We start from the raw sequence: 282,455 nt of genomic DNA on the forward strand, positions 1-282,455 counted from the left end.
AATGTAAATCAATTTGCAAAAATCAAACTCTAAAATTGCTAAATTTAATGTACTGCTAAATTAAGGTATTTCAAACACAAAATTAATGGCAAGTATTGATCATGTATAGCTGCATCCTTCTCCTTCCTGTTCTTTATGTAAAGATTATATTTTTAGTTATTGGCTGTGCCCTTATATGACAGCTAGTATTACAACTGTTCTGGAATAATGGTGTCATTTCATTATTATTACACTTAGGTGACTCACAATGTATTACAAGCGTTGTGAATCACTTAAACAAAGTGGCATCATTTTCAGTCAAAAATATTGCCAAATTTTAATACTGAATAGGCTAAATTTGCAAAGATTTTCTGTAGGGGCATGCCCCCCAGACTCCCCTAGATAGAGCATACTCCGCATGCTGAGCTAGTTGTATTAACCAGCTGTTACTTTTCTTAGCCAACCAACCATTGTTAGCACCCCCCCTTCTGAAATCCTAGATCCGCCCCTGCTCTCTACAAGGTGACTTCTTCTAGCTGATCTCTCTACAGGGCAATTTGGTTTCTTTGTAGCCAAACTCTATGCAGGGTGATGAAGTTGTAGCTGAACTCTCTACAGGGTGATTTCTCTACAAGGTGACGTTTTCTAGCTGAGCTCTCTCTTGTTTCTAGCTGATCTCTCTACAGAATAACTTGTTAGTCTAGCTGAAGCCTTTACATGGTGGATTTTGGTTCTTAAACTCTCTGAATGAAGACTTGTTTGTAGCAGAACTTCTACAGAGTGAATTGTTTGTAGCTGAACTCTCTACAGGGTGCATGACTTGTTTATAGCTGAACTCTCTTCAGTGTGACTTGTAATGTTCTGAATCACTACAGCAATATATTTGTAGCTGAACTCTCTATAGGGTGACTTGCTTCTTGTTGAACTGTCTATAAGATTAACTGTTTGCAGCTGAACTCACTACAGAATAACTCGTAAAGTAATATAATTCTAGAATGGAGTAAACAAATTAGCTGAATGCTCTATTAGGGTGACTGTTCTATTAGAGTATCTTGAACTCTGAGTTGGCTTTCAAATCATAACTCAGTGGTTTGTAATCTGATTCTTCTGTACTACAGCAAGGACTTTCTATGAAGATTTTTCCAGCTATACACCAATTTTCAGCTCATTGCTCTAAGCGGTTTGCCTATAGTAGGCGTAAAAACTAATACTTTTTTAATTCATAAAAATTGATTGTGTAATTGTGACACAGGTTGGGTTTTGTGTCATATCTCCATGGTCTTTATCTCGATTCCTTTCAAACCACCAAAAGGCACTCCTACGATGGTTACTCCATCTACATAGCAATTTTTCAACTCATACCATGAAGCGGTTTACCCTGTAGGCATGACAACAAATCGATCTTGTTTTACGCGAATAATTGGTCATAACGCCCGAACCATTCATCGGATCTGCACCAAATTTGATACTAGGATTCGCCTTTTGACTCCCGTTCTGTGTGCCAAATTTCAAGGTGATCGGAGCACGGGTTTGCGTTTTATAGCAATTTTTGTAACCGTGCGAAAACACGAAGAAAGAAAAAAAAAAAAACAGAAAAAAAATCGAACATTTGGCAGCTGGTATCTTGGAAATGACTAGAGCGATTTCCGTCACGTTTGGTATGTAGACTCCCCTGGCTGGCGGGCAACTCTGTAGCAAATTTGGTTCCAATTGGATAAGGGATCACCGAGATACAAAAGTGTGAATACGTCATTTTCATTCTTCCTGTCAATATACCTAAGGTGTGGTGCGCCGGCTTCTTGGACCGCACGACGCACTATCATGTGTCTTGATAATAGTAATTTGTCACTACAGTAATTGTTCATCTGTGTAGTATTGTACTCATGATTGAGGTTATGCATGTTTTGTTCATGTCACACAGTGAAGAGGTGTACTCACCAGAGGAGCTACTAGGGATGATATTCAACTCCTCTAGGCAAATTCTGAAGACTATGCTGGTAATATAACACACTTGACTGTACTGAGTGACTGTGACCCTTCACGTGTTGTATGTGACGACTGTTCTATTAGAGTGTTTGACTGCTTTATTATAGAGTTGGCTTTTCTATTACAGTATTTGATAGCATCAATTTTTTGTCGATAGTATCGATACTGTCTTAGTTTTGATGTTCGTAGTATTGTACGACTACAAATGAGAGGAATTGTGTATATACTAAAGATTTTTAGGCAACTCTGCAGAGTTATCCACTCAGAGATGTCTGATTCTAGTTTGTCAATACTTCGGGTTAATTGCATGTTTTGCTACAGCACCTGTGAAGGATGATTATTTACATTAATGCCTGCTGTCATAGTAGCATATTTCACTACACAAAGGCCATGTTAAAAGCTTCCTTTGTTAAATACCTGTGTAATTTTCTCAAATGTTACATCACCCTAACCATTTCACACTATACTACAAAGGTATGTGTAGTTTTGAGCATGTTGTAATGTGTACACATGTGTTATTTCAGAGCAGTTGATCAAAGATGTGGTGATAACTGTTCCACCGTTCTTCACCATGACACAATGTAAAGCCATCCTCTTGTGAAAGATTGTGTAGTGTGTGTGTGTGTGTGTGGGGGGGGGGTTGGTAAAACATTTGACCCAGGGACCCGGGACCAAAGGAGCCATAGAAATCCAACTCCTCTTAGAATTTTATTCACTTCACATTATTCTATACTTGTACTAGGTACCTCTGCATGGCCAATCCACCTTTTCTCTGTCGCGGCGTCTCACACGATGTTTACACCAATTAGAAATTATAAGTACTTATGAAAAGTTTCTGAAGCTGATTGAATTAATTATAGGTCACTCGCTATTTCCCCAGAATATTTGTTTGCACAATGTTTCTAAACTTTAGTAGCTAGGTAACATAATAGACTAGTATACTCACTGTGCAGGCTAGTGCAGCAGGCGAGCAATGACTAGCTAAGCTGAGCTATAGCAGCTCTTCATATGACATGGTGCATTTACACAATGTTCCTAAACTACTCTAGTAGCTAGGTGGCATAATAGATTAGTATGCTTATTGTGCAGCAGGCAGTGGTCTATTAATACAGTCAGCTTCAGATTTTTCTGAGATGCTTATAATTTCTAATTGGTGTAAACATCGTGCGAGGCACTGTGATGGAAGAAAAGTGGATTAAAAGTGAATTGGCCATGCAAGACTACTTGCAGAGGTACCTAGTACAAGTATAGAAAATTGTGAAGTGTATAAAATTCCAAGAAGAGTTGGATTCCCGTGGGTCCCCAGATTCCCTGGTCCTGGGTCCACTGTTTTTACCTACACACATGTGTGTGTGTGTGTGTGTGTGTGTGTGTGTGTGTGTGTGTGTGTGTGTGTGTGTGTGTGTGTGTGTGTGAGTGAGTGAGTGAGTGAGTGAGTGAGTGAGTGAGTGAGTGAGTGAGTGAGTGAGTGAGTGAGTGAGTGAGTGAGTTGAGGGAGAGAGTGAGCGAGCGAGCGAACGCATCTGATAACTGCCAACATTGGTGCTGATAGCACAACATGCACTCTACAGTGTTTATTGCTTATTGCATGTAGTTTTTGTCATACTGCTAGACATGTATTGTGAATGACTGCTCACTTGACAGCATAGGAGGGTGAAAGTAGACTTCTAGTAATTATCCCACACTATATAGTGACAAGCTAGTATGTATCTCAATAAAAGGCCCTATATATGTGTGTACAGGTTACACAGATGTGTACATGATACACATGCACAAGCACACACACACAAGCACACACACATACGCACACTACATACATATGCATACTACAGATGGACAGACAGACAGATACACACACACACACACACACACACACACACACACACGCACACACACACACACACACACACACACACACACACACACACTTGTTTTAGGAAACTGGCATACCTTCTGTACAGGTATGTACCGTATACAGTGTGTGCAAATATTTGAGAATGATAATGTCACGGATCCACAAATCCCCTGAAGTTTGTTCATATGTATACAGTAATGTAATGTGACCTAATTTATTAGAGCTGCTGAGCTGGTGGGTCTAACAGTGCATCAGTTGATGAATGACAACACTGCAGTAGTCCTGAACTATGGAGTGTTCCTAAGACAAGAGTTTAATGTCACACCTCAGGTACTGTTTTTACTAATTCTGTACATATATGTATGTACAGTAACTGAATGTGTTAATATGGTGAAATCTTAATACCAAGAGTCTCCTTTGTGACCAAATTATTTGGCTTTGAGTCATTACTTAGAGAAGGAAGATTCAAACAATTAAACCTATACACCATCTTATTTGCCTACTCATGGGGAATTCTAAAACCTATGTTTAATTTCTGTAGCCCCAATGGTTTGCGTGTCATGTGTGTTTGTTTACGATGCACCAGACGTAGACAAAATTGTTGCCATCTCTTCAATAAAACTGCCTTCGTATGCCTATGTGCAGGTAACTACTGGGCAAAAAATAAACCTTGTTCAATCTGCCAAACACTGTAAGCCAAATTCCTACTCTATAGACTAATCCAAACAGAGGTTATGTAAGCACCTGTATTTTATTTTTAGTATAGTCACTGTACAAATCGATTTTCTGCTCTTCCTACTGTCTAGTGCTATAACTCAAAAGTACTCGCCATAATCGACTGAAATTTTGGTGAACCACTTTTTGAACAATGCAGATAATGCTGAGAAAATAAAAAGAAATTGGAAGTTGTGCCAACTAGACGGATTTTTGCTGAGATGGTCTCATTTTGTTATGCCATGGTCCCTATAGTACGTACGTATATATGCAATAAAACTTTTTTGATGAAAACACTTGTAAGAATACGTGTCCTGATGTGGTACTGAAGTCATCTGTTTTTTTAATCCCACCTTCCCTTTTCACATAAACTAAACTAAAATGCCAAAGCAGAAAGCACCTTGATAACCAGGGCACTACAGTATATTCTCAGTTATCTGACTCCTGTTTATCTGAAATTGGAAATGAGTGTTCTATTAGAGTATTTTGAGTACAGGTGTATGTTCTATTAGAGTAACTCTGTATATAAACTGTATGGGCTTCAGTTATCTGAATACTTTTACTATTGCCTAGGGTTCAGATAATCAAGGGTCCAATGTAGTTTTCTTTCTAAAAGTGTTTATAGTATGTGTGATCACTTTATTGATGTTGTTTCATAGTACTTCATGTTCTATGATATGGGGGCTATCAGTACTACAGCTACTATTGTAGGTAAGTCTGTAGCTGCAAGATACAGCATGTGATTTTGTATCTGTGTTATATGTATTGTGTATGTACAAATACATACATGCATATTATTTGTATATGCATGTATTTGTGTATGTATGTATACATTATGAGCAACTGTTTATGCTTTTCTGTGTGTTTATAATGTAATGTGTGTATCGTGTTGTAGTATGTTTCCATTTGTGTTGCGTAGAATTGTGTTGTTTACAATGCATATAATGTATGAGGCACATGCATGACGATGTTGTGTGATGTTGTATGTACTGCAACATGTTTAGTTGTGAAATGGGTATAATGCAGGAGTGTTGTCATAGCAACATGTGTGTCAATATACTGACATACATTGTTTATTCATGTGTTGACATAAGTTGGTTATCTTGTACTGCAGTGTATGACGAATAAACAATTGGAATAAATTGTATGCAATTGTTTGATCATAGTAACCAAGTCATGGTCATTGCTCTGTGATCTGCATGTTGACGTTTATATGTATGGATCAAGATACATGTGTATGCACAGTCATGCTTATTTATACCTTAGTCACTGTATTGTTATGTGTTCGCTATTGTAAATTTAATAATTTATTACTAATGATAATATTCATAAAGTTTGTGCATGTTCAAGGCGTGACTGGAACACTGATGAAAGGGTTGTTGTCTTATTAATGTACACATGCATATACAATCATGCATATATACTGTATGTACATATGTAGTTTAACTGATGTGCATTCTAAGTGTATGTTGTATTAGAGTAATTGGATGGAGCTTTGTGTATAATTAGGAGGTTATCTTCGGCGCATATAAGCTCCTAGTATAATAAAAGAAAATTGGTTTCATTTGTACAAACAGATACATTTTTAAAGTCCTTTTGTGGCTGAACTAGATGGTATTCCAGGGATTGATTATGGTAACTATACAAGATGGTGGTAACATCATAGCATACAAGTAAAGTTGTTATTATCTCTGTAGTCATGTTGACAATCAGTAAAGGAGAATTTTGTTGGACTTCTGTAAAGTACATTGAAATAATGTATTCCATCATGATAGTATCCTGCCCATGTACCTTGTAGACTAAGATATGAACTGTCACCATGAATATGTGGAGTTGTTTGTTGGTAAAATCCATTAACACTTAAACCAGTAACCACTTTACAATAGGTGTTATGTGCCTTTGTATTATCATCACTGATCAAACACTATCTGCTTGCTTGTCCTACATATGTGGCAGTTGTGAGCTAAGATCTACATGCGAAATTCAAAATATAAAGATGAGTATATTTTGGAACTTATGCACAAGTGCTGTTGGTATGTACCGTATAACAATTCTATCTCACTGAAGCCCTACATCAAAGTAAAAATGGGTAGTTAAACCCCCAGTGCATACATGGAAGACAACATAATATGTACACATTTAATTGAAAGAAGTGTAATCAAAGCAAATCGAATCTTTACACATATAAAACTACAAGCTCAGCAAATCCGAAGCCATACACATTGTAAAACTATAGTCTTCCTATCCAACCATGCACTCGATCATGCAAAAAGCGAGTGATTGAGTGTGTGGGAATCTGGGGATGAGACTATAAATTATATTATAGTGAAACTAGATTATATAGTGAAACTACAAGATCAGCAAAAAATTGAAGCCACACACAACTGTCTTGCTTGTCCAGCCTTATTGGCTTATCTAACCTTACTGACACATTGTTTTGTGAACTTGACCATTTCAAAGTGTGGGATAGAAGCCAGTTAAACCTCACATGCACTCGTAGGATATCTAGTTATCAACACCTTCGCCTCGACCTCTGGTTGATAACCATGCTATCCTAATCATGGTGGGGTTTTACTGAAACTAGTATTTGGCAATTTGCTATTTGATCACATAGTGATTTTTAGTTTGCCATACATTAGTCTCAATAGTATGAGTGCAATTAATTCCAAATCGCATGGCCTTGTTTCTGTAATTGCACTGTAAAGTAGTCAATAAAACAGCAGAATAACAGAAGCCTTTTAAGTGCAACAAGAACGTGATATAATGATTAACCAATCAAATAAGCTTACAATAGAGGCCTTTCAAGTGCAACAAATGTAGACATTTTAAATAGCCAATCAAAATTACTGACATGCGAAGCCTTTTAAGTGCAACAACAAATGATGTAATACAAGAAGAATGATACAATCACCTGGTAGAAGTTAATGGCCACATAGAACTGGATAGATGTGCACTACAAACCATGAAGGGTGGTCACTATGTGATTAGTAGGCAATCACACGCATTTTTGTGCAAATATGGAATAATTGTACTCATAACTGCCAAAATTGCACTTAAATGTGTGTGATTACCTATACAAATTTATTTAGTGTTAGCACCAATGATTATGAAATTTTACCGATGTTCCAATAACTGATTCAAACCGATAAACTTAGCTGATCTGATATAATACTAAATGCCTATCTTTCAGTGAATTTTACCACAAATTTGTTTATAAAGGACCAATTTAGCTTGTTTGTAGTGGTGGTAGTGTAACAACAATAGCTGACAGCACTTTTAATAAGCAGTCAGTAATAACAACATTGCAAAGCAGTAAAATGCTACTCTATACATAGTTTGGTGCACACAAGTATGTATTTTTAAATAACACATAATTATATCTGTAACTGCTACTTTTTTCTATCATGGTACTGATCTGATATCGATATGCAAAAATTCAGCAGATGTACACTGTTAAAAATGAAGTGCTATGGTAGCACTTTTAGGTGCTACCATAACATTTTTAGGTGCTACCATAGCACATCAGTTTTAACAGTGTACAAATGGTTTTTCTGAAAGCTTGCAAGTAGCAACAGGTATGGATTCATGCACAATATGGGTGAGGCTCTACGTATGCCTACAGACAGAAACACATGATCCTGATGAGTGGGCATGGCTCACGAATAAAACTGCAGGACCCGGATATTCTATAAAGAAAGTCAAACCCAGATGACCTACCCCATTTCAACCACGAAAGCAATCCAGCCAGATGCATGCAGTGACTGAATCTACAAGATAAACATATTATAGCACAAAAACAATTGTAATTGTACAGCATGCATGCATATTTTAGTCCTTCTGTCAGCTTACACCACGTAAACCTCGTTGTGCAATTATGCACTGTCATTTTACAGTGCAAGTATTTCAACATATTAGAATTTCACCAACTGCAATTTTATCAGTGTTGCACTGATAATCGATGGAGCCACGCCCACTAACCACATTCTAGTTACAGCAGCTTATGTTGTGAACCACACTCATTTTTACACATGTATGGAACTGCGCTAATTTACCAGTAAGGTGTGTCCAAATAGTATCCATGACTGGAAGCCACACTTGAGTCAATTGCTATCAAAAGTTTGAACAAAAGGCATGAAAATAATATTGACAAATTATATTGGTGGTTTAGTGATGAATTTCGCATTTGCCAAATTTAGTTTATCGCCAAATTTTGTTATATTATGGTTACGGTATATTATGTTTTCAATGATACAGTACGTATAGCTAAACATCTACAGTATGAATATTGTTATGATAAACGTGCACATCAATATAGGTTTATTTAATGCATGCAGACAGTTGTGGTACAACAAAAACAGAAACCAATAAGTTTGGGAAAATTGTGAGGGTGACAGTTAGCAGTATATTATAGTTAAGGCTCTAGTCTTCCAATACTCTGGATTATTTCTTGTTGATCCTTTGTTACGATTCTCTATCACAATGGTGTGGCTTCCTGAATGTAGTACTCCCTACCACAATCCAAAGTTACCATAGTATCTTGTATAGCCAGGGTGAGATACTGTGTGCTTTTGAACAGCTGAGTTTATTTTGATCCTCAGAACATAGTAGTAGTCATCACGTTGACCTTCTCCAGTATACTGGTACATGATAATAACTTACTTAATTTTGACAGAACCAGGGCGTGTTTGAGGTCAGCATCCACTAGTTGGTACAGTTATAGTATTCCTGGGGTTGATTGTAGTAACTCTACAAGATGGTGGTAACATCATAGCATACAAGTTGTTATTATCTCTGTAGTCATGTTGACAATCAGTAAAGGAGAATGTTGTTGGACTTCTATAAAGTACATTGAAATAATGTATTCCATCATGATAGTATCCTGCCCATGTACCTTGTAGACTAAGATATGAACTGTCACCATGAATATGTGGAGTTGTTTGTTGGTAAAATCCATTAACACTTAAACCAGCAACCACATAACTTGGTGAGGACATCTCTGTGGATAGTTGATAAGCTGCCAGTATTGCTCTATCATTTGGTAGTTGTAGAATAACTTGAAGATCTGTAATAGGACCCCAATTATTGTAGTTATTAGTTGGAGTTGAGACTGGGTAACAGTTTATTCCATGAGAGACAGCACGAGCATCTTTAAACCACATCACTTGTAGTACTGCAGTCTGCCAGTCCCAGTTAGCTTGTGTGTAATAACTTACTGGAGATTTGTAGTGTATTTCAAATGTATATGGTCCAGCATTCAAGTTAGCCATCCAAAATCCAATGGGATTTTTTACCTCCTGTTTTCCAGTGTGTATCAGTGATCCAACATCAACTCCATTAACAATCAGCTTACAGAAGAAGTCATTGTTCTCATTGTTTATACAAAGCGTAAACTGATAGTGGAGGAAGATCGAGTAGGATTGATCAAGGTGTACTGTAGTAGTGAGGGTAGTGATGGGTGAGAAGGTGTTAGTAGCTGGTAAGTGGAGTCCATTACTGACCACCTTCTTACTGAAGATTCCTGGAACAACATTTGTCACTTCTGCTGCATAGCTCACTGTGATGAACATGAAGACTGGAACAATTGATATCTTCATCCTGTAGGCTGTGGAAATCTGTCTAGAAATGTGTGGAGTTTCAGCAAGCCTAGGTTTTATAATTCCCTATCATCCCAGCATGTGGTGGATCAGATTACACCACCAATAGATAGTAATAACCACTAATACTGGTGTTATGGTCTAATTAAATTCATTCTGTGTACTTCCAGACAGTGTCATATCATTTCACTTTTTTTGGATGTGTGTAATCTGCAAGCTGTTCAGGAATGAAACCAACACTTGTCTGGGATTTTGTCTTCATCAATTCTGACTTCATCAATTCTGACTTAGTGCACTTACAGATAGTATTGTAGAGCATTGATTGTTTTAAATGGGACAGTAGTACCATATACGTAGTAGGGATAGCGTGCTGCCCAAAATTCTGCCTTTAAAAATCATCCTAGAGACATTTGACGTGGCGAAAATCACTTTTACGAAATGTTACTCATCCATATAATATTTAAAACAGCATTATATATAACAAAACACTTAATGGCCGGATATAGAATTAAAAAAAATCACCAACACTCTAATTTTAGTCTCACTGCCTGCTTTACTGACCATAGTTGCTAGGCTAGAGGCCAAATGAAGCAGCACATGGCTACCATTTTACGTCACAATAACAAACTCACCAGTGGGATGTATCTTGGGTTCTGACAAATGTAAACCCTCTGTGCCTTGCCTTTTCTTTTATCTTCAATCAGGCTGCTTGTCATCCAACGAAACCATATCGAGGCATTAATTTTCCGTATCAACACTTTCTTTCAGCAGCATATATAGATGCCACAGAATTATCTTAGAGCTGGATTTCAGAAGCGCTTCAGTCCCAGAGCTGTACTAGCTTGATATCTGTAGGTTTGTGATTGGGATCCTGTTTATGATAGGTTCGTGGCCACGCCCATCAATTAAAGATCTAGGTGGACTAATAATGATAGAGTATGGGGACCATACTGGCTGAAGTTATTGTTGGATTTGTAGTGTCTGGAACCAAAATAATTATGTGCTATAATTCTTGTCCTCGTACTTTCACCCTTTAGACACAATTACCTAGAAGTGTTTTGAAGCATTGTTGTATATACATTGTACTGTTGGGATCAAAGTGTTAGCCATGTTTAATGTTGTTAGTAGCTGTCAGATAGGATGGTGACCATGATAGTATTAATATTAATTATAGTACATGAGGTTGTAATCAAATCTATCAGTTGATTTAAATGGTTCAGTATAAACATGATATATAGTCCAGTGATCTTGTTCACCAATGTAATATTGGTTATTAAGTAGTGCTTAGCGGTACTGAAATTTGAATACACAGCATTAGTAGCAGGAAAATATCGATATATAGTTATTGTAACTATTGCATCATTTCTTGGGCCTATAGTATGTTCACATTGAGCTGAATCCTGAAAAACAACTAAAAATTAAAAGTGGATTTTTCTCAACAAAGTTAACATTTCAGCCAACCAGATGATTATTGGTAACACCAAAGGTGTCAACAACAGACATGTATGGTTTGGCTCCATTTCAAGTTTGGGAAAGGGCTGTATTGGACGTTGTACTTATATGGCTTCCCCATAGGAAATGTATTGTGAAACTTTTGATTGGCTGTAAATATTATGTCAAACATTTGAACAAAAAGATTTTGAAATAATTTTAGTGGGTCAAGCAGTTCTAAAAATGAGTCAAATTTCAAGATTGTGTGTAATTGCATCATGTTTTTGAGGATTCACCTCAACGTGAACATACCATAGTATGAAGCGTTATGCATCCCAAAAACAAAGCAAATGTAATTTATATATATAGTTCAGTACAAGTAGTCATGTGTTGTAATGTGACAACCTTAAGTTTTTATTTAGGGCGTGTCTGCTAAACCATTAACAAATTGAGTAATGAAACACAAAAGGCTGGGTTAAAAGCAATCCTGTAGTGGTATTCATCAATATACTGGTATTTTGATATACTGATTATCAAAGGCTGTCACAGTATGATTACTGGTTATGTTAATTTATCATGATAAACAGTGTTACTGGTATATCACTGAGCACTATTAACAAGACATAGGTAGTGTGTCATGCGGCCCAAGAAGCTGGCACACAGCACCGTGAGTATATTTACAGGAAGAAAGAAAACATGCACATGTAGCTCCATGATCTCTAATCTGATTGGAACACAATAGTTCCTGCATGATGAAGTCTACATGCAAAATTTGAAGCGAATTGCCACAGCCATTTCCAAGATATGAGTGGCCAAAGTGTTTTTTCTCTTTGACTTCTGTTTTTCACATACTTTGCAAAATCAGCCATAAAATACAAACATGTACTCTGATCAAGCTGACATTTGGCACACTTAAAGGGCTCATCAAAACCAATCTCAGTACCAAGTTTGGTGGGAATCCAATAAGAATCACAACAGTGTTATGACCGATTATTTGTGTAAAATAAGGTTGGACTTCTGTCACGCCCACAGAGTAAGGAATGAGCTGAAAATTGCTATGTAGATGGAGTAACCATCCTAGGAGTGCCTTTTTGTGGTTTGAAAGGAACTGAGATAAAGACCATTGAGATGTGACACAAAACCCACCTGTGTCACAATTATGTGATTGACACTGTGAAAAAAAAGGGATATAAGATGGTATTTCCAGTGGCTTATTGAATACAAAAAAGCTTGATATAAACCTGTATTATACTAACAATCTCATGTAAGGCTTTAGTTAATGTGTTAAACATACTGAAACCATATATGTGATGGTATAGTGTGGGCATTATATTAGATATAAGCTATTTCATATAATGTGGTAAATAAACTGAAATCATAATATAGTATAGTGTGCATTATACTAAAGTATAACATGAGTATAATACAGGGTTTATATTAAGGCTTATTTGTATTCAATAAGCCACTGGAAATACCATATTATATCCCACCTTTTTCACAGTGCGAGTTTCATGAATTTAAAAAACTATTAATTTTCACACCTACCAGGCAAACCGCTAAGAAGAGTGAGCTGAAAGCCAGTATGTAGATGGAACAATCATCATAGAATGTCCTTGCAGTAGTATAGAAGAATCAGGGTAAATACCACTTAGTCACAATGCAAAATACATGTAACAAGCGCATGATCAAGATACTCTAGTAGTACACTCACCCTATTAGAGCATTCAGCATCGTTAGTAAGTTATTCTATTACGTTCAGCTATGCATCAAGTCACTTTGTAGAAAGTTTTGCTGTGCAATAAGAGAGTTCAGCTAAAACAAGTTACCCTGTGGTGAGTTCATTTACAAACAAGTCACGCAGTATAGAGTTCAGCTAAAAATAGGTCACCCAGTAGAGAGTTCAACTAACCCTGTAGAGAGCTTAGCTATATACAAACAAATCAACTTCAGCTACAAACAAGCCACCCTGTAGAGAGATCAATTAGAAAGAAGCCACCTGTAGCGTTTGGCTACAAACGGGTCACCCTGTAGAGAATTCAGCTAAGATTAAGTCACTCAGTAGAGAGTTCGCCTACAAAATGTCACCCTGTAGAGAGTTCAGCTACAAACAAATCAACCTGTGGAGAGTTCAGCTACAACAAGCTACCCTGTAGAGAGATCAGCCTGAATGAAATCACCTGTAGAGTTTCACCTACAAACAGGTCACCCTGTAGAGAATTCACTTGCAAACAAATCACCCTGTGAATGGAGAGTTCAGCTACAGTAAAGCCATAATGTAGAGATCTCAGCTACAAACAATTCAAGAACTAAGCTACACACATGTCACACTGAATCAGAGACAATTTACAACAGCCGGTCACTGGACATTTATCTGGCTAATTGACCTGTATGGCAGATCATTTAACTATTTGATTGGTCATCATTGTCCAGTCATTAGTCTTGGCTTGTGTAGGTAGACTTTCCCAAATGTATTAGCCAAAACCATAATAGCAACTCTTAAGTTTTTTCATTGAGATACTTGGGAAGGCCTTATAACCACTGTAATAGCAATCACTCACTTCTGTATGAAGCCTTAAAGAAAGGTGTCTGGCATTTTCTGTTTATCTTGTACTCTAACATGTAAATCTCTAATCATTATTGAGGAAGCATAGTTTCTCTGCAGCAGAATCATCTGCAAGTTCAAGCCAGAAAGTGAGAAGACTCTCAAACACTACTTTTGATGGGAAATGAAGTACCTCAGTTTGAACAACACATGTAGATTCATGAAGGCCCAACTTGGATTACTGGTTCATCCGATAAGAAGCTAAGTAGTGTGATTGACCATACCACAAGTGATGTACACAAGGCTTCTATGTCAAAACTGAAGGATGAACAGAAAGTGGCTCATCTGTAGTATTAGCCACTGGTCAGTCCCTTTTAAATCTTGATGATGGCACAAGGGCAGAGAATGAGGAAAAGGTGTGACATTTGCTTTATAATGGCTAAGGAAAGCATCTCACTTACAAAATACCTTTCAATTATAGAACTTGAGAACAGGAATGATGTGCTGGTTCCAGCTGTGTGACTGTATGAAAATGACTGACTTATTATTATTAACAAGTACACAAAAAATTGGAATTTTCAACTAGAGTAGGGACCACAACACATTGATAAAAAACACTGAAACAAGTTGGAGTAGGGCAAGATATTAAATTACAGTAAAACAATAAGAAGTGTTATATCCTTACTGCACTTGTGTACTTGTTTGTTAACTTTTTTTTGTAAATAATTGTTATGACTGGTGAACCCACACATACCACATTTGAAATGGTGCCGCGTGCCCCAGCTATATCAATTATTATTAAAGTAAAGTACGTATCTGTCGTCAGCTATGTTTAATCCGTTACACAGCATGTCTAATCAAGAACTGTTCAAAAAGTACCCCTGCAGTCTACACATACCGAAAGAAAGAAATGGTGCCGAATGCCCCAGTTATATCAATTATCGTCTGAACAGTGAAGTATCCATTATGCTTCATTATTGGCTATGTGCAACCCATTACACAGCAGTGTGAATCAAGAACTGTTTGAAAAGCACCTCTGCAATCGAAGTAGCCACTATGAAAAATACGGACAATTTCTGTTACGAAGGGAAGCCATCATGTGCTACTGCCACATCGACACTTTTCGCTGTCAGCAAAGATGAATGAGACACAATGGAGGATACTGGTAAGTCCATGAAGAATTCATTGTACATACTGAGGTATGCCAAAAGGCACCTCTTGGGCTGAATCAATGTCGAACAGTGAAAAAATCATGCCCGTAACCCTAACTGTTACCAAGTTACGCTTGTCTGAAGGAATCACTCAGTCAGTTAGTCAGTCAGTAGAAAATTTTGTTTAATACTGTTTTTAAAAAAATTCATAACAACTTGTTGAAAGCGTTTCGAGTCGATCTGAAAGCTTGTTTGGGTTTAGTTTTACCTAACCAATATTGCCTCATCGTCGTCAGGGAAAATTGAGGCTGGTTTTTGGGTGATGTTATTTCATGGCCTACGTATACTCCTTTGTGGTCCCTACTATACAGTACTATCGTACTGTATGATAACACTTGAATAACATCAATCTTACAGTTCAAGAATTTCCCGGGGAAGGATGCCCCAAGACCCCCCTAGAAAAGGCATGCTTTACATGCCTACGTGCCTCTGTTATGTCTGACCATCATGATAATATGTCAGACCACTTCATAATAACTACTAGTACATAAAATATTAAAATTTTCAACTACAGTAGGGACCATAGCACATCGATAAAAAGTACTGAAACAAGTTGGAGTAGTCCATGATAGTAAATCACATTAAAACAATAAGTAGTGTTATGTCCTACTGTGCTTACTTTCTGCCACAATCCACCAGCACAAGACAATACCACCCACTCAGACTCATACTGCCAGCAACCAACACCTCCAAATACCAAATGAATTATTTTTACAGAACTATTAAAGAATGGAACAATCTACCCTCCTTATGCTATGACAAAGACTTTGTAATAAATGTACACACTCTAGCTAGTTATCTGTAAATATCCCCAACCATTATCTGTAAATATTCCACATCCATCTTTTTTTTCATTGGATGTAATCAGCATTTTGCTGCTTCTCAATTGTTATAATCATAATCATAATCATAACCATACCTATAGCTTCAACCATTGTTGAGCTACAACACACTAAATACTTTAAACTGGCATTTCTCGATACTTTTAAATAGACAATAAGACCAGTTTTGGGTCACATATACAGCTTGTTAAGTTGTGCCATTTATGCTCAATTGGCCTTCTCACTATCCATGATTTATGCATTATATTTTCAAAGCTACCCTATGTCTCTAAGTTTAATGTTTACAGATTATATTGATGTGCAGTACTGTTGAGATAATTGCATTACACTATGTATAATTGCATATGTTTAAGTGCATGTAATTCTATGTACTGCACCATACAGTTAGTGAAGGTGATATAGATCAGTGATTCTGCTACTGGGGGATATGATGATGAACAACCCACTAGTGGTTAGGCCACTACAATGAGATAACTTGTTTCTCATCAACCACTCGCACCATAATTTTCTTTTGCCCATGCGCACTCACTCATTAGCTATTGCACGAGATTGCAGCATGCCTTTTTTCAGTGTTGTGGTAGTAGGTTTATCATGTAGAAAAGCACTATTTCCATGGAAAACTGTAATTCCATTGAGATACAGACACCATTTATAACTTTTTTTTACTTCTGTGTTGATTAGAGTGCTTTCTGGAGCATCAACAACCACCAAGGCATAACAGTGTACATTAGACTATACACTAGCATTGGTACAGTGACCTGCAGCCCTATATGTGTAGCACCATCATATCTAAGAGTTATAGTAGCTTTAGTGTTGCTACTTCTGCCACAAGCTTGCACAGCCCTCCCCCCTAATAAGACTGACCGGCCTACACGTGCTAACACTGCTGCTGCTGCTGCTGCTGCTGCTGCTGCTGCTGCTGCTGTACTGGGGTATGGTACATGATCCTAAGACTGGTGAAACTCTCTTAAAGGAATTGAAAGCTTTGTTACTGAAATTGAAGTTTATGTGAGCTTGGAGTTTTACCCTCAGTTTGCACCAGTGCTTGGTGTGCACCCTGCCAATAACCTAAAATAAAGGATTATTGTATTGGTTTTGTGCAAATATATGTGACCGGATCTACGAAAACTTGACATAATGGTGCATTTGTCAAATTCTTTATTATTGAATATTTATAATCTATTTAGCCAAGTGCATGCTCTGGCCAAGTTTCTGTCTTGTATGCCAACAACTTTTGGAGTTACAACCCTACAAAGTAGCAGCAACAGAAAGATTAATTTGTATAGCAAGTATTGGGAAAATAAATTATGACTGGGTCTGTGAAAATAGGGCATGTAGGCACATGTTTCTTGCCTACTTTTTCAACTGTTCATCACTCATAATGTTTTGTACTATTATGCTATGACAATGCCGTTTTCAGCTCTCAGTGAGCATTTAACTGACTTTATGATGCAAGTTACAGAATGCAAATATTCTGTTCCAGTACTGAGATATGACCTGTAAAGTGATGGGGTGTAGTTTGTCCCACATGCCCTGTTTTCGCAGGCCCGGTCACAATTACAGGTGCTTACAAAAATGACTGTAACTTACCATGATGGTTTAACTCTTGGTATAAATTGCTTACAATGGTTTGATCATAATTACCAATGTATGGCCATTGTTTCTGTTACAAGATGCACATTTTTAATATCTGCATGTTGAAATTTAGATGTCTGGAGAATGATTTGAATCAAAATACATGTACATACACAACCAAACTTGTTATATCTTATTCATTGTATTGTTATGTGTTTGCTATTGTAAATTTCATAATTTATTACTAATGATTATTCTGTAATTAGTGTAATATAATAATCATCAGTGGCAGATCTAGGATTTTTAAAAAGGAGTTTCTGAAAGTTGGTAAGGCTGAAAATGAGGCATCTGAGAACATTTCTCCAGAATTTTTTTTTGTGATTTTAGAAGCTTTGTATTTTAGGCTACTTTTAGTTAACAATTACAATGAATACAATACTTTAATTATATTAATACTATAACTATTACTATAGAATGAAAGTTGTGACTAAGCTGCAGCTTTGATGGCTCCATTAGAGTAGTTACTTGACTGCTCTATTAGAGTATCGCGATTGTTTTAATGCTTTAGGATGTGAAAAATCAACAGTTACTCTGGGTTTAGTAGCTATAAATGTTGTTAGCTAAGTGCAACTTGCATGCATGCTACTGAAGTTGTTTACTATGACAAATTGTCTATACAACAATAATGAGAACTAGTTAGACTGCCACTGAGCTAAAATTTAAAAAAAGGGTTTCTGTTGAAACCACAGAAATCCATCTAGATATGCCACTGATTATATGTTTCACATGTTCATGGCATGATTGGAACACTGATGAAAGTTGCTGTATCACTAATGTACACATGTACATGCATACATAATCATGCACATAATATTATACTGTATGTGCATATGTGATGGAATTTGACAAAACAAGGCTTCCACACACATCCAATTTTCTGACTTTACCCTACTACTCGGTAAGGTGTTAACCTAAAATTTTAATACAATTCTTCCATAGCATTGGGTCAAAATTTGAATCTAATGGCATGCTTCTACATTGAGTTATGGTGCTTCAAAGTCATAAATGTGGATGTGTGTGGAAACCTTGTTTTGTCAAATTTGATCACATAACTAAGGTCATCTGATTTGCATTCTGAGTGTACAGTATGTTGTATTTGAGTAATTTTATGGAGCTTTGTGTATAATCAGGAGCTTATCTTTTGTGCATATATATAAGCTCCTGGTATACTATAAGAAAATTGTCCGAACAGCTTCATTTAGAGTTTACTTTGATGTGTGGAGGTCTCTTGTTTATGAAGAAAGCAGATAGCAGGTATGGTATTAGTAAATACTTGGTTCAGAATATACTGGATGCTCATTTACAGTAATGCAATTAACTAGTTTTTGGCAATTAGTATTTGTGACCGGGCTTGCGAAAACAGAGAATGTGGGCACAAACTACATTCCGTCACTTTACAGGTCGTATCTCAGTACTGAAATGGAATATTTGCATTCTGTAACTTGCATCCTAAAACCAACTAAAGGCTTACTAAGAGCTGAAAATTGCATTGCCATAGCAATATCATACAGAAAGTTATGAGTGATGAAAGTTTGAAAAAGTAGGCAAAAATCATGTGCCCACATGCCCTATTTTCGCAGGCCCAGTCACATTGACTGTAGCACATCAACAAACTCCAGTGAGGTAGACATTTGTAATGAAGAAAGTACACTCAGGTACAGTAATCGTTTGTGCTTGCTATTCTAAGCATTGCTGTAGTTGAATAATAGTCTTCATAACTTTCACCATAATAAGGATCACTCTGTAGATCTACACAATTATGCTGGTGTTGGCTCTTTGCATTCACTAATTGCTCTCATATCTTTCCAGCCTCAAACATGTATTCATTGAGTTTACTGAGGGGTGAAATCCAGTGAAATCGTGTACAAGATTTTGATATCTTAAGATTTCTTGATATTTTCATGATTTCTAGGGATTTGATATTTTGTAGCAAGTATCAAGACACACGGTAGTGTGTCGTGCGGCCCAAGAAGCCGGCGCGCCACACCGTGATCAAGACACACGGTAGTGTGTCGTGCGGCCCAAGAAGCCGGCGCGCCACACCGTGAGTATATTGACAGGTCAAGACACACGGTAGTGTGTCGTGCGGCCCAAGAAGCCGGCGCGCCACACCGTGAGTATATTGACAGGAAGAACGAAAACGTCATTTTCACACCTTTGTATCTCGGTGATCACTTATCTGATTGGAACCAAATTTGCTACACAGTTGTCCGCCAGCCAAGGGAGTCTACATTCCAAATTTGAAGGAAATCGCTTTAGCCATTTCCGAGATACGAGCTGCCAAAGTTTCGTTTTTTTTTCTTCGTTTTTTTTTTTTCTTCTTCGTCTTTTCGCACACTTGCAAAAATTGCTATAACAAGCAAACGCGTACTCCGATCGCCTTGAAATTTGGCACACAGAAAGGGAGTCCAAAGGCGAATCCTAGCATCAAATTTGGTACAAATCCGATGAATGGTTCAGGAGTTATCACCGATTATTCGCGTAAAACAAGATCGATTTGTTGTCACGCCTACAGGGTAAACCGCTTCATGGAATGAGTTGAAAATTGCTATGTAGATGGAGTAACCATCGTAGGAGTGCCTTTTGGTGGTTTAAAAGGAATCGAGATAAAGACCACGGAGATATGACACAAAACCCAACCTGTGTCACAATTACGCGATCGATTTTTATGAATAAAAAAGTATTAGTTTTCACGCCTACTAGGCAAACCGCTTAGAGCAATGAGCTGAAAATCGGTGTATAGCTGGAATAATCTTCATAGAAGGTCCTTGCAGTAGTACAGAAGAATCGGATTACAAACCACTGAGTTATGATTCGAAAGCCAACTCCGTGTAGTAAATGCGAGATTGAGATACTCTAATAGAACAGTCACCCTAATAGAGCATTCAGCTAATTTATTTACTCCATTATAGAATTTTATTACATCACAAGTTATTCTGTAGGGAGTTCAGCTGCAAACAGTTAATCTTATAGACAGTTCAGCAAGAAGACAGTCACCATGTGGAGAGTTAAGCAAATATACCACTATAGAGATTCAGAACATTACAAGTCACACTGAAGAAAGTTCAGCTATAAACAAGTCATGCACTGTGTAGAGAATTCAGCTACAATTAAGTCGCTCTCTAGAGAATTCAGTTACACAGAATTCAGCTACACACAAGTCACTGTGGAGAGAGTTCAGCTACAAACAAATTACCCTTTTGAAGTGATCAGCTACAAACAAAACACTTTGCAGTGTGTTTAACTGCAACAAATCAATTACCTTTAGAGCGATCAGCAATGAACAAATCAACACAAATCTACCTGCAGAGAGATCAGCTACAAACAAATCACCTTATAGAGAGTTCAGCTACAAACAGATTACCTGTAGAGAGATCGGCTACACACAAATCAACCTGCAGAGAGATCAGCTACATACACACAAATCAACTTGTAGAGAGATCAGCTACAAACAAATCACCCTGTAGAGAGATCAGCTAGAAACTACACACAATGCAAGGAGTTCAGCTACAAACAAATTACCCTTTAGAGTGATCAGCTACAAACAAAACACTTTGCAGGGTGTTCAACAGCAACAAATCAATTACCTTTAGAGCGATCAGCAATGAACAAATCAACACAAATCTACCTGTAGAGAGATCAGCTAGAAACAAATCACCCTGAAGAGAGTTCAGCTACAAAAAAATCACCCTGTAGAGACATCAGCTAGAAACTGATTGATTTGTTGCAGTTGAACACCCTGCAAAGTGTTTTGTTTGTAGCTGATCACTCTAAAGGGTAATTTGTTTGTAGCTGAACTCCTTACATTGTGTCTACTAGACACAATGTAAGGAGTTCAGCTACAAGCAATCACCCTGTAGAGAGTTCAGCTAAAACAAATCAACCTGCAGAGAGATCAGCTACAAACAAATCACCTTATAGGGAGTTCAGCTACAAACAGATTACCTGTAGAGAGATCGGCTACAAACAAATCAACCTGCAGAGAGATCAGCTATATACACACAAATCAACTTGTAGAGAGATCAGCTACAAACAAATCACCCTGTAGAGAGATCAGCTAGAAACTACACACAATGTAAGGAGTTCAGCTACAAACAAATCACCCTGTAGAGAGTTCAGCTATACAAACTAGACACAAAGTAAGGAGTTCAGCTACAAGCAAATTACCCTGTAGAGAGTTCATCTACAAACAAATCAACCTGTAGAGCAATCAGCTAGAAACAAACCACCCTGAAGAGAGGTCAGCTACAAAAAAATCACCCTGTAGAGAGATCAGCTACAAACAAATTGCCCTGTAGAGAGATCGGCTACAAACAAATCAACCTGCAGAGAGATCAGCTACACACAAATCAACTTGTAGAGAGTTCAGCTACAAACAAATTACCCTGTAGAGAGATCGGCTACAAACAAATCAGCCTGTAGAGAGTTCAGCTAAAACAAATCAACCTGCAGAGAGATCAACTACAAACAAATCACCTTATAGAGAGTTCAGCTACAAACAAATTACCCTATAGAGAGATCGGCTACAAACAAATCAACCTGCAGAGAGATCAGCTACACACAAATCAACTTGTAGAGAGATCAATTACAAACAACTCACCCTGTAGAGAGATCAGCTAGAAACTACACACAATGTAAGCAGTTCAGCTACAAACAAATCACCCTGTAGAGAGATCAGCTACAAACTAGACACAAAGTAAGGAGTTCAGCTACAAGCAAATTACCCTGTAGAGAGTTCATCTACAAACAAATCAACCTGTAGAGCAATCAGCTAGAAACAAATCACCCTGAAGAGAGGTCAGCTACAAAAAATCACCCTGTAGAGAGATCAGCTAGAAACAAATCAACCTGCAGAGAGATCAGCTACACACAAATCAACTTGTAGAGAGATCAATTACAAACAAATCACCCTGTAGAGAGATCAGCTAGAAACTACACACAATGTAAGGAGTTCAGCTACAAATAAATCACCTTATAGAGAGTTCAGCTACAAACAAATCACTCTGTAGAGAGATCAGCTAGAAACTGGACACAATGTAAGGAGTTCAGCTACAAGCAAATCGCCCTTTAGTGAGTTCAGCTACAAAAAAATCAACCTACAGTTAAATCACCTACAAAAAAGCACCTTGTACAGAGTTCAGCTACAAACAAATTACCCTGTAGAGAGATCGGCTACAAACAAATCAACCAGTAGAAAGATCAGCTACACACAAATCAACTTGTAGAGAGATCAGCTACAAACAAATCACCCTGTAGAGAGATCAGCTAGAAACTAGTCACAATGTAAGGAGTTCAGCTACAAGTAAATCACCCTGTAGAGAGTTCATCTAAAATAAATCAACCTGCAGAGAGATCAGCTACAAATAAATCACTTTATAGACAGTTCAGCTACAAACAAATTACCTTGTAGAGAGATTGGCTGCAAATTAATCAACCTGCAGAGAGATCAGCTACACACAAATCAACTTGTAGAGAGATCAGCTACAAACAAATCACCCTGTGGAGAGATCAGCTAGAAACTAGATACAATGCAAGGAGTTCAGCTACAAGCAAAATCACCCTTTAGTGAGTTCAGCTACAAACAAATCAACCTGCAGTGAGATCACCCACAAAAACGCACTTGTACAGAGTTCAGTTACAAACAAATCACCCTGTAGAGAGATCAGGTAGAAGAATTCACCTTGTAGAGAGTTCATTTAGAAAGAAACCATCATATAGAGAGTTCAGCTACAAAGAAATTACCCCGTAGAGAGTTCAGTTAGAAGAAGTCACCTTGTAAAGAGTTTAGCTACAAAGAAACCATCATGTACAGAGTTCAGCTACAAAGAAACCACCTGTACAGAATTCAACTACAAACAAATCACCCTGTATAGAGATCAGCTAGAAGAAGTTACCTTGTAGATAGTTCAGCTACAACAATTCACCCTGTAGAAAGATCATGCTAGAAGAAGTCACCTTGTAGAGTGTTCAGTTACAAAGAAACCGCCATATAGAGAGTTCAGCCTCATACAAACCACCTAGTAGAGAATTCAACTACAACAAATCACCCTGTAGAGAAGAAGTTACCTTGTAGAGAGTTCAGCTACAAAGAAACCACCATGTAGAGAGTTCAGCCTCATACAAACCACCTAGTAGAGAATTCAACTACAACAAATCACCCTGTAGAGAAGAAGTTACCTTGTAGAGAGTTCAGCTACAAAGAAACCACCATGTAGAGAGTTTAGCTGCAAACAATTCACCTATAGAGAGTTCAGCTAGAAACAAATCACCCTGTAGAGAGTTCAGCTAGACGAAGTCACCTTATAGAGAGTTCAGTTACAAAGAAACCGTCATGTAGAGAGTTCGGCTATAAAGACACCACCATGTAGAGCGTTTAGCTGCAAACAAATCACCTGTTACAGAGAGTTCAGTTACAAAGAAACCATCCTGTATATAGTTCAGCTACATTTCAAGTCACCCAGTAGAGAGATCAGCTGCAAAAAAAATCCTGTGGGGAATAATGAGCATGTAATAAATATATGTATATAATTTGTATAATTACTAATAAAATCAAAAATTATTGAAGTACTAAAATTCTTCTTTAAGTTCTTTTCTTCTTCCTGTGGTAAAGAAAAAAACACATGGGTTAAAAAAGCCCCAAAGCCAGCCATAGGCCGGCTTTGCAGTATACAAATACAAAAAGAAGTGATATCTAATCAAAAACAGCCAAGCTGTAAAAAAAGGTGCGGCCCCCATAAAGGCCATGGTGAAAAAAGATGTGAAATCCAAGGTGGCGGCCAAGAAATGGCTGTGATGGTAGGTTAATGGTTACATTTTAATAACGGCAATTCAGGTGAATTTTGTGCCGCTTGGTCTTGGCACCAAATTCACCTGAATTGTTGTTATTAAAATGTAACCATTAATCTACCATCACAGCCATTTCTTGGCCGCCACCTTGGATTTCACATCTTTTTTCACCATGGCCTTTATGGGGGCCGCACCTTTTTTACAGCTTGGCTGTTTTTGATTAGATATACAAATAACTCCAATTTCTTTGAATTTTGATCAAGTTTACAAGTGGCCCCAGTGGGTTCAAGCTAGAGGATTATTCTGGCAGTTTGGAATATCAGCATCTAAGCTGTGTAAGTGTGTGGCATCCTCTGCCATTGTCCTCTCAAGTTTAGCTAAGCCATCTAAGGGCACATGTTGAGACATGTGTAGCCAGCTTGGATTTCAGCATAGATTCCTTCAAGGGTATTACTTGATGGATTTATCCAGAATAAGTGTGAATCTTCGTGTAGATTAGCTGTTACTGGAGTACGTCTTAGCTAGTTCTCATAGTCAGCCACCTACCATTGGAGTTCCAGGCTACTTTACTAACTTAGTAGTTACATAGCACAGGAACTACTTTCAGGATAAAAGGATCATCATAGCTACAATAACAGATCAAGATTGATGTGACATAATATCCGTTGAAGTATTACATCATAGATTACTATAGTAACCTAAAATATACAAGAATTCCAAGATTTAGATTTCAAATGTGGTATACAAGGGAGTTGCGGACCCCTTGAAGTTTACAAACCATTATCATGTTCCATGCCTTATACACCACAATAACCATACTCTTGTATGCAAAGTGCCTTCAGAAACTTATGGATAGTTAGTAAGCTGCCAGTATTGCTCTATCATTTGGTAGTTGTAGAATAACTTCAAGATCTCTAATAGGTCCCCAATTATTGTAGTTATTAGTTGGAGTTGAGACCGGGTAACAGTTTATTCCATGAGAGACAGCACGAGCATCTTTAAACCACATGACTTGTAGTACTGCAGTCTGCTAGTCATTATCTAATCAAAAACAGCCAAGCTGTAAAAAAAGGAATGCGGCCCTTGAAAAGGCTATGGTGAAAAAAGATGTGAAATCCAAGGTGGTGGCCAAGAAATGGCTGTGATGGTAGGTAGGCATGAGGCTATTATGCTCCAAAAATAGAGCATTATGCTTTTGAGCAGTGCTCAAAAAATCACCTATTATGCTTTTGAGAATTGCCCATTATTCCCAAAATTATGCCACCATAATTGGCTAATAATGCCAGTTTATTGCTGTATCAGACCATTTTCATTGATGTTTAAGCTTCAAATAGTCTTGAATTCTTTAGCTGGTTGCTGTATTAGAGAATTTCATTTCAATATGACTGCTTTATTAGAGTAAATAATATTCAATGATTGTTCTATTAGAGTTTCTGACTGCTCTATTAGAGTATCTCGATCTTTTTTAACGGAATTGTGCAATCTGAAGATTTTCCTACTGTTAAAGCTTTATAATCACCTCAAAATGCTAGCATAATTCCTGATTTCCACACATACCTATTATGCCCGAAATTATGCCAGCATAATCGCCGCATCCCTAATGGTAGGTTAATGGTAAAAATTTTAATAACGACAATTCAGGTGAATCTTGTGCCGCTTGGTCAATTGGCACAAAATTCACCTGAATTGTCGTTATTAAAATTTTTACCATTAACCTACCATCACAACCATTTCTTGGCCGCCACCTTGGATTTCACATTTTTTTTCACCATAGCCTTTTCAAGGGCCGCACTCCTTTTTTTACAGCTTGGCTGTTTTTGATTAGATTTCACTTCTTTTTGTATTTGTATACCCCAAAGCCAGCCTATGGCCAGCTTTGGGGCTTTTTAACCTATATATTTTTCTTTACCACAGGAAAAAGAATAAGATGAAGCAGATTTTATAAATACTTTAACTCATTCTGATTTTATCAGTAAATGTACAAATTATATATATAATGCATATATCAAGAGTTCATAATATAAAAAGAGAGCATATATTTATTACATGTCAATTAATCCCAACATGATAATTTGCAGCTGATCTCTCTACTGGGTGACTTGAAATGTAGCTGAACTCTCTACAGGGTGATCTGCTTGTATGTAGATGAACTCTTGACAGGATTCTCTCCACAGGATGACTTGACTCTAGCTGAACTCTCTGCAGGGTTATCTGTTTGTAGTTGAATTCTCTACAGGGTGATTTGTTTGCAGCTGAACTCTCTACAAAGTAACTTCTTCCAGCTGATCTGTCTACAGGGTGACTTGTTTCTGGCTGTTCTCTCTACAGGGCGATTTGTTTGTAGCTGAATTCTCTACAGGGTGATGTGTTTGCAGCTGAACTCTCTACATGCATGGTGGTTGCTTTGTAGCTGGACTCTCTAAAAGGTGACTTCTTCTAGCTGAACTCTCTACAGGGTGATCTTTTCATAGCTGAACTCTCTACAGGATGATTTGTTTGTAGCTGAACTCTCTACAGGGTGATTTGTTTGTAGCTGAAATCCCTACAAGGTAACTTCTTCTAGCTGATCTTTCTACAGGGCGATTTGTTTGTAGCTGAGTTCTCTACAGGGTGTTTGTGTTTGCAGCTGAATTCTCTACACGGTGGTTTCTTTATAGCTGAACTCTCTACAATGTGACTTCTTCTAGCTGATCTTTCTACAGGGCGATTTGTTTGTAGCTGAGTTCTCTACAGGGTGTTTGTTTGCAGCTGAATTCTTTACATGGTGGTTTCTTTATAGCTGAACTCTCTACAAGGTGACTTCTTCAAGCTGATCTTTTTACAGGGCATATTTATTTGTAGCTGAGTTCTCTACAGGGTGATTTGTTTGTAGCTGAACTCTCTACAAGGTGATACTTCTAGGTGATCCCTCTACAGGATGACTTGTTTCTAACTGAACTCTCAACAGGGTGATCTGTTCATAGCTGAACTTTCTACTGGGTGATTTATTTGCAGCTGAACTCTCTACATGGTGGTTTCTTTGTAGCTGAACTCTCTACAAGGTAATTTCTTCTAGCTGAACTCTCTACATGGTGACTTGTTTCTAGCTGATCTCTCTACAGGGTGATTTGTTCATAGCTGAACTTTCTACAGGGTGATTTGTTTGCAGCTGAACTCTCTACATGGTAGTTTCTTTGTAGCTGAACTCTCTACAATGTGACTTCTTCTAGCTAAACTCTCTACAAGGTGACTTGTTTCTAGCTGATCTCTCTACAGGGTGACTTGTTTCTAGCTGAACTCTCTACAGGTGATTTGTTTGTAGCGAACTCTCTACAAGGTAACTTCTTCTAGCTGATCTTTTTACAGGGCATATTTGTTTGTAGCTGAGTTCTCTACAGGGTGATTTGTTTGCAGCTGAACTCTCTACATGGTAGTTTCATTGTAGCTGAACTCTCTACATGCAATGTGACTTCTTCTAGCTGAACTCTCTACAGGGTGACTTGTTTCTAGCTGATCTCTCTACAGGGTGACTTGTTTCTAGCTGAACTCTCTACAGGTGATTTGTTTGCAGCTGAACTCTCTACATGGTGGTTTCTTTGTAGCTGAACTCTCTACAAGGTAACTTCTTCTAGCTGATCTTTCTACAGGGTGATTTGTTTGTAGCTGAATTCTCTACAGGGTGATTTATTTGCAGCTGAACTCTCTCCAAGGTGACTTCTTCTAGCTGAACTCTCTACAGAGTGATTGATTTTTTTGCAGCTGAACTCTGGTTTCTTTGTAACTGAACTCTCTACAGGGTGATTTGTTTGTAGCTGAATTCTCTACAGGGTGATTTATTTGCAGCTGAACTCTCTACAAGGTGACTTCTTCTAGCTGAACTCTCTACAGAGTGATTGATTTTTTTTGCAGCTGAACTCTCTACATGGTGGTTGCTTTGTAGCTGAACTCTCTAAAAGGTGACTTCTTCTAGTTGAACTCTCTACAGGGTGATCTTTTCATAGCTGAACTCTCTACAGGATGATTTGTTTGCAGCTGAACTCTCTACATGATGATTTCTTTGTAGCTTAACTCGCTACAGGGTGATTTGTTTGTAGCTGAACTCCCTACAAGGTAACTTCTTCTAGCTGATCTATCTACAGGGCGATTTGTTTGTAGCTGAGTTCTCTACAGGGTGTTTGTTTGCAGCTGAACTCTCTACATGGTAGTTTCTTTGTAGCTGAACTCTCTACAATGTGACTTCTTCTAGCTGAATTCTCTACAGGGTGACTTGTTTCTAGCTGAACTCTCTACAGGGTGCATGGTTTGTTTGTAGCTGAATTTTCTACAGGGCGATTTGTTTGCAGCCGAGTTTGCAGCTGAACTCTCTACATGGTGGTTTCTTTGTAGCTGAACTATCTACAATGTAACTTCTTCTTTTAGCTGAACTCTCTACAGGGTGACTTGTTTCTAGCTGATCTCTCTACAGGGTGATTTGTTTGTAGCTGAACTCTCTACAAGGTAACTTCTTCTAGCTGATCTTTCTACAGGGTGATTTGTTTCTAACTGAATTCTCTACAGGGTGACTTGTTTCTAGCTGATCTTTGTACAGGGTGACTTGTTCCTAGCTGAACTCTCTACAGGTGATTTGTTTGCAGCTGAACTCTCTTACATGGTGGTTTCTTTGTAGCTGAACTCTCTACAAGGTGACTTCTTCTAGCTGATCTCTCTACAAGATGACTTGTTTCTAACTAAACTCTCTAGTGTGATCTGTTCATAGCGGAACTTTCTACTGGGTGATTTATTTGCAGCTGAACACTTTGCATGATTGTTTCTTTGTAACTGAACTCTCTACAAGGTAACTTCTTCTAGCTGATCTCTCTACAGGGCAATTTGTTTGAGCTGAACTCTCTACATGATGGTTTCTTTGTAGCTGAACTCTCTATTAGGTACCTTCTTCTGGCTGATCTGACTGCAGGGTGACTTGTTTGTAGCTGAATTCCCTATAGAATAACTTGCAAAGTAATATAATTGAGTAAATTATAAATGCAGCTGAATGCTTTATTAGGGTGACTGTTCTATTAGAGTATCTCGATCTCGCATTTGCTACACGTAGTTGCCTTTCGAATCATAACTCAGTGGTTTCTAATCCGATTCTTCTGTACTACTGCAAGGACTTTCTATGATGAGTAGTCCAGCTACATACTGATTTTCAGCTCATTGCTCTAAGCAGTTTGCCTGATAGACACGAAAACTAATAGTTTTTTTATTCATAAAAATCGATCGCGTAATTTTGACACAGGTTGGGTTTTGTGTCATATCTCCGTGGTCTTTATCCCAATTCCTTTCAAACCACAAAACGGCACTCCTACGATGGTTGCTCCATCTACATAGCACTTTTCAACTGATTCCTCAAAGGAGTTTACCCTGTAGGCGTGACAGACCTTCGACCTTATTTTACGCAAATAATCGGTCATAACTCCGTGAATGGTCATCGGATTCCTACCAAAGTTGGTATGGAGATCCGCCTTAATGAGCCCTTTAAGTGTACCAAATGTCAGCCCGATCCGAGGACGCATTCGTGTTTTATGGCGGATTTTGCGAAGTGTGCGAAATGAAGTAGTAGAATAAGAAAAAAACGAAGAAATTAAAACGACATTTTGTTCGCTCGTATCTCGGAAATGGCGGAAGCGATTTTCTTCAAATTTGGTGTGTAGACTCCCCTTGCTGGCCGGCACCTCTCTTGCAAATTTGGTTCCAATCGGATAAGGAATCACAGAGCTACATAGGTGTGAAAATTGCGTTTTCTTTCTTCCTGTTAATATACTCACGGGTGGCACGCCGGCTTCTTGGGCCGCACGACACACTACCGTGTGCCTTGATTTACAGGATTGTTGATAGCTAATGGAAATTTGTAGTGTATTCAAATGTATGTAGTCCAGCATTCAAGTTAGCCATTCAAAATCCAGTGGGGTTTTTATGTTCCTGTTTGCCAGTGTGTGTCAGTGATCCAACATCAGTTTCATTAACAATCAGTTTAAAGAATAAGTCATTGCTCTTATTTTTTATGCAAAATGTAAACTGATAGTGGAGGAAGATGGAGTAGGATTGATCAAGGTGTACTGTAGTAGTGAGGGTAGTGATGGGTGAGAAGGTGTTAGTAGTGGTAACTGGTGAGTGGAGTCCATTACTGACCACCTTCTTACTGAAGATTTCTGGAACATCATTTGTCACTTCTACTCCATAGCTCACTGTGATGAACAACACACAAAGGAGAAATATAATGTTGGTTTTCAGTATTCTGGAAATAACTGCAGCAAAATGCTGGGCTTGTTCACATCTCTCTTCATATACATACAGTATGTGTGTTTACATGTAATATTGTGTGCGGTATTTCCTTGCTCTGGTTATATTGATTATTCTACAATCTACAATGATGCTGTTGTAATTTTTTTATTGATATTTCTAACACACCTGTAGTGGTTAAATGTGGATTCCAATGGCATAGCTTGAACTACTCATCAATCAAAGTCTATCAAGTGTGTAGTTTGCACATTTTTGTCTATGTCTGTAAGTTTAAGAAAAAAGAATGGGGAATTGGAAACTACTGTATGGATGAGGGAGTGCTTGGTAGAGGTTACTATACTACAGGAAGGATTATCTGCAAAAGTAAATACGAATAAAATAGGTGCCAACAATATTTTGAGCACAGAAAACCAAACTTCAATAATTTAGTGTGGCTCCACACAAGTTTCTTGAGTGTGTATACCTTTACTACAATTTAGCTTGTTAATACATGATCTGATTTGGGTCAAACCCAGATTTTCTGTAAAGTGGATGAGATCCACTTGACCTGTACAAAATGTGGCCCAGATAATTCAGATAACCTGACCTGTTGTCAACCCTGAACTACATATACGGCTAACTTAGAAGCAACTTAGGTAAGTAAACATACAATCTGTACAATAGCAACTAAGAAAAAGTTGAATGCATGGCTGTGTCACTAGATGCATGTAAAGTCAATGTGATTCCTAATGTGCACTGAAGAAAAAGGGGAACTGTTCCTTATCACAAAAGCTACTATTAGCAATTTATTATAGTTAAGGCTCTAGTCTGCCAGTACTCAGGATCATTTCTTGTTGGTCCTTTGTTACGGTTCTCTACAACAATGGTGTGGCTTCCTGAGTCTAGTGATCCCTGCCATAATCCGAAGCCACCATAATATTTTGTGCTCCCAGGATGAGATACTGTGTGTTTCTGAACAACTGAGTTTATTTTGATCCTCAGAACAAAGTAGTAGTCATCACGTTGTCCTACTCCAGTGTACTGGTACATGATAATGACATGACTTAATTTAGATAGAACCAGGGTGTGTTTGAGGTCAGTATCACGCCATGCAGGATATCGAGTATGTGGTACAGTTATAGTATTCCTGGGGTTGATTGTAGTAACTCTACAAGATGGTGGTAACATCATAACATACAAGTTGTTATTATCTCTGTAGTCATGTTGACAATCAGTAAAGGAGAATGTTGTTGGACTTCTGTAAAGTACATTAAAATAATGTATTCCATCATGATAGTATCCTGCCCATGTACCTTGTAGACTAAGATATGAACTGTCACCATGGATATGTGGAGTTGTTTGTTGGTAAAATCCATTAACACTTAAACCAGTAACCACATGGCTTGGTGAGGACATCTCTGTGGATAGTTGATAAGCTGCCAGTATTGCTCTATCATTTGGTAGTTGTAGAATAACTTCAAGATCTGTAATAGGACCCCAATTATTGTAGTTATTAGTTGGAGTTGAGACTGGGTAACAGTTTATTCCATCAGAGACAGCACGAGCATCTTTAAACCACATCACTTGTAGTACTGCACCTTGCCAGTCCCAAGTAGCCCCAACTGTGATATTAACTGGAGATTTGTAGTATATTTCAAATGTATATAGTCCAGCATTTAAGTTAGCCATCCAAAATCCAGTGGGGTTTTTATGTTCCTGTTTGCCAGTGTGTATCAGTGATCCAACATCAGCTCCATTAACAACCAGCTTACAGAAGAAGTCATTGTTCTTATTTCCAATATGAAATGTAAACTGATAATGGAGGAAGATGGAGTAGGATTGATCAATGTGTACTGTAGTAGTGAGGGTAGTGATGGGTGAGAAAGTGTTAGTAGCTGGTAAGTGGAGTCCATTACTGACTACCTTCTTACTGAAGATTCCTGTAGCAACATTTGTCACTTCTGCTGCATAGCTCACTGTGATGAACAACACAAAAAATAACATGATAATCTTCATTGTCTTAATTTTTTGAAAACAGTTGCACACTGCCAGCAATATCATGAGCTTGTGCTTATATTAGTGTCTTTATGCACAATTACGTAAGGTATTTCTTTGTTGTGGTTTTATGATGATGATGCTGCAATCTACACTGATCTTTGTGTTGCTTTATTTTTGTCCTTATTTAGACTTCAGATACTATCAGCACTTCATAACAAGTTTAGTTATCAACCATGTGTGAAATTCCAATGGCATAGTTGCTGTACTTATCAATTAGATGTGGAATTTGTTAATTAGTAATCTTGCTGGTGTGAAATTTACACGTTATGGTTATTGTTATCTGCAAATAGTACATACCATTATTCCTCATAATGTGTTGTGTGCCTGACTTGTGTAAGAGTTGTGATGATTGTTTTGGTAAGCTTTACCACATAGTGTAAACAAGCTAGAAGTATTGAAATGATGGCATGAAGTGCAAGAAAGTTAATTGTAATGCTCTCTATAGATATCAACAATACTGCAAGGCTATAAAATGTTTTGGTGTATGTTACTGCTTGAAGTTCATTTTTTGTGCTCCTTAACAGTATACACATGAGTACCACTTAACTTATGTCTTGAAGTCGTTTGAGCTTGATCCAAGTAGGAGGATGACATACAAGCTCTTTCTTATTTTCCTTAGATGTATTCACACCTTACTTATATTTCTTCTATTCACACAGTAGGAGCTGTATTCACCATTAGTAGCTACTTATTGTTGCCTTCTACAACTGCTTTCCATTTCCATCTAGCTTCCATTTTTCTGTAATTCTACTTACTTGGGACTGCAATTGAGAAATGTGTAGAGAAAATGTGAAACTAAAAGGGGTATATATGATAATGAGGAGACACTGGTTCATTGATAATAAGTGATGGAATGCTGTGAATAAGCTCCGCTAAGCCATGCAATTGCTTAAGGGGTCAGTGAAAAGTGAAAATGGCTAAGTAGCCATAATATCACTCCAGTGCTAGAAGTTTCCCTACTCAAGATCACATTTTGTGTTGGTATTATATATTACAACAAATTTTTGATCCACCCAAATGTCTTGTCATGCTCTATGTCTCATCCTTAACATTTTCCATAGAACTTGTTAGTTTATTACTAATGGCTACTGGAGATGTGTAGTGTATTTCAATTGTATGTAGTCTAGCACAATGGACTACTTTGGCAATACAGATTCCTCTAGGATGATATTCACAAGAAAGGATGGATTGGATGGGGAGTGTTTAATATGGGTTACTATACTGCAGGAAAGATGATCTGCAAGAGGATCTATAATCAAATAAGAACCAAACAATATTTTGAGCACAGATAACCAAAGATCAATAAGAAAGTGTGGCTCCACACGAGTTTCTTGAGTATGTACATATGTATACCTTTACTACAATTTAGCTTGCTAATACATGATATTATTTGAGCCAGACCCACTTAAAGGGTCACTTTTCCTATGAAGTGGATGAGACCCACTTGACTTGGACAAAATGTGGCCCTAGTATAGGCACCGGCCTATTATGCCCAAAATTTTACCTATTATGCTTTTGAGCATTGCTCACAAATTAAGCCTATTATGCTCAAAATTATGCTTTCGAAATCAAGATTATGCTCTAGAACTGACTGTTTTATTAGAGTATATCAGCCTTTCCTGACTGCTGTATTAGAGTATCTCGATCTTATTTCTGCAAAGTGTGAATAACCAACAAAGAAACGGTTTAATAAGTTATATTACGTGTTTTTAAATATGAAATGCACTAATAATACTATTGGCAGTGATTATTTGCTTTCTTTCATGCACTCGTATTCCGCATTTTAATTAAATTTTCAAATATCGTCCCTATTATGCTGGCATTATGCTTGATGCTTTGGTCACCCAGGGGCGGATCTAGGATTTATAAAAGGGGGGGCTAGCTCAAGGTACTAATCTCTTGGGTAGAGGTAACGAAGCACACTTCCCAGCATGCGAAGCATGCTGGAACTAGGTCTGGGGGCATGCCCCCCCCCCCAGGAAAATTTTGAAAAATAGATGCTAAAACACTGCAATTTGGAGACATTTCCACATAAAATTCATAATATTTTCTGCCTGTAGATATTTTATATACTGCCTTTAGATTATAGGTATGGCTCTCTGAAGCATTTTGCTAATGGAAAAGTTTGGGTAGGTACAGACAACCAAGTACATGATGCACCCCTCTCACAATTGCACAACACTGAATAGATGCATGTTAGAATAATAATGTTGAAAGTGGAAAATTTTGAAATTTGTACAATACAAGATTGAATCTGAGAGCATTTTCAATGGAAATTGTGAACCTGAATTAAGTATTGTCATACACAAGTAGATGAATGAAGCCCTTTAAACAGACCAATTCATTTCATTGCACGTATAGATGTAGGCAGATTTGGAAAAATTCCATAACAGAACCAACTACATGTTTCCAGTGAATGTTCTATTAGAGTAGTAAGCTGACCGCTCTATTAGAGTATCTCGATCATGTAAACCTCCAATGCTGATTCGGGTCCTTGTTGCATAAATTTTAGCATAAATCCACTGATAATACCTTGGAAAGACGTTTATAAGGTGGTTTTATGAGTATTTGTATTATTAGTGATCATATAATTATGCTAAGACAAAATTTCATTATAATACTCAGCATATTGATCAAGTAAAGCCTAAATATGAAGGGGGGGGCTTCAGCCCCCAAAGCCCCCCCCTTGATCCGCCCCTGTCACCTATTATGCTTTTAATCACATAGTGATTTAATTTGCCATACATTAGTCTCAATAGTAGGAGTGCAATTAATCCCAAATCGAAAGGCCGTGTTTCTGTAATTTGCACCGTAAAATAGCAGAATAACAGAAGCCTTTTAAGTGCAACAAGAAAGTGATATAATGAATAGCCTATCAAATGAGCTGACAATAGAAGCCTTTTAAGTGCAACATATGTAGACATTTTGAGTAGCCAATCAGAATTGCTGACACGTGAAGCCTTTTAAGTGCAACAACAAATGATGTAATACAAAGAAGGATGATGCAATCAACTGGTAGAAGTTAATGGCCACATAGAACTTGTACTACAAACCATGAAGGGTGGTCACTATGTGGTTAGTAGGCAATCACACGCATTTTCGTGCAATTATGGAATAATTGTACTCGTATATAACAGCCAAAATTGCACTCGGCTTCGCCCCGTGCAATTTTGACTATTACTCGTACAATTATTCCCTAATTGCACTCAAATGTGTGTGATTACCTATACAAATTATGCCGGCATAATCGGCCGGTGCCTACCCTAGTAACTCTGATAATCCAGATAATCTGAGCTGTTGTCAACCTTGAACTAAACAGCTAATTATAATTTAGAAGCAATCTTTTTTTCAATGGACTAACATCTGTGTATTGTTTCCTTGATATCTAAATCCTATTCTGCTTTAATATCCTTTAGTTACAAGCTTCATGAATGGTAGTTCTTTAGATTCCTCAAAACTTTCGACTTTAGTTTACAAACATTTGTACCGTAGATATCATATGTCACCATCACAGGCTGGGCTATATATAACAGTGCAAACTCCAAAATTCAGTAACAAATCCATTAGCATTTTTGTAAAGGAAGGTAGCTAGGTGCAAAGTATTAACATTATGTAATTTTCTAGGAATCTTCAATTACACCGAAGATAGCTAGCAATCATGCTGGCATATTTTGAGCATAATAGGCTAGCAAAAGCATCAAGCAATAATAAGACAATGTATTCAAGATATTTATTTAAAATACATAATATGTGCACCAAAAATGCAGCAAAGCATAAACACACTGCACATTATTGCTGCATTTCATATCAAGAAAATGTGTAATGTTATTATTTTATTGTTTCTTGGCTGATTATTCACACTTTGCAGATCTATATACTCTAATAGAGCAGTCAGGATAGGCTAATAAATCTTGATTTTGAAAGCACAATTTTGAGCATATAAATAGACTGGATTTTTGAGTACTGCTCAAAAGGATAATAGTCATTAATAGGCTTGTTTCGAAGCATAATTGGCTCAAGCCTAACCGAATAAAATGCATGCACAGCACTTGTATATGTCGTGTCGAAGAAATTAATAATAACATTTATTTTTGTCTTTCTTATTCATGGAAGAAGGACAAAACCTATCCAGTAGTGTATTTGCATATTCAGGAAAATATGATTGTTCAATCTCCTAGCCATGCATGGAAATGCATTAAGTATATTATTTATCCCTGCACTCCTGTATTTCCTCCTAATTGCATGGTGTACAAATTAATTTTTTTGTTTTATATCAAATGTGTCTACTCTAATTAGTGTGTCTAAACTACAGTAGCTATTACAAATGAAAATGTGCCACTTTTTGCAGTAGTTATAATTATTACGTATTATGGTGTTGTACACCCAAGTTACAACCTCAATTAATTTATATACTGTAGCTACTCATGAGCGTTTAATATTATCATGATTTGCTTTTTTTTCGTTGTAAAACAATTTTTGTATGCAACATTTGTATGAAAATTTTTATAGAATATTGAACTACTCTAATAGAGTGGTCATTCACGTAAATCATCCGAAAATTGGTTTACACAAAAAATTTAATCGTGAAATTTTTACACGAAAATAAAGAAAATTACGGTACTACTTTACAGAATATCAAGAACATAATATACATGTATGTGTGCCGATTTTGGAAAATCAGTCTTATTGTCATGAGTGTAATAATTAGAAATTCACAATTCACTGTGTTACAGTTAAGGCAGTTTGGCACTTGTTAAATTGTTCCTCAGAATTTGTAGCAATTCAAGGTACTAACTAACAATTGTAACCATTGACTAGTTGCTTGGAATACTTAGTTTTGGTCATAAATATTTAGTTGTCAAATGTGACATTAAGACTGGCTTTCCAAGATTGGGTCACATATATACATGAATGAAAGGTAAAGGTTACAGGGATGTGCAATTCTGATTTCTATAACTACTATTATGTTAAAAAGTGGACAAGCTTGATTAAAGTATCCATACAAAAAGGCGAATCGCTATTGACAGAATCACTCTAAATCACTTCACCAGTAAGTTACATATCTAAAACTAGAGGTTAGCATAAGCCATTTATGGCACATGCCTTCTATAAGCTAACTCAGTAGGTAAACAATGTAACACTATTGTACATGTAAACAATAATGTATAATGTATTTTTAACAAGGTGGTGCATGACTTCATGATTACATGTATACTTCATGTTGTGATTGTTAACAAGCATTCACCATCTGTAATTAGTTGGTGGTGATTTGTGTGGCCATATTTATATTAGTTGAACTATAGTTGGAGGATATACTGTAGTTACATGTCCTGCATGTATTTTGCATCACTATGATCATTAATACTGTTGCCTGAAAAATTATACTGCATAACATGCACAGTAGAGCCTCAGTTAACCAAACTTGCAATTGATTGTTCTAGTACTGTAACTACAGTAGTCCAATTTTTCATTTAGTTTGCAAATGTGCACGTATTCAATAGGTTGCTTTTCACTAGGTGATTTTGCACAGAATTTTTGAGTTAGGCTGAGTCTATTATATGCCAACATTATTACTTTGTTTGCAAAATACAGTAGTTAGGCAAAAGTATCAAGCACAATCATAGCATATAATAGACATTATTTCAGGAAGATTATAAAAGGCAAAAAACTCACATGTTGAGATGCTATTCCTCTAGGGGATTTTGAGAAGGCTAAGCCTGTGAATACATGCAGGGAGTCAGAAACATGTATGCATGTAACTAAAACTCTGTGGAATGTAGTCCAGATCTTTTACAAATAAGGAAGTTGCAATAAAAAGTTTCATTTGATCCACTAAACATACTGTACCAATCTGTAGGAAAATGGTGCAATAAAAAAATTGTGTTGTAAGTTTGAATAGCAGATAATTATTGTCTGGTAAGTTTATAAGTATCCTTAATACAATTTATGTATCAGTTTGTGTGTATTATAGCTTTAAAAGTTGAGGTTAAATTGGAACATTAAAAAATTAGTGTGCAATTTTTATAGGCAATCCCAAAAAGCATAATGGGCAAATTAATTGCATATTATAATTGACAGAGATCAAGTACGGTATTTCACTTTTTCTTATCTAGTTACTGTAGCTATAATATCATGAGTGTTCCATGCTCACAACACTTTAGGGCTAAATATAATTACGGGCCAGGAGGAAATATTGGTATGTAATACTACTTTTTGCAATGCTTATTGTGTGTTTATGCTTTGGCTGGCTCCCTTTTGTAAAATAATTTTACTTCGCTTTCTTAGCAGAACATCTTCAACTTTTATTATGGAAGTGCTTCTTAGTATTTTGTGTTTGGTAGGGGTGATTGTTCAATATTTTGCATTCTTTTCATTTGAACTTGGGGCACCTTCGATTTCCTTGAGTCTTAAATGTGAACAGATTTGCAAAAAAAGGGTAATGAAACATGCCAACTTTGACAATAATAAACTTCAGATTGAAAAAAGCTGTTGATTTAAAAATATTAGCAGTAACATAACATAAAATAATGGTGGAGAATATTATATGAATTTGAACACAACATTATGGTGCTCCGCGTTCATAGAATTGGAAGCTTAAGTGTGTGGAATATTCGTTTTCGCAATTTCAGTCACATATACTACATCTGTAAGACTGTAAGTAGTAGGAAATACTACTGAAATAGCTATTAGTGTGTAATTATGCTACGTACAACTTTGGACAAACTATAGTGTATATGCAATGAACTGAACCCTCAAGGATGCAATAACACGTGTTCTTGAAATTTGGCTCCTTTGTAGTACTTCTTGACCCACTAAAAATATTTCACAATCTTTTTGTTCAAAATACCTCACAAAATATTTTATGGACAACCAAAAATTTCACCATATATTTCCTATAGGGAAGCATTAATGCATGGCTGAAATGTTAATCCGCTTCAAAAAATTCCAGTTTTTTTAGCTCTTTTTCAGGATTCAGCTCAACTTGTACTACATACTATAGAGATAGGCTATTATAAAATTGGTGCCTTGTTGTTACAGATTTCAGACATAAAACAATGAGACATGAATAATCTATATACTATCATAAATTTTATGATCGTGCAGTTGGGTTTGGACTAAACTGTGTACTAGTGTTAGCATATATATCCAGTAAAAAAGTACAGAACATTTGCTAAAACCATTTGTAAGTTATAGAACAAATTAAATTTCATGGAAAGCCATATAAGCGGACTGTACAGAGCACCCTTAAAACTTTCTCAATTTAAAGTCAGATGTGCTGAAGCATTCTGCTACAGCACTTTCTTGTTACAAGTCAGCCGGATATTATAAGGTGCAGTATATCCTTTGCTTTATCTATTAAATGCATCTACCTTGTTCTTAATTAGCCATGACCAGTTTTGATCCATTTATAGGCATAGCAATTATGTTTACTCCATTAGCTAGTCAACACTCTTTAAACTCATATAATAATATATTAAGTTACATTTCTGCAAGGGCAACCAAAAGATAATAGCTATGTACGAATGTATGTAATGATATAACTTTTGAGCATCATGATTTGTAAAAGTGTACAGTACACAAAATAAGATATGAAGCTAATCAATCACAGTAACAAGTGGCTCTTGAATTTCTTTGTAGTTAAATGTAACATCTGGAATTTCACTACTCATGTTCTTTACATTTAATTCTTCAATTTTGCTTCTATGTTTCTTCCGTATTTTCCACACCTTCACTTTCTCATGGATCAGTGATCTCAGTTTTTGACTATGCAGCATACTAGTTACACAGGTGTAAACAATGAAGAGAATAAAGTACACAAGCACCACAAGGATGAGGTACTCCATTACAGCACTGTTGGCTTCTTTATATCCATTATAATATGATGCAAATATATACACTAATAACAAGTTAAGAAGAAACAATTACTCTTGTATATTATTGAACAAGCTCTTAAAGTGGCATAGAATGCCTTGTACCCAAAGTAGAACACTTACTGCAATGGTGCCACTGATTAAGACTGATATTCTTTTCAAATGCTGAAAAACTAAAAAAGATACCTCTCAACAAAAGCTGTAGTCCAGTCCAGTAAATGTATTTATCCTTGTATGGACCAAAATATGGATCAAGTAGTGGCTTGAACATATTAAAGATTTGAAATCTTAGCAATGACCTTATGAATAGAAGAAGACTGTTGAAAATATTAATGTAAACAGGATTAACAAACAGATCACGAACAGTATAGTGAATTTCACACCAAACAATTCAACACTTGAATCTGCTGACCAGAATAACTGTGTGTGTATACTGGGAAGATGAGTTGTTTGAGAATAAAAGAACAAGACATGACACAGCATTGATAAAATTTTATTGTAACTCAATAAGAATAGTGTGGCAAGAACATGTAAACCTCTTCGTGCTGTAAGTCTCTGTACTTTACTAGAGTAACAACTGCCCTTGATCAGTGCTAATGCTATCAAAATGAGGTAAAATGGAAATGCTAATTGTAAACATGCTTTTGAGTAATTGGTCATGTTGTTGTAGAAGCAAGTTTCAATTCCTAAATCCAAATTGAAAATTGAAAGTGCTACACAAATAGGTGAATAGCACTTCGGTAACAATGTTGAATAATTTGTGCTAATAATATTCACAAAATGCAACAATAGTTCCATTAGTAACAGTGAGTTTTAACATGAACAACACCATTACCAAAACAATTCCTGCTATTGCTATAGGTATTATAATAAACAAGTAGATTTTGGAACACTTTACACTGTGATGAACCAAACACAGCACTGAGATCTTGTTGACAATGTCCACACAACACACCAGACCTGTTAAACTAACACTGCATGTCAGGAGTGGACAGGTTGAGGTATGATGAGTAGGATAAGCAGTAGTCAAATAGACACTGAGAGGAGACATGATACCTGTGTGAACCATTGGCAGTATCGGCTGACATCCAACTGTTAGCAGGACATATTATAGTTCTAGTCATAACTGAATTGTTGTCTTGTTGTCATACTCTTCATTCACTGACTCATTAATAGGAGAAGTCTCTTCAGAAATATTGTCTTGAGGCAGTGGGTTGATGTGGCTTCTGTTACGTCTGTATTGTCCCTTGGGAGTCTCTACAATATATATATATATATATTTGAGTGGGGAGTACTTGTTGCTTCTACTTGCCCCTCTGCTTCCTGATCTGGAAACCACACCAGGTCCCCTACAGTTAATGGCTCTAAGTCTGGTACCCTGTGACGATCAGTATAGTTCAGTTTTTGTCTGCACTTACTCTGATTATCTCTATCATGAACAACCAGTTTATCAGGTACTTGTGGTTCTCTGAGACTACGTACCGTTGGTACTGTTGAGTGCGGCCTCCTACTCATCAATAATTGTGCAGGGCTGAAATCAATTTATAGAGGGGTGTTTCGATAAGCTAGTAATTCCAGGTAGGGGTCTTCAGCTTTTCCCAATAGGCCCTTAACTATCTGTACTGCTCTCTCTGCTTCCCCATTGCTTTGTCTGCTTCCCCATTGCTTTGTGGATAATAAGGGCTACTAGTTTTGTGGTCAAACTCATAAGAGTTCAAAAATTGAGAAAATTCTGTTGATGAAAATTTAGGTCCATTGTCAGTAATAAGCTTCTCTGGAATGCCATGTCTGGCAAACATTAACTTGGCAAGCATGAACCTCAGCAGAAGTTGAATGATTAAGTCTGGCTATTTCAATGTAGTGAGAGTGATAATCCACTGCCAATAAATACTGTGTTTTCTACTCAAATATATCCATTGCTATTTGCTACCATGGTAAGAGAGGTAATGTTGTGGGCAAAAGTGACTGAGCAGGCTGTGGCTGAATTTTACAGCACTTCTTGCAGGTTTTAACCAACTCCTCTAGTTACTTAGAGAGGCCTGGCCACTAGTCAAATTGTCTAGCTCACCCTCTACACTTCGAAATTCCCTGGTGACCTGTGTGAAGCTTGTCCAGGATCTCAACACGTAGAGCTACAGATATAACAATTCGGTTACCTCTCATCAACAGCCCATTGATTACTGTCAGTTCTGAAGCAACTGGGTAATATGCCTTGATAGGGCCAGGGATCTCAGCCAGGTGGAGCTACAATAGGAGATAAGTTGTTGGCAGACTTCATCAGACTTCTGGTGATGCGGGATGTTTGCTACTTCCTTCTCTGTTGTGAGTAGTGTCTGTACAACTGTGTTGAGATAGGCTTCCACCTCAGTTTGAAAGCCTTCATCTGTGACACTAGGTTGTGCTAGTGGGGCTATAGATAAGGCATCTGCTATCACCAAATCTTTACCAGGCACATGGAAAATAACAAAGCAAAACCTCATTAGATGCATACAGAACTGTTGAATACAAGGAGGTAATTCATCCAGATTCTTGATGCTCAGGAGGCCTAGGGGTACCAGTGGCTTGTGGTCGGTTTCACAGTAGACCATTGACCCAACGAAGTAATCAGCAAATCGCTCACATGCCCAAGTGAGAGCCAGGGTCTCTTTCTATATTTGTGCATACTGCTATTCAGTACTAGTCATGGCTCTAGAAACATATAGATGCCACTGGTTTCCGGGTTCTGTCTGTCTGCTTCTGCAATAACACTGTCCCCAGCCCAAAGGATGAGGCATCAGATGAGACTACCATATCTAAATTGAGATCAAAAAAACCAAGAACAGGGTCAGAACTAAGAATGTGCTATACCTTTGCAAAGGCCTCTGCCTGAGCAGGTCCCCAGGTCCACTGATGTTTAGAGCTTAGCAGGTCTCGTAGTGGCTTGGTTACTTCAGCCAGATTGGGAGTAAACTTGATCATCTGATTGGCCATGCCCAGGAAATGGTGGATATCACCAACATTGGTAGGCCTTGGAGTCTGTTGGATGGCTTTGATTTTGTCAGGATCACAGTGAATTCCTTTTTCATCAATGATGTGGCCCAGGAAGCGAATGGATTTCTGAGAAAATTTGTACTTCTCTGCATTTAGAGTGAGATTGGATTATTGTAAATACTTTAATCACTTTCTCCAGATGGCTGTCATGTTCAGATTGAGTTTTCCTGTGAATAAGAATATTGTCCATGAGGCAGACAACTCTTGTAAGGCCACTGAGAATTGTAGACGTTCGTCTTTGGAAGTGCTCAGGTGCTGAGGAAATACCAAATGGCAGATGTTTGAAACAGTATTGCCCGTACAGGAAAATGAAAGTAGTTATATAGTAATTTAAAGCAAACTCATGTGAGAGAGATCTGCCAAAATCATGAGTTGGCATCCAAGGTAGAAAACACAGTAGCACAAGCAAGTTGGGCCAGTGTCTGTTCCACTGCTGGAAGGGGGTGTCTTCCTTGACAAACACTTTCATTCAATCTGCTCAAATCAATGCAAATGTGTACTCTCCCATTGACTTTAGGTACTGCTACTAACCCAGCACACCATTCAGTTGGTTGTTCTACCTTCTCTATAACTCCCAGTGCTTCCATCCTTGCCAATTATTCCTTAACCCATGGGAGAAGAGGGATAGCCACTCTACGAGGTGTGCAGAGGGAGAACGGCTTAGCTCCCTCTTTCAAGCAAACGTGGTAATCCCCTTCCAGTTTCCCTAGTTCTGTAAACAGATTTGGAAACCATCGCTTTACTGAGGAATCTCTGAATTGAATGACATTAACACATTTAACCAATCCAAATTCTTCAATTGCTGGTTTTCCAAGTAGTGGTCATCTCAAATGTTTTACAACATACACTGTTTCCTGTACCACCTGGCTGCCTTTTCATAGTGTAACAATGCCCTTGCCAACTAACGTAAGTGTTTGATGGTCTGGGCTGCACAGTGTGTATGAACTGGCTTGAAAGGGACACCTAATTTGTTTGCACAACTGTTCAGAAATCACGGTCACAGAAGCCCTTGTATCAATAGTAAACTCAGTCTTGTGATTATTCATTATGAGTGACACAGTCCATGCTGGGCTACTTTGGTCAATGACAACTCCAATAAATTTGGAAGAAATGTCATAAGTAAGGTCATCAGAGGAGTCATCATCTGAAGGATTCTGTTGGTACACGTTTGCTACACATCTGGCAGTCTTGCAGAGAGTTTTGAAGTGGCCATGTTTGGAACTAAGATGGCAGATGGCATCATTAGCTGGGTATTCTGTGCGATCATGTGGAGGTAATCTACCACATCTAGTGCAAAAGGTACTTGGTGACTTTAGGAGGGCCTTCTTCTGTAATGTTTGAATAGATTTATTAGCAGCCTTCTGTGACCTCTGTGCAGCGTATTTTCCTATTGCATCTACAGAGGCTTCAGTACCAGGTTTGTCTTGATGGAGAGTGCTTTGTTGCTTCTTAACAGACTGACTTTGTCTCACTGTGGTGATTGCTTTTTCTAGAGTTAGCTCAGCCTCTAGCTGTAGCTTTTCTGATAGCTTTCTGTCATGTATCTCCACTACAATGTGATCCCTTATGATTTCATTCTTTAAATTTCTGTAGTTGCAGTGTTTGATTAATCCATACAGGGCAGTAATGACATTATCTACTGATTCACACGCTGATTGAATTGTGTGTTACATTTCTTTATGAAGTGGCCGTCAAATTTCCCTTTGACTGTGTCATACTTCTTTAAGTTGTCTTCTGAGAGCCTAAAAGACTTCAGGATGTCGTCCATCGGCTCTGTCTCCCATAGAATAATGAAAGTATGGACCTGAACAGCTTCGTCATGTCTTTTAAGCCTGATGCACATCAGAACCACTCAAATCGTCATGCCCATTTGTGCCAATCTTCTGGTCGATTGAAATTGAGCTGTTCTGGAGGACAAACTTGATAGGTTGCCATGCGACGATAGAAGGACAACGGTCTGGCGCTGTTCTTAAACTTCTGTCACCATGTAGTAGTTGCCATATACCACGATTAGGCCACTTTAACTAAATCTTTTGTTCTCGGACTGAAACTAGTTGAAAAGTTGGGTGGTATGTAGGTATAAATAAAATAATAATAGCCTAGGGTTTCCACCGTGAAAAGTAGAAGTCACCATTTCTTAGCAGTCACTGTGCAAGATTGTTGATAAACAAAAGACAAATACGAATTCACGAAAAAACCAGGAGTAAAACAGTTCATAGCTACACAACGAGGCCTAATATTTTAGTTGTAAAGTGATGAAATATGGTCACGTGCGTTCTTTGTTTACATGGCAATGAATGAGCTGTAGTAAGCTTGTCAAGCCAGCAGTACGTCATATATGCCTCTATAATAGTTCATAAGAATGTGTGTATGTTTACATGACGTACCTTTGACTTCACAAGCTTACTATAGCTCATTCATTGTCATTAAAACAAAGAACGCACGTGACCATATTTCGTCACTTTACGACTGAAAATATTAGGCTTCGTTGCATAACTATGAACTGTTTTACTCCTGGTTTTTTCGTGAATTCGTACTTGTCTTTCATTTATCAACAATCGTGCACAGTGATTACTAAGAAATGGTGACTTTGACTTTTCACGGTGGAAACCCTATAATAGGTGGTAATAATTTTTTTAAAATGAAGTTTACGTATGGCAACATGTGTATTATTATTATTATTATATTTGTTACTGTGCAGAAATCAAAAAGATTGTTGTGCACAGGTGTGATCATAATGCATGTTCAGGTTGGTACAAAACTCATCTAAGGTAGGGGAGTGAATTACAAAGGGGGGGAGTGTGTTCCAGAGTCTGATTGTAGAAGGGAAAAAGGAAAATTTATAGGAGTCAATCATAGTGACAAGCTGTTTATAATATCCTTCCCTTATAAACTAGGGCGTTCAATAACAAACTATTAGCTATGGTTGGTACATCTAAATGATCAAACGTCCATCCATAGTCTGCTTTTACAACTCTTCTTGCAATGACCAAGCTCACCCCATGCATGAGATATGGATGGCCAACAGCACATCAACGCCACAAACTCTCGTGATCGAACACGCGATCTTTAAAAATGAACAAAAACAATTCATTTACAAATTTTATGGGTTGGTCAGGTCCGAAAGACTAGAAATTTAGTTGAAGTGTCCTTAAAGATTCATCTCATTTACAAACATATGTCAGCATGTACAATACAGTAATACACGTGATCAAGATTACATCATAATCATTTACAATCAATGGCATAATAATAAATGTATAGTCAGTCATACTACAGCTTAATCAATGGCAATTTGTTTCCTCCACATTTAACCTGAAATTAGACTGTCACCCAGCACCTTCATGCATACTAAGCATCTCTAGAAATAATAATCATCTGGTAGGTATTTAAACCATTTATGGCTTTGTAGTACCTTTCAAGACTTTAAAACCTTCTGCAATGGCCTAAATGGCACAACGCAACAGTGAAACGCTACTGTGATGTGATTAGTTGCTGCTACACACCAACTACAACAGATTGCAGTGTGTATTCCCCTTTTTAATTAGGTAATTGTTTGTGTCTCTCCCCTTGCCAGCTCCTGGATCCACCTCTGTATGCCGCTATACTGTTGCTCACACCTTAGTTAAGCGTTAGTGCTGCATGCTGTTATTGCATAAGACATTGCGGCATGATGATATTGCTATTGCATAAAGCACTGCTGATGCACAGGATACTGCTATAGCATAAGGCGCTGCTGCATGATGATGCTGTGCACAAGGTGCTGCTTGATGATGCTGCATGAATGTTGTTGTGCTCTAATAACAATGTGTTATGTCATAATGATCTTCCAGACTGTTATTGCTCTTGCTGTTCAGCTTCTCTTCTCTACACTGCTTATGTTACTCACACTATATAGGCACTACTTACGTCTGATACATACAGGTACTAACAAGTTATCAGCTAAGGGTCACGGATGGTGTTATCTGGTGTGGCATGCCGGTTTTTTTGGCCACATGACACATTACCGTGTGTCTTGATAATAAAGTGTAACTTTTACATCAAATTGAGATACTCCATCATAGAACAAGTACCCAAATACAACAGTCAGACCAGCAAACATTAAATTATAGTAGCTACTTTCACAAAGTGTTAAAATCAGTCTAGCATACAGTATAGTGTTTTAAAAATTTTAGGTGGTATGTATTTGCCAGAAAGCTCACTATAAAAATTAATATGCAATTTCGAGATACCCTAATAAAGCAGTCACCCTAATACAATAGTCATCAAATCACTCTCATACAATCACTCTAATATATATTCTCAAACTTTTCCTGGAGGGGACATGCCCCAAACTCCCTTGCTTTATTGGTATGCTTTACATGCTAAAGGTGTTACCTAACTATATGAGTTATGGGGTCGCAAATTCTAAATTGGACCTCCTAAATTCTCTCAGCACCTTTGTACACAGGTTTAGAAGGAACTGCAGGCAGTTGACAATGGTGTAGTTTTTCTTGCTACAGATGAAACTGAGCATTCTTCATTTCCGTCCTATAGTACAATAATTAATATAGTGTATACTAATTATGTCAAATTTTTAAGGAGTTGAAATTGCCATAATTAGAATTGTTTATTTTAACTCATGGCTCCATCATATGCTAAATTTTCTTCCATGGGTGCACATTATCATGTATGATAATTGTGGTCAATATTCAAATTTTCAGTACAACATGTCTATGGCCTCATTGACAACAGTCTTCGTGATTATATTAATATTATACTCTAATAGAACAGTCAACTCACAAGCATAAGTCTGGTTTAAAGCACAAAGTTTTCACAAAATAGGCTTGTCTTTCTAAACGCATGTCTTGGTAGGATATAGAGGAGCAATAGCCATTAGGGAAATCCTCATTACTCTACTCAGTACACCTCTACCTAGTACAACTATAAACACTCAAAATTTTTTTATTGATTTGTTTACATATAAATACAGGAACAGTGTACACACAGTTAATGTTTGATTAATTGACATTCCACTATATGTACTGTAACGTACAAGAGTTCTTATGAGCAGTGCAATTTCCTGGAGTGGTTAAATTTTTATTCTGAATCAACTCTTGAGCGTAATCTACCCAATTTTGAATAATTTTATTCTCTGTAATGATATTCCTGTTCAACATTTCAACACTGAGATTACTCTGCATCATTTCAACACTAAGATTGTAAAACCTTTTGCTGTATTGGACATCAAATTGAAGACAGCCTGTGTCCTGTTGAGCACAACATTAAATGAAACAAATAAAAGCTTATACATTTTCTTACTTCAATATCTTGTTGGCTGCTAGCAATAATTGTCAAGTTAGCCTGAAGGTTAGTGAGATGATCTATAGTGTCATCACTAAAATTAATATTTTCGCTGTTGTTATTAAGTAAATACTCTTGCAATAATATTTTGAATGATGTTGCAGCTTCATAAGCGTGTGAGTTCGTACAGTTATTCCTTGCTGGATCTTTTGGAAGCATTCCCATACTATTATTCTTCAGAATAATGGAAATGTTATCATCCTGAAAAGTATTTTTTGTTAATGTTAAATAATTACAGATTGTGCTTAATAGATGTATGCATATTGACAACATAAGTACACGTAGCTGCTGATATATTACATGCTCCCAACTTAATTTTATCTATGGCATGCAATAGAGCTGGTATAAATTTTATTTCTTACCTCATCTAATTTTTGAACACTAGTCTTAATAGCATCAGGTGCACAGTAAAAGCATATTAGTCTTTGACTTCTTGTTCAGGTGGTTAGAAACATTCACCAGATTGTCTTTTCACAGGGTAACTTTGGATTGCAAATATTAAAGACATTACAAGTGTCAACAGCAATGATGTACACATTTTGTTTTATTACAACTGTATATAAATTTCTCTGTCCTTCAAACTTCAACTGATGATATTTTCACAAATCCAGGTGCTATTTTATAGTCACAGTAAGGTATAGATTTCTACTTATCACTATCCTGCATGATTGTGTACATCCTTTTCCCAACAGAATTTCAGCTTTCTCCTTAATTATGAATATTAGCATAATGTTAACATTTCATATCATAATTTTGTACCGCATTATTATTGTAGTAATATTTTTCATGGCCATGTACGTGGTCTATTGCTTCAAGGGCAGCAGATTACAGATGTTTCTTACTTAAAGGACAGTAATGTAGTATGTTTTGATTACTGCTGTGAAGAAATTGTGTTTGCGAGAAACACACGAGTAATGATGTCTCTACTAATTTGTGTTATATTGCATGTGTTCTCATACTACAGTATGCTTGTGGTTACAGCTATAATAGAACCAGCAGTGAGCATGATCATCCAGGTCTTTAATTCCAATGCGAAAAGTAAGTGCTAAAAGCTAAGGTTTGTTCATGCAATGCTCATTGCTGGATTTACAGCATATATCTAAATTCCACAAATTTATGGGAGCCAACAAAAAAAACTGCAAGTGGAATCCACAGTAGGTACTTTTAAGTTAATGAATGAATTTTAGACTTGTGTGTGCATGCTCATTATTTGCATTCCCTTTTTTATAGATTCTCTCTTAACAGTTTAGTGGAATGACAAACCTGTTAGTAAATGACCTTAAACATGCATTCTATATTAACCAAGTGAATCGCATAAAGTTATATTAATATGAATATTTCATATCAAATTGATTGAAAATGATACACAATAAACATAGAACTGTACAGAACAGTTGCAAGAATTGCTTAAGGAAACCAATATTTGTTGTTCTTAAAATATATACTGTCTCTAAGATTATGGCTTGCCACAACTGATTATAGAGACACTCAGAGTAAGATGGCATCTTCTTCAGCTACTCTATGTGGATTGATGGCAGGATAGTAAACTACAGTGGCCAGACACAATAGGGATAATATCCACAGGTTGATGGAAGCCTGTAGACACTTCCCTAGCCAGAACGTGATACATAGATGTCTTCTAATTCTCCTTATCCAGCTCATTGATATTGACAGAGCAGGAAATATCTAGAAATAGAAACTCTTGTAGTCCTTCATAAACATGGTAATGTCCAGTTGGTTATGACAAAATATTGATCAACAAGAAGCCACACAGCAGTTTGGTCTCATCATTCTCAGTAACTGGTAGTGGTTGTTGGTCATGCCAGCTTGTACCACTCAGTAAGGTAGCACAGCGGTGCCAATACACTACTATGGCCATTTGCTGATGAATATATTTGGTGGAGGCTAATGCTTCATAGCTAGCAAGTAGGTGCTCAGTGGTCTCTTTGCTGCCATTGCAAATCCTGTGTATCATAGATGAGTAGCATCATAGATGGGCAGCATCATAGACAGGACAAGAAGTCTCCTTGTGTTATCCTGATATACCTGGTACACAGGAATTGGTTCTTACAACGTTAACACTCTTGGAGGAAGCCCAAATCATAGTTAAACTTGCCAAGGAAAGGCTTAGCACTAAATAGGTTTATGAGCTACTCATGCTTATAACAAGCATACATTACCTCCCAGTGTATACTCCAGCAGGTTACCCACTATGAGGTCGACAAGGATTCCATCTGTTCTGCAGATCAGGACTTTCGACATGGAAAGTGATCTGGTGCAACACACTATTAGTCAACAGGAGATGGTCAATACTTACTGTACAAACATACTGGTCCTTTCAGCTTCTGTTCTCAGCTGGATGGATGAGTTGGTGGTTCTCACAATGGTTCAGCATAAATGAGGTTAAACAATTGGTCCACACCTCATAGACTGCATCAGGTGATGGAATGATACTTGTGAGAAAATGTAATAGTAATGGCATAACAAATCATGGACTACTTTGGACTAAGGACAGTCACTTTTATCAGAATTTTCTACTCTTCTGGGCCAGGAGATGCTCAAATCTGGAGTCTACATAAGCCCTAACCAGAGTTTCAGAGGTGATCTCCACAGCAGCATTGCCCAAAACAGCTTATCGGACAAATTCCTCTTTAAATAGCTACATCCAGAAGCTGTTCAAGTTGGTATATAAAAGCAACCCATTCAAAGTACATCTCCAAAATGTCAACAGTGCAGCATTATTAGTGACTTCATCAACTCTGGAACGGAATTGGCATCTGATTTAAGACTCAAGATAAAAGGACTTATGGTTCCTACTAAACAGTTTGTTCTCCTCCACAAGTCATATAATGACATTGCAGTTGACTGTCTAGAGCTACTGAACATTATTAAGAGTTTCAGTTGCCACCACAAATGAGCTGAGATCAGAAATCTTAATTAAGTTCAACCTTAGGTGCCTCATCAACCAGTTATTGTAGTAGAAAATGAATACCAGTAAATCAAGAAAGATAACAATGAAGTTAATCAATTTGGGACTCCAACCAAGTCGCTGGGCTCTGGCTACGTACCACAATTACATTTGGTTCTTTGTAAGTGGAGTTTCAGTTGTCTGATAGCCTTGCAACCATTATCTTATCTGCATACAGTACATCAAAAAATTGAACTGACAGAAACTGATGGGGCAATAACAAACTAGATGGTGATTGATACAATTACTAAATACTCTCAACTATTTCTTCACCTTGACAGATCCAAACAACCAGTGAGAAGGAAAACTTACACTCAAATCCACAGCATTCATCCCTCTCAGACACCAAATTGATCAACTGTTATCTGCCTCCTTTGAAGCATCACTTTTTGCATAATGCTCTATACAATGGGTCCTCACGATGCTGTACAAAAGCTAGCAGGCACAAACTAGTAGGTTGTGCCGACTACACAAGTTAGTAAGTTGATGATCTATTGGTAAATTGGCAGATTAAGTTGATGATGATACGTAGGTACATCACTAAATGTATGACAACATTATACAAAAGTGATTTGATTTCATAAAGTGGCTCTAACATCACTGCACATTTAGAGTACTTAATGAAAATTTGAAGTGTTGACATTGCTGCTGGTACTTAGCTTAATAGTATCACTAAATACACGATGGAATTTAGTTTAACCGCAAAAATGTAATTGTGAAGACAAAAAGATAATAGAAACATCTTAAACGCATAAAAGGTTTGATTCCAGGCAGTAAAAATGAGATTACAACTCTATACAGTATTACGTACATTATGCTAATGTTAAGACAACATTGTCTTTAACTATGTACATTTATAATGTACACACACATATACATACTATGCTCATGTAACATAATCATTTTAATATTTACACAATAATTTTAATGGAGTACTTTACCATATCTTAGTCCTGTTATTATTTCACACTCTCTATGTGTAAAATCATTGTGTTTACTTCTAGGACTTCTCTGACTCAGAATAAATTGTCTCAGTCTCTCAACACATATTCATTCTCAGACCTATTGTGATTTCTTAGGAACAGTCAGTGAATTTACTGGTTAATGAACCTTGCAGTTACGTATCAGCTTTTTCCTATAGAGCAGAACTATACGGTCTGTACAGTATAATTATTATGTTGAGTTCATATTACTGTAGTTTTCTATTCAGTAGCAAATGTAATAAAATATTATAAAATTTGTTGTTTGGACTTCGCAGAATACAAGCAGTTTTCATGCATGGGTACCTCTGAAGTAAGTTGTACTGTGGTATCTGTAAGCATGAGTGACTAACTTATTCAGCTGTTGAATTTTGTACATAGTCCTGCTGAAGCATGCGGAACTTGTAGTGGTGTGGTTGATAACTGATATTGGAAGTTGTCACATAGTGGCAAGTAATAGAAGGGTATATATGTCTGGAATTGGATGAATCTTGTGTAAACAGCTTGGGTGGTAGTGGCTAGACCAATTTTGTGTGGAAGTGTGCTGCCTTACGATGGAGTGTCCATCTAATCTGAGGTGTGAGGAGATTCTGAGAGGGCCACAATGTGAGAAAGGGAGCTGGTGTGTACCGGCTTTATGTAACTGTATTGGTACAGCCATGCTTACGTGCCTGATACTGACCAATACATTTATAAAATTAATTGCATTTCAAGATGGCAGCGCATGTCGTGAAGGGGTTAAGTGAAATTTTGAATTCCTTGAAAGAAGCCATTGAATACTATTAACATAACCAAGTGGGCAATAGCCACAAAATGAGAAAGGCTAAAAGAGATTCAGTGAGACCATAAGTGAAGTTTAATTTTGATGATCGATTACTTCAAAAAGGACACTTTTAGAGGTGAAACAATTGCTACTCAATTGAATTGAATGTTGACATTGAGTAATGGCCATAGATACAGTACCTCTACATATAGGGCTACCTGTGAGAGGTGGTATTGAACATAAAGTGTATATATGAGTGTAAATACATTATTAAGCAAGTTATTCTGTTGGTGTGGAGGTTTCTCCTTTACGAGTGGTTTAAGCTAATGTCAGCTAAAATGCGTTTTGTATTCCCCTGCTATCATATAATTGGTTTGGTATTGTAGTATGGAATCAAGCTCAAGTTGATATTATGTTATCTAAGGGTCATCACTGTTGCTAACAGTGTCACCACCCTTTTACTACCATTGAGTGGCATTATTTATTTCACCATGCATGTTGGAGGCTGGGGTATTGTCAATATCTCTACCAACTATGCATGTTGTGAAGTTGTCCTATTAACTACTGACTTCTTAGGACCAAGGTGCTACAAGCTGGCATGGCCACCAACCACTGCCAGTTGCAGAGTGATGAGGTAAAACAGCTGTGGTACTTACTGACCCCACAGTTTGTCACGACTGACTGGAAGTAATAATATATTTGAAGAAGGACCACAAGATTCTATTTCAGGAAATTTCCTGTTCTGTCAATATGAATGAGTTGGATAAGGAGAACGAGAAGATATCTAAGTAACAGGTTTTGGCTAGGGAAGTGTTCACGGGCTACCATCAACCTGTGGATTTTATCCCTATTGTGTTTAATCACTCAGTGCAGCCTTACTGTAACTATCAGAGGTGGATAAAGGATTTCAGAAGGTTTTAAGTTCAGAAGGATTTAATTAATTATATTTAATTAAGTAGTATATACAGTATATATATATAACAAAGTGACAACATTATTCCCTAGCAGTTACAGTACACAGCTGTCATTTAACTAAATGTCCTGTTAAGAACAGGAAAGGGAGAGAAATGGGTATCAACTACAGATGTCAATACTAAACAAATTGCATGAAGCATAGTGTGATGTACAGTCTCATGGCTTAAGTTATATTGTAGATTATAATGAAGAGAAGATTTGTGTAGTAAGTGTCAGTGGAGGTGGTAAGTTGACTGACCATTGTGTGGGTACATGCTCCAGCTAGGGAGTCTGGGGGTATGTTCCCCAGGGAATCTTAGAAATAGCTAGCACAAGTATACCATACGCTATATATGTAGTTAGTGTCAATCTATTCTACAGGAGATGACTAATATCAGATGGTGGTAATTCATTACCTCTTTCTAAGAGGTTGGTTGGTGAATATCCTTTGATAGCTGTGACATGTTTTGGGGTAGTTAGGGGATAAACACAAACTTCTTCAGAGTCAGAGAAGCATAAAATGTAAGCATCCTTCAAGGTGATAAATTTACACATGGAAAGTGTGAAATAAAAACAGTGACTAGACTTATATACGTAGGTACAATGCTATAAATCGTATTAGTTGAATACTTCATTAACTAAATACTTTATTATAAGGTGATGTACATCAGCTAGCTTTTGTGGGAGGAATGTACAAATCAATTTTATTTGCATATAAAATAGTATCACGATTTGTGAAAGTATCATTCGTTAAAGTTTGAAAAACAAAAAGTTTTAAATGCATGTACAGTTGTAATAGAGCAAGATGTGTGCATCATTATAAGCCAGCATTTTAATAAATCTCTTTTAGCATTACAATGTACTTGCTAGAAATGTACAGTAATAGGTTACTTAGTTATATTATTCACAAAGTATAATAATTACCTTATATGTAATATTTCAAATGAGTGTATTTATATTTTATATCAAATTACATAAAATCAGTAAGATGGATGTATATACAATAATATCCACTTGCTTATGATTTCATTCTCATTGGTGATACCTTTTTACTCGTCTCCATGTGATATAAAATACAACATCAGACAAGAGTGTAGAAATGCAGTAACAATACAATTTAAATCAATTAAAAGTGTTTGTTTAACTGATTATGAATACTGGCTTTTAGTCCATCAGCTACACAACAAATACACTATTATATAGTTTCTCTTTTTCTGTGTGTTTGCTATAGACTAGATTCTTTCTTAGGTAGCAAACACTAAAGGTATAACAAAGAGTAACTGCAGCAATTGTACAAATTTTGTTCATTTACTATAATATTATAATTATTTTCGAAGTGGATATTTAGCCGGTCACCGGTCACGGTGCAAATATTTATTTAACCGGTCTTTTGTTGGGAAATGTCACCTATAACTCTAGTATCAAACACACTAGTTGTATGAAGGTCATCATTACGTTTAACAGGCAAACGTCAGGTTAACGTTAGGGTTAGGGTCGGGTTCAGCTTTGGTTTCTTCTTCACTGGTATGGTTAGACTATATAGTATTTATATTTGTAACATTTAAATAGTACAAAAACAAGAAGAGTAGCCAGCAAGCACTGGTGGTACAGTGGTAGAGCGTTGGTATTCTAAACCTGGATGTGTGGGTTCGAGTCTAGGTTACGTCACACTTTTTTTCTTCGTTTCTTAAACCTTTTCGTGTCATGATTTTTTCTAAGTTTTTTTTTTAAATTGCAATGACCGGCTAAATATCAACAGCCAATTATTTTTAAATTTCTTCTGTTGTTCAAACTTGATACTTTCACAAATCCTGATACTATTGTCACAGCAACAGTATAGAGATACCTTGTCTAGTTGTCAGTATTCTGCATGACAAATACATCCTTTTTCATTATACTCCCAAAAGAGTTTCTGTAAGTTCAGTGTTCTCTTTAAATACGAATATAAGCTTTTCGTGATAGAGAAGAATTTGAAACTAAAGTATTAAAACTGTGTAGTTATGTTTACTAAAAGCCTAAGCTGTACAAACAGCAATTGTTTGGCCTTTGGATTTAAAGTGATATGTAGTTAGATTTATAGCAATTGGATGGCTGTGCATGTTGTTAAATTCTACATATTAACTGTATTCATCATGGATGAATTCTCATTCTTCGCTTGAATCCTCCCTATTCCCGCAAATCGTCAGTGGAACCTCGGCGTACTGTAATTCTACCAACGACATTTTTGGTGCTGTGGCATGTTTGCCGACTATATTGTAATAACCCCGCGACATTTTTGGTGCTGTGGTCAATGGCGGAACTCAAGAGACTGGTTTCATCCAGACGAGGATTCAGAGCGCATCTCACAAAGCTACAGAGTTACCTGTGATTCTAAATGATGCACAGGAGCTTACTTACGATAACATCGCAACCTTGAAGGACCTCCACGAGCAACTCCAGCGAAAACAAGAATTAATCTCATGGTTAGATGCGAAGATACTGGAAGCAACAACAGACGAGGAGGAGATCGAAGCAGAGGTACTACAGACGGAAGAAATAAACTCTTCCATATCTACAGCCAAGGCGAAAATTACTCAACGCCTTATGTCCACAATATCTAGGGTAGGTAAAAACAGTGGACCCAGGGACCAAGAGATCCATGGAAATCCAACTCTTCTTGGAACTTTTTACACTTCACAGTATTCTATACTTGTACTAGATACCTCTGCAAGTAGTCTTGCATGGCCAATCCACTTTTTCCCCCCTCACAGCGTCTCGCACGATGTTTACACCAATTAGAAATTATAAGCACCTATGAAAACGTGTCTGAAGCTCACTGCATTAATTACAGGTCACTCGCTATTTTCCGTATTTGTTTGCACTATGTTTCTAAACTTTGGTAGCTAGGTGACATAATAGACTAGACTAGCATGCTCATTGTGCAGCAGGCGAACAATTACCAGCTAAACCAAGCTAAGCAAGTTCCAGCAGCTCTTCATACGTCATGGTGCATTTGCACAATGTTCCTAAACTACTCTAGTAGCTAGACGGCATAATAGACTAGTATGCTTACTGTGCAGCAGGCCAGTGGTCTATAAATGCAGTCAGCTTCAGTCACTTTTTAGAGGCGCTTATAATTTCTAATGGAGTAAACATCGTGAGAGACACCGCGAGGGGAGAAAAAGTGGATTGGCCATGCAAGCCTACTTGCAAAGGTACCTAGTACAAGTATAGAATACTGTGAGGTGTATAAAATTCCGAGCAGAGTTGGGTCCCCGGGTCCTTGGTCCTCGGGTCCACTGTTTTTACTTACCCCAATATCTACAACTACAGAAGTGCGCATGTTGTGCAATCACACATTACCTCCATCTGCTGTGTTAACGCAGGTAATTAGCCTCCCCAAACTAGAATTACCGCAGTTCAATGGCGACACCCTAGTCTGGCAGACCTTTTGGGACTGCTTTGAGGCAGCAGTCCACAATAACACTTCATTGACAGGCGTGCAAAAGCTCAGTTATCTTCGAGCACAGCTCCGTGGTGATGCTGCCCGAGTTATTGCTGGTTTCCAGTTAACTAATGACAACTATGGACATTCCGTCACTCTGCTGATGGACAGATTTGGACAGGTGTACAAACAAGTTGAAGCGTACATGCAAGCCTTTGTTGACTTGCCCAGCCCGAGTAACTCTCTCTCCAGTTTGCGACAATTCTATGACACCACTGAAGGGCACATTCACAGCTTAGCAACACTAGGTGAACCAGAGGATTCCTATGGCAGTCTACTTGTAATGATCCTTCTTGGAAAGCTGCCAGCCAAGACCAAGCAGAACATAATTAGAGCCCATGGCAACAAGAAAATTATCACCAAATTGCAAGTCGCTGTTCTCAATGAAATCCATATTCTGGAAATGGGATCATCAGCAGAATTACATACCTCCCCAATCCCACCAACTGCTTCATTTCTTACCAGTGTTAAGAAATCTATAACAGCAGGCAAGAGCAAACCACGATGTCCATTTTGTGCAGTTTGTCACTTTCCCTTCATGTGTGAATCAGTTAAGGATCCACGACAGCAGTGTGAGATTGTACATCAGAATAAACTCTGCTTCAGTTGTTTAGGGCACCACAAGGTGTCTCAATGTAACTCGAGACATCGCTGCCATACTTGCCAACAAAAGCATCACACTAGCCTATGTATTAATGGACAGCATAGTGTGACAACACTTCTGAGGCATCTGTGCACTCCATTAACACCGAACAGCCAGCCAACCCAATAAATAGTCAATCTGCTATCCCCACAGCTTCCAATTCAAATGACACTGCCACTGCTTCTCTTTCAGTAACTGTTCCAATGCCACAGAACACTGTTTGTCTTCTCAAAACTGCAATAACAACTGTCAGAAATGGTACAAACTACGAAAGCTAACGTGTTATTCGATGAAGGCTCCCAGAGATTATTCATTACTGAAGAACTTGCTAACATCTTAGCTGTACAGTCCTACTGCAAGGAAGACATCACAGTATCATCCTTTGGGGCACAGTATCAGTTGAATTGTCAGGTAAATGTTGCTTTAGTAAATCTAGTTACTATGACCGGTCAATCCATACCACTAACTGTACTTGTAGTACCCTGGATTGCTATACCATTACAGAACACAGTGACATTTAATGTTGCCCACCTCCCTCACCTTCAGAACCTCTCTCTAGCCCATCCACTCAGTGCAGATAAGGAGTTTGATGTTTTCCTCTTTGTGGGTGTGGACCACTATTGGGACATTGTTGATGATGCTATTGTATGAGGTGATGGACCAACAGTAATGGAATCCAAAGTAGGTTACATACTCTCAGGACCAACTCCAACAACAACTTGTCAATTCTTAATCAGCACTAACAGTGCCATGATGCTGGCTCTTATGCAACGTGAGTTCAACCTAGAACATTTCTGGGACCTAGAATCTGTGGGAGTGATCCCTTTTGATGACATCTTGAGTGACAATGTGCTAGACCAGTACACATCATCTTGTATTACTAGAGATCGGATGGAGCATCCCTTGAAACCAGACTGTCCTGACCTATCAAGTAACCGTCTACCATGACTAAACAGAGAACACATCAACTAGTCAAGTGTCTGTCCAAAACCCCTGATCTGCTTAAAATCTGTCATCAGTGAACAAGAAGCTTATGTGCTGATCATCACTGATGACAGATTATGTGCTGTTCTGCAGATTATCTGCTGCAGATTATCTGTGCTTATCTGTGTCTTATCTGTTCTGTAGATTATCTGTGCTGATCATCACTGCAGATTATCTGCTGCTTATGTGCTGATCATCACTGATGACAGCCCTCTATCATCAGTGCTGATCATCACTGATGACAGAGGGCTGGACTGATCATCGATGTGCTTTATTGAGCACATTGATGATCAGTCCAGCCCTCAACCAGGCGTCCATTACATTCCACATCATGGTGTAGAGCAGGATTCTACAACAACACCAGTATGGATCGTCTTTGACTGCAGTTTCCGTCAATCGTCTCACAGTCCTTATCTTAATGATTGTCTACTCATAGGCTCACCATGTGATAACGACTTATGTGCTGTTCTTGTCCATTTCAGATCACACTGCTTGGAATATCCACTGACATCGAGAAGGATTTCCTTCACATATGACTACACCCTGATGATAGGAACCATAAATGCTCACTGACTATATTTCCTTATTTAAAGCTACATACGTAACTTGCTACACTGCTCCTCTTAAAACTACTGTGACTGCTCTATTAGAGTATCTCAAGTAAGAGAGGCTCTTTCAAAAGGAAAGGATTACATGGACCCCTTTAAAACCCCCCTAGATTCACTACTGCTCTTCCAATACAGTATGTCATCATATTAATAGAAACTATCTACTCCAGAATTGGCATCTAATCAAAGAATGTGAGGAAAGGACTTCTGGTTCCTTCTAAAAGTTTGCTCTGCCACACAAGTGTTGTGTTATCAATGCAGTTGACTCACTAGAGCTACCAGACGTTATGTAAGAGTTTAAGCTGCCACCACAAATGAAAATCTTTACAACTTTAGGTGCATCACTCAACCAGTTGTTGCAGTAGAAAATGAATAGCAGTAAATTGAGAAAGTAAAGTTTATTATTCTGGGACCCCAAACAAAGTTTTTAGCTACCATGATTACCATGAGATTCTCTGTAGGTATAGTGCTTCAGTTGTCTGATAGCCTTGCAACCATCATCTTACTGTACATACCTGCATGCACCAAACTGTTACACTGGCAGAAATTGATGGTGCATGCGCAATAACAAAGCTGGACACTCAGCAATACAATTATAAAATACCCTCCACTATTCTTCATCTTGACAGATTCAGACAACTGGGGAGAAAGACAACTTACACTCAACACCATGACTATCAAATAGACAACAAATTGATCAATAGTTATCTTTTCCTTCTTTGAAGCATCACTTTCTGCATGGTGCTGTACACAATTGCTGCTCATAATGCTGTATGAAGCTACAGTAACATGCACAAACTAGTAGATTGCGCCTAACACACAAGTTAATACGTTGCTGATTTAGTGGTAAATTGGCTGTTGATCAGTAGGTTGATGATGATACATAAGTACATATAAAATTTAGGAATGCTTTACTCTAACGATAAATAAATTTTATGCTGATGTTAATGATGTACATCAGCTTATAACATTGTATCTTACAAATTTTCTTCTACAAAAGTGATTAGATTTCATGAAGTGGCTCTAACATCATTACACACTTGGAGTTCTTAAATTAAAATTGAAAGTGATATAGTATAATACTAAAATTGCTGCAAGCTAAATGCACAAAGCTATTTAGTAGCAAAAATATGTGAGATCAAATTAAACGAAAAAATTTAGTTGTGAAGATTAAAAGGATCAAGACACACAGTAGTGTGTCGTGCGGCCCAAGAAGCCGGCGCGCCACACCCGTGAGTATATTGACAGGAAGAACGAAAACGTCATTTTCACACCTTTGTATCTCGGTGATCACTTATCTGAGTGGAACCAAATTTGCTACACAGTTGCCCGCCAGCAAGGGGAGTCTACATTCCAAATGTGAAGGAAATCGCTCCAGCCATTTCCGAGATACGAGCTGCCAAAGTTTCGTTATTTTTTCTTCGTTTTGTTTTTTCGTCTTTTCGCACACTTGCAAAAATTGCTATAACAAACAAACGCGTACTCCGATCGCCTTGACATTTGGCACACAGAAAGGGAGTCCAACGGCGAATCCTAGCATCAAATTTGGTACAAATCCGATGAATGGTTTAGGAGTTATGACTGATTATTCGCGTAAAACAAGATCGATTTGTTGTTACGCCTACAGGGTAAACCGCTTCATGGAATGAGTTGAAAATTGCTATGTAGATGGAGTAACCATCGTAGGAGTGCCTTTTAGTGGTTTGAAAGGAATCGAGATAAAGACCATGGAGATATGACACAAAACCCAACCTGTGTCACAACTACTCGATCGATTTTTATGAATAAGAAAAGTATTAGTTTTCACGCCTACTAGGAAAACCGCTTAGAGCAATGAGCTGAAAATCGGAGTATAGCTGGAATAATCTTCATTGAAAGTCCTTGCAGTAGTACAGAAGAATCGGATTACAAAACACTGAGTTATGATTCGAAAGCCAACTCCGTGTAGCAAATGCGAGATCGAGATACTCTAATAGTACAGTCACCCTAATAGAGCATTCGGCTGATTTATTTACTCCATTATAGAATTTTATTACATCACAAGTTATTCTGTAGGGAGTTCAACTGCAAACAGTTAATCTTATAGACAGTTCAGCAAGAAGCAAGTCACCATGTGGAGAGTTAAGCAAATATATCACTATAGAGATTCAGAACATTACAAGTCACACTGAAGAAAGTTCAGCTATAAACAAGTCGTGCACCCTGTAGAGAATTCAGCTACAATTAAGTCACTCTCTAGAGAATTCAGCTACACAGAATTCAGCTACACACAAGTCACTGTGGAGAGAGTTCAGCTGCAAACAAATTACCCTTTAGAGAGATCAGCTACAAACAAAACACTTTGCAGAGTGTTCAGCTACAACAAATCAACCTTTAGAGCGATCAGCAATGAACAAATCAACACAAATCTACCCGTAGAGAGATAAGCTAGAAACAAATCACCCTGTAGAGAGTTCGGCTACAAAAAATCACCCTGTAGAGACATCAGCTAGAAACTAGACACAATGTAAGGAGTTCAGCTACAAGCAATCACCCTGTAGAGAGTTCAGCTAAAACAAATCAACCTGCAGTGAGATCACCTACAAAAAAGCACCTTGTACAGGGTTTAGCTACAAACAAATTACCCTGTAGAGAAATCGGCTACAAACAAATCAACCTGCAGAGAGATCAGCTACACACAAATCAACTTGTAGAGAGATCAGCTACAAACAAATCACCCTGTAGAGAGATCAGCTAGAAACTACACACAATGTAAGGAGTTCAGCTACAAATAAATCACCCTGTAGCGAGTTCAGCTAAAACAAATCAACCTGTAGAGAGATCAGCTACAAACAAATCACCTTATAGACAGTTCAGCTACAAACAAATTACCTTGTAGAGAGATTGGCTACAAACAAATCAACCTGCAGAGAGATCAGCTACACATAATTCAACTTGTAGAGAGATCAGCTACAAACAAATCACCCTGTAGAGAGATCAGCTAGAAACTAGACACAATGTAAAGAGTTCAGCTACAAGCAAATCACCCTTTAGTGAGTTCAGCTACAAACAAATCAACCTGCAGTGAGATCACCTACAAAAAAAGCACCTTGTACAGAGTTCAGCTACAAACAAATTACCCTGTAGAGAGATCGGCTACAAACAAATCAACCTGTAGAAAGATCAGCTACACACAAATCAACTTGTAGAGAGATCAGCTACAAACAAATCACCCTGTAGAGAGATCAGCTAGAAACTACACACAATGTAAGGAGTTCAGCTACAAGTTAATCACCCTGTAGAGAGTTCAGCTAAAGCAAATCAACCTGCAGATAGATCAGCTACAAACAAATCACCTTATAGACAGTTCAGCTACAAACAAATTACCTTGTAGAGAGATCGGCTACATATTAATCAACCTACAGAGAGGTCAGCTACACACAAATCAACTTGTAGAGAGATCAGCTAGAAACTAGACACAATGCAAGGAGTTCAGCTACAAGCAAATCACCCTTTAGTGAGTTCAGCTACAAGCAAATCACCCTTTAGTGAGTTCAGCTGCAAACAAATCACCCAGTAGAAAGATCAGCTAGAAGAAGTTACGTTGTAGAGAGTTCAGTTACAAAGAAACCATAATATAGAGAGTTCAGCTACAAAGAAACCATCATGTAGAGAGTTCAGCTGCAAACAAATCACCCTGTAGAGAGTTCAGCTACAAAAAAATCACCCTGTAGAGAGTTCAGCTAGACGAAGTCACCTTATAGAGAGTTCAGCTACAAATAAACCATCATGTAGAGAGTTCAGCTATAAAGAAACCACCATGTAGAGAGTTTAGCTTCAAAAAAATCACCTGTAGAGAGTTCAGCTAGAAACAAATCACTTTGTAGAGGGACCAGCTAGAAGAGGTCACCTTGTAGAGAGCTCAGCTACAAAGAAACCATCCTGTATATAGTTCAGCTACATTTCAAGTCATCCAGTTAAGAGATCAGCTGCAAAAAAATATCCTGTGGGGAATAATGGGCATGTAATAAATATATGTATATAATTTGTATAATTACTAATAAAATCAAAAATAATTGAAGTAATAAAAATCTTCTTTAAATTCTTTTCTTCTTCCTGTGGTAAAGAAAAAAACACATGGGTGCCCCAAAGCCAGCCATAGGCCGGCTTTGCAGTATACAAATACAAAAAGAAGTGATATCTAATCAAAAACAGCCAAGCTGTAAAAAAAGGTACGGCCCCCAAAAAGGCCATGGTGAAAAAAGATGTGAAATCCAAGGTGGCGGCCAAGAAATGGCTGTGATGGTAGGTTAATGGTAGGTTAATGAAATCCAAGGTGGCGCCACCTTGGATTTCACATCTTTTTTCACCATGGCCTTTTTGGGGGCTGCACCTTTTTTTACAGCTTGGCTGTTTTTTCATTAGATATATATATATATATATATATATATATATAATCATTGTGTACTTCTTGGGCTTATCTGACTCTGAATAAATTGTCTCAGTCTCTCAACAAATATTAAAGGATTTTCATTCTCAGGACTTAAATATTTCTGTTCACTAACTGATCTCTTAGGAACAGTCAGTAAATTCACTGATCAATGAAATTTGCAGTTACGTATCAATTGTTTCCTATAGAACAGAACTATACATTCTATACAGTATAGGTTGATTTAATATTAATTTTATTTGTTTATATTACTGCAGTTTTCTGTTTAACAGCAAATGTACAAAATCATTCCAGAATACAAGTTATCCATTTCACCAATCTCAACATTCAATTCAGTTAAGTGGGATTCCTACGGTTGAGTAGGATTCCTACTCAACTGAATTGAATGTTGAGATTGGTGAGATGGATAACAGCACTACTTGGGGCTACCTGAGACAGGTGGTATTGAATATGATGAGTGTAAGTGCATATAAGAAAGATACTCCATTGGTGTGGAGTTCTCTCCTTCATGAGTGGTTTAAGATAATGGCAGCTAAAATGTGTTTTGTTTTCCTCTGCTGTCATATATTATTGGTTTGGAAGTGCAGAATGGATCAAGGATGAAACAGCTCAAGTTGATTCTGATGTTTTGTAAGGTCATCACTGCTGCTAACAGTAACCACCCTTGTGCTATCATTGAGTGGCCTCATCTACTTACCATACCATGCAAGCTGGTGTATTGTACCAACTACAGGTGCATTCATGTTGTAAAGCTGTCCTACTATCTACTGACTTATCAGAACCCACCAACAAAGACTTGCTACTAGCTTGTTTCACACTTTCTTTCCACCTTGCAAATCTCTGGTCTGCAGAGTATTATGTGAGTGCTACATAAGCACATTGCATGTCAAGTTTATAACTTGGGCTTGTTCAGAAAGTGTTAACATTGCAGGGGAATTCTCTTCAAAAAACACTATCCTGGTTGTGCAAGAACAATTCCTGTATATCAGGGCAGCGTTGAAACCGGGTCGGGTCATCCGGGTCAACCGGGTCACATTTTCTCCGGGTCATCCGTGTCTCACCCGGTTTACAAATTATCCGGGTCTGACCCGGATTGGATCACGTGAGAAACGAAATCGATCGTTTAACGACGTGGAACCTATAAACGCTAGTCACGTAACTCTTTCGTGAGCCACGCCCACTTATCGCGTTACAAACATACGCTCAGCCACGCCCATTTATTAGTAAGTGTAGTCTGTAGCATGAAACTGTGTCCGTTTCTGTCTGCAAGCTTACGTGGAGCCACGCCCACTAATCGATTAATGTATGAGTTGTATATAATCTAGGTCTAGTCTTGCAGCAGGATAAGTGCTTTTGTGAGCCACACCCATTTTAATATATTGGGAAATTGCAATACTAAGTATGTATGAAGCCACACCCAATTGCTGTCTGTAAACTCACAGTAGCTGCGTGGAACCAAACCCACTGACTGATTTTAAATTATAAACTTACCGGCTTAGTTATCACATAACTACTCGTATACTCAACACGAATCGAACGCTCAAAACGTAGTCTCGCTCGCTCGAGAATACCCGAAACATAGCTCTTATCGCGCGCCTCGGCTTAATTTAATCCGGGTCAGTGGGTCATCGGGGTGAGCAGCAGTGACCCGGTTTCAACGCTGTATCAGGGTATATCAGGTTAAATTAATAAGATTCCCTGTACCATCCATGTTGTGTTAATTTTGCCATACAAGGGAAGTGACCGAAACATTCAGCACCTCCTAACTGGCTGTATGGCTTCCATCAAATCAAGACACACGGTAGTGTGTCGTGCGGCCCAAGAAGCCGGCGCGCAACACCCGTGAGTATATTGACAGGAAGGAAGAAAACGCAATTTTCGCACCTCCGTAGCTCTGTGCTGCGTTGATGAAACAAGCCGATTTTTGCTGTGGACATTCCCTCCACCTTCAGCACTCCACATTCCAAATTTGAGCGAAATCGCTTCAAGCGTTCCCGAGATATGCGACTTCAAAAATTGGCTTAGTTTCTTCGTTTTTTTTTGTTTTTTTTCTTCTTATTTTTCTTCCTCTTTTCGCACACTTACAAAAACTGCTATAAAACGCGAACGCCATATCCGATCGCCTTGAAATTTGGCACACAGAAGGGGGGTATAAAGGCGCATCTCTGTACCAACTTTGGTTGGAATACGATAAACCGGCAAAGAGTTATGAGCGATTATTCACGAAAAATAACACCAATATGTTGTCACGCCTACAGGGTAAACCGCGTATGGGAAGAAGCTGAAAATCGGTGTGTGAATAGGTTAACTATTGAACCTCAAATCTTTTGTAGTTTGAAAGAAATCGAGCTAAAAACCAGGAAGATACAACGAAAAACCCAACAGTGTGTAACAATTACGCAATTGAGATTAGCTAATAAAAAACTATTACTTGCCACGCCTACCAGATAAACCGCTTGGGGTAATGTTTTGAAAATCGCTGTATAGATGGAGTAATCATCTTAGAAAGGCTCTTCAATGGTGTAGAAGAATCAGACTTAAAGCCACGGAGTTATAACACGAAATCCAACTTGGTGCAGCAAGTGCGAGATCGAGATACTCTAATAGAGCAGTCATCCTAATAGAGCAGTCACCCTGAAGAGAATTCAAGAGATCAGCTAGAAACAGGTAACCTGTATAGAGATCAGCTACAAACAATTCACCCTGTAGAGTGATCAGCTACAAACAATTCACCCTGTAGAGAGATCAGCTAGAAGAAGTTACCTTGTAGGGAGTTCATGCAACTATGGAAAGAGATAGCTCAACTAGAAGAAATCACCTCGTAGAGTTCAGCTGCAAAGAAACTACCATGTAGAGAGTTCAACTACAAACAAATCGCCCTGTAGAGAGATCAATAGAAGAAGCTACCTTGTTATTATTTTTTATTACTATTATTATTATTATTAATACTTTACAGAACTGTACAGATCAATAAACAAAATTAAACAATATTTAAGAGCTTATAACAATTAAATTACAGAACTGAAGGTCTACCAGTGTCTTGCACTGGTAGCCAGAATTAATTACTTACAAATTACAATAAGCTATATAACTACAAATAATAATTACAAGGGGTAGCTATAAAGAGTACAAGTTAAAGAATAAAATAGTTTGTAGGAGCTGGAATGTTTAAACATTTGGAACAGGGGTAACGGAAATAAAAAGTACATAGGTTATTACTGTCAAAATTGTTAACAAAATGATTCCTTGTAGATAGTTCAGCTACAAAGAAACCATCATGTAGAGAAATCAGCTACAAAAAAAATCACCTGTAGAGAGTTCAATTACAAACAAATCTCCCTGTAGAGAGATCAGCTAGAAGAAATTATCTTGTAGAGAGTTCATCTACAAACAAATCACCCTGTAGAAAGATCAGCTAGAAGGAGTCACCTAGTTCAGTTACAAAGAAACCATCATGTAGAGAGTTCAGCTGCAAACAAATCTCCCTGTAGAGAGATCAGCTACAAACAAATCACCCTGTAGAAAGATCAGCTAGAAGAAATCACCATGTAGAGAGTTCAGCTACAAAGAACCATCATGTAGAGAGTTCAGCTGCAAAGAAATCACCTGTAGAGAGTTCAGCTACAAACAAATCTCCCTGTAGAGAGATCAGCTAGAAGAAGTTTCCTTGTATAGAGTTCAGCTACAAACAAATCACCCTGTAGAAAGATCAGCTAGAAGAAGTTACCTTGTGGAGAGTTCAGCTACAAAGAAACCATCATGTAGAGAGTTCAGCTGCAAACAAATCACCTGTAGAGAGTTCAGCTACAAACAAATCTCCCTGTAGAGAGATCAGCTAGAAGAAATTACCTTGTAGAGAGTTCAGTTACAAAGAAACCATCATGTAGAGAGTTCAGCTACAAACAAATCGCCCTGTAGAAAGATCAGCTAGAAGAAGTCACCTTGTAGAGAGTTCAGCTACAAAGAAACCATCATGTAGAGAGTTCAGCTGCAAACAAATCACCTGTAGAGAGTTCAGCTACAAACAAATCTCCCTGTAGAGAGATCAGCCAGAATAAGTTTCCTTGTAGAGAGTTCAGCTACAAACAAATTACCCTTTAGAAAGATCAGCTAGAAGAAGTTACCTTGTGGAGAGTTCAGCTATAAAGAAACCATCATGTAGAGAGTTCAGCTGCAAACAAATTACCTGTAGAGAGTTCAGCTACAAACAAATCTCCCTGTAGACAGATCAGCTAGAAGAAATTACCTTGTAGAGAGTTCAGTTACAAAGAAACCATCATGTAGAGAGTTCAGCTGCAAACAAATCTCCCTGTAGAGAGATCAGCTACAAACAAATCACCCTGTAGAAAGATCAGCTAGAAGAAGTTACCTTGTGGAGAGTTCAGCTACAAAGAAACCATCATGTAGAGAGTTCAGCTGCAAACAAATCACCTGTAGAGAGTTCAGCTACAAACAAATCTCCTTGTAGAGAGATCAGCTAGAAGAAATTACCTTGTAGAGAGTTCAGTTACAAAGAAACCATCATGTAGAGAGTTCAGCTACAAACAAATCTCCCTGTAGAAAGATCAGCTAGAAGAAGTCACCTTGTAGACAGTTCAGCTACAAAAAAAACATCATGTAGAGAGTTCAGCTGCAAAGAAATCACCTGTAGAGAGTTCAGCTACAAACAAATCTCCCTGTAGAGAGATCAGCCAGAATAAGTTTCCTTGTAGAGAGTTCAGCTACAAACAAATCACCCTTTAGAAAGTTCAGCTAGAAGAAGTTACCTTGTGGAGAGTTCAGCTATAAAGAAACCATCATGTAGAGAGTTCAGCTGCAAACAAATTACCTGTAGAGAGTTCAGCTACAAACAAATCTCCCTGTAGAGAGATCAGCTAGAAGAAATTACCTTGTAGAGAGTTCAGTTACAAAGAAACCACCATGTAGAGAGTTCAGCTGCAAAGAAATCACCCTGTAGAAAATTCAGCCACAAACAAATTGCCCTGTAGAAAGATCAGTTATAAGAAGTTACCTTGTAGAGAGTTCAGATACAAAGAAACCATTCTGTAAAGAACTCAGCTGCAAACAAATCTCCTGCACAGAATTCAGCTACAAACAAATCACCCTGTAGAGAGATCAGCTAAAAGAAGTTACCTTGTAGATAGTTCAGCTACAAACAAATCACCCTTTAGATAGATCAGCTAGAAGAAGTTACCTAGTAGATTGTTCAGCTACAAACATTCACCCTGCAGAGAGAGCAGCAAGAAGAAGTCACCTTGTAGGGTGTTCAATTACAAAGAAACCACCATGGAGAGTTCTATGATAAATATATGTATTATATATATAATTTGTACATTTACTGATAAAGTCAGAAATATTTAATGTACATCTGCTTCACATTTTCTTCTTCCTGTAGTAAAGAAAAAAAGACAGGTTTAAAAAGTCCCAAAGCTGGCCATAGGCCGGCTTTGGGGTATACAAATACAAAAAGAAATGAAATCTAATCCAAAACAGCCAAGCTGTAAAAAAAACAGTGCGGCCCTCAAAAAGGCTATGGTGAAAAAAGATGTGAAATCCAAGGTGGCGGCCAAGAAATGGCTGTGATGGTAGGTTAATGGTAAAAATTTTAATAACGGCAATTTAGGTGAATTTTTTTGCCAAGACCAAGTGGCACAAAAATTCACTTGAATTGTCGTTATTAAAATTTTTACCATTAACCTACCATCACAGCCATTTCTTGGCCGCCACCTTGGATTTCACATCTTTTTTCACCATAGCCTTTTTGAGGGCCGCACTGTTTTTTTACAGCTTGGCTGTTTTGGATTAGATATCTTTATCAGCATGATTTCCATAGTAGTGTATTGTCCCCTCTCTGCTACCTTTAATATCTTCTTAGCTGCTACAAGCTGGTATGAATGCCAGTTGCAGAGAGTGAAGTAAAACAGCTGTGGTATGTTGGAGATGATTGCTGACTTCACAGTATATCGTGACTGACTGTGCATTATAATGTTTTTGAAGGAAGACCACAGGATTCTATTTCAGGAGATTTCCTTTCCTGTCAATATGAATTAGTTGGATGAGGAGGTGTCTAAGTATCAGATTCTGGCTAGGAATGTGTTCATGGGTTACCAACACCTTGTAGATATTATTCCTATTGTGTTTGGCCACTGTAGTTAGTCTCCTGCCATCAACCCACACACAATATAATAACTTGAACTCCCCTCTATAATCAGCTGCAGCAAGTCACAATTCTAGGAATGATTTATAGTTTTAAGAACCTTGGTTTTAATAATTTTTCTTTGTATTCTCATTGTTCTGTACAGATGTATGTAGCTACATGTGTATCATTTTCAATCAATTTGATATGCACCTAGAAACAAACACTGTATATTTGTGACCAGATTTTACAGAACCGATCCAAATCGCACATCAGGCAAAATCAAACTAACACCACCAGTGGATAGCTACACTATCATACTACAAGTTTTGACCCTCAGCACTACTCAAACTACACGAGGCTGGTTTTTACACACGTCTTTTCTGGGTGGTGTGGAGTGCTCAAATGGCGGTTTCAGGCCTTGTGAAGGACCTGGCTTGGCAAGAGTCAGTGGTTTACTGGTGGACAGCCTTATAATGTTGGCCAGACGTGTTCTCTGTTGATTTTGCTACATATCAGCCACTAAGGAGCCAGCACAGCCCTGTAATCTCGTGTCCGGACTCCAATCGTGGTCTGCCTCCATTTTGAGGTCTATCTCGTGTTCTCTGTTGATTTTGCTACATATCAGCCACTAAGGAGCCAGCACAGCCCTGTAATCTCGTGTCCGGACTCCAATCGTGGTCTGCCTCCATTTTGAGGTCTATCTCGTGTTCTCTGTTGATTTTGCTACATATCAGCCACTAAGGAGCCAGTACAGCCCTGTAATCTCGTGTCCGGACTCCAATCGTGGTCTGCCTCCATTTTGAGGTCTATCTCGTGTTCTCTGTTGATTTTGCTACATGTCAGCCACTAAGGAGCCAGCACAGCCCTGTAATCTCGTGTCCGGACTCCAATCGTGGTCTGCCTCCATTTTGAGGTCTATCTCGTGTTCTCTGTTGATTTTGCTACATATCAGCCACTAAGGAGCCAGCACAGCCCTGTAATCTCGTGTCCGGACTCCAATCGTGGTCTGCCTCCATTTTGAGGTCTATCTCATTTGGCGGGAAACTGTACAGGCAGCTACAAGTACTGGAAGTGGCTTGAAAGGTAACAGATTGATGCATCTTTTGTGTAAATTTCATACGCGTGCTTGCTATCCTTGGAGAGTTATGCTGGCTTCAATTCTTTAAAACCTTTTATCTCGGAACTTCTAATGTGCGATTTGGATCGTTTTTCCAAAATCCAGTCACATTTAATCATTGTAATATTCAGTTGATTAATGGAATGCAATGTATCCTTATAGTTGAGTTATTTTCTAAGAAATCTGTTGTTCTACTGAATGGTATTAAGAGATTTAATAAAAGAGGGGATGAAATATTGACCATGCGTGCACATTCATCAAGTGTATTCATTCCCTAACTCAGAATACCTGCAGTGGAGCTCCTACTAATGTGTACAAGTTTGAATTCTTAAAAACAAATTCTAAAAAAATACATTATTAGTGCTTGCTTTTATGACACTGGGACACTAAAAATTAAAGGCATAATCATGCTCACTGCTGAAGTGCTGGTTTATGATATAAGTACAGTATGGGAACACAAATGAAGACAGTCATAATTGTATAACTACAGTAACTTTTATCTATTATCATAATTTACTTTGAATTGTTCATTGCATAAATGCTAAACCACCACATCATTTTGAGTCTGCTAAGCCATATATATAATAACAGTTGTGTCAGATTATGCCACCATAATGTATTATTATAACAAACATAATTCAGACTACACTAAACACGTGCACACTCATACTGTACACAATGATTGTAATGAAGTGTTCAATTACAACACTGTATCTAAGTCTAGTCACTGTTTTCATTTCACACTTTCCATGTGTAAAATTAATATCTTTAAGGACACCTACTGTTAGGTTCCTCTGACTTTGAATATTCTCCAACACATATCACAGCTATCAAAGGATGTTCACCAACTGATCTCTTAGAAACAGGTAATGAAATCACTAAAGGAATGAACCATTCTGTTATTAGTCACCTCCTGTGGAACAGATTGACACTAATCATATAACAGACAGTAGCTATTTCTATAATTTCCTGGGGCACATTTCCCAAGATCCCCTAGCTGGAGTATGCTACACATCCTGAGTGTACATGTACAGTACCCCATACACTGATGAGTCAACCTGCCTCCTCCAATTACACTTATATACCACACAAGTCCCCACTTCATTATAGTTGTTTTGGCATTTACAATGAACCATGAGACTGCAAAGTACACTATGTTCAAAACACAATGACATCTGTAGCTGATATCCATTTATCTTCCTTTCCTGTTCTTTAAATAGATTTAAGCACCTATATATGACAGCTATAACTGCTAGGTTATAAAGGTGTCATTTTATTATTATTACATTGTTGACTCACAATGCTTACAATTATAAACATTGTGAGTCACTGAAAAAGTGACGTATTAAAATTATCAACAATGTTGATCTCAGAAAGTTTAGATTTATGAAAGTTTCCTGTAGGGTCATGCTCCCAGATCTCCCTAGATAGAGTATTGTCTGCATGCTGAGTTTGTTTCACACACTGTACAGCTAGTTGTATTAACCAGTTGTCACTTTCCTGGCCCATCCAATATAAATGTCCTTGCAGCACCGATAGTCACAGTAAAGTACAGATTGAATAGATACATAGCTAGTTTATTTGTCACTATTCTGCATAACTATACATCCTTTTAACATTGTACAGTATAATCCCCAACAGAATCAGAACTACAGGTATCTCCTTAACATGAATATTTACTAAATAAATAATTATGTTGAATATATAATTTTATCATGACCATGTGGTCTATTGTTACTAGACTACAGATGACAAATGTCTCTTAAATTAAAGGACAGTAACCTACAGTACATATGTTTTGATAACTGCCCTAAAGTATGATTGATTGACGTGTGTTGCTGATAAATCCATTGACTGAATGGAAAAAACTATTTAAAAGGCTCACAATATGATGTAATTGTCTTCCATTTTTGCATTCTTGAACAATCTAAAGTTAACTTTGATATAGATAAAGCTAGCTATACAATTATGTTTTGATTATAATAATTCATTTGCGTTGTACTTTTTCCATATGATGCTTATAGTTACAGCTATCATGAACCAGCAGTGAGTATGACTATCCTAGCCTTTCAGTTTTAACTGTTCCAATGTGAAAAGTAAGCACTAATAAACTAAGTCTTGTTCTATGTTGGATTTGTTTAGGAGTATTGAAATGTACATAACACCACTACAGGTATTTTGTGTTAGTGAGTGAATACACTTGATGAATGTGCATGCATAGCTACTCAATATTTCATCCCCTCTTTTATGAAATCTCTCTTAACACAGTTCAGTAGAACAACAAAATTCTTAGTAATTAAACTCAAATATAAACATGCATTGCATTCTGTTGATCAACTGAACATTATGATTAAATATATTTGTGTATAAGTGACGATACACATGTACATACATACACATGTACAGAACACTAGCAACACAAGCAAAATTTGTTTTAATAAATCCAATATATAGGCATATATTGTCTGAAAATTAGAAATCGTGCCTAGAATTACGACTTGCTGCAGCTGATTATAGAGGCACTAGAGTAGGATTTCTTTTACTTCAAATATACACTGTATGTGGATTGACGGCAGGATACTAAACTACAGTGGCCAAACTCAATAGGGAGAATTAATATCCACAGGTCCATGAACACTTCCCTAGCCATGGCCAGAACCTGATACTTAGAGGTCTTTTGTTTCTCCTTATCCAACACATTCATATTGACAAGGAAGACAATCTCCTGAAATAGAACCCTGTTGCACTTTTTCTAATGATATCCAGTCAGTCATGGCAATCTGTGAGGTCAGTAATCATCCAAAAGTGCCACAACTGTTTGTCCACATCACTCTCTGTCACTTGCAGTGGTTGTTGGGCATGCACACTTGTAGCACTGGAATATTGAAGGTAGCACAGAGGTGCCAATACACTACTCTGGCAATCATATATCAAACAATACTACAGATAGTACTGTTTAAGTAGGGATCCCCCAAAAATAATGCATGTTGCCTTCAAAAATTGTCCTAGAGACATCTCACACCACGAAAATCACCTTTATGGAACAATACTATTGGTCCATCTAATTAATTAATAATTCTTAAGATCACTTTCTATTGTCTATGCACTAAAGGTTATTTGTACGCTAACTGCTGATATATATAAATTCTGTATTGGTGACGTTAAGATATTTGATTATACATGTACAGTAGCATGGTCTACTTAATAATATTCATATTCTTTAGAATAATATAGTTGATCAGTGAATTTGTACATACAACCAGAAAAACAACTTAAGAAGCATCCTCCTTGGTTTTACTTAAACTGACAATCATATTTTAGGCCATAATTTAAAATCTAGAAGGATAAATAAGAAAACAATTAATACTTAAGCTGTTTGTACAAAGATTTTACAATTGCCAAAACTAGTTATTATAAATATGTAAAACAGTTGAAATTAGTGTGTATGAAGGTATCAACATAGCTGTATTCAGGAAATCAAGAATTTTTACTTATTGACTTATACAACTGTAGGATCAGGGTCTTTACAACATTGCTCATACGTGCATGGTATGCTAACAGAGAAGTTTCTTGGCTAAAAACTGCAGTTAGTGAACACCGTAGCAAAACTATTTTTTCTATGTTGTTATTATATGATGTAATCAGTTATTTTGTACAACGGTTTTGACCAAGCCATGCTCACACAGATCTCTTTAATAAAATCTAATTGTGGCTATACATGACGGAGGCCTGAACTACTGTAACAGTATAATTATATTGCTCATCATGAGTATAGAATAATATAATGTAGCTAGGATGTAATAATAATCATAACTCAAGGTGTTTTATTTGACATTATCAAACAGTATGATAGTACTGTTTAATAGGATTCTCTTTGAAAGTGACAGATGCCACAAAAATACCATGTTGAAAAATCATCATTTGCATAATACAGTAGCTACTCAACAAAAGTCACCTTTAACTAACTCTCTTACTCCATTCAACATCAGATATATATGTGACCGGATTTGCGAAAAGGTACCTTCCCACACATTTGACTTACCAACAAACAAAATGATGTAACACTTGACTCCTTATACTGATTAACTTACTCGTAGTATCAAAATGTAGCCAGATACTGTAGCTACATTCAGTGAAATTTTCAAGGAATATACGCCATGATCAAAATGTTATGAAGCTTTAAAGTTCAAAAAATGGGTCAAATTTTGTGTGTGAAAAAGGTACCTTTTCGCAAATCCAGTCACATATTATGTTATATGTATCTACATATTTATAAATGTAGTGTGTAACCTAGACAAATTTTAAGCTATGTAGCTACAACACCTACAATCTTCAGAAATACATTTTGAACCTATAGTCTAAAATATTTTTGCTTAATTTTCCTTCTTACATTTGGTGACACTATTTAGCCATGCATGCACAAGCTTAACTAGCAGTAACTTTAGTGGATTAAAGCTAATATTACTGGCATTTTAAATTGGAACATTAAATCTATAATGATGTTAATCTAAGAACCATTTTCCCTTATTTAATACAGACCTGCATAAATTTTAATATGCCAGCATAATAAAGGAGGAGTGCTGGCAATACAAACATAATGCTAGCATGATTATTATGAAGTTCAATCCATAAAAATAGATTAGTACTCCCAAATAGAGTGGTCTGTGGAAACTGCAAACTGCAATAGAGCACTCAAATGAATTCTACATAACTTCTTAGTCAATAATCTCTAATAGAACAGCCACTTTGTAGTGAAAAGCTCTAATATTAGTACAGCACTGTTAATACACCTGATGCAAAAACTGTTATGTTACAACATCAAAGATAGTTTTTACTGTTCACTTTCCAGTATATACTCACAATCGTACATATCTTGCATGAATGTATGTTAAATCGCTTTGTCCATTACAAAGTATTTGTGACTGAAAGAGACTTTAACTAATGTGGCTGAATTTGGCAAAATCTGGCTACCACACACATTCAATTGTCTGATGAAATAATTTTAACAGAACATATAAATTATCAGATACTTGTCAAAAACCCCACACTTTGTCGTATCTTTGAGACTAATGTATGGCAAATTAAATCACTATGTGATTAACATGATCACATAGTGATTTAATTTGCCATACATTAGTCTCAATAGTACGAATGCAATTAATCCCAAATCGCATGGCCTTGTTTCTGTAATTGCACTGTAAAGTAGCCAATAAAATAGCAGAATAACAGAAGCCTTTTAAGTGCAACAAGAAAGAGATATTATGAATAGCCAATCAAAGAAGCTGACAATAGAAGCCTTTTAAGTGCAACATATGTAGACATTTTGAGTAGCCAATCAGAATTGCTGCAACATGAAGCCTTTTAAGTGCAACAACAAATGATGTAATACAAAGAAGGATGATGCAATCACCTGGTAGAAGTTAATGGCCATATAGAACTGGATAGATGTGTACTACAAACCACGAAGGGTGGTCACTATGTGATTAGTAGGCAATCACACGCATTTTCGTGCAATTATGGAATAATTGTACTCGTAACAGCCAAAATTGCACTCAAATGTTTGTGATTACCTATACAAATAAAACAAATTATGGTAATAGCCAAGTAAAGTTCAAAGGTATTAATTATGAATGCAGCAAGACAGAATGTACAGGTTTAGTTAATGATGAAGGCCCAAAGTTACATCTTAGTGCATTATACATAGTTAGTTGTATTAACAATAATTTTTGACCACTCCAGACATCAGCTCTCCCGCTACTTTTACTTTCACGTTTTATACAGCCAAGCTGTTATGCATGGAAAATGTCAAAACATTGATATCACGTATTATAGGTATGTGATCTAGATTCTGTTGTTTCAAGATACAGTTTTCTAGCATTGGTTGGCAGCCTGTTATCCAACTGGCAAAGATCTCATAATGTACCATGCAGCTACATTTAAAAACGATTCACTTTTTGCAAGGTTTAGAAATTCTGTGTACCATATGAGCCAGTCACAGTATTATAGTAATCATAACAAATCACCACAAGTGCTATTGTAGCTTGTATACAGAACTTGCAATCATTAAACCTCATACATTTAGCTAGTAGCGATGTAACTGTTTGCAAACAATTTATGGACAAGGATATCATATTAACATAAAATTTGGCTATGATAGTTGTATAAGTATACGTATTGGCACAAAAATTAACTTTTGAGTTTATCACTTTGTGAATACTATAGTAGTATTATCATGTTACACTTCATGATACACATGATTTAAGGTAATAGCATCTAAAATGTGTTTTGTTTCCTCAGCTGTCATATATTATCGGTTTGGTGGTGCAGAATGGATCAAGGATGAAATAGCTCATAAGTTGATTATGATGTATTGTAAGGTCATCACTACTGCTAACAGTAACCACCCTTGTGCTATCATTTAGTGGCCTTATCTACTTACCCTACCATGCAAGCTGGTGTATTGTACCAACTACAGGTGCATTCATGTTGTGAAGCTGTCCTACTATCTACTGACTTATCAGTACCCACCAACAATGACTTGCTACCAGCTTTTTTCCCACTTTCCACCTTGCAAATCTCTGGTCAGCAGAGTATTGTGTGACTGCTACATAAGCGAATTGCATGTCAAGTTTATAACTTGGGCTTGTTCAGAAAGTGTTAACATTGCAGGAGAATTCTCTTCACAAAAGCACTATCCTGGTTGTGCAAGAACAATTCCTGTATATCGGGGTGTATCAGGTTAAATTAATAAGATTCCCTGTACCATCCATGTTGTGTTAATTTTGCCATACCAGGGAAGAGACCAAAAAATTCAGCACCTCTTAACTGGCTGTATGGCTTCCATCAAATATATTTATTGGTATGATTTCCAGAGTAGTGTATTGGCCCCTCTCTGCTACCTTTAATACCCTCTTAGCTGCTACAAGCTGGTATGAATGCCAGTTGCAGAGAGTGAGATAAAACAGCTGTGGTATGTTGGAGATGATTGCTGACCTCACAGTATATCATGACTGACTGGGCATTATAATGTTTTTGAAGGAAGACCACAGGATTCTATTTCAGGAGATTTCCTACCCTATCAATATGAATTAGTTGGATGAGGAGGTGTATAAGTATCAGATTCTGGCTGCTGGGAATGTGTTCATGGGTTACCAACACCCTGTAGATATTATTCCTATTGTGTTTGGCCACTGTAGTTAGTCTCCTGCCATCAACCCACACACAATAATAATAACTTGAACTCCCCTCTATAATCAGCTGCAGCAAGTCCTAATTCTAGGAATGATTTATGTATAGTTTTAAGAACCTTGGTTTTACTAATTTTTGCTTGTATTTTCTTTGTTCTGTACAGATGTATGTACATGTGTATCATTTTCAGTCAATTTGATATGTACCTAAAACAGATATATTTAATCATTGTAATATTAAGTTGATTAATGGAATGCAATGTATGCTTTTAGTTGAGTTCTTTTCTAAGAAAGCTGTTGTTCTACTGAATGGTGTTAAGAGATTTAATAAAAGAGGGGATGAAATATTGAGCATGCATGCACATTAATCAAGTGTATTCATTTCCTAACTTAAAATACCTCTGTCCTGCAGTGGAGCTTCTGTCAATGTGACAAGTATGAATTCTTAAAAACAAATCCAGCATGGTAAAAAATACGTTATTAGTGCTTACTTTTATGACACTGGAAAAGTAAAAATTTAAGGGCACAATCATGCTCACTGCTGGTTCATGATATAAGTACAGTATGGGAACACAAATGAAGAGAGTCATAATTGTATAACTACAGTAACTTTTATCTATTATCATAATTTACTTGTATACATAAATGCAAAACCACCACATCATTTTGAGTCTGTTAAGCCATATATATATAGTAACAGATGTGTCAGATTATACCACCATAAATGTCCGTAATGTATTATTATGACAAACATAATTCAAACTACACTATACAGTGTACAAGTGCACACACATACTATACATGATGATTTAATGAAGCGTTCAATTACAACACTGTATCTAAGTCTAGTCACTGTTTATATTTCACACTTTCCATGTGTAAAATTAATATCTTTAAGGACACCTACTTTTAGGTTCCTCTGACTTTGAATATTCCCCAATACATATCATAGTTATCAAAGGATGTTCACCAACTGATCTCTTAGAAACAGGTCATGAAATCATTAAAAGAATAAACCATTCTGTTATCATTCACCTCCTGTAGAACAGATTGACACTAACTATATAACAGACAGTAGCTATTTCTATAATTTCCTGGGGCACATTTCCCAAAACCCCCTAGCTGGAGCATGCTACACATCCTGAGTGTACATGTACAGCACCCCAAACACTGATGAGTCGACCTGCCTCCTCCAATGAAACTTATAGACCACACAAGCCCCCACTTCATTATAGCTGTTTTAGCATTTACAATATAACTTGAGCCATGAGATTGCAAAGCATACTATATTCAAAACACAATGATGTAGCTGATACCCATTTATCTTCCTTTCCTGTTCTTTAAATAGAATTTAAGCACCTCATAGTTTATATGACAGCTATAACTGATAGGTAATAAAGGTGTCATTTTATTATTACATTGTTGACTCACAATACTTATAATTATAAACATTGTGAACAACTGAAAAAGTGATGTATTAAAATTATTACCAATGTTGATCTCAGAAAGTTTACATTTACGAAAGTTTCCTGTGGGGTCATCTTCCAAGATCCCCCTAGATAGAGTATGCTCTGCATGCTGAGTGTGTTTTACACACTGTACAGCTAGTTGTATTAAACAATTGTCACTTTCATTGCCCATCCAATATAGATGTTCCTGCAGCACTGATAGTCACAGTAAAGTACAGATTGAATAGATACATAGCTAGTCTATTTGTCACTATTCTGCATGACTATACATCCTGTTAACAATATACAGTAAAATCCCCAGCAGGATCAAAACTACAGGTATCTCCTTCATATGAATATTAACATAATAAATAATTATGTTGAAAATATAAATTTGGTATGACAATGTAGTCTATTGTTACTGGACTGCAGATGACAAATGTCTCTTAAATTAAATGACAGTAACCTTCACATGTTTTGATAACTGCCTTAAAGTATGATTGTGTTGCTAATAAAACCATGAATATTATTTTATGGTAAAAATTATTTAGAAGGCTCAAAATATGATGTAATGGTCTTCCATTTTTACATTCTTGAACAATCTAAAGTTAATGTTGATATCAAGACACACGGTATGTGTCGTGTCGTGTGTCTAGCATTTTTGTGCCACTTGGTCTTGGCACCAAATTCACCTGAATTGTCGTTATTAAAATTTAACCATTAACCTACCATCACAGCCATTTCTTGGCCGCCACCTTGGATTTCACATCTTTTTTCACCATGGCCTTTTTGGGGGCCGCACCTTTTTTTACAGCTTGGCTGTTTTTGATTAGATAGATAAAGCTAGCTATACAATATTATGTTTTGATTATAATAATTCATTTCTGTTGTGCTTTTTCCATACGATGTTTATAGTTACAGTTATCATGAACCAGCAGTGAGTATGACTATCCTAGCCTTTCAGTTTTAACTGTTCCAATGTGAAAAGTAAGTATTAACATGCGAACTTGAGCACATACATCCCATGACACAGTACTGCATACTTTCCTACACAAACTCCCCTTCCACCGCACCAAGCTCTATAACATTACAGCATGCGACCACAACATAATACAACAACACATCACTTTACAGACCAGTTATACAGACATACATACGTATACATACAACTCTTTGGGGGAGGTAGGCAACTGAGGTATGATACACCAGCCCAAGTAGGCAATGTGTATGTGGTATCACTGTCACAGGAAACTTTACATAATACATCCAGTATTACTTACGTCAACCCAGCAGCAGCAACATTCAGCAACCACATTGCAAACATACGATTGTAACAAGTATTAGCACATTCAGTCGTAACACATTAAATTTAATGACAGTTAGCATTTGGTGATACCACACACACAGCCTTGGACTAGGTAGTTATTAAGTTTAATTATTCAGCAATTTGCACCCAATTTCCCCCAAAGTAATTGTAAACAATTACATGAAAATTGACAAAAATGTACGGTAACTTATATATGGAAATGTAATACATGATACAAGCACAGATACAATACATCAATTAATATGGTAACTAGCATTATGGAGTACAGTAAGTGTCTGCAACTAGTATATTATTATCTAATCCAAAACAGCCAAGCTGTAAAAAAAGAGTGCGGCTCTCAAAAAGGCTATAGTGAAAAAAGATGTGAAATCCAAGTGGCGGCCAAGAAATGGCTGTGTTGGTAGGTTAATGGTAAAAATTTTAATAACGACAATATCAGGTGAATTTTGGTGTTGCTTGGTCAATTGGCACAAAATTCACCTGAATTGTCGTTACTAAAATTTTTACCAATAACCTACCATTACAGCCATTTCTTGGCCGCCACCTTGGATTTCACATCTTTTTTCACCATAGCCTTTTGGAGGGCTACAATCTTTTCTTACAGCTTGGCTGTTTTGGATTAGATTTCACTTCTTTTTGTATTTGTATTCCCCAAAGCCGGCCTATGGCTGGCTTTGAGACTTTTTTAACATATCTTTTTTTCTTTACCACAGGAAGAAGAAAAGATGAAGCAGATGTATTTTAAATATTTCTGATTTTATTAGTAAATGTACAAATTATATATATATATATATATATATATATATATATATATATATATATATATATCTACCTGCTGACAATAGCTACTCTCCATCACTTCTATCTCCTTATTTATAACCACACATGTGTAGCTAAGTAGCTTGCTACACTGCTTTTCTGTCTACTGTGACTGCTCTATTAAAGCATCTATATCCTGACTGTTCTATTAGAGGAAGTACCTAAAGTATACAGCTCCTCTATTTCTTTTACACTGGTTATGCTTGTAGTACTGATCTATGAGAAGTAGCTATTAACTACAGCAAAACAAGTACTATATAATTATCCAATTAAAAACATGCACTATTCTGATACACCAGCCATTGCACACAGTATACTGCGATATCATAGAAATATTATACTGAACATGCAAGCAACTGTAAGGGTATATTTATAGTAGAGTTGTACCGATTCCCACTTTTAGGGAAAACCGATATCCGATATATTCTTACCCGATACCTGATTGTAAGTGTCTACAAGTTATACTTGTGCACACTCCATTAAAAGTAGAGCTAGTAAAGCCAATTCTGTGAAATTGTACACTTATTTTAATTACAGTTGCTACTCAGACAAGTGGGCTAGGACCTGAACCATCTTTGTGGTTACCACAAAACATAAACAAATTACCCAAGTACATACCAGAGCCTTTGACACCAGCCCTCCAGTGGTACCACAGCTGCTGATGCTGAATACAGTATTAATCTGCCGGCCAGAGCCCATTACAACCGATTTCCAATTATGGTAAAAACAACTGATTATCGGCTTCTACCGATTATCGATCAGATTATTGGTACAACTCCAATTAGTGGTTACACAATAGACCAAAGCTTACATATAGCTACAAGAAAAAGCAATTGATTGACACAATGGACATGTAGGAGTTGAAGTACGTATGTGTTAATATTAATGGACTTTTATAATTTATGGCAAGAGTACATAATGATAATATATAATTTATTATGAACTCCTGTTTATAGGCATACCGGTATTTGATTTATTGCAACGAAAGTCTGTTGAGAGATCATGTTATCATGATCATTATGGTGGAGTACAATTCAACCATCTTGTAACCTGATGTAAACTAAAATGGACTATTGGTCTTGAAAACGAGAAGAAAATGCACTATAGTCTTAGCTAGTACTAGACGAAATAAATGCTTTTCATTGCGGGTTTGAGTTTTATAGGGACACATGTCCAACTAGTACCAAGGGATAGCAAAGCAGTTTGCTGAGCTTCAATCATTGTATTTGGTATTATATACAGTGTCTCATCGCTAAAATGTGATTATGATGATTATGATTATTGGAAGCTCGATTGGAACTGGGAGACAATACAATAGAAGCTCTGATGATGGTAAAGTTAGTGGTGAGTCATTATAGCTAGTAAATGTCTGGACATTAATAATGGTGAAGTCTTTACCGGTCTGCAGTGAGACTGGCGTTAATATCAAACCAGGAAATATGATCGAGATTCTCTAATAGAACAGTCAGTCAAACACTCTAATAGAACACTCATCGCATGTGACAGAGAGAACGAGTGTTTGTCCTCAGGAGGCTAATATGTGACTGAATTTGACAAAACAAGGCTTCGACGCACAAAGCTTTGTTAGGAGATATGGCGATTTTAAGGAATCATTGTGTAATAACTTCCCAGTGCCTACAGCTGTACAAACAAAATTTGTACCAATTATTCATCTGTTTACTAGATATCACTGAGTGGGTGTATACATTTCTGATACTCAAATTTTCCCTGTTTTGGGCAGCTTTTTTCGAGCGGGTAATAATATCACAGCTGGTAGTAATAGGGTGGGAGGGTGGGGGTGGACGGTGATCTTAATATTGGGGTATAAAATGAAGTAAGAAAACGATTGGAATCCAGAGGCCAAGTTTGGGCTCTCCATGGCCCTCAAATTACTCCAAATTGACTGTGAACACTATTGGCGAGCTCTCTGTGAAGTACCAGCTTACTACATACCATTATCACAAAGCCATGGCCATTTAATGGCGCCAATCTCCCACTCGTGGCTTTGACAGGGTCGGAAGAAAGCTGCTACAGAAACCAGACTTGCCAGTGCTGAAGGAAGTACAGTGTGAAATATGATAGTGTATTAGACCAGCAATCCATTTCTGGTAAAATCGTAAGTTTGATTTTGTGTGTGTGGAAGCCTTGTTATATGAAATCCGGTCACATTTGTTCTTGGCATGGTGCTGCAAATGCAAGTCACATATTATACTGAGTAGTTGCTGTCCTTTGAATACCAATTGCTACAACTCAGAAGATCAATCAGCAAGTCAATCAGAGACCATGCATAATTACTTGCATATAAAGCTACAAAAATATTAGACAATAAATCCTTATAACTTTTTAGGGACTATAGATGTGCACCCCTGCTCTAATATGCCTACTAACTCTGTAGCACATCCCAATTTCAAGCTATTGCTATTATTTGTATATTGCAGTTGAAGTGACACTTCTCCGTTTACATTGCATCATATGAAGAACTTCTCTGCACAAAGAAAAAACACATGCACAAAACAAAAGCATAATACATTTCTGAAAAGCATGAAAAACAAACATAATAGGAAAAAAATTGGGGAAATGCCAAAAAGCATAATAGGCAAATTTTGGAGCATAATAGAATCAAGCCTATCCATCAGAGGTAACTGAGAGGCTACAGTACAGTACTGTGCTAATGGTCATGGAGTATATAAGTGGGAATTGAGCTTGGGAAACAAAACTGTTACAGTTAGAGTGCATGGTATTAGTAGAGTTAGCAGTATTAACACTGACATATTTGCTGTGCCTGAGTACCTATACAGTGGTAATGAAGGTGGCATATCATAAAACATACCCCAAATAATATATAGTAAACCATAGAAAGTAAGAATACATCTTTGTGTGTATGTAACATTTTCAAGAGCATGTGACATTATACCATGTGACATTATACCTTATACCTTACACCCTAAAAAGTTATAAGGATTTATTGTCTAATATTTTTGTAGCTTATATGCAAGTAATTATGCATGGTCTCTGATTGACTTGCTGATTGATCTTCTGAGTTGTAGCAATTGGTATTCAAAGGACAGCAACTGCTCAGTATAATATGTGACTTGCATTTGCAGCACCATGCCAAGAACATATATGTATTAGCCTCCTGAGGACAAACACTCGTTCTCTCTGCTACATGCTATGACTGTTCTATTAGAGTGTTTGACTGACTGTTCTATTAGAGAATCTTGATCATATTTCTTGATCAATAACATCTAGCTAGTTTATTCCCATGCATCATCGGTTTAGATGTCACTGTATAATAGTTGGTCACCGCAAATAACTGTATTATGAAGTGTAACATGATAATACTACTATAGTATTCACAACGTGACACACTCAAAAGTTAATTTTTTTGTGCCAGTACATATAATTATACAACTATCATGGTCAAAATCTATGTTAGTATGATATCCTTGTCCATAAATTGTTTGCAAACAGTTACATCACTACTAGCTACATGCACGTTCTGTATGCGAGCTACAATAGCACTTGTGGTGATTTGTTATGATTACTATATACTGTGACTGGCTCATATGGTACACAGAATTTCTAAATCTTGCAAAAAGTGAATCGTTTCTAAATTTAGCTGCATGGTACATTTTGAGATCTTTACCAGTTGGATAACAGGCTGCCAACCAATGCTAGAAAGCTGCATCTTGAAGTAACAGAATCTAGATCACATACCTATAATACATGACATTTTCCATGCATAACAGCTTGGCTGTAAAAAACGTGAAAGTAAAAGCAACAGTAGAGCTGATATCTGGAGTGGTCAAAGATTAATGTTAATACAACTAACTATGCATAATGCACTAAGATGTAACTTTGGGCCTTCATCATTAACTAAAGCTGTACATTCAGTCTTGCTGCATTCATTATTAATACCTTTCAACTTTACTTTACTAGTACCATAATTCGTTTTATTTTCATGTAAATTATTTTAGTGATTAAAAAGTTTAATGTAAAAATATTTTATATGATTACGTGAATGACTGTTCTATTAGAGTAGTTCAAAATTTTTGTGTAAGCAATTTTCATAGAAGTTTTTACATCTGAAAATTATTTACAACAAAAATAGAAGCACATTACAATAGTTTGGTCATCTTCTTCTCTACTCTGATTATTGAAAAAGGCATCCTGATCAGTAGTGAATTCAAAGGAAATGATTAGAAATGCAGCAAGACTGAATGTAGAGCAGGAGCAATGGTAATTTAAAACCCAATGCACTTTGTGTATTGTACGTGTGTTGTATTGACATCATTCTTGGTTGCTCCAGATACCAGCTCTATTGGTGCCAGTTACTGTAACATTCATGGACATGCCAATTTTACACTGCTTTTTCATGTGGGATTTAATAACAAGACAATGATAACAATAGTATCACTAAAAATAGATTTGAAAATGTGATGGACTACTTTATGCAGACCAAATAATGACTTTACCATGCATTAAAATCTCTCACACAAAAATTACTGGGATTACAGGTAGCCACACATCCACATTTGAGGTATGGAGCAGCCTACTGGCTCATGTGCTGGCTGTGCACAGGTCATCTTATCCCCACGAGGGTATTGACTTTAATTGTGTAGCTCCTGAGTAACATAGCATATCATACGTAGCTATTGTGAAGGCATACCCATATATATCAGCCATTGTGCTTTCCCCATATTTTTTGATTGCTACTGTGTGCACAATAAAGTAATCAAGACTCACGGTAGTGAGTCGCGCGGCCAAGAAACTACAAAGCGCACGCCCAATTAAAAGACGCGCGGCCACTACTGTGAGTTATTTACGTGTAGGGCCGGTTTCGCAATATTAGTCCTAAATTACGCAACATCTTTCAATAGATTTGTATTGCGTTACGTGTTAAAAAAATCTTTAGGAGTCGTCATCATAGTTTTCTTGCGACCTCGCTAAAATAAAAAAGTAACCATCGCAAAATAAAAAATAGGCGTATTGCACTTTATTTCTCTACCTTATGTTACAACTACTGTCACGTTATACCAGTCAACATAGTCGTGTTTGTATAGTCCATCTAGCACTGACATTATCCAATCCTGGTTTGCCTATACGCGTATTTTCTTCAATCAAACCTCTAATCCCTACAATAACTTTTAAAGACACGATGTGGACACAAACTCTAATGCCTGATAAACAAGTTGTGACAGCGTGCTGAACCGTAAGTTCCCTAGGGATGGCGTTTTAAGCAGAAATCTTTTAAATTCCATTTAGTACCACACCCCATGCGAGCGTTTATAAATTGCCAATTGTCTTATGGTTTGAAGAACAAAATCACTAGCGAAGGTGCTTTAGCATACTCTTCAATTCTCTATTTACATGTAATTTTTAATAGATTAACCACAAAGGCCGGTAAGGTGAATACAAAAGGTAACAAGCCTTTAGGGGTTACCACCTCTATGTAGTGTGTACCATGTAGCTTGTGTTGTGGCTTTCATTAAGTATTATGCACACACAAATGGTGCAACAAAATTTTGTAATGGATTGCTCGAATGTGGTTCGTGGTGTTGTGGCTCGAATGTGTTTCATGGTTTGCCAGTGACCATGTATGAGTTGGGGTTGTTCCACACAACTTACACAATATTCAAATTGCATGATGGCCATGATAATTTCTTGCCATATGGTAAACATACAACAATGTGTAATTAACATCACATCAAGACTTGACTAAAAATAGTTCCAACAATAGTGATGATTTCTTGTATGTCAGCATGATGATACTGAGACCTGTAAAAGAATAAGCAGGCACTGAAGTTAACCTTAAATTAAACACTCATGCAACTGACCTGGAACATCGGTCGCAACACCAAAAACACTTGTTTCGATATCTGATGACACAATCCAGCAGGCACTGAATTAAAAGAGAATGTACAAAAAATCAATATGCCGGGCTGTGTCAATAATAGCATGGATAATCAAAATAAACAAAAATTATATCCCAGGCTAAGTGAATGAATAACATAACAGTTGGGTAAGCATGTTAAACCTGAACATTAGGACATTAGTCAAACAAAAGTACGCTATCACAACTTGGTCATAATACAATGTTTGTACCACTGGACTTCACACTGGATGCCCAAAAATTGTGCCATTCCGGGACAACAGCATAATATTATGAAACAAATAGTTACTACAACACAGAAGGCTTACTGTTGCACTGTCTACACTGATATACCATAATTTTAAAAACATAACAAGTGGGCATTAAATACAATACACTTAACATCTGGGTACTAGGAAAAAATCACTAACATCACAACATGTAAACTGACCTGGAAATTAACACCCTTGATGCCACTACAGTCTACACTGGATACTTGTTCGAACCCATCAACACTATGCCTGATACATCTGAGTAGACTGACCTGCAAATTCACATCACTAGTATACAGTGATAATTGATAACTACAAAAACAACAATTGCAATAATACAATTCTTCTGTACGTCAACTGACCTGAAATTCATGACACTCAATACCGAGACCTGTAAAAGAATGAGCAGGCACTGAAGTCAACCTTAAATTACACATGCAAACTGACCTGGAACATCGGTCGCAACACCAAAGACATCTTCTGATGAAACAATCCAGCAGGCACTGAATTAAAAAGAGAATGTGCAAAAAATCAATATGCCAGGCTGTACCAATAAAGGATCAATAATCAATATGAACTAAAAAAAATATATCACATATGCAGGTTAAGTGAGTAACATAACTGTTGGGTAAGCAAGTAAACCAGAACATTTGGTCATTAGTCAAACAAAGTACGCTATCACAAACTGGTCACTGATAATTGATAACTACAACAAGAACAATTGCAATAATACAATTCCTCTGAACGTTAACTGACCTGAAATTCATGACACCTGGCCTGTATCTTTGTTCCTGCATGGTCTCAACTTACATACGTACCATGATCACATTCAACTGCTAGTGGATAAACCGGTATGACCAGATGGCCTGCAAAAACCAACAAGCAGGCGTTAAATACAATACACCTAAAGCCTGGAATATGAAAAATATTATATAAGCACTATTCCACACTAATATAATAATAAATTATAGGATGTTGTGGAACTTGCCTAAACATGTAAACTTGAACATGAGGACAACTGCATAATCTGGACACTTGGAATTGTCCAATACCTGATGAACCGCAAGTAGGTACTAATGACATTCACTTCAACATTTTATCCCAGCTGGGTGAATCTCTTGTAACTGAGTAAAAAGGTGTTTATTTTCCACCTGCAACCAAAGTTCTACATTTCCGTGGTTGGGTGTACATAAACGGCTGACCTGGAAAATTAGTATGCCATAGGGATATGGAAATGGTTCCTTTCCTTCTGTTGTGACATTACTTACAGCTGACTGGTAAATGATCATCGATGTCCCCATGGACCTCAACAATGAGTATACCAATAACTTCACAAGTTGGAATGAATTTCCTTTCAACATGTGGTGGAATGAATTTCCTTTCAACATCTGGTGGACAGGTCCAAAAACCCTATCGCACAAACACGGTGAATCAGTGTGTGGCGATGTGACACGTCGCACAAACTTCACTCCTCGTTTCGTTAGCATCAAGACCGGCATATGTCATAGAGTCCCTCAGTATTCTTGACTCTTACTTTTTCAAGCGTTGCTCAAGCGATGTAGTTTCTCACGAGGGGCTCGAGTTTCTCAGTAAAGTCGAGCCGATTAAAGTACGCCTCACCATCCAGTTACATTCTTAAAGCATTCAATTTAAAACCACGTATCACGAGTGTCCGCTTAAGGTAATTAGGGACTTTCCACGAGATTTCCCCTAAATAGATCACGTGTTAGTTGTCAATCTGGTGGTATACATGGTTCAACAATGCGGTAAGTGTACTTTATTATAGTATAAGCTGTCAATGAATAATCGTTTGTGCACTGCTAAACTAAGTTATTTTTGTGTGATAAGCATGCTTGAGGAAGGGTCTGGGGGACGAGACTAATGTTTTGACAGCAGTTGATGATGGCCAGGCAAAGAACTGCGAGAAGAACTACTATGATAGTATGATAGTAGGGAAAAATTCCCACCCCTATAGCTCTGCATAGGGGCATTAACTAGCATTATCTACAGTTACTGTATGTTGCTGATATGTACATTCAGGCCAAGAATAAAGGTGAAAGTGGTAGTAAGGCTCAATCCTATTATTCTGCCTAACAGGCAAGGGAGTCTGAGACTGTGGGGGCATGCTCCCTCAGGAAAGTATAAGTACTACAACTATTTTGTTTTAATTGCTTCATCAAGTATAAAAATTTCAGTCAAAAGGTGATGATTGAGCTCTGGTCTTATGCACTGGTTGGAGTGGTTGTATCGATACTGCACTGTGACATCCTTGAGGGGTTAGTGCTGGCATTGTCCATGGCAATGCTATTTCATTTCCCCAAGTCTTGATGATTGAGTCCTCCATTCCTTTCTCTGCTGCTCCAATCCTGAAGTTGTGACCATGGTGACGATCGAGGCTCTGGTCTTGCATCTATACTGTACTGCAACACCCTTGAGGGGTTAGTACCGGCATTGTCCATCGCAATACTGTTCCATCTCCCATATACAAGTCTTGATGGTTGAGTCCTCTATTCCTTTCTCTGCTGCTCTAATCCTGAAGTTGTGACCAAAATATTAAAAAATGGTTATAACATGATAAATGATTATGATGATAACAATTACAAATGTATTTATAGCTGTGTAGCAACTGTGAACTAATTAGGCACTTGCAAGTTTAATTAGGTGTCTGAAGCATTTAACATGCACAGATATGAGATATATTCATCACGTGCAGGCAGTAAAGATAAATTTACTCTAATAGAACAGTCATACTACACCGTAAATTCATACTTCCAAATTTATGGTGTTATGAAACAATCATTATTATGTATGGATTTTACTGACTCTCCAAGATAATATTCTGCATTAATGTTAATTGCTCATTTCCAAAAAAATTACCTTTCACTGACAAAAATGAGTGATATCCACCCCAAAAACACCTTCGCTGTAAAAAAGGCGCGCCCAAGAAACTACAAGTACCTGGAACCCAATGTAAAAAAGAAAAAGAAAAAACAGCTTAGCTGAAGTGAAAAGTAACTGGTAACTTAAAGAGCTGATATCTGAAGCGGCCAAGAATACAATTACTAAAGTTTAATCCATGCAAGAACACCTTGGCTATAAAACAGGTGTATACATGAAAGTAACTGGCAACTGAAATGGCTGATATCTGAAGCGGCCAAGAATGAATGGTCATATACAACTAATTCAAAAATTTAACACTGAACCTTTATAATTCAGCTGTGTTCTATATTCACTCTTGCTGCATCGTAAAGTAATTTCTTTTAACTCTAATTGGCTGGTAATTTGGCCGCCTTTTTTAATAGTCAGTATAATAGAGCAAAAAAAGGCGGCCAAATTACCAGCCAATTAGAGTTAAAAGAAATTACTTTACGATGCAGCAAGAGTGAATATAGAACACAGCTGAATTATAAAGGTTCAGTGTTAAATTTTTGAATTAGTTGTATATGACCATTCATTCTTGGCCGCTTCAGATATCAGCCATTTCAGTTGCCAGTTACTTTCATGTATACACCTGTTTTATAGCCAAGGTGTTCTTGCATGGATTAAACTTTAGTAATTGTATTCTTGGCCGCTTCAGATATCAGCTCTTTAAGTTACCAGTTACTTTTCACTTCAGCTAAGCTGTTTTTTCTTTTTGTTTTTTTACATTGGGTTCCAGGTACTTGTAGTTTCTTGGGCGCGCCTTTTTTACAGCGAAGGTGTTTTTGGGGTGGATTAACCTTTACATGGTACATTAACTAATATTTTGGCCATCTGCACCTTAGCAGGAAGTGGTAATTTTAATGCATTCAATATTTCATGCAGTCTAGACAAGTGTGTCATGCGCTATTAGGCAATACACATGTAAGATCTTCCTATAAATTTTTAAGAAATGTTAAACTTACGATATGTACTGGTACAGGGCTATACAGAAATCCCATACCTGTTTAAGTCAAAGCGTTAAGTTTGAGTATTTGATAAACATCAAAAAATGAGAGTATTTCACAACTAGAGTTTCACTTGATGAATCAGCACATGTATAATTATCATAAGGCATTGATCAATATTATAAAGTAGTTGATCAGTGGAAAGGTTTGGGAAGTTTTTCTATGCACCAATTTCACCAAATTTAGCCCTACCAAGTTTCTGCAGTTTACCATGTGACAAAAGTCTCCTCAAGCTCACATATGTACGCATATATGTACTTCTTACTATTTGCACTTGTTAGTTTTCCAGTATTATTTGCACAATATCTTTATAGTTAAAGTTATTAGTCTTTTGTATCAATTGCTGTATATGCTTGTCATCCTAGTCAAAGGTATTTAAATTCATTCCACTTGAATTGTCACACAGTTTTAGTTTTACTTCTCATGAACCTGTTGATACGTAGCTATCATGGGCGGCTCCAGAAATTTTGATGACTGGTTTCCAGATCTCTGGTTACGTGCACACTTATAGCATGTGAAGCATGCTATATCTAGTTGGTCTGGGGGCATGCCCCCTGAGGAAATTTTTGAAATTTAGGTGGTCTGAAATTGAATCTGAGAATCATTTTACATTAATTTATGAAATATATACAGCTGTAGTCTATTGTAACTTTCAGTATGTCATAAATTCATTTCAAAATGTGAACATAATCTGCCTACAAAATACATGCAATTGTAGCCATCATTCACTTGAATCAAGGATGTTTCTCAGTTTAAGTCTAGGTGCATGTTGGATTGCAATATCTTCAATCAGTTGTTCACTGTTTATTGGTATATCTTTGTGTATGTGCATTAGTGCTAAACTAGTTAATCTGTCAGCTGCCATTGTACTTCGTAGGTAGGTTTTAACTCTGCGCAGTGTTGAAAAACTACGTACTGCTTCACAGGTAGTAATTGGCAGCACTGCCAAAATGGTCAACATATTTGGATTTGTTGATGTTAGCTAGGGTAGCAGCTATAGTATTGGGAACAGCATTGATTTTTAGCTTCTTAACTTCTGTGCCAGTTAATTTGATGCAGACGCCTACTGTGCACAAATGTTGCTCTTGTATAGACTTCCAGTGAGACTCCCTCTGTTCATTCCACATTTTATTCCATAACATGAACTCAGAATCCACAGAATGATTACAGGAAGCTCATCTGAATAGAACTGCAAAAGAGGTTGTAAAATATTTTTCCAGTTAGGCTCATTAATAACATATGATGGAAGCAGCACGGTTCCTTTCATAACTATGTCTTGACCATTGCAAATTGGGTCTTGCAAACTAGTAATGATATCATCCAGAACAGGAATTATTACAGTAACTCGAAAATGGTTTTTAAATAATTCCTCTGCTGCTGTGTCACTAGCGGTTGTTAGTAAAGCATTGCTACATTGTGTTTGTTTCTTACATATCCTTGGTGATTTATCTCTACATTGATCTTCTCTGCTAATATGGCAGCTTGTTTATGGCAGCCATAATGAAAGCTTGATACATTTTTACAAATATCTTGAATAGTTCTGATTACTAGTTGAATCTGTTCGTTTACATTGACTAAATCAATTCCTCGTTTTTGTAGTGAGGTGGTAATACCTACTGTAAAAACAATCAGATTAATGATAAATTCAAAATCAATTCTTTTAAGCAATGAAAATGCTTGAATAACACTATCATGATTCCAACTTCTATCTAATTATCTAAAATATATGAAAATGTATCAACAATTGTTTTAAGAAGGTCAAGTGCTGTTTCCAGTGCATCTACGTATTCTCTCTACCCAACGTGCTCTGCACAATGGGAGCAACTTAGTTTTCAAGGTATCCGGATCTTTTGAAATGCATTCTTCAAGTGCATTCTGCCTTTTAGGAGAGAAATTGAAAAAATTGGCAAAGCATGTTATCGCATCCATCATATTCGCTACGCTAGTTATTTTGTACATATGTTGCAACACACAAATTGAGTTTATGTGATGCACAGTGAAAATACAGTGCTTTAGGAATTTTTAGTTTGATGAGCTTAGCAGCTCCACTACATTTCCCAGCCATATTCCCAGCACCACCATACCCTTGTCTTCTACATCTTGCCATGTCTAATTTCATGGCTTTATTACAGGTATGCTCAATCAATTCAACTAACTGTGCTCCACTTGTGCCAAATTCACATTCAAAAAAGCCCAAAAAATGTTCTTGAATAATATTGCATGCATCAATAAATTTAGTCACCAGTGACATCTGTTCTTTGTTAGAACAGTCCCTGAACTCATCAGCAATGACAACAAACACTTTACTTTCTGCTTTAATATCACCTAAAATATTTTTTTGTATTTGACTTCCAATCAAAGAGACTATGTCATCTTGTATCTTGTGGGAAGTATATTGAGCATTTCCAGGAGTAGTAGAAAGTGTTCTTTCAGTATTTCATCACCACTGTCTACTTGAAACTGCAACAAGGACTTAAAATTCCCTATATTGTTTGAATTTGAAAATTCCCAATGTCTTCTAAGAGAGATGTTTTGGTGACCACAAAAGTATAGTTTCAATAATAGAAGCCAACATCTTTTTGTTGTGTTCTATGTTTGTAGCAGTAATTGTGTGAATCTGTGATCTATCAAAGTTTGCTCTGCCTTCATAATTCTAATAAAATTTTCACATTTAATCATTGCAGTTTTATGTGCAGGTGATTTCAAGGCATGTTCATTTAACTTCTCACAAGCAGTTGTCCAAATATCAGTGGAGATTTCACGAAATGGTCTAGCTTTGATGAATTCTCCTTTGTTCCAAAAGGCACACATATTTTGCAGTATGCTCCATCCTCTGTAGGAGAATACACTAACCACTTATGGTTGTCTAACCAGGATGGATTAAAGGAACACTTTTTTCCATACTCCTTGTGGACAGGAAACTGATAATTTTTACATGGTTGATAGTAATCATTGAAAGCTGATAGCCGCTCAGCATCTGTTAAATGCTTGTTCACATATAAACAAAAGTCATTGGGAATGGTAGGATATTGGGGTTGGAGGGATTTTTTTCCTTACTTTGGCCCCTTTTCTGTTACACCTTATTCAGTCAGTAAGTCAAGTCATTAGGTCTAAGTCCTTGTAGGTTAGGTAATCCTAAGGCTGTAGCACATGTTGCTGTCAGACCTTCAGTGCTGGTCACTGTAAAGTGCTAATAATAAAAAATAATAAAATATTCATGGCTGCTTGTTGGTGCTGGTACAGAGTCTATGTAAATAAATTTAAGGTATTAAACCAGCTATAGGTAGTTTGCTATCATGATAAAATATAAACCTTACCTGACTTATACTTTTTCTGCAGTGGTCCACTAAATAATCTCAATTATACGCTCATCAATGTCACACGTGGTAGCACATTATATAGAACAAAGTCTGCATTATATAGAACAAAGTTTGCATCATGAGGAGCTTGGTATGCATTAAATATGGTAACTCAGGGGTGTCAGAGTAAAAGTAAAAGTGGTGAGGCTCACTCTAGGGGGGTCTGGGGGAATGCCCCCCAGGAAACTTTTGAAACTGCACACTCCATGAGATGTTCTCTGGAGGAAGTTTAGGGTTAGAATACTGTGTGAAAGGCAATAGCTAGTTAGCTAGCTGGCCTAGTCAGTGATCAAAAAGTATCTGTTTAACACTTAAATCTTACCATTTGAGTTTATCAATATAAAATGTTAAATGTAAGGAATGTTTCTAAAGTATACACAAAGCCTAATCTAAACATAATAATAATAATTATTTTAGAGGCACTTAACATGGACGAAGTCAGCATGAAGCTATTCTGAATGAAAAACAGGTTAGATAATGTATGCTAAGTATTCATGTTCACAACATTTAGTTTTAGCTTCATCAAGTTTTTAATTCAGCCAAAAAGTGGTGAGGCTCTGGCCTCACTGTTGCACCTACTCTGACACCCTTGTAACTAGTAAAATGTGTGAAGGGAGAGACTCTGCTATGAAAGTTTAGAAAGGTATAGTTGAGTAAATTAGAGATTGTTTAACTGAATAATAGCTGTATATCAAACCTTTTGTACCATCATGAACATAGTTTTATTAAATCAGTCACCTAAAAATACTTCACTAGTTTCTGGAAACCTCAGAAACCCCCCTGGAGCCATTCCTGGCTATATATGATAAATTTATTGACCATTATGAAGACTAAGGTATGACCTATGTATAGACAAATCAAATAAAAGCAAATGAGGTTTTGTAATAAATGTTCCCATAATCCACAGATTTTGAAATTTAATTCAGAATTGGGTTCCATAATACTTTTATCTAATCCAAAACAGCCAAGCTGTAAAAAAAGAGTGCAGAAAGGCTATGGTGAAAAAAGGATGTGAAATCCAAGGTGGCAGCCAAGAAATGGCTGTGAAGGTAGGTTAATGGTAAAAATTTTAATAACGATAGGCCTGAGCCTAATGTGCTCAAAATTTTACCTTTTATTCTTTCCTGAATTTCTCAAAAATTTCTCCGTTTATTCCTTTTAAATTTTGTTTCTATCCTAGTATTCCATAATGATTCTCAGTTTCTGTGGCTACTTGCTTAGTTTTTTCAAGATGCTCATAAGAAGTTTCGCCAAGAATTAATAACCATTATATGAAGTATTCAATCTTACGCACCATTTTTGTAACCATATAAGTAGTTACAGCAACATAGAAAAGCTATGTGCAGTAACAAGAGTTCATAACTGGTAGTAATAATTCAAGTGCTGTCACTTATTGGCTGCTATTGCATTTAAACTGTAGCTATAGCTACATACTAAGATAATGATATCAATCAATATACTCAAAGACTTGAAGAAGATACACTAGTATAAGATGTACAAGCTTCAGAATTGTAAATAATCATACAGATAAATCCCTGATGCTGACTGCAAACTGTTAACTTAAATTGACCTGACTGCTCTATTAGAGTGTTTGAGCGTTCTATTAGAGTATATTGATCTTTTAGAAGCTTTTCAGCCTCTTTTCAGCCAGCATTTTGCAGAACTTCTATAATAATGTCCGCTATGCATCATTCTTAGTAACTTACCTTTCCTTCTACCTACTCAAGAAGAGACACGCACCTTAATTCCACTAATTATGTCCTTGGACGTCCCATAGTTCTAAAATTATTGCTGTAACCATCCTATTAATCCGGAATTATCCTCACAAAATTGGTGACCTATTATTCTCAAAATTATTACGGCACATTAGGCGCAGGCCTAAATAACAACAATTCAGGTGAATTAGGTGCCGCTTGGTCTTGGCACAAATTCACCTGGTACGTCCAGTTGGCTGAATAGTCTGTTCCCTGTCATGGCAAAATTGACACAGCACAGATGGAACAGGTAATTTAGCCTGGTACACAGGAGTTCGTCTTGCACAACCAGGATAGGGCTTTTGGATTCACTATATATAATAAGAGAATCCCCCTGCAATGTTAACACTCTCTCAGCAAGCCCAAGTCATAAACTTGCCATGCAATTAGCTTAGCTCTCAAACAACGATTCCATCTATTCTAGACGTGTGAAGTGGAAATGGGATGGCTGGACAGTTTCATAACATGCACTTGGTAGAGATTTTCAATGTTGACAATAATAGTAGCACAAGGGTGATGAGCAGTAAAGATCTTACATAACATCATATCAACTTTAGCTATCTCAGCCTTCATCCATTGACTCCATTCTGCAATACCAAATACTTAATATGACTGCAGGGAAATACAAAATGCACATAAGTTGCCATTACCTTAACCTCCCATACAAATACTACTACTTCCTCAAACATCTTCAAGTATGGTATAATATGAGTAATATTAGTTTTAAGTATTCACAGTTGAGTAGGAATTGCTGTAGTCATCAATCATCAAAGTAAAACTTATGGCGTCAATGAATCTCATTTAAAGGCTAAGCATAGATTATATATTCCTTACCGGGATTGGAAACTGGAGATATTCCTGTATAAAGAGGGCGAGCTGTCAGCGTTGTAATAATCAACACCTTTCCTTTGATCAGGGGCCGATACGGGGGGTCAAAGGGGCTCTTGACTCCCCTTCAAAATTTTTTAGCATACCAAGATCGCGATACTCTAATAGAGCAGTCACTCTAATAAAGCAGTCACAGTATTAGAACAGTGTGTAGTGAGCTATTTAAGGATTTTTATGTACTTTATCAGCTATAAATGTGTGGTTGGACAGGTGGGCAGCTATTGTCAGCTGGCTGTGACCTTTTTTTTTCGTCTCACCTTATCAAACCAGAGACAATGTAGTGCCTCAGTTCATTTTTGACCCCCCTTTCTATAAGTTTGGATCCGCCCCTGCCTTTGATTGCTATAGTTTCGTTTACCGATGAAGAAGTTTTTTTTATCCTCCGGCCCTAATGGCACTCCCTTCCTCCCACACATCTCTATAGAATGCTAACAAAATATTTGAAAAATTAATTATAACCTACAGGAAAGAACCTACACAAAAGAACCTACCGAAAAGGCAGGGGCGGATCTACACAAAAGAACCTACAGAAAAGAACCTACCGATGAAGAAGTGGAGAGGGAAAGAAATTTGGCTTCTTGTCCCCTTCATTACAAGGATTTCCCGTCATGGTAAGTTAAATACAAATGTTTTATTGGCAAATGATCGTCGAAAACCGGGTGAAGTTACTCGCATTGTCCGTTTAATTACTGAAACGCTGTTCGTTGCACCCTTTAAGTTTGGAGGTTTTATTGCTCTATGGAAGCGTCCAAACTCTGAGAACAATTCCAAGTAACAGACAAATGATTCTTACACCGTTCTGACTTGGTTATCGCTCTCATCCAGTTGGTTTTTAAGGGAAATTGCAAAGAAAATTGCTTTCCATCGCGGTTTCAAATGTCAAAGTTAGGAGGTTATAGAGCATTTTCTGAGCAGTTATCATTAGGTTTGCTGTGTATTTCCAAGGATTCAGTCTTATAGATGTTCAGACGGTTTTTTGTGGCTACTGTCAGTAGGCATTGCTCCGAAATATTTATTTTTAAAAACCTGATGTGTTGTATGTGTATCATAATTACTTAATTTGTTTGCGTTTTTACTGCACAATAAGGCCATACCTATTTGAAAAGTTGTTGCTCGGACCCGACCGACCCTCTTTTTATAAAAGACCAAAAAAAAAGCAACTCACGTGATTGTTATGTTGGCGGACTTGTAGCCGAAATGGCGGCTAATGCGTGGTTATCTGTTATTGCGAAGAAAGGAGCTGTTGTTGTGTACCCTCGTACAATTCGTTGTCAACAATGGAATGACACGTTTGGAATGGTTTTTAAAAAATATGATGTTTTTTCCCGACCTACCGACCCTAACTTTTCCTTAAAAAATCCGAGCAACAATTTTTCAAATAGGTATGGCCCGGTATGGCCTAACAGGAGAAGAAAAGGCTCGCTAGTAGAAAGCATTTTAAGCCTAAGCCTGATGGGTATCAAACCCATTATGTGAAGTTTCAGTCCTGAAAGTATCTGCCCCTGTCGTTCAATGTCAAGCTACGTTGTCAGCATAGCTACTATGATGCACCAGTCGAAAGCTTAGAAGCACTACACAGTAGATTGAAGGAGTGTGCTGTTGTACCTACAGGTATGCATATTAATATGAAACATTTGTATTAGCTCTTCATGTGACTGCAGGCTGGATTGAATCATATCATAATGATCAAATGTGACCGGATTTGCGAAAAGGGGTCTTCCACACACATCCAATTTCTAGACTTTGACAATTCGTAACTTCAGATGGGAAACAGCTATTGACTTGCAATTTAGTCAGAAGTGAGCACCCACACAACTGAATTGACTGTGAAAATTTCAGGTTGGTATGTTACTTGATCACAAAGTTGTGGTCTCCCACGTTTACGGAATTGGATGTGTGTGGAAGACCCCTTTTCGCAAATCTGGTCACAAATTATGATTTACAAATTGGGTTCCTCTGAATATGGCTGTGTAGATTTGCTATCCTTAACTGTCAGGAAGAACTTGAGCTCCTTTACTTACTTGAGCTCCTTTCACGGTTCGAAGCTATTACCTCAATCATATAAATTATTTTGAAGAACATATAGATTACAATAATAATTGTACAATTATGTAATTGAACAATCTTGATACTTAATAAATCTACATACTGCTGTTGTATAAATCTCTACAAAGACATTTGGATTGCTGTGTACTCTTTTTGGTTTTCTGTTTGTATTATTCAAGCCATGCACTGGGGAAAGAAAAACCTTCTACACATATACAGCGGCGGAGGAAGTAGTTGATATGAGGGGGGGGGGGGGCTCCGCTCAGCTGACCCAGACTTATTTCTATAGTTTGGTAAGGTGAGACCAAAAAAAAAAAAAAAAAAGGTCACAACCAACTGACAAGAGCTTTCCACCTCACCAGCTACCATTTCTAGCTGATAAACTACATAAAAATACTTACATAGCTCGCTACTTTATTAGAGTGACTGCTCTATTAGAGTATCTCGATCTTTATCACGGTTTTCAGCCCCACTCCAAGAAAGATAATTTCGGTGTGATATCAAACTGAGGGGGGGCTTTAGCCCCCTAGCTCCCCCTTTCCGCCGCCTATGCACATATAGTTCTACTATCTTGCTTAAAGTTCTTGATGCACTTCTCTTTCATCAACTTCAAAATCAGCTGTAGCATTAAGCCAATAGAATTCAATGTCATCATTATTTGTAACCCAGTCTGAGAAAACCGGTCTTATCGTCCATGTCAGCAGATTCGATTTTTCACTAAGCACACAGCTACATGAATAAACTATTTAATTCCACATTTAAAATCAGCTAGACTTGAGTGGTCTGGTTTTGCTGGCTGCTTTTCTTAAGCCCAGTGGCGATTCGTACGTGTGGTGTGGGGCCTTAATGGAACTCTGGTCAGCCTGGGAATGATTGTATGTGGCTGTACAGCTCTGTGGTGTTGAATGAGTACCTCTGCTGTTGAATGAGTACCTCTGCTGTTGAATGAGTACCTCTGCTGTTGAATGAGTACCTCTGCTGTGAATTTCCTTTCATTTTAGCCAGTTTTGATACCTCAGTGGCTCAAAACTTGGCCTAATTCATCCCTTGGCCTTCCTTTTCAATTTTGAACACCATCTTTCTTGCCTTTCAGGGCCCCCGCCTCCCACCCAATTTGCAGCTCGCCTGATACAGTCAACCTCGGTTTAAAAACTATCTAAAATGGCGGGAAACTTAGTTGTTGGCTACTTGCACAGTGGATGCTCTGGAGGGTAAGGAATTGGTATGAAACGTGTGAAAAGTTGGTACAGATAGCTTCAACCATTGGCGAGCTACAACACACTAAATACTTAAAACCAGCTTACTCTTGGATTTTCCACAGTACATTTGTGATGTGCTTTTAAATTATCACATTCTCTTTGAAAGCTCCTATTGCACACATAGCATACTACATTCTTTGCTGGCTGACTGGGAATCTCCACACTTTGGTTTCAAACAGATCTCTACTTTTCCTATCCTGAGTTTGACAGGCATTACTCATCCCCACATACTTCTGATCACCTTCTCTCCTTCGTATTCTGAGTCCACAAAAAGGATAGGAATGATACAAACAGTCAAAGAAACAATTTTGAGGGAAGTGATAATTAGGCATCCTAGACAATTGCCCAAGCCACTTAAGGTGATGAGGTGTCAGGTTAGTCTCAATGGTTTCCTTATCACCTCACTGCTCTTTCAGCACTACTGATTTCTGCCATTGCTGCACTTTAGTAATACCCAATACAATACTAAGACACCTGTGATGAAAGCAATTTAGTTTATTTAGACGTTTCTTAAGGAGCACCCAGCACTTGCTACCAATAAGCAGTATAGACAGCACAACCTCCATACACATGTCTCTTCATGGAAATGGATGGATGGAAATCAGCCAAAACAACAATCAAAAGTTCCAAATACCTTTGAAGAACTTGCAATTCTCTTCTCAACCTCAAAATCCAACCTTCCATTGTCAGCAATCAATAAGCCAAGATATTGGATTTTACTAACACTTTTAATGTTGTTGTTGTCCATCACAAGTGGTATCCTGTCTTCTTCAGTCACATCATACCCAGCCACGTTTTATTGAAACTCACCGTCAGCCCAAAAAAGCTATGAAGCAATCTCAATGTAGGCTAGGGTACCAGTAGTTGTACCTTGCTGTGAGCATGCCAAAAGTGCTACATCATCATCCACTATATAATTGTTCTTCCTGAGCATTCCTTGTGACTCTACAAAATAACAGCTGGTCAAACTTAGAAATCGTATGCCCACACATCCCATTACTTTTAGCTTTTCAGCCATCTCTCTGCAACAATGCTGGCATAAAAATTAAACAGGGTTGGAACCATTGTACAACCATGCTGGAGACAATTAGAACATTGAAATCTTTCAAACAGCATTCCATCCACTCTAATTCTGGCCTACATATCATTATGGAAGGATCACACACACACACACACACACACACACACACACACACACACACACACACACACACACACACACACACACACACACACACACACACACACACACACACACACACACACACACACACACACACACACACACACACACACACACACACACACACACACACACACACACACACACACAGACACACACACACACACACACACACACACACACACACACACACACACACACACACACACACACACACACACACACACACACACACACACACACACACACACACTTTCTATTACTTGACAACTACCAATATTGATTATCAACGACACCACTTCAAGTTCTAGCTCTGCTAGTCAGTTTCAGTACGACTATGTACAGTATGTTGCAAAATTCAACAGCCAACTTCAGTGCTCCATGCTTACCACAGTACAACATACAGTATCTCAGAGGTATCCATGTATGAAAATTGTTTATATTCTGTAAAGTACAAACAACTAATTTTATGATTGCTTTGTATACTTGATACTGATAACATTGCATGCTAAGAAAACTATACTAATATGATTATATGCACAATATTGCATCAACATCATTATGCTGTGTGATTAATGTATAGTTCTGTTCTATAGGAAGCAAATGATAACTGCATAGTTCATTAATCATGAGTGAATTCATTAACTGTTCCTAAGAGATCAATTAGTGAACAGAAATATTTAAGTTAGCTATGAGAATGAATATTCTTTAACATGTGTTGAGAGACTGAGACAATTTATTCAAAGTCAGGCAGCAAACAATGACTTTGCACAGAGAGAGTGTGAAATAATAACAGGACTATCTTAATAGGTATTAGCTAAAATACTTCAATTACATTACATGTAATAGGTATGCCAAGGGCATGAGTGCTTTGCCTGATATATATGCACCTGCCTGAGGGCCACAGACCTGAAGGGCAAATGCGTATATACAGGCAAAGCACAAGTGCCTGTGGTGTAACTAATATGTTCTACTATAGCATGCAGACTTACCTAATTGGCAAAATCTTTAGTTGTCCTGCTCTTTTCTTGTATAGAGAACCAAGTAAGCTGTGATTTTGGAATTGAATTTTGCCCAATAAACGATGATTGTGGGATTCAATTTTAATGCATCAAATAGTAGTTTTATTTTACTTTTGCTAAAATAGTAAGTTTAAGGGGCTAGTGTTTATTATGTTACTTTAATTACTACATTTACAAAAGTAAAAAAGCAAACTATTGTAGATGTATTAAAATTGAATCCCACAATTGCAAGATTTTGGCAATATTCAAACCCCCAATTACAGCTTGCTTGATTCCCTATAAAAGAGAAGAGGATAACAGAATAACATCAAGGAAATCTGATGATTTCTGGATATAATGTGCACTCCTATTAGGTGTGCAATGTCTCGAGTTAACGAGATATATGCACTGGTGGCAGTGCATATATCTCGTTAAGGCAGTGTGCAAGTAATAGTTATACCAATGCTGCGAGGGATTTTGCTGATATATACACCCAAAGCACGAGGGCCGCAGGCCCGAGGGCTGCAGGTGTATATGTCAGCAAAATCCCAAGCAGCCATGGTACAAGTGATATATATCACTTGGGGCGTACTCACCTAATAGGTGAAAGAGCTAATGAGAACTCATCCCATTTGTTTTATACAGTAGCATCTGAAGATCGATTGTGGTTTTAATAGCGTGGGCTAATAGCCATCAAAACGTTGTCCATAAGTTAAAACGTCATTAATACGTTACTATGCTTCAACACGCAATGTTAGAAAACTTGCGATTGTGGGATGGAGTTTATATTGTTATCATTTTTGTACTAAGTTAAGCCAACTAACTTTGCTATTGGGACAGTAAGTAAGTTATTATATTAAGTTAAGTACTTAGAACTGTAAGTTACTAACCTATTTCAACGTAGCAGTAGTAGCTTTGCTGTTCCATGGTCTGTTCAAAGGCTGATACGCGGTGGGTAGAAATACGCATCTACAATCACCCAAACAATTATTTTGTGCCTTCTTTATCCTTCAGTAACAACCAACTACTCTATCTTAGCCTATGTACTAAGCTTAGCAACCTCTACAAAACCGAGTCCCACAATACAAAGTTCTATGTCGCTCAATATAACGAGTCAAAGCGCATCGATTCTTTGAACTGGCTGGGTATCAAAGTCATTGGCAAACCGCTTTCCCATGATATTGCCCGGGCAATATCTTGATATTGCCCAGGCAATATGCGAGTTAAACACCGAGCGGCGCCTTTGAACACCCACGCTAAAGTGGTATATTGAAATATATACACTGCCTTAACAAGATATACGCACCGGTAGCAGTGTGTATATCTCATTAACATTCTTGAGTCAGTGCAATAAGTGATATATGTGCGCTGGCTTTTCTATGATCTGAGGTGTGAAAGTAGTAAGTTTATGTATATGATCTTTTCAAACCTTACAACATAGATTTTACATTTTTACCTTTAATTAATCTCATACTTTTGCTAGACACATAGTTTACTTGTCACTATTCTGCATGACTTATTCATACATCTTTCTAACATAAATTTATATCACCAAAAGATTTTAAAGTCACTTCAAGTTTAATTTCTCCTTAATGTGGATATTAAATAATTTTGTACTTCATATTTTTTTGTATTAAATTTTTGCAATGTTTTCGTGACCATGTGCTCTGTTGTTAAAAGACTATAGATGGCAAATGTCTCTTAAAGGAAACTGCTCTGAAGATTGCATTTCATAATAAACCATTTTTTTATGGTGAAAGTACACAGCACATGCACAATGCGATCTGATGGTCATTCTTGTATGGATAATTTGAAATCAATTAAAGAGATGAATTTATAAAATATGCCTACATTCATTTGTTGTTACCATTTTTTGTAGCTAAAACTTCCAACAGAGAGCTATATAGTGACTGTTTCAATGTGAAAAGTAAATGGCTCATCTTTTACTGCAATACTCGTTACTAGAGTTTGTTGCATATTGAAGTAGTTTTAGAATCCAAAATTATACAAAATAATGATGTAAATATGCATAACTAGCTAAAGAGAATCTACTGTAGGCACTTTATAGATACTGAATGAATAATACACATGTGTACTGATGCTCAATATTTACATCCTTCTTATGCTTTCACAGTTCAGTAGAACAAATAAACTCTTAGTAAATGAAATCAAACATGCATTGTATCCTATTCACCAATTAATAATGATTAAATGTATTTGTTTGTAGGTAAAATTTTAAGTGCATGACAATTTCATGAAATTGTGATATACTATTTGTCTTTCTTTCCTCCTACAATATAAATAGCTGATGTACATCAGTTTATAATAACTACATTAATTAATATGCTATGTAAATTTCTCCTTTAAAAAGTATTAGATTTCATAAAGGGAGCACTAGTACTATTACAGTAAACACTAGTACAACAAGAGGATTACGACATTATATAAATGTGACTGAATTTTGGAAAATCACCCATATGGGTGCACGTGAAATAATTAGAATTTTCATTTTTAGTGGGTTGCTATTAAGAGCAGGACACAGTTTAAAAGTATTTCAATAATTTTCTTGTAATAATTTTAAGGTATTGAAAATGGCTTACAACCATTAACAAGTAGATTTGCACTATAAAGTTTGTAATTTGATCATTAAATATTTTAGGTGTCAAATGCACCCATATGGGAGATTTTCCAAAATTCGGTCACAAATATGGACAGTATTAATTTTACCCAATGAATGTAGCAGGATGCCTAAATTCACTTGTAAATAATAGCACTCACACTACAGTGATATTTCCATAATTATTTCTGAGACTTTTAATATAAATATAATTATACATAAACTAATTAACTTCATAACCCAACAGTCTGCTTTACAGTGCATACATAAGACCAAGTTTTTTTAACATTTGCTTTCCAGGTTTAAAAATTAAAATAACATAAGATATGACAAAGTGTGGAGTTTTTGACAAGTATCTCAGATAATTTACAGTATATGTTCTGCTAAAATTACTTCATCAGACAATTGAATGTGTGTGGTAGCCATATTTTGTCAAATTCAGCCACATTTGGTGATACACAATTACACAGCCACTTGCAAAATTGTAACTTCATCTCACAATTCTATACGTAGACTACCCACACAATCTTTTAGTTTTATAAAAATTACAGATAAGACTCTCAAGTTAATAGCATACAGTATATGTTCCTATGTACATTGAGTTTATGGTGCTTCAATTTCATAACTGTTATACTATGTTATAAAGTCTCTTTCAGTCACAAATACTTTGTAATGGACAAAGCAATTTAACATACATTCATGAAAGATATGTACAGTTGTGAGTATATACTGGAAAGTGAACAGGAAAAACTATCTTTGATGTTGTAACATAGCAGTTTTTGTAACAGGTGTATTAACCATGCTGTACTAATATTAGAGAATTTCACTACAATGTGGCTGTTCTATTAGGGATTATCAATCTAAGAAGTTATGTAGAATGCATTTGAGTACTCTATCGTAGAGTGCAGTTTCCACAGACCACTCTATTAGGGAGTACCAATCTATTTTAATGGAATTGAGCTCCATAGTCACCTAATATGCTAGCATTATGCTGGCATATTAAACTTAACGCAGGTCTATATTAAATAGGGGAAAGTAGTTCTTAGATTAACTTCATTATAAATTAACAGTTCCAATTTAAAATGCTTGTATTATAAGCTTTAATCCACTGAAGTTGCTGCTAGTTAAGTTTGTGCATGCATGACTAAATAATGTCACCAAACATGAGAAGCAAAAGCAAAAATATTTTAGACTATCTATAGATGCAAAATGTAGTTGTAAAGATTGTAGGTGTTGCACATAACATAAAATTTGTTCCAGGTTACACACTACATTTATAATGTAGATACATAATATTTGATGTTACATGGAGTGAGAGAGTTAGCTCGTTAAAGGTGATTTTAGTATCATGATGATTTTTAAACTCGGAATTTTATTGTGGTGTCTGTTACTTTAAAAGAGAACACTATTAAACAATACTGCCATACTGTCAAATAAGGCACCTCGAGTTATGACTATTATCACATCCTACATAATAACCCATGATGGGCAGTATACTGTAGTTTAGGCCTCGGTCATGTGTAGCCACAATCAGATTCAATTAAGGAGCTTTGTTTGGGCATGGCTTGATCAAAAATGTTGTACAAAATACATCATAACAACATAGAAAAACTAGTTTTGCTGCAGTGTTCACTAACTGTACTGTATTTTTCACATATGAACTACATTGTAAAGACCCTGATCCTACAGATGTATAAGTCAATAAGTAAAAGTTCTTGATTTTGTTGAATGCAGCTATGTCGATAGCTTCCCAGCACACTAATTTCAACTGTTTCATAATAGCTAGTTTTGGCAATTGTAAAATCTATGTACCAACAGCTTAAGTATTACTTTGTTCTTATTTGGCCTTCCAGATCATAAAGAATGACCAAAAACATGACTGTCAGTTCAAGTAAAGCCAAGGAAGATGCTTCACAAGTTGTTTTTCTAGTTGTATGCGCAAATTCACTGATCAACTATTATTCTAAAGAATGTGGATGTGATTAAGTAGATCATGCTACATGTATAATCATATATCTTAATGCCATCAATACAGGATATACATCTGCAGTTAGTGTAACCTTTAGTGCATAGACAATATAAGTGATCTTAAAAAATTAATTTAATTGCTAACTTAATAATTGTGACCCTGTCTGCGAAAAGGGGTCTTATACCTTTCTAAATTGTCAAGTTTGACTAATCATAACTTCATGTTTTCAATCTATCACTTTCATATTACACCAAGCCATAGTGCTACATTAGGGGTATAAGGAGACCAAATTTCAGGGTAATACCACATTCATAAGTCATTGACAAGTTACAGGTTGCTAAGTATATGCAATTTAAAAGGTTATAAGACCCCTTTCCGCAGACTGGGTCACAAGTATGTTCTTTGTTTACTAAATTAAACCAGTCACTTAGGCTAAAAGAAACAGATTAACTTTTGGATAATATTTATTTTGTATTTCATATTTCATAAGAATGTATTAAATTTTATAAATACAGTACAAAAATCATTGCTTCTCATTAATTGACATTACACTGCATAATACACTTAATTGCAATGTAAGGTACATGTGTCCATATAAGCACTGCATTCACATTTATCTGGAGATTTGAAGCTTGTATCTTTACCTAAATTTTCTACATCATATATCCAGTTTCTTATGATTTTATTCTCATCAGTGATATTTCTTGAACTCCTCCACATCAATTCAACACTAAGATTGTACTGTTTGCTGTCAGATGGAAGACAATCTGTGTCCTGTTGAACACAACATAACAATTAATATAGCAAAACTTAAACTTCTATATATATTCTTACTTGAATTCCCTGTTGGAATCTAGCAATATTTGCGAATTGGATGGCATGGATTTTAATGAGATCAAATCTAGTACTGTTATTAAATAAATACTTTAGTAGTTGTAGCTTGAATGACATTGCAGCTGTAATGAGTGAATTGTTACAATTGATATTGTCTTCTATGCTGTCATTCTTCTTCAGTATTACGGAAACATTTTCTTCCTAATATGTATTTGTTAGAAATATAATCATGCAGACTGTGCTTATGCATATTGACATTATACTGTAAGTACATTTTGCAACTGAGAATGCACAGTTTTTATTTTAATAAGCTCATGTAATCTACGTATAGTATAGCCACAACATGCAGTATAAGTCTTGTTTCTTACCTCAACTAATTTTTGAATGCTAACTTTGATACAGTCAGCTGCACAATAAAGGCATGTCAGTCTTTTATTCTGTTCCATTGTATCTTGCTGATTACATTCTCTTTTCACAGGAGCACTTTGGATTGCAAATATTGAAGACATTATAAGTGCCAACAGCAATGATGTACACATTTTGCTTTATTACAGTTATATATAAATCTTTCTATTCTTCAAACTCAAATGAATCAGATGATACTTTCACAAATCCTGGTGCTATTTTATAGTTTTGGTAAGGTATAGTTTACATAGACACATGTCAATATATATTCTGCATGACTTACTCATACATCCTTTAACATAATCCCCAAAATATGTTTTGGTCAATCCAAGTTTGATTTCTCTTTGTTATAAAAATTATGATTTAACTGAATTGCATTTTATGTATTTTTGCACTTAATATTAGTCATGACTATTATGTTCTATTTTATACAGGCCTATACATAACAGGTGTCTTGTAAAGGATAGTAATTGATAACTGCAGATTCGCTGAAGGAATTGTGTTTTACATAATAAATACATTTTTAATGGTGAAAGCAGCTGCAAAGAGTATACAAGCTGGTATGATGTATGAATAATTTGAAGTCAATTATAATAATTGAAGAGATTAAGTTATAAAATATGTCTCCATTACTTGTTGTGTTCCCATATTTGCTTGTAGCTACAACTACATGAACCAGCAGTGAGCATGATTGTTCTAGCTTGTTTATTACTCAGTTGTGAAAAGTAAGCTACATAAGTCTTGCTCATCACTGGATTTGTATTTTTAAGAATTCAAAATTATTGACATAAACAGGTTGAATCCATAGTAAGTACTTTTGAGTTAGTGAATCAATATACTTGCGACACACATGTTTACTATTTACATTCTTCTTATATATGACTTCACAGTTCAGTAAACTCTTAGTAACTAAAATCAAACATGAATTGTATCCTATTCACCAACTGAATAATGTATTTGCAATTGTTTACAGGTAAAATTATAAGTCTATGGCAATTTCATGAAACCGAGAAAAATCCCATACCAGTGATGACTTGATCCTCTAGTAACATGCGGTTCTATAGTTATCAGCCAAAGGAGCTTGCCACATTATCTGGGATATAGAATTTCCTTTTCAACTTGAACACATTGACTTGTCACTAGCAAAAGGTTTTATTGGAATGGCAGACAGTGTAGAGTGCAGGCACACACTTTACAATATACTTCCCACCAGCAATATACTGTATTAGTTGATGTAAATCAGCTTATAACAACTACATTATTTATCCTACTGAATTTGTCTTACAAAAGTGATTACAGGGTATATTATTTAATTAATTGGGTGAAATGGCTCTAAGATTTACAGTTTTAATTAAAAATACTAATGCTTTGATCTGCTGAATTTATATATTGCTATCTAATTATAAGCTGGTGTATAGAGTAATAGTATCAGAAATCTAACAAAAATACATTACATTGAATGTAAAATGTAATTTTGAGGATTGAAACGATGTTATTGTATTAATGTTTCTATTTTCAGGTTCAATATGGAGTCTATAGAAGTAATGAATCATTCATGCACTAACTATTAATAGTAACTACTAATGGCCCGAGGATCATAGACTCAAAATTGAGCTCATACTTGTACCTTTTATATTGTAGACTGTGCTTTATACTGCACACAGTATCACCTAAATAGAGTCTAGGTGATATTTCTTCACCTGAACAGATTCAGACAACCAGGGGGAGAAGGACAAATTCATGACATTCATCTCTGTCAAACAGTCACCAACAGTTATCTTCACCTCCTTTGATTTTCTGCATAGTGCTGTACACAATTGCTGCTCACAGTGCTGTACAAAAGCTACAGTAGCAGCTATAAGGTTGTGCCTACTCTACAAGTTAGTAGGTTGCTGACCTATTGGTAAATTGGCTGTTGATCAGTGTATAGCCTGTTGATGATATAATAAAATTTCACAATGCTTTCCTGTAACAATAAAAATTCTCTAATCCTAAACAGCCTAGCTGTATAAAAGGTCATGGCCCCAAAAAGGCAATGATGAAAAAAAGATGTGAAATCCAAGGCGGTGGCCAAGAAATGGCTGAGATGGTAGGTTAATGACAAAAATCTCAATAACAACAATTCAGATGCATTTGGTGAAAAGACCAAGTGGCACCAAATTCACCTGCATTGTTGTCATTGAAATTTTAACCATTAACCTACCATCACAGCCATTTCTTGGCTGCCACCTTGGATTTCACATCTTTTATCACTATTGCCTTTTTGGGGGCCGCACACGTTTTTACAACTTGACTCTTTTGGATTAGGTATCACTTCCACTACCAGAGAAGTATGCCATGAAAGGTCAATGGTTTTCTCATGAAATATTAAATCACCCCTATGAAATGTACCATGAAAGTCAATTCATGGCATGCCATGGGTTGTTTCATAGGCCATGAAATGCATCTCCAGATCAGATTATCATGGTAATTTCAGAAATTTCATGTGTGCAGTACCCATGAAACATTCATGGAATAAACCATAGATATTTTCATGGGTATTTCATGGTTGTTTTCATGGCAATTTCATGCACTGTATCTGGTAGTGAATTCTTTTGCATTTGTATACCCTAAAGTGGGGGCCTTTTTTTAAACCTGTCTTTCATTCTTTACCATGTACAGAGAGAAGAAAAGAGTAAAAGCAGAGTCTTTAATACTTTAACTATTTTTGTAATTATATATAAATTTATTTATTACATGCAAATTCTTCTCAGTCTTAGTGTTGGAATGATAAAGAGTAATGGTAGTGTTGAAATGGTGAGGAAGAGGTTAAGGAATATCATAGAAGAGATTATTGCAAACTGGATGTTTTATGCACAAGAGTTGATTCAGAACAAGAATTTCACCACTCCAGAAAACTGCACTGCTCATATGAATCCTTGTACCTTACAGTACATGTAGTTGTATGTCAATTAATTAAACATTACATTACAATTGTGTATCAAGACACACGGTAGTGTGTCGTGCGGCCCAAGAAGCCGGCGCGTAACACCCGTGAGTAAGAAAGAAAACGCAATTTTCGCACCTCCGTAGCTCTGTGCTTCCTTGATGAAACAAGACGATTTTTGCTGTGGACATGCCCCCAAACTGCAGCACTCCACATTCCAAATTTGAGCGAAATCGCTTTGCGCGTTCCCGAGATATGAGACTTCAAAAATTGGCTCAGTTTCTTCTTATTTTTCTTTTTCTTGTCGCACACTTACAAAAACTGCTATAAAACTCGAACGCCATATCCGATTGCCTTGAAATTTGGCTCACAGAAGGGGGATATAAAGGCGCATCTCAGTACCAACTTTGGCTGGAATACGATAAACAGGCAAAGAGTTATGAGCGATTATTCACGAAAAATAACACCAATATGTTGTCACGCCTACAGGGTAAACCGCGTATGGGAAGAAGCTGAAAATCGGTGGGTGAATAGGTTAACTATTGAACCTCAAACCTTTTGTGGTTTGAAAGAAATCGAGCTAAAAAACAGGAAGATACAACGAAAAAACCAACAGTGTGTAACAATTACGCAATCGAGATTAGCTAATAAAAAAAAACGACTGCTTGCCACGCCTACCAGATAAACCGCTTGGGGTAATGCTTTGAAAATCGTTGTACAGATCGAGTAATCATCTTAGAAAGGCTCATCAATGGTGTAGAAGAATCAGACTTAAAGCCACGGAGTTATAACACGAAATCCAACTTGGTGCAGCAAGTGCAAGATCGAGATACTCTAATAGAGCAGTCATCCTAATAGAGCAGTCACCCTGAAGAGAATTCAATAGATCAGCTAGAAACAAGAAACCTGTATAGAGATCAGCTACACACAAGTCACCCTGTAAAGAGATCAACTAGAAGAAGTTACCTTGTATGGAGTTCATGCAACTATGGAAAGGGATAGTTCAGCTAGAAAAAATCACCTTGTAGAGTTCAGCTACAAAGAAACCACCATGTAGAGAGTTCAGCTACAAACAAATCGCCTTGTGGAGAGATCAATAGAAGAAGTTACCTTGCAGAGAGTTCAGCTACAAAGAAACCATCATGTAGAGAGTTCAGCTACAAACAAATCTCCCTGTAGAGAGATTAGCTAGAAGAAGTTACCTTGTAGAGAGTTCAGCTACAAAGAAACCATCATGTAGAGAGTTCAGCTACAAACAAATCTCCCTGTAGAGAGATCAGCTAGAAGAAGTTACCTTGTAGAGAGTTCAGCTTCAAACAAATCTCCCTGTAGATAGATCAGTTAGAAGAAGTTACCTTGTAGAGAGTTCAGCTACATAGAAACGATTCTGTAAAGAGCTCAGCTGCAAACAAATCACCTGTACAGAATTCAGCTACAAACAAATCACCCTGTAGAGAGATCAGCTAGAAGAAATTACTTTGTAGAGAGTTCAGCTACAAAGAAACCACCATATAGAGAGTTCAGCTGCAAATAAATCACCCTGTATAAAATTCTGCCACAAGCAGATTGTCCTGTAGAAAGATAAGTTAGAAGAAGTTACCTTGTAGATAGTTCAGCTACAAACAGATCTCCCTGTAGAGAGATCAGCTAGAATAAATTACCTTGTAGAGAGTTCAGCTACAAAGAAACCACCATGTAGAGAGTTCAGCTGCAAAGAAATCACCCTGTAGAAAATTCTGCCAGAAACAAATTGCCCTGTAGAAAGATCAGTTAGAAGAAGTTACCTTTTAGAGAGTTCAGCTACAAAGAAACCATTCTGTAAAGAGCTTAGCTGCAAACAAATCACCTGTACAGAATTCAGCTACAAACAAATCACCCTGTAGAGAGATCAGCTAGAAGAAGTTACCTTGTAGATAGTTCAGCTACAAACAAATCTCCCTGTAGAGAGATCAGCTAGAAGAAATTACCTTGCAGAGAGTTCAGCTACAAAGAAGCCATCATGTAGAGAGTTCAGCTGCAAAGAAATCACCACTGCCCAAATTTCAAGGCAATAGCTCTTTCCAATCTGAAGTTATCAATTGTCAAAGTTGGCAAATTGGATGTGTGGAAGGCCCCTTTTCGCAAATCCGGTCACATATATATAGAATTGGATGTGTGTGGAAGACCCCTTTTCGCAAATCCGGTCACATATATATAATTTGTACATTTACTGATAAAATATTTAAAGTACATCTACTTCATCTTTTCTTCTTCCTGTAGTAAAGAAAAATACATAGGTTAAAAAAGTCCCAAAGCTGGCCATAGGCCGGCTTTGTGGTATACAAATACAAAAAGAAATGAAATCTAATCCAAAACAGCCAAGCTGTAAAAAAAGTGTGCGGCCCTAAGAAAGGCTATGGTGAAAAAAGATGTGAAATCCAAGGTGGCGGCCAAGAAATGGCTGTGATGGTAGGTTAATGGTAAAAATTTTTATAACGACAACTCAGGTGAATTTTTGTGCCGCTTCACAAAATTTACCTGAATTGTCATTATTAAAATTTTTACCATTAACCTACCATCACAGCCATTTCTTGGCCGCCACCTTGGATTTCACATCTTTTTTCACCATAGCCTTTCTTAGGGCCGCACACTTTTTTTACAGCTTGGCTGTTTTGGATTAGATATACTTTCCTGTATTAATTTTATCTAACCAATTAAAGAATATCTTTGAGTGTTTATCAATGTACTATGCAGAAGTGTAACTGAACAGAGCAAAGTGAAAGGGCAAAGATGAGTTTCCTAAAGTCTATTGCTCTGCAGGAGAATATTATGTTCTAAAATAGCCTATCATGCTTTTCAAAAGTTAAGCCTATTTGAGATAAACCAGTTTGTCTGCTAACTGCTGTATTAGAGTATATAAACATACTAACAAATGTCAATATATTATGGGCATGAGTAAGTCTAGGGTAGATACAGTATTACAAGATGAATGTTGCATATCAAGACACACGGTAGTGTGTCGTGCGGCCCAAGAAGCCGGCGCGTAACACCCGTGAGTATATTGACAGGAAGAAAGAAAACGCAATATTCGCACCTCCGTAGCTCTGTGCTTCCTTGATGAAACAAGACGATTTTTGCTGTGGACATGTCCTCCAACTGCAGCACTCCACTTTCCAAATTTGAGCGTAATCGCTTAGCGCGTTCCCGAGATATGCGACTTCAAAAATTGGCTCAGTTTCTTAGTTTTTTTTCTTCTTATTTTTCTTTGTCTTGTCGCACACTTTCAAAAACTGCTATAAAATTCGAACGCCATATCCGATTGCCTTGAAATTTGGCACACAGAAGGGGGATATAAAGGCGCATCTCTGTACCAACGTTGGCTGGAATACGATAAACAGGGAAAGAGTTATGAGCGATTATTCACGAAAAATAACACCAATATGTTGTCACGCCTACAGGGTAAACCGCGTATGGGAAGAAGCTGAAAATCGGTGGGTGAATAGGTTAACTATTGAACCTAAAACCTTTTGTGGTTTGAAAGAAATCGAGCTAAAAAACAGGAAGATACAACGAGAAAACCAACAGTGTGTAAACAATTACGCAATCGAGATTAGCTAATAAAAAAACGACTGCTTGCCACGCCTACCAGATAAACCGCTTGGGGTAATGCTTTGAAAATGATTGTACAGATTGAGTAATCATCTTAGAAAGGCTCATCAATGGTGTAGAAGAATCAGACTTAAAGCCACGGAGTTATAACACGAAATCCAACTTAGTGCAGCAAGTGCGAGATCGAGATACTCTAATAGAGCAGTCATCCTAATAGAGCAGTCACCCTGAAGAGAATTCAAGAGATCAGCTAGAAATAAGAAACCTGTATAGAGATCAGCTACACACAAGTCACCCTGTAGAGAGATCAGCTAGAAGAAGTTACCTTGTATGGAGTTCATGCAACTATGGAAAGAAATAGTTCAGCTAGAAAAAATCACCTTGTAGAGTTCAGCTACAAAGAAACCACCATGTAGAGAGTTCAGCTACAAACAAATCGCCCTGTGGAGAGATCAATAGAAGAAGTTACCTTGCAGAGAGTTCAGCTACAAAGAAAACATCATGTAGAGAGTTCAGCTACAAACAAATCTCCCTGTAGAGAGATTAACTAGAAGAAGTTACCTTGTAGAGAGTTCAGCTACAAAGAAACCATCATGTAGAGAGTTCAGCTACAAACAAATCTCCCTGTAGAGAGATCAGCTAGAAAAAGTTACCTTGTAGAGAGTTCAGCTTCAAACAAATCACCCTGTAGAAAGATCAGCTAGAAGAGGTCACCTTGTAGAGAGTTCAGTTACAAAGAAACCACCATGTAGAGAGCTCAGCTACAAACTAGTGACCTTGTAGAGACATCAGCTAGAAGAAGTTACCTTGTAGAGAGTTCTAGCTACAAAGAAACCATTCTTTAAAGAGCTCAGCTGCAAACAAATCACCTGTACAGAATTCAGCTACAAACAAATCACCCTGTAGAAAGATCAGCTAGAAGAGGTCACCTTGTAGAGAGTTCAGTTACAAAGAAACCACCATGTAGAGAGCTCAGCTACAAACTAGTGACCTTGTAGAGACATCAGCTAGAAGAAGTTACCTTGAGAGAGTTCAGCTACAAAGAAACCATTATTTAAAGAGCTCAGCTGCAAACAAATCACCTATACAGAATTCAGCTACAAACAAATCACCATTCAGAGAGATCAGCTAGAAGAAGTTATCTTGTAGATAGTTCAGCTACAAGCAAATCGCCCTGTAGAGAGATCAGCTAGAAGAAGTTAACTTGTGTAGAGTTCAGCTACAAAGAAACCATCATTTAGAGAGTTCAGCTTCAAACAAATCACCTGTAGAGAGTTCAGCTACAAACAAATCTCCCTGTAGAGAGATCAGCTAGAAGAAGTTACCTTGTAGAGAGTTCAGCTACAAACAAATCACCCTGTGTTAGATCAGCTAGAAGAAAAGTCACCTTGTAGAAAGTTCAGTTACAAAGAAACCACCATGTAGAGAGTTCAGCTACAAACTAGTCACCTTGTAGAGACATCAGCTAGAAAAGTTACCTAGTAGAGAGTTCAGCTACAAACAAACCATTCTGTTTAGAGCTCAGCTGCAAACAAATCACCTGTACAGAATTCAGCTACAAACAAATCACCCTGTAGAGAGATCAGCTAGAAGAAATTACCTTGTAGAGAGTTCAGCTACAAAGAAACCACCATGTAGAGAGTTCAGCTGCAAAGAAATCACCCTGTAGAAAATTCTGCCACAAACAAATTGCCCTGTAGAATGATCAGTTAGAAGAAGTTACCTTGTAGAGAGTTCAGCTACAAAGAAACCATTTTGTAAAGAGCTCAGCTGCAACTAAATCACCTGTACACAATTCAGCTACGAACAAATCACCCAGTAGAGAGATCAGCTAGAAGAAGTAACCTTGTACATAGTTCAGCTAAAAACAAATCTCCCTGTAGAGATATCAGCTAGAAGAAATTACCTTGTAGAGAGTTCAGCTACAGAGAAACCATTCTGTAAAGAGCTCAGCTGCAAACAAATCACCTGTACAGAATGACCTACAAACAAATCACCCTGTAGAGAGATCAGCTAGAAGAAATTACCTTGTAGATAGTTCAGCTACAAACAAATCACCCTGTAGAAAGATCAGTTAGAAGAATTTACTTTGTAGAGAGTTCAGCTACAAAGAAACCATTTTGTAAAGAGCTCAGCTGCAAACAAATCACCTGTACAGAATTCAGCTACGAACAAATCACCCTGTAGAGAGATCAGCTAGAAGAAGTTACCTTGTAGATAGTTCAGCTACAAACAAATCTCCCTGTAGAGAGATCAGCGAGAAGAAATTACCTTGTAGAGAGTTCAGCTGCAAAGAAATCACCACTGCCCAAATTTCAAGGCAATAGCTCTTTCCAATCTGAAGTTATCAATTGTCAAAGTTGGCAAATTGGATGTGTGTGGAAGGCCCCTTTTCGCAAATCCGGTCACATATGTATTATATATTTATAATTTGTACATTTACTGATAAAATAATTATTTAAAGTACATCTACTTCATCTTTTCTTCTTCCTGTAGTAAAGAAAAAAAACATAGGTTAAAAAAGTCCCAAAGCTGGCCATAGGCCAGCTTTGGGGTATACAAATACAAAAAGAAATGAAATCTAATCCAAAACAGCCAAGCTGTAAAAAAGTGTGCGGCCTTCAGAAAGGCTATGGTGAAAAAAGATGTGAAATCCAAGGTGGCGGCCAAGAAATGGCTGTGATGGTAGGTTAATGGTAAAAATTTTAATAACGACAATTCAGGTGAATTTTTGTGCCGCTTCACAAAATTTACCTGAATTGTTATTATTAAAATTTTTACCATTAACTTACCATCACAGCCATTTCTTGGCCGCCACCTTGGATTTCACATCTTTTTTCACCATAGCCTTTCTGAGGTCCGCACACTTTTTTACAGCTTGGCTGTTTTGGATTAGATATTCTCTACAAGGTGATTTGTTTGCAACTGAACTCTCAACAAGATGATTTGTTTCTAGCTGATCTCTCCATAGTGTAACTTGATTGTAACTGAATTCTCTACAGGATGGTTTCTTTGTAGCTGATCTCTCTACAGGGTGACTTGTTTCCAGCTGATCTCTCTACAGGGTGACTTGTTTCTAGCTGATTCCTGGATGACTTGTTTCCAGCTGATCTCTCTACACGGTGACTTGTTTCTAGCTGAACTCTCTATAGGGATTTCTGCTTGCGATTGAACTCTCTACAGGATGGTTTCTTTGTATATAGCTGATCTCTCCACAGGGTGACTTGTTTCTAGCTGATCTCTCTACACGGTGACTTGTTTCTAGTTGAACTCTCTATAGGGTTATCTGTTTGTAATTGAACTCTCTACAGGATGGTTTCTTTGTAGCTGATCTCTCTACAGGGTGAGTTGTTTCTAGCTGATCTCTCTACACGGTGACTTGTTTCTAGCTGAACTCTCTATAGGGATTTCTGCTTGCGATTGAACTCTCTACAGGATGGTTTCTTTGTATATAGCTGATCTCTCCACAGGGTGACTTGTTTCTAGCTGATCTCTCTACACGGTGACTTGTTTCTAGTTGAACGCTCTATAGGGTTTTCTGTTTGTAACCGAAATCTGTACAGGATGGTTTCTTTGTAGCTGATCTCTCTACAGGGTGACTTGTTTCCAGCTGATCTCTCTACAGGGTGACTTGTTTTTTAGCTGATCTCTCTACATGGTGACTTGTTACTGGCTTAACTCTCCATAGGGTTATCTGTTTGTAATTGAACTCTCTCTGGGATGGTTTTTTTGTAGCTGCTTTCTCTACGGCTGACTTTTTTCTAAAACTAATCTCTCTACAGGGTGAACTTGTTTCTGGCTGAACTCTCTACAGATTATTTGTTTGCAGCTGAACTTTCTACATGGTGGTTTCTTTGTAGCTGAACTCTCTACAAGGTGATTTCTTCTAGCTGATCTCCCTACAGGGTTATCTGTTCGTAGCTGAACTTTCTACAGGGTGATTTGTTTGCAGCTGAATTCTTTATATGATGGTTTCTTTGTGTGTACAGTGAAACCTCAGTTATCCGGACCCCAGTTATCCGGATCCTTGGTTAACCAAACTACGAAAATGACTGTTCTGTTAGAGTAGTGACTGTTCTATTAAGGTAGTTGATAATATTGAATTTTAAAAAAAGTTCTTCACATTGTTTTAAGGTTATTTATACACAATTTCAGAGATACAGACTTTTCAGACTTATGCACCACCCCTGGTCCCAAGAGGTTCAGATAACTGAGGTTCCACTGTACAAGGTAACTTCTTTTAGCTGATCTCTCTGTAGGGTGACTTGTTTGTAGCTGAACTATCTTCAGGATGACTCGTTTGTAGTTGAACTCTCTTCAAGGTGATCTTTCTAGCTGATCTCTCTACAGGATGACTTTTTCTAGCTGAACTCTCTACAGGGTGATCTGTTCATAGCTGTACTCTCTACAGGGTGATATGTTTGCAGCTGAACTCTCTACATGGTGGTTTCTTTGTAACTAAACTCTCTATAAGGTGATGTCTTGTAGCTGATCTCTCTACTGGATGACTAATTGTTTCTAGCCGACCTCTCTATAGAGTTATAACTTTCTCTATCAAGTTATAACATGTTTGTACAGCTGAACTCTTTACAGTGTAGATTTTTTGATTGGTTGCTGAACTCTCCAGCTACACGGTGACTTGTTTGTACTACAGAGTGACTTGTTCGTAGATGAACTCTCTACAGAGTGACTTACTTGTAGCTGAATATGCATAAAGTAACTTGTTTGTAGCTGATCTAGATAAACTCTCTACTTGGTAGCTTTATTGTAGCTGAACCCTTTACGCAGTGACTTATTTGTGACTGAAGTTTGGAAAATCATCCATATAGGGGTGCGCATGAAATAATTAGAATTTTCATGTTTAGTGGGTTGCTAATAAGCGTAGGACACAGTTTTAAAAATATTTCTATTATTTTCTTGTAATTTAAGGTATTGAGAATGGTCTACAACCATTAACAAGTAGATTTGCACTGTAAGGTTTGTGATTTGATTATTAAATATTTTAGGTGTCAAATGCGCCCATATGGGTGATTTTCCAAAATTCGGTCACTTTTGTAGCTGAACTCTCTACAAGGTGACTTGCTTATTGCTGAATTCTCTTAAGTGTGACTTATAATGTTCTGAATCTATACAGCAACATATTTATAGCTGAACTCTCTACAGGGTGACTTGCTTGTAGCTGAATTGTCTATAAGATTAACTGTTTGTAGCTGAACTCCCTACAGAATAACTTGCAATGTCATTATAAGAGTAAGTTATAAACGTAGCTGAATGCTGTATTAGGGTGACCGTTCTATTACAATATCTTGATCTCGCATATGCTACACATAGTTGGGTTTGGAATCATAACTCAGTGGTTTGTAATCCAATTCTTCTGTACTAGACTACTGCAAGAACTTTCGATGATAATTATTCCAGCTACACACTGATTTTCAGCTCACTGCTCTAAGCGGTTTGCCTGTAGGTGTGAAAACTAATAGTCTTTTTATTCATAAAAATCGATTGCGTAATTGTGACACAAGTTGGGTTTTGTGTCATATCTCGATGGCCTTTAACTGGATTTCTTTCAAACCACAAAAAGGTACTCCTACGATAGTTACTCCATCTACATAGCAATTTTCAGCTCATTTCTTCAAGCGGTTTACCCTGTGGGCATGACAGACCTTCGACCTTACTGTATTTTACGCAAATAATCCATCATAATCGTGAATATTCATTGGATTCCTACTAAACTTGGTACTGCGATTTGCCTTAATGAGCCCTTTACGTGTTCTAAATTTCAGCCCGATTGGATCGGATCATGTATTCGTGTTTTATGGCAGATTTTGCAAGGTGTGCGAACAGAAGAAAAAGAAAAACAAAGATAAAAACCCTACCTTTGGCCATTAGTATCTCGGAAATGACTTGAGCGATTGTCTTCAAATTTGGAATATAGACTTCCCTCCCTAGCTGACACCTCTGTAGCAACTTTGGTTTCAATCGGATAAGAAATCACGGAGCTATAAAAGTGTGAAAATCGCGTTTACTTTCTTCCTGTAAATATACTCACGGTGTGGCGTGCCGGCTTCTTGGGCGCACGACATACAGTACTTGATATTACCATTAATGTCTTGTGTCATAATGAACAAGTAATAAATACAATTCTCTCCATTCAGGGCAAGCAGCTAGTGAAAATCTAATGTATATGTGATGTGTTTTTTTACTTGGCTACACACACACACACACACACACACACACACACACACACACACACACACACACACACACACACACACACACACACACACACCTTCTATTACTTGACAACTACCAATATTGATTGTTAACCACACCACTTCAAGTTCTAGCTCTGCTAGTCAGTTTCAGTATGACTATGTATGTTGCAAAATTCGACAGCCAATTTCGGTGCTCCATGCTTACCACAGTACAACATACAGTATCTCAGAGGTATCCGTGTATGAAAAATGTTTATTGTCTGTAAAGTACAAGCAACTAATTTTATGGTTGCTTTCAAGTTTGTATACTTGATACTGATAACATTGCTAAGAAAACTATAGTAATATGATTATATGCACAAGTATTGCATCAACATCATTATGCTGTGTGATTAATGTATAGTTCTGTTCTATTGGAAGCAAATGATAACTGCATGGTTCATTAATCATGAGTGAATTCATTAACTGTTCCTAAAAGATCAGTTAATGAACAGAAATATTTAAGTTAGCTAGGAGAATATTCTTTAACATGTGTTGAGAGACTGAGGCAATTTATTCAAAGTCAGGCAGCAAACAATGACTTTGCACAGAGAGAGTGTGAAATAATAACAGGACTATCTTAATAGGTATTAGCTAAAATACTTCACTTACATTACATGTAATAGGTATGCCAAGGGCATGAGTGCTTTGCCTGATATATATGCACCTGCCTGAGGGCCACAGACCTGAAAGGCAAATGTGTATATACAGGCAAAGCACAAGTGCCTGTGGTGTAACTAATATGTTCTACTATAGCATGCAGACTTACCTAATTGGCAAAATCTTTAGTTGTCATGCTCTTTTCTTATATAGAGAACCAAGTAAGCTGTGATTTTGGGATTGAATTTTGCCCAATAAACGATGATTGTGGGATTCAATTTTAATGCATCAAATAGTTACTGTAGTTTTATTTTACTTTTGCTAAAATAGTAAGTTTAAGGGACTAGTGTTTATTATGTTTCTTTAATTACTACATTTACAAAAGTAAAAAAGCAAACTATTGTTGATGTATTAAAATTGAATCCCACAACTGCAAGATTTTGGCAATATTCAAACCCCCAATTACAGCTTGCTTGATTCCCTATAAAAGAGAAGAGGATAGCAGAATAGCACCAAGGAAATCTGATGATTTCTGGATATAGTGTGCACTCCTATTAGGTGTGCAATGTCTCGAGTTAACGAGATATATGCACTGGTGGCAGTGAATATATCTCGTTAATGCAGTGTGTAATGAAATATATGCACTGCCTTAACAAGATATACGCACCGGTAGCAGTGTGTATATCTCATTAACATTCTGAGTCAGTGCAATAAGTGATATATGTGCACTGGCTTTCTATGATCTGAGGTGTGAAAGTGGTATGTTTATGTATATTATGATCTTTTCAAACCTTACAACAGAGATTTTACATTTTTACCTTTAATTAATCTCATATTTTTGTAGTTTACTTGTCACTATTCTGCATGACTTATTCATACATCTTTCTAACATATATCACCAAAAGATTTTAAAGTCACTTCAAGTTTAATTTCTCCTTAATGTGGATATTAAATAATTTTGTACTTCATATTTTTTTTTGTATTTTGCGATGTTTTCGTGACCATGTGTTCTGTTGTTAAAAGACTATAGATGACAAATGTCTCTTAAAGGAAACTGTTCTGAAGATGGCATTTCATAATAAACCAATTTTTTATGGTGAAAGTACACAGCACATGCACAATGCGATCTGATGGTCATTCTTGTATGGATAATTTGAGTTCAATTAAAGAGATGAAGTTATAAAATATGCCTACATTCATTTGTTGTTACCATTTTTTGTAGCTAAAACTTCCAACAGTGAGTTATATAGTGACTGTTTCAATGTGAAAAGTAAATGGCTCATCTTTTAGTGCAACACTCATTATTAGAGTTTGTTGTATATTGAAGTAGTTTTAAGAATTCAAAATTCTACAAACTAATGTTGTAAATATGCATAACTAGCTAATAAGAATCCACTGTAGGAACCTCACAGTTATTGAATGAATAATAATACACTTGTGTACTCATGCTCAATATTTACATCCTACTTATGACTTTACAATTCAGTAGAATAACTAAACTCTTAGTAAATGAAATCAAAATTGTATTGTATCCTGTTCAACAATTGATAATGATTAAATGTATTTGTTTATAGGTAAAATTTTTAAGTGCATGACAATTTCATGAAATTGTGGTATACTGTTTGTCTTTCTTTCCTCCAACAATATAGATTATGATAGCTGATGTACATCAGTTTATAATAACTACATTAATTAATATCCTATGTAAATTTCTCCTAAAAAGTGATTAGATTTCATAAAGGGAGCACTAGTACTATTACCGTAAACACTAGTAACAATAAGAGGATTATATGACATTATGCAAATATGGATCGTATTAATTTTACACAATAAATATATCAGGATGCCGAACTTCACTTGTAACAAGTGGAATGCAATAGTACTGTAGTACTCACACTACAGTGATATTCCCATAATTATTTTTAAGATTTTTAATATAAAAATAATTATACGTAAACTAATTAATTTCATAACCCAACAGTCTCCTTTACAGTACATAAATAACACCAAGTTTTTCAGCATTTGCTTTCCAAGTTTGAAAAAATAAATAGCATAAGATACGATAAAGTGTTGGGGTTTTCAACAAGTATCTGATAATTTATCTGTTCTGCTAAAATTACTTCATCAGACAATTGAATGTGTGTGGTAGCCAGATTTTGTCAAATTCAGCCACATTTGGTGATACACAATTACACAGTCACTTGCAAAATTGTAACTTATCTCACAATATATACATAGACTATCCACACAATCTTTTAGTTTTATAAAAATTACAGATAAGACTCTCAAGTTAATGGCATGCAATATATGTTCCTATGTACATTGAGTTTATGGTGTTTCAATTTCATAATTATTATACTGTGTTATGAAGTCTCTTTCAGTCACAAATACTTGGTAATGGACAAAGCGATTTGGCATACATTCATCAAAGATATGTATGGTTGTGAGTATATACTAGAAAGTGAACAGTAAAAACTATCTTTGATGTTGTAACTTAACAGTTTTTGCATCAGGTGTATTAATGTGTTGTACTAATATTAGAGCATTTCACTACAAAGTGGCCGTTCTATTAGAGATTATTGATCTAAAAAGATATGTAGAATGCATTTGAGAGCTCTATTGCAGTTTGCAGTTTCCACAGAACACTCTATTAGGGAGTACCAATCTATTTTTATGGAATTGAACTCCATAGTCACCTAACATGCTAGCATATGTTGGCATAGCCAGCACTCCCCCTTTATTATGCTGACATATTAAACTTTAAGCAGGTCTGTATTAAATAGGGGAAAGTGGTTGTTAGATTAACTTCATTATAGATCAAGACACACGGTAGTGTGTCGTGCGGCCCAAGAAGCCGGCGCGCCACACCGTGAGTATATTGACAGGAAGAACGAAAACGTCATTTTCACACCTTTGTATCTCGGTGATCACTTATCTGATTGGAACCAAAGTTGCTACACACTTGTCCGCCAGCCAAGGGAGTCTACATTCCAAATTTGAAGGAAATCGCTCCAGCCATTTCCGAGATACGAGCTGCCAAAGTTTCGTTTTTTTTCTTGGTTTTTTTTCTTCTTCGTCTTTTCGCACACTTGCAAAAATTGCTATAACAAGCAAACGTGTACTCCGATCGCCTTGAAATTTGGCACACAGAAAGGGAGTCCAAAGGCGAATCCTAGCATCAAATTTGGTACAAATCCGATGAATGGTTCAGGAGTTATGACCGATTATTCGCGTAAAACAAGATCGATTTGTTGTCACGCCTACAGGGTAAACCGCTTCATGGAATGAGTTGAAAATTGCTATGTACATGGAGTAACCATCGTAGGAGTGCCTTTTGGTGGTTTGAAAGGAATCGAGATAAAGACCACGGAGATATGACACAAAATCCAACCTGTGTCACAATTACGCGATCGATTTTTATGAATAAAAAAGTATTAGTTTTCACGCCTACTAGGCAAACCGCTTAGAGCAATGAGCTGAAAATCGGTGTATAGCTGGAATAATCTTCATAGAAAGTCCTTGCAGTAGTACAGAAGAATCGGATTACAAACCACTGAGTTATGATTCGAAAGCCAACTCCGTGTAGCAAATGCGAGATCGAGATACTCTAATAGAACAGTCACCCTAATAGAGCATTCGGCTAATTTATTTACTCCATTATAGAATTTTATTACATCACAAGTTATTCTATAGGGAGTTCAGCTGCAAACAGTTAATCTTATAGACAGTTCAGCAAGAAGACAGTCACCATGTGGAGAGTTAAGCAAATATACCACTATAGAGATTCAGAACATTACAAGTCACACTGAAGAAAGTTCAGCTATAAACAAGTCATGCACTGTGTAGAGAATTCAGCTACAATTAAGTCACTCTCTAGACAGAATTCAGCTACACACAAGTCACTGTGGAGAGAGTTCTGCTACAAACAAATTACCCTTTAGAGTGATCATCTACAAACAAAACACTTTGCAGGGTGTTCAACTGCAACAAATCAATTACCTTTAGAGCGATCAGCAATGAACAAATCAACACAAATCTACCTGTAGAGAGATCAGCTAGAAACAAATCACCCTGAAGAGAGTTCAGCTACAAAAAATCACCCTGTAGAGACATTAGCTAGAAACTATACGCAATGTAAGGAGTTCAGCTACAAGCAATCACCCTGTAGAGAGTTCAGCCAAAACAAATCAACCTGCAGAGAGATCAGCTAAAAACAAATCACCTTATAGAGAGTTCAGCTACAAACAGATTACCTGTAGAGAGATCGGCTACAAACAAATCAACCTGCAGAGAGATCAGCTATATACACACAAATCAACTTGTAGAGAGATCAGCTACAAACAAATCACCCTGTAGAGAGATCAGCTAGAAACTAGTCACAATGTAAAGAGTTCAACTACAAGTAAATCACCCTGTAGAGAGTCCAGCTAACCTGCAGAGAGATCAGCTACAAATAAATCACTTTATAGACAGTTCAGCTACAAACAAATTACCTTGTAGAGAGATCGGCTGCAAATTAATCAACCTGCAGAGAGATCAGCTACACACAAATCAACTTGTAGAGAGATCAGCTACAAACAAATCACCCTGTAGAGAGATCAGCTAGAAACTAGATACAATGCAAGGAGTTCAGCTACAAGCATAATCACCTTTTAGTGAGTTCAGCTACAAACAAATCAACCTGCAGTGAGATCACCCACAAAACGCACTTGTACAGAGTTCAGTTACAAACAAATCACCCTGTAGAGAGATCAGGTAGAAGAATTCACCTTGTAGAGAGTTCAGCAACAAAGAAACCACCATGTAGAGAGTTCAGCTGCAAACAAATCACCCAGTAGAAAGATCAGCTAGAAGAAGTTACCTTGTAGAGAGTTCATTTACAAAGAAACCATCATATAGAGAGTTCAGCTACAAAGAAATTACCCCGTAGAGAGTTCAGCTAGAAGAAGTCACCTTGTAAAGAGTTTAGCTACAAAGAAACCATCATGTACAGAGTTCAGCTACAAAGAAACCACCTGTACAGAATTCAACTACAAACAAATCACCCTGTATAGAGATCAACTAGAAGAAGTTACCTTGTAGATAGTTCAGCTACAACAATTCACCCTGTAGAAAGATCAGCTAGAAGAAGTCACCTTGTAGAGAGTTCATTTACAAAGAAACCATCATATAGAGAGTTCAGCTACAAAGAAATTACCCCGTAGAGAGTTCAGCTAGAAGAAGTCACCTTGTAAAGAGTTTAGCTACAAAGAAACCATCATGTACAGAGTTCAGCTACAAAGAAACCACCTGTACAGAATTCAACTACAAACAAATCACCCTGTATAGAGATCAACTAGAAGAAGTTACCTTGTAGAGAATTCAACTACAACAAATCACCCTGTAGAGAAGAAGTTACCTTGTAGAGAGTTCAGCTACAAAGAAACCACCATGTAGAGAGTTTAGCTGCAAACAATTCACCTGTAGAGAGTTCAGCTAGAAACAAATCACCCCGTAGAGAGATCAGCTGGACGAAGTCATCTTGTAGAGAGTTCAGCTACAAAGAAACCATCATGTAGAGAGTTCAGCTGCAAACAAATCACCCTGCAGAGAGTTCAGCTACAAAAAAATCACCCTGTAGAGAGTTCAGCTAGACGAAGTCACCTTATAGAGAGTTCAGCTACAAAGAAATCATCATGTAGAGAGTTCGGCTATAAAGACACCACCATGTAGAGAGTTTAGCTGCAAACAAATCACCTGTAGAGAGTTCAGCTACAAAGAAACCATCCTGTATATAGTTCAGCTACATTTCAAGTCACCCAGTAGAGAGATCAGCTGCAAAAAAAATCCTGTGGGGAATAATGAGCATGTAATAAATGTATGTATATAATTTGTATAATTACTAATAAAATCAAAAATAATTGAAGTACTAAAATTCTTCTTTAAGTTCTTTTCTTCTTCCTGTGGTAAAGAAAAAAACACATGGGTTAAAAAAGCCCCAAAGCCAGCCATAGGCCGGCTTTGCAGTATACAAATACAAAAAGAAGTGATATCTAATCAAAAACAGCCAAGCTGTAAAAAAAGGTGCGACCCCCATAAAGGCCATGGTGAAAAAAGATGTGAAATCCAAGGTGGCGGCCAAGAAATGGCTGTGATGGTAGGTTAATAGTTACATTTTAATAACGGCAATTCAGGTGAATCTTGTGCCGCTTGGTCTTGGCACCAAATTCACCTTAATTGTTGTTATTAAAATGTAACCATTAACCTACCATCACAGCCATTTCTTGGTCGCCACCTTGGATTTCACATCTTTTTTCACCATGGCCTTTATGGGGGCCGCACCTTTTTTTACAGCTTGGCTGTTTTTGATTAGATTTATATTACAGTTCCAATTTAAAATGCAATATGCTAGTAATATTAGCTTTAATCCACTAAAGTTACTGCTAGTTAAGCTAGTACATACATGGTTAAATAGTGCCACCAAATATAAGAAGGGAAATTAAGCAAAAATATTTAAACTATCTATAGATGCAAAATGTAGTTGTAAAGAATGTAGGTGTTGTACATAACATAAATTTTGTTCCAGGTTACACAGTACATTTATAATGTAGATACATAATATTTGATACTAAATGGAGTAAGAGAGTTAGCTTGTTAAAGGTGGTTTTTGTCGCGCATTATGTGATTTTTTAACTTGGCTTTTATTGTGGTCTCTGTTACTTTAAAAGAGAACTCTATTAAACAGTACTGCCATACTGTCAAATAAGACACCTTGAGTTATGACTAGTATCACATCCTACATAATAACCCATGATGGGTAATATAAGATACTGTAGTTTAGGCCTCAGTCATGTGTAGCCACTTCAATTAAGGAGATTTGTGTGGGCATGGCTTGGCTAAAAACTGCAGTTAGTGGACACTGCTAGTAAAATTATTTTTTCTATGTTGTTATGATGTATTCAGTTAGCATGTCATGCACGTATGAGCAGGGCTGCCCACAGGGGGGGGGGGGCAACTGGGGCATTTTGTCCCGGGATCCAGCCTGAAAGGGGCCCCAGGAGGCCCCATGAAGGGCCCCCTGAATACCTGTTTAAAAGATCGATATACTCTATTAGAGCAGTCACAGTATTCTTCAGAGGAGCAGTGTAGCAAGCTTATAGATAAGGAGATATGGTTGGTGATGGGTAGTTATTGTCATTGCCAGCAGGTTGTAACCTTTTTTTTTTTTTTTTTTTTTTTTTTTTTTTTTTTTTTTTTTTTTTTTTTTTTTCTTTTTTTTTTTTGGTCTTCACCTTACAACTTGGGTCAAGGGGCCCCACTTTAACTCAATTCCCTGGGCCCCTTAATTTCTCTGGGCGGCCCTGCGTATGAGCTACATTGTAAAGACCCTGATCCTACAGATGTATGAGTCAATAAGTAAAAGTTCTTGATTTTGCTGAATACAGCTATGTTGATAGCTTCCTAGAACACTAATTTCAACTGTATCATAATAGCTAGTTTTGGCAAATGTAAAATGTATGTACCAACAGCATAAGTATTACTTTTTCTTGTTTAGTCTTCCAGATCCTAAATTATGGCCCAAAACATGACTGTCAGTTCACGTAAAGCCAAGGAAGATGCTTTTCAATTGTTTTCTAGTTGTACTGTATGTGCAAATTCACTGATCAACTATTATTCTAAAGAATGTGGATATGATTAAGTAGACCATGCTACATGATTGTATAATCATATGTATGTATCTTAATGCCATCAATACAGGATATTATACATCTGCAGTTAGTGTAACCTTTAGTGCATAGATAATATAAGGGATTTTAAAAATTAATTTAATTACTAACTTAATAATTGTGACCCTGTTTGCGAAAAGGGGTCTTATAGTCTTTCTAAATTGTTAAGTTTGACTAATCATACCCTCATGTTTTCAATGTATCACTTCCATAATACACCAAGCCATAGTGCTACAGTAGGGTTATAAGGAGACCAAATTTCAGGGTGATACCACATTCAAAAGTAAGATTACAGGTTGCCAAGTGCATTCAGTTGAAAAGGCTATAAGAGCCCTTTTTGAAGACTTGGTCACAAGTATGCTCCTTGTTAACTAAATTAAACCAGTCTCTTAGGCTAAAAGAAACAGATTACTTGTGGATGATATTTATTTTGTATTTCATATTTCATATTAAATTACATAAATACAGTACAAAATCATTGCTTCATTAATTGGTATTACACTGCATAATACACTTAATTGCAATGTAAGGTACAATTGTCCATATAAGCACTGCAATCGCATTCAAAGCTTTCATCTAAATGTTTTACATCAAATATCCAGTTGCTTATGATTTCATTCTCATCAGTGACTTTTCTTGAATTCCACCCCGTCATTTCAACACTAAGATTGTACTGTTTGCTGTCTAGGATATCAGATGGAAGACAATCTGTTTCCTGTTGAACACAACATAAAATTAATATAGTGAAACTTAAACTTCTATATTATATTCTTACTTGAATTTCTTGTTGGAATCTAGCAATATTTGCAAAATTGATGGCATAGATTTTAAGGAGATCAAATCTAGTACTGTTATTAAATGAATGCTTTAGTAGTTGTAGCTTGAATGACATTGCATCTGTAATAAGTGAATTGTTACAATTGGTATTGTCTTCTATCAAGAGTACATAATATATATATCTAAATCTAATCAAAAACAGCCAAGCTGTAAAAAAAGGAGTGCGGCCCTTGAAAAGGCTATGGTGAAAAAAGATGTGAAATCCAAGGTGGCGGCCAAGAAATGGCTGTGATGGTAGGTTAATGGTAAAAATTTTAATAACGACAATTCAGGTGAATTTGGTGCCGCTTGGTCAATTGGCACAAAATTCACCTGAATTGTTGTTATTAAAATTTTTACCATTAACCTACCATCACAGCCATTTCTTGGCCGCCACCTTGGATTTCACATCTTTTTTCACCATAGCCTTTTCAAGGGCCGCACTCCTTTTTTTACAGCTTGGCTGTTTTTGATTAGATTTCACTTCTTTTTGTATTTGTATACCCCAAAGCCGGCCTATGGCCAGCTTTGGGGCTTTTTAACCTATATATTTTTCTTTACCACAGGAAAAAGAAAAAGATGAATCAGATTTTATAAATACTTTAACTCATTCTGATTTTATCAGTAAATGTACAAATTATATATATAATGCATATATCAAGAGTTCATAATATAAAAAGAGAGAATATATTTATTACATGTCAATTTATCCCCACAGGATAATTTGCAGCTGATTTCTCTACTGGGTGACTTGAAATGTAGCTGAACTCTCTACAGGGTGATCTGCTTGTATGTAGATGAACTCTTTACAGGATTCTCTCTACAGGGTGACTTGACTCTAGCTGAACCCTCTGCAGGGTTATCTGTTTGTAGTTGAATTCTCTACAGGGTGATTTGTTTGCAGCTGATGAACTCTCTACAAGGTAACTTCTTCTAGCTGATCTGTCTACAGGGTGACTTGTTTCTAGCTGGTCTCTCTACAGGGCGATTTGTTTGTAGCAGAATTCTCTACAGGGTGATGTGTTTGCAGCTGAACTCTCTACATGGTGGTTGCTTTGTAGCTAAACTCTCTAATAAGTGACTTCTTCTAGCTGAACTCTCTACAGGGTGATCTTTTCATAGCTGAACTCTCTACAGGATGATTTGTTTGCAGCTGAACTCTCTACTTGATGATTTCTTTGTAGCTGAACTCTCTACAGGGTGATTTGTTTGTAGCTGAAATCCCTACAAGGTAACTTCTTCTAGCTGATCTTTCTACAGGGCGATTTGTTTGTAGCTGAGTTCTCTACAGGGTGTTCGTTTGCAGCTGAATTCGCTACATGGTGGTTTCTTTATAGCTGAACTCTCTACAAGGGGACTTCTTCTAGCTGATCTCTCTACAGGGTGATTTGTTTGTAGCTGAACTTTCTACAGGTGATTTGTTTGTAGCTGAACTCTCTACAAGGTGATACTTCTAGGTGATCTCTCTACAGGATGACTTGTTTCTAACTGAACTCTCAACAGGGTGATCTGTTCATAGCTGAACTTTCTACTGGGTGATTTGTTTGCAGCTGAACTCTCTACATGGTGGTTTCTTTGTAGCTGAACTCTCTACAAGGTAATTTCTTCTAGCTGAACTCTCTATAGGGTGACTTGTTTCTAGCTGATCTCTCTGCAGGGTGATCTGTTCATAGCTGAACTTTCTACGGGGTGATTTGTTTGCAGCTGAACTCTCTATACATGGTAGTTTCTTTGTAGCTGAATTCTCTACAATGTGACTTCTTCTAGCTGAACTCTCTACAAGGTGACTTGTTTTCTAGTTGATCTCTCTACAGGGTGACTTGTTTCTAGCTGAACTCTCTACAGGTGATTTCTTTGTAGCTGAACTCTCTACAGGGTGATTTGTTTGTAGCTGAAATCCCTACAAGGTAACTTCTTCTAGCTGATCTTTCTACAGGGCGATTTGTTTGTAGCTGAGTTCTCTACAGGGTGTTCGTTTGCAGCTGAATTCGCTACATGGTGGTTTCTTTATAGCTGAACTCTCTACAAGGGGACTTCTTCTAGCTGATCTCTCTACAGGGTGATTTGTTTGTAGCTGAACTTTCTACAGGTGATTTGTTTGTAGCTGAACTCTCTACAAGGTGATACTTCTAGGTGATCTCTCTACAGGATGACTTGTTTCTAACTGAACTCTCAACAGGGTGATCTGTTCATAGCTGAACTTTCTACTGGGTGATTTGTTTGCAGCTGAACTCTCTACATGGTGGTTTCTTTGTAGCTGAACTCTCTACGAGGTAATTTCTTCTAGCTGAACTCTCTATAGGGTGACTTGTTTCTAGCTGATCTCTCTGCAGGGTGATCTGTTCATAGCTGAACTTTCTACGGGGTGATTTGTTTGCAGCTGAACTCTCTATACATGGTAGTTTCTTTGTAGCTGAATTCTCTACAATGTGACTTCTTCTAGCTGAACTCTCTACAAGGTGACTTGTTTTCTAGCTGATCTCTCTACAGGGTGACTTGTTTCTAGCTGAACTCTCTACAGGTGATTTCTTTGTAGCTGAACTCTCTACATGATGGTTTTGTTGTAGCTGAACTCTCTACAAGGTAACTTCTTCTAGCTGATCTTTTTACAGGGCATATTTGTTTGTAGCTGAGTTCTCTACAGGGTGATTTGTTTGCAGCTGAACTCTCTACATGGGAGTTTCATTGTAACTGAACTCTCTACAATGTGACTTCTTCTAGCTGAACTCTCTGCAGGTGATTTCTTTGCAGCTGAACTCTGGTTTCTTTGTAGCTGAACTCTCTACAAGGTAACTTCTTATAGCTGATCTTTCTACAGGGTGACTTGTTTCTAGCTGATCTCTCTGCAGGGTGATCTGTTCATAGCTGAACTTTCTACGGGGTGATTTGTTTGCAGCTGAACTCTCTATACATGGTAGTTTCTTTGTAGCTGAATTCTCTACAATGTGACTTCTTCTAGCTGAACTCTCTACAAGGTGACTTGTTTTCTAGCTGATCTCTCTACAGGTGATTTCTTTGTAGCTGAATTCTCTACAATGTGACTTCTTCTAGCTGAACTCTCTACAAGGTGACTTGTTTTCTAGCTGATCTTTTTACAGGGCATATTTGTTTGTAGCTGAGTTCTCTACAGGGTGATTTGTTTGCAGCTGAACTCTCTACATGGGAGTTTCATTGTAACTGAACTCTCTACAATGTGACTTCTTCTAGCTGAACTCTCTACAGGTGATTTCTTTGCAGCTGAACTCTGGTTTCTTTGTAGCTGAACTCTCTGCAAGGTAACTTCTTCTAGCTGATCTTTCTACAGGGTGATTTGTTTGTAGCTGAATTCTCTACAGGGTGATTTATTTGCAGCTGAACTCTCTACAAGGTGACTTCTTCTAGCTGAACTCTCTACAGAGTGATTGATTTTTTTGCAGCTGAACTCTCTACATGGTGGTAGCTTTGTAGCTGAACTCTCTAAAAGGTGACTTATTCTAGCTGAACTCTCTAAAGGGTGATCTTTTCATAGCTGAACTCTCTACAGGATGATTTGTTTGCAGCTGAACTCTCTACATGGTAGTTTCTTTGTAGCTGAACTCTCTACAAGGTAACTTCTTCTAGCTGACCTTTCTACAGGGTGATTTGTTTGTAGCTGAATTCTCTACAGGGTGATTTATTTGCAGCTGAACTCTCTACAGAGTGATTGATATTTTTGCAGCTGAACTCTCTACATTGTGGTTTCTTTGTAACTGAACTCTCTACAGTGTGATTTGTTTGTAGCTGAACTCTCTACAGGGTGATCTGTTCGTAGCTGAACTCCCTACAAGGTAACTTCTTCTAGCTGATCTTTCTACAGGGCTATTTGTTTGTAGCTGAGTTCTCTACAGGGTGATTTGTTTGCAGCTGAACTCTCTACATGGTAGTTTCTTTGTAGCTGAACTCTCTACAATGCGACTTCTTCTAGCTGAACTCTCTACAGGGTGACTTGTTTCTAGCTGATCTCTCTACAGGGTGACTTGTTTCTAGCTGAACTCTCTACAGTGGATTTGTTTGCAGCTGAACTCTCTACAAGGTAACTTCTTCTACCTGATCTTTCTACTGGGTGATTTGTTTGTAGCTGAATTCTCTACAGGGTGACTTTTTTCTAGCTGATCTCTGTACAGGATGACTTGTTCCTGCTGAACTCTCTACAGGTGATTTGTTTGCAGCTGAACTCTCTTACATGGTGGTTTCTTTGTAGCTGAACTCTCTACAAGGTTACTTCTTCAAGCTGATCTCTCTACAACATGACTTGCTTCTAACTGAACTCTCTACAGTGTGATCTGTTCATAGTGGAACTTTCTACTGGGTGATTTGTTTGTAGCTGAACACTTTGCATGATTGTTTCTTTGTAACTGAACTCTCTACAAGGTAACTTCTTCTAGCTGATCTCTCTACAGGGCAATTTGTTTGAGCTGAACTCTCTACATGATGGTTTCTTTGTAGCTGAACTCTCTATTAGGTACCTTCTTCTGGCTGATCTGACTACAGGGTGACTTGTTTGTAACTGAATTCCCTACAGAATAATTTGCAATGTAATAAATTATAATTGAATAAATTATAAATGCAGCTGAATGCTTTATTAGGGTGACTGTTCTATTAGAGTATCTCGATCTCGCATTTGCTACACGTAGTTGCCTTTCGAATCATAACTCAGTGGTTTGTAATCCGATTCTTCTGTACTACTGCAAGGACTTTCTATGATGATTATTCCAGCTACATACTGATTTTCAGCTCATTGCTCTAAGCGGTTTGCCTGGTAGATACAAAAACTAATAGTTTTTTTATTCATAAAAATCGATTGCGTAATTTTGACACAGGTCGGGTTTTGTGTCATATCTCCGTGGTCTTTATCCCGATTCCTTTCAAACCACAAAAAGGCACTCCTACGATGGTTGCTCCATCTACATATCAATTTTCAACTGATTTCTCAAAGGAGTTTACCCTGTAGGCGTGACAGACCTTCGACCTTATTTTACGCAAATAATCGGTCATAACTCCGTGAATGCTCATCGGATTCCTACCAAAGTTGGTACACAGATCCGCCTTAATGAGCCCTTTACGTGTGCCAAATTTCAGCCCGATCCGAGCACGCATTCGTGTTTTATGGCGGATTTTGCGAATGTGAGAAATGAAGAAGAAGTAGGAGAAAAAAACGAAGAAATTAAAACGAAATTTTGTTCGCTCGTATCTCGGAAATGGCTGGAGCGATGTTCTTCAAAGTTGGTGTGTAGACTCCCCTTACTGGCCGGCACCTCTCTAGCAAATTTGGTTCCAATCGGATAAGGGATCACAGAGCTACATAGGTATGAAAATTGCGTTTTCTTTCTTCCTGTTAATATACTCACGGGTGGCACGCCGGCTTCTTGGGCCGCACGACACACTACCGTGTGTCTTGATATATATATTATGAACTCTTGCTTCTATGCTGTCATTCTTCTTCAGTATTACAGAGACATTTTCTTCCTAAAATATATTTGTTAGAGATATAATCATGCAGACTGTGCTTATACATATTGAAATTATACTGTAAGTACATTTGGCAACTGAGACTGTACATGAAACCACAGTTTTTATTTTAATAAGCTCATGTAATCTACGTATAGCCACAACATGCAGTGTAAGTCTTGTTTCTTACCTCAACTAATTTTTGAATGCTAACTTTGATACAGTCAGCTGCACAATAAAGGCATGTTAGTCTTTTATTCTGCTCCATTGTATTTTGCTGATTAGATTCTTTTTTCACAGGAGCACTTTGGGTTGCAAATATTGAAGACATTATAAGTGCCAACAGCAATGATGTACACATTTTGCTTTATTACAGCTGTATACAAATCTTTCTTTCTTCAAATTCAAATGAATCAGATGATACTTTCATCCTGGTGCTATTTTATAGTCTCGGTAAGGTATAGTTTGCATAGGCCGATGTCACTATTTATTCTGCATGACTTATCCATACATCCTTTAACATAATCCCCAAAATATGTTTTGGTCAGTAAAAGTTTGATTTCTCCTTATTATAAAAAATATAATTACGATTTCACTGAATTGCATTTTATTGTATTTTTGCACTTAATATTTATTTAATTTAGTCATGACTATTATGTTCTACTATATACAGGCCTATACATAACAGGTGTCTTCTAAAAGGCAGTAATTGATAATTGCACATTCCCTGAAGAATTTGTGTTTTATATAATAAATACATTTTAAATGGTGAAAGCAGCTGCAAATGGTATACAAGCTGGTATGATGCTCATTCATGTATGAATAATTTGAAGTCAATTATAATATGTGACTGGGCCTGCGAAAATAGGGCATGTTGGCACATGATTTTTGCCTACTTTTTCAAACGTTCATCACTTATAACTTTTTGTACTGTTGTGCTATGGCAATGCAATTTTCAGCTCTTAGTATGCATTTACTTGGCTTTATGATGCAAGTTACAGAATGCAAATATTCTGCTCCAATACTGCGATATGACCAGTAGAGTGATGGGGTGTAGTTTGTGCCCACATGCCCTGTTTTCGCAGGCTCGGTCACATATTTGAAGAGATTAAGTTATAAAATATTGTCTCCATTTCTTGTTGTGTTCACATATTTGTTTGTAGCTACAAATATCATGAACCAGCAGTGAGCATGATTGTTCTAGCTTGTTTATTACTAAGCTGTGAAAAGTAGGTCTTGCTCATCACTGGATTTGTATTTTTAAGAATTCAAAATTATTGAAATAAATAGATTGAATCCATAGTAGGAACTTTTGAGTTAGTGAATAAATATACTTGTGACTCACATGTTTACTATTTACATCCTTCTTATATATGACTTCACAGTTCAGTAGAACAACAAAACTCTTAGTAACCAACTTCAAATATGCAATGTCTCCTATTCACCAATTGAACCATATAATGATTTAAATGTATTTTTCTATAGGTAAAATTTTAAGTCTATGGCAATTTCATGAAATTTAGAAAAATTCCATACCAATCAGGGAGGGTTTAACCTCTGAAATAGCGTGTGCCCCTACGATTCATCTGGGTGATAAAAATTGCATAGAGTTATACTACATACTGTATTGTATTATGACTTTTTCTATTGGCTATAATATATATAGTAAACTTCATATTTTTGTCTTTGAAATCACCTTCATAGCGTTCAAAACCATGTAGTGACTTTTTTTTGGTCTTCAACTTGCAGCTAGGCTGAAGTTGCAATTCCAGAGAACCAGAAACCCCCTCTGAAAATACCTAGATCCGCCCCTGCCAGTGATGACTTGATCCTCTAGTAACATGTGTCAGCCAAAGTAGCTTGCCACAATAGCTGGGATATAGAATTTCCTTACAACTTGAACACATTGACTTGCCACTAGCAAAAGGTTTTATTGGAATAGCAGACAGTGTAGAGTGCAGACACACACTTGTAAGAATACACTTCCCACCAGCAATATACTTTATTAGCAGATGTAAATCAGCTTATAACAACTACATTATTTATCCTACTGAATCTGTCTTACAAAAGTGATTATATTATTTTCCTAAAGTGGGGCAAATGGGTCTAAGATTTACAGTTCCAATTTAAAATGCTACTGCTTTGATCTGCTGAAATTATGGACTGCTATCTAAGCTGGTGCATGGAGTAATAGTATCAGAAATCTAACAAAAATGCATTAAACTGAAAGTAAAATGTAATTGTGAGGATTGAAACGATGTTATTGTATTAATGTTTCTTTTGTTCAGGTTCAATATGGAGTCTATAGAAGTAATGAATCATTCATGCACTAACTATAGTAACTATTAATAGCCCAAGGATTTACATATTCCATAGACTCAAAATTGAGCTCATACCTGTACCTTTTATATCGTAGACTGTACTTTATACTGCACACAGTATCACCTAAATAGAGTCAAGGTGATATTTCTTCACCTGAACAGATTCAGACAACCAGGGGTAGAAGGACAAATTCATGACATTCATCTCTGTCAAACAGACACCAACAGTTATCTTCACCTCCTTTGATTTTCTGCATAGTGCTGTAAACAATTGCTGCTCACAGTGCTGTACAAAAGCTACAGTAGCAGCTATAAGGTTGTGCCTACTATACAAGTTAGTAGGCTGCTGACCTATTGGTAAATTGGTTGTTGATCAGTATATAGGTTGCTAATGATAGAAAGGTACAGGCCTATACATAACAGGTGTCTTCTAAAGGGCAGTAATTGAAAACTGCACATTCCCTGAAGAATTTGTGTTTTATATAATAAATACATTTTTAATGGTGAAAGCAGCTGCAAAGGGTATACAAGCTGATATGATGCTTATTCATGTATGAATAATTTGAAGTCGATTATAATAATTGAAGAGATTAAGTTATAAAATATAGTCTCCATTACTTGTTGTGTTCACATGTTTGCTTGTAGTTGCAACTATCATGTGCCAGCAGTGAGCATGATTGTTCTAGCTTGTTTATTGCTAAGCTGTGAAAAGTAGGTCTAGCTCATCACTGGATTTGTATTTTTAAGGATTCAAAATTATTGACATAAATAGATTGAATCCATATTAGGTACTTTTGAGTTAGTGAAGAGAATGAATATACTTGCGATACACATGTTTACTATTTACATCATTCGTATGATTTCACAGTTCAGTAGAACAACAAAACTCTCAGTAACCAAAATCAAACATGCACTGTATCCTATTCACCAATTGAACCATATAATGATGAAATGTATTTGTTTACAGGTAAATTTTAAGTCTATGCAAATTTCATGAAATTTAGAAAAAGCCCATACCAGTGATGACTTGATCCTCTAGTAACATGTGGTCTATAGGCATCAGCCAAAGGTGCTTGTCACAATATCTGGGATATAGAATTTCCTTTACAACTTGAACACATTGACTTGTCATTAGCAAAAGGATTTATTGGAATAAGAAACAGTGTAGAGTGCAGACACACACTTGTAAGAATACACTTCCCACCAGCAATATACTGTATTAGCTGATGCACATCAGCTTATAACAATTACATCATTTATCCTACTGAATTTGTCTTACAAAAGTTATTATATTATTGTCATAAAGTGGGAGAAATGGCTCTAAGATTTACAGTTCCAATTTAACATGCTAATGCATTGATCTGCTGAATTTATATACCGCTATCTAAGCTGGTGCATGGAGTAATAGTATCAGAAATCTAACAAAAATACATTACATTGATTTTAAAATGTAGTTGTGAGGATTGAAACGATGTATTGTATTAATGTATCTTTTATTCAGGTTCAATATGGAGTCTATAGAAGTAATGAATCATTAATGCACTAACTATAGTGTAACTATTAATAGCCCAAGGATTTACATATTGCAGAGACTCAAAATTGAGCTCATACTTGTACTTTTTATATTGTAGACTGTACTTTATACTGCACACAGTGTCACCTAAATAGAGTCAAGGTGATATTTCTTCACCTGAACAGATTCAGACAACCAGGGGGAGAAGGACAAATTCATGACATTCATCTCTGTCAAACAGACACTAACAGTTATCTTCACCTCCTTTGATTTTCTGCATAGTGCTGTACACAATTGCTGCTCATAGTGCTGTACAAAAGCTACAATAGCAGCTATAAGGTTGTGCCTACTCTACAAGTTACAGTAGTAGGTTGCTGACCTATTGGTAAATTAGCTGTTGATCAGTATATAGGTTGCTGATGATACAAAGGTACGTACATCACTAAATGCATAACAATTCATGAAATACAATAAAATTTCACAATACCTTCCTTTAAAAATATAACAATCTAATCCAAAGCAGCCTATCTGTAAAAAAATATCGTGGTCCCCAAAAAGGCCATGATGAAAAAAGATGTGAAATCCAAGGTGGCGGCCAAGAAATGGCTGTGATAGTAGGTTAATGGTAAAAATTTTTATAACAACAGTTCAGGTGTATTTTGTGAAAAGACCAAGTGGCACTAAATTCACCTGAATTGTCGTTATTAAAACTTTCACCATTAACCTATTATCATCACTGCCATTTCTTGGCTGCCACCTTGGATTTCACATCTTTTATCACCATTGCCTTTTTGGGGGATGCACCCCTTTTTTTACAACTTCACTGTTTTGAATTAGGTATCACTTCTTTTGTATTTGTACACCCTAAAGTGGGGGGCTTTTTAAACCAGTCTTTCTTTCTTTACCATGCACAGAATAAAGAAAAAGTGTAAAGCAGATTCTTTAATACTTTAACTATTTTTTATTTTATCAATAATTATATTTATTACATGCCAATTCTTCTCAGTCTTAGTGTTGAAATTATAAAGAGTAATGTTAGTGTTGAAATGTTGAGGAAGAGATTAAGAAATATCATAGAAGAGATGAAAGAAATTATTGCAAATTGGATACTTTATGCACAAGAGAACAGGAACTTCACCACTCCAGAAAATTGCACTGCTCATATGAATTCTTGTACCTTACAATACATATAGTTGTATGCCAATTAAATAACCATTAAATTATTGTGTATATACTTTCCTGTATTAATTTTAAGAATGTCTTTGAGTGTTTATCATTTTGCTATGCGGAGGTGTAACTTAACAGAGCAAAGAGCAAAGATGAGTTCTCTAAAGTCTATTGCTCTGCAAGAGAATATTATTTTCTTAAAATAGCCTATCATGCTTTTCAAAAGTTAAGCCTATTTGAGCTAAACCAGCTATATGAACATACATAGATTTAAGACAATAAGTTAAATTTATGATGAGTTATGATTCATCAAACTTGGAAAGGTTATAAGGCCCCTTTTCACAGATCCGGTCACACATATGTGATCATTTTATATATATATATGTGCGTGTGTGTGTGTGTGTGTGTGTGTGTGTGTGTGTGTGTGTGTGTGTGTGTGTGTGTGTGAGTGTGTGTGTGTGTGTGTTTTGCTGGGCTTGCAAAAATAGGGCATGTGGGCACATGATGTTTGCCTACTTTTTCAAACTTTCACCACTCATGACTTTTTCTACCACTATGCTATGGCAATGCTATTAGGTAGGGGAGTCTGCATACCAATTTGAAGAAAATTGCTCTAGAAATGTCTGAGATACAAGCGACCAAAATTTCATTTTAATTTCTTTGTTTTTTCTCCTTCATTTTGCACACTTTACAAAATCCACCATACTGAAACATGAATGCATACTCCAACCAGGCTGAAATTTGGTACACTTAAAGAGCTCATTACAGCGGTTCTCAGTACCAAGTTTGGTAGGAATCAGATGAACATTCACTTTTTAAAGTAATAACAAGTAAATGAAAATAAACAAGAGACAATAGCTTCAAATTAAACTGCCTCATATTACTGGAACTTCTGTTAAAGGTATTATGGTACTTACTAGTAAAAGTCTACTTAATCCTATCAAACATTATAATTACTATGGAATGTAGTATGTAATGTAAACTAATAATCATGCTGTCAGTGGCCACTTGAAGATTTCATTAAAATACCCTTAGCCAGAAGTATTGGTTAATGAAACTATAAAAGGATATTATGCTTCAGTTGTAGTTGACACAGGCTAAAGAGTAGGAAGACCATTAATTTTACGCTGTGGCTAATGTTTGAAGTCTGATATCTGTTCCCTTACTGGGGTAGGAGGCACGGCTTGACTGTTTTGATGAAGTGTTTAATTGATAAGATTCACAATACTGTATGTAAAGCTAGATTTTATTTCACACTTCCAAGTGTCAACTTATTGTGCAGCACTTTAAGAGCTTCTCCTCCTTAAAGTTGTATAAGGAAATTTCCTCTGCTTTTGCATACTGTATTTTTTCATTTTGTGAAAAACCACAAAAACTCCACAGATGATAACATGTGCACATCATTGTTTGAATATTTAAGTAAAAGTTGTATCTAATCAAAAACAGCCAAGCTGTAAAAAAAGGAGTGCGGCCCTTGAAAAGGCTATGGTGAAAAAAGATGTGAAATCCAAGGTGGCGGCCAAGAAATGGCTGTGATGGTAGGTTAATGGTAAAAATTTTAATAACAACAATTCAGGTAAATTTGGTGCCGCTTGGTCAATTGGCACAAAATTCACCTGAATTGTCGTTATTAAAATTTTTACCATTAACCTACCATCACAGTCATTTCTTGGGCGCCACCTTGGATTTCACATCTTTTTTCACCATAGCCTTTTCAAGGGCTGCACTCCTTTTTTTACAGCTTGGCTGTTTTTGATTAGATTTCACTTCTTTTTGTATTTGTATACCCCAAAGATGGCCTATGGCCAGCTTTGGGGCTTTTTAACCTATATATTTTTCTTTACCACAGGAAAAAGAAAAAGATGAAGCAGATTTTATAAATACTTTAACTCATTCTGATTTTATCAGTAAATGTACAAATTATAATGCATATATCAAGAGTTCATAATATAAAAAGAGAGCATATATTTATTACATGTCAATTAATCCCCACAGGATAATTTGCAGCTAATCTCTCTACTGGGTGACTTGAAATGTAGCTGAAATCTCTACAGGGTGATCTGCTTGTACATAGACGAACTCTTTAAAGGATTCTCTCTACAAGGTGACTTGACTCTAGCTGAACTCTCTGCAGGGTTATCTGTTTGTAGTTGAATTCTCTACAGGGTGATTTGTTTGCAGTTGAACTCTCTACAAGGTAACTTCTTCTAGCTGATCTGTCTACAGGGTGACTTGTTTCTAGCTGGTCTCTCTACAGGACGATTTGTTTGTAGCTGAATTCTCTACAGGGTGATGTGTTTACAGCTGAACTCTCTACATGGTGGTTGCTTTGTACTCTAAAAGGTGACTTCTTCTAGCTGAACTCTCTACAGTGTGATCTTTTCATAGCTGAACTCTCTACAGGATGATTTGTTTGCAGCTGAACTCTCTACATGATGATTTCTTTGTAGCTGAACTCTCTACAGGGTGATTTCTTTGTAGCTGAACTCCCTACAAGGTAACTTCTTCTAGCTGATCTATCTACAGGGCGATTTGTTTGTAGCTGAACTCTCTACAGGTGATTTGTTTGTAGCTGAACTCTCTACAAGGTGATCCTTCTAGGTGATCTCTCTACAGGATGACTTGTTTCTAACTGAACTCTCAACAGGGTGATCTGTTCATAGCTGAACTTTCTACTGTTTGCAGCTAAACTCTCTACATGGTGGTTTCTTTGTAGCTGAACTCTCTACAATGTGACTTGTTTCCAGCTGATCTGTGATTAGTTTGTATCTGAACTCTGTACAGGCTGACTTGTTTGCAGCTGAACTCTCTACAAGGTAACTTCTTCTAGCTGATCTGTCTACAGGGTGACTTGTTTCTAGCTGGTCTCTCTACAAGACAATTTGTTTGTAGCTGAATTCTCTACAGGGTGATGTGTTTGCAACTGAACTCTCTACATGGTGGTTGCTTTGTAGCTGAACTCTCTAAAAGGTGACTTCTTCTAGCTGAACTCTCTACAGTGTGATCTTTTCATAGCTGAACTCTCTACAGGATGACTTGTTTGCAGCTGAACTCTCTACATGATGATTTCTTTGTACCTGAACTCTCTACAGGGTGATTTCTTTGTAGCTGAACTCCCTACAAGGTAACTTCTTCTAGCTGATCTATCTACAGGGCGATTTGTTTGTAGCTGAACTCTCTACAGGTGATTTGTTTGTAGCTGAACTCTCTACAAGGTGATCCTTCTAGGTGATCTCTCTACAGGATGACTTGTTTCTAACTGAACTCTCAACAGGGTGATCTGTTTATAGCTGAACTTTCTACTGTTTGCAGCTAAACTCTCTACATGGTGGTTTCTTTGTAGCTGAACTCTCTACAGGTGATTTGTTTGCAGCTGAACTCTCTACATGGTGGTTTCTTTGTAGCTGAACTCTCTACAAGGCAACTTCTTTTTGCTGATCTATCTACAGGGCGATTTGTTTGTAGCTGAGTTCTATACAGGGTGTTTGTTTGCAGCTGAAACTCTCTACATGGTAGTTTCTTTGTACCTGAACTCTCTACAGTGTGACTTCTTCTAGCTGAACTCTCTACAGGGTGACTTGTTTCTAGCTGATTTCTCTACAAGGTGATTTGTTTCTAGCTGAACTCTCTACAGGTGATTTGTTTGCAGCTGAACACTCTACATGGTGGTTTCTTTGTAGCTGAACTCTCTACAAGTAGCGATTTCCAACCAACCAATTTTTCACACATATTTTTGCTACTTAAATTACACACCTTCAGTAAAGGTTTCACAAGCTGCCGTTCCAATTAATGGTAGTCAGTGCTTCGTACTTCGTAATGCACTTTACTGGATTAAAATCGATGCGGTATTTATTGAAATATGTCAAATCAAAGTTTGAGAAATAAAAATCCCAATAGGAATCCCATACAAACAATTGCGTACGTAATTCTAAATTGGATGAATACGGCACCGGTGATAGCCAAAGTTTCCAAGTGTTTCCGCGTGAATCTGTGGCAGATGAGGACGAAGAAAGTGTTCTTGGGCATGGGCAAACCGTATAATATAATGCTGATTTCGGTTTCGCCGTGTGTTTTTTGATTGGAGGACGATTGACGTTGGATTACGACGAAAATATGGCCCTTCTAAAGGTAAATCGCCATCTAACGCTGCTCATAATTCAGCATTACAATCACCCTGGGCTTCAAGGCATCCCTCTGCATCGATGCAAGTATAGTTTGAAGGTGAGCACTTCGTTGTCTTGCACGGAATTACAATACGATGTTCAAGGTTGAGCATAATCTTTTCAAAAGTGGAGACTGGCATGTGATAACACCCTAACATGGCTTCACACTTACCTGATGTTATATTCTGGTGTATTTACTGCTGTTTTGATCCATTTTATGATAGCTTCAGTGATTGTAATTTTGGTCAGAAACTATATATAATTTCTCTTTGTAGTATAGTGATGTCATTGTGTTATATAATAATTATTATACTTAGTGCTTACAATGTGACAAACAAAGCTGAACAGTGTCCGAACAAACCTATTTAATAATAATATTGGTCTTACATTTTGTTATCTGATCGTCATGTTTCTGAAGTATTTGTTAATTGTGACTTGTGATGCCATTACTTACCATGTTATATTATTACTGATTTTTCTAGTTAGTTATCCTTGAAAATGCATTAGGTACCTGTGTATACTTAGCATTACACAATACACACAGTTTTATTTGTGAATCACTTGCTTTATTCATGTAATATTCTGAGTGGTCAGTCTACAAAGAAGTGGTCACTCGTGAGAGGTTTTTACCCAGCTCATATGCTGTTCTCCATAAAATAGTTATGTGGTGAAAAGTTCATATCATTATTAGTTTCCTATCTAGATTTATGATACTTTGAATATTGTGTTTGGTGCCATGCGATACATGTAAAAAGCATTGAAAATACTGTACACAAAAATCAACACACTGTCGACTTCTTTTGCTTATATCTTTTGATAGAAACCACCAATTGGGGTGGGGTTAGCACTAAAATGACCCTGAAAAGTAGCACAATATTATAAATTTCTCATACCAATGAATGCATTGAATGTTAATTATTTAATTTAGTTGGAAATCTCTACTACAAGGTAACTTCTTCTAGCTGATCTTTCTACAGGGTGATTTGTTTGTAGCTGAATTCTCTACAGGGTGATTTATTTGCAGCTGAACTCTTTACAAGGTGACTTCTTCTAGCTGAACTCTCTACAGAGTGATTGATTTTTTTGCAGCTGAACTCTCTACATGGTGGTTTCTTTGTAACTGAACTCTCTACAGGGTGATTTGTTTGTAGCTGAACTCTCTATACAGGGTGATCTGTTCGTAGCTGAACTCCCTACAAGGTAACTTCTTCTAGCTGATCTTTCTACAGGGCGATTTATTCGTAGCTGAGTTCTCTACAGGGTGATTTGTTTGCAGCTGAACTCTCTACATGGTAGTTTCTTTGTAGCTGAACTCTCTACAATGTGACTTCTTCTAGCTGAACTCTCTACAGGATGACTTGTTTCTAGCTGATCTCTCTACAGGGTGACTTGTTTCTAGCTGAACTCTCTACAGGGGATTTGTTTGCAGCTGAACTTTCTACATGGTGGTTTCTTTATAGCTGAACTCTCTACAAGGTGACTTCTTCTAGCTGATCTCTCTGCAGGGTGATTTGTTTGTAGCTGAACTCTCTACAGATGATTTGTTTGTAGCTGAACTTTCTACAAAGTGATACTTCTAGCTGATCTCTCTACAGGATTACTTTTTCCTAACTGAACTCTCAACAGAGTGATCTGTTCATAGCTGAGCTTTCTACTGGGTGATTTGTTCGCAGCTTAACTCTCTGCATGGTGATTTCTTTGTAGCTGAACTCTCTACAAGGTAACTTCTTCTAGCTGATCTTTTTACAGGGCATGTTTGTTTGTAGCTGAGTTGTGATTGGTTTGCAGCTGAACTCTCTACATGATGGTTTCTTTGTAGCTGAACTCTCTACAAGGTGACTTCTTCTAGCTGATACAGGGTGACTTGTTTCTAGATGAACTCTCTACAGGGTGACTTGCATGTAACTGAATTGTTTATCAGATTAACTGTTTGTAGCTGAATTCCGTACAGAATATCCTGCAATGTAATATAATTCTGTAATGGAGTAAGTTATAAACGTAGCTGAATGCTCTATTAGGGTGACTGTTCTATTTGAGTATCTCGATCTCGCATTTGCTACACGTAGTTGCCTTTAGAATCATAACTCAGTGGTTTGTAATCCGATTCTTCTGTACTACTGCAAGGACTTTCTATGATGATTATTCCAGCTACACACTGATTTTCAGCTCATTGTTCTAAGCGGTTTGCCTGATAGACACGACAACTAATAGTATTTTTATTCATAAATATCGATCGCGTAATTTTGACACAGGTCGGCTTTTGTGTCATATCTCCATGGTCTTTATCCCGATTCCTTTCAAACCACAAAAAGGCACTCCTACGATGGTTGCTCCATCTACATATCAATTTTCAACTGATTCCTCCAAGGGGTTTACCCTGTAGGCGTGACAGACCTTTGACCTTATTTTACGCAAATAATCGGTAATACCTCCGTGAATGTTCATCGGATTCCTACCAATGTTGGTACGGAGATCCGCCGTAATGAGCCCTTTAAGTGTGCCAAATTTCAGCCCGTTCCGAGCACGAATTCGTGTTTTATGGCGAATTTTGCGAATTTTGCGAAATGAAGAAGAGAAATTAAAACGAAATTTTGTTCGCTCGTATCTCGGAAATGGCTGGAGCGATTTTATTCACATTTGGTGTGTAGACTCCCTTTGCTGGCCGGCACCTCTCTAGCAAATTTGGTTCCAATCGGATAAGGGATCACAGAGCTACATAGGTGTGAAAATTGCGTTTTCTTTCTTCCTGTTAATATACTCACGGGTGGCACGCCGGCTTCTTGGGCCGCACGACACACTACCGTGTGTTTTGATTTATCTTTTTGTGAAGAAATATATTACCAAATATGGTACAGTAGCTCAAGTCCCATTGCTTTGGAACAAACGTTTTGAGATACACTAATAGTGCAATCAATAACTATTTTCTACTGGGCCTACAAAAGTAAGTCTGGTTAATTGTGGAGATAACGAATTCAAGTGCTCCAAAGTGTGGAAGAGGAGCTAGTTAACCCATACCTGAACTCGTTTGTTGTCAATACCTTGTCTTAACTCTCAGCCTTTGGGTTGATAAGAACAATACCCTTAGGCTACTTGTTTTGGGGTTACATAGATCTCACCAATAACTGTTAAATTGACAAACATGTAATCTGCCCACTATAATTATACATATATACATTATAGTCAACATAGCAATTATAACTATACTACTGAAGAATACAAGAAAGTTTACTAGCGTTAATAATGTGAAATACATCACTTCAAGAGTTCTGTAGTACAACTACCTAATTGAAGACACCCTACCCTTATGGTAACCTGTGCACAATGCATCCACCTGCATTCATATTAAAGTGATATAAGTCTCCGTTAATATCAAATGAATATATTCACAGGGGCGTAGGCAGGATTTCCAAAAGGGGGGTTCTGCCCTACACGTGTACACGTGTAAACATGTGTATTCTTATAAATTCATTCGCAATAGCGAGTAGAGGTACTTGAATTCCTCTGCCTGAAGACCTGTAGCTACCCATTTCAGTGGATTTGTGTAAGTTAATTCAGTTCTAGTTAACCAGTATCATGATTTAAAAAACTTAACTCTGAAAAGGGGGTTCGTCCGAACCTTTTGAACCCCCCTGGCTACGCCCCTGATTCAAGATGCCTCATTTCCACTTAGGATACTATGAATATCAGATTTGAATGAATATTTATCCTATGAATAATATTATTTCAGGATGCTCAGTGTCTGATGCGTGCAATTTTCTGAACCCATTAATTTTAGATAACCTAATCCATGTCACTATAATATTGTAATATTGTCAGTTTTGTGTTAAACATGACCTACTCATATCCTAATAGTATGTTTTGTTCGTTGCTGAAATCCTTGAATTACCTATTGGACAATCTGAAAGGAAACAAGATATCTTCCACTGTTGACTTTGGATACTTGATATGATTTGATGACACCAAATTGTTTACATCTGTTTGCAGTACCTGATGAATACAGTAAAGGAATAATATTAGGTTTTGAGACACTATATGATGTGAGGTAAGCCTGTATTGACTGATGCTGTGTTTTCTTTCATTGATGAGATAGGCGAGATGGAATAGCCAGACATACCACTGCTTGAGGCTACCTGAAACAGGTGGTATTCAGCATTATGAGAGTAAGTGCATAGTTAGGCAAGATATTCCATTGGTGTTGAGGTCTCTCCTTTGTTGGTGGTTTAAAAGGTAATGGCAACTAATGTATTTTGCATTCCCCTACTATCATATTATGGATTTGGTGTTGCAGAATGGACAGATTTGGTGTTGCTCAAGTTGATATGATGTTATGTAAGATCATTACTGTTGCTAACAGTCACCACCCTTGTGCTACCATTGATCATGAGTGGCTTTATGTATTTACCCCACCATGTTGGAGGCTATGGAATATTGTCAATATTGAAAATCTCTACATGTTGTGATGTTGTCCTACTATCTACTGACTTCCCAGGACCCACTGGTGAAGATTTGCTATCAGTTTGCTAACTACTTGTTTCCCACTTTTTACCTCACAGCTGATTGCATGGCAAGTTTATGATCTGGGCTTGCTCAGAGAGTGTTAACATTGCAGGTGGATTCTCTTCACAGTGAATCCAAAAGCGCTATATATCCTGGCTGTGCAAGGCCAATGCCTGTGTACCAGAGTACTGTATATCAGGCTAAATTAACAAGATTCCTTATCGTAATTTTGCCATTCCAGGGAAGAGACTATTCAGCTGACTTGACATCATAATGTTTTTAATTTACATTATTCTGACTACAGTACCTGTTGTGCCAATATGAATGTGTCGGAGAAGGAGAATGAGATGGCATCTAAGTATCAGGTTCTGGCTAGAGAAGTGTTTATGGGCTACCATCAACCTGTGGATTTTATCCCTATAATCATAGGTTTAGTATAATAGCTCTAAGTGAACTAACTACTACCTTGAATTAACCTTTATTGCATGAATAAGTTTATAATGTTTGACCACGGTAGTAGCATCCTGCCATCAACCTACATACAGTACCTGAAGATGCTGACACCTTACTCTGAGCACCTCTATTATCAGTTGCAACAAGCCATTAATTAAAAGAAAATTCTTGAGCAATTGTATTCCAATTGTTCTGTACAGCTCTTTTGTGTATCATTTTCAATCAATTTCATATGTACCTACAGTATAAAGAAAATTAATATGTTTAATCATTATATGATTCAGTTGATTAGCAGAATGCAATGCATGTTGGAATTATGTTTGTGTTCATTTACTAAGAGTTTTGTTGTTCTATTAAAAGAGAATTCATAGAAGAGAGGATGCACATAAAGTTATGCATGCATATTTGTGATCGGGCATGCTAAAAAGAGCATGTGGGCACAGAGTACACCACATCACAGATTAAGTCATATCTTAGTAACATGGTGGAATATGTGCATCCTGTAAAAAGTGCTGAAAATTACGTGGTCATGTGATAACTACTAGCATAAAAAAATTATGAGTCATGAAAGTTTGAAAAAGTAGGCAAATTTTGTGCAATCACATGCCCTATTTTTGCAGGCCCAGTCACATTTGTCAAGTATATTCATTCACTAACTGCCTACGGTGGATTCCATTTAGTTACAGTATGTATGTACGTGTACATTTCAATACTCCTGAATTTTGAATTCTTAAAACTACTCAAGTATACAAATCCAGCTTGAGCATTGCGTGAACATGACTTAGCTTATTAGTGCCTACTTTTCACATTGGAACAGTAAACATTTGAAAGCTAGGACAGTCATCCGGTTCACGAGTTGTAACTACAAGCATAGTACTGGAACACAATACAACATTAATTGAGACATAATTGTACACTTAGCTAAATTTCAAATTGTTCGAGAATGCAAGACCACCACATAATTTTGTGTCTTTTCACCATAAATAATTCATGGTTGTATAGGAGCACAATTCATGTCAGCTTATACTTAGGTTACTGTCTTTAAGAGACATCTGTCATCTGTAACCCAGTAACAATAGATTATATAGGGTCATAACAAAATTAATATTATTTAAGAATTATTTAATGTCAATTATTATTCATATTAATGAAAATTCTGAACTAACCTGAAAATCTGTTGGGGATATTTATTAAAGGATGCATAGTCATGCAGGGTAATGCCAATGAGACTATGTATCCACACAATTATATACGTAGTTGAGCAGCTAAGCAACAAATTCGGAAATCATTTACTTATGATAAAAGCACAAAATTTCTGGGGAAGTTTGAATAAGGTATATTAAATCACTTGAGATATGGTGCCACATCAAAATCATTGCCTTAGGGCATATATTGAAACTTTAAAACTAGGTTATAAACCCATTTCCTGCTACTCAGGAAACCATACAAGTAACAAGTACATCTCAAAAATATATTTTTGCTTAAATAGCATGAATGTATCTCAAATTTACAGGTGTAAGGTGTAGCTAATCAGAAAATCTTTTATAAAGTGTGGTATAATAACCTGTTTTTAAACACTTCTAATGCAGCCAATATTTCAGTGTTAAAAGTTCAGATATGGCCAGATAGAGATAATGTATTACACACCTATGGCTTCATACACCATGACTCCCCGTGCTTCTAAACTTGGCTAGCTAATGACCTGGATGGACACCTTCCTTGACCAGCCTTTAGATATGAACTTCCCTTGCTTGTCCATTCAGATGCAAATTTTCCGTATAACACTATTGAGCCAGCTCAGAGCACTTTATGGCCTCCCCAATACATTTTCTACTGATTTTACTTTTCTGGTTCTTTGAGCATGATACGATAGATAATTTTAATGGCACTATATCTAATATGAAATAGTATGAATTACTAAGTTTGGTGCTTTTATCAAAATGTGAACAATTTTTTCACTTAGCCACTCTACTAATACCATATATACTATAGCTATCAGGGATGGCTCTAGGATTTCAGAAAGAGGGGGAGGTGCCAACAGGGGCATTTATATTCCATGGATAAGAAAAGTGAATACTGGTTAAAAGTATATAGGTAAAACACACTGAGCATGCAGATGCATGGGGATCTGGTGGCATGCCTCAACTGGAAAATTTCTTCTGAGATTGAAATTGACAACAATTTTTGACTAGAAAGTTTATATTAATTAAGGCTTTACCAGACAAATGCTGAAGGTCTGTAGGACACCTGGTCTCACAGCCTGTATAAATTTGGTATATAAAGTATCTTTGAAAAGGTGGAGAAAGGATAAAAAAATCTATGACTGTATATACCTGGACAGTCTCAAACCTGCAGCCATCCAAATAATGCTTGAATGCTTACAGGAGTCTGCCAGGTGGTCAGGATGCTTTCTCATTGCCAATTCCATCTACACATGTATCCATAGGACCACAAGAGAGTGTACCTAAAGTATAAAGAATATGTTTAATCATTTTATGATTCAGTTGATTAATGGTAATAACAGAATGCAATGCATGTTTGAGTTCATTTACTAAGAGTTTTGTTGTTCTACTGAGCAGTGTTAAAATGGAATTCATACAAGAGGGAATGCAAGTAACGAGTATGCATGCATAGTCATCAAGTGTATTCATTCACTAACTCAAAGTACCTATGGTGGATTCCATCTGGTTATAGGGTGTATGTATATCTCCATATCTCCATTATTCATTTAATTTGTATAAGTTTGAATTCTTACAGCTACTAAGGTATATAAAAATCCAATATGAACATTGCATGAACAAGACTTGGCTTATTAGTACTTACTTTTCACATTATTGGAAAAGTAAAAACTTTAATGCCAGGACAGTCATGCTCACTGCTGGTTCATGATAGCTGTAACTACAAGCATAGTATAGGAGCACAATACAACACAAATGAATACAGTATTGCTAACTTCATCTAGTAGCTATCATTAACTTGTTCAAGAATACATAAATGAAAAACCATCACATAATTTTGAGCCTTTTCAAAAAGTTCACCCTAAAAGATTCGTGGGTTTATCAGAAACACATTACTTTATGGCAGTTATGTTAAAACATATAGGTTATACTGTCTTTTATCAGACATCTGTCATCCATGGCCCTGTAGCTATAAACCATATATTATGGTAATCACACACACACGCACGCACGCACGCACGCACGCACGCACGCACGCACGCACGCACGCACGCACGCACGCACGCACGCACGCACGCACGCACGCACGCACGCACGCACGCACGCACGCACGCACACACACACACACGTATATATAACGCAGTACAGAATTATTAAATTTTAATCTTAATAAAATTATTAATGAGAACCCTGAACTATCCTGACATTCAGGATGTACACATGATAGTGACAAGTAGACTATGTATCCATACAATCTGTACCTTACTGTGACTATCAGGGGTAGATCTAGGATTTCAGAAGGGTAGTGCTAACAGTGAGTGTGTAGACAACTATTTAATACAACTAGCTGTACAGTGTGTGAAACACACTCTGCATGCTGAGCACTCTCTATCCAAGGGAATCTGGGAACATGCCCCCACCAGAAAATTTTCTTCTGAGATTGAAATTGATACTAATTTTTGATTGAAAACGATAATATTCAACTGGCTCACAAAATGTATATGTATTGTGAGTCAATTAGCATTATACAGTAATAACAAAGTGATGCCATTATTCACTATATGTAACACTTGTAATACTAGCTGTCATACAAACGACCTTAAATATATTGTAAAGAACAGAGATTTGGTTATCGACTACAGATGATCAATACTAAAGAAATTTGCCATTATATGTTTTGAAGTATGGTGTGATTTACAGTCTCATGGCTGAACCAACAAATGTCTAAACAATGAAGAGATGACTTGTGTGGTAAGTGTCAGTGGAGTAGGCAGGTTGACTCGCCGTGTGTGGGGTACACACACACATTCAGTATGCATAAAATAACTCTATATGTGTGTGTGTGTGTATCACAAAAACTCTGTTTCATGCCTTTAGTAACTCATTACCTGTTTCTATGAGAACACTTATCAATGAATATCCTTTGACATGTGTTGGGGGAGTTGGGGATAACACAAACTTATTCAAAGCCAGAAAAACCTAAAAAGTAATTTCCCTTAAAGATAACACATGGTAATTTTGCACATGGAAGTATGAAATAAAAACAGTGATTAGACGTAGACATAATGCTCTTAATATTTTGTAGTTAACATATCATTGATAGTACGTGTGTGTATGTGTACATGTATTGTAGTTTAAACAATACATAACTATATTATTACAGCACTGTTATTATGTTATTGTATAACCTGACATGAAAGTTGTTATGTTACAACACCATAGATGGTTTTTACTGTCCACTTTCCAACAAATACTCACTACCATACATATCCGCTTACCTAAGCTCTTGTGAATGTATGCTATCTTTTATAAGGTATTTGTAACCGACAGAAGGTTCCTCACAATCATATTATATACAGTTTTTATGAATTTGAAGCATTGTAACACAATTTAGCTATTGTACATAATTATACTGTAATAGGAATATGGATCCCGTAAACTTGACATTTTTACGTGTCATTTTCATAAAACTGTGTAGATAAATAGTATTTTGAGAGATAAAGTTATATACAATAATTAAGGAAGTCGCTGTGTAATTGTGTATCACCATATTTGAATAAATTTGACTTCCACTCACACACAATTCCAGTTGACTGATGTAGCTAGCAATTCTAGCAGATCATATAATTAGTCTTAGAGAAAACTGTCAAATACTTGTCCAAAACCCCAGCACTTTGATGCTTTTCTCAAACATGCTAAGCAATCAATAACATGGTCTTGTTCATGTACTATAAAGCTGACTGTTGGGTTATGTGATTAATTGGTTTCAAGTTTGAGAATATAATTGTTAAAATTGTGGGTTTGTATACAAGATTTTACTGTAGAGTAAGTGCTACATTCACTAGATTGCATTCCTCTTGTTACGCAGCCGAGCATCCTTTTTCATCGAGTGAATAGTCATCTGTATACCTTGTTTTTCCATATTAATTTTGTGCAATCCTTTTGTTGTAATAGTGTTTTTCCATAATGATGTCAGTGCCCCCTTTCATGAAACCCAATTAGTTTTGTAAGACAAGTTCAGTAGGATAAATAATGTAGTTGTTTTCAGCTGATGTAAGTCAGCTTGTATTGTTGAAGGAAAGTATATTACAATATTATTAGCTACATTACATGACAATTGTCATGCAAGTAAAATTTTACCTATAAACAAATAGATTTAATCATTATATGAATTAACTGATGAATAGGATATGATGCATCTTGGATTTCATTTTCTAAGCGTTTTGTTGTTCTACTGAACTGTGTTTAGAGAGAATTCATAAAAGAGAAGATGTAAATATTGAGCATGCGTACACAAGTGTATTAATTCACTAACTGAAAAGTACCTGCAGTATATTCCATCTACAGTTACACAGATTTACTCTCATAATTACTTCCATATACAAAAAAATCCAACAATTAGCATAGCATAAACGAGGCATTCAAGTTGTTTAGTTATTACTTTTCACACATTGGAACAGTAGGACCTTCATGCTCACTGCTGGTTCATGAAAGTTTTAACTAAATAAATGGTAACAATAAATGTAACCGGGCCTACAAAAACAGGGCATGTGGGCATAAACTACACCCCATCACTCTACAGGTCATATCTCAGTACTGGAAAAGAATATTTGCATTCTGTTACTTGCACAATAAAGCCAATAATATTCTGACTAGATGCTCAAAATTGCATTACCTTAGCATAATGGTACAAAATGTTATGAGCAATGAAAATGTGAAAAAGTAGGCAAAAATCGTGTGCCCACATGCCCTATTATCACAGTCCCGGTCACAAATGAAGTGAGACACGTTTTATAACCTCATCTCCTGAAATCAAAGTATCCTTACAAGAATGAACATCACATCACTTTATGTCCTTTGTATTTTCACCATTAAAATGGGTTTATTGTGAAACACCATCTTCAGGGTGATGTCCTTTACAAGACATTTGTCTAATAACAACAGATTGCATGGTCATCAAAGACATTGCAAAAATACAATAATAAAGTACAAAACTATTTAATATTCATATTAAGGAGAAATTAAACATGAACTGATCTAAAATCTTTTGGGGATATTATGCTAAAAGGATGTATAGGTAAGTCATGCGGAATAGTGTAAACAGTTTGTCTATCTTACCATGGCTATAAAATAGCTGTAATAGAACAAAATGTGTACATCATTGCTGTTGGCACTTATAATGTCTTTAATATTTGCAATCCAAAGTGCTCCTGTGAAACGACAATCTAATGAATGCTCCAAGATACCAGAACCAGAAAACAAAAGCCTAACATGTTTTGATTGTGCAGCTGACGATATTAAGATGAGTATTCAAAAATTAGCTGAGGTAAGAAACAAGATTTATACCAGCTCTACTGCATGTCAAAGATAAATTAACTTGGGAGCATGTACAGTATCAGTAGCTAGCTATGTGTACTTATGATGTCAATATGCATAAGTGTATTAAGCACAATATACATAATTATTATAATGCTAACAATACTTTCCAGGATGATGATATTTTCATAATCCTAAAGAAAAATAATAGCTGTACCAACTCACACAATTATGAAGCTGCAATGGCATTCAAAAAACTACTGCAAGTCGAGCATTCAATTATCAACAGTGGAAAAATTGATTGTAGTGATAACACTACATATCATCTCGTTAAAATTCAGACTAGCTTGACAATAATTATTGCTACAGGGTAGTATCCACCAAGATATTGAAGTAAGGAAATGTAGAACCTTATGATTTGTTTTATTTCATGTTGTGCTCAACAGGACACAGGGTATCTTCAATTTGATCTCGAAGCCAGCAAAACATGTTACGATCTTAGTGTTAAAATGATACAGAGTAATCTTAGTGCTGACGAAAAGTCAAGGAATTAATGTTACAGATGATAATACAATTATTAAAGAATGGACACTTAATCCAAAGAACCCTTCAGATCAAGGGAAATGCAATGCTTATATGAACTCTTGTACCTTACAGTACATATAGTTGTATGCCAATTAATTAGACATTAAATTATTATTGTGTATATACTGTTCCTGTATTTATGTAACCAATACAATAACAATTCTTTGAGTGTTAGTCATTGTATTATGCAAAGGTGTAATTGAGCAGAGCAAAGATAGCTTCCCTAAAGTCTATTGCTCCTTAGGAGAAAAATATGCTTTGAAAATAGTCTATCATACTTATACAAATGTTAAGCCTATTTGTGATAAAATTATGCTTTAAACCAAAATTATTATGCTTGTGTGTTGACTATTCTTTTAGAGTATATGAATATATTAACACACATCAAAAATTGTAACTAGACAAGGAGTGAGTAAGTCTAGGGAAGTTACGGTATCACAGGATGCTTGATGGATATTAAATTTCCACTATACTTGTAGTATAAATTTATTCACAATGTACTAAGCTGAATATGCAATGCAGTGCATGTAGGAACATTATCTAAGACACCTGTACTGTACAGTAACCATCACCTTAAAAGGCTTAGGTTTAGCTACAGCATTGTACTTATATATATAAGTAGCAGTATTCTTAGTCCTCTTCCTACAGACAAGGCTGAGTATCAGCAGTTTTTGTAAGTATATATAGCAGTTTTTGTAAGTATTGGAACTTAAGAATTTGGCGGCATCGACGCTACCTGATGGTGTTACTATTGTCAGGCGTTCAACAACGTCCTTGGCAAATGACTTTGGAGACATAGGCTTCTTCTTGGGGGTCTCACCGATGATATCTGCAGACATATCCAGGAGACTACCATCCATGTCTTCAATAATGCTACTTGTGTGGTGGAGAGAAAAAAAATGTAAATAATAAAAATTAATGTTTAATTTTAATGCTGTAGTAAGCCAAGATATGTGTTAAGAGGTGATTGGTGAGAGAAAAGATGGTATACGGAACTCTGTGACATTGTTCAGAATTCCAGGAGACTCTGACAATAGTATTGTCAATAGTCAGGTAACTAAGAACTTAATACTAGTCACAGTATTTGAATAATATGGTTCAGTGGCATCGACTCTACCTGATTAAATGGTTACAGACCCAAGGTATATTCAGTATCCTTGGGAAATGACTGTCAAGATTTCAGTTTAGATGGTGTCTTTGTGATCACATCGGTGAACTCATCCAGGAGACTGGAGGCATACAAGTCCTCGTAGTTTCTACTTATGGAAATAAAATATCAAAAGCTAGTTTATATGCAAATAAACTTGTTTATATTATATTATATTGGTACAGAGAGTAAATTGAAGACAAAAGAGGAACTCTAGATCTGTAAAGACATTTAGAATTCCGGTAGACTCTGACAATGGTATTGTCAATAGTCAGGTAACTAAGAACTTTATAGCAGTCACAATGCACTTCTGCTTCTATAGCTTCGTCAGGTGACAACGTTCTTAGGGCAGAAAATAAGAAACAGATTGCATGGAGCTGTGCGCAAATGTTGGAGTGAAGTTTTTCTTACCTCATGGCATGTTATACTTTTCCTTTAGTGACATAACTGCTGTACTGACTTTGTTTTGTCTTAACTGGTGACATACTGTGTATTATCAGAAAAAAGTGTTTTGTTCAATTAATTTTATCATCTATGATTTTATTCATTAACATTTTTTTTAACCTTTAATACGTAGCACTTAAATGGCGGCGTGCGTACATTATTCAGTAGTACTTCGTGGGACTAGCCAAGGGGTTTTCCAAAAGTTCAATCTCGAAACAACATTTGCTGGTGCTAAAGAGGAGGAAAGCTTTGTATTAAATAAATGAATAACTACTGTCTACTGTACCTTTTAAGGAGAATAACCCGGAATAAGCCGTAAGTCACTACCACAGTTAGTCGGTCCTGTGTGGTCGCAGCGAAAGAAGAAGCAACTAAATCAGCGTATTTTAAAGTGTAACTAAGTGAGTGTATTGTGTAGCCAATGAGGGTCGTGGATTTTAAATAACTGTTATCAATGGTTGGAGGCCCAAAGGTTGCCTTCACAACCAGTGTAATCATGAGAGGGCAAGCTTCGCGATCTAGGAAGTTGGGGACTCAAAATAGACGCCAGCAGTGCGAACGTTACTGTCTGTGTGCTATTTACTACAGTCTGTTCTAAACTTATACTTACTTTAGCCTTTTTATTCCAAGAACCAGGGGCGTAGCTAGCCAGAAGGTGATGGAGGGGCACGGAAGGTGATGGAGGGGCACGCATGCCCCCCCCCCCACGAAACACTCAAAATCATTCATGATTGCAAAAAAAGGCTAATGACCCAATGGTGGGCTAGCCAACATACGGTGTTGTATTATTACAGCTTACTCTAATATCTATGAAATAACTAGCTACGTAACTTTTTCAGTACTGACTGCTTCCAATCGAGGTAGCTATATTCGTCGAGCATCATCGCATGTGCCACAACTGTACTCCAACAAATTCATCCACAGTCCGGTAGAGTTAATACTTTAGTGCAAATACAAGTTACTTTACGTTAGCCACAGCCTGTGCTGCAGTCCTAGCACACTGCTGACAAGATGACGTATTCACTCACTTCACTCGGCGAAATTCAAATGCCATGTATTGCACGAAATCCCACCTGTCTTGCTAGCAGAACTTGTAAGCTTGACTGATCCACCTGACTGACTGACAAAGTAAAAAAGACTGCACTGCCGTACGTACAAAGGTCCAGTGTGATCGACTCGATAAAATAAACTTGGTAAATTTATTTAGCTAACATTTTATCACCTCGTAGGCAGTACGTTCGTAGCGTCATCTGGCCTCCTTTGTCGCTTGTGAGTTGTGACTCCTGCCGCGGAGAAGCAGGTTACTCTTTTTAGATTCAAAAATGTTCTATCACGCGAGTAATCTAGGCTAAATATAGAAGTATGTCTCTAATATTTTCGTTCGATGGATTCTCGAGCGAGTTGAATGTTGGTGTGTGCGCATTCACTAGCAACACCTGGTGATACCGCGTAGTAGTGTACATAATTTACAGTCATTTGCGTGTCAGTGTAATACTGGTAAACTTGTGACGAAGGTTTTAAAAAAAATTATTTAGTGATGGGGGGGGCAAATGCCCCCCCTTGCCCCCCCTTAGCTACGCCTCTGCCAAGAACTCCTCCAATCAAGGCGAACGAATTTTACTGTAGCTACTTTAGTATTTTTGTGTGTGTTCACGTGAGTAGTGTCCAACAGTTGTTCCCCCCGTACAAGTAAAATACAGACTAGTATTAAGTTCTTAGTTACCTGACTATTGACAATACTATTGTCAGAGTCTCCTGGAATTCTGAACAACGTCACAGAGTTCCGTCTACCATCTTCTCTCTCACCAATCACCTCTTAACACATATCTTGATTTACTACAGCATTAAAATTAAACATTTTATTATTTACATTTTTTTCCTCTCCACCACACAAGTAGTATTATTGAAGCATGGATGGTAGTCTCCTGGATATGTCTGCAGATATCATCGGTGAGACCCCCAGGAAGAAGCCTATGTCTCCGAAATCATTTGCCAAGGACGTTGTTGAACACCTGGCAATAGTAACACCATCAGGTAGAGTCGATGCCGCCGAATTCTTAAGTTCCAATACTAGTATTAAGTTCTTAGTTACCTAACTATTGACAATACCATTGTCAGAGTCTCCTGGAATTCTGAACAATGTCATAGAGTTCCGTCTACCATCTTCTCTCTCACCAATCACCTCTTAACACATATCTTGACTTACTACAGCATTAAAATTAAACATTTTATTATTTACATTTTTTTCTCTCCACCACACAAGTAGCATTATTGAAGACATGGATGGTAGTCTCCTGGATATGTCTGCAGATATCATCGGTGAGACCCCCAAGAAGAAGCCTATGTCCCCAAAGTCATTTGCCAAGGATGTTGTTGAACGCCTGGCAATAGTAACACCATCGGGTAGAGTCGATGCCGCCGAATTCTTAAGTTCCAATACTATTGATTTGTTTGTAGCTGAACTCACTACAAGGAAACTTCTTCTAGCTGATCTCTCTACAGGGAGATTTGTTTGTAGCTGAACTCTTTACAGGTGATTTGTTTGCAGCTGAACTCTCCACATGATGGTTCTTTGTAGCTGCACTCTCTACAAGGTGACTTCTTCTAGCTGATCTCTCTACAGGGAGATTTATTTGTAGCTGAACTCTCTACAGGTGATTTATTTGCAGCTGAACTCTCTACATGATGGTTTCTTTGTAACTGAACTCTTTACAAGGTGACTTCTTCTAGCTGATCTCTCTACAGGGAGATTTGTTTGTAGCTGAGCTCTCTACAGGTGATTTGTTTGCAGCTGAACTCTCTACATGATGGTTTCTTTGTAACTGAACTCTCTACAAGGTGACTTCTTCTAGCTGATCTTTCTACAGGGTTATTTGTTTGTAGCTGAACTCTCTACAGGTGATTTGTTTGCAGCTGAACTCTCTACATGATGGTTTCTGTGTAGCTGAACTCTCTACAAGGAAACTTCTTCTAGTTGATCTCTCTACAGGGAGATTTGTTTGTAGCTGAACTCTCTACATGATGGTTTCTTTGAAGCTGAACTCTGCACAAGGTAACTTCTTCTAGCTGATCTCTCTACAGGGAGATTTGTTTGTAGCTGAACTCTCTACAGGTGATTTGTTTGCAGCTGAACTCTCTACATGATGGTTTCTTTGTAGCTGAACTCTGTACAAGGTAATTTATTTTAGCTGATGTCTCTACAAGGTCACTAGTTTGTAGCTGAACTCTCTACAAGGTGACTCCTTCTAGCTGATCTTTCTACAGGGTGATTTGTTTGTAGCTGAACTCTCTACAAGCTAACTTCTTCTAGCTGATCTCTCTACAGGAAGATTTGTTTGTAGCTGAACTCTCTATAGGTGATTTGTTTGCAGCTGAACTCTCTACAATATGGTTTATTTGTAGCTGTACTCTCCACAAGGTAACTTCTTCTAGCTGATCTTTCTACAGGATGATTTGTTTGTAGCTGAACTCTCTACATAGAAACTTTGTCTAGCTGATCTCTCTACAGGGAGATTTGCTTGTACGTAGCTGAACTCTCTACATGTGATTTGTTTGCAGCTGAACTCTCTACATGATAGTTTCTCTGTAGCTGAACTCTTTATAAGGTAACTTCTTTTCTCTACAAGGTCACTAGTTTGTAGCTGAACTTTCTACATGATGGTTTCTTTGTAGTTGAACTCTCTACAAGATAACTTCTTCTATTGATCTCTCTACAGGGCGATTTGTTTTGTAGTTGAACTCTCTACATGGTAGTTTCTTTGTAGCTGAATTCTACAAGGTGATTTCTTCTAGCTGAACTATCCCTTTCCATAGTTGCATGAACTCCCTATATAAGGTAAATTTTTCTGGCTGATCTCTCTACAGGGTGAATTGTTTGTAGTTGATCTCTCTACAGGGTGACTTGTTTCTAGCTGATCTCTATACAGGTTACTTGTTTCTAGCTGATCTGTTGAATTCTCTTCAGGGTGACTGCTCTATTAGGGTGACTGCTCTATTAGAGTATCTCGATCTCGCACTTGCTGCACCAAGTTGGATTTCGTGTTATAACTCCGTGGCTTTAAGTCTGATTCTTCTACCCCATTGAAGAGCCTTTCTAAGATGATTACTCCTTCTATACAGCGATTTTCATAGCATTCCCCATAGCGGTTAAGTAACTAATTGAAATTGTACACATGTAATTGCACATCAGCATTATACCCCTGGAGGGTCCTGCTGATTAACAATAAATAAATAAATAAATAAATAAATAAATAAATAAATAAATAAATAAAGCGGTTTATCTGGTAGGCGTGGCAAGTAGTCGTTTTTTATTAGCTAATCTCGATTGCGTATTTGTTACACACTGTTGGTTTTTTTGTTGTATCTTCCTGGTTTTTAGCTCGATTTCTTTCAAACCACAAAAGGTTTGAGGTTCAATAGTTAACCTATTCACCTCACTGATTTTCAGCTTCTTCCCATACGCGGTTTACCCTGTAGGCGTGACAACATATTCCAGGTGTTATTTTTCGTGAATAATCGATCATAACTCTTTTCCTGTTTATCGTATCCTAGCCAAAGTTGGTACAGAGATGCGCCTTTATACCCCCTTCTGTGTGACAAATTTCAAGGCACTCGGATATAGCGTTCGCGTTTTATAGCAGTTTTTGTAAGTGTGCGAAAAGAGGAAGAAAATAAGAAGAAAAATAAAACGAAGAAACTAAGCCAATTTTTGAAGTCGCATATCTCGGGAACGCTAGAAGCGATTTCGCTCTAATTTGGAATGTGGAGTGCTGAAAGTGGAGGGAGTGTCCACAGCAAAAATCGTCTTGTTTCATCAAGGCAGCACAGAGCTACGGAGGTGCAAAAATTGCGTTTTCTTTCTTCCTGTCAATATACTCACGGATGTTACGCGCCAGCTTCTTGGGCCGCACGACACATTACCGTGTGTCTTGATACTAGCATTTTAATTTAAAAATGTCCCTACTGGACATTTAGTCTTGTGGAAAAGTCACTACTTTGTCATTGAACAAAATTATCGCTCATGTGCCAAAGTTTGGACTTGCCCACCGAGCTATGCTGTAATACCATCATTCATCTCTTGTTTCATTGCATAGATCCCTATACTTCATTTTAAAACAAAATACTAGTTTGCTTTAGTTTTTTGTTGTAGCACAGCTAGTTACAGTGTAACTTATCATACATGACTGTTGTACAGTGGAACCCTACTAAGATGGACACCATTGGGGAAATGAAATATGTCCTTTATATGTAGGTGTCCTTATTTAAGGGGTTTCTAAAATTATAAAATAATCAGTTTTAATGCATGAGACCAGACCAAGTGGTGGAGCAAGATGGGTTATGGTACCATGTGAACCATGCAGATATGATTAGTTCAATAGCAACAGAAGTGGTATTATTGAACATGGTGTGTGGCCTCTACTACACTATCCAGACAATTAGGCACCACAAAATTTTATGCATGCTCCCATAAAGGTTTGTCCGGGTTACTCCATATTCGATTAGTAATCAAGATGGTTGGCTATACAGATTATGTAGTTTATCATGTAATGTAGTTTATTCTTACTATTTCAGAAGACCTGGCACCTGGGTAAGAACATTAACAGCAGTGCTTTTATATGTATTCATATGGCTTCTCGGAACTTCAGCGCTTTATCTCTCACTTAACACAAATTTGTATAGAATAGGCAATACAGAGACAGTGCTGTCTGCATCAAATGATGTAGTAAAGAACCTTTGTGCAAAAAGTGGGATATAATATGGTATTTCCAGTGGCTTATTGAATACAAATAAGCCTTAATATAAATCCTGTATTATACTCATTTTATACTTTAGTATAATCCATACTATACTATTGCATATATGGTTTCAGTTTATTTACCACATTACCTCAAATAGCTTATATCTAATATAATGCCCACACTATACCATCGCATATATGGTTTCAGTATATTTAACACATTAACTGAAGTCTTACATGAGATTGTTAGTATAATACAGGTTATATCAAGCTTTTTTGTATTCAATAAGCCACTGGAAATACCATCTTATATCCCTCTTTTATCACAGTGAACCTTTGTTACTTGTTTCCGCAATTAGCGAGGTGTTAGCTATACTGCAGTGCTTCCCATGTCAGGGAATTGTGCACATATCCAACAATTAATATAAGTGACTTTTAATAATTTTTTTTTAATTGACAAGATACACGCGTCTACACTGGAAGCAAGTTTTCAAGGCTCTGTTATGGAGCGTCAGATAACTTTTAAACCTTTCCCAGGTTCTAGCAGGAATGGCCAGTATGACATCTACTTTCACGTAAAATGTAACAGCTTAATACGGCCTTCTTCATGGTACAAAGTAGGGGGTTTAACATTACACATAGAACCATTGGCAATGAAAATATTGGCTCACCCCAACAATCCAGGCGCAAACTTTTTAACAAATCCAGGTTATACCAGGCTAGATCTATCCTTTCTTGAATACTTCAGCTAGCTATACCGTTCGTGACGAACGTTTTACACGGTACAAATAATTTTATAAAAATCACCATCTCAATTAATCCAATAGTCACATACCCCGGCTGAGCACTGATTATTAGTGACGCGTGCGCTATATTGCGTGGGTGAGTTGCAATGGAGAAGCATTCCGTTCTTGAATGTTTAATTCATCAACTTTTCAATGGTCAATAGTCCTTGTACATCATGCTAATAACTTTTTTGATCACATGATACATCTTTGTATTTTGTACATGTAATCAAATAAATATTTTTAAAAAATGGTCATTATAAAAATTTCAAGTTAGTTGTTTGCAGTTCTCCAACATATAAACCTGTGGAAAAAACAGTCACATTTAAATTGGTGAATTAAAAAAAATCTTTATCATGCACACACTACACACACACACACTACACACACACTACACACACACACACACACACACACACACTACACACACACTACACACACACACACACACACACTACACACACACCACACACACACACACACTACACACACACTACACACACACCACACACACACTACACACACTACACACACACACACACACACACACACACACACACACACACACACACACACACACACACACACACACACACAAGCACACACACTACACACACACTTCACTACATATTCACATAAAAATAAAACACTACAAGGTATGGTAATGGTTGTTTACATTGGTTAATTTTGTGGTGCGTCACATATAGCAACAAGGGAAATGTGTACGTATCTGTGATTAAAAATTTAATTTAGATTGTAATATCATAATTAGATGGTCAGACTATCTTTGTCAACTAGAGATGAACTGGCTTTTGGTAAAAAGCGAGGGGTAGCCAATGCCTTGGGACTCTTGTATGCTATGTAAGAAATCCAATCAGAAATACACAAATATATTAGAAACCAAATCCTACATCCAAAATCATGTAAAAATAATGGAGAAAGTAAGTTTAAAAACAAAGCAGACAATGATCGATCATGAATAACTAGAACAAGATGTAGATCAACAACCGTACACTCAGGTAGTTACTAGTTAGCAATCTCACTAAATGCTTTTAAAAATACATAAAGATTGGGAATCTCGTACACACCATTTGTGTGCTTTACGTGGGCATTGGCAACCCCTCTGGTACACCATTTCTGTATTATGCGTGGGTGTTGGCTACCCCTAGGGAAAATAAAATAATGAAAGACTATACAAAAGCTGATCTGTACAGAAGATGAGCCCTGTACAGCTACGTGGGCTTTTTTTACAAAGCATACACTCACCTTATTTGCACATTGCCCAATCATCATCATGGATGCTTCAACCTCCCACCGTGCACTAAGTAATAGAAACAAACATCATTAAATAATATAAGCATTAATATTATTATAGCATAACATAGCAGCACAATATTACAGCATGATAAACAAACCAAAGTATTTATACAGAAAACTATGTCATAGACATTTAATCTTCTTTGAGCAAGGCCATTTTAACAAAGGCGCAAATTGGGCATGGGCGGGCAATTCATTACATACTTTTCGCCGTTTATAACTATCACTGGCAAACTAATGCATATACAATATCAAAGAACGTATATATTTAAACAGGTGTATGGTACTTCTAGACTGTTTTTTCACTGTCAACCACTTCTTGTGCGTGGGCGGCCCACCACCCCTCCCCTCCGCACCCTCCCACCCACCCACCCCCTATACGATATACGTGCTATACAGGTGAGCATATAAAAGTTGCTAAAATTAACAGGTTTTTGTACAATCAGTTTTATTTTTAAAATTCTAATTGAAAAAACAGTGCATTTTTCATACTATAGCTGAATGACATTAAAATACATTGAATTGTCTGATATGAGTGTCCATTGAGGGAGCATTAATACACACAGGTACGTATTGGAAGTTCCGTTTGGGGCTTTATTAATTGTCCATTATAAAGAGGCTGTCAGCCATTCAGGGGTGTCCATTAAGAGGGGTTCCATTGTTATAGATTATCTCTCTCTAGCTATAATCTATGCCATTGTATTAGAGTGACGGTTCTATTAGAGTATTTCTAGTCAACCAAGGGGTGTAGAACAATAAGGGGTGAGGTCATCTTGTTTACTGTTAAGTAAATAGCTAAATTGTTAAAATGTGTGGTATCCGCACTCCATCACTATCAGTCCACCTATACATCTTTATTTGATTTTTTTATCTTAATGATGCAAAATAAACACATTAAACAGATTCTGAAGCAAAATAAAATAAAATAAACACATTAAACAGAGATCTTTATTTGATGGGTATGGTTGTGAACCTATCATGAACAGGATCCTTATTACAAACAAAGTTGCATAATATATGTAATTAACACTTTGATCTTTTGATATGGTTTTGCCATTGGATGAAGAAGATAAGCAGCCTGATTGAAGATGACAATAGAAATTACAAGGCGCAGAGGTCCTACACTCATTGAAACTGCAAAAGCACATCACACTGGTGAGTTTGTTATTGTGATGTAAAATGGTGGCCGTGCGCTGCTTCATTTGGCCTCTAGGTCCACGACTGTGGTCAGGCAGTAAGTGAGTGAGTGAGTGAGTGAATGAGTGAGTGAGTGAGTGAGTGAGTGAGTGAGTGAGTGAGTGAGTGAGTGAGTGAGTGAGTGAGTGAGTGAGTGAATGAGTGAGTGAGTGAGTGAGTGAGTGAGTGAGTGAGTACAGTAAGTGAGTGTGTGAGTGAGTGAGTGAGTGAGTGAGTGAGTGAGTGAGTGAGTGAGTGAGTGAGTGAGTGAGTGAGTGAGTGAGTGAGTGAGTGAGTGAGTGAGTGAGTGAGTGAGTGAGTGAGTGAGTGAGTGAGTACAGTAAGTGAGTGTGTGAGTGAGTGAGTGAGTGAGTGAGTGAGTGAGTGAGTGAGTGAGTGAGTGAGTGAGTGAGTGAGTGAGTGAGTGAGTGAGTGAGTGAGTGAGTGAGTGAGTGAGTGAGTGAGTGAGTGAGTGAGTGAGTGAGTACAGTAAGTGAGTGTGTGAGTGAGTGAGTGAGTGAGTGAGTGAGTGAGTGAGTGAGTGAGTGAGTGAGTGAGTGAGTGTGTGAGTGAGTACAGTAAGTGAGTGTGTGAGTGAGTGAGTGAGTGAGTGAGTGAGTGAGTGAGTGAGTGAGTTGGTGAGTGAGTGTGTGAGTGAGTACAACAGTGAATGATTGAGGCACTACAGAGGCAGAACGGTGTTTTCTTGTTTTTAATGCATGTTAGATGGACCAATAGTATTGTTCCATAAAGGTGATTTTCGTGGTGTAAGATGTCTCTAGGACAACTTTTGAAGGTAACATGCATCATTTTTGGGGATCCCTACTTAAACACTATCTGTAGTATTGTTTGATATATGATTGCCAAAGTAGTGTATTGGCACCTTTGTGCTACCTTCAATATTCTGGTGCTACAAGTGGGCATGCTCAACAACCACTGCAAGTGACAGAGAGTGATGTGGACAAACAGTTGTGACACTTTTGGATGATTATTGACCTCACAGATTGCCATGACTGACTGGATATCATTAGAAAAAGTGCAACAGGATTCTATTTCAGGAGATTTCCTTCCCTGTCAATATGAATCTAATCAAAAACAGCCAAGCTGTAAAAAAAGGTGCGCCCCCCAAAAAGGCCATGGTGAAAAAAGATGTGAAATCCAAGGTGGCGGCCAAGAAATGGCTGTGATGGTAGGTTAATGGTAAAAATTTTAATAGCGACAATTCAAGTGAATTTGATGCCAAGACCAAGTGGCACAAAATTCACCTGAATTGTCGTTATTAAAATTTTTACCATTAACCACCATCACAGCCATTTCTTGGCCGCCACCTTGGATTTCACATCTTTTTTCACCATGGCCTTTTTGGGGGCCGCACCGTTTTTTACAGCTTGGCTGTGTTTGATTAGATATCACTTCTTTTTGTATTTGTATACTGCAAAGCCAGCCTTTGGGGCTTTTTTAACCCATGTGTTTTTTTATTTACCGCAGGAAGAAGAAAAGAACTTATAGAAGATTTTTAATACTTCAATTATTTTTATTTTATTAGTAATTCTACAAATTATATACATATGTTTATTACATGCCCATTATTCCCCACAGGATATTTTTTAGCAGCTGATCTCTCTACTGGGTGACTTAAAATATAGCTGAACTATATACAGGATGGTTTCTTTGTAGCTGAACTCTCTACAAGATAAATTCTTCTAGCTGATTTCTCTACAGGGTGATTTGTTTCTAGCTGAACTCTCTACAGGTGATTTGTTTGCAGCTAAACTTTCTACATCCATGGTGGTTTCTTTGTAGCTGAACTCTCTACATGATGGTTTCTTTGTAGCTGAACTCTCTACAAGGTGACTTCTTCTAGCTGAACTCTCTACAGGGTGATTTGTTTGTAGCTGAACTCTCCACATGATGGTTTCTTTGTAGATGAACTCTCTACAACATGACCTCTTCTAGCTGATCTCTCTACAGGGTGATTTGTTTCTAGCTGAACTCTCTACAGGTTATTTGTTTGCAGCTAAACTCTCTACATCCTGGTGGTTTCTTTGTAACTGATCTCTCTACATGATGGTTTCTTTGTAGCTGAACTCTCTACAAGGTGACTTCTTCTAGCTGAACTCTCTACAGGGTGATTTCTTTGTAGCTGAACTCTCTACATGATGGTTTCTTTGTAGCTGAACTCTCTACAAGGTAACTTCTTCTAGCTGATCCCTCTACAGGGCGATTTGTTTGTTGTTGAATTCTCTACACGGTAATTTGTTTGAGGCTGAACTCTCTACATGGCGGTTTCTTTGTAGCTGAACTCTCTACAAGGTGACTTTTTCTGGCTGAACTCTATACAGAGTGATTTGTTTGCAGCTGAACTCTCTACATGATGGTTTCTTTGTAGCTGAACTCTCTACAAGGTGACTTCTTCTAGCTGAACTCTCTACAGGGTGATTTCTTTGTAGCTGAACTCTTTAGGTGGTGATTTCTTTGTAGCTGAACTCTCTCCAAGGTGACCTCTTCTAGCGGATCTCTCTACAGGGTGATTTGTTTCTAGCTGAACCCTCTACAGGTGATTTGTTTGCAGCTAAACTCTCTACATGGTGCTTTCTTTGTAGCTGAACTCTCTACATGATGGTTTCTTTGTAACTGAACTCTCTACAAGGTAACTTCTTCTAGCTGATCCCTCTACAGGGCGATTTGTTTGTTGTTGAATTCTCTACATGGTAATTTGTTTGAGGCTGAACTCTCTACATGGCAGTTTCTTTGTAGCTGAACTCTCTACAAGGTGACTTTTTCTAGCTGAACTCTATACAGAGTAATTTGTTTTCAGCTGAACTCTCTACATGATGGTTTCTTTGTAGCTGAACTCTCTATAAGGTGACCTCTTCTATAGCTGAATTCTTTACATGGTGTCTAGTTTCTAGCTGATCTCTCTATAGGGTGATTTGTTTGCAGCTGAAATCTCTACAGGGTGATTTGCTTGTAGCTGAACTCCTTACATTGTGTCTAGTTTCTAGCTGATCTCCACAGTGTGATTTGCTTGTAGCTGATCTCTCTACAAGTTGATTTGTGTGTAGCTGATCTCTCTGCAGGTTGATTTGTTTGTAACTGATCTCTCTACAGGGTGATTTGCTTGTAGCTGAACTCCTTACATTGCGTCTAGTCTCTAGCTGATCTCTCTACAGGGTGATTTGTTTGTAGCTGATCTCTCTGAAGGTTGATTTATTTGTAGCTGAAGTCTCTACAGGGTGATTAATTTTGTTTCTAGCTGATCTCTCTACAGGGTGATTTTTTGTAGCTGATCTCTCTGCAAGTTGATTTGTTTGTAGTCGATCTCTCTACAGGGTAATCTGTTTGTAGCTGAACTGTCTATAAGGTGATTTGTTTGTAGCTGATCTCTCTGCAGGTTGATTTATTTTAGCTGAACTCTCTACAGGGTGATTTGTTTGTAGCTGATCTCTCTGCAGGTTGATTTGTTTGTAGCTGAAGTCTCTACAGGGTGATTTGTTTCTAGCTGATCTCTCTACAGGGTGATTTTTTGCAGCTGACCTCTCTTCAGGGTGATTTGTTTCTAGCTGATCGCTCTACAGGTTGATTTGTTTGTAGCTGAAATCTTAACAGGGTGTATTGCTTGTAGCTGAAATCCTTACATTGTGTCTAGTTCCTAGATGATCTCTCTACAGGGTGATTTGTTTGTAGTTGATCTCTCTGCACATTAATTTGTTTGTAGCTGAACTCTCTACAGGGTGATTTGTTTCTAGCTGATCTCTCTACAAGTTGATTTGTGTGTAGCTGATCTCTCTGCAAGTTGATTTGTTTGTAGTCGATCTCTCTACAGGGTGATTTGTTTGTAGCTGATCTCTCTGCAGGTTGATTTGTTTTAGCTGAACTCTCTACAGGGTGATTTATTTCTAGCTGATCTCTCTACACGTTGATCTGTGTGTAGCTGATCTCTCTGCAGGTTGATTTGTTTTAGCTGAAGTCTCTACAGGGTGATTTGTTTCTAGCTTATCTCTCTACAGGTTGATTTGTGTGTAACTGATCTCTCTACAAGCTGATTTGTTTGTACCTGATCTCTCTGCAGGTTGATTTGTTTCTAGCTTATCTCTCTACAGGTTGATTTGTTTGTAGCTGAACTCTCTGCAAAGTGTTTTGTTTGTAGCTGATCTCTCTACAGGATAATTTGTTTGTAGCTGAACTCTCTGCACAGTGATTTGTGTGTAGCTGGATTCTCTAGAGAGTGATTTAATTGTAGGTGAACTCTCTACAGGGTGCATGACTTGTTTATAGCTGAACTCTCTACAAGTTGATTTGTTTGTTGCTTATCACTCTAAAGATTGATTTGTTTGTAGCTGAACTCTCTGCAAAGTGTTTTGTTTGTAGCTGATCTCTCTACAGGATAATTTGTTTGTAGCTGAACTCTCTGCACAGTGATTTGTGTGTAGCTGAATTCTCTAGAGAGTGATTTAATTGTAGGTGAACTCTCTACAGGGTGCATGACTTGTTTATAGCTGAACTCTCTTCAGTGTGACTTGTAATGTTCTGAATCTCTACAGTGATATAATTGTAGCTTAATTCTCCACAGGGTGACTTGCTTCTTGCTGGACTGTCTATAAGATTAACTGTTTTCAGCTGAAGTCCCTACAGAATAACTTGTAATGTAATAGAATTCTATAATGGAGTAAATAAATTAGCTGAATGCTCTATTAGGGTGACTGTTCTATTAGAGTATCTCGATCTCGCATTTGCTACACAGAGTTGGCTTTCGAATCATAACTCAGTGGTTTGTAATCCAATTCTTCTATACTACTGCAAGGACTTTCTATGAAGATTATTCCAGCTATACACCGATTTTCAGCTCATTGCTCTTAGCGGTTTGCCTAGTAGGCGTAAAAACTAATACTTTTTTATTACTAAAAATCGATCGCGTAATTGTGACACAGGTTGGGTTTTGTGTCATATCTCCGTGGTCTTAATCTCGATTCCTTTCAAACCACCAAAAGGCACTCCTACGTTGGTTACTCCATCTACATAGCAATATTCAGCTCATTCCATGAAGCGGTTTACCCTGTAGGCGTGACAACAAATCGATCTTGTTTTACGCGAATAATCCGTCATAACGCCTGACCCATTCATCGGATTTGCACCAAATTTGATGCTAGGATGCGCCTTTGGACTCCCTTTCTGTGTGCCAAATTTCAAGGCGATTGGAGCACGCGTTTGTGTTTTATAGCAATTTTGCAAGTGTGCGAAAAGACGAAAAAGAAGAAGAAAAAAAAACGAAACTTTGGCCGCTCATATCTCGGAAATGGCTTGAGTGATATCCTTCAAATTTGGAATGTAGACACCCCTAGCTGGCGGGCAACTCTGCAGTAAATTTGGTTTCAATCGGATAAGCTATCACCGAGATACAAAAGTGTGAAAATGACGTTTTCTTTCTTCCTGTCAATATACTCACGGTGTGGCGCGCCGGCTTCTTGGGCCGTACGACACACTATCGTGTGTCTTGATGTGTTGGATAAGGAGAAACAGAAGACCTCTAAGTATCAGTTTCTGGCCATGGCTAGGGAAGTGTTCATGGACCTGTGGATATTAATTCTCCCTATTGAGTTTGGCCACTGTAGTTTAGTATCTAATCAAAAACAGCCAAGCTGTAAAAAAAGGTGCGGCCCCCAAAAAGGCCATGGTGAAAAAAGATGTGAAATCCAAGGTGGCGGCCAAGAAATGGCTGTGATGGTAGGTTAATGGTTACATTTTAATAACGACAATTCAGGTGAATTTTGTGCCGCTTGGTCTTGGCACCAAATTCACCTGAATTGTTGTTATTAAAATGTAACCATTAACCTACCATCACAGCCATTTCTTGGCCGCCACCTTGGATTTCACATCTTTTTTCACCATGGCCTTTTTGGGGGCCGCACCTTTTTTTACAGCTTGGCTGTTTTTGATTAGATATCACTTCTTTTTGTATTCGTATACTGCAAAGCCGGCCTATGGCTGGCTTTGGGGCTTTTTAACCCATGTGTTTTTTCTTTACTACAGGAAGAAGAAAAGAACTTAAAGAAGAATTTTAGTACTTCAATTATATAATTTTTTGATTTTATTAGTAATTATACAAATTATATACATATATTCATTACATGCCCATTATGCCCCACAGGATATTTTTTTGCAGCTGATCTCTCTACTGGGTGACTTGAAATGTAGCTGAACTATATACAGGATGGTTTCTTTGTAGCTGAACTCTCTACAGGTGATTTGTTTGCAGCTAAACTCTCTAACAGGTGGTGTCTTTGTAGCCGAACTCTCTACATGATGGTTTCTTTGTAGCTGAACTCTGTATAAGGTGACTTCGTCTAGCTGAACTCACTACAGGGTGATTTTTTGTAGCTGAACTCTCTGCAGGGTGATTTGTTTGCAGCTGAACTGTCTACATGATGGTTTCTTTGTAGCTGAACTCTCTACAAGGTGACTTCGTCCAGCTGATCTCTCTACGGGGTGATTTGTTTCTAGCTGAACTCTCTACAGGTGATTTGTTTGCAGCTAAACTCTCTACATGGTGGTTTCTTTGTAGCTGAACTCCCTACATGATGGTTTCTTTGTAGCTGAACTCTCTACAAGGTAACTTCTTCTCTACAGGGTGATTTGTTGTAGTTGAATTTTCTACAAGGTGGTTTGTATGAGGCTGAACTCTCTACATGGCGGTTTCTTTGTAGCTGAACTCTCTACAGAGTGATTTGTTTGCAGCTGAACTCTCTACATGATGGTTTCTTTGTAACTGAACACTCTACAAGGTGACTTCTTCTAGCTGATCTTTCTACAGGGTGAATTGTTGTAGCTGAACTATCTACAAGGTAACTTCTTCTAGCTGATCTCTATACAGGGTGATTTGTTTGTAGTTGAATTCTGTACAGGTGGTTTCTTTGTAGCTGAACTCTGTACAAGATGGTTTCTTTGTAGCTGAACTCTTTACAAGGTGACTTCTTCTAGCTGAATTCTCTACGGGGTAATTTCTTTGTAGCTGAACTCTCTATATGATGGTTTCTTTGTAACTGAACTCTCTACAAGGTAACTTCTTCTAGCTGATCTTTCTACTGGGTGATTTGTTTGCAGCTGAACTCTCTACATGGTGGTTTCTTTGTTGCTGAACTCTCTACAAGGTGAATTCTTCTTCCTGATCTCTCTACAGGGTAATTTGTTTGTAACTGAACTCTGTACAAGTGCATTTTTGTGGGTGATCTCACTGCAGGTTGATTTGTTTGTAGCTGAACTCACTAAAGGCTTGTAGCTGAACTCCTTGCATTGTATCTAGTTTCTAGCTGATCTCTCTACAGGGTGATTTGTTTGTAGCTGAACCATCTATAAAGTGATTTATTTGTAGCTGATCTCTCTGCAGGTGGATTTGTTTTAGCTGAACTCTCTACAGGGTGATTTACTTGTAGCTGAACTCCTTACATTGTGTCTAGTTTCTAGCTGATCTCTCTACAGGGTGATTTGTTTGTAGCTGATCTCTCTACAAGTTGATTTGTGTGTAGCTGATCTTTCTACAGGTTGATTTGTTTGTAGCCGATCTCTCTACAGGGTAATTTGTTTGTAGCTGAACTCTGTGCAAGGTGCTTTTTTGTAGGTGATCTCACTGCAGGTTGATTTGTTTGTAGCTGAACTCACTAAAGGGTGATTTGCTTGTAGCTGAACTGCTTACATTGTGTCTAGTTTCTAGCTGATCTATCTACAGGGTGATTTGTTTGTAGCAAATCTCTCTACAAGTTGATTTGAGTGTAGCTGATCTCTCTGCAGGTTGATTAATTTGTAGCCGATCTCTCTACAGGGTAATTTGTTTGTAGCTGAACTGTCTATAAGGTGATTTGTTTGTAGCTGATCTCTCAGCAGGTTGATTTGTTTTAGCTGAACTCTCTACAGGCTGATTTACTTGTAACTGAACTCCTTACATTTTGTCTAGTTTCTAGCTGATCTCTCTACAGGTTGATTTGTTTGTAGCCGATCTCTCTACATGGTAATTTGTTTGTAGCTGAACTCTCTACAGGCTGATTTGTTTGTAGCCGATCTCTCTACAGGGTAATTTGTTTGTAGCTGAACTCTCTACAAGTTGATTTGTGTGTAGCTGATCTCTCTGCAGGTTGATTTGTTTGTAGCCTATCTCTCTACAGGGCAATTTGTTTGTAGCTGATCTCTCTACAGGGTGATTTTTTTGTAGCTGACCTCTCTTCAGGGTGATTTGTTTCTAGCTGATTGCTCTACAGGTTGATTTGTTTGTAGATGAACTCTCTACAGGGTAATTTGCTTGTAGCTGAACTCCTTACTTTGTGTCTAGTTTGTAGCTGATCTCTCTACATGGTGATTTGTTTGTAGCTGATCTCTTTACAAGTTGATATGTGTGTAGTTGTTCTCTCTGCAGGGTGATTTGTTTGTAGCCGACCTCTCTACAAGGTAATTTGTTTGTAGCTGAACTATCTATAAGGTGATTTGTACGTAGCTGATCTCTCTGCAGATTGATTTGTTTTAGCTGAACTCTCTACAGGGTGATTTGTTTCTAGCTTATCTCTCTACAGGTTGATTTGTTTGTTGCTGATCGCTCTAAAGGTTGATTTGTTTGTAGCTGAACTCTCTGCAAAGTGTTTTGTTTGTAGTTGATTTCTCTACAAGGTGATTTTTTGTAGCTGACCTCTCTTCAGGGTGATTTGTTTCTAGCTGATATCTCTACAGGGTGATTTTTTGTAGCTGACCTCTCTTCAGGGTAATTTGTTTCTAGCTGATCGCTCTACAGGTTGGTTTGTTTGTAGCTGAACTCTCTACAGGGTGATTTGCTTGTAGCTGAACTCCTTACATTGTGTCTAGTTTCTAGCTGATCTCTCTACAGGGTGATTTGTTTGTAGCTGATCTCTCTACAAGTTGAATTGTGTGTAGCTGATCTCTCTGCTGGTTGATTTGTTTTAGCTGAACTCTCTACAGGGTGATTTGTTTGTAGCCGATCTCTCTACAAGGTAATTTGTTTGTAGCTGAACTGTCTATAAGGTGATTTGTTTGTAGCTGATCTCTCTGCCGGTTGATTTGTTTTAGCTGAACTCTCTACAGGGTGATTTGTTTGTAGTTGAACTCCTTACATTGTGTGTAGTTTCTAGCTGATCTCCCTACAGGGTGATTTGTTTGTAGCTGATCTCTCTACAAGTTTATTTGTGTGTAGCTGATCTCTCTGCAGGTTGATTTGTTTGTAGCCAATCTCTCTACAGGTAATCTGTTTGTAGCTGAACTCTCTATAAGGTGATTTGTTTGTAGCTGATTTCTCTGCAGGTTGATTTGTTTTAGCTGAACTCTCTACAGGGTGATTGCTTGTAGCTGAACTCCTTACATTGTGTCTAGTTTCTAGCTGATGTCTCTACAGGGTGATTTTTTGTATCTGAACTCTCTACAGGGTGATTTGTTTCTAGCTTATCTCTCTACAGGTAGATTTGTGTTGATTTGTTCATTGCTGATCGCTCTAAAGGTTGATTTGTTGCAGCTGAACACCCTGCAAAGTGTTTTGTTTGTAGCTGATCACTCTAAAGAGTAATTTGTTTGTAGCTGAACTCTCTCCACAGTGACTTGTGTGTAGCTGAATTCTGTGTAACTGAATTCTCTAGAGAGTGACTTAATTGTAGCTGAATTCTCTACACAGTGCATGACTTGTTTATAGCTGAACTTTCTTCAGTGTGACTTGTAATGTTCTGAATCTCTATAGTGATATATTTGCTTAACTCTCCACATGGTGACTGTCTTCTTGCTGAACTGTCTATAAGATTAACTGTTTGCAGCTGAACTCCCTATAGAATAACTTGTGATGTAATAAAATTCTATAATGGAATAAATAAATTAGCCGAATGCTCTATTAGGGTGACTGTTCTATTAGAGTATCTCGATCTCGCATTTGCTACACGGAGTTGGCTTTCGAATCATAACTCAGTGGTTTGTAATCTGATTCTTCTGTACTACTACAAGGACTTTCTATGAAGATTATTCCAGCTATACACCGATTTTCAGCTCATTGCTCTAAGCGGTTTGCCTAGTAGGCGTGAAAACTAATACTTTTTTATTCATAAAAATCGATCGCGTAATTGTGACACAGGTTGGGTTTTGTGTCATATCTCCGTTGTCTTTATCACGATTCCTTTCAAACCACCAAAAGGCACTCCTACGATGGTTACTCCATCTACATAGCAATTTTCAACTCATTCCATGAAGCGGTTTACCCTGTAGGCGTGACAACAAATCGATCTTGTTTTACGCGAATAATCGGTCATAACTCCTGCACCATTCATCGGATTTGTACCAAATTTGATGCTAGGATTCGCCGTTGGACTCCCGTTCTGTGTGCCAAAGTTCAAGGCGATCGGAGTACTCGTTTGCTTGTTATAGCAATTTTTGCAAGTGTGCGAAAAGACGAAGAAGAAAAAAAAAAAACCAAGAAAAAAAACGACACTTTGGCAGCTCGTATCTCGGAAATGGCTGGAGCGATTTCCTTCAAATTTGGAATGTAGACTCCCTTGGCTGGCGGGCAACTGTGTAGAAAATTTGGTTCCAATCAAATAAGTGATCACCGAGATACAAAGGTGTGAAAATGACGTTTTCGTTCTTCCTGTCAATATACTCACGGGTGTGGCGCGCCGGCTTCTTGGGCCGCACGACACACTACCGTTTGTCTTGATCCTGCCGTCAATCCACATACAGTATATATTTGAAGTAAATGAAATCCTACTCTAGTGCCTCTATAATCAGCTGCAGCAAGTCGTAATTCTAGGGACGATTTCTAGTTTTCACACAAGATAATTATACGTATATTGGCTTTATTAAAACAAATTTTGCTTGTGTTGCCATTGTTCTGTACAGATGTATGTATGTACATGTGTATCGTTTTCAATCAGCAGTTATACACAAATATATTTAATCATAATGTTCAGTTGATTGACGGAATGCAATACATGCTTATATTTGAGTTTAGTTACTAAGAATTTAGTTGTTCTACTGAACTGTGTTAAGAGAGATTTCATAAAAGAGGGGATGAAATATAGAGTAGCTATGCATGCACATTCATCAAGTGTATTCATTCACTAACACAAAATACCTGTAGTGGTGTTATGTACATTTCAATACTCCTAAACAAATCCAACATGGAACAAGACTTAGTTTATTAGTGCTTACTTTTCACATTGGAACAGTTAAAACTGAAAGGCTAGGATAGTCATACTCACTGCTGGTTCATGATAGCTGTAACTATAAGCATCGTATGGAAAAGTACAACACAAATGAATTCTTATAATCAAAACATAATTGTATAGCTAGCTTTATCTATATCAAAATTAACTTTTAGATTGTTCAAGAATGCAAAAATGGGAGACTATTACATCATATTTTGAGCCTTTTAAATAATTGTTTCCATAAAGTCAATGGATTTATCAACAACACAATCAATCACACTTTAGGGCAGTTATCAAAACAAATGTACTGTAGGTTACTGTCCTTTAATTTAAGAGACATTTGTCATCTGTAGTCCAGTAACAATAGACCACATGGTGATGACAAAATTATATTTTCAACATAATTATTTATTTTCATGTTAAGGAGATACTGTACCTGTAATTCTGATTCTGCTGGGGATTATACTGTATAATGTTAAAAGGATGTATAGTCATGTAGAATAGTGACAAATAGACTAGTTACATGTATGTATCTATTTAATCTGTACCTTACTGTTACTATCGGTGCTGCAGGGACATTTATATTGGATGGGCAAGGAAAGTGACAACTGGTTAATACAACTAGTTGTACAGTGTATGAAACACACTCAGCATGCAGACAATACTCTATCTAGGGGGATCTGAGAGCATGTCCCCACAGAAAACTTTCGTAAATACATACTTTCTGAGATCAACATTGGTGATAATTTTAATACGTCACTTTTTCAGTGGCTCACAATGTTTATAATTGTAAGCATTGAGAGTCAACAATGTAATAATAATAAAATGACACCTTTATCGCCTAGTGGTTATAGCTGTCATATATACGTAGGTGCTTAAATCTATTTAAAGAACAGGAAAGGAAGATAAATGGATATCAGCTATAGATGTCATTGTGTTTTGAACAAAGTGTACTTTGCAGTCTCATGGGTAAAGTTATATTGTAAATGCCAAAACAACTATAATGAAGTGGGGGCTTGTGTGGTATATAAGTGTCATTGGAGGAGGCAGGTTGACTCATCAGTGTATGGGGTACTGTACATGTACAATCAGGATGTGTAGCATACTCCAGCTAGGAGATCTTGGGAAATGTGCCCCAGGAATTTATAGAAATAACAACTGTCTGTTATATACAGTAGTTAGTGTCAATCTGTTCTACAGGAGATGACTAATAGCAAAATGGTTCATTCCTTTAGTGATTTCATTACCTGTTTCTAAGAGATTAGTTGGTGAACATCCTTTGATAGCTGTGATATGTGTTGGGGAATATTCAAAGTCAGAGGAACCTAACAGTAGGTGTCCTTAAAGATATTAATTTTACACATGGAAAGTGTGAAATGAAAACAGTGACTAGACTTAGATACAGTGTTGTAATTGAACACTTCATTACAATCATTGTGTATAGTATGAGTGTGCACGTGTTTAGTGTAGTCTGAATTATCTTTGTTATAATAATACATTATGGTGGCATAATCTGACACAACTGTTATTATATATATGGCTTAGCAGACTCAAAATGATATGGTGGTTTAGCATTTATGCAATGAACAATTCAAAGTAAATATGATAATAGATAAAAGTTACTGTAGTTATACAATTATGACTCTCTTCATTTGTGTTCCCATACTGTACTTATATCATAAACCAGCACTCCAGCAGTGAGCATGATTATGCCTTTAATTTTTACTGTTCCAGTGTCATAAAAGTAAGCACTAATAACTAAATTATTATTTTACCATACTGGATTTGTTTTTAAGAATTCAAACTTGTACACATTAATAGGAGCTCCACTGCAGGTATTCTTAGGTAGGGAATGAATACACTTGATGAATGTGCAAGCATGGTCAATATTTCATCCCCTCTTTTATTAAATCTCTTAACACCATTCAGTAGAACAACAGATTTCTTAGAAAAGGACTCAACTATAAGCATACATTGCATTCTATTAATCAACTGAATATTACAATGATTAAATATACCGTATTTGTTTCTAGGTGCATATCAAATTGATTGAAAATGATACACATGTACAATGTCATACATCTGTACAGAACAATGAGAATACAAGCAAAAATTAGTAAAACCAAGGTTCTTAAAACTATAAATCATTCCTAGAATTAAGACTTGCTGCAGCTGATTATAGAGGGGAGTTCAAGTTATTATATTGTGTGTGGGTTGATGGCAGGACACTAACTACAGTGGCCAAACACAATAGGAATAATATCTACAAGGTGTTGGTAACCCATGAACACATTCCTAGCCAGAATCTGATACTTATACACCTCCTCATCCAACTAATTCATATTGACAGGGCAGGAAATCTCCTGAAATAAAATCCTGTGGTCTTCCTTCAAAAACATTATAATGCCCAGTCAGTCACAACAGGGGCGGATCCAGAGTTTCGAAAGAGGGGGGGCACCTTTCTGAAAAACAGTTGAAGACCAAAAAAACTTGCTGAAAACCAGTTGAAGACCAAAAAAAAAAAAAAAAAAAAAAAAAAAAAAGGTCACAACAATAATAGCTAGTTATCCTTACCTACTATATCACGTCTGTTATGTAAAATAAAATCCTATTTGTAGCTTCATAGGTAAGCTACACTGCCTCATGAACATTGTGACTGCTTTATTAGAGTAATCGACTGCTCTATTAGAGTATATCGATCTTGTATGCAATTTCTTGAAGGGGGAGGGGGGGGGGGGGGCATTTGCCCCAAATGCCCCATCCTGGATCCGCCACTGCACAATATACTGTGAGGTCAGCAATCATCTCCAATGTACCACAGCTGTTTTACCTCACTCTCTGCAACTACCAGCTTGTAGCAGCTAAGAGAGTATTAAAGGTAGCAGAGAGGGGCCAATGCACTACTCTGGAAATCATGCCAATAAAGATATTTGATGGAAACTATACAGCCAGTTAGCAGGTGCAGAATTTTTTGGTCACTTCCCTGGTATGGCAAAATTAACACAACATGGATGGTACAGGGAATCTTATTAATTTAACCTGATATACCCTGATATACAGGAATTGTTCTTGCACAACCAGGATAGTGCTTTTGTGAAGAGAACACTCCTGCAATGTTAATACTTTCTGAAAAACTTGACATGCACTTCGCTTATGTAACACTCACACAATACTCTGCTGACCAGAGATTTGCAAGGTGGAAAGTGGGAAACAAGCTGGTAGCAAGTCTTTGTTGGTGGGTCCTGATAAGTTAGTGGATAGTAGGACAGCTTCACAACATGAATGCACCTGTAGTTGTACAATACACCAGCTTGCATGGTAGGGTAAGTAGATAAGGCCACTCAATGATAGCACAAGGGTGTTTACTGTTAGCAGTAGTGATGACCTTACAATACATCATAATCAACTTATGAGCTATTTCATCCTTGATCCATTCTTCACGACCAAACCGATAATACATGACAGCAGAGGAAACAAAACACATTTTTGCTGACATTACCTTAAATCACTCATGAAGAAGAGAACTCCACACCAACGGAGCATCTTTCTTAGATACGCACTTTCACTCATCATATTCAATACCACCTGTCACAGGTAGCCCCAAGTAGTGCTGTTATCCATCTCACCAATCTCAACATTCAGTTCAATTGAGTAGGATTCCTACTCAACCGAATTCCTACTCAACTGAATTGAATGTTGAGATTGGTGAGATGGATAACTTGTATTCTAGAATGATTTTGTACATTTGCTGTTAAATAGAAAACTGAAGTAATATGAACAAATAAAAATAATATTAAATCAACCCATACTGTACAGAATGTATAGTTCTGTTCTATAGGAAACAACTGATACGTAACTGCAAAGTTCATTGATCAGTGAATTTACTAACTGTTCCTAAGAGATCAGTTAGTGAACAGAAATATTTAAGTTTTGAGAATGAATATCCTTTAATATTTGTTGAGAGATTGATACAATTTATTCAGAGTCAGAGAAACATTTTTTCACAACTATCACCCCATTCCCTGATGCAAGGCCAGCTATTTAAGCTTATTAATGCTGCAACCACTGTGAGAGCCACCAACTCATCTATCCAGTTCAGAACGGATGCTCCAAGGAACAGTATGGATGTACAGTATGTAATTACAATCTTCTGTTGACCAATAGTATGTTAGAAGGCATTATTGAAGAGGATTTTATTTCTGGATATTTCCATGCTCTGCCAATATGAACATGCCGGATAAGGAGAATTAGAAGGTATATCAGTGCAGGTTCTGGTTAGAGAAGTGGTCAAGGGCTACCATCGACCTGTAGATACAGTAATATCCCTATTATGTTTGGCCAATGTAGTGTAGTATCCAATATGTTCGAGACATCACGTGACCACAACATGTAATAAATAAACAAACAACTCATCAGGTAAATAATAATTATACATCAACAATTCACAGTTCGTGCTAACCTGACACATGTATAACACGACCACTCAAATTTAGCAGCTGCTGCCTTAAGCTTGTAATATGTCTCAACCAACCACTGAACAGTCCTTCGCCATTTCACCCGCGCCATTCATCACGTGCGCAAGATGCAATAGATATGATTTGCAGTGTTCAGCATTAATGTGATGTGACCCTCAAGAGTAGTACAGAGGAGCGTCAGTTGGAAAGTAACTACCGGAGAGCTCCAGGGCTGTAAGATTTTGTGTGATTTTTAGTTTAAAAAAATTCTGCTTCTGAAAGGGGGTTCGTCCGAACCATCCGAACCCCCCTGCCCACGCCCTTGATGCACACAGTTATTGAATTTAAGACGTACTTCAACAAAATTAATAATCACTAAAATTTTTAATTAAAATAGCAGTATAATTAACATAATTCAAGAAAACCATTAATGCTTCCATAACATTATGTTAAACATTTGTACACCTGGCTTACTACAAATATCTAGAAGCATGCACATGATATGTTCAGCTTATAAAAATTATCTTTGCAATATGTGACCGGACTTGCGAAAAGGGGTCTTCCACACACATCCAATTGATCATAGAATTAGAAAGACTCCTTTTTTTCAAATCCAGTCACATACACTGAGAATTCATCCATGACGTATAGATGTAAGATGTATAATTTAAACATGTACAGCCTTCAAATTGTTATAAAGTGAAATCTAATTCCATATGATTTTAAATCTGAAGGCTACTGGAGTCTGGAGCAAAACAATTGTAACATAACTATACGGTTTTTAGTCTTTAGTTTCAATTTCTTTTTATTATTGAAGGCTTATATTCATATTTAAAGAGAACATCAAACTTGCACAAAATCTTTTGGGGAAAATACTGAAAAAAGATGTATATGTCACCAGGGGCGGAGGAATAGTTGATATGAGGAGGGGCTGGGCTGACCCAGACTTATGGAAATGATCTACATTGTCTCAGCTCTGGTTTGGTAAGGTGAGACCAAAAAAATAAATAAATAAAGGTCACAACCAGCTGAAAATAGTTTCCCATCTCACCAGCTACGCATTTATAGCTGATAAACTACATAAATCCTTACATAGCTCGCTGCACACTGCTCTAAGACTGTGACTGGTTTATTAGAGTATCTCGATCTTTAGAGTGTATTTGTTGTGTAGCTGATGGAATTAAAGCCAGTATTTAAAAACACTTTTAATATCTTTTGAATCAGCTTGCACAGAAGTTCTCTAATCATTGTAATAACAAGCTATAGATAATTTATATAATGATCTTTCAGAGACCTCATTATCACTCAAAAAATATATCTAAACATACTGTACTTTATACACTGTAACTGTGTCTACTGGTGTTTAAATTTGTCCAGAAAATGTAAATGGTTGAGTGTACTTGTATATCTGTACTGTAACTTCCAATGTATGAATTTTGTGCAGAGGTGATAGCCCTTGTGACAACTCATACCTTTGTGAATTAAAGTATGAAATTCATACAAGTTGCCATAGGAGTCATCCTCATAGTATGAAATTCATATGTTAGAATTTACTGTGTGAAAAGTAGGGGGTTAGATAATTAATCAGACCATTTGTGAAAGTTCCAGGTTCAATAACTGCATGGTTTAGTATTGAGTGTCATTGAGTGAATTCATTGACTATTTCTAAGAGATCAATTAGCAAAGAATCAATATTTAAGTCAGCTATGAGAATGAATATTCTTAACAATATGATTGTAACATGTGTTACTGGGGTGACCAACATAATTCAGAGCAGTTAAGAAGTACACTATGATTTTGCACATAGGAAGTGTGAAATACAAACATAAGGTAAATTACTTCATTGAAATGATTGTGTAATACGTGTAGTATGTTTAATGTACATTAGTTACAGATGAAAATTATGTTGTTTTAAAATTAACATAATAAATTTTAATAAGTCTTATTCTACTGTGATGTCACTAAGAGAATGGCCAGCTTTAGATATAGATGCTAAAATTCGCACTGTAGTATCCGTAATACTACTGTACCAAACACTGCTGGAGGTCAGGGAAGTAGCTTCAATAGGTGTGGCAGTGCTGAATCATGAATTGGTGAATGCACTCTAGTCAGTCTAGTGTACGAAGCACAGTCAGCATGCATAGCATACTTTGGCTACTGCAGCAGGATTTGGCAGGATGAAAATTAACTTAATTAAGAGTTATAAGTTTGAATTTGAAATCTGTTATGGTGATTGCAAAGAATTGCTATTCAGTTCATTAGCTGTAGCTCAGGCCTTGATTCTAGCCAAAAAGTACAAAACTATTATTTTTAATGCACGTAACTATATAACAGACTTTTTCAAATGATACATAATTATCAGGAAGAATTAATGATTAATATTAAGCTCACCCCATATAAATGTAGAATAATCTCTTTTTTGTGCTTCTTCTGCTAGTTGTAATAGTGACTCAATGTGGTCCACGCTGTGGCTGTCCATTTTAGCTAGTTCAAAGACACAAATTCAACCACTGTTTAAGTATTTTAAATGTGTTAACTGTGACTGTTGCTATTGTTATGAAGCAGTGATCTGATATGGATTGCATGTGGGTGCATGGCTCCAGGAATCCTTTAAATTGTAGCTACGCCTTTGGTGGTCATGTTCATATCTAAAATGTTGCTCATTAAAAGCTAATAGAGCTATTAATTATTTAATGATGTCAATTGTTACTCTACTTCCTGTACAAATCTAATGCTATGATAAAAGGATAAAATTAATTTCAAGAAGAAATTCAAGTAAGAATATTCATAATTATGCTTAAGCTTCACAGTATTTAGCTATAAGCTGTGCTCAGCACGATACAGATTGTCTTTAATTTGAAATCCAAGACAGCAAAAGGTTGTACTATCTTAGTGTTGAAATCATGGAGAGGCATGAAAAAGGTGTCACTAGTGAGAATGAAATCATAATAAAGTGGATATTGTGTGATGTGAAAGAATTAAATAAAGACTTTGTCACTACGGAACAATGTGATTGCAGTATTCTTATGAACACTTGTACCTTACAGTTAGTAACATATTGGTGTATAATTTAAATAAATTATTGCTGTATATACACTCATTCTATATTTAAGTAACTCGAAATATGAATACAAAGTGATTTAATAACACTCCTTTGAAATATGACATAAGGTAGTTATAATTACAGTATATCATTTATAGGTGGAAATGGGTAGAGTAAAGTGGAGTTCAGTTTATTTATAATATTGCTCTAACAATTCTTTGTGAATATCACGCAGCCTACGTATTACTTTACTATAATTATTCTGAGCTACAAGTCAAGTACATTCTGCTAAAAGAGATTTATTAAAATGCAGACTTATGGAGCAAGGTGAAACTACTGTATTAACAGCAATGATGCACACATTTTGTTCTATCACAACAGTTACTGTTCTTCAAACTTTAACTGATGATACTAGATGCTATTTTGTAAATAAAATTGAGGATTACTTTCCTCCAACAATAAAATAACTGATGTACATCACCTTATAATAACTTAATTATTCTACTGAATTTCTGATTTGGTTCCACACAATCAGGCTTTGACAGGTAAAACTCTCCTATTATGTACACAGAGTTATGATTCTTTACTTCATAAAAACCGGATATGTGCTGAAGCCTATTTCAGTCATAAATACTTTGTAAAGGACAAAAAGATTTAGCACACATGCCATGCATCACAGATATAAATTAAATGGCTAGCAAATTAATAAGAATAAGACATGCACTTTAATAAGGATAATGCATACTCAATATTTCATCCCCTCTTTATGAAATCTCTATCAACACAATTCAGTTGAAAAACAAAACAAATTTTTTAGTAAATGAACTCAAATAATTATAAGCATGCTTTACTTTTTGTCAATTGACTGAATCATATAACGATAATAAACATGTTTGTTTACATGTACATATCAAATTGATTGAAAATGGTACACACGTACATACATCTGTACAGAACAACAGGAATACAAGCAAAAATTGCAGAAGTTAAACCAATATTATTTTATTCCTCTTAAGACTTAAAATTGAATCAAAATACTCCAAAGAAATATGTATGACTTGCTTATACAGGTGCTCAGAGTAGGACATCAGTTATGGTGTTGAAATAGGAGGACATCAGACATCAGTTACAGTATATAGTTTACTGTATGTGATCTGTGTTGATGCCAAGATACTAAACTGCAGTGGCCACACACAATAGGGATAATATCCACAGTAGGCACTAGCCTATTATGCTTTTAATTTTGCCTATTATGCTATACTGCAGTGCTAATTTTTTTTACCTATTATGCTCATAATTATGCTCAAACTTTTTGCTACAGTTCCCATGTTTTGTTACTTTCTAATGGATAATGGTAAACTTTTGCTCATGAACAACTGGTTAAATGTAAAAAGTACTCGTTGCACATTAAGAATTTGGCTGCATTGTAAATTATAACAACAGTCATGTTAAATGACTATGTAAAGCCATATCAGTGGCATTGAATGTTCTATTATTGTAAGTCAACCTTTTTCTATGGCATGCATTTTTGCATACAGTATGACAATTATTCTGCCTATTATGCTACCATTATGCTTGATTCTTTCAGGCACCTATTATGCTCAAAATTATGCCAGCATAATAGGCTGGTGCCTAATCCACAGGTTTGATGGTAGCCAGTGAACACTTGCCTAGCAGACACTTTCTCATTCTCCAGAGCAGGAAATCTTCTGAATTAGAATCCTGTGGTCTTTCTTTGCAGACATTGTGATGTCCAGTCAGTCATGACTAACTGTGAGGTCAGTAATCACCCCCAAAGTAGCACAATTAGTCAGCTATATAATCTATACTGTCAGTCATGCTAGCTTGTATATAGCACCTAGGGAGATATTAAAGGTAGCACAGAAGTGCCAATACACTAATCTGGAAATAATATTATTTCAATAAAGATATTGGTGGAAGCCAGGCAGCTAGGACATGCTGAATAGTCCCTCCGCATTGCATAGAAATACATGTAATTGATACAACACAAAGGGGATGGAAATAATTAACACAACACAAAAGGGACAGGGAGTCTTTTTAATTTAACCTGGTACACACAGCAATTGGCCGTGCACAACCAGAGAATCCCCCTGCAATGTTAACACACTCTGAACAAGCTAGATTCATAAACTTGCCATGCAATTGGCTTAGCACTCAAACAATGATTCCATCTACAGACCAGAGACTTGCACGGTGAAAGCAAACGGGTAGCAAGTCTTCACCAGTGGATACCAAGAAGTCTGTACATAATAGGACAGCTTCACAACACGCATAGTTGGTAAGTCTCCAAATGGGAGGATAAATAGACAATGACACTCAATAATAGCACAACAGGGTGACTTTTAGCAGCTGTTGACAGTAATGACCTTACAAAACATCACATCAACTTGAGCTTTTTCAGACTTGGTCCATTCTGCAACACCAAACCAATAATATTATAGAAGGGGAATACAAAACACAGACATTACGTTAAACCACTCATGAAGGAGTGACCTGAGACCTCCATACCAATGGAATATCTTACTTAATAATGCATTTACGCTCATAATATTCAATATCACCTGACTCAGGTAGCCCTATAAGTAGAGGTACGCTATAGCCATTATTCATCTCACCAATGTCAACATTCAATTCAATTGAATAGGAATTGTTTCACTTCTACATCACCAAAATTAAACTTCACTCAATGAATCACATTTAGGCTTTCTCGTTTTGTGGTTATTACCAACTTGGTTATATTTATATTATTTAATGGCTTCTTTCAAAGATTTCAAAATTTCAGCTAATCTCCTTTATTACATGTGCTGCCATCTTGAAATGCAATTGAACTATTAAATGTAATGGTCAGAACAGGCATGTCCACTAAATAAGACCTGTACACACCAGCTCCCTCTCTCACATTGTGGCCTCCCCAGGGTCTCATCACACCTCAGATAAGATGGATACTCCATCACAAGGCAGCACAGTTCCTCATAAAAATGGTCTAGTGACTACCACCCAAGCTGTGTACATAAGTTTCATCCAATTCCATCATCAGCACACACTCACCTCTTCTATTACTTGCTACTACTTGACAGCTTTCAATATTTATCAACCACACCACTTCCAAGTACTGCAAGTTTCAGTAGAACTATGTACAAAATTCAGCAGCCGACTTGGTAAGTAATGGTAAGTCCCTCATGCTTACCACAGTACAACTTACCTCAGAGGAATTCGTGAATGAAATATTCTTATATTCTGCAAAGTCCAAACACTAAATTTTATAATGATTCTATACATCTGCTATAGAATAATACTCTGTATGAAATATATAGTTCTGTTCTGTAGGAAATAGCTGATATGTAACAGCAAGTTTCATTAATCAGTGAATTCATTAACTGTTACTAGGAGACCAGAAAAACTTTGAGAATGAATATTGTTGAGAGACTGAGACAATTTATTCAGAGTATGAGAAGCCCAAGAAGTACACAATGATTTTACACATACAGAGTGTAAAATAATAACAAGACTAACTTAAAGTTATTAAAGTACTTCATTAAGTGTTACATGACTATAGTATGCATATGTGTGTATATTACAAATGTACTAATATAGTTAGATACAAAATATTGTCTTCACATTAGCATAATCTTTGTAATACTGTATAGAATAAAAATCTCATTCTTGCTGCCTGAAACCAAAACTTTTTAATTACATACATACATACACATTGAAATGTTTTTATTACCATTTTTGCAGTTATGCTAAATCTATTCAATGACAGATTGCTGGTGACAAGTCAATGTGTTTAGGAAATTCCATATTCCAGCTAATGTGGCTAGCTCCTTTGGCTGATACCTATATACATTATAGAGGATAAAGTCATCACTGGTATGGAATGTTTCTAAAGTTCATGAGATTGTCATAGACTTAAAATTTTACCTATAAGCAAATACATTTAATCATTATATGGTTGAATTGGTAAACGGGATACAATGAATTTTTGTTACTGAGAGTTTTGTTGTTCTACTGAATTGTGAAGTCATACAGAGGATGTAAATAGTAAGCATGTGTCACAAGTGTGTCCATTCACTAACTCAAAAGTTTCTGCTATGGATCCAATCCATTTATGTCAATAATTTTGAATTCTTAAAAATACAAATCCAGTGATGAGCAAGACTTAATAATTTACTTTTCACAACTGAGTAATAAACAAGCTAGAACAATCATGCACACTGCTGGTTCTTGATAGTTGTAGCTACAAGCAAATATGGGAACACAACAAGTAATGGAGACAATAATTTATAACTTCATCTCTTCAATAACTGACTTCACATTATTTTTACATTAATGAGCATCATATCAGCTTGTATACCCTTTGCAGCTACTTTCATCATTAAAAATGTATTTATTAGAAACACAAATTCTTAGGGTATGTACAGTTATCAATTACTGCACTTTAGAAGAGACACCTGATACATATAGGCCTGTATACAATAAAACACATAGTCATGAGCAATATTAATTGTGAAAATACAATTCAGTGAAATGATAATTTTTATAATACGGAGAAATCTAATTTGAACTGACCAAAACATCTTTTGGGAATTATGTTAAAGGATGTATGGGTAAGTCATGCAGAATACATAGTGACAAGTAGACTATGTTTCTATACAATCTATACCTTACTGAGACTATAAAATAGCATCAGGATTTGTGAAAGCATCATCAGTTGAGTTTGAAGAAAATAAAAATTTATATACAGCTGTAAAAGAACAAAATGTGTACATCATTGCTGTTGGCACTTATGATGTCTTTAATATTTGCAATCCAAAGTGCTCCAATGGACAGACAACCTAGACAGCTAAATACAATGGAACAGAGTTTGAAGAATGAAACACTACTGACATGCCTTTATTGTGCAGCTGACTGTATCAAAACTAGCATTCAAAAATTAGCTGAGGTAAGAAGACTTACATTGCTTGTTGTGGCTATATAAATGAGCTTATTAAAATAAAAACTTTGGTTTATGTACATTCTCAGTTGCCAAATGTAATTACAGTATAATGTCAATATGCATAAGCACAGTCTGCATGATTATTATCTCTAACAAATATATTTCAGAAAGACAATGTTTCCATAATACTGAAGAAGAATGACACAGAAGACAACATCGATTGTACCGATTCACTCAATACAACTGCAATGTCATTCAAGTTACAATTACAACAGCATTTAAATAACAATAGACAACCTCGCTGTTACAGTAGTGTTGAGACTAGACTTGATTTCATTAATACCCATGCCATCCATTTGACAAATAATGCTAGATTCCAACAAGGAATTCCAGTAAGAATATATAGAAGTTTAAGCTTCACTATACTAATTTTATGTTGTGTTCAACAGGACACAGATTGTGATATCCAAGACTACTATCTTAGTGTTGAAATGATGGGGAGGAATTCACAAAATATCACTAAAGAAAATGAAATCATAAGCAACTGGGTAGAAGAGTTAGATCTAAAGATAGAAAGAGTTCCAGATTCATGTGATTGCATTGCCTATATGAACAATTGTATCATACATTGCAATTAAGTGTACTATGCCAATTAATGAAGCAACGATTTTTGTACTGTGTTTATGTAATGTAATACATTTTTATGAAATATGAAATACAAAATAAATATCATCCACAAGTATTCTGTTTCTTTTAGCCTACGAGACTTGTTTAGTAAACAAAAAACATGCAATTAATTAATAATTCTTAAGATTACTTTCTATTGTCTATGCACTAAAGGTTATTTGTACGCTAACTGCTGATATATATAAATTCTGTATTGGTGACATTAAGATATTTGATTATACATGTACAGTAGCATGGTCTACTTAATAATATTCACATTCTTTAGAATGATATAGTTGATCAGTGAATTTGTACATACAACCAGAAAAACAACTTAAGAAGCATCCTCCTTGGTTTTACTTGAACTGACAATCATATTTTAGGCCATAATTTAAAATCTAGAAGGATAAATAAGAAAACAATTAATACTTAAGCTGTTTGTACAAAGATTTTACAATTTGCCAAAACTAGTTATTATATGTAAAACAGTTGAAATTAGTGTGCTAGGAAGATATCAACATAGTTGTATTCAGGAAATCAAGAATTTTTACTTATTGACTTATACAACTGTAGGATCAGGGTCTTTACAACATTGCTCATACGTTCATGGCATGCTAGCAGAGAAGTTTCTTGGCTAAAAACTGCAGTTAGTGAACACTGTAGCAAAACTTTTTTTCTATGTTGTTATTATATGATGTAATCAGTTATTTTGTACAACGTTTTTGACCAACCCATGCTCACAAAGATCTCTTTATAATAAAATCTGATTGTGACTATACATAACCGAGGCCTGAACTACTGTAACAGTATAATTATATTGCTCATCATGAGTATAGAATAATATTATGTAGCTAGGATGTAATAATAATCATAACTCAAGGTGTTTTATTTGACATTATCAAACAGTATGATAGTACTGTTTAATAGGATTCTCTTTGAAAGTGACAGATGCCACAAAAATACCATGTTGAAAAATCATCATTTGCATAGTACAGTAGCTACTCAACAAAAGTCACCTTTAACTAACTCTCTTACTCCATTCAACATCAGATATTATGTATAGGGACCCACCGATTATGCTCATTGTTTTACCTATTATGCTATGCTGCACTGCTCAAAATTTTTCCTATTATGCTTAAATTAATGCTCAATATTCACTGTGAAAAAAGAGGGATATAAGATGGTATTTCCAGTGGCTTATTGAATACAAAAAAGCTTGGTATAACCTGTATTATACTAACAATGTCTTGTAAGACTTCAGTTAATGTGTTAAATATACTGAAACCATACATGCGATGGTATAGTGTGGACATTGTATTACATATAAGCTATTTAAGGTAATGTGGTAAATAAACTGAAACCATATATGCAATAGTATAGTATGGATTATACTAAAGTATAAAATGAGTATAATACAGGATTTATATTAAGGCTTATTTGTATTCAATAAGCCACTGGAAATACCATCTTATATCCCACTTTTTGCACAGTGATTTACCTATTATGCTGAAAATTAGGCTCAATATTTATACCTCAGTTCTCTTTTTTTCTAGTAAATTTGAACTTTATGGGAAAACAGTAAGTTGCTGAAGCATAGACTCTAAATCCCTGCTTGTCAAAATCCATGTCACGGTAAAGATCGATATACTCTAATAGAACAGTCAGCTGTCTTATTTTCTGACTGTTCTATTAGAGTATATCGATCTTTTTCTGTGATATGTATTTTGATAAGCAAGAATTTATGGTAATGCACAAGTGTTCTGCCTATTATGCTAGCATTATGTTCAATGCTTTCAGGCACCTATTATGCTTATTATTATGGCAGCATAATAGACGGGTCCCTAATTATGTATCTACATATATTATTTATAAATGTAGTGTGTAACCTGGACAAATTTTAAGCTATGTAGCTACAACACCTACAATCTTCACAAATACATTTTGCATCTATAGTCTAAAATATTTTTGCTTAATTTTCCTTCTTACATTTGGTGACACTATTTAGCCATGCATGTACAAGCTTAACTAGCAGTAACTTTAGTGGATTAAAGCTAATATTACTGGCATTTTAAATTGGAACATTAAATCTATAATGATGTTAATCTAAGAACCATTTTCCCTTATTTAATACAGACCTGCATAAATTTTAATATGCCAGCATAATAAAGGAGGAGTGCTGGCAATACAAACATAATGCTAGCATAATTATTATGAAGCTCAATCCATAAAAATAGATTAGTACTCCCAAATAGAGTGGTCTGTGGAAACTGCAAACTGCAATAGAGCACTCAAATGAATTCTACATAACTTCTTAGTCAATAATCTCTAATAGAACAGCCACTTTGTAGTGAAAAGCTCTAATATTAGTACAGCACTGTTAAAACACCTGATGCAAAAACTGCTATGTTACAACATCAAAGATAGTTTTTACTGTTCACTTTCCAGTATATACACACAATCGTACATATCTTGCATGAATGTATGTTAAATCGCTTTGTCCATTACAAAGTATTTGTGACTGAAAGAGGCTTCAACTAATGTGGCTGAATTTGACAAAATCTGGCTACCACACACATTCAATTGTCTGATGAAATAATTTTAGCAGAACATATAAATTATCAGATACTTGTCAAAAACCCCACACTTTGTCGTATCTTATGTTATTTTATTTTCAAACCTGGAAAGCAAATGCTGAAAAACTTGGTGTTATTTATGTACTGTAAAGCAGACTGTTGGGTTATGAAGTTAATTAGTTTATGTATAATTGTTTTTATATTAAAAGTCTTTAAAATAATTATGGGAATATCACTGTAGTGTGAGTGCTACTATTGCATTCCACTTGCTACAAGTGAAGTTGGCATCCTGCTATATCCATTGGGTAAAATTTGCTTAATGTCATAATCTTCTTGTTGTACTAGTGTTACTGTAATAGTACTAGTGCTCCCTTTATGAAATCTAATACCCTTTTAGGAGAAATTTACATAGGATATGAATTAATGTAGTTATTATAAACTGATGTACATCAGCTATTTATATTGTTGGAGGAAAGAAAGACAGTATACCACAATTTCATGAAATTGTCATGCATTTAAAATTGTGTCTATAAACAAATACATCTAATCATTATCAATTGGTGAACAGGATACAATGCATGTTTGATTTCATTTACTAAGAGTTTAGTTGTTCTACTGAACTGTGAAGTCATAAGTAGGATGTAAATATTGAGCATGAGTACACAAGAGTATTATATATTCATTCAATAACTCTGAGGTTCCTACAGTGGATTCTCCTTAGCTAGTTATGCATATTTACAACATTATTTTGTAGAATTTTGAATTCTAAAACTACTTCAATATATAGTACAGCAAATCTAGTTATGAGTATTACATAGAAAGATGAGCCATTTACTTCTCATATTGAAACAGTCACTATATAGCTCACTGTTGGAAGTTTTAACTACAAAAAATGGTTACAACAAAATGAATGTAAACATATTTTTATAGCTTTATCTCTTTAATTGACTTCAAATTATCCATACAAAAATGGCCATCACATCACTTTGCACATGTCCTTTGTAATTTACCATTAAAAATGGGTTTATTATGAAATGTCATTTTCTGAGCAGTTGCTTTTAAGAGACATTTGTCATCTATAGAGTAAGCCACCAATGTTCGACCACCATCGGTTTGGACGCGATTTTTCTTTATACCCGCAAGGAAAATTTCTGCTCTTGCTATGTCTTTGGAGAGGTCTAGGCCATAAACTCTTGCATGCAAAAATCAGACCTGCAGCTTTCTTTGTCTGGCTGTAGGAGCTGCAAAGGTGGCCTGTCCAAATGTTCGTTAGTCTTCATAATGATCAATAAATTTATAATATATAGCTATCAGCAGGTTCATGAGAAGTAAAACTAAAACTGTGTGACAATTTAGGTGGAATAAATTTAAATAACTTTGTCTAGGATGACAAGCATATACAGCAATTGACACAAAAGACTAATGACTTTAACTATAAAGATACTATGCAGATAATACTGGAAAACTAACTAGTGCAAATATTAAGTGGTACATATGCATACATATGTGAGCTTGAGGAGACTTATTGTCATGTGGTAAACTGCAGAAAATTGGTAGGATTAAATTTGGTAAAATTGGTGCATAGAAAACCTTCCCAAACCTTTACACTGATCAACTAGGTATAATATTGGTCAATGCCTTATGATAGCTATGCATGTGCAGATTCATCAAGTGAAACTTTAGTTGTGAAATACTCTCATTTTTTTATGTTTATTAACTACTCAACCTTACTGCTTTGACTTACACAGGTGTGGGATTTCTATGTAGCTACCAGTACACATCACAAGTTAAACATTTCTTAAGAATTTATAGGAAGATGTTATACATGACACACTTATCTAGACTGCATGACATAATGAATGCATTAAAAGTACCACTTCCTGCTAAGGTACAGATGGCTAAAATATTAGTTAATGTACCATGTAAAGGTTAATTACTTTATTGTGCACAAAGTAACAATCACAAAATATGGGGAAAGCACAATGGCTCATATACAGTATGCTATATTACTCAGGTGCTATACAATTAAAGTCAATAATAACCCTCGTGAGGATAGGATGACCTGTGCACAGCCAGCACAAGAGCCAGTAGGCTGCTCCATACCTCAAATGTGGATGAGTGGCCACCCGTAATCCCAGTAATTTTTATGATTTAATGCATGGTAAAGTCATTGTTTGGTCTGCATACAGTACTCCATCACATTTTCAAACATAATTTTTAAGTTATAATATTATTATCATTGTCTTGTTACTTAATCCACCATGTAAAAGCAGTGTAAAAATTGGCATGTCCATGAATGTTACAGTAACTGGCACTAATAGAGCTGGTATATGGAGCAGCCAAGAATTATGTCAATACAACACACATATAACACACAAAGTACGTTGGGTTTTAAGTTACCATGCTCCTGCTCTACATTCAGTCTTGCTGCATTTCTAATCATTGCCTTTGAATTCACTACTCATTTGAATGCCTTTTTCAATAATCAGAGTAGAGAAGATGATCAAACTATTGTAATATGTTTCTTTTGTTGCGACATAATTTTCATATGTAAAACCTTGTACAAAAATTGCTTGCACAAAAAATTTTGAACTACTCTAATAGAACAGTCATTCATGTAATCATGCAAAAAAAATTTGCACTAAATTGTTTATTAATAATCATGAAAATAATTTATATAGGTAATCACACACATTTGAGTGCAATTAGGGAATAATTGTACGAAAATGCGTGTGATTGCCTATTAATCACATAGTGTCCACCCTTCATGGTTTGCAGTACACATCTATCCAGTTCTATGTGGCCATTAACTTCTACCAGGTGATTGCATCATCCTTCTTTGTATTGCATCATTTGTTGTTGCACTTAAAAGGCTTCATGTGTCAGCTATTCTGATTGGCTACTCAAAATGTCTACATATGTTGCACTTAAAAGGCTTCTATTGTCAGCTTCTTTGATTGGCTATTCATTATATCTTTCTTGTTGCACTTAAAAGGCTTCTGTTATTCTGCTATTTTATTGGCTACTTTACAGTGCAATTACAGAAACAAGGCCATGCGATTTGGGATTAATTGCACTCCTACTATTGAGACTAACGTATGGCAAATTAAATTACTATGTGATTAACATGAAAATAAAACAAATTATGGTAATAGCCAAGTAAAGTTCAAAGGTATTAATTATGAATGCAGCAAGACTGAATGTACAGCTTTAGTTAATGATGAAGGCCTAAAGTTATATCTTAGTGCATTATGCATGGTTAGTTGTATTAACAATAATTTTTGACCACTCCAGACATCAGCTCTCCTGTTACTTTCACGTTCACGTTTTATACAGCCAAGCTGTTATGCATGGAAAATGTCAAAACATTGATATCATGTATTATAGGTATGTGATCTAGATTCTGTTGCTTCAAGATACAGCTTTCTAGCATTGGTTGGCAGCCTGTTATCCAACTGGCAAAGATCTCATAATGTACCATGCAGCTACATTTAAAAACGATTCACTTTTTGCAAGGTTTAGAAATTCTGTGTACCATATGAGCCAGTCACAGTATTATAGTAATCATAACAAATCACCACAAGTGCTATTGTAGCTTGTATACAGAACTTGCAATCATTAAACCTCATACATTTAGCTAGTAGCGATGTAACTGTTTGCAAACAATTTATGGACAAGGATATCATATTAACATAAAATTTGGCTATGATGGTTGTATAATTATACGTTTTGGCACAAAAATTAACTTTTGAGTTTATCACTTTGTGAATACTATAGTAGTATTATCATGTTACACTTCATGATACACATAATTTAAGGTAATAGCATCTAAAATGTGTTTTGTTTCCTCTGCTGTCATATATTATCGGTTTGGTGGTACAGAATGGATCAAGGATGAAATAGCTCATAAGTTGATTATGATGTATTGTAAGGTCATCACTACTGCTAACAGTAACCACCCTTGTGCTATCATTTAGTGGCCTTATCTACTTACCCTAGCATGCAAGCTGGTGTATTGTACCAACTACGGGTGCATTCATGTTGTGAAGCTGTCCTACTATCTACTGACTTATCAGTACCCACCAACAAAGACTTGCTACCAGCTTTTTTCCCACTTTCCGCCTTGCAAATCTCTGGTCAGCAGAGTATTGTGTGAGTGCTACATAAACGAATTGCATGCCAAGTTTATAACTTGGGCTTGTTCAGAAAGTGTTAACATTGCAGGAGAATTCTCTTCACAAAAGCACTATCCAGGTTGTGCAAGAACAATTCCTGTATATCAGGGTATATCAGGTTAAATTAATAAGATTCCCTGTACCATCCATGTTGTGTTAATTTTGCCATACCAGGGAAGTGACCAAAAAATTCAGCACCTCTTAACTGGCTGTATGGCTTCCATCAAATATATTTATTGGTATGATTTCCAGAGTAGTGTATTGGCCTCTCTCTGCTACCTTTAATACCCTCTTAGCTGCTACAAGCTGGTATGAGTGCCAGTTGCAGAGAGTGAGATAAAACAGCTGTGGTATGTTGGAGATGATTACTGACCTCACAGTATATCGTGACTGACTGGGCATTATAATGTTTTTGAAGGAAGACCACAGGATTCTATTTCAGGAGATTTCCTGCCCTGTCAATATGATTTAGTTGGATGAGGAGGTGTATAAGTATCAGATTCTGGCTAGGAATGTGTTCATGGGTTACCAACACCTTGTAGATATTATTCCTATTGTGTTTGGCCACTGTGGTTAGTCTCCTGCCACCAACCCACACACAATATAATAACTTGAACTCCCCTCTATAATCAGCTGCAGCAAGTCACAATTCTAGGAATGATTTATAGTTTTAAGAACCTTGGTTTTACTAATTTTTCTTTGTGTTCTCATTGTTCTGTACAGATGTATGTAGCTACATGTGTATCATTTTCAATCAATTTGATATGTACCTAGAAACAAACACTGTATATTTAATCATTGTAATATTCAGTTGATTAATGGAATGCAATGTATGCTTATAGTTGAGTTCTTTTCTAAGAAATCTGTTGTTCTACTGAATGGTGTTAAGAGATTTAATAAAAGAGGGGATGAAATATTGACCATGCATGCACATTCATCAAGTGTATTCGTTCCCTAACTCAGAATACCTGCAGTGGAGCTCCTACTAATGTGTACAAGTTTGAATTCTTAAAAACAAATCCTAAAAAAAAAACGTTATTAGTGCTTACTTTTATGACACTGGAACAGTAAAAATTAAAGGCATAATCATGCTCACTGCTGGTTCATGACATAAGTACAGTATGGGAACACAAATGAAGAGAGTCATAATTGTATAACTACAGTAACTTTTATCTATTATCATAATTTACTTTGAATTGTTCATTGCATAAATGCTAAGCCACCACATCATTTTGAGTCTGCTAAGCCATATATATAATAACAGTTGTGTCAGATTATGCCACCATAATGTATTATTATAACAAACATAATTCAGACTACACTAAACACGTTCACACACACACTATACACAATGATTGTAATGAAGTGTTCAATTACAACACTGTATCTAAGTCTAGTCACTGTTTATATTTCACACTTTCCATGTGTAAAAGTGATATCTTTAAGAACACCTACTTTTAGGTTCCTCTGACTTTGAATATTCCCCAACACATATCATAGTTATCAAAGGATGTTCACCAACTGATCTCTTGGAAACAGGTAATGAAATCACTAAAGGAATGAACCATTCTGTTATTAGTCACCTCCTGTGGAACAGATTAACACTAACTATATAACAGACAGTAGCTATTTCTATAATTTCCTGGGGCACATTTCCCAAGATCCCCTAGCTGGAGTATGCTACACATCCTGAGTGTACATGTACAGTACTCCATACACTGATGAGTCAACCTGCCTCCTCCAATTACACTTATATACCACACAAGCCCCCACTTCATTATAGTTGTTTTGGCATTTACAATATAATTTTACCCATGAGACTGCAAAGCACACTATGTTCAAAACACAATGACATCTGTAGCTGATATCCATTTATCTTCCTCTCCTGTTCTTTAAATAGATTTAAGCACCTATATATGACAGCTATAACTGCTAGGTGATAAAGCTGTCATTTTATTATTATTACATTGTTGACTCACAATGCTTACAATTATAAACATTGTGAGCCACTGAAAAAGTGACGTATTAAAATTATCACCAATGTTGATCTCAGAAAGTTTAGATTTACGAAAGTCATATTTAGGGACTTAGACAATTAATCAGATCATTTGTGAAAGTTCCAGGTTCAATAACTGCATGGTTTAGTATTGAGTGTCATTGAGTGAATTCATTGACTATTTCTAAGAGATCAATTAACAAACAATCAATATTTAAGACAGCTATGAGAATGAATATTCTTAACAATATGGTTGTAACATGTGTTACTGGGGTGACCAACATAATTCAGAGAAGTTAAGAAGTACACTATGATTTATACTAAAGAGAAAGTAGAGTGTATTTGTTGTGTAGTTGATGGAATTAAAGCCTCCAGAGCATGAAACATTTTGTCTGTCACCAAAAAGGTGCACAGATCGTGCTACCATCGGAAACTGACCAATAAAATCAAACCACCAATACTTTGAGTTGATGATAGACTACTTGAACAATGTTGAGACTTATGTTATTATCAAGACTCACGGTAGTGAGTCGCGCGGCCAAGAAACTACAAAGCGCACGCCCAATTAAAAGACGCGGCCACTACTGTGAGTTATTTACGTGTAGGGCCGGTTTCGCAATATTAGTCCTAAGTTACGCAACATCTCTCAATAGATTTGTATTGCGTTACGTGATAAAAAATCTTTAGGAGTCGTTATCATAGTTTTCTTGTGACCTCGCTAAAATAAAAAAAGTAACCATCGCAAAATAAAAAAAACAGGCGTATTTCACTTTATTTCTCTACCTTATGTTACAACTACTGTCACGTTATACCAGTCAACATAGTCGTGTTTGTATAGTCCATCTAGCACTGACATTATCCAATCCTGGTTTGCCTATACGCGTATTTTCTTCAATCAAACCTCTAATCCCTACAATAACTTTTAAAGACACGATGTGGACACAAACTCTAATGCCTGATAAACAAGTTGTGACAGCGTGCTGAACCGTAAGTTCCCTAGGGATGGCGTTTTAAGCAGAAATCTTTTAAATTCCATTTAGTACCACACCCCATGCGAGCGTTTATAAATCGCCAGTTGTCTTGTGGTTTGAAGAACAAAATCACTAGCGAAGGTGCTTTAGCATACTCTTCAATTCTCTATTTACATGTAATTTTTAATAGATTAACCACAAAGGCCGGTAAGGTGAATACAAAAGGTAACAAGCCTTTAGGGGTTACCACCTCTATGTAGTGTGTACCATGTAGCTTGTGTTGTGGCTTTCATTAAGTATTATGCACACACAAATGGTGCAACAAAATTTTGTAATGGATTGCTCGAATGTGGTTCGTGGTGTTGTGGCTCGAATGTGTTTCGTGGTTTGCCAATGACCATGTATGAGTTGGGGTTGTTCCAACTTACACAATATTCAAATTTCATGATGGCCATGATAATTTCTTGCCATATGGTAAACATACAACAATGTGTAACAACGTTAATTAACATCACATCAAGACTTGACTAAAAATAGTTCCAACAATAGTGATGATTTCTTGTATGTCAGCATGACGATACTGAGACCTGTAAAAGAATAAGCAGGCACTGAAGTTAACCTTAAATTAAACACTCATGCAACTGACCTGGAACATCGGTCGCAACACCAAGAACACTTGTTTCGATATCTGATGACACAATCCAGCAGGCACTGAATTAAAAGAGAATGTACAAAAAATCAATATGCCGGGCTGTGTCAATAATAGCATGGATAATCAAAATAAACAAAAATTATATCCCAGGCTAAGTGAATGAATAACATAACTGTTGGGTAAGCATGTTAAACCAGAACATTAGGACATTAGTCAAACCAGAACATTAGGACATTAGTCAAACAAAAGTACGCTATCACAACTTGGTCATAATACAATGTTTGTACCACTGGACTTCACACTGGTTGCCCAAAAATTGTGCCATTCCGGGACAACAGCATAATATTATGAAACAAATAGTTACTACAACACAGAAGGCTTACTGTTGCACTGTCTACACTGATATACCATAATTTAAAAAACATAGCAAGTGGGCATTAAATACAATACACTTAACATCTGGGTACTAGGAAAAAATCACTAACATCACAACATGTAAACTGACCTGGAAATTAACACCCTTGATGCCACTACAGTCTACACTGGATACTTGTTCGAACCCATCAACACTATGCCTGATACATCTGAGTAGACTGACCTGCAAATTCACATCACTAGTATACAGTGATAATTGATAACTACAAAAACAACAATTGCAATAATACAATTGTTCTGTACGTCAACTGACCTGAAATTCATGACACTCAATACCGAGACCTGCAAAAGAATGAGCAGGCACTGAAGTCAACCTTAAATTAAACACACATGCAAACTGACCTGGAACATCGGTCGCAACACCAAAGACATCTTCTGATGAAACAATCCAGCAGGCACTGAATTAAAAAGAGAATGTGCAAAAAATCAATATGCCAGGCTGTACCAATAAAGGATGAATAATCAAAATGAACTAAAAAAAATATACCACATATGCAGGCTAAGTGAGTAACATAACTGTTGGGTAAGCAAGTAAACCAGAACATTTGGTCATTAGTCAAACAAAGTATGCTATCACAAACTGGTCACTGATAATTGATAACTACAACAAGAACAATTGCAATAATACAATTCCTCTGAACGTTAACTGACCTGAAATTCATGACACCTGTATCTTTGTTCCTGCATGGTCTCAACTTACATACGTACCATGATCACATTCAACTGCTAGTGGATAAACCGGTATGACCAGATGGCCTGCAAAAACCAACAAGCAGGTGTTAAATACAATACACCTAAAGCCCTGGAATATGAAAAATATTATATAAGCACTATTCCACACTGATATAATAATAAATTATAGGATGTTGTGGAACTTGCCTAAACATGTAAACTTGAACATGAGGACAACTGCATAATCTGGACACTTGGAATTGTCCAATACCTGATGAACCGCAAGTAGGTACTAATGACATTCACTTCAACATTTTATCCCAGCTGGGTGAATCTCTTGTAACTGAGTAAAAAGGTGTTTATTTTCCACCTGCAACCAAAGTTCTACATTTCCGTGGTTGGGTGTACATAAACGGCTGACCTGGAAAATCAGTATGCCATAGGGATATGGAAATGGTTCCTTTCCTTCTGTTGTGACATTACTTACAGCTGACTGGTAAATGATCATCGATGTCCCCATGGACCCCAACAATGAGTATACCAATAACTTCACAAGTTGGAATGAATTTCCTTTCAACATGTGGTGGAATGAATTTCCTTTCAACATCTGGTGGACAGGTCCAAAAACCCTATCGCACAAACACGGTGAATCAGTGTGTGGCGATGTGACACGTTGCACAAACTTCACTCCTCGTTTCGTTAGCATCAAGACCGGCATATGTCATAGAGTCCCTCAGTATTCTTGACTCTTACCTTTTCAAGCGTTGCTCAAGCGATGTAGTTTCTCACGAGGGGCTCGAGTTTCTCAGTAAAGTCGAGCCGATTAAAGTACGCCTCACCATCCAGTTACATTCTTAAAGCATTCAATTTAAAACCACGTATCACAAGTGTCCGCTTAAGGTAATTAGGGACTTTCCACGAGATTTCCCCTAAATAGATCACGTGTTAGTTGTCAATCTGGTGGTATACATGGTTCAACAATGCGGTAAGTGTACTTTATTATAGTATAAGCTGTCAATGAATAATCGTTTGTGCACTGCTAAACTAAGTTATTTTTGTGTGATAAGCATGCTTGAGGAAGGGTCTGGGGGACGAGACTAATGTTTTGACAGCAGTTGATGATGGCCAGGCAAAGAACTGCGAGAAGAACTACTATGATAGTATGATAGTAGGGAAAAATTCCCACCCCTATAGCTCTGCCTAGGGGCATTAACTAGCATTATCTACAGCTACTGTATTATGTTGCTGATATGTACATTCAGGCCAAGAATAAAGGTGAAAGTGGTAGTAAGGCTCAATCCTATTATTCTGCCTAACAGGCAAGGGAGTCTGAGACTGTGGGGGCATGCTCCCTCAGGAAAGTATAAGTACTACAACTATTTTGTTTTAATTGCTTCATCAAGTATAAAAATTTCAGTCAAAAGGTGATGATTGAGCTCTGGTCTTATGCACTGGTTTTAGTGGTTGTATCGATACTGCACTGTGACATCCTTGAGGGGTTAGTGCTGGCATTGTCCATGGCAATGCTATTTCATCTCCCCGAGTCTTGATGATTGAGTCCTCAATTCCTTTCTCTGCTGCTCCAATCCTGAAGTTGTGACCACGGTGACGATCGAGGCTCTGGTCTTGCATCTATACTGTACTGCAACACCCTTGAGGGGTTAGTACTGGCATTGTCCATCGCAATACTGTTCCATCTCCCATATACAAGTCTTGATGGTTGAGTCCTCTATTCCTTTCTCTGCTGCTCTAATCCTGAAGTTGTGACCAAAATATTAAAAAATTATTATAACATGATAAATGATTATGATGATAACAATTACAAATGTATTTATAGCTGTGTAGCAACTGTGAACTAATTAGGCGCTTGCAAGTTTAATTAGGTGTCTGAAGCATTTCACAAGCACAGATATGAGATATATTCATCACGTGCAGGCAGTAAAGATAAATTTACTCTAATAGAACAGTCATACTACACCGTAAATTCATACTTCCAAATTTATGGTGTTATGAAACAATCATTATTATGTATGGATTTTACTGACTCTCCAAGATAATATTCTGCATTAATGTTAATTGCTCATTTCCAAAAAAATTACCTTTCACTGACAAAAATGAGTGAAATCCACCCCAAAAACACCTTCGCTGTAAAAAAGGCGTGCCCAAGAAACTACAAGTACCTGGAACCCAATGTAAAAAAGAAAAAGAAAAAACAGCTTAGCTGAAGTGAAAAGTAACTGGTAACTTAAAGAGCTGATATCTGAAGCGGCCAAGAATACAATTACTAAAGTTTAATCCATGCAAGAACACCTTGGCTATAAAACAGGTGTATACATGAAAGTAACTGGCAACTGAAATGGCTGATATCTGAAGCGGCCAAGAATGAATGGTCATATACAACTAATTCAAAAATTTATCACTGAACCTTTATAATTCAGCTGTGTTCTATATTCACTCTTGCTGCATCATAAAGTAATTTCTTTTAACTCTAATTGGCTGGTAATTTGGCCGCCTTTTTTAATAGTCAGTATAATAGAGCAAAAAAAGGCGGCCAAATTACCAGCCAATTAGAGTTAAAAGAAATTACTTTATGATGCAGCAAGAGTGAATATAGAACACAGCTGAATTATAAAGGTTCAGTGTTAAATTTTTGAATTAGTTGTATATGACCATTCATTCTTGGCCGCTTCAGATATCAGCCATTTCAGTTGCCAGTTACTTTCATGTATACACCTGTTTTATAGCCAAGGTGTTCTTGCATGGATTAAACTTTAGTAATTGTATTCTTGGCCGCTTCAGATATCAGCTCTTTAAGTTACCAGTTACTTTTCACTTCAGCTAAGCTGTTTTTTCTTTTTGTTTTTTTACATTGGGTTCCAGGTACTTGTAGTTTCTTGGGCGCGCCTTTTTTACAGCGAAGGTGTTTTTGGGGTGGATCTACTTCACCAGTTAGGCACTGGAGGGTGTACACAGAAGGCAGAGCCTGTTCGAGGTGTTTACCCATAGCCTAGGAGCCTAAGCGAAAATCTTTGAGCTAAATATCCTGAAGTGAAACGGGACAAATACCTAGAAGGGCTGAAAAAAGGCAACCCCATCGTGACTTGATCCGCAGGCCACCCAGACTGAATATCGTGGCATACGAAGGACCCTACGAACTGCTGCAACGAAAAATCACGTGATTTTAAGACATTTGTATCGTTTTCTACCAGAAGAAAGTGACAAACTTGGCTGCCACGTTGGTGTTATTCAAGTTACACTTAACCTAACACATGACAATAGTTAGGGAGTTGATTGGAGGATATCGATTTTTCGCGTTGCGGACCCTATCATAGATTATATCTCTCTAGCTATAATCTATGCCATTGTATTAGAGTGACGGTTCTATTAGAGTAGTTCTAGTCAACCAAGGGGTGTAGAACAATAAGGGGTGAGGTCATCTTGTTTACTGTTAAGTAAATAGCTAAATTGTTAAGAGGTGTGGTCTCCGCACTACATCGCTATCAGTCCACCTATTTATTTGATTTTTTTATCTTAATGATACAAAATAAACACATTAAACAGAAACAAAATAAAATAAATTAAACACATTAAACAGAGATCTTTATTTGATGGGTATGGTTGTGAACCTATCATGAACAGGATCCTTATTACAAGCAAAGTTGCATAATATATGTGACCCTATTTTAGAAAACCATACATTTGGGCACATAGCTACAAAATTTGTAGGAATGCTCAATTGAAAATTTCAGCAATTCTTTTTAAAATTAACTGTTTTGCATATTCTGATAAAGCAACTATTAAGCCTTCTTGCTGTGAAATCTCACTCCCATAGCTTCTTTATTCTTGGAGATATACTCAATTATATCAGGCCATGTAGTAGTTTCACAATGCATGGGACAGCAATTAACTTACAATTTAGGTGATTTGTTCATTCCCTAAACCAAACATTTTCTTGTCTTTAGACAATAATACAAGTGATTTAATTGAGGAAAAGCACAAAGAACACATGATTAAACTCTCAAGGATCTCTTTTCATCCATTTTAGATTGTGAGAAAGGAGATCTTTGTCAACAAAGTGATTTGTCATCAATTTGTCACACCTGATCACTATACACTTCTATAAACTGATAATGAAAAGTTACAATAGTTTGTTATGTATTAGATAGTAAATTAGTCATATCTTTGGAATGCTTCAATGTATCAGCACAAAATTTTCACACAAGGTAGATAATCACTCAGTGCTTCATTGCAGCAATAAAAAGAAAATTGGTCAAATGTATGGTTTTCCAAAATAGGGTCACATATCTAATTAACACTTTGATATTTTGATATGGTTTTGTCATTGGATGAAGAAGAAGATAAGCAGCCTGATTGAAGATGACAATAGAAATGACCAGGCGCAGAGGTCCTACACTTATTGAAACTGCAAAAGCACATCACACTGGTGAGTTTGTTATTGTGATGTAAAATGGTGGCCGTGCACTGCTTCATTTGGCCTCTAGGTCTACGACTGGTCAGGCAGTGAGTGAGTGAGTGAGTGAGTGAGTGAGTGAGTGAGTGAGTGAGTGAGTGAGTGAGTGAGTGAGTGAGTGAGTGAGTGAGTGAGTGAGTGAGTGAGTGAGTGAGTGAGTGAGTGTGTGAGTGAGTGAGTGAGTGAGTGAGTGAATGATTGAGACACTACAGAGGCAGAGTGTTTTCTTGTTTTTAATGCATGTTAGATGGACTAATAGTATTGTTCCATAAAGGTGATTTTCGTGGTATAAGATGTCTCTAGGACAATTTTTGAAGGCAACATGCATTATTTTTGGGGGATCCCTACTTAAACAGTACTATCTGTAGTATTGTTTGATATATGATTGTCAGAGTAGTGTATTGGCATCTCTGTGCTACCTTCAATATTCCAGTGCTACAAGTGGGCATGCTCAACAACCACTGCAAGTGACAGAGAGTGATGTGGACAAACAGTTGTGGCACTTTTGGATGATTACTGACCTCACAGATTGCCATGACTGACTGGATATCATTAGAAAAAGTGCAACAGGATTCTATTTCAGGAGATTTTCTTCCCTGTCAATATGAATGTGTTGGATAAGGAGAAACAGAACACCTCTAAGTATCAGATTCTGGCCATGGCTAGGGAAGTGTTCATGGACCTGTGGATATTAATTCTCCCTATTGAGTTTGGCCACTGTAGTTAGTATCTTGCCATCAATCCACATACAGTGTATATTTGAAGTAAAAGAAATCCTACTCTAGTGCCTCTATAATCAGCTGCAGCAAGTCGTAATTCTAGGCATGATTTCTAATTTTCAGACATTATATGCCTATATTGGCTTTATTAAAACAAATTTTGCTTGTGTTGCCAGTGTTCTGTACATGTGTATGTATGTACATGTGTATCGTCACTTATATCCAAATATATTTAATCATAATGTTCAGTTGATCAACAGAATGCAATACATGTTTATATTTGAGTTTAGTTACTAAGAATTTTGTTGTTCTACTGAACTGTGTTAAGAGAGATTTCATAAAAGAGGGGATGAAATATTGAGTAGCTATGCATGCACATTCATCAAGTGTATTCACTCACTAACACAAAATACCTGTAGTGGTGTTATGCACATTTCAATACTCCTAAACAAATTCAACATGGAACAAGACTTAGTTTATTAGTGCTTACTTTTCACATTGGAACAGTTAAAACTGAAAGGCTAGGATAGTCATACTCACTGCTGGTTCATGATAACTGTAACTATAAGCATCATATGGAAAAAGTACAACACAAATGAATTCTTATAGTCAAAACATAATTGTATAGCTAGCTTTATCTATATCAAAATTAACTTTAGATTGTTCAAGAATGCAAAAATGGAAGACGATTACATCATATTGTGAGCCTTTTAAATAGTTTTTTCCATTAAGTCAATGGATTTATCAGCAACACAATCAATCACACTTTAGGGCAGTTATCAAAACATATGTACTGTAGGTTACTGTCCTTTAATTTAAGAGACATTTGTCATCTGTAGTCTAGTAACAATAGACCACATGGTCATGATAAAATTATATATTCAACATAATTATTTATCTAATCCAAAACAGCCAAGCTGTAAAAAAAGTGTGCGGCCCTCAGAAAGGCTATGGTGAAAAAAGATGTGAAATCCAAGGTGACGGCCAAGAAATGGCTGTGATGGTAGGTTAATGGTAAAAAATTTAATAATGACAATTCAGGTAAATTTTGTGAAGCGGCACAAAAATTCACCTGAATTGTCGTTATTAAAATTTTTACCATTAACCTACCATCACAGCCATTTCTTGGCCGCCACCTTGGATTTCACATCTTTTTTCACCATAGCCTTTCTGAGGGCCACACACTTTTTTACAGCTTGGCTGTTTTGGATTAGATTTCATTCCTTTTTGTATTTGTATACCCCAAAGCCGGCCCATAGGCCAGCTTTGGGACTTAACCTATGTTTTTTTTCTTTACTACAGGAAGAAGAAAAGATGGAGTAGATGTACTTTAAATATTTTATCAGTAAATGTACAAATTATATATATAATACATATGTGACCGGATTTGCGTAAAGGGGCCTTCCGCACACATCCAATTTGCCAACTTTGACAATTTATAACTTCAGATTGGAAAGAGCTATTGCCTTGAAATTTGGGCAGTGGTGATTTCTTTGCAGCTGAACTCTCTACATGGTGGTTTCTTTGTAGCTGAACTCTCTACAAGGTAATTTCTTCTAGCTGATCTCTCTACAGGGAGATTTGTTTGTAGCTGAACTATCTACAAGGTAACTTCTTCTAGCTGATCTCTCTACAGGGTGATTTGTTCGTAGCTGAATTCTGTACAGGTGATTTGTTTGCAGCTGAGCTCTTTACAAAATGGTTTCTTTGTAGCTGAACTCTCTACAAAGTAACTTCTTCTAACTGATCTTTCTACAAGGTGATTTGTTTGTAGCTGAACTATCTTCACACTGTTAAAATGAGGTGTTACAGGTGCACCCATCGTAAAGGTGTTCATGTACACCCATGGTATTTACAACACCCTAAGGGAGTACTGTAGCACTAGGGGTGTTATTGAACACCACAAATGTCACTTTATTCCCCATAATAGCTAAGCCACTGTAAGGGTGTTTGCCTACACCTTGGTATATTGAAACCCACAATCGGATGCTTCTATTAAAAATTAGGTTATAAATACATTTTGTTAACTTCTATAATAGTGACTTGGAAACAACCATGTGATAAGTATAAAAGTGTTGCAAAAATATAATTGTGTACTGCTAATGTGCTTTGTTGTTGTTAATCATAGCGAATAAATCAAGACACACGGTAGTGTGTCGTGCGGCCCAAGAAGCCGGCGCGCCACACCGTGAGTATATTGACGGGAAGAACGAAAACGTCATTTTCACACCTTTGTATCTCGGTGATCACTTATCTGATTGGAACCAAATTTGCTACACAGTTGCCCGCCAGCCAAGGGAGTCTACATTCCAAATTTGAAGGAAATCGCTCCAGCCATTTCCGAGATACGAGCTGCCAAAGTTTTGTTTTTTTTCTTCGTTTTTCTTCTTCTTCGTCTTTTCGCACAGTTGCAAAAAGTGCTATAAGAAGCAAACGCGTACTCCGATCGCCTTGAAATTTGGCACACAGAAAGGGAGTCCAAAGGCGAATCCTAGCATCAAATTTGGTACAAATCCGATGAATGGTTCAGGAGTTATGACCGATTATTCGCGTAAAACAAGATCGATTTGTTGTCACGCCTACAGGGTAAACCGCTTCATGGAATGAGTTGAAAATTGCTATGTAGATGGAGTAACCATCGTAGGAGTGCCTTTTGGTGGCTTGAAAAGAATCGAGATAAAGACCACGGAGATATGACACAAAACCCAACCTCTGTCACAATTACGCGATCGATTTTTATAAATAAAAAAGTATTAGTTTTCACGCCTACTAGGCAAACCGCTTAGAGCAATGAGCTGAAAATCGGTGTATAGCTGGAATAATCTTCATAGAAAGTCCTTGCAGTAGTACAGAAGAATCGGATTACAAACCATTGAGTTATGATTCGAAAGCCAACTCCGTGTAGCAAATGCGAGATCGAGATACTCTAATAGAACAGTCACCCTAATAGAGCATTCGGCTAATTTATTTACTCCATTATAGAATTTTATTGCATCACAAGTTATTCTGTAGGGAGTTCAGCTGCAAACAGTTAATCTTATAGACAGTTCAGCAAGAAAACAGTCACCATGTGGAGAGTTAAGCAAATATATCACTATAGAGATTCAGAACATTACAAGTCACACTGAAGAAAGTTCAGCTATAAACAAGTCATGCACTGTGTAGAGAATTCAGCTACAATTAAGTCACTCTCTAGAGAATTCAGTTACACAGAATTCAGCTACACACAAGTCACTGTGGAGAGAGTTCAGCTACAAACAAATTACCCTTTAGAGTGATCAGCTACAAACAAAACACTTTGCAGGGTGTTCAGCTGCAGCAAATCAACCTTTAGAGCGATCAGCAATGAACAAATCAACACAAATCTACCTGTAGAGAGATCAGCTAGAAACAAATCACCCTGAAGAGAGTTCAGCTACAAAAAATCACCCTGTAGAGACATCAGCTAGAAACTAGACACAATGTAAGGAGTTCAGCTACAAGCAATCACCCTGTAGAGAGTTCAGCTAAAACAAATCAACCTGCAGAGAGATCAGCTACAAACAGATCACCTTATAGAGAGTTCAGCTACAAACAGATTACCTGTAGAGAGATCAGCTACAAACAAATCAACCTGCAGAGAGATCAGCTACACACAAATCAACTTGTAGAGAGATCAGCTACAAACAAATCACCCTGTAGAGACATCAGCTAGAAACTACACACAATGTAAGGAGTTCAGCTACAAACAAATCACCCTGTAGAGAGATCAGCTACAAACTAGACACAAAGTAAGGAGTTCAGCTACAAGTAAATTACCCTGTAGAGAGTTCATCTACAAACAAATCAACCTGTAGAGCAATCAGCTAGAAACAAAGCACCCTGAAGAGAGGTCAGCTACAAAAAATTCACCCTGTAGAGAGATCAACTACAAACAAATCAGCTTGTAGAGAGATCAGTTACACACAAATCAACCTGTAGAGAGATAAGCTAGAAACAAATCACCCTTTAGAGAGTAGCTACAAGCAAAACACCCTGTAGAGAGTTCAGCAACAAAGAAACCACCATGTAGAGAGTTCAGCTGCAAACAAACCACCATGTAGAGAGTTCAGCTACAAACAAATTACCCTGTAGAGAGATCGGCTACAAACAAATCAACCAGTAGAAAGATCAGCTACACACAAATCAACTTGTAGAGAGATCAGTTACAAACAAATCACCCTGTAGAAAGATCAGCTAGAAACTAGACACAATGTAAGGAGTTCAGCTACAAGTAAATCACCCTGTAGAGAGTTCAGCTAAAACAAATCAACCTGCAGAGAGATCAGCTACAAATAAATCACTTTACAGACAGTTCAGCTACAAACAAATTACCTTGTAGAGAGATCGGCTGCAAATTAATCAACCTGCAGAGAGATCAGCTACACATAAATCAACCTGTAGAGAGATCAGCTACAAACAAATCACCCTGTAGAGAGATCAGCTAGAAACTAGATACAATGCAAGGAGTTCAGCTACAAGCAAAATCACCCTTTAGTGAGTTCAGCTACAAACAAATCAACCTGCAGTGAGATCACCCACAAAAACGCACTTGTACAGAGTTCAGTTACAAACAAATCACCCTGTAGAGAGATCAGGTAGAAGAATTCACCTTGTAGATAGTTCAGCAACAAAGAAACCACCATGTAGAGAGTTCAGCTGCAAACAAATCACCCAGTAGAAAGATCAGCTAGAAGAAGTTACCTTGTAGAGAGTTCAGTTACAAAGAAACCATCATATAGAGAGCAGTTACAAAGAAATTACCCCGTAGAGAGTTCAGCTAGAAGAAGTCACCTTGTAAAGAGTTCAGCTACAAAGAAACCATCATGTACAGAGTTCAGCTACAAAGAAACCACCTGTACAGAATTCAACTACAAACAAATTACCCTGTATAGAGATCAGCTAGAAGAAGTTACCTTGTAGATAGTTCAGCTACAACAATTCACCCTGTAGAAAGATCAGCTAGAAGAAGTCACCTTGTATAGTGTTCAGTTACAAAGAAACCATCATGTAGAGAGTTCAGCTGCAAACAAATCACTTTGTAGAGAGTTCAGCTACAAAGAAACCGCCATGTAGAGAGTTCAGCCTCATACAAACCACCTTGTAGAGAATTCAACTACAACAAATCACCCTGTAGAGAAGAAGTTACCTTGTAGAGAGTTCAGCTACAAAGAAACCATCATGTAGGGAGTTCAGCTACAAAGAAACCACCATGTAGAGAGTTTAGCTGCAAACAAATCACATGTAGAGAGTTCAGCTAGAAACAAATCACCCCGTAGAGAGATCAGCTGGACGAAATCACCTTGTAGAGAGTTCAGCTACAAAGAAACCATCATGTAGAGAGTTCAGCTGCAAACAAATCACCTTGCAGAGAGTTCAGCTACAAAAAAATCACCCTGTAGAGAGTTCAGCTAGACGAAGTCACCTTATAGAGAGTTCAGCTACAAAGAAACCACCATGTAGAGAGTTCGGCTACAAAGACACCACCATGTAGAGAGTTTAGCTGCAAACAAATCACCTGTAGAGAGTTCAGCTAGAAACAAAATACCCTGTAGAGAGACCAGCTAGAAGAGGTTACCTTGTAGAAAGTTCAGCTACAAAGAAACCATCCTGTATATAGTTCAGCTACATTTCAAGTCACCCAGTAGAGAGATCAGCTGCAAAAAAGTATCCTGTGGGGAATAATGGGCATGTAATAAATATATTATGCATATAATTTGTATAATTACTAATAAAATCAAAAATAATTGAAGTACTAAAATTCTTCTTTAAGTTCTTTTCTTCTTCCTGTAGTAAAGAAAAAAACACATGGGTTAAAAAAGTCCCAGAGCCAGCCATAGGCTGGCTTTGCAGTATACAAATACAAAAAGAAGTGATATCTAATCAAAAACAGCCAAGCTGTAAAAAAAGGTGCGGCCCCCAAAAAGGCCATGGTGAAAAAAGATGTGAAATCCAAGGTGGCGGCCAAGAAATGGCTGTGATGGTAGGTTAATGGTTACATTTTAATAACAACAATTCAGGTGAATTTGGTGCCAAGACCAAGCGGCACAAAATTCACCTGAAATGTCGTTATTAAAATGTAACCATTAACCTACCATCACAGCCATTTCTTGGCCGCCACCTTGGATTTCACATCTTTTTTCACCATGGCCTTTTTGGGGGCCGCACCTTTTTTTACAGCTTGGCTGTTTTTGATTAGATTGAAATCAACATGAAGGTTACCGGAATGTTATAGCAAGCCTACATTTCTTTTCAACAAAATGCCACCATGGAGAGCAGTAGAACACCTTTAAAGTGTACTGTGACGCCTTTATAGCTATTCCTAGAACACCCTTAGGGAGTATTGTAACGCCTTTGTAACACCTTTTAGTTGCTCCTAGAGCACCCCTGGGGAGTACTACAACTCCCTTCAAAGGAGTTTAATTTACACAGCAGTTAGAACTCCTCTAAAGGTGATTGGATTACACCCTATTTTTAACAGTGCAAGGTAATTTCTTCTAGCTGATCTCTCTACAGGGTGATTTGTTTGTAGCTGAATTCTGTATAGGTGATTTGTTTGCAGCTGAGCTCTTTACAGAATGGTTTCTTTGTAGCTGAACCCTCTAAAGGTAACTTTTCTAGCTGATGTCTCTACAAGGTGACTAGTTTGTAGCTGAACTCTCCACATGGTGGTTTCTTTGTAACTGAACTTTCTACAAGGTGACTTCTTCTAGCTGATCTTTCAATAGGGTGATTTGTTTGTAGCTTCATTCTCTACAAGGTAACTTCTTCTAGCTGATCTCTCTACAGGGAGATTTGTTTGTAGCTAAACTCTCTACAGGTGATTTGTTTGAAGCTGAACTTTCTAAATGATGGTTTGTTTGTAGCTGAACTCTCTAGAAGTAAACTTCTTCTAGCTGATCTCTCTACAGGGTGATTTGTTTGTAGCTGAATTCTGTGCAGGTGATTTGTTTGCAGCTGAGCTCTTTACAGAATGGTTTCTTTGTAGCTGAACTCTCTAAACGGTAACTTCTTCTAACTGATCTCTCTACAGGGTAATTTGTTTGTAGCTGAACGATCTACAAGGTAACTTCTTCTAGCTGATCTCTCTACAGGGTGGTTTCTTAGTAGCTGAACTCTCTACAAGGTAACTTCTTCTAGCTGATCTCTCTACAGGGTGATTTGTTTGTAGCTGAACGAACTACAAGGTAACTTCTTCTAGCTGATCTCTCTACAGGGTGGTTTCTTTGTAGCTGAACTCTCTAAAAGGTAACTTCTTCTAACTGGTCTTTCTACAGGGCAATTTGTTTGTGGCTGCATTTTCTACAGGGTGATTTCTTTGCAGCTGAACTCTCTACATGGTGGTTTCTTTGTAGCTGAACTCTCTACAAGGTAATTTCTTCTAGCTGATCTCTCTACTGGGAAATCTGTTTGTAGCTGAACTATCTACAAGGTAATTTCTTCTAACTGATCTTTCTACAGGGCAATTTGTTTGTGGCAGAATTTTATACAGGGTGATTTCTTTGCAGCTGAACTCTCTACATGGTGGTTTCTTTGTAGCTGAACTCTCTACAAAGTAATTTGTTCTAGCTGATCTCTCTACAGGGTGATTTGTTTGTAGCTGAATTCTGTATAGGTGATTTGTTTGCAGCTGAGCTCTAAACAGAATGGTTTCTTTATAGCTGAACTCTCTACAAGGTAACTTCTTCTAGCTTATCTCTCTACAGGGAGATTTGTTTGTAGCTGAACTCTCTACAGGTGATTTGTTTGAAGCTGAACTCTCTAAATGATGGTTTCTTTGTAGCTGAACTCTCTACAAGTTAATTTCTTTTAGCTGATTTCTCTACAGGGTGATTTGTTTGTAGCTGAACTCTCTACAAGGTAACTTCTTCTAGCTGATCTTCTACAGGGTGATTTGTTTGTAGCTGAACTCTCTACAAGGTAACTTCTTCTAGCTTATCTCTCTACAGGGAGATTTATTTGTAGCTGAACTCTCTACAGGTGATTTGTTTGAAGCTGAACTCTCTAAATGAAGGTTTCTTTGTAGCTGAACTATCTACAAGATTACTACTGCTAGCTGATTTCTCTACAGGGTGATTTGTTTGTAGCTGAATTCTGTATAGGTGATTTGTTTGCAGCTGAGCTCTTTGAATAATGGTTTCTTTGTAGCTGAACTCTCTCAAGGTAACTTCTTCTAGCTGATGTCTTTACAGGGTCACTAGTTTGTAGCTGAATTCTCTACATGGTGGTTTCTTTGTAACTGAACTCTCTACAAGGTAACTTTTTCTAGCTTCTTTCTACAGGGTGATTTATTTGTAGCTGAATTTTGTACTGGTGATTTGTTTGCAGCTGAGCTCTTTAAAGAATGGTTTCTTTGTAGCTGAACTCTCTACAAGGTAACTTCTTCTAGCTGATGTCTCTACAAGGTCACTAGTTTGTAGCTGAGCTCTCTACATGGTGGTTTCTTTGTAACTGAACTCTACAAGGTGACCTCTTCTAGCTGATCTTTCTACAGGGTGATTTGTTTGAAGCTGAACTCTCTACAAGGTAACTTCTTCTAGCTGATCACTCTACAGGGAAATTTGTTTGTAGCTGAACTCTCTACATGATGGTTTCTTTGTAGCTGAACTCTCTACAAGGTAACTTCTTCTAGCTAATCTCTCTACAGGGAGATTTGTTTGTAGCTGAACTCTCTACAAGATGGTTTCTTTGTATCTGAACTCTCTGCAAGGTAACTTCTTCTATTGATCTCTCCACAGGGCGATTTGTTTGTAGCTGAACTCTCTACGTGGTGGTTTCCTTGTAGCTGAACTCTACAAGGTGATTTTTTCTAGCTGAACTATCTCTTTCCATAGTTGCATGAACTCCCTACAAGGTAACTTCTTCTAGCTGATATCTCTACAGGGTGACTTGTGTGTAGCTGATCTCTATACAGGTTTCTTATTTCTAGCTGATCGCTTGAATTCTCAGGGTGACTGCTCTATTAGGATGACTGCTCTATTAGGATGACTGCTCTATTAGAGTATCTCGATCTCGCACTTGCTGCACAAAGTTGGATTTCGTGTTATAACTCCGTGGCTTTAAGTCTGATTCTTCTACACCATTGATGAGCCTTTCTAAAATGATTACTCCATCTGTACAACGATTTTCAAAGCATTACCCCAAGCGGTTTATCTGGTAGGCGTGACAAGCAGTCGTTTTTTTAATTAGCTAATCTCGATTGCGTAATTGTTACACACTGTTGGTTTTTTCGTTGTATCTTCCTGTTTTTTAGCTCGATTTCTTTCAAACCACAAAAGGTTTGAGGTTCAATAGGAAACCTATTCACCCACCGATTTTCAGCGTCTTCCCATACGCGGTTTACCCTGTAGGCGTGACAACATATTGGTGTTATTTGTCGTGAATAATCGCTCATAACTCTTTGCCTGTTTATCGTATTCCAGCCAAAGTTGGTATCGAGATGCGCCCTTATATCCCCCTTCTGTGTGCCAAATGTCAAGGCAATCGGATATGGCGTTCGAGTTTTATATAGGGACCGCCGATTATGCTCATTATATTACCTATTATGCTATGCTGCACTGCTCAAAATTTTGCCTATTATGCTTAAATTAATGCCCAATATTTACCTATTATGCTTAAATTATGCTCAATATTTATGCCTCAGTTCTCATGTTTTTCTAATAAATTTGCACTTTATGAGAAAACAGTAAGTTGCTGAAGCATAGACTCTAAATCCCTGCTTGTCAAAATCCAAGTCACGGAAAAGATCGATATACTCTAATAGAACAGTCAGCTGTCTATTATTTTCTGACTGTTCTATTAGAGTATATCGATCTTTTTCTGTGATATAATTTTGATAAGCAAGAATTTATGGTAATGCACAAGTGTTCTGCCTATTATTCTAGCATTATGCTCAATGCTTTCAGACACCTATCATGCTCATTATTATGCCAGCATAATCGGCGGGTCCCTAGTTTTATAGCAGTTTTTGTGAGTGTGCGACAAGAAAAAGAAAAATAAGAAGAAGAAAAACGAAGAAACTGAGCCAATTTTTGAAGTCGCATATCTCGTGAACTCGCGAAGCGATTTCGCTCAAATTTGGAATGTGGAGTGCTGCAGTTGGAGGGCATGTCCACAGTAAAAATCGTCTAGTTTCATCAAGGGAGCACAGAGCTACGGAGGTGCGAAAATTGCGTTTTCTTTCTTCCTGTCAATATACTCACGGGTGTTACGCGCCGGCTTCTTGGGCCGCACGACATACTACCGTGTGTCTTGATTTAGTTAATATTCATGTTAAGGAGATACCTGTAGTTCTGATTCTGTTTGGGATTATACTGTACAATGTTAAAAGGATGTATAGTTATGCAGAATAGTGACAAATAAACTAGCTACGTATCTATTCAATCTGTACTTTACTGTAACTATCGGTGCCGCAGGGACATTTATATTGGATGGGCCAGGAAAGTGACAACTGGTTAATACAACTAGCTGTACAGTGTGTGAAACAAACTCAGCATGCAGACAATACTCTATCTAGGGAGATCTGGGAGCATGACCCCACAGGAAACTTTCGTAAATTTAAACTTTCTGAGATCAACTTTTGTGATAATTTTAATACGTCACTTTTTCAGTGGCTCACAATGTTTATAATTGTAAGCATTGTGAGTCAACTATGTAATCATTAAGTACGGTAGTACTTAATGGTAGGGATCGTCAAGGTTCACGATTTCCCGCCAAAAATTTACGCACCGAAAGCAGACTTGCAAAACCATCTCGGCGATTCAGCAGTATTGTATTACAAAAGTGAAGCACGATTTCTCCTTCAAAACGGCACGAAATGCATCCTATGAGTTTCCACGAATTTTTTTAAAAAATCTATCTGATCGAATTTTCTAGTGACTGACTCCCTAACTGATGCCTTCAGCCAGGCCTAGAGGGAAGATGGCAACAGCTACAGTCCTACTTCTTGCATGAAAACGGCTCGCTTTGCCTATAGATTAAACCTTTCCTACACCGATAGAAATACAATCCTTACGCTAGGGTCTTAACTTTCATCGTTCTTTAATGTCGCCATCGTCCTGGATTCACTACAGGTAGTGTTAATAACTCCACAAAATGGCTTCAATGTACGGCGCCGTCCGTTTCAATAAGAGTGCTCGCTAAATAGAGTAATCATAATCTTCGCCGTAAAATATTCGAATACACGTGGTTGAAAGTTCGAAGTTGATTTTGAGTAGGAAGAGCGAGCTGTTCACAATCGGGAAGCTTTGTACGTGTAAGTGAATATATTTAGCGACTTATATCTTTTGTTTCTGGCAAAGTTAACCGGCAAAATTAATATTGCTTGCGTTTGTAAACGCATTTCTTTGCTGTAAACTACGTATCTACCTCAAGTATTTGAGCGATATTAGAAATAATTCATAGCAAAATAGCGTTAGCTAAGGGTATTGTGGTTATTATTGCTTTGTGTGTTTTCTCTGAGGCAATATTGGGTGTGGCAATGCCTTCGAAGGAAGCGGCGCGGAAGAGTAGAAAGAAGGAGAATAACAGGGCGTACTATGAAGCTCATAGAGAGTCTATACTCTCAGAGAGAAAGGACAAGTACAGCAGTGAATTCCGATCACAGCGTCATGCTAATGAGTACTACAAAAATGTAACAGCGTCGCGTGAGAAATCAGCTGAAGCCACCAAAACATCATTTAACAAAGATTTGGCAAAGTCTCGCATTAAGTCAGCGGAAAGGCAAAGGGAATACTACCATCAAGACTTGGAAAAGTCTCGTGTGGATTCTGCAGAGAGCACTAAAGAACATTACCGCAAGGATGTTGCCAAATCCCATGCTGCTACTAGATCCTCAACCAGCAAGTACTACTTTTCTAATATTGAGAAACTGTGCAAAGAATCTAAACACAGATAATGTTGTCTATAACATAGCTAGCAAACCATGGACGTTGAAGAAATAGTAACTTCAGTGTCCTGTGTAATAGAAACTACATACACATAAAAGATAAGATTCATGCAATGTTTGTAAAAAGTACACAAACAAGTGGAACAAAAAATGAGGAATTTTCAATATGAGTAGGGATCAAAGTAATAAAAAGTACTGAAACAAGAGAGATTATCTACCACCTGAAGTCATGCTAGTACACACGTAATCCCTACTTCAGTGCCATTATATCTTAAATCTTGGCAACTGAAGTAGCGATTACGTGTGTACTAGCATGACTTCAGGTGGTAGATAATCTCTCTTGTTTCAGTACTTTTTATTACTTTGATCCCTACTCATATTGAAAATTCCTAATTTTTTGTTCCACTTGTAATAATAAAATGTCACCTTTATAACCTAGCAGTTATAGCTGTCATATATAGGTACTTAAATCTATTTAAAGAACAGGAGAGGAAGATAAATGGATATCAGCTACAGATGTCATTGTGTTTTGAACATAGTGTGCTTTGCAGTCTCATGGCTCATTGTAAATGCCAAAACAACTATAATGAAGTGAGGGCTTGTGGGGTATATAAGTGTAATTGGAGGAGGCAGGTTGACTCATCAGTGTATGGGGTACTGTACATGTACACTCAGGATGTGTAGCATACTCCAGCTAGGGGATCTTGGGAAATGTGCCCCAGGAAATTATAGAAATAGCCACTGTCTGTTATATACAGTAGTTAGTGTCAATCTGTTCTACAGGAGATGACTAATAACAAAATGGTTCATTCCTTTAGTGATTTCATTACCTGTTTCTAAGAGATCAGTTGGTGAACATCCTTTGATAACTATGATATGTGTTGGGGAATATTCAAAGCCAGAGGAACCTAAAAGTAGGTGTTCTTAAAGATATCACTTTTACACATGGAAAGTGTGAAATATAAACAGTGACTAGACTTAGATACAGTGTTGTAATTGAACACTTCATTACAATCATTGTGTACAGTATGAGTGTGCACGTGTTTAGTGTAGTCTGAATTATGTTTGTTATAATAATACATTATGGTGGCATAATCTGACACAACTGTTATTATATATATGGCTTAGCAGACTCAAAATGATGTGGTGGTTTAGCATCTATGCAATGAACAATTCAAAGTAAATTATGATAATAGATAAAAGTTACTGTAGTTATACAATGTTTATTTTGATTATCCATGCTATTATTGACACAGCCCGGCATATTGATTTTTTGTACATTCTCTTTTAATTCAGTGCCTGCTGGATTGTGTCATCAGATATCGAAACAAGTGTTTTTGGTGTTGCGACCAATGTTCCAGGTCAGTTGCATGAGTGTTTAATTTAAGGTTAACTTCAGTGCCTGCTTATTCTTTTACAGGTCTCAGTATCGTCATGCTGACATACAAGAAATCATCACTATTGTTGGAACTATTTTTAGTCAAGTCTTGATGTGATGTTAATTAACGTTGTTACACATTGTTGTATGTTTACCATATGGCAAGAAATTATCATGGCCATCATGAAATTTGAATATTGTGTAAGTTGTGTGGAACAACCCCAACTCATACATGGTCACTGGCAAACCACGAAACACATTCGAGCCACAACACCACGAACCACATTCGAGCAATCCATTACAAAATTTTGTTGCACCATTTGTGTGTGCATAATACTTAATGAAAGCCACAACACAAGCTACATGGTACACACTACATAGAGGTGGTAACCCCTAAAGGCTTGTTACCTTTTGTATTCACCTTACCGGCCTTTGTGGTTAATCTATTAAAAATTACATGTAAATAGAGAATTGAAGAGTATGCTAAAGCACCTTCGCTAGTGATTTTGTTCTCCAAACCATAAGACAACTGGCGATTTATAAACGCTCGCATGGGGTGTGGTACTAAATGGAATTTAAAAGATTTCTGCTTAAAACGCCATCCCTAGGGAACTGACGGTTCAGCACGCTGTCACAACTTGTTTATCAGGCATTAGAGTTTGTGTCCACATCGTGTCTTTAAAAGTTATTGTAGGGATTAGAGGTTTGATTGAAGAAAATACGCGTATAGGCAAACCAGGATTGGATAATGTCAGTGCTAGATGGACTATACAAACACGACTATGTTGACTGGTATAACGTGACAGTAGTTGTAACATAAGGTAGAGAAATAAAGTGAAATACGCCTGTTTTTTATTTTGCGATGGTTACTTTTTTATTTTAGCGAGGTCGCAAGAAAACTATGATAACGACTCCTAAAGATTTTTTTTATCACGTAACGCAATACAAATCTATTGAGAGATGTTGCGTAATTTAGGACTAATATTGCGAAACCGGCCCTACACGTAAATAACTCACAGTAGTGGCCGCTCGTCTTTTAATTGGGCGTGCGCTTTGTAGTTTCTTGGCCGCGCGACTCACTACCGTGAGTCTTGATAAGGGAAAATGGTTCCAATTTAAAATGCCAGTAATATTAGCTTTAATCCACTAAAGTTGCTGCTAGTTAAGCTTGTACATGCATGGCTAAATAGTATAAATTAAGCAAAAACATTTTAGAGCAAAATGTATTTGTGAAGATTGTAGGTATTGTAGCTACATAGCTTAAATTTGTTCCAGGTTACACACTACATTTATAATGTAGATACATAATATCTGATGTTGAATGGAGTAAGAGAGTTAGTTAAAGGTGACTTTTGTTGAGTAGCTGCTGTATTATGCAAATGATGATTTTACAACATGGTATTATTGTGGCATCTGTCACTTTCAAAGAGAACCCTATTAACAGTACTATCATACTGTTTGATAATGTCAAATAAAGCACCTTGAGTTATGATTATTATTACATCCTTGCTACATAATATTATTCTAAACTCATGATGAGCAATCAAGACTCACGGTAGTGAGTCGCGCGGCCAGTAAAGCAGAAACGCGCGCCGCAGACAATAAATGACGCGACTACTACGTGAGGATTTTACAAGAACGAACGTTGTCAAATTCGGCCTTCCTGTAATCCACCCGTCACTTACGCTATCCCTCTGAAACTCTGGAGCTGAACTCATCATATCACTAGTAACTACCACACAAGCAGTGAAGCAAATCCATGCCGATTGTTTCGTGATCGAGGTTGCCGACATCAAAGAGAAAGTTTCATTTTTATTTTTTTTATCGCATGCGGTTAGACACAACCGCAGGTGTATGCCTTGCGTTCCTTTGTGCATTCCGAACATTGATCGCCCTGTTATCGCTTCAGTATTCACTCAATCACCTCAAGATTCACATCATCGATTTCACCATACATGATTACCCTACAGTCGTGATTTCAGCACCAAACGAAGTTTCAGTCGTCCTCAGTCGACCTAGAGGCCAAATACAAATCCCAGATTGTTGTTTTCCGCAATACTCGCTTGGCATGTAGGGCAATGTGTCTTTAAACTGTTCTGAAAGTTTCGTTCAGATTGAAACATTTGTTTTCGAGAATGGCTAGTTTGAAATTTGAATTTAGTCGCCCCCACGTCATTTGCTCTCTAAGAATTTTACTCGGAATTTAAAGAATGACGCAGAGCACAACTGCGGTCACTGGGTATTGATGAACTGGCGCTCTATGTAGTTAATCAGTACATATAGCCACCAAGAAGTGTGCTGCCATAGATTATAGTCCATAGATATAGCTAATCTATGGTGCTGCATACCATCCTTCGTTTTGAAATTAGTCGCCCCCACATAATTTGTCCTGTAAGGGCGCGGCTTAAAGAATGACACAAGAGTACAACTGCGGTTACCAGTTGTTGACACAAGCTGTGAGTAATTAGCACATGTAGCTAGCTTAAAAGGAAGTGTGCAAAATCGCCTAATACAATTGTCACCATGCATTATTGCATTTTATAGCACCCCACACAAAATTACACATGTAATTACAACATACAGAGGAGACACATGAATACCAAACACTTTTCACAACAATAATGACTGTAATATAACTGCTATGCAAATGTTTTCCAGTGGCCCGCCATGGTAGCAAGTCTCACATGACGGCATGTATATTCATCCAAACACAATGAGAGTAACGAGTAAGTATGATGACAACAAGTTGGTATGACTCCATTTGTAGAATCCGGATGAGTGGGTGTGGCTCCAGTATGTCTAAACAGTTAACAAACATTCCTGTTATAAATACGTGCTAGAGTTGCAATATAATAGTATAGTATTTAAATGCAATAATACATGGTCTCCATTGCATCACTATCAAACGACACTAAGTGGAGGATATTGTTGCATCTCTAGTATGTACACTCTATCAGCCTATCTTAATGGCCACTAGTATAGAAAGACAACCACTCTTGAAAAGCCAATTCCAATTGAGAATTTATACACTGTTACCTGCTGAATGAGTGAAGGTGGCAATAAACAAGTTCCACCGTAATTTATACACGTGATCTGATCCTGTATATTCTGTCAGTGGATGAGATCCACTTGGCCAGGACAAAATGTGACTCAAGTGCCCGGGATGATCCATACTCAACCAACTTATGACCCAGTGGCACAATGGAACTGACTACTTATAGAGAATACAATTATATTTATTTCTAAGATGTGTGGATGTGTGGACACATTACAACACATTACATGTACATACAAGACATGCTACGTATTGTTTTAGCATTTCAAGTCACCACATTATACACGTACCAGTCAACAATGCTTCATAGTGCCCATCAGTAAACCTGAAGAAAAGTTACGAAAAATAAAAATTCACATAAGTACAATGAAACCTCATTAATAGGGCAGGCTGTGGGACCAAAAAATTTGGCCTGAATAACAAGGTGGCCTTATTAATGAGGTCATAAGTAATGCTTAGCTATATTTGGGACCTACTAGAGGTGGCCAATATAATGAGGTGGTCTTATTAAAGAGGTGGCCACTAAGTGAGGTTTCACTGTACATATAGTTCACAATATTGTGAACAATATTAATGGTTAACAATATACACTGAAACTTGCAGGTCACTTCTTGTGGAAGATTGCTCTCTACACAAAATGACACATTCAGAGATTGTATTTAGATGGATGATACAGTAACGCATTGTGACTTCAATACTCGTGATGTGTCACTGCTAGGCAGCAACTATATACACGGCACTGCCACATCACACTTGCTCGCACACACAATTTTGCTAAAGATTTTACAAATTGATAATTAAGGGGTGTGGCAACTAGCTGTTTCGCTCGCAAGACTGTGTGGCAGCTGTTTCCCTTCTGTACAAGTGGCCACCAAGACAGGTCCACTGTGGATGAAAGCCAGGCATTAGATATTTGGTATTTCATGTGTTGAAGACATTCCAGGGCTTCTGGTAGTCTCAAATCTCACCATTTAATTCAGGCAGTGTTGTGGTCACCACTAAACTACTGGAATGCTGTGTTATGTTCATCTTATGCTTGGCTACTATATTGTAGAACTGAAATGGATACTCTGAAAAATATATCCTATGGATAATGACTTCATCACTTTCTTCATCAGGAGCTTATAAGGACCAATAGTGAAACTTTTTACACTTGGGGCTGACAATCAACTGCCTATGTCTGAAGCAGTGCTTTTGGTGCTCTAACAGATTGGCTGCCCCCTTGCTGCCAGCACTCACTGTCTCATACGCTGTCATACACTAAATCCATCTCTATAGCCAGTTAGAACAGCATGCTTCTTACCTTTTTTTAAGGCCGCATAATGCAGCCACCTCTTTAAAAGGCAAGGTTAGAAAATTTTGTCCCTACGGCCTGAATAATGACCAGTTTTCACTGTACTATTAGTGATTAGTGATCATGGGGGATTATTTATTAAGATACTAAGATATACAAAAGCTACAACCTCTAAATATAGCAGTAAATTTTTTACCCTGGTCCAATGTCTCGTAATAATCGTGACTTCGTGATGGTGAGAGACTCTACTGTGACAAATACATGTTTATCATGATATGTGCTAATCGCCTTTTTACAATTAAGTTTTACAACACAAATACATGTATAGTTAAACTCACCAATTGCGACTAAATCCCTTCAACACGAAAAGACAAGTAATGAGACAACCTTGGAGACAACAGCCACACAAGCCTATTCTGGTGCGTTTATTTAGTGGTAATATAAATTTTAAAGGCGTTTATTTACAACAGGACATAATTACGCGCCCCTCTATTGTCTCTGTACATACTTGCCTTTTCTTTACTATTCTCATTTCATTTCACAAGATCTCTTGGCAGGGGCGTAGCTTCTTCACTTGAATTAGTCAATGCTTGAAGTAGATCGAGATACTCTAATAGAACAGTCACATTTCTACAAGTGCCATATTTTTATATTGTAAAGTCTGTAAGTAGCTAGTAATTTAAACTATACAATCCGATGCTAAGCAAAAGTTGTAACTATGCTAAATATTGATTGCTGTGTTACAGCTGTTTTGTGACTGCTCTAATAGAGTATTTTGATTGTTTCAATGCAGTACAAGATGAAAGGCAAAGCGTTGTTAAGGGTTTAATAGTTAAAATGGGTGTTAGTTGACTGCAGTTGCATGCCACTAACAGGGCCGCCCTGAGAAATTAGAGGGCCCAGGGAAAAGAGTTAAAGAGGGGCCCAGGGGCAAGGAAGGGTCTAGATCCTGACTGCTCTATTAGAGTATATTGATATTTCTTTAAACAGGTATTCAAGTGGCCCCTTTCGGGCTGTGGTAGGGGGCAAAATACCCCAGTTACCCCCAATGTGGGCGGCCCTGGCCACTAAAATTACAGTTATATTTTAATATTCTGTCACTGTAATCTGGGGTTTCTGTCAAAACCATGAAAACTCACCTACTGTTATCAACAGTGCATTGCTTATTCTAACAAAAAGTATTGAAATCCCATCCAAAAACAGCTTATAGCTGTAAAAAAAAGTGCGCGTCCAAGTAAAGCAGAGTTAACAGCGACAAAAAGTAATGATATCATAATGCGGCCATGTGCGAGGTGTGCAAGTTGTAAAATTAATATTAGCTAATCAGATAATACAATGTTATTGTTAAAGTGTTAATGAGAACTATGTGATGCTGCTAGTTTTTAAGTGTGTGAGCATCTTCATAAATGCCACATAAATTTAATTCTCAATAAAGCAATGTGTATAGATTCTCTGATAGTAATAAATAGTTTGAGTTTGGCCGCCTTTCCTGTATACAGCGAACAAAGGAAAGGTGGCCAAACTCAAACTATTTATTACTATCAGAGAATCTATACACATTGCTTTATTGAGAATTAAATTTATGTGGCATTTATGAAGATGCTCACACACTTAAAAACTAGCAGCATCACATAGTTCTCATTAACACTTTAACAATAACATTGTATTATCTGATTAGCTAATATTAATTTTACAACTTGCACACCTCGTACATGGCCGCATTATGATATCATTACTTTTTGTCGCTGTTAACTCTGCTTTACTTGGACGCGCACTTTTTTTACAGCTATAAGCTGTTTTTGGATGGGATATAATTATACTGTTACAGTAGTTCAGGCCTCAGTCATGTATAGCCACAATCAGATTTTATTAAAGAGATCTGTGTGAGCATGGCTTGGTCAAAAACGTTGTACAAAATAACTGATTACATCATATAATAACAACACAGAAAAAATAGTTTTGCTACAGTGTTCACTAACTGCAGTTTTTAGCCAAGAAACTTCTCTGTTAGCATGCCATGCACGTATGAGCAATGTTGTAAAGACCCTGATCCTACAGTTGTATAAGTCAATAAGTAAAAATTCTTGATTTCCTGAATACAGCTATGTTGATATCTTCCTAGCAAACTAATTTCAACTGTTTTACATATAATAACTAGTTTTGGCAATTGTAAAATCTTTGTACAAATTAACAGCTTAAGTATTAATTGTTTTCTTATTTATCCTTCTAGATTTTAAATTATGGCCTAAAATATGATTGCCAGTTCAAGTAGAACCAAGGAGGATGCTTCTTAAGTTGTTTTTCTGGTTGTATGTACAAATTCACTGATCAACTGTATTATTCTAAAGAATGTGAATATTATTAAGTAGACCATGCTACTGTACATGTATAATCAAATATCTTAATGTCACCAATACAGAATTTATATATATCAGCAGTTAGCGTACAAATAACCTTTAGTGCATAGACAATAGAAAGTGATCTTAAGAATTATTAATTACTTGCTAACTGAACATGTTCTTTGTTTACTAAACAAGTCTCGTAAGCTAAAAGAAACAGAATACTTGTGGATGATATTTAATATTTTGTATTTCATATTTCATAAGAATGTATTAAATTACATAAACACAGTATAAAAATCGTTGCTTCATTAATTGGCATTACACTGCATAATACACTTAATTGCTATGTAAGGATACAATTGTTCATGTAGGCAATGCAATCACATGAATCTGGAACTCTTTCTATCTTTAGATCTAACTCTTCTACCCAGTTGCTTATGATTTCATTTTCTTTAGTGATATTTTGTGAATTCCTCCCCATCATTTCAACACTAAGATAGTAGTCTTGGATATCACAATCTGTGTCCTGTTGAACACAACATAAAATTAGTATAGTGAAGCTTAAACTTCTATATATTCTTACTGGAATTCCTTGTTGGAATCTAGCATTATTTGTCAAATGGATGGCATGGGTATTAATGAAATCAAGTCTAGTCTCAACACTACTGTAACAGCGAGGTTGTCTATTGTTATTTAAATGTTGTTGTAATTGTAACTTGAATGACATTGCAGTTGTATTGAGTGAATCGGTACAATCGATGTTGTCTTCTGTGTCATTCTTCTTCAGTATTATTGAAACATTGTCTTTCTGAAATATATTTGTTAGAGATAATAATCATGCAGACTGTGCTTATGCATATTGACATTATACTGTAATTACATTTGGCAACTGAGAATGTACATAACCCAAAGTATTTTAATAAGCTCATTTATATAGCCACAACAAGCAATGTAAGTCTTCTTACCTCAGCTAATTTTTGAATGCTAGTTTTGATACAGTCAGCTGCACAATAAAGGCATGTCAGTAGTGTTTCATTCTTCAAACTCTGTTCCATTGTATTTAGCTGTCTAGGTTGTCTGTCCATTGGAGCACTTTGGATTGCAAATATTAAAGACATCATAAGTGCCAACAGCAATGATGTACACATTTTGTTCTTTTACAGCTGTATATAAATTTGTATTTTCTTCAAACTCAACTGATGATACTTTCACAAATCCTGATGCTATTTTATAGTCTCAGTAAGGTATAGATTGTATAGAAACATAGTCTACTTGTCACTATGTATTCTGCATGACTTACCCATACATCCTTTAACATAATCCCCTAAAGATGTTTTGGTCAGTTCAAATTAGATTTCTCCGTATTATAAAAATTATCATTTCACTGAATTGTATTTTCACAATTAATATTGCTCATGACTATGTGTTTAATTGTATACAGGCCTATATGTATCAGGTGTCTCTTCTAAAGTGCGGTAATTGATAACTGTACATACCCTAAGAATTTGTGTTTCTAATAAATACATTTTTAATGATAAAAGTAGCTGCAAAGGGTATACAAGCTGATATGATGCTCATTCATGTAAAAATAATGTGAAGTCAGTTATTGAAGAGATGAAGTTATAAATTATTGTCTCCATTACTTGTTGTGTTCCCATATTTGCTTGTAGCTACAACTATCATGAACCAGCAGTGAGCATGATTGTTCTAGCTTGTTTATTACTCAGTTGTGAAAAGTAAACTATTAAGTCTTGCTCATCACTGGATTTGTATTTTAAGAATTCAAAATTATTGACATAAATGGATTGGATCCATAGCAGAAACTTTTGAGTTAGTGAATGGACACACTTGTGACACATGCTTACTATTTACATCCTTTGTATGACTTCACAGTTCAGTAGAACAACAAAACTCTCAGTAACAAAAATGCATTGTATCCCGTTTACCAATTGAACCATATAATGATTAAATGTATTTGCTTACAGGTAAAATTTTAAGTCTATGACAATCTCATGAACTTTAGAAACATTCCATACCAGTGATGACTTTATCCTCTATAATATAATATAGGTATCAGTCAAAGGAGCTAGCCACAATAGCTGGAATATGGAATTTCCTAAGCACATTGACTTGTCACTAGCAATCTGTCATTGAATAGATTTAGCAAAAACTGCAAAAATGGTAATAACAACATTTCAATGTGTATGTATGTATGTAATAAAAAAGCTTTGGTTTCAGGCAGCAAGAATGAGATTTTAATTCTATACAGTATTACAAAGATTATGCTAATGTGAAGACAATATTTTGTATCTAACTATATTAGTACATTTGTAATATACACACATATGCATACTATAGTCATGTAACACTTAATGAAGTACTTTAATAACTTTAAGTTAGTCCTGTTATTATTTTACACTCTGTATGTGTAAAATCATTGTGTACTTCTTGGGCTTCTCAGACTCTGAATAAATTGTCTCAGTCTCTCAACAATATTCATTCTGAAAGCTATTCTGGTCTCCTAGTAACAGTTAATGAATTCACTGATTAATGAAACTTGCTGTTACATATCAGTTATTTCCTACAGAACAGAACTATATATTTCCTACAGAGTATTATTCTATAGCACATGTATAGAATCATTATAAAATTTAGTGTTTGGACTTTGCAGAATATAAGAATTTTTCATGCACGAATTCCTCTGAGGTAAGTTGTACTGTGGTAAGCATGAGGGACTTACCATTACTTACCAAGTCGGCTGCTGAATTTTGTACATAGTTCTACTGAAACTTGCAGTACTTGGAAGTGGTTTGGTTGATAAATATTGAAAGCTGTCTAGTAGTAGCAAGTAATAGAAGAGGTGAGTGTGTGCTGATGATGGAATTGGATGAAACTTATGTACACAGCTTGGGTGGTAGTCACTAGACCATTTTTATGAGGAACTGTGCTGCCTTGTGATGGAGTATCCATCTTATCTGAGGTGTGATAAGACCCTGGGGAGGCCACAATGTGAGAGAGGGAGTTGGTGTGTACAGGTCTTATTTAGTGGACATGCTTGTTCTGACCATTACATTCAATAGTTCAATTGCATTTCAAGATGGCAGCACATTTAATAAAGGAGATTAGCTGAAATTTTGAAATCTTTGAAAGAAGCCATTAAATAATATAAATATAACCAAGTTGGTAATATCCACAAAACGAGAAAGCCTAAATGTGATTCATTGAGTGAAGTTTAATTTTGGTGATGTAGAAGTGAAACAATTCCTATTCAATTGAATTAAATGTTGACATTGGTGAGATGAATAATGGCTATAGCATACCTCTACTTATAGGGCTACCTGAGTCAGGTGGTATTGAATATTATGAGCGTAAATGCATTATTAAGTAAGATATTCCATTGGTGTGGAGGTCTCAGGCCTGTCCTTCATGAGTGGTTTAACGTAATGTCTGTGTTTTGTATTCCCCTTCTATAATATTATTGGTTTGGTGTTGCAGAATGGACCAAGTCTGAAAAAGCTCAAGTTGATGTGATGTTTTGTAAGGTCATTACTGTCAACAGCTGCTAAAAGTCACCCTGTTGTGCTATTATTGAGTGTCATTATCTATTTATCCTCCCATTTGGAGACTTACCAACTATGCGTGTTGTGAAGCTGTCCTATTATGTACAGACTTCTCGGTATCCACTGGTGAAGACTTGCTACCCGTTTGCTTTCACCGTGCAAGTCTCTGGTCTGTAGATGGAATCATTGTTTGAGTGCTAAGCCAATTGCATGGCAAGTTTATGAATTTAGCTTGTTCAGAGTGTGTTAACATTGCAGGGGATTCTCTGGTTGTGCACGGCCAATTGCTGTGTGTACCAGGTTAAATTAAAAAGACTCCCTGTCCCTTTTGTGTTGTGTAAATTATTTCCATCCCCTTTGTGTTGTATCAATTACATGTATTTCCATGCAATGCAGAGGGACTATTCAGCATGTCCTAGCTGCCTGGCTTCCACCAATATATATCTTTATTGAAATAATATTATTTCCAGATTAGTGTATTGGCACTTCAATACTGTGCTACCTTTAATATCTCCCTAGGTGCTATATACAAGCTAGCATGACTGAGAGTATAGATTATATAGCTGACTAATTGTGTTACTTTGGGGGTGATTACTGACCTCACAGTTAGTCATGACTGACTGGACATCACAATGTCTGCAAAGAAAGACCACAGGATTCTAATTCAGAAGATTTCCTGCTCTGGAGAATGAGAAAGTGTCTGCTAGGGAAGTGTTCACTGGCTACCATCAAACCTGTGGATTAGGCACCAGCCTATTATGCTGGTTGAGCATAATAGGTGCCTGAAAGCATCAAGCATAATGCTAGCATAATAGGCAGAATAATTGTCATACTGTATGCAAAAATGCATGCCACAGAAAAAGGTTGACTTACAATAATAGAACAGTCAATGCCACTGATATGGCTTTATGTAGTTATTTAACATGACTATTGTTATAGTTTACAATGCAGCCAAATTCTTAATGTACAACGAGTACTTTTTACATTTAACCAGTTGTTCATGAGCAAAACTTTATCATTATCCATTAGAAAGTAACAAAACATGGGAACTGTAGCAAAAATGTTGAGCATAATTATGAGCATAATAGGTAAAACAAATTTGCACTGCAGCATAGCATAATAGGCAAAATTAAAAGCATAATAGGCTGGTGCCTACTGTGGATATTATCCCTATTGTGTTTGGCCACTGCAGTTTAGTATCTTGCCATCAACTCAGATCACATACAGTATATACTGTAACTGATGTCTGATGTCCTCCTATTTCAACACCATAACTGATGTCCTACTCTGAGCACCTGTATAAGCAAGTCATACATATTTCTTTGGAGTATTTTGATTCAATTTTAAGTCTTAAGAGGAATAAAATAATATTGGTTTAACTTCTGCTGCAATTTTTGCTTGTATTCCTGTTGTTCTGTACAGATGTATGTACATGTGTACCATTTTCAATCAATTTGATATGTATATACATGTAAACAAATGTGTTTATTATCATTATATGATTCACTCAATTGACAAAAAGTAATGCATGCTTATAATTATTTGAGTTCATTTACTAAGAAATTTGTTTTGTTTTTCAACTGAATTGTGTTGATAGAGATTTCATAAAGAGGGGATGAAATATTGAGTATGCATTATCCTTATTAAAGTGCATGCCTTATTCTTATTAATATGCTAGCCGTTTAATTTATATCTGTGATGCATGGCATGTGTGCTAAATCTCTTTGTCCTTTACAAAGTATTTATGACTGAAATAGGCTTCAACACATATCCGGTTTTTATGAAGTAAAGAATCATAACTCTGTGTACATAATAGGAGAGTTTTACCTGTCAAAGCCTGATTGTGTGGAACCAAATAAGAAATTCAGTAGAATAATTAAGTTATTATAAGGTGATGTATACCAGTTATTTTATTGTTGGAGGAAAGTAATCCTCAATTGTATTTATAAAATAGCATCTAGTATCATCAGTTAAAGTTTGAAGAACAGAGTACAGTAACTGTTGTGATAGAACAAAATGTGTGCATCATTGCTGTTAATACAGTAGTTTCACCTTGCTCCATAAGTCTGCATTTTAATAAATCACTTTTAGCAGAATGTACTTGACTTGTAGCTCAAAATAATTATAGTAAAGTAATACGTAGGCTGCGTGATATTCACAAAGAATTATTAGAGCAATATTACAAATAAACTGAACTCCACTTTACTCTACCCATTTCCACCTATAAATGATATACAGTAATTATAACTACCTTATGTCATATTTCAAAGGAGTGTTATTAAATCACTTTGTATTCATATTTCGAGTTACTTAAATATAGAATGAGTGTATATACAGCAATAATTTATTTAAATTATACACCCATATGTTACTAACTGTAAGGTACAAGTGTTCATAAGAATACTGCAATCACATTGTTCTGTAGTGACAAAGTCTTTATTTAATTCTTTCACATCACACAATATCCAATTTATTATGATTTCATTCTCACTAGTGACACCTTTTTCATGCCTCTCCATGATTTCAACACTAAGATAGTACAACCTTTTGCTGTCTTGGATTTCAAATTGAAGACAATCTGTATCGTGTTGAGCACAGCTTATAGCTAAATACTGTGAAGCTTTAGCATAATTATGAATATTCTTACTTGAATTTCTTGTTGAAATTAATATTTTATCATAGCATTAGATTTGTACAGGAAGTAGAGTAACAATTGACATCATTAAATAATTAATAGCTCTATTAGCTTTTAATGAGCAACATTTTAGATATGAACATGACCACCAAAGGCGTAGCTACAATTTAAGGGATTCCTGGAGCCACTTACATGCAATCCATATCAGATCACTGCTTCATAACAATAGCAACAGTCACAGTTAACACATTTAAAATACTTAAACAGTAGTTGAATTTGTGTCTTTGAACTAGCTAAAGTGGACAGCCACAGCGTGGACCACATTGAGCCACTATTACAACTAGCAGAAGAAACACAAAAAAGAGATTATTCTACATTTATATGGGGTGAGCTTAATTTTAATCATTAATTCTTCCTGATAATTATGTATCACTTGAAACAGTCTGTTATATAGTTAGGTGCATTAAAAATAATAGTTTTGTACTTTTTGGCTAGAATCAAGGCCTGAGCTACAGCTAATGAACTGAATAGCAATTCTTTGCAATCACCATAATAGATTTCAAATTCAAACTTATAACTCTTAATTAAGTTAATTTTCATCCTGCCAAATCCTGTTGCAGTAGCCAAAGTATGCTATGCATGCTGACTGTGCTTCGTACACTAGACTGACTAGAGCGCATTCACCAATTCATGATTCAGCACTGCCTCACCTATTGAAGCTACTTCCCTGACCTCCAGCAGTGTTTGGTACAGTAGTATTATGGATACTGCAGTGTTTGGTACAGTAGTACTACGGATACTACAGTGCAAATTTTAGCATCTATATCTAAAGCTGGCCATTCTCTTAGTGACATCACAGTAGAATAAGACTTATTAAAACTTATTATGTTAATTTTAAGACAACATAATTTTCATCTGTAACTACATTAAACATACTATACGTGTTACACAATCATTTCAATGAAGTAATTTACCTTATGTTTGTATTTCACACTTCCTATGTGCAAAATCATAGTGTACTTCTTAACTGCTCTGAATTATGTTGGTCACCCCAGTAACACATGTTACAATCATATTGTTAAGAATATTCATTCGCATAGCTGACTTAAATATTGATTGTTTGCTAATTGATCTCTTAGAAATAGTCAATGAATTCACTCAATGACACTCAATACTAAACCATGCCGTTATTGAACCTGGAACTTTCACGAATGGTCTGATTAATTATCTAAGCCCCTACTTTTCACACAGTAAATTCTAACATATGAATTTCATACTATGAGGATGACTCCTATGGCAACTTGTATGAATTTCATACTTTAATTCACAAAGGTATGAGTTGTCACAAGGGCCATCACCTCTGCACAAAATTCATACATTGGAAGTTACAGTACAGATATACAAGTACACTCAACCATTTACATTTTCTGGACAAATTTAAACACCAGTATATATTATAAAGTACAGTATGTTTAGATATATTTTTTAAGAGATAATGAGGTCTCTGAAAGATCATTATATAAATTATCTATAGCTTGTTATTACAATGACTAGAGAACTTCTGTGCAAGGTGGTAACAGACACCTGTTCAGCTGATTCAAAAGATATTAAAAGTGTTTTTAAATACTGGCTTTAATTCCATCAGCTACACAACAAATACACTCTAAAGATCGAGATACTCTAATAAACCAGTCACAGTCTTAGAGCAGTGTGCAGCGCGCTATGTAAGGATTTTATGTAGTTTATCAGCTATAAATGCGTAGCTGGTGAGGTGGGGAACTATTGTCAGCTGGTTGTGACCTTTATTTATTTATCTTTTTGGTCTCCCCTTACCAAACAAGAGCTGAGACAATGTAGATCATTTCCATAAGTCTTGGTCATCCCAGCCCCTCCTCATATCAACTATTCCTCCGCCCCTGGTGACATATACATCTTTTTTCAGTATCTTCCCCAAAATATTTTGTGCAAGTTCGATGTTCTCTTTAAATATGAATATAAGCCTTCAATAATATAAAGAAATTGAAACTAAAGACTAAAAACTGTATAGTTATGTTACAATTGTTTTGCTCCAGACTCCAGTAGCCTTCAGATTTAAAATCATATGTAATTAGACTTCACTTTATAACAATTTGAAGGCTGTACATGTTTAAATTATACATCTTACATCTATACGTCATGGATGAATTCTCAGTGTATGTGACTGGATTTGAAAAAAGGAGTCTTTCTAATTCAGAATCTATGATCAATTGGATGTGTGTGGAAGACCCCTTTTCGCAAGTCCGGTCACATATTGCAAAGATAATTTTTATAAGCTGAACATATCATGTGCATGCTTCTAGATATTTGTAGTAAGCCAGGTGTACAAATGTTTAACATGATGTTATGGAAGCATTAATTGTTTTTTTGAATATGTTAATTGTTTATTATGCTGCTATTTTAATAAAAAATTTTTAGCGATTATTAATTTTGTTGAAGTCCGTCTTAAATTCAATAACTGTGTGCATCAAGGGCGTAGGCAGGGGAGGGGGAAGGTTCGGATGGTTCGGACGAACCCCCTTTTCAGAAGCAGAATTTTTAAAAATTAAAAATCACACAAAATCTTACAGCCCTGGAGTTCTCCGGTAGTTACTTTCCAACTGGTGCTCCTCTGTACTACTCTTGAGGGTCACATCACATTAATGCTGAACCCAGCAAATCATATCTATTGCATCACGTGATCAGTTGCGCACGTGATGAATGGCGCTGGGGAAATGGCGAAGGACTGTTCAGTGGTTGGTGGAGACATATTACAAGCTTAAGGCAGCAGCTGCTAAACTTGAGTGGTCGTGTTGTACATGTGTCAGGTTAGCACGAACTGTGAATTGTTGATGTATATTTACCTGATGAGTTGTTTGTTTATTTATTACATGTTGTGGTCACGTGATGTCTCGAACATATTGGATACTACACTACATTGCCCAAACATAATAGGGATATTACTGTATCTACAGGTCGATGGTAGCCCTTGACCACTTCTCTAACCAGAACCTGCACTGATATACCTTCTAATTCTCCTTATCCGGCATGTTCATATTGGCAGAGCATGGAAATATCCAGAAATAAAATCCTCTTCAATAATGCCTTTTAACACACTATTGGTCAACAGAAGATTGTAATTACATACTGTACATCCATACTGTTCCTTGGAGCATCCGTTCTGAACTGGGTAGATGAGTTGGTGGCTCTCACAGTGGTGCAGCATTAATAAGCTTAAATAGCTGGCCTTGCATCAGGGAATGGGGTGATAGTTGTGAAAAATGTTTCTCTGACTCTGAATAAATTGTATCAATCTCTCAACAAATATTAAAGGATATTCATTCTCAAAACTAAAATATTTCTGTTCACTAACTGATCTCTTAGGAACAGTTAGTAAATTCACTGATCAATGAACTTTGCAGGTACGTATCAGTTGTTTCCTATAGAACAGAACTATACATTCTGTACAGTATGGGTTGATTTAATATTATTTTTGTTTGTTCATATTACTTCAGTTTTCTATTTAACAGCAAATGTACAAAATCATTCTAGAATACAAGTTATCCATCTCACCAATCTCAACATTCAATTCAGTTGAGTAGGAATTCGGTTGAGTAGGAATCCTACTCAATTGAATTGAATGTTGAGATTGGTGAGATGGATAACAGCACTACTTGGGGCTACCTGTGACAGGTGGTATTGAATATGATGAGTGTAAGTGTATCTAAGAAAGAAGCTCCATCGGTGTGGAGTTCTCTTCTTCATGAGTGATTTAAGGTAATGGCAGCTAAAATGTGTCTTGTTTCCTCTGCTGTCATGTATTATCGGTTTGGTGGTGAAGAATGGATCAAGGATGAAATAGCTCATAAGTTGATTATGATGTATTGTAAGGTCATTACTACTGCTAACAGTAACCACCCTTGTGCTATCATTGAGTGGCCTTATCTACTTACCCTACCATGCAAGCTGGTGTATTGTACAACTACAGGTGAAGCTGTCCTACTATCTACTGACTTAACAGGACCCACCAACAAAGACTTGCTACCAGCTTGTTTCCCACTTTCCACCTTGCAAATCTTTGGTCAGCAGAGTATTGTGTGAGTGTTACATAAGCGAATTGCATGTCAAGTTTTTCAGAAAGTATTAACATTGCAGGAGAATTCTCTTCACAAAAGCACTATCCTGGTTGTGCAAGAACAATTCCTGTATATCAGGGTATATCAGGTTAAATTAATAAGATTCCCTGTACCATCCATGTTGTGTTAATTTTGCCATACCAGGGAAGTGACCAAAAAATTCTGTACCTGCTAACTGGCTGTATGGTTTCCATCAAATATCTTTATTGGCATGATTTCCAGAGTAGTGTATTGGCCCCTCTCTGCTACCTTTAATACTCTCTTAGCTGCTACAAGCTGGTATGAATGCCAGTTGCAGAGAGTGAGGTAAAACAGCTGTGGTACATTGGAGATGATTGCTGACCTCACAGTATATCGTGACTGACTGGGCATTATAATGTTTTTGAAGGAAGACCACAGGATTCTATTTCAGGAGATTTCCTGCCCTGTCAATATGAATTAGTTGGATGAGGAGGTGTATAAGTATCAGATTCTGGCTAGGAATGTGTTCATGGGTTACCAACATCTTGTAGATATTATCCCTATTGTGTTTGGCCACTGTGGTTAGTCTCCTGTCATTAACCCACACACAATATAATAACTTGAACTCCCCTCTATAATCAGCTGCAGCAAGTCATAATTCTAGGAATGATTTATAGTTTTAAGAACCTTGGTTTTACTAATTTTTGCTTGTATTCTCATTGTTCTGTACAGATGTATGTACATGTGTATCATTTTCAATCAATTTGATATGCACCTAGAAACAAATATGGTATATTTAATCATTGTAATATTCAGTTGATTAATGGAATGCAATGTATGCTTATAGTTGAGTTCTTTTCTAAGAAATCTGTTGTTCTACTGAATGATGTTAAGAGATTTGATAAAAGAGGGGATGAAATATTGACCATGCATGCACATTCATCAAGTGTATTCGTTCCCTAACTCAGAATACCTGCAGTGGAGCTCCTATTAATGTGTACAAGTTTGAATTCTTAAAAGCAAATCCAGCATGGTAAAAAAAAAAATGTTATTAGTGCTTACTTTTATGACACTGGAACAGTAAAAATTAAAGGCATAATCATGCTCACTGCTGAAGTGCTGGTTCATGATATAAGTACAGTATGGGAACACAAATGAAGAGAGTCATAATTGTATAACTACAGTACAGTAACTTTTATCTATTATCATAATTTACTTTGAATTGCTCATTGCTTAAATGCTAAACCACCATATCATTTTGAGTCTGCTAAGCCATATATATAATAACAGTTGTGTCAGATTATGCCACCATAATGTATTATTACAACAAACATAATTCAGACTACACTAAACACGTGCACACTCATACTGTACGCAATGATTGTAATGAAGTGTTCAATTACAACACTGTATCTAAGTCTAGTCACTGTTTTCATTTCACACTTTCTATGTGTAAAATTAATATCTTTAAGGACACCTACTGTTAGGTTCCTCTGACTTTGAATATTCCCCAACACATATCACAGCTATCAAAGGATGTTCACCAACTGATCTCTTAGAAACAGGTAATGAAATCACTAAAGGAATGAACCATTTTGTTATTAGTCATCTCCTGTAGAACAGATTGACACTAACTACTGTATATAACAGACAGTTGCTATTTCTATAATTTCCTGGGGCACATTTCCCAAGATCCCCTAGCTGGAGTATGCTACACATCCTGAGTGTACATGTACAGTACCCCATACACTGATGAGTCAACCTGCCTCCTCCAATTACACTTATATACCCCACAAGCCCCCACTTCATTATAGTTGTTTTGGCATTTACAATATAACTTTACCCATGAGACTGCAAAGTACACTATGTTCAAACACAATGACATCTATAGCTGATATCCATTTATCTTCCTTTCCTGTTCTTTAAATAGATTTAAGCACCTATATATGACAGCTATAACTGCTAGGCGATAAAGGTGTCATTTTATTATTATTACATTGTTGACTCACAATGCTTACAATTATAAACATTGTGAGCCACTGAAAAAGTGACGTATTAAAATTATCACCAATGTTGATCTCAGAAAGTATGTATTTACGAAAGTTTCCTGTGGGGTCATGCTCTCAGATCCCCCTAGATAGAGTATTGTCTGCATGCTGAGTGTGTTTCATACACTGTACAACTAGTTGTATTAACCAGTTGTCACTTTCCTTGCCCATCCAATATAAATGTCCCTGCAGCACCAATAGTCGCAGTAAGGTACAGATTAAATAGATACATAAATGTAGCTAGTCTATTTGTCACTATTCTACATGACTATACATCCTTTTAACATTATACAGTATAATCCCCAGCAGAATCAGAATTACAGGTATCTCCTTAACATGAAATAAATAATTATGTTGAAAATATAATTTTGTCATGGCCATGTGGTCTATTGTTACTGGACTACAGATGACAAGTGTCTCTTAAATTAAAGGACAGTAACCTACAGTACATTTGTTTTGATAACTGCCCTAAAGTGTGATTGATTGTGTTGCTGATAAATCCATTGACTTTATTTAAACAATTATTTAAAAGGCTCAAAATATGATGTAATAATTTTCCATTTTTGCATTCTTGAACAATCTAAAAGTTAATTTTGATATAGATAAAGCTAGCTATACAATTATGTTTTGATTATATGAATTCATTTGTGATAATTTTTCCATACGATGCTTATAGTTACAGCTACAGTATCATGAACCAGCAGTGAGTATGACTATCCTAGCCTTTCAGTTTTAACTGTTCCAATGCGAAAAGTAAGCACTAATAAACTAAGTCTTGTTCCATGTTGGATTTGTTTATGAGTATTGAAATGTACATAACACCACTACAGGTATTTTGTGTTAGTGACTGAATACACTTGATGAATGTGCATGCATAGCTACTCAATATTTCATCCCCTCTTTTATGCAATCTCTCTTAAGTAGAACAACTAAATTCTTAGTAACTAAACTCAAATATAAGCATGTATTGCATTCCATCAATCAACTGAACATTATGATTAAATATATATATATTTGTGTATAACTGCTGATTGAAAACGATATACATGTACATACATACATCTGTACAGAACAATGGCAACACAAGCAAAATTTGTTTAAATAAAGCCAATATACGTATAATTATCTTGTGTGAAAACTAGAAATTGTCCCTAGAATTACGACTTGCTGCAGCTGATTATAGAGGCACTAGAGTAGGATTTCATTTACTTCAAATATTATACTGTATGTGGATTGACGGCAGGATACTAAACTACAGTGGCCAAACTCAATAGGGAGAATTAATATCCACAGGTCCATGAACACTTCCCTAGCCATGGCCAGAAACTGATACTTAGAGGTCTTCTGTTTCTCCTTATCCAACACATTCATATTGACAAAGAAGAAAATCTCCTGAAATAGAATCCTGTTGCACTTTTTCTAACGATATCCAGTCAGTCATGGCAATCTGTGAGGTCAATAATCATCCAAAAGTGTCACAAATGTTTGTCCACATCACTCTCTGTCACTTGCAGTGGTTGTTGAGCATGCCCACTTGTAGCACCGGAATATTGAAGGTAACACAGAGGTGCCAATACACTACTCGGCAATCATATATCAAACAATACTACAGATAGTGTTTAAGTAGGGATCCTCAAAAATGATGCATGTTGCCTTCAAAAGTTGTCCTAGAGACATCTTACACCACGAAAATCACCTTTATGGAACAATACTATTGGTCCATCTAACATGCATTAAAAACAAGAAAACACTGTTCTGCCTCTGTAGTGCCTCAATCACTCAATCATTCACTCATGTGCTCACTCACTCACGCACTCACTCACTCACTCACTCACTCACTCACTCACTCACTCACTCACTCACTCACTCACTCACTCACTCACTCACTCACTCCCTCCCTCACTCACTCACTCACTTACTCCCTCCCTCACTCACTCACTCACTCACTCACTCACTCACTCACTCACTCACTCACTCACTCACTCCCTCTTTTGCTCGCTCGCTCACTCTCTCCCTTGCTTGCTCACTCACTCTCTCCCTCGCTTGCTCACTCACTCACTCCCTCGCTTGCTCACTCACTCACTCACTCCCTCCCTCACTCACTCACTCACTCACTCACTCACTCACTCACTCACTCACTCACTCACTCACTCACTCACTCACTCACTCACTCACTCACTCACTCACTCACTCACTCACTCACACACTCACTCACTCACTCACTCACTCACTCACTCACTCACTCACTCACACTCACTCACTCCCACTCCACTCACTCACTCACTCACTCACTCACTCACTCACTCACTCACTCACTCACTCACTTACTGCCTGACCACAGTCGTGGACCCAGAGGCCAAATGGAGCAGCGCATGGCCACCATTTTACATCCCAATAACAAACTCACCGGTGTGATGTGCTTTTGCAGTTTCAATGAGTGTAGGACCTCTGCGCCTTGTAATTTCTATTGTCATCTTTAATCAGGCTGCTTATCTTCTTCTTCATCCAATGGCAAAACCATATCAAAAGATCAAAGTGTTAATTAGATATATTATGCCACTTTGCTTGTAATAAGGATCCTGTTCATGATAGGTTCACAACCATACCCATCAAATAAAGATCTTTGTTTAATGTGTTTATTTTATTTTATTTTGCTTCTGTTTAATGTGTTTATTTTGCATCATTAAGATAAAAAATCAAATAAAGATGTATAGGTGGACTGATAGTGATGGAGTGCGGATACCACACATCTTAACAATTTAGCTATTTACTTAACAGTAAACAAGATGACCTCACCCCTTATTGTTCTACACCCCTTGGTTGACTAGAAATACTCTAATAGAACTGTCACTCTAATACAATGGCATAGATTATAGCTAGAGAGAGATAATCTATGACAATGAAACCCCTCTTAACGGACACCCCTGAATGGCTGATATCCTCTTTATAACGGACAATTAATAAAGCCACAAACGGAACTTCCAATACGTACCTGTGTGTATTAATGCTCTCTCAATGGACACTGCACAATTCCCTGACATGGGAAGCACTGCAGTATAGCTAACACCTCGCTAATCGCGGAAACAAGTAACAAAGGTTCTTTACTACATCATTTGATGCAGACAGCACTGTCTCTGTATTGCCTATTCTATACAAATTTGTGTTAAGTAAGAGATAAAGCACTGAAGTTCCGAGAAGCCATATGAATGCATATAAAAGCACTGCTGCTCTTAATGTTCTTACCCAGATGCCAGGTCTTCTTAAATAGTAAGAATAAACTACATTACATGATAAACTACATAATCTGTATAGCCAACCATCTTGATTACTAATCGAATATGGAGTAATCCAGACAAACCTTTATGGGAGCGTGCATAAAATTTTTGTGGTGCCTAATTGTCTGGATAGTGTAGTAGAGGCCACACACCATGTTCAATAATACCACTTCTGTTGCTATTGAACTAATCATATCTGCATGGTTCACATGGTACCATAACCCACCTTGCTCCACCACTTGGTCTGGTCTCATGCATTAAAACTGATTATTTTATAATTTTAGAAACCCCTTAAATAAGGACACCTCCATATAAAGGACATATTTCATTTCCCCAATGGTGTCCATCTTAGAAGTGTTCCACTGTACAACAGTCATGTATGATAAGTTACACTGTAACTAGCTGTGCTACAACAAAAAACTAAAACAAACTAGTATTTTAATTTAAAATGCGAAGTGGATATTTAACCGGTCACCGGCTACCGAACATAAATTTATTTAGCCGGTCACTGAGAGCGTGAAGTCACACTATCACGTGCACTTCACGAGAGTGAGACAAAAAGGCACGATACGAGTCGAAGAAATGGCACGATTTGGAATCATGATAGTTGAAACAGGGCACAATACAATATGATGGAGAAAATAGGAGAAGAGGGCAAGGACGAGGTTGAGCGACTTGGAACCATGACGGAAAGAAGGCACGAAGTAGAGACCTGCAAAGCATACAATATGATGGGGGAAGTGGGAGAAAAGGGCATTGAGGACGCGGTTGAGCGACTTGGAACCATGACGGAAAGAAGGCACGAAGTAAACACCTGCAAAACATACAATATGATGGAGGAAGTGGGAGAAAAGGGTATTGAGGATGAGGTTTATATTGAGCAGATGGGCCCATGTCATCAGGTCAACTTTGTTGGCATAAATGTTGGTGACAGGTTTGCTAGTATCAAAGTACTTTCAGAATCACTTCTACAAGTACAGGACAACACTTACGTGCAACTGTGGACTAGAGATTCTCGCACCTTGAAGGGTGCAAAGCGGAGATATCCGCTGAAGGCTGGTAATGCCAATCTGGAACTAAAATATTATTCTTTGTCCCTAACTTGCTCATGTGGTGGAAGAAATCATCGCAGAAAGCAACCAAAAGGAAAACTAAGTTAGATTTAGTGCTGTCTGTTTATGTATTGATAATTCCTTTTGTTTAGTTCATTAAGGCAAGATTGTGAAGCTGGCATATCTTTCAACTTATCAGAAGATGGACAACATTTGGTTGTAACCACTATAAATGTGACTGGATTTTGGTAAAACGATCCAAATCGCACATTAGAAGTTCCGAGATATACGGTTTTAAAGAATTGAAGCCAGCATAACTCTCCAAGGATAGCAAGCACGCGTATGGAACTTACACAAAAGATGCATCAATCTGTTACCTTTCAAGCCACTTCCAGTTCTTGTAGCTGCTTGTACAGTTTCCCCCAAATAAGATAGAAACTCTGAGCAGTTGGACGAGCGAAGTAGTATCACGAGTGCTCACAAAGGGGTGGAGGCTGGGGGGTGGCGGGTAGGGCAAAAGTTAGACCTCAAAATGGAGGCAGACCACGATTGGAGTCCAGACACCAGATTACAGGGCTGTGCTGGCTCCTTAGTGGCTGATATGTAGCAAAATCAGCAGAGAACACGTCTGGCCAACATTATAAGGCTGTCCACCAGTAAACCACTGACTCTTGCCAAGCCAGGTCCTTCACAAGGCCTGAAACCGCCATTTGAGCACTCCACACCACCCAGAAAAGACGTGTGTTAAAACCAGCCTCGTGTAGTTTGAGTAGTGCTGAGGGTCAAAACTTGTAGTACGATAGTGTAGCTATCCACTGGTGGTGTTAGTTTGATTTTGCCTGATGTGCGATTTGGATCGGTTCTGTAAAATCTGGTCACATATAAATTATTTCTGGAGCATCACGTGAGGTCACGTGACCTGCCAAGAATCCTGGAGCGGTGGAAAGAAGTCTGGTCAGTGTGTGGTGGCTGGCACTGGTCATGGAGTGATTCCAAAGTATGTTTTTGTGTGTTTGGCTCCTTTACAGCCAGATGAGTATTATATGTGACTGGATTTTGGTAAAACGATCCAAATCGCACATTAGAAGTTCCGAGATATACGGTTTTAAAGAATTGAAGCCAGCATAACTCTCCAAGGATAGCAAGCACGCGTATGAAACTTACACAAAAGATGCATCAATCTGTTACCTTTCAAGCCACTTCCAGTTCTTGTAGCTGCTTGTACAGTTTCCCGCCAAATAAGATAGAAACTCTGAGCAGTTGGACGAGCGAAGTAGTATCACGAGTGCTCACAAAGGGGTGGAGGCTGGGGGGTGGCGGGGAGGGCAAAAGTTAGACCTCAAAATGGAGGCAGACCACGATTGGAGTCCAGACACCAGATTACAGGGCTGTGCTGGCTCCTTAGTGGCTGATATGTAGCAAAATCAGCAGAGAACACGTCTGGCCAACATTATAAGGCTGTCCACCAGTAAACCACTGACTCTTGCCAAGCCAGGTCCTTCACAAGGCCTGAAACCGCCATTTGAGCACTCCACACCACCCAGAAAAGACGTGTGTTAAAACCAGCCTCGTGTAGTTTGAGTAGTGCTGAGGGTCAAAACTTGTAGTACGATAGTTTGGCTATCCACTGGTGGTGTTAGTTTGATTTTGCCTGATGTGCGATTTGGATCGGTTCTGTAAAATCTGGTCACATATAAATTATTTCTGGAGCATCACGTGAGGTCACGTGACCTGCCAAGAATCCTGGAGCGGTGGAAAGAAGTCTGGTCAGTGTGTGGTGGCTGGCACTGGTCATGGAGTGATTCCAAAGTATGTTTTTGTGTGTTTGGCTCCTTTACAGCCAGATGAGTATTATATGTGACTGGATTTTGGTAAAACGATCCAAATCGCACATTAGAAGTTCCGAGATATACGGTTTTAAAGAATTGAAGCCAGCATAACTCTCCAAGGATAGCAAGCACGCGTATGAAACTTACACAAAAGATGCATCAATCTGTTACCTTTCAAGCCACTTCCAGTTCTTGTAGCTGCTTGTACAGTTTCCCCAAATAAGATAGAAACTCTGAGCAGTTGGACGAGCGAAGTAGTATCACGAGTGCTCACAAAGGGGTGGAGGCTGGGGGGTGGCGGGGAGGGCAAAAGTTAGACCTCAAAATGGAGGCAGACCACGATTGGAGTCCAGACACCAGATTACAGGGCTGTGCTGGCTCCTTAGTGGCTGATATGTAGCAAAATCAGCAGAGAACACGTCTGGCCAACATTATAAGGCTGTCCACCAGTAAACCACTGACTCTTGCCAAGCCAGGTCCTTCACAAGGCCTGAAACCGCCATTTGAGCACTCCACACCACCCAGAAAAGACGTGTGTTAAAACCAGCCTCGTGTAGTTTGAGTAGTGCTGAGGGTCAAAACTTGTAGTACGATAGTGTAGCTATCCACTGGTGGTGTTAGTTTGATTTTGCCTGATGTGCGATTTGGATCGGTTCTGTAAAATCTGGTCACATATAAATTATTTCTGGAGCATCACGTGAGGTCACGTGACCTGCCAAGAATCCTGGAGCGGTGGAAAGAAGTCTGGTCAGTGTGTGGTGGCTGGCACTGGTCATGGAGTGATTCCAAAGTATGTTTTTGTGTGTTTGGCTCCTTTACAGCCAGATGAGTATTATATGTGACTGGATTTTGGTAAAACGATCCAAATCGCACATTAGAAGTTCCGAGATATACGGTTTTAAAGAATTGAAGCCAGCATAACTCTCCAAGGATAGCAAGCACGCGTATGAAACTTACACAAAAGATGCATCAATCTGTTACCTTTCAAGCCACTTCCAGTTCTTGTAGCTGCTTGTACAGTTTCCCGCCAAATAAGATAGAAACTCTGAGCAGTTGGACGAGCGAAGTAGTATCACGAGTGCTCACAAAGGGGTGGAGGCTGGGGGGTGGCGGGGAGGGCAAAAGTTAGACCTCAAAATGGAGGCAGACCACGATTGGAGTCCAGACACCAGATTACAGGGCTGTGCTGGCTCCTTAGTGGCTGATATGTAGCAAAATCAGCAGAGAACACGTCTGGCCAACATTATAAGGCTGTCCACCAGTAAACCACTGACTCTTGCCAAGCCAGGTCCTTCACAAGGCCTGAAACCGCCATTTGAGCACTCCACACCACCCAGAAAAGACGTGTGTTAAAACCAGCCTCGTGTAGTTTGAGTAGTGCTGAGGGTCAAAACTTGTAGTACGATAGTGTAGCTATCCACTGGTGGTGTTAGTTTGATTTTGCCTGATGTGCGATTTGGATCGGTTCTGTAAAATCTGGTCACATATAAATTATTTCTGGAGCATCACGTGAGGTCACGTGACCTGCCAAGAATCCTGGAGCGGTGGAAAGAAGTCTGGTCAGTGTGTGGTGGCTGGCACTGGTCATGGAGTGATTCCAAAGTATGTTTTTGTGTGTTTGGCTCCTTTACAGCCAGATGAGTATTATATGTGACTGGATTTTGGTAAAACGATCCAAATCGCACATTAGAAGTTCCGAGATATATGGTTTTAAAGAATTGAAGCCAGCATAACTCTCCAAGGATAGCAAGCACGCGTATGAAACTTACACAAAAGATGCATCAATCTGTTACCTTTCAAGCCACTTCCAGTTCTTGTAGCTGCTTGTACAGTTTCCCACCAAATAAGATAGAAACTCTGAGCAGTTGGACGAGCGAAGTAGTATCACGAGTGCTCACAAAGGGGTGGAGGCTGGGGGGTGGCGGGGAGGGCAAAAGTTAGACCTCAAAATGGAGGCAGACCACGATTGGAGTCCAGACACCAGATTACAGGGCTGTGCTGGCTCCTTAGTGGCTGATATGTAGCAAAATCAGCAGAGAACACGTCTGGCCAACATTATAAGGCTGTCCACCAGTAAACCACTGACTCTTGCCAAGCCAGGTCCTTCACAAGGCCTGAAACCGCCATTTGAGCACTCCACACCACCCAGAAAAGACGTGTGTTAAAACCAGCCTCGTGTAGTTTGAGTAGTGCTGAGGGTCAAAACTTGTAGTACGATAGTGTAGCTATCCACTGGTGGTGTTAGTTTGATTTTGCCTGATGTGCGATTTGGATCGGTTCTGTAAAATCTGGTCACATATAAATTATTTCTGGAGCATCACGTGAGGTCACGTGACCTGCCAAGAATCCTGGAGCGGTGGAAAGAAGTCTGGTCAGTGTGTGGTGGCTGGCACTGGTCATGGAGTGATTCCAAAGTATGTTTTTGTGTGTTTGGCTCCTTTACAGCCAGATGAGTATTATATGTGACTGGATTTTGGTAAAACGATCCAAATCGCACATTAGAAGTTCCGAGATATACGGTTTTAAAGAATTGAAGCCAGCATAACTCTCCAAGGATAGCAAGCACGCGTATGAAACTTACACAAAAGATGCATCAATCTGTTACCTTTCAAGCCACTTCCAGTTCTTGTAGCTGCTTGTACAGTTTCCCGCCAAATAAGATAGAAACTCTGAGCAGTTGGACGAGCGAAGTAGTATCACGAGTGCTCACAAAGGGGTGGAGGCTGGGGGGTGGCGGGGAGGGCAAAAGTTAGACCTCAAAATGGAGGCAGACCACGATTGGAGTCCAGACACCAGATTACAGGGCTGTGCTGGCTCCTTAGTGGCTGATATGTAGCAAAATCAGCAGAGAACACGTCTGGCCAACATTATAAGGCTGTCCACCAGTAAACCACTGACTCTTGCCAAGCCAGGTCCTTCACAAGGCCTGAAACCGCCATTTGAGCACTCCACACCACCCAGAAAAGACGTGTGTTAAAACCAGCCTCGTGTAGTTTGAGTAGTGCTGAGGGTCAAAACTTGTAGTACGATAGTGTAGCTATCCACTGGTGGTGTTAGTTTGATTTTGCCTGATGTGCGATTTGGATCGGTTCTGTAAAATCTGGTCACATATAAATTATTTCTGGAGCATCACGTGAGGTCACGTGACCTGCCAAGAATCCTGGAGCGGTGGAAAGAAGTCTGGTCAGTGTGTGGTGGCTGGCACTGGTCATGGAGTGATTCCAAAGTATGTTTTTGTGTGTTTGGCTCCTTTACAGTCAGATGAGTATTATATGTGACTGGATTTTGGTAAAACGATCCAAATCGCACATTAGAAGTTCCGAGATATACGGTTTTAAAGAATTGAAGCCAGCATAACTCTCCAAGGATAGCAAGCACGCGTATGAAACTTACACAAAAGATGCATCAATCTGTTACCTTTCAAGCCACTTCCAGTTCTTGTAGCTGCTTGTACAGTTTCCCACCAAATAAGATAGAAACTCTGAGCAGTTGGACGAGCGAAGTAGTATCACGAGTGCTCACAAAGGGGTGGAGGCTGGGGGGTGGCGGGGAGGGCAAAAGTTAGACCTCAAAATGGAGGCAGACCACGATTGGAGTCCAGACACCAGATTACAGGGCTGTGCTGGCTCCTTAGTGGCTGATATGTAGCAAAATCAGCAGAGAACACGTCTGGCCAACATTATAAGGCTGTCCACCAGTAAACCACTGACTCTTGCCAAGCCAGGTCCTTCACAAGGCCTGAAACCGCCATTTGAGCACTCCACACCACCCAGAAAAGACGTGTGTTAAAACCAGCCTCGTGTAGTTTGAGTAGTGCTGAGGGTCAAAACTTGTAGTACGATAGTGTAGCTATCCACTGGTGGTGTTAGTTTGATTTTGCCTGATGTGCGATTTGGATCGGTTCTGTAAAATCTGGTCACATATAAATTATTTCTGGAGCATCACGTGAGGTCACGTGACCTGCCAAGAATCCTGGAGCGGTGGAAAGAAGTCTGGTCAGTGTGTGGTGGCTGGCACTGGTCATGGAGTGATTCCAAAGTATGTTTTTGTGTGTTTGGCTCCTTTACAGCCAGATGAGTATTATATGTGACTGGATTTTGGTAAAACGATCCAAATCGCACATTAGAAGTTCCGAGATATACGGTTTTAAAGAATTGAAGCCAGCATAACTCTCCAAGGATAGCAAGCACGCGTATGAAACTTACACAAAAGATGCATCAATCTGTTACCTTTCAAGCCACTTCCAGTTCTTGTAGCTGCTTGTACAGTTTCCCACCAAATAAGATAGAAACTCTGAGCAGTTGGACGAGCGAAGTAGTATCACGAGTGCTCACAAAGGGGTGGAGGCTGGGGGGTGGCGGGGAGGGCAAAAGTTAGACCTCAAAATGGAGGCAGACCACGATTGGAGTCCAGACACCAGATTACAGGGCTGTGCTGGCTCCTTAGTGGCTGATATGTAGCAAAATCAGCAGAGAACACGTCTGGCCAACATTATAAGGCTGTCCACCAGTAAACCACTGACTCTTGCCAAGCCAGGTCCTTCACAAGGCCTGAAACCGCCATTTGAGCACTCCACACCACCCAGAAAAGACGTGTGTTAAAACCAGCCTCGTGTAGTTTGAGTAGTGCTGAGGGTCAAAACTTGTAGTACGATAGTGTAGCTATCCACTGGTGGTGTTAGTTTGATTTTGCCTGATGTGCGATTTGGATCGGTTCTGTAAAATCTGGTCACAAATGATGTACATAATCATCCAGTGTCCAAGGTAAGGGTTAATATAACTGTAAACGTGCTTAAGCAATACTTAATATATATATAGGAGATAAATGATCATCTACCTCGTCAACGTAGATTTGATGAAGATACGTTGGGCCATGTTGAGGAGGCATTAATGCTCAAAGCAAATAAAAAGGTGTAAAAGTACTCCTTGAAAAGAAGACTGGGAAGCATATTACTTTAAGGGACCTGTCAAACATTGGAGCAAAATTAAAGGAAGCTGATCACAGCGATTTAGCAAGAACTGTTCGTCATCTTCAAGATGATATTGATGGTTAGCACATAAATGTTTCTATTGGTTTGTAATTTCTACTGTCTGATAAAACACCAACTAAGACAATGATCCACTTATTTGATTTTTTTTCATTCTGTTTTCGGTTGAAATTCTTGTATCAGATTAACTGAGTCACATTCGAGTTGCTTTATAGAATATCCAAGTCTGACCCATGGTGGATTGAGACATGGCTAAAATGTGGAAAACAGACTCACAAATGTACTGGTAGGAATGGAAAGAAAAGGCACCAATGGGTTGAAATCATGATTTAAAAGTATGCCTGGCTGCCTGCTCAAGTTGATATTTAGCTCTGCACTTAACCAATCTTCAATTTTGTTCTTTTTGTAACTTCTTTACAGCACTAATAGACAACTTCGCTATCACAGCAATCATAATGGTACTTTTAAAAGACTAGCTAGCCCAGGGCTTAATGTCAGCTTGAGCACACTTCAGGATCATTTTTAGAGGTTTGTTCAGGCCATTGTTACATTTTATATTCTATCTAGCAGTGAGTTTTGAGTTGCTATGGAATTTAAAAAAGAAATTTTATGGAATTTTCTAGTGTCTGACTAAGTGAGTAACTGACCAACTAACTGTGCATTCAGACAAGCATAACTCAATAATGGCTAAACCTATGGGTTTGATTTTTTCACTGTTCAATATCGCTTCAGCCCGAGAGGTGCCTTTTGGCATACTGCAGTATGTACAATCCATTCTTCATGGGCTTACCACTGTCCTCCTTTGTGTCCCATTCATCTTTGCTTACAGCAAAAAGTGTTGATTTGGCGGTAGCACATGATGGCTTTCCAGAAATTGAAATTTGGTAAGGAAATTGAAGTGGAGTGGCCACCGGTACTTGAAATTGAAATGTCACCAGTATCGGTACTCAAATGTCACTTAACTGAAATGTCACCGGTACCGGTACTCTAACTTGAACTGGAGTGGCTACTGGTACTTGAAATTGAAGTGGCCATTATGCTTTCCTTTAACATTTCAGCCTATTACACAGCATTACAAATTAACTTAATGAAGCACAGTACAAGAAGTGCATCTCTGCAGTCAATCCATTCAGTACAGAAAAATATGGGCAATTGGCCAACACAGCCACAGCTGTGCTATTGCAAATTGACACTTTGCATTGTCAACAAAAAGTACTGGAGAACAAAGGTAAGTTAATGTTGTGTGCATTGTACGTATATACTGCGGTTGGTGAAAAGGCACAATTGCTAGATGAAGCAGTGTCGAACACTGAAGAAATCAAACCTGTGGCCTTATCCATTGTCGAGTTATGCTTGGCTTAGTTAGTTAGTTGGTCAGTCAGTCAGTCAATCAGTCATCATAAATTTATTGAATAGAAAACTTTTAACATTTCATATTGTACTTTGCGTGGGAGGATCAACGCGATGCCACGTATTGTATTCTCCATACAGTACTAATCAGCTGCATAACTGTACTGTATGAATCATACAGTACAGTTATGCAGCTAATTGGGCAAATACAGTACAGTTATGCACTTAATTTGGCGAATAGAGTACAGTTATGTGGAGAGTTTATTTAAGGAATGTTACATAAACAACACACTGTAAATCGCTAAAATCAGCCAAAATAATCCTAAGAGTTTGTTCTACAGCTAGGAATAGATAGTATAAACACTTAGCTACTGATCGTCTGATCACAAAGCTTTTTAAACATGACTTCACTAAGACAGCATGGTTGATCACGTGCGTGACATTGTAAATCGCTAAAACTAGCCTAACTAATCCTATTAGTTCATTCTATAACTAGAAATAGATTATATGAACACTTACTGATACCCTTCACTGCTTGAAGGTTCTTAGTTTACTAATTTGTTAAGATGCCTTACTGTAGTTATACTGATAGTAAAGTGTCAGTAAACTTAAGTATATGGAACATAATTATTTTACTAAGTTTTAAACTCTCAGTAAAACATCAGTGAATGCGGGTTTACTGAAAAACTACTAAAATAACAAACAATTAACTGTTCCATATACTGGGGATATACCACTGTAGTAAACTAAGATACTTCAAGCAGTGCTTATCACCAAAAATCTCAGCAGTTTGAGTTCTAGAAAAATTGCTCCGAGCCAGACAACCAAGAAGTACAATATAGCAGTTAAAGCACTACCTTGCTTGTGTGTACGAAAAATACAGTACTCGGGGGGGTGGTGGGGGGGGGGGGGTATGTGTGTCTTGAGGCAAATACAGCACTCAGCTTTGCCTTGTGCTGTATTGGCCTCTTAACATACCCCCATTGTACTTTATTTTCCGTACACACGTGCGACGGTGCTTTAACTGTAATATAAATTTTTTTGAAAGAGTTTATTTCGTCTGAAGACATTACTGGTTTTAGGGTGACATTTTTGGCTCCAGTTCTTCATGATATCTAATATACAGTACTGCCATACTGTATGATACTTTTCGTAGCTAAGTTAGTACAAAATTATAGAGCAATTATCAGTAGTTAATCGGTTATTGCATAGATCCTTTAGCTTTGGTATCAGACTGGTAGGTATTTTTCTATATTGGTAGAGCACTAGTGCTTTGTCTTACATGACCATTACTGTATCTGTAGATAATGATTTTGTATAAAACAAGCTTCAAAGCCAGTTTATGGTTGGCTTTGGAGTATTTGAAATGCATAAAGAAGTGAAATCCATGCATATACAACCAAGTTGTATAAGGGTGCAGGCCTAGGTGAAAAGTTGTGTAATCAAAGGTGGTCACTGCAATGATGTTAATTGAAGGCCGCACCCTTTTTATACAGCTTGGTTGTTTTGTGTGTGCATCAGGCATACACACACGTATAGTCTCTTGAAATTGTATTCTGATTTTATATTTCAGGCTCATTTGTGGAAATCATTAGTAAATTAATGATGGGCACTTTGTTGGTCTGTATTTTCAAGATTCTAGAATGAACACCATGTTTGACAAATTTCCTGAACTATTGCTGATAGATGCCACATACAAACTTACAGAATTGCGTACACCACTGTATGTACTATTAGTGGTTGATGGCAGCGGAAATTCTGAAATTGTCGCAATATACCTCACAGTACAAGAAAATGAACCGTCTATTCAAAAATTGGCAGATGTATTTAAAAAGTACAATGCATCTTGGAGATCAACAAAAGTTATTATGACAGGTAAAGACATGACCGAGCGAAACGTGTTTTCTAGAGAATTCCCTTATACTGTGATGCACTTGTGCTTATTCCATACTTTGAGGACTTTTAAAAGAGTGTTTTCTCGAATATTACTGCTGCACAGCGTGAGCACCTTCTTGAACTGTTACAAGAGATGACTTATGCTAAATCTGAGACTGCTTACCAAGATGCATACAAGTCATTCAAAGATAACAACATCAGCCCTGCAATTGAATATATAATAACTAGATTTGGCAATTGTAAAATCTTTGTACAAACAGCTTAAGGTTACGGTATAGTCACGGGCAATCATTCAAAATTTTGAATGCCTATCGATTCTTTTTGAGAAGACCATAAAACCAGTCTAGCAGTGTGAAAAGTTTCAAATGAAGGTGAAGCCCTTCATATTTAATGTTTTTATGTAACTACAGTTTAGTTTGAGGCAGGTGGAACACTACAATTGTTGTAGTAACACAAGTAAGCCAGCCCATACATCGCTCAGTTCCAGCTGTCACTACCATGTTTTTCCGCCGCAAAATACAGCAAAAGCTGTAGGCTGTAATGGCATTTCTGGGGCATAATGATACTGTATATTAAATTTATTAGGTCCTGTGGAAGCGTTTTTGGCGTGTTTCTTCCCAGTGACTCAGATACAAGCCTTCAAAGAGCTTGTTTCACTCGAAAAACTACTAAAACTTCAATAAAATGTCTATACAACCAGTAACTTAAAAAATCGCTTCCACAGGACCTAGATATTGTAGTTGTTTAATCACTTGTGTTGAAATTATAAGGATTCAGTAATCTGTTAGTCTGGTTTTTGGCGGCGCGTTTTTATAAAACATCGCTCTATTGTAGACCACACACCCAAGAACAGTCGTTGTTCTGTAGTAAAAACAAACAAGCACAATTAGTTGTATTGCTAACACAACACAGTTGTTGAAATTATTTATCCCTGCTTGGTTTAAAGCAGGTTTTGTAATTTGTTCCGCCCACGCATTTTAAACTATTCCATAACCTTAAGTATTAATTGTTTTCTTATTTATCCTTCTAGATTTTAAATTATGGCCTAAAATATGATTGTCAGTTCAAGTAAAACCAAGGAGGGTGCTTCTTAAGTTGTTTTTCTGGTTGTATGTACAAATTCACTTATCAACCATACTATTCTAAAGAATGTGAATATTATTAAGTAGACCATGCTACTGTACATGTATAATCAAATATCTTAATGTCACCAATACATAATTTATATATATATCAGCAGTTAGCGTACAAATAACCTTTAGTGCATAGACAATAGAAAGTGATCTTAAGAATTATTAATTAATTGCTAACTGAACATGTTCTTTGTTTACTAAACAAGTCTAGTAGGCTAAAAGAAACAGAATACTTGTGGATGATATTTAATATTTTGTATTTCATATTTCATAAGAATGTATTAAATTACATAAACACAGTACAAAAATCGTTGCTTCATTAATTGGCATTACACTGCATAATACACTTAATTGCTATGTAGGATACAATTGTTCATATAGGCAATACAATCACATGAATCTGGAACTCTTTCTATCTTTAGATCTAACTCTTCTACCCAGTTGCTTATGATTTCATTTTCTTTAGTGATATTTTGTGAATTCCTCCCCATCATTTCAACACTAAGATAGTAGTCTTGGATATCACAATCTGTGTCCTGTTGAACACAACATAGAAGATAGAACACAACATAAAATTAGTATAGTGAAGCTTAAACTTCTATATATTCTTACTGGAATTCCTTGTTGGAATCTAGCATTATTTGTCAAATGGATGGCATGGGTATTAATGAAATCAAGTCTAGTCTCAACACTACTGTAACAGCGAGGTTGTCTATTGTTATTTAAATGCTGTTGTAATTGTAACTTGAATGACATTGCAGTTGTATTGAGTGAATCGGTACAATCGATGTTGTCTTCTGTGTCATTCTTCTTCAGTATTATGGAAACATTGTCTTTCTGAAATATATTTGTTAGAGATAATAATCATGCAGACTATGCTTATGCATATTGACATTATACTGTAATTACATTTGGCAACTGAGAATGTACATAAACCAAAGTTTTTATTTTAATAAGCTCATTTATATAGCCACAACAAGCAATGTAAGTCTTCTTACCTCAGCTAATTTTTGAATGCTAGTTTTGATACAGTCAGCTGCACAATAAAGGCATGTCAGTAGTGTTTCATTCTTCAAACTCTGTTCCATTGTATTTAGCTGTCTAGGTTGTCTGTCCATTGGAGCACTTTGGATTGCAAATATTAAAGACATCATAAGTGCCAACAGCAATGATGTACACATTTTGTTCTTTTACAGCTGTATATAAATTTGTATTTTCTTCAAACTCAACTGATGATACTTTCACAAATCCTGATGCTATTTTATAGTCTAAGTAAGGTATAGATTGTATAGATACATAGTCTACTTGTCACTATGTATTCTGCATGACTTACCCATACATCCTTTAACATAATCCCCAAAAGATGTTTTGGTCAGTTCAAATTAGATTTCTCCAAAAATTATCATTTCACTGAATTATACTTTCACAATTAATATTGCTCATGACTATGTGTTTTATTGTATACAGGCCTATATGTATCAGGTGTCTCTTCTAAAGTGCCGTAATTGATAACTGTACATACCCTAAGAATTTGTGTTTCTAATAAATACATTTTTTAATGGTGAAAGTAACTGCAAAGGGTATACAAGCTGATGTGATGCTCATTCATGTAAAAATAATGTGAAGTCAGTTATTGAAGAGATGAAGTTATAAATTATTGTCTTCATTACTTGTTGTGTTCCCATATTTGCTTGTAGCTACAACCATCATGAACCAGCAGTGAGCATGATTGTTCTAGCTTGTTTATTACTCAGTTGTGAAAAGTAAACTATTAAGTCTTGCTCATCACTGGATTTATATTTTTAAGAATTCAAAATTATTGACTTAAATGGATTGAATCCATAGTAGAAACTTTTGAGTTAGTGAATGGACACACTTGTGACACATGCTTACTATTTACATCCTTTGTATGACTTCACAATTCAGTAGAACAACAAAACTCTCAGTAACAAAAATGCATTGTATCCCGTTTACCAATTGAACCATATAATGATTTAATGTATTTGCTTATAGGTAAAATTTTAAGTTTATGACAATCTCATGAACTTTAGAAACATTCCATACCAGTGATGACTTTATCCTCTATAATGTATATAGGTATCAGCCAAAGGAGCTAGCCACAATACCTGGAATATGGAATTTCCTAAACACATTGACTTTTCAGTAGCAAATAAGTATGATAGTGCAGTTATCCACTGGTGGTGTTAGCTTGATTTGGCCTGATGTGTGATTTGGATCAGTTTTGTAAAATCTGATCACATATTTTCAGCCTATAAATTATCTTCGCAATAATGTGACCGGATTTTAAGGGGTCTTCCACACACATCCAATTCACTAACTTTGACAATCTATAACTTCAGATTGGAAAACAATAATGACTTGAAATTTTGTCAGAAGTGAGTCCCAACATAGTTTAATGAATGGAGAAAATTTCAGGTTGATATGTTATTTGAAAATCAAGGTCTGATCTTCCAACATCATAGAATTAGAAAGACTCCTTTTTGCAAATCCAGTCGCATATACTGAGAATTCGTCCATGACGTATATATGTAAGATGTATAACTTAAACATGTACAGCCTTCAAATTGTTATTAAGTGAAATCTAATTGCATATGATTTTAAATCTGAAGGCTACTGGAGTCTGGAGCAAAACAATTGTAACATAACTATACGGTTTTTAGTCTTTAGTTTCAATTTCTTTTTATTATTGAAGGCTGATATTGAGAAAATTGAACTTACACAAAATCTTTTGGGGAAAATACTGAAAAGGATGTATATGTCACATAAGTTGAGTACACAATCATAAGTTTCTGTGACAATAGGATAAGGATTTGTGAAGGTTTCAAGTTTGATGGACAGAAGAAATTATCATACAGTACAATTATTTATTATTGTTATTATTATACTGTGCAGACAGCACCAGCTGGTTGTGGCCAGGGGACAAGGTCTGTTCCAAACAATTACAAAAAAATCAACAATTACAACTAAAAGCAGTATTAAGATAAATATCTGCTGGGTAGTTGTTTTAATTACCAGTTTAAGTATTTTTGTGAGGTAGCTAACTAATGATATCCTTGAGGGGTGGTCCACCTCTGGATGCAGACTTCTATAAAAAGCAAGGGTTCCACTCTTAGTGGTGGACTATCCAGTGATTCTTTACTGTAAAATCAGCAATATTTAGGCAATTAGAAATGCAGCTGAAGCCTTAAACAGTTGGTGTAATTGCTTTAAAAGACAAGATGATAATTATTTCAGAGACACTTATTGCATAAGAAGGTAAAAGATAACTGCTTCAAGTGATATTTATACCATGTGGAAAACAAAAAGAGTATAATATAGCTAGCTAGCTAGACAAAAAGTAAACAAACTAGCTATTTAAAAAATTAAAATTTTAAAAGGAAGTATGGCCAGATTGGACCAAGGATTGGACGACTACTTGCTAAAATGAGACACACTTTAATCCCTAATTTTGGCTAATTTGATGGTCTCATTCCATGATGTTAGCTAGCCAAAAGTAGGCATTAAAGTGTGTCTCATTATAACTAGTAGACATCTAATCTTGTTTCCTTACTTTTTACTGCTCTCATTATTTTCAGCTATAACATTTTTGAGCTTGTTTCCTTACTATTTGTAGTGTATATTATACCAATCCCTCCTTCCTTTTAAAATTTAAATAGCTAGTTAAAATATAGAAAATGAAAAAATTGTGTGCATCGCTGCAATTACTTTTTAAAAATGTTTGCTATCAATGAAAGAATGTTCTCAGTAATTTATACTAAAGAGAAAGTAGAGTGTATTTGTTGTGTAGTTGATGGAATTACAGCCAGTACTCAAAACACTTTTAATATCTTTTGAATCAGCTGAACAGGTGTCTGTTACCACCTTGTACATAAGTTTTCTAATCATTGTAATAACCTGCTATAGATAATTTGTATAATGATTTTTCAGAGACATCATTATCTCTCAAAAAATGTAAAACATACCATACTTTATACATTGTAACAGTACTGGTGATTAAATTTGTCCAGAAAATGTAAATGGCTGAGTGTATATACCTGTATATCTGTACTGTAACTTCCAATGTACTGTATGAATTTTGCACAGAGGTGATGGCCCTTGTGCCAACTCATACCTTTGTGAACTAAAGTATGAAATTCATACAAGTTGCCATAGGAGTCATCCTCATAGTCTGAAAGTCATATGTAGGGGCTTAGATAATTAATCAGATCATTTGTGAAAGTTCCAGGTTTAGCGTCATTGAGTGAATTCAATGACTATTTCTAAGAGATCAATTAGCAAACAATCAATATTTAAGTCAGCTATGAGAATGAATATTCTTAACAATATGGTTGTAACATGTGTTACTGGGGTGACCAACATAATTCAGAGAAGTTAAGAAATACACTATGATTTATAGTAAAGAGAAAGTAGAGTGTATTTGTTGTGTAGTTGATGGAATTAAAAGCCAGTACTCAAAAATACTTTTAATATCTTTTGAATCAGCTGAACAGGTGTCGTTTAACACCTTGCACAGAAGTTCTCTAATCATTGCAATAACCTGCTATAGATAATTTGTATTATAATAATGATCTTTCAGAGACCTCATTATCTCTCAAAAAATGTAAAACAAATCGTACTTTATACACTGTAACAGTACTGGTGTTTAAATGTGTCCAGAAAATGTAAATGGTTGAGTGTACCTACTGTAACTTCCAATGTACTGTATGAATTTTGCACAGAGGTGATGGCCCTTGTGGCAACTTATACCTTTGTGAACTTTATTTGAGTATCATTGAGTGGATTCATTGACTATTTCTAAGAGATCAATTAACAAACAATCAATATTTAAGTCAGCTATGAGAATGAATATTATTAACAATGTGGCTTTAATATGTGTTACTGTGGTGACCAACATAATTCAGAGCAGTTAAGAAGTACACTATAATTTTGCACATAGGAAGTGTGAAATACAAACATAAGGTAAATTACTTCATTGAAATGATTGTGTAACATGTGTAGTATGTTTAATGTAGTTACAGATTAAAAGTATGTTGTCTTAAAATTAACATTAAGTTTTAATAAGTCTTATTCTGCTGTGATGTCACTAAGAGAACGGCCTGCTTTAGATATAGATATTAAAATTCGCCCTGTAGTATCCGTAATACTACCAAATACTACAGGAGGTCAGGGAAGTAGCCTAAATAGGTCAAGCAGTGCTGAAATATGAATTGGTGAATGCACTCTAGTCAGTCTAGTGTACAAAACACACTCAGCACGCATAGCATACTTTGGCTACTGCAGCAGGATTTGGCAGGATGAAAATTAACTTAATTACGATTTATAAGTTTGAATTTGAAATCTGTTTTGGTGATTGCATAGAATTGCTATTCAGTTCATTAGCTGTAGCTCAGGCCTTGATTCTAGCCAAAAAGTACAAAACTATTATTTTTAATGCACGTAACTATTTAACAGACCTTTTCAAGTGATACATAATTAACATAAAGAATTAATGATTAATATTAAGCTCACCCCATATAAATGTAGAATAATCTCTTTTTTGTACTTCTTCTGCTAGTTGTAATAGTTATTCAATGTGGTCCATGCTGTGGTTGTCCATTTTAGCTAGTTCAAAGACACAAATTCAACCACTGTTTAAGTATTTTAAATGTGTTAACTGTGACTGTTGCTATTGTTATGAAGCAGTGATCTGATATGGATTGCATGTGGGTGGCTCTAGGAATCCCTTAAATTTTAGCTACGCCTTTGGTGGTCATGTTCATATCTAAAATGTTGCTCATTAAAAGCTAATAGAGCTATTAATTATTTAATGATGTCAATTGTTACTCTACTTCCTGTACAAATCTAATGCTATGATAAAATTAATTTCAACAAGAAATTCAAGTAAGAATATTCATAATTATGCTAAAGCTTCACAGTATTTAGCTATAAGCTGTGCTCAACAGGATACAGATTGTCTTCAATTTGAAATCCAAGACAGCAAAAGGTTGTACTATCTTAGTGTTGAAATCATGGAGACGCATGAAAAAGGTGTCACTAGTGAGAATGAAATCATAAGAAAGTGGATATTGTGTGATGTGAAAGAATTAAATAAAAACTTTGTCACTCCAGAACAATGTGATTGCAGTATTCTTACGAACACATGTACCTTACAGTTAGTACATATGGGTGTATAATGTAAATAAATTATTTCTGTATATACACTCATCCTATATTTAAGTAACTTGAAATATGAATACAAAGTGCTTTAATGACACTCCTTTGAAATATGACATATAAGGTAGTTATAATTACAGTATATCGTTTATAGGTGGAAATGAGTAGAGTAAAGTGGGGTTCAGTTTATTTGTAATATTGCTCTAATAATGCATTGTGAATATCAAGTAGCCTATGCATTACTTTAATATAATTATTTTGAGTTACAAGTCAAGTACATTCTGCTAAAAGAGATTTATTAAAATGCAGGCTTATCAAGTAAGGTGAAACTACTGTATAACTGCAATGATTCACACGTTTTGTTCTATCGACAACTGTACTCTGTTCTTCAAACTTTAACTGATGATACCAGGTGCTGTTTTATAAATAAAATTGAGGTTTACTTTCCTCCAACAATAAAATAACTGATGTACATCACCTTATAATAACTTAATTATTCTACATTCTACTGAATTTCTGATTTGGTTCCACACAATTAGGCTTTGACAGGTAAAACTCTCTTATTATGTACGTGGAGTTATGATTCTTTACTTCATAAAAACCGGATATGTGTGGAAGCCCATTTCAGTCATAAATACTTCATAAAGGACAAAGAAATTTAGCACACATGCTATGCATCACAGATATAAATTAAATGGCTAGCATATTAATAAGAATAAGGCATGCACTTTAATAAGGATAATGCATACTTAATATTTCATCCCCTCTTTATGAAATCTCTATCAACACAATAAGTTCAGTTGAAAAACAAAACAAAATTCTTAGTAAATGAACTCAAATAATTATAAGCATGCAATGCTAAGCATGCAATGCTTTTTGTCAATTGAGTGAATCATATAACAATAATAAACACGTTTGTTTACATGTACATATCAAATTGATTGAAAATGGTACACATGTACATACATCTGTACAGAACAACAGGAATATAAGCAAAAATTGCTACTAAAGTTAAACCAATATTATTTTATTCCTCTTAAGACTTAAAATTGAATCGAAATCCTCCAAAGAAATATGTATCACTTGCGTATACAGGTGCTCAGAGTAGGACATCAGTTATGGTGTTGAAATAGGAGTACATCAGACATCAGTTACAGTATAATATACTGTATGTGATCTGAGTTGATGGCAGGATACTAAACTGCAGTGGCCAAACACAATAGGGATAATATCCACAATAGGCACCAGCCTATTATGCTTTTAATTTTGCCTGTTATGCTATGCTGCAATGCAATTTCTTTTTTACCTATTATGCTCAACATTTTTGCTACAGTTCCCATTTTTGTTACTTTCTAATGGATAATGATAAAGTTTTGCTCATGAACAACTGGTTAAATGTAAAAAGTACTCGTTGTACATTAAGAATTTGGCTGCATTGTAAACTATAACAATAGTCATGTTAAATAACTACATAAAGCCATATCAGTGGCATTGACTGTTCTATTATTGTAAGTCAACCTTTTTCTGTGGCATGCATTTTTGCATACAGTATGACAATTATTCTGCCTATTATGCTAGCATTATGCTTGATGCTTTCAGGCACCTATTATGCTCAACCAGCATAATAGGCTGGTGCCTAATCCACAGGTTTGATGGTAGCCAGTGAACACTTCCCTAGCAGACACTTTCTCATTCTCCAGAGCAGGAAATCTTCTGAATTAGAATCCTGTGGTCTTTCTTTGCAGACATTGTGATGTCCAGTCAGTCATTACTAATTGTGAGGTCAGTCATCACCCCCAAAGTAATGCAGTTAGTCAGCTATATATTCTATACTCTCAGTCATGCTGCTGTAGCTTGACAATGTATATAGTACCTAGAGAGATATTAAAGGTACTGTAGCACAGAAGTGCCAATACACTAGTTTGGAAATAATATTATTTCAATAAGGATTTTGGTGGAAGCCAGGCAGCCAGGAGGTGCTGAATAGTCCCTCCACATTGCATGGAAATACATGTAATTGACACAACACAAAGGAGATGGAAAGCATTAACACAGTACAACACAAAAGGGACAAGGAGTCTTTTTAATTTAGCCTGGTACACACATCAATTGGCCATACACAACCAAAGAATCCCCCTGCAATGTTAATGGAAAATGAAAGACTAACATGTTTTTATTGTGCAGCTGATGCTATTAAGACTAGTGTTCAAAATTTAGCTAAGGTAAGAAATAAAAGTTTTACCAGCTCTAGTGCATGTCACACTTAATATATCAGTAGCTATGTGTACTTATGATGTCAATATTCATACAAGCATTAAGCACAATCTGCAACACTAACAAAAAAGTACTTTTCAGGATGATAACATCTCAATAATTCTGAAGAATAATAGTATGGGTATGCTTCCAAAAGATCCTGCAAGAAGCAACTGTACCAACTCACACACTTATGAAGCTGTAATGTCATTCAATAAACTATTGCAAGAGTATTAATTTAACAACAGTGGAAAAATTAATTGTAGTGGTAGTGATCATCTCACTAACATTCTGGCTAGCTTGACAATTATTGCTAGCATCCAAGGAGATATTAAAGTAAGGAAACGTGTAAAACCTTATGATTTGTTTCATTTCATGTTGTACTCAACAGGACACAGAGTGTCTTCAATTTGATGTCCAAGACTGCAAAAGGTTTCACTGTGAAAAAAGAGGGATATAAGATGGTATTTCCAGTGGCTTATTGAATACAAAAAAGCTTGGTATAACCTGTATTATACTAACAATCCCTATAAGGCTTTAGTAAATGTGTTAAACATACTGAAACCATATATGTAATAGTATAGTGTGGGCATTATATCAGATGTAAGCTATTCCAAGTATTGTGGTAATTAAACTGAAACCATACATGTAATAGTATAGTATGCATTATACTAAAGTATAACATGAGTATAATACAGGGTTTATATTAAGGCTTATTTGTATTCAATAAGCCACTGGAAATACCATCTTATATCCCACCTTTTTCACAGTGTTTTACAATCTTAGTGTTGAATGATAAATAGTAATCTTAGTGTTGATATGTTTAAGAAGAGGTTAAGGAATATCACTGAAGAGAATGATATTATTTCAAATTGGATATTTCATGCACAAGAGTTGATACAGAACACACCAGAGGATTGTAGTGTTTATATGAACACTTGTACCTTACAGTACATATAGATGTATGCCAATTATTATTGTATGTAACACTGTTCCTGTATTTATGCAACCAATTAAATAATAATTTTAGGCTTCTCTAACTCTGAATAAGTTTGTGTTTATTCCCTAGCTACCCTAAAACATGTCACAGCTATCAAAGGATGTTCACCAACTCAACTCTTAGAAACAGGTTATGAATTACTAACATTCTGTTATTAGTCAACTCCAGTAGAACAGATTGACACTAACTACATAGCATACAGTATACTTGTGCTAGCTATTTCTAAAATTTCCTGGGAGCCTACCCCCAGGCCCCCTAGCTGGAGCATGCTAAGCATCCTAAGCGTGCATGTACCCCACACAAAATGTGAGTCAACCTATATCCCTCCTACACTGACACTTACCACACAAGTCCTTTCTTTATTATAATTTACAACATAACTTAAGTCATGAGACTATACATCACACTATGATTCATGCAATTTGTTTAGTCTGTAGCTGATACCCATTTCTCTCTCTTTCCTGTTCATAAGAGGACATTTAGCTAAATGACAGCTGTATACTATAATTGCTAGGGAATATGGTGTCATTTTGTTATAAACTACTTAATTTAATAAATATAATTAATTAAAGCTTTCTGAAATCCTTGCTCCACCTCTGATAGTCACGGTAAGGTACAGATTGTATAGATACATAGCTAGTCTATTTGTCACTATCCTGCATGACTATATGTACATCCTTTTAACATTATACGGTATATCCCCAGCAGTACCAGAACTTCAGGTTTCTCCTTATCATGAATATTAACATATTAAAAATTCTGTGTACTGCACTATTATTGTAGTTTAATATTTGTCATGACCTTATGATCTATTGTTACTGGGCTACAGATGGCTGATGTCTCTTAAAGGACAGTAACCTATGTCTTGATAACTGCACTAAATAATTGTGTTTCTGATAAACCCATGAATTTTTATGACAGGCTCAAAATAATGTGATGGTATTGCATTTATTGTATTCTAAAACAATTTGATGATAATAGATAAAGTTGGCTATACAATTATGATGCCTCTATTCATTGTGTTGTATTATGTTCCCATATTATGCTTGTAGTTACAGCTGTCATGAACCAGCAGTGAGTATAATTGTCCTAGCCTTTAAATGTTTACTGTTCCAGTGTGAAAAGCAAGGATTTGTATACTTGAGCAGATTTAAGAATTCAAAATTCTACAAATATTAGTAATAGTAGCATTGAAATGTACATAACTCCACAGCAGGTACTTTTGAGCTAGTGAATGAATACATTTGACAAATGCGCAGTAGTCATTACTTGTATCCCCTCTTTTATGTAATCTCTCTTAACACAGTTCAGTAGAACAACAAAATTCTTAGTAAGTAAACTCAAATATAAGCATGCATTGCATGTCACTATTGACTAAAGATTAAATGTGACCAGATTTGTGAAAAGGTGCCTTTTCCATGCATTTTACACATCAGCAAACAAAATGTAACACTTAACTCCTTCTACTGATTCATGTACCCTTAGTAGCAAAAGGAAACAAAATACTGTAGCTACACCCATGGCAAATTTCAGGTAATTATATGTCATTACCAAAAAGTTATGAAGCTTCAAAGTCCAATAAATGGGTCACATTTTGTGTGTGTAATAAGGTACTTTTTCACAAATATGGTCACAAAATGTATTTGTTTCTAAGTACAGTACACACCAACTTCATTGAAAATGATACACACATGCATACACCTGTACAGAAAAACAGAATAAAGGCAAAAAGTGCTTGAGTAAAGCCAATATTTATTGTTCTTAATAGGATTGAAATCATCTCTAGAATTACGTATGACTTGCTGCAGCTGATTATGGCGGTGCTCGGAGTAGGACATCAGCTTCTTCAAGTATATGCAGTTACTGTACATGGGTTGACAGTAGGATATTAGACTGCACTAGGCATGAGGCTATTATGTTCCAAAAATTGAGCATTATGCTTTTGAGCACTGCTCAAAAATCACATATTAATATGCTTTTGAGAATTGCCTGTTATTCTCAAAATTATGCCACCATAATTTGCTAATAATGCCAGTTTATTGCTATATCAAGCTATTTTCATTGATGTTTTAAATAATCTTGAATATTTTAGCTGGTTGCTGTATTAGAGTATTTTTATTTCAATGTGACTTCTTTATTAGAGTAAATAATATCTAATCCAAAACAGCCAAGCTGTAAAAAAAACAGTGCGGCCCTCAAAAACGCTATATGGAAAAAAAGATGTGAAATCCAAGGTAGCGGCCAAGAAATGGCTGTAATGGCTTTAATGGTAAAAATTTTAATAACGACAATTCAGGTGAATTTTGGTGCCGCTTGGTCTTGGCAAAAAAATCACCTAAATTGCTGTTATTAAAATTTTTACCATTAACCTACCATCACAGCCATTTCTTGGCCACCACCTTGGATTTCACATCTTTTTTCACCATAGCCTTTTTGAGGGCCACACTGTTTTTTTACAGCTTGGTTGTTTTGGATTAGATTTCATTTCTTTTTGTATTTGTATACCATAGTATGGCTTTAGAACTTTTTTAACCTGTCTTTTTTTTCTTTACCACAGGAAGAAGAAAAGATGAAGCAGATGTACTTTAAATATCTGATTTTATCAGTAAATGTACAAATTATATATTATATAATACATATATTTATTACAGAACTTTCCATGGTGGTTTCTTTGCAACTGAACACTCTATATACAAGGTGACTTCTTCTTGCTGCCCTCTCTACAGGGTGAATTGTTAGTAGCTGAACTATCAACAAGGTAACTTCTTCTAGCTGATCTCTCTACAGGGTGATTTGTTTATAGCTGAACTCTCTACAGGTGATTTCTTTGCAGCTGAACTCTCTACATGATGGTTCTTTGCAGCTGAACTCTCTACAAGGTAATTTCTTTTAGCTGATGTCTCTACAAGGTCACTAGTCTGTAGCTGAACTCTCTACATGATGATTTCTTTGTAACTGAACTCTCTACAAGGTGACTCCTTCTAGCTGATCTTTTTACAGGGTGATTTGTTTGTAGCTGAACCCTCTACAAGGATACTTCTTCTAGCTGATCTCTCTACGGGGAGATTTGTTTGTAGCTGAAATCTCTACATGATGGTTTCTTTGTAACTGAACTCTCCACAAGGTAACTTCTTCTAGCTGATCTTTCTACAGGGTGATTTGTTTGTAGCTGAACTCTCTACAAGGAAACTTCTTCTAGCTAATCTCTCTACAGGGAGATTTGTTTCTAACTGAACTCTCTACAGGTGATTTGTTTGCAGCTGAACTCTCTACATGATGGTTTCTTTGTAACTGAACTCTCTACAAGGTAATTACTGATGTCTCTACAAGGTCACTAGTATGTAGCTGAACTCTCTATATGGTGGTTTCTTTGTAACTGAACTCTCTACAAGGTGACTTCTTCTAGCTGATTTTTCTAGAGGGTGATTTGTTTGAAGCTGAACTCTCCACAAGGTAACTTCTTCTAGTTGATCTCTCTACAGGGAGATTTGTTTGTAGCTGAACTCTCTACAGGTGATTTGTTTGCAGCTGAACTCTCTACATGATGGTTCTTTGTAGCTGAACTCTGTACAAGGTAATTTATTTTAGCTGATGTCTCTACAAGGTCACTAGTTTGTAGCTGAGCTCTCTACATGATGGTTTCTTTGTAACTGAACTCTCTACAACAAGGTGACTCCTTCTAGCTGATCTTTCTACGGGTGATTTGTTTGTAGCTGAACTCTCTACAAGCAAACTTCTTCTAGCTACTCTCTCTACAGGGAGATTTGTTTGTAGCTGAACTCTCTACAGGTGTTTTGTTTGCAGCTGAACTTTCTACATGATGGTTTCTTTGTAGCTGAACTCTCTACAGGTGATTTGTATGCAGCTGAATTCTCTACATGATGGTTTCTTTGTAGCTGATCTCTCTACAAGGTAACTTCTTCTAGCTGGTCTCTCTACAGGGAGATTTGTTTGTAGCTGAACTCTCTACAAGCAAACTTCTTCTAGCTAATCTCTCTACAGAGAGATTTGTTTGTAGCTGAACTCTCTACAGGTGTTTCGTTTGCAGCTGAACTCTCTACATAATGGTTTCTTTGTAGCTGAACTCTCTACAAGGTAATTTTTTCAAGCTGATCTTTCTACAGGGTGATTTGTTTGTAGCTGAACTCTCTACAAGGAAATTTTGTCTAGTTGATCTCTCTACAGGGAGATTTGCTTGTAGCTGAACTCTCTACATGTGATTTGTTTGCAGCTGAACTCTCTACATGATAGTTTCTCTGTAGTTGAACTCTCTATAAGATAACTTCTTTTAGCGAATGTCTCTACAAGGTCACTAGTTTGTAGCTGAATTTTCTACGCGATGGTTTCTTTGTAACTGAACTCTCTGCAAGGTGACTTCTTCTAGCTGATCTCTCTACAGGGTGATTTGTTTGTAGCTGAACTCTCTACAAGGAAACTTCTTCTGGCTGATCTGTCTACAGGGAGATTTGTTTGTAGCTGAACTCTCTACAGGTGATTTGTTTGTAGCTAAACTCTCTACATGATGGTTTCTTTGTAGCTGAACTCTCTACAAGGTAACTTCTTCTATTGATCTCTCTACAGGGTGGTTTGTTTGTAGTTGAACTCTCTACAGGTGATTTGTTTGTAGTTAAACTCTCTACATGGTAGTTTCTTTGTAGCTGAACTCTACAAGGTGATTTCTTCTAGCTGATCATGAACTATCCCTTTCCATAGTTGCATGAACTCCCTACAAGGTAAATTTTTCTAGCTGATCTCTCTACAGAGTGAATTGTTTGTAGCTGATCTCTCTACAGGGTGACTTGTTTCTAGCTGATCTCTATACAGGTTACTTGTTTCTAGCTGATCTCTTGAATTCTCTTCAGGGTGACTGCTCTGTTAGGATGACTGCTCTATTAGAGTATCTCGATCTCACACTTGCTGCACCAAGTTGGATTTCGTGTTATAACTCCGTGGCTTTAAGTCTGATTCTTCTACACCATTGAAGAGCCTTTCTAAGATGATTACTCCTTCTATACAGCGATTTTCAAAGCATTCGCCTTAGCGGTTTATCTGGTAGGCGTGGCAAGTAGTCGGTTTTTATTAGCTAATCTTGATTGCGTAATTGTTACACAGTGTTGGTTTTTTCGTTGTATCTTCTGGTTTTTAGGTCGATTTCTTTCAAACCACAAAAGGTTTGAGGTTCAATAGTTAACCTATTCACCCACCGATTTTCAGCTTCTTCCCATACGCGGTTTACCCTGTAGGCGTGACAACATATTGGTGTTATTTTTCGTGAATAATCGATCATAACTCTTTTCCTGTTTATCGTATCCTAGCCAAAGTTGGTACAGAGATGCGCCTTTATACCCCCTTCTGTGTGCCAAATTTCAAGGCAATCGGATATAGCGTTCGCGTTTTATAGCAGTTTTTGTAAGTGTGCGAAAAGAGGAAGAAAAATAAGAAGAAAAAACGAAGAAACTAAGCCAATTTTTGAAGTCAAATATCTCGGGAACGCTTTAAGCGATTTCGCTCAAATTTGGAATGTGGAGTGTTGAAGGTGGAGGGAGTGTCCACAGCAAAAATCGTCTTGTTTCATCAAGGCAGCACAGAGCTACGGAGGTGCGAAAATTGCGTTTTCTTTCTTCCTATCAATATACTCACGGGTGTTACGCGCCGGCTTCTTGGGCCGCACGACACACTACCGTGTGTCTTGATTCAATGACTGCTTTATTACAGTATCTCAATTTTTTTAACGGAATTGTTCAATCTGAAGCTTTATAATCACCTCAAAATGCTAGCCGGCATAATTCGTGATTCCCACACATACCTATCATGCCCAAAATTATTCTGGCATAATTGCATCATCCCTAGACTGCACCGAGTGACCAAACACAATAGGGATGATATCCACAGGTTGATGGTATCCCGTGAACACTTCCCTAGCCAAAACCTGTTACTTAGATACCTTCTAATTCTCCTTATCCATTTCATTCATATTGACAGAACAGGAAATTTCTTGAAATACAATCCTGTGGTCCTTCTTCAAATATATTATGACTTCCAGTCAGTCATGACAAACTGTTAGGTCAGTAAGTATAACAGCTGTTTTACCTCATCACTCTGCAACTGGCAGCAGTTGGTGGCCATGCCAGCTTGTAGCACCTTGGTCCTGAGAAGTCAGTAGTTAATAGGACAACTTCACAACATGCACAGTTGGTATATAGAGGTATTGACAATACCCAAGCCTACAACATGGTGAAATAGATAATGACACTCAATGGTAGTACAAGGGTGGTGACTGTTAGCAGCAGTGATGACCCTTAGATAACATCATATCAACTTGAGCTATTTCAGTCTTGATTCCATACTACATTACCTAACCAATTATATGATAGAAGGGAATACAAAATGCATTTTACCTTACACCACTCATGAAGGAGAGACCTCCACACCAACACAATATCTTGCTTAATAATGCATTGACACTCATATATACACATTATGTTCAATGCCACCTCTCTCAGGTAGCCCTATATGCAAAGGAACTGTATCTCTGGCCATTACTCATCTCATCAATGTCAACATGCAATTCAATCGAAAAGCAATTGTTTTACCCCAAAAGTGTAGTAAAAGCCTTTCTCAGTTTGTGGTTATTGCCCACTTGATCATGTTAATAGTATTCAATGGCTTCTTTCAAGGAATTCAAAATTTTACTTAATCCCCTTCATGACATGCGCTGCCATCTTGAAATGCAATTAATTTTATAAATGTATTGGTCAGTTTCAGGCACGTAAGCATGGCCGTACCAATACAGCTACATAAAGCCGGTAAACACCAGCTCCCTCTCTCTCACATTGTGGCCCTCTCAGAATTACATCACACCTCAGATTAGATGAACACTCTATCGTAAGGCAGTACACTTCCTCACAAAATTGGTCTAGCCACTACCATCCAAGCTGTTTACACAAGATTCATCCAATTCCAGACATACCACTTCTATTACTTGCCACTATCTGACAACTTCCAATATCATTAACAACCATACCACTAAAAGTTCCGCATGTTTCAGCAGGACTATGTACAAAATTCAACAGTTGAATAAGTAAGTCACTCATGCTTACAGTACCACAGTACAACTTACTTCAGAGGTACCCATGCATGAAAACTGCTTGTATTTTGCAAAGTCCAAACAACAAATTTTATTACATTTGCTACTGAATAGAAAACTACAGCAATACGTATGAACTTATTGACAACATAATAATACTGTACGGAATGTATAGTTCTGTTCTCTACGAAAAAGCTCATTAATCAGTAAATTCACTGACTGTTCCTAGGAGATCACAATAGGTTTGAGAATGAATAATGCGTTGAGAGACTGAAACAATTTATTCAGAATCAGAGAAGTCCTAGAAGTAGACAATAATTTTACACATTGAGTGTGTGAAATAATAACAGGACTAAGATACAGTTATTGAAGTACTCCATTAAAATGATTGTGTAACCATTAAAATGATTATGTTACATGAGTATAGTATGCATATGTGTGTGTGTACATTATAAATAGAGTTGCACCGATATGCATTTTTTCACATTTGCCGATACCGATTATTTGCCTATTCCTTTAACCGATATGCCGATATTTACCGATATTCTTCATTTCTTCAGAACAGAGGAGGAGGAGCAGAAAATCACCTAAAGTTTATGCGTATAAACTGCATTTGTAATGATAATGTAATCAATGTAATTAATTACGTGGGCGGCCGACTTTTACAATGTTTTACAGTTTTGCTACTATCTCCTTTCATGGAAAAGGAAGCCAAGTAGTTATAAAACAGCTAATCAAACAGTGTTTTAGTGGGACTACAGACCCTTTGTGAAGAGTGATCAACTAATTGCGTGGGCGGCCGATAAATATACACAGCCTACTATAGCCTTGCAACCACACTTGTGCAAACAAACAAACTCAAATAGTTACAAAACAGTTACAACAAACCACTTACTGCTACATTCACCACCTTCTTTACTTTCACCTGTTCATTGTCATCAACTTAACGATTGATTGTGGGTTTCGGTTAACCGGCAAGTTATTTCCGCTTCGTTGCCGATACCGATACTTGTAAAATTAGCTAATATCGGTTGTTACCGATAATTCAACCGATTATCGGTGCAACTCTAATTATAAATATACATAGTTAAAGACAATGTTGTCTTAACATTAGCATAATGTACGTAAATTAATAGTGTATAGAGTTGTAATCTCATTTTTGCTGCCTGGAATCAAAACTTGTATAATACACACGTATTTAAGATGTTTTTATTATCTTTTATCTTCACAATTACATCTTTGCAGTTTTGCTAAATTCCATCATGTACTTAGTGATACTATTAAGACAAGTACCAGCAGCAATTTCAACACTTCAAATTTTCATTTAAGTACTCTAAATTTGTGGTGATGTTAGATCTACTTTATGAAATCTAATCACTTTTGTGTTGTAATGTTGTCATGCATTTAGTGATGTACCTATGTATCATCATCAACTTAATAAGCCAATTTACCAATAGATCAACATCTTACTAACTTGTGTAGTAGGCACAACCTACTAGTTTGTGCCTGCTAGCTTTTGTGCAGCACTGTGAGCAGCCATTGTATAGAGCATTATGTAAAAAGTGATGCTTCAAAGGAAGCAGATAACACTTAATCAATTTGGTGTCTGCTGTGAATTTGAGTGTAAGTCTTCCTTCTCACTGGTTGTTTGAATCTGTTGAGGTGAAGAGAGTAGTTAGTAATTGTATCACTCACCATCTTTGTGATTGCCCCGTCAGTTTCTGCCAGTTTAACTGTTTGATGTACTGTATGCAGATATGATAATCTAATCCAAAACAGCTAAGCTGTAAAGAAAGAGTGCGGCCCTCAAAAAGGCTATGGTGAAAAAAGATGTGAAATCCAAGGTGGCAGCCAAGAAATGGCTGTGATGGTAGGTATTATGGTAAAAATTTTAATAACAACATTTCAGGTTAATTTTGGTGCCGCTTGGTTTTGGCACAAAATTCACCTGAATTGTCGTTATTAATTTTTTTTACCATTAACCTACCATCACAGCCATTCCTTGGCCGCCACCTTGGATTTCACATCTTTTTTCACTATAGCCTTTTTGAGGGCCGCACCTTTTTTTTTACAGCTTAACGGTTTTGGGTTAGATTTCTTTTTTTTGTATTTGTTTACTCCAAAGCCAGCCTATGGCCAGCTTTGGGGCTTTATAAACCTATATTTTTTTCTTTTCCACAGGAAGAAGAAAAGATGAAGCTGATGAATACTTTAAATATTTCTGATTTTATCAATAAATGTACAAATTATATATAATCTAATCCAAAACAGCCAAGCTGTAAAAAAAAGTGTGTGGCCCTCAAAAAGGCTATGGTGAAAAAGATGTGAAATCCAAGGTGGCGGCCAAGAAATGGCTGTGATGGTAGGTTAATGGTAAAAATTTTAATAACGACAATTCAGGTGAATTTTGGTGCCGCTTGGTCAATTGGCACAAAATTCACCTGAATTGTCGTTATTAAAATTTTTACCATTAACCTACCATCACAACCATTTGTTGGCCGCCACCTTGGATTTCACATCTTTTTTCACCATAGCCTTTTTGAGGGCCGCACACTTTTTTTACAGCTTGGCTGTTTTGGATTAGATTTCACTTCTTTTTGGTGTGTACCCCAAAGCCGGCCTATGGCCTGCTTTGGGACTTTTTAACCTATCCTTTTTTCTTTACCACAGGAAGAAGAAAAGATGTAGCAGATGTACCTTAAATATTTCTGATTTTATCAGTAAATGTACAAATTATAATACATATATTTATTACAGTGGTTGTTTCTTTGTAACTGAACACTCTTCAAGGTAACTTCTTCTAGCAGATCTCTCTATAGGCTAATTTGTTTGTAGCTGAACTATCAACAAGGTAACTTCTTCTAGCTGTTCTCTCTATAGGGTGATTTATTTGTAGCTGAATTCTGTACAGGTGATTTTTTTACTGCTGAGCTCTTTACAGAATGGTTTCTTTGTAGCTGAACTCTCTACAAGGTAGCTTCTTCTAACTGATCTCTCTACAGGGAGATTTGTTTGTAGCTGAACTCTCTACAGGTGATTTGTTTGCAGCTGAACTATCTAGATGATGGTTTCTTTGTAGCTGAACTCTCTACAAGGTAATTTCTTCTACAGTAGCTGAACTCTCTACATGGTAGTTTCTTTGTAGCTGAACTCTCTACAAGATAATTTCTTCTAACTGATCTTTCTACAGGGCAATTTGTTTGTGACAGAATTCTCTACAGGGTGATTTCTTTGCAGCTGAACTCTCTACATGGTGGTTTCTTTGTACTGTAGCTGAACTCTCTACAGGGTAATTTCTTACAGCTGATCTCTCTACAGGGTGATTTGTTTGTAGCTGAATTCTATACAGGTGATTTGTTTGCAGCTGAGTACTTTACAGAATGGTTTCTTTGTAGCTGAACTCTCTACAAGGTAACTTCTTCTAGCTGAACTCCCTACATGGTGGTTTCTTTGTAGCTGAACTCTCTATAAGATGACTTCTTCTAGCTTATCTATCTACAGGGCGATTTGTTTGCAGCTGAACTCTCTATATGGTGGTTTCTTTGTAGCTGAACTCTCTACAAGGTGACTTCTTCTAGCTGATCTCTCTACTGGGTGATTTGTTTGTAGCTGAACTCTCTCCATGATGTTTTCTTTGTAGCTGCACTCTCTACAAGGTAACTTCTTCTAACTGAAGTCTCTACAGGGAGATTTGTTTGCAGTTGAACTCTCTTCATGATGGTTTCTTTATAGCTGAACTCTCTACAAGGTAACTTATTCTAGTTGAACTTCCTACATGGTGGTTTCTTTGTAGTGGAACTCTCTACAGGTGATTTGTTTGCAGCTGAACTCTCCACATGATGGTTTCTTTAAATTTGTAGCTGAACTCTCTACAAGGTAACTTCTTCTAGTTGATCTCTCTACAGGGTGATTTGTTTGTAGCTGAACTATCAACAAGGTAACTTCTTCTAGCTGTTCTCTCTACAGGGTGATTTGTTTGTAGCTGAATTCTGTACTGGTGATTTGTTTGCAGCTGAGCTCTTTACAGAATGGTTTCTATGTAGCTGAACTCTTTAAAAGGTAACTTCTTCTAGCTGATGTCTCTACAGTGTCACTACTTTGTAAATGAATTCTCTATATGGTGGTTTCTTTGTAACTGAACTCTCTACAAGGAAACTTCTTCTAGCTAATCTCTCTACAGGGAGATTTGTTTGTAGCTGAACTCTCTCCAGGTGATTTGTTTGCAGCTGAACTCTCTACATGATTGTTTCTTTGTAGCTGAAATATCTACAAGGTGACTTTTTCTAGCTGAACTCTCCACAGGGTTATTTTGCTTGCAGCTGAACTCTCTACATGGTGGTTTCTTTGTAACTGAACTCTCTGCAGGATGACTTGTTTCTAGCAGAACTCTCTACAGTGTTATCTGTTCATAGCTGAACTCTGTAAATGGTGATTTTTTTGCAGCTAAATTCTCTACATGACAGTCTATTTTGTAGCTGAACTATCTCTACAAGGTAATTTATTCTAGCTGATCTCTCTACAGGGCGATTTGTTTGTAGCTGAATTCTCTACAGGTGATCTGTTCGTAGCTGAACTCTCTACAGGGTGATTTATTTGCAGCTGAACTCTCTACATGATGGTTTCTTTGTAGCTGAATTCTCTACAAGGTGACTTCTTCTAGTTGATGTCTCTACAGGGAGATTTGTTTCAAGATTAACGCTCTACAGGGTGACTTGTCTGTAGCTGAATTGTCTATCAAATTAACTGTTTTTAGCTGAATTCTCCAAAGAATAACTTGCAATGAAATATAATTCTATAATGGAGTAAGTTATAAACGTAGCTGTCAGTGAATGTTTTATTAGGCTGACTGTTCTATTAGAGTATCTCGATCTTGCATTTGCTACACGTAGTTTCGTTCTGAATCATAACTCAGTGGTTTGTAATCCGATTCTTTTGTACTACTGCAAGAACTTTCTATGGTGATTATTCAAGCTACATACTGATTTTCAGCTAATTGCTCTAAGCGGTTTGCCTGGTAGACGTGAAAACTAATAGACATAGTTTTTTTGTTCATAAAAATCGATCGCGTAATTTTGACACAGGTTGGGTTTTGTGTCATATCTCCATGGTCTTTATCTCAATTCCTTTCAAACTACAAAAAGGCACTCCTAAAATGGTTATGCCATCTATATAACAACTGTGAACTTATTTCTCCGAGGGATTTACTCTGTAGGCGTGACAGAACTTCGACCTTATTTTACGCAAATAATCGGTTATATTTCCGTGAATGTTCTTCGGATTCCTACCAAAGTTGGTATGAAGAGCCGCCTTAATGAACCTTTAAAGTGTGCCAAATTTCAGTCCGATCCGAGTACGCATTCATTTTTATGGCGGATTTGGCGAAGTGTGCAAAATGAAGATGAAGAAGAAAAACCAAGAAATTAAAACGAAACTTTGTTCGCTCGTATCTCGGAAATGGCTAGAGCGATTGTCTACATATTTGGCATGTAGACTTTCCTAACTGGCCGGCACTTCCGTAGTAAATTTGGTTACAATCGGATTAGGTATCACAGAGCTACATAGGTGTGAAAATTTCGTTTTCCTCTTCCTGTTAATATACTCACTGTGTGGCACGCGGGGTTCTTGGGCCGGACGACACGCTATCGTGTGTCTTGATTCATGTTAGAACATTCTGTGTGCTATGTCTTACCTGTAAATAACTACGTAATCCAACATAATTCTTAGTTTTGCATGATGTCAGGTTATAGAGCCCGAGTTGACTTGATATGGCCACTCCAAGAAAATTTATTGTTTCCCATTTCCCGCCAGCATGCAGATTCTCTTCCCGAATGGTCATTGGTTATTGCTGTCAACTGAACATTTTATTAATTATATATCCTGTGATTGCATAGCAGTGACAGGGGCGGATCTAGGATTTTTTGAAAGGGGGCTAAGCTGGACAGGGACATAGGTAACTAGCCAGACATTGCAAGATACCAAGCCTTCTCACAAGGCCTAGTTGTAAGATTTTCATGTAGTATCCATGGTCAAATTAGCTATTTGGAATAGTGACTACATTAGTGTGCAATACGCACTAGCATGCAAAGCATGCCATCCTATACATGGGAAGCATGGCAACCTATATAGGGGTCTGGGGGCATAATTCCCCCTTCCCCCCAGGAAACTTTTGAAAATTAGGTCCTCTAAAGGTGAATGTGAACATATTTTTAGCTGTTTTTCAGCGGAAAATAATGGAATTTCAGTTTATTATATATCATTCAAATTTTACTTTTCATTATGAAATCAAGACTGATTGCAATATACATTGATTAAAGTTATCATGCATGCATAACAAGGGCATAGCTATAGAATTTTAAATAGATGAGGCAGGCCTTGCAATGCTTTATGTTTGCCATGCACTCTATTGTGTAAGCACAATCGGCATGCATGCTCCATCCAGCTAGGAGCCAGGATCTGGGTGCATGCCCAAGAAATTTTTGAAAATTAAGAGTTACAAGATTGAATCTGGAGGCAATTTTAATCCTACTATTATGGTAATTGCAAAGAATGGACATTACCGTAACTACCTCACCTGCCTACATTGTTACAGTATCTATGCCTCTGGATATCTTTTCAGTTGTAGCTACCAAGCATTTAGAAATAGCTAGCTACATGCCACAATGCATCAGCTCCTCTTAGCCATGCTCTAATCAGCTAAATCTGTGAGGCAGAAACATGTATAGCTATTAGTAGTAACGTCACAATTATTAGTATGCATGCTCCTTAGCCTAGTGACACTTTATTAACCATGACACCAATAAAGTGTACTGAAAAGCAGAATGCAGTGAAGGGTACTAGTAGCTATTAGCTAGTCCATTTGCAATTCTTAGCAAAGTGCAACTATATTTGAGTTTATGGGCTTTCTGAATTTTGTTGTTGTGATAGTCAACATATTATATCTGCCGGGTTATGAAGACTGAACTATAGGCTAGCTATAAATGTCATGATCAGGACCATAACCCACAGTATGGGGTCATATCAGAAGGTAACTGATACAGATTTTACATTCAAAGACAAAAGTGGGTGAATATGCTATAGCTGCCTTATGAGACTGCAAATTGCCAAAAGTCTATAGTTTGCTAAAATGGCTGAGTTGGCAGCTAGCTACATATTATAGTGAAGCTGATAAATCTAACCAATTAAACCAACTAACACTTTTTGAATCATGTAGTTCATTTTAAATATAAAGACCACACTGATCACCTCTTATAGCCATAGTGGAAAACACTGCTAATCATCTGAATAAAACAAAACCCACAATTAAAACTTTTGTAACTGGAGATGCAACCCACAATCGAAATTTGTTTTTGAAGGGTCTTAAAGAAAGGAAGCTATGGAGCAGAGTTGAGCAATATGTATAGTTACATAGACATTATTTGTGTTGGTAGTGATGCATAGTTTCTGAATTAAGTCTGCTTTTGATACACGTAGAAGATTAGGGTTTTATTGGCCAAGTACTATCTTAGAAAGAAAAGAGGGGGCTACAGCTTCCCCCCTCCCTACATCCGCCCCTGAGTAACTAGTTTAACATTCAGAAAGCCCATTGAGCTAGCTTTTCACTGTTCAGGTTCTTAGTTTAAAAA

General features: G+C 36.9%; 3 protein-coding genes and 2 long non-coding RNA genes across 18 annotated transcripts in view; 4 read left to right on the forward strand and 1 right to left on the reverse strand.

Annotated features, from left to right (window-relative positions):
* LOC136259442 (hypoxia up-regulated protein 1-like) overlaps nucleotides 1–5,810 on the forward strand; it is a 67,906-nt gene extending 62,096 nt beyond the window's left edge. Inside the window, exons 6-10 of the mRNA XM_066052959.1 lie at nucleotides 1,901–1,976; nucleotides 2,495–2,546; nucleotides 4,042–4,150; nucleotides 5,194–5,245; nucleotides 5,649–5,810. Of these exons, the coding sequence (XP_065909031.1) occupies nucleotides 1,901–1,976; nucleotides 2,495–2,546; nucleotides 4,042–4,043 (130 nt within the window). The 3' untranslated portion in view covers nucleotides 4,044–4,150; nucleotides 5,194–5,245; nucleotides 5,649–5,810. The remainder of the gene's footprint in view (nucleotides 1–1,900; nucleotides 1,977–2,494; nucleotides 2,547–4,041; nucleotides 4,151–5,193; nucleotides 5,246–5,648) is intronic.
* Nucleotides 5,811–53,619: 47,809 nt separating this feature from the next.
* On the forward strand, nucleotides 53,620–59,038 carry LOC136259535 (uncharacterized). Its single transcript, XM_066053031.1, has 4 exons — nucleotides 53,620–53,687; nucleotides 54,405–54,462; nucleotides 57,168–57,299; nucleotides 58,148–59,038. Exons 1-4 carry the CDS (start codon nucleotides 53,620–53,622, stop codon nucleotides 59,036–59,038), a joined length of 1,149 nt encoding a protein of 382 aa, XP_065909103.1.
* Nucleotides 59,039–88,601: 29,563 nt separating this feature from the next.
* Nucleotides 88,602–206,728, reverse strand: LOC136257330 (uncharacterized). Of its 14 annotated transcripts, none has more exons than XM_066050495.1 (10): nucleotides 206,032–206,724; nucleotides 205,700–205,907; nucleotides 205,486–205,648; nucleotides 205,258–205,362; nucleotides 204,949–205,207; nucleotides 204,860–204,888; nucleotides 204,677–204,809; nucleotides 89,291–89,383; nucleotides 88,805–88,869; nucleotides 88,602–88,745 (listed from the first exon to the last, which is right to left on the reverse strand). In XM_066050495.1, exons 5-10 carry the CDS (start codon nucleotides 204,976–204,978, stop codon nucleotides 88,670–88,672), a joined length of 426 nt encoding a protein of 141 aa, XP_065906567.1. In that variant the 5' UTR covers nucleotides 204,979–205,207; nucleotides 205,258–205,362; nucleotides 205,486–205,648; nucleotides 205,700–205,907; nucleotides 206,032–206,724; the 3' UTR covers nucleotides 88,602–88,669. The 14 variants fall into 14 exon arrangements, 13 of the variants coding, with proteins under 13 accessions (XP_065906567.1, XP_065906557.1, XP_065906627.1 ...); XM_066050485.1 differs by having other exon boundaries at nucleotides 205,962–206,723; XM_066050555.1 differs by lacking the exons at nucleotides 204,677–204,809; nucleotides 204,860–204,888; nucleotides 204,949–205,207; ... (2 more) ...; nucleotides 205,700–205,907; nucleotides 206,032–206,724 and adding exons at nucleotides 89,474–89,502; nucleotides 89,559–89,613; nucleotides 89,732–89,817; ... (2 more) ...; nucleotides 90,314–90,521; nucleotides 90,576–91,087.
* Nucleotides 146,759–151,787, forward strand: LOC136248659 (uncharacterized). The gene is made up of 3 exons (XR_010697793.1): nucleotides 146,759–146,930; nucleotides 150,725–151,099; nucleotides 151,161–151,787. It is a non-coding gene; the product is annotated as an uncharacterized lncRNA (long non-coding RNA).
* Nucleotides 206,729–223,604: 16,876 nt separating the features above from the next.
* Nucleotides 223,605–223,956, forward strand: LOC136248663 (uncharacterized). The gene is made up of 2 exons (XR_010697794.1): nucleotides 223,605–223,734; nucleotides 223,794–223,956. It is a non-coding gene; the product is annotated as an uncharacterized lncRNA (long non-coding RNA).
* The last annotated feature ends 58,499 nt before the right edge of the window (nucleotides 223,957–282,455 follow it).

This window comes from Dysidea avara, chromosome 1 (assembly GCF_963678975.1).
Source record: "Dysidea avara chromosome 1, odDysAvar1.4, whole genome shotgun sequence".
Lineage (NCBI taxonomy): Eukaryota > Metazoa > Porifera > Demospongiae > Dictyoceratida > Dysideidae > Dysidea > Dysidea avara.

Bases quoted from the DNA above. Each gene is read 5' to 3' on its own strand.
- LOC136257330 (XM_066050500.1), bottom strand. From the start codon at position 204,978: ATGTCTTTGGTGTTGCGACCGATGTTCCAG. The intron at 204,889-204,948 runs GTCAGTTTGCAT...ATTCTTTTGCAG, and splicing joins TGTTGCGACCGATGTTCCAG to GTCTCGGTATTGAGTGTCAT. The intron at 88,746-88,804 runs GTCAGTTGCATG...ATTCTTTTACAG, and splicing joins TGTTGCGACCGATGTTCCAG to GTCTCAGTATCATCATGCTG.
- LOC136259535 (XM_066053031.1), top strand. From the start codon at position 53,620: ATGGAGTGTCCATCTAATCTGAGGTGTGAGGAGATTCTGAGAGGGCCA. The intron at 53,688-54,404 runs GTGTGTACCGGC...CTGACTTCTTAG, and splicing joins CAATGTGAGAAAGGGAGCTG to GACCAAGGTGCTACAAGCTG. The intron at 54,463-57,167 runs GTAAAACAGCTG...AATGATGCACAG, and splicing joins GCCAGTTGCAGAGTGATGAG to GAGCTTACTTACGATAACAT.